The sequence below is a fragment of the Delphinus delphis genome, chromosome 19 (assembly GCF_949987515.2).
Source record: "Delphinus delphis chromosome 19, mDelDel1.2, whole genome shotgun sequence".
In the NCBI taxonomy this organism is placed as follows: domain Eukaryota; kingdom Metazoa; phylum Chordata; class Mammalia; order Artiodactyla; family Delphinidae; genus Delphinus; species Delphinus delphis.
In genome coordinates this window covers 15,017,899-15,262,919 of record NC_082701.1, presented here as the reverse complement: position 1 = coordinate 15,262,919, position 245,021 = coordinate 15,017,899, and the positions used below count along the sequence as shown (strand labels likewise).

Here is a 245,021-nt window from a genome sequence, read left to right as displayed (position 1 = left end):
GACAGGGACTGCAGTACCCGAGGAGAATCTGCTCTGGTTAGAAACTGGACACTGCTTCAGTCCCCTTATAAAATGTATTCAAGTAGAGCCAGACGCTCCTGTACAAATCATCAGCGCCCAGTTCACGGGCACGAGGCTCTGTATACTGGCCGGCACCTCTTTCTGCTGATCCTCTGGCCTGCCCTGTGTTGGGCTGCATAATCCAGCCCCCAAAAGCTGCTTGTTAGCTGTCTGAGATGCAGGTAGCCTTACAAACTGCCCCATGGCCCTCCCTGCCCCAGTCCAGGCCCTCCCAAATGGAGAGAGTGGGTAGCTGGGCACCAAGAGAAGCTTGATTAATGATTGACTTCTTTAATATTTAAACAAAGCTCATCTCCAGCCACTGCGCTCCATAGATGGCCTGGTTCAACACACACACCTGCTGCCTGGGCTGTTGCCCTGGGGATTGAGCACAGGGCAAACAGCACCTTTCCAGGCTCAGTGGGGGAGGGGAGGATGGGGAGGGAGAGCTTTAGGAGGACATTGGGGAATGAGTACTCCAGGGGCAAACCTAGGAGGAGAGAGGGAAGGCCTCTGCTCCTGCCTCTTCTCACCCTTTCTTTCTTGTGTTGTCTGTCTAACCCAAGGATGCCACACCCAATATATGGGAACTTATTGAGTTTGGACTGAGGCCCCAGGGGCTGCTGGGGAGGCTGAGAATCAATGCCTGTCGGAGATTAGGGAAACCTTGAGGAGAAGTAGCATCACAGCCAGTAACCACAGAGGGGAGGCACAGGAGCTCCAGTTGAGCTAGTGGGAAGGTGGCCAAAAGATGGAACTGGCTCTCTCTAGATTAAGGATCTGAGCCCAGAATTCAGGGGTTCAGGGTACAGAAGGACTGTACCCATAGGCTGAGACCTCCATGGATCCTACCTCTGCCCAGGTTTCAAGAGGTCTTCTTGAGTTCTGGCTGAGCCCAAGCACTTCCTGTTCTGACCGCAGGCTCCACAGGCTCCTCGTTTGATGTCTCTGTCACTGCTCTTGCTTTGCTGTGCTGCAGTGTCCTTATTTGTCCCCATTACTAGCTGTCAGCTCTGTAAGGGCAGGACACTGTGTAACACCTGTAACCGGCACAGGCCATGGCACATAGTGGGGACTTGGAAAATGTTTGAGTAAGTGAATGAATGAGTGTCCCACTGCCCAAATCCCTCCTCAGAGCTCAGCACCCCACACACTGAGCCCATGAGAAACAGCCCCACCTTTCCTCCACAGACAGCTTATCCCCCTACACACAGGGTCAGCCAGGACAACTCTGCCCCCAGCAGGAGGCCACACTTGCAGCCCTCCCATCCCCCAGCCACAGTGGCCAACGAGGCCCCCAGCAGGCATTGTGGCTCTGCGTGGCAAAGGCACATCCGACCCAGGACTCTGAGCCTCTCACCTGGACTCCAGCAAAAATCTCACTGAGCCTCCTTGTCCATCTTCCCTCCCCCACCCGCCATTGTAAAATTTCTTTCACTGGACTATTTCCTTCATGCGTAACTGCTAAACAACTTAGTTGTCCATCAGTTAAATGTAGATGTTCAAAATGGCATCTGAGGGTCTTTATCATTCCCTTCTTCTCCCACCTGACCTCTCCCACCCCCCCAGCTCAGACCCCTGCACTGATCCCACCATCAGCCTTTGCCTGAAGTGCATGCCCCATTTGAATGCTTGCCCTCCAAGGCCTGGCTTGAAACTGGCCATTGGACCCTCTGCAAAGCTCCAAGCCCACCAAGATGCTCAGTAAACTGTGGTCCCCTTCTCTCCCTCCTCTCCAAGAAGCCTCTTTCAATAAACCTCACCCCATCCCCATCTGCTTATTCTATTGTATTCATTTTCAACCTGTACTCAGACACTTTAATCAGTGGTCACTTGCTAATAGGTGGTTTTAAATCTGTTCTCTTCCCAAGCAGTGCCTGTATGCTAAGAGCTCAAGAAAGCACCTCATTGCATATTTCTTGTACATCACTCTGCCAGGACCAGGTCCTGGATGGGCTTGCCACTAGGAGTTCTACGTGGGCACTGGGGTTCAGCTGGAGCGCACCTGGTAAGGATGGGCAAGAGGTCTAACCGTACCATTGCTGGAGTCCAGCCCAACAGATCAGGAAAGAGACCTTCAGCAGAAAACCACTTGAGGCCTCTAACACCCCCTTCTGCGCCACCACCCCCCGACCCCCCATGGCCTGAGAGAGACCGCCTGGCAACGTCTGGACTGCCCTCTGGTACCGGGAGCGGGTCTGAGAGGGGCCGAGACCACAGGTCATTGGGACAGAGCAGAAGCTCCTCCAAGAAGTCCTGGAGCGGGACTCCCGCCCAGCTCCGCCCCCTAGGAGTCAGGGCCCCGCCCCTGCCCCGTTGAGTCCCGGAGAAGTTGCCCCCGCCCAGCCGCCGCCGCGCGGCTTCTTTCAGCACCGCGTCGCGGACAGCTCCCGGGCGGCCGCGGAGGGGAGGAGGCGCGGCCAGCGGCCGGCCGGGGAGGGCCGGGGAGAGCAGCAGAGGGTAGACGCAGGCGGGCGGGCGGGGCACGAAGCCCCGCGGCCCTCCCCGGGGGCGGCGCCCGCCCGGAGCCGGACGCTGCGGAGCCAGAGGGCAGACGGAGACGCAGGGAGCCGGGGCGCTGGTGGCTCCAGGCAGAGGCCGCAGCCGAAAGATGCCGGTCCGCAGGGGCCACGTCGCGCCCCAAAACACTTACCTGGACACCATCATCCGCAAGTTCGAGGGCCAGAGTGAGTGTGTGCGTCGGGTGGGGGCACGATCTGGAGCCCTGGTTCGGTGGCCGGAGTGGCCGGAACCCTTTACTAACTTCAGATAGAGCAGGGTGGGGGGGTACCTGAGGCTGAAGGCAAAACCCTTCTCTTTAGTGTCCCCGAAACACCTTCTCCCCCAGGGAGCCCCCGCTTACCTCCAATGCTGCCCTCTCTTCTACAGCACGGTGGGCAGAGCGCAGTGCTCCCCTCCACCCCTGAGCTGTTTTTTTCCCCTTCCAAGCCCTGACCTCCCCTTCTATCACTGTACCAATTCCCTCTTGAACCGCCCCCACCCCCCCAAATTCCTTCAGAGGTTTCCTTTTCACCCTCCTTTTCACCTCCTAACCCTAGCCACTCTGGTCTTTCCAGGAGCTCACCCAGGCCTGGCCCCGGTCTGGTCACACCCCTTTCCCTGCCTCCAGGAAGCCTTGGGCCTCCCTCCCTCTTCACGACCCCATTCATTCCTGCCCTGGTCTTCCCACAATCCCCAGCCCTGACTCCCCTTCCCTCACTCCTCTAATCACTCTCCTGCTTCCCCCTCCTGACCACCCCCTCATTACTCCCAGGAGTCCCCTGACCTTCCCCCATGGCTCTGGCCTCCTTGGTCTTCCCACCCTCCCCAGACCTGACCTCCCCCCTCCCCCATTCTGATCACCGCTCTGCTCCCCCATCCAGATCCCCCCTGACTGCTCCCAAGAGTCCCTATGATCTTTCCCTCTCTGCTGCTTGATCCTGGTTGCCATGGGCTTCCCACCTCCCACCCCAGGTCGTAAGTTCCTGATCGCCAATGCTCAGATGGAGAACTGCGCCATCATTTACTGCAACGATGGCTTCTGTGAACTCTTCGGCTACTCCCGAGTGGAAGTGATGCAGAGACCGTGCACCTGCGACTTCCTCACAGGCCCCAACACCCCACGCAGTGCCATGTCCCGCCTGGCGCAGGCCCTGCTGGGGGCCGAGGAGTGCAAGGTGGACATCCTCTACTACCGCAAGGATGGTGAGGTGCCCTCAGGCCACAGGTTCTGCAAGGCAGGCTTGGCCCCTCTCTTGTCCAGGCAGAGTGACCATGGGAAGGGCACTGACCCAGAGGACCAAAGGGTCTGGATAAATCTTGTCTCTTCTCTGGGCCTCTGTTTCCTCATCTGTAGGGTGAAGTGATGGACACTGGATGAAATGCCTTCTGAGGTCCCTTTCAGAGGCCAGGGACCAGACTGAGCCACCAACTGGTCCTGGCCCCATGCAGGGCCTCCCACACCACCATCCCTCCCCCATGTCCCTGGTCTCCTGGCTGTCCACTCTGTCACTGTCAGCCCCAGCTGTCAGGCAGCTGGGATGGAAATTAACCTTTACTCATCTCCATCTGCTCTGGGGATTAGGGGAGGAGTCACCCCCTCAAGGCCTCTGTGGCGAGGCAAGGCAAGGGGCAGCTGGCTTGAAAAGAGTGCTGGGTCTGGCTCACCAAGCCCTAGCTCCCTGGGGAGATAGGGTCTGGAGTTTGCCATGACCTGGAGGCTCATCCTGTTTGGGATGTTATTGCCAGCCCAAGCTTACTGCAAACAGAACAAAAGCATAGGTCAGGGGCTGAGGATGAAAAATCATGAAGCCCTTTAAGACCCTCCCCCCAGTGCTTCACTGGATCCGTGAGGGGAGGGAAGAGAGGAGTGGGAATTAGGATCCTGAAAGTCCCTTTGAAATCACCTGGATCAATGGTCCCACCAGCCTGGTTCTGAATCAGAATTACCTGGAGCTTGTTTTCCAAAACACACCTTCCCTAGAGAGAGGCTGACTCAGAGCTGTGGAGGGAGGACAAAGCAGGTGTATTTGTAAAAATCTCCCTGGCAGTTTGGGTGTTTTGCCAAGTTTAGGAGCCACTGGCTTAGATAAATCCCTTCCTTTCATGGATGAAGAAACCAAGGCCCAAGAAAAAGAAGGGACTTGGCCAAGATTCTACTGCTTGGGTCCAAACTGGGACTGGACCCCAAATCTCTGGATTCTTCCCTCAGAGATATCTGGTCTGAATAATCCCAAGAGGGGAGAAAGGAACCCAACAGCCTCTGTGTTTGGAGGCAGGACTCTGGGGGAAGGAAGCCTCAGAAGAGGGCCTTCCCTGGGGAAGAAGGAATGAGGACCACTGGAGTGCAGGTAAAGGGCAGGCACTGGGGCTGAGGGGTGCTGACAGCCGGGTAGCAGGGGCCTCGTGTGTGTGTGTGTGGAGCATGAGTGTAAGTGTGAACCTGAGCATGTGTGTGTGTTTAAGGGCTTCCGGGTGCTTCCTGGTCAGGTCCTGGCTGTACCTCTGGCTGTCCCCTGCTGCTGCCACCCATGTGAATGGGGTAGTGATTACGGGACTAGGAAGAACCTGGCTTAGCTTGGCAGCGCTCACAGGGTTAATGAAGTCAGAATATTTTTAAAAGCTGTGACCTCACCTCCTCACACCACTGCAGAGAGGAGGTGACAGTCAAAGGAGTGAGAAGGGTCCCAGGGGAACAGGGTGGGACAGCAGGAAATGATAGCGGACAACAAGTCCTTCTCTGTCCCTCCCCTTGACCCCAGAGCTCTACCTGGGCCCCAGAGGGGTGAGGACTGACCACAGACTCCTAGTGATGTCAAATCAGAGCTCTTAGGGTCTCCTCAGCACGCTGCATGTGCCTGGGCAGGGGGTAGAGGTCAAGGCCAAGCCTTGACCCTCAGATCAGGACTCCGGTCTTCAGAACCCTGCTGGGGTCCTCTAGCAATCAGAAGGGGCCCTAGAGACCTAGTCTTGGAGGTTGTCCCTGGGTGAAAATGAAAAATTACCCACATGCCTGGTGCCCCATAAATCCCAGTCTACTCCCACCCCCATCCTAAGCCCTTCCCTGTCCTATAGTCCAAGACTTTGACCACCTGGACCTGCCCCAAATTGGCCTGAAACCCAGAAAGGGGAACCTCCTGGCTTGCATTCCCCTAAGGGAAGGATGTGATGCTCAGATAACTTATGTTCACCTTATGGTCCACTCTGACTGCATGATTGTTTTTTATCATAGTCACATGCATTTTATAGTCCTGCTGGAGGGCATCCTAATGATGATTTCTTCCCTCCTCACGATACCTCTTCTCCCCCCCTCTTTCCCCCCTCTGACTCCAGGGAGGTGAGAAGGGAAGGGGTCCTGGACAGAATTCTAGCTGATTTATAATCCTCTTTTCCTCTAAAGGGGTAATCCACTGACAGTTCTCCAAGTCAAAGTAGAAGGTCTGTGTCCACATATCTCCACATTGTGCAGCTGTGTAAAGTTGGGCTCAAAGAGGCCAGGGCATGTGACAAAAATTACCCCATGAGACAGGGCTCAGAGACCCCTGAGAAACTGGCTCTGCCGCCATCTGCCTTCACTGGGACAAGTAAGAACCTAACAGCTGGAAGGCATGGGGATGGCCGTAAGACTAGAACGAACGAAAGTCTGCAGGGAGGGATGGAGGGCACTCAGATCTCCCCCCCGGCCCACGCCCCTACTGGGGGCCTGTCAGAGGGGCCCATCCCTGCCTGCCTTGGCCAGATCCTCTTCTCTGATGACCCCAAACCAGAGAGTCCCTTAATCCACAAGCCTGGGGATCCTCTAGTCCTCAGCTCCAGATCAGGAGGGTAGGGCAAGGGCTGAGGTCTGAGGTCCCAGTGTTTTCTTTACACTCACCCATGAATGTCAGAAAGACCAAGTCGGGAGGCGGTGTGGAGCCGCCCTCTCAGTGGCAGCTTTTGTGGCACCAGCTCCTCCCTGAGGGCTCACCACATGCTGGACGGGGGTGTGTAAAGAGATGGGGGCAATAGACAACAGGGAGGCTCATAGGGGAGGGGCGGGGACTATAAGAAATTGAAGGAAGGGACACATCCAAGACACAGAGCAGAGCGGAGAGCAGTGAGGTGTCCCAGGGGGCAGATGCGCCTGCTGCCCTTGGTCAGAGAGGTGACCGGGAGGAGCCCCTGGAAGGGAGAATGAGCACAGCCTGTGGCCCCCCGTCCAGGGAGCGGGCAAGGGCACAGAAACACTGCCACTCCTGGGCACAACCTAGGGTGACCACGCTCACCCCCTTCCGGTCACCCGGACACAGGTGCTCATGAGCAAGGACAGCTTAGGGATCAGGAAAAGAATGCTCTGAACTCGTCCAAATCCTGATAGCCTCCTGTCTCCACCACCCCACAGGCAGCAAGCGTGAAGGTCAGGCATAGGGTGTCACGCACGGCCCCCTTCCAGCCCTCACTGCTCTGATGGGCTGGTCTTCGGTCCATTCCCAGCCTCAGTTTTCCAAAGATAGCATCAGTGGGTACAGACTGGGCCTTGGCAACCCCTAGCAGCATAGAACCTGGAGGCCCTGCCCTCTGCCCAGGTCTGCCCTCTCCCCGCCTGCTCCCAGGCCAGATTTCTGCAGTGCCAGAGAGAGTGAGGAGATAGTCTGGCCTTGGGAGCGGTGTCTCAGGTCACTGGCCAAGGAGGCTTCCTGGGTGGGTCCCAGTACCCAAGCCTCGCCATGCCCCGGGCTGACAAGAGCACCAGGCTCTGGCCTGGGAGGCAGGCCTACAGCACTGCGAGCCCAGGAGTGGGTCACAGAGGCGAGCGGGTAGCCTCTCCTCGGGGTGGATGTCTCCCGTGGGGCCCAATGCAGCAGCTGGCAGATGGCTGCCTGACGCCTGGTGCCTGGGAGTCCGGGAATCTGATCCTGGAGATTCCTGCTCCCAGGGAGGAACGTGGGAGGGAGGATGGGGGAAGCTTGGCTGCCCCCCAGCAGTAATGGTGAGAGGAAGCACACCAGAGGGCAGCTGGGGGAAGCGTGATTCTGGTGAAACCCAAAGTAGTAATAATCCTGTGAGCTAGCCTCCCACCCACTCACATTTACACACATTCTTCCATTCACTCAGTTAACAGCACCTGGAACAGGTCCTGGCAGCTGGCAAATGAGACAGACACAAACCTGCCTTCTGATAGTCATTTTACCTGAGGCCCCTGCCCTTAGCATCCATCCTGACCCTTGGGCCTGACACCCACCAACACTTTGAACTGAGGGACATGGGATGACCGGGTACCATGGAGGGGGGCTCACGGGGCATCCAGCCAGCCCACAGACTGGACTCTGGGGTACAGGGAAGTTTTAGCTTGTTTTGTTCCACTCACCTATGGGAGGGGGAGTGAGACCCTGGAGCAGAGAAAGAGGAAGAGTGGGGTCAATGGCTGGGTCTGGGCTTCCTGAGAGAGCAGGGAGAGTGGCTGGAGGGCCCATCCTGCCCCCACCCTGCCATCTATCTCCCTCTCCCTCTCCAGACCCCAGGCCACTGCCCTGCCTGCCCCGCCTCCACCCCCAGTCCCAGCACCAGCACCTCTGCCTTGAGACCATGGGCCCCTTCCAGGCCTGGAGCAGTAGCCTGGCCTTCATTCCAGTGTCCTCGCTCCAGACAAGTCCCCTCCCCTCTCCAAACTGTTATGTACTGAGAGCCCAGGGGTCCCTGCTCCAGGGCCCCAGCCAGCCCCAGCAAGTCAGTTTCTCAGAACCCCAGGCTCAGCGGAACAGGGGTCCGTGTGGGCCCTCCAGGGATCCACTGGGTGCCACCACGGAGCTTGCGGCCTCATGTGCCAACTGGATCAGTGCCCAGCACTCAGTATGTTCTCAACAGTGAGTTCCTTCCAGCATCAGGGGAGCAGGACATCTTTGTGAGACGGGAATATGGGAGCTGAACCCAGGGCCAGCCAGAGCTACATGGGGGTAGAACACCCGACCTCACCTCCCCACTTAATCCACCCCCATCTGCTCGGCTTTAATTACAGCAGAAGCGAACCTCAAGGTTAAGCCCTGAGCTGAGGGCTGAGTGTGGACTTGGGCCCGATGCTACATTATTTTCTAATGAGAAGCTTAGCTGCTCTCTCCACCTCTGCCCTGTGGGTGGGGCACCTGCTGGGCAGTGTCACCAACCCTCTGCCCAATAGCTCTGGTGACTCTGCAGGCCTCCTCACCCCCCACGGCTGCTCTTAACTTGACCTTAACCCAGATCACTCCCTAGCTTCCCCAGGCCAGGTTCCTGCAGGAGAGGACCCCTCCAGTGACACCCCCTCCCCACGGTGTTTGCAGCCTCCAGCTTCCGCTGCCTCGTGGATGTGGTGCCCGTGAAGAATGAGGATGGGGCCGTCATTATGTTCATCCTCAACTTTGAGGACCTGGCCCAGCTCCTGGCCAAGCGAGGGAGCCGCAGCCTGTCCCAGCGCCTGCTGTCCCAGAGCTTCCTGGGCTCCGGTGAGGCGGGGAGCAGGTGGCCGGGGAGGGGCGGGGAGCACCAGGTAGAGCAGTGGGTCCCCCAGCCCTGGCTGCTCTGACCCCAGCCCTGGTTTCAGAGGGCTCTCATGGCAGGCCGGGTGCACAGGGACCTGGCCAGGGCAGGGTCAAGTACAGGACCATCAGCCAGATCCCGCAGTTCACACTCAACTTCGTGGAATTCAACCTGGAGAAGCACCGCTCGGGCTCCACCACGGAGATTGAGATCATCGCACCCCACAAGGTGGTAGAGCGGACCCAGAACGTCACCGAGAAGGTCACCCAGGTGCGGCCTGCAGGGCAGGGTGGACGGGGCTCTGCTGGGCCTTGAGGGTCCCTCCTCAGGCCATGGACTGGACTCCTCCGGGGCTGGGCTAGCAGAGGGAGCCGGCCTGCCCAGCCCCCTACTGTCTGGTCTGAGCTCCAGGCCCCTTGTCCTGCTGGAGTCTGATTCTTTAGACCTAAAGACCAACCCCAAGGCCACCACCCTGATGCTCAGCTCCCAGAACCAGGGGAGGATGGGGTCAGCAGAGCCTGTGACTAGTGCCACATCCTAGGCCTGGAGGAGCTGGGAGGGGGGAACCCGCAGGTCACCATGGAGGCCCACCCAAGGCTCTGCCAGTCCCAGAGAAGCAGAGAGAAGAGGTGTCAGGGCCATACTGAAGTGGATGGGGAAGCCCCAGCCCTGCCTCTGCCCCTTGCCTTTGAGGCGACAGCCAGCCCCCCCATGGCAGGATCCTTCTGCAATCCAGGCAGAGGAGAGGTGGCCCTGGCATCTTCAGGTCCCTGGGGATCAGGCCCGAAATGCCTCCCTCCCCACCACCCCACCTTGGCCAGGCCAAGGCGAACCCCCCTGGGTCCTCTGTTCCAGCTGACCCCTGTGTCCCTCCTCCTGGGGCCTGATGCCCCAGTCCCCAGCTGACCATCCAGGGGGAAATGCAGAGGGCCGTGCCCAAGGTTCAGGTTCCCTGCCACCAGCCCACTCTGTGACCTTGGGCAAGAGGCCTTATGCCCTTACTGGGCCCCGGGGCTCCCATCCGGAGGAATGAGTTGGACCGCACCGTCTCTGAGGACTCATCTGACATTGAGTGTGCTGGCCCCACAAAGCACTGAGGGCTGCCTAGGCCAGAGATGGGCAAGGGGCTGCAGGGCGAGGTAGGCGCCTACTCCAGCTTCCCCTGGGACTTTGCTTCATAAGCGGATGGGAGCAGCTCTTTTGCCTCCCTACCCCTTTTCACCTGAAGCACTGTCTGTGCCGGAGCAGATGGAGTAGAAACTCCTTGTGACCCAGCCCCTCACCAAGCACAGGAACCCTGGGAAAGGACCCAGGTTGAGGGCTGGGCGCTTGGAGGTCAGGCAATGTGGCCCAATGACCTGGGAAGCCCACCTAGCTGCACACCCCGGGGCCCTCAGGTTGGTGGTAGGGGCCATGGGGGCTGTTGGACTGGAAAGTTGCCCGTGAAGCCCGACAGAGCTGGCTGGGGCTCGTGGTCCCTGCCCGCACCCAACCTGTCCTGCTGCCCTTCCCCCTGCCCCAGCCCCTCTTGGCTTTACTAACCCACTGCCTGTGGGCCCTAAGGTGGGGAGGAGCCTGACAGAGCTCAGGCTGGCATGGCCCAGAGCACGGAAGTCACACCAGCCTCAACCCGAACTCAAAGGGCCTAGAGGGCTGTGATCCCACACCTAAGTTCCTACGTCCTGAGAGCCCACTGAGAAGGGCCTCGTGCTGGCCTCAGAGGCGATGGGAGACTATGGAGGTCTGTGGTGGGGGAGATGGCACCCCTGTCTGGAAGTCCTGAGGATGTACACTTCCTCGGACCCCATCCCCCCAAAGTCTGACTGCCTCCCTCCCACTCCCCGTGCTCTGCAGTTTCATCCTGGCTGGTCTTGAGCAGCCAGGGGCGGAGGTGGCCATGACAGCCAGGCTTTCAGTGCTCGTTTGGCCCCTTTTAGTTGAGCCCCTGTGTGGACCAAGTGCGGGGCATATGAGGCAGACGTGCGGCACAAGGGATCTACAGCTCTAAGTCAGTGGGGGACAGCTGTGTGGTCAGGGTGTTTACAAGGAGCAGGGAGAACATTGGAAAAGATGGTTTGAGTCTGTGCAGGGTTAGAGGAAACATCCTGGGGAGGCAAAACAGGAGCCGAGGCCAAGGCTGAGCTGGAGGTCACCACAGGGTGGGGACACTGTGGCCCCTCCCAGGGCCTTGGATGGCAGATGGGGGACCGTCTGGTTGGAACCAGCCCTTGGGTGGATCTTCCTTACTGTGATCCCATCTGCTAATGGACCTGGTTTGCAAGGTCAGAACCTTACATGGTAGATTTTCTTAAACCAGGACCACCGGCAGGGCCCTATCTGGTAGTGCTGGGCAGGGGGTGGGGCGTGGTCCGTGAGACACCCCTCAGGCCCCATCCTTGTCGGGGCAGCGTCTGACATGGGTTGAGTGGGGAGGAGGAATTATCGTGTAGAGCGACATGTGCCGTTTAGACGTACCAGCTCATTTACTCACAACAGCCCCATGGAGTTTGTTGTCCTTTGTCATCTCCTTCTGCCAGTGAGGGAACAGAGGCTCACAGAGGTTAAAAAACTTGCCCCAAGACAGACACACAGCAATGTCCGACCTGGGATCAACCTGGGAGGTCTGGCTTCAAAACGCATGCATGCCTTCCTGCTGCCCCAGCTGTTTGTTGTGTTCGGCAGCTGGGCAGAGCCTGGGTATGTTGGACTGGGCCCTGATGATCCTGTGTTGGCCGTAGGATTGGAGGCGGGGGTCAGAGGGTCAGAGCAGAAGGGCGTTCAGCTGAACGTAATGATCAAAACCCCCTCGGACGTGTGAAGGAGTCAAGGCTTCCGGCACACAGCACCTGTCGAGGGCTCAGATTAGCTACTCACCCCCAAATTTGGTTCTTTCCACGGAGGCTCTGAGGGTTGGCCCCAGGCAGGGCCCTCACAGGTCCAGGCTCCACAGGGCCCTCAGGAATGCAGAGGGTATTTTGGGGGTGACTTGTTCCCATCGGGAACCTGACCACTGGAAACTTCCCAAACCCACCAGAGAGGACTGATGCCCCGCCCCCCGCCCCACCACCCTCTCAATCTGCCTGAGCCTGGCCCTCTCCTCTCCCCTCCCCCAGCCCTGTCTCCACCCGTTCCAGGCTGGCCTGTTTGGGAGGGAGTTTGTGAGCTTCAAACCTGGGGTCACTGTGGGACAGAGCTGCACCCCTCATATGGAACCCCCCTCCTCTCTGCACTTCCTGCACACTTGTCCCCTTAAGAACTTGCCCTGTTATACATGCACACCCCATCTTTGTGTCGTCCCCTCTCCCCGGCACAGCCCGGATCGCCCACCCTCTCCCACATCTCCCTTCCTAGGCCTCAGCCCTGCATCTGCACCCCTCCCAGACCCGTCTCACCAGCGGCGGCCACCCTGCTGACTGCCCCACGGTCCCCACCCCCAGGTGCTGTCCCTGGGTGCGGACGTGCTGCCGGAGTACCAGCTGCAGGCACCGCGCATCCACCGCGGGACCCTCCTGCACTACAGCCCCTTCAAGGCCGTGTGGGACTGGCTTATCCTGCTGCTGGTCATCTACACGGCCATCTTCACGCCCTACTCGGCCGCCTTCCTGCTCGGCGACCAGGACAAGCCTCAGCGCGCGGACTGTGGCTACACCTGCAGCCCGCTCACCACGGTGGACCTCATCGTGGACATCATGTTCGTCGTGGACATCGTCATCAACTTCCGCACCACCTACGTCAACGCCAACGACGAGGTGGTCAGCCACCCCCGCCGCATTGCTGTCCACTACTTCAAGGGCTGGTTCCTCATCGACATGGTGGCCGCCATCCCCTTCGACCTGCTCATCTTCCGTACTGGCTCTGATGAGGTGAGCAAACCCCGTTCAGGCCGGCCGCTGTGGCCATCCCCTGTGCCCCAGCCGTGGGTGCAGAGAGTATCTGGCGTTGGGCACCTTTGCCAAAGCAAGTGGTGGTGGAAAGCGGGGGCCTCAGACATCTGTCATCTCCCAGCCCTGGAGAAGGAGCAGCTGAGCACCCCAGGCCTGGGTGCCCTCCCTGTGCTCCAGAATCCTGCCCCTTCTGGGATGGGCACTCCTGTGCCCCAGCCCCTCGTGCTGACTTCTAAACCACTCTTACCCTGGCGTTAGCAAAGGAATCCACAGGCTGTCCCTCCATGCAGCCTGACCCCCTCCTAAGCCCCAGCCCCTCCACTATGCCCACCCTGCTTCTCATAGCTGATGTGAGGGCATTTTCATGCTCTTCTCGTAGCTTGCAGTCCCACTATGTCCTTTTGACCCACCTTCTCGGGATCAGCTTTCCGCTGAAATCGGCTCTGCCTCTTGCAGTCACCCAGTCACCCAGCCCGTCCAGCACGGGGTGTCCATCGTGACTACCTGCTCCCATGACCACCCACTCCCAGCAAATCTATCCCCAAGTCCGCCCTCCCACTTTCCACCCACACTGCCCCTGCCTGCACACTAAGTGGCCTTCTTACCCACCTCTGCCCCAGCCCCACACCTGCCAGCCTCAGCCCCTGCACGCAGAGGCCAGAGCAAGTTTCAGATCACTTGTCTGACCCTGTCCCTTATCTGACCCAGTCTTCAGAACTTTCAGTGGCTCCCCAGTGGCTTGGAATAAAAGCCAAGCTCTTTGTGGGCCCTGCGGCCACCTTCCGCAGGCAGCAGCAGCCCCTGCCCACCTTCCAGGCTCACTCCTCACTCCTCCACCATCTTCTACTCTGTGCTCCCAGCTGCAGCATCACCCTTGGTTTTCCACGTGGACTGTGCCCTCTCACACCTCCATGCCTTTGCTCATGCTGCTCCCTGTGCCTGGAGTGCCCTTTACCTCTCCCTCCTGTCTGCCTGGAGACCCAGCCTCCTCTCTCAAGACTCAGCTCCTGTGCCACCTCCTCTAGGAAGCCTTCCCTGCCCTGCCGCTGCAGACTTGACCTCCCCTTCCTCTGTGCTCCCTGTAGACTTTTGTGCGAGCAAACATATGGCTATTTTGAACTCTACACTGAGAGCTCCTAAGGCCCTGCACTGTGCCCCACTGCCAAGAGCCTGGCCCAAAGCAGGCTCTCCATAAGTGTTTGTTGAATGACTATGTGACCACATTCGCAAGTGAATAAACGTGGTCTTAAGCACAGCCTTTCAAGGGCTGACCCCCAACTCCGTGTCCCCGCCCCCTCCCTACCCCTCCAGACCACAACCCTGATCGGGCTGCTGAAGACGGCTCGGCTGCTACGGCTGGTGCGTGTGGCTCGCAAGCTGGACCGCTACTCTGAGTACGGGGCAGCAGTGCTCTTCCTGCTCATGTGCACCTTTGCACTCATTGCACACTGGCTGGCCTGCATCTGGTACGCCATCGGCAACGTGGAGCGGCCCTACCTGGAACCCAAGATTGGCTGGCTGGACAGCCTGGGAGCGCAGCTCGGCAAGCGCTACAATGGCAGCGACCCAGCCTCAGGCCCCTCGGTGCAGGACAAGTATGTCACGGCCCTGTACTTCACCTTCAGCAGCCTCACCAGCGTGGGCTTCGGCAACGTCTCACCCAACACCAACTCTGAAAAGGTCTTCTCCATCTGCGTCATGCTCATCGGCTGTGAGTGTCCCGGGCCTTACTCATAGAATCCCAGTTTCAGTTTTGTAATGAGATATAACAGAGGGTGTATGATAGGCAGATCCTAAGTTGGCAGCACAATGAACTTTTGCATATGTGTACACCAACCATACACAGAATTTAACACCCATGTAGCCCTCGCTATATACCAGGGATCAGGACAAGCTACATCATTTTCAGGGCCCGGTGCAGAATGAAAACATGGAGCCTTCTGTTAAAACAAAATTATTAAGAATTTCAAGACGGTGACAGCAGAGCATTAAACTAAGTCCAGGGCCCTTCTTAGCATAGGTCCACGCCCATGAAGTATTTAGAGATGTTAAAGCCCAGAAAAACAAAAACAAGGGGAAAATGGGTGAAAACAAGAGACCAAGAGTTTTCCCTTTATTATATTTTTACAACTTGAAAGAGAAAACATATCTGAATTTAAAAAATTCATTGCCCCCCCAAAAAAAAAAAAATTCATTGCCCTGGTTTCATCTTCTCAGGAGTTTGGCCTCTGGGCCCAGGAAGCTGCCAGGAGGGAGGGCGGAGGGAGGGCAGAGGGAGGAGGGCAGGAAGCCCAGGGGTCTTTGTCCCCCATGTGCCCTGGCGCCGTCCTGGGCACTTGTGACTTTGCCCTGGACAGAGGGGTCCCTGACTGGGGGATCCCAGGGAGAGGGAGGGGGTCCTGGAGCAGGCCCCGAGGTGTTGTGGCCTGGTGGGGATGCTCAGGAGCTCACCCCGCACCCTGTCCCCGGCCCATATCCCCCGCTCCCCGCCCCAGCCCTCATGTATGCCAGCATCTTCGGCAACGTGTCGGCCATCATCCAGCGCCTGTACTCGGGCACGGCGCGCTACCACACGCAGATGCTGCGAGTCAAGGAGTTCATCCGCTTCCACCAGATCCCCAACCCGCTGCGGCAGCGCCTTGAGGAGTACTTCCAGCACGCCTGGTCCTACACCAACGGCATCGACATGAACGCGGTGAGCCCCCGCCGCTCTGCCTGGGGCGGGGCGGGCGACCTAGCCCAAGTCCCAGCTCTGGCTAACTCCCCGAGGGAGGCCAAAGTCCCGCGGGCGCAGGGCGTCCCCAGAGCCCTCCCCACCCGTTCCCCCAGCCCCACCCCCACCCCGGCCGCGCCCCGCTGGACGCGACCGCCCTTCTCGCAGGTGCTGAAGGGCTTCCCCGAGTGCCTGCAGGCCGACATCTGCCTGCACCTGCACCGCGCGCTGCTGCAGCACTGCCCGGCCTTCCACGGCGCCAGCAAGGGCTGCCTGCGCGCGCTCGCCGTCAAGTTCAAGACGACGCACGCGCCGCCCGGGGACACTCTGGTGCACCTCGGCGACGTGCTCTCCACGCTCTACTTCATTTCCCGCGGCTCCATCGAGATCCTGCGCGACGACGTAGTGGTGGCCATCCTCGGTGCGTCTGGCGGGGAGGGCTAGGCCGGCGTGTGGGGTGCCCTGCCTGGACCAGGCCATTCCCAATGATGACGGTGGCCCCTTCTGCTGACCTGCCATGTGCAGAGCGTGTGCCACGAGGGAGCTTTACACCCAGCTCACTCAAGCCTTAAAACTAACCTCTGCCACAGGCCCCATTTTCCTGATAGGGAAGTTGATGCTCAGAGATGTCTGGTGGGTGGACAAGCAGGGATTCCAGGGCTACGGGGCTGACTCGGAAGTCCAGGCAGCTTCTGACCTTCTCCCACCCTTGGGAAGCTCAGGGTGAGAGGACGAGGGTTTGCCTCGGATGGAGGGGGGTCCCCAGTCTCGGTGCAGCTGCAGGGACAGCTGGACACTTCAGAGGAAGGATGCGAGCATTGGACAGGGGACAGATTTGGTGCACACACAGCCCCTGCCACTTACGTTGGGCAGGTCACCGCAGCTGTCTGAGAGCTCATCTTCCTTGCCTTCCCGCTGACTTCAGCCCACCCCAAGTCCCTGCCCAGGCTGTCACTCACCCTCCCCTGCTCGCCATGGCCGGGCTCTACTCCAGCCCCTCCACCCAGTCCTCTCCCTCTGGCCTGCCCTCGGCTGGTGTTCACCAAGTGTGCTGCTCACTCTCTTCTCCCATTACATCCTCACCTGGGCCAGCTCCTTGCTCCTGTGATCTCAGCCTCACCTATGCCACAAGGACCCCCAGAACTGTGTCCCGACCCCAGTCTCTCCTTAGACTGGACTACCCCATGTGTTCTTGGGCATGGCCACTCTTATATTCCATAGGCAGACCACACAGCATATCTCAGTCTGAAATCATCTGCCCTCAAAGGCAGCTCCCTCGGCATCCCCATCACTGTGAACCTTCCGTTGCCTGGGCCAGAGACCTGGGAGTCAACCAAAGAAGCACCCTCCTCCTTTCTGCCCCACCGCCACCATCCAGGCAGCCACGGAGCCCTGTCTGTTCCCCTCATTAATCTCGCTCTGTCCCATACCTGTCTACTTGTCCCTGCCTGGGTCCACCCCTCATTGTGACCTTCCTGGGCAGGTGTCAGGAGCTCCTTTCCCATGGCCCTGAGTCTGGTCTCCTGCCATACTCCATCTTCCACCTTCTGCCGGTGACCTGAAATTCACATCTGGCATACTCCTCTTCTGCTCAAAATCCTTCCATGGGTCCCATGACCCATGGAACAAATGTAAACCCCTGTGCATGGCATGCACAGCCCTCCCCATTCTGGCCAAAGTCCTGCCAGCCTCCCCCCAGTAGTTCACATTCCAGCCATACAAACTAGTTAGTTCTGTAAACCTGCCCATCTGTCACACCTCTGTGCCTTTGCACGTGCTGCCACTCTGCTCAGAGCACCTATCTTGCACCCCTGCCTGGCGGACCCCAGTCATCCTTCAACGCTGAGCTCAAGCACGGGCTCCTCTATGAGCCCTTCACTCAGTCTCAGCCAAGCTTAGAAGTACCGTCCATGTGGGAGAGACAATAATTATTATTAATAATTAAGAAGCCAGTCCAATTTAAGTTTTATTTAGAGACATGAACTCCTCTCATTTTTGTCCTGAGTGGAAATGGACATTAGGTCATAATCCTTCATCTACTGGAAAACCATCACTTTATAATGTTGCCCAGATTTCCAGCTTCTTGGGTTTCATATGTGACCCTGGAGGGTCCCTTCCTTCTCCAAGTCTCGGTCCCTTCCTCTATAAATGACCTTTTATCCGGTTCTCTTGGGGCACATGTCTTGGCCTCTGTCCATCATTGTGCAAGCAATTAGCACCTCTTGTGTGGTACGGCCAGGCTGGGGGGCTGGACTTTGCTGTGGGGAGTGGCCATCCAAGTAATCATGGTCCCTGGCACCCTGACCCTGGGCTTTCTGCCCCCAGCCCTGACTGTGCCACACGGACCACATGCTGCTTCCTCCACCCCATTGCCTTTTTCCAGTCCTCCTAGAGTCTCACAACACAGCCCCCCCCACTTCACTTGCTCTGTAAGCCCCCCTCTTCCCTGCTCCCAACCACTCCTGGTGGAACGAGCTTCTCCCTCCCCCATAGCCCCATTGCTCTTGGCTCTTCCCTGTTCTAAGGCTCTAGAGATCATTCTGTAATCTGTCTCTCTGGGATTTGGGGGGCTCCTTGTGCATGGGACAGCATCTTATTCATGTTGACATGCTGTGGCTAGCACAGTATCTGGCGCCAGGAGGGCCCAATACCCTCACCACGTGCCCCTGTATCCAGCCCGTGTCCACCCTGTGACATCTGTCCCTCCCCGGGCCTTGCATCCACCTGTCTGGTGCGTCTTGCTATTCAAGCCACTTCCTCAAGCATCACATCTGCTTCTCTGGGCAGCCCATGGGGGTTGACAAGGCAGATATGGTTATACCCATTTTAGAGATGAGGACACTGGGGTCCAGAGAGAGGAAGTGACTTTCCCAGGCTTCCTCTGCTGGGGCCATGCTGGTCACTTGGCCCCACAAAGGGAGCGGGAACACGAAGAGAGGGAAGCCTCAGGCCCTCCCCTGGGGAGCTGGGTACTCCTGACGCTGGGTCCCATCCACTCTGCAGCACCGCGGCAGCCCGGAGAAGAAGAGATTAAGCAGGGAGCCTCTAGGGTCCCTACTGCCCACTGTCCCCTGGATGGGGGTGGTAGGGGCAGTTCCAAAGAAAGTGGGAAACAGGAGGGGGGAGTCTAATAGAGGATGGTCCCAAGGGGCCTGGAGATAGCAAGGGGCCCCACATGCTGGGGTAGGAGGGGTCTCTGCAGCACCCCTCAGCCAGCACATCCAACCTTGTTCCCAGGCCCCAGCCCAGAAGGATCCCTGAAGTGGGGTGAGGTCATGGTTAAGAGGTCCTCAGGGAGGCTCCTCAGAAGAGAGCTTGGAGCCAGGCCCTAGAAAGACCCCGCCCCTCTGGCTGGCAGGAAAGAATGACATCTTTGGGGAGCCCGTTAGCCTCCATGCCCGGCCGGGCAAGTCCAGTGCAGATGTACGGGCCCTGACCTACTGTGACCTGCACAAGATCCAGCGGGCAGACCTGCTGGAGGTGCTGGACATGTACCCCGCCTTCGCAGACAGCTTCTGGAGTAAGCTGGAAGTCACCTTCAACCTGCGGGATGTGAGTCCGGGCTGGATAGGCTGGGTGGGGGGTGGCCCTCGGCCAGCTGGTAATGGGCAATGGCCAGTCAGCCGGCTGAGAGCTTGGCCTGCCTGGCCTAAAGGGACCCATCCGGCCACTTGCCTTCCTTTCAACCCCCTCCTGCATCCTTTACCATAATTTCTTCTGTGCCTACCATGGCCAACATAATGCTAAATATGAAGGTAGCTACCAATTATCGAGCACCAACTATGTGGTAAGCGCTGGGCTCCTTTTACATGATCTCATTTAGTCTTCTCGCAAGTGTGGTGGTGTTATTATCCCCATTTTCCGGATGAGGAAACTAAGGGTCATAGCGGACAAATGACCAAAGCCACACAGCCATACAGTAAGCCGTATAGTCAATGGCGCAGCCAAAATGGGACTCAAGTTTGTGCATCTCCATAGCCCGGGCTTTTCCCACCACATCCTACCAAGCTGCAAGGGGCGGGTGCGAGGCGGGGGCAGCGGTGTCTGCCATCCAAGAACTCACGGTGCCAGGTCCCAGGGGTATAAACAGTAATAGAGCAGTCTCTCCTCTCAAGTTTATCACTCAGCAGAGGAGATTATAATAACTCAGGAAAAAGAAAGAGCTGCATAGTTAAATAACCAAGGAAGTCTCAAGGGTGTGCAGGGAGACCAAATATTTGTGGAGCTCAGGGTTTCCAAGGCGTGGGGCAGCCAGTATGGAGTGGAAGTGCCCGGAAGGGTCTGTATGGAGGAGCAGGTCTGGAACCAGCTAGTGGGAAGGCGGGGGCAGGCACACCCGGCAGGGGCAGCAGCAGCTGAGGCCCCGATGCTGAGCCCCCCATCCCCGGTGTCAGGAGGAGGGGTCCTGCTGGCCCAGCCCCACACCCAGCTTCTGGAGGTGGTGCTGAGGCAGGTTTACATGCTCTGGACAGCCCTCCGCACCCTCTGCCCTCTGCTGTCCTCTCCTTCCCCGGTCTGCCCCCTTCCCACCTAGGGGACATCTTGCAAAGACCCTGCCTTGGGGGAGGTCCAGCAGCCAGGAGCCATCAGGTGGCCCAAGTGCTCAGTGGCTGGACTCCAGGGCAAGAGGGATGCGATCCCCATGGCCTGGGATATCTGCAGCCCCTGGATACCCTCAAATCTCATGGTGCCAGGAAGGTGGGCTGCCAGGGGCACTGCTGAGGGCACCCCCTGAATGGACTGGGACTTCCAGACCCCGTCTCCTCAGAGGAAATCGCCCCATTGGCCCACGCTGAAGGCGGGGACACCAGGGCCTTGGGGAAAAAGGGAGGAGAACAGCCCCCCTGTCTCCCACGACCCCAACCTTGCTGCTCAAGGCGGCCTCTCGCAGGACTCTGGGGGGGTCTGCACGTCTCCAAGCCCCTGTTCATCTCCCACCCACACACACAGGAGAGGAGCTGCCGGGAGCACAGTCAGGGAGCCCAGCCACCTGTCACCACTTTCTCACCTAGTGGCCACAGGGCCACGGGGGGAGGGGGAGGGGAGGGCAAAGAGGCCCTGTCCTGGCTTTGGTCCCTGTTACTTGATGCTCTCGTTCTCCACAAGGCAGGCGAGGGTCTCCAGTCATCACCCCAACAGGCCCCAGGCAGCCAGGACCACCAAGGCTTCTTCCTCAGTGACAACCAGTCAGGTGAGCAAAGCCAGCCCCCACCAGTGTCTGCCCCTCCCCAGCCCGAAGCCCCTGCCCAGCCTCCTGCCCCTTCTCAGGTCCTCCCCAATCTGCCTCCCCTGGGAGAGGCCTCCCCAGTCCCCTCAGTGAGTGGAGAGGGGCTCCCTCCCTAGGCTCAGTGTCGGAGGCCCTTGTACCCTTCCTCCCCCTGTGTCCTCAGAGCCTGAGTGAGGGCTGCCCTCAGGGGTAGATACTGGCCAGCCCCTGGGGCTCCACATCAAGGCACCAAGGGCCCTGCTGGGCGGCAGCTCCCTGGACAGTGAGGCCAGGGCTGGACGTTCCCAGCCAGCCAGCCACCCACCCCCGCCAGGCTGGGGCCCCAGGCCCCCTCCCAGGGCTACAGCCTTCTGGGTCCCAGAAGCCAGACCTCTATGGGGGTAGGACCTCGTACTTCAGGGCGCCCAGGTAAGGAGATCCACTCCTCCCACCCTGTGCTCCCATGGCAGGTAGGGGGAGGGGCCCGGGCTCTGCTCAAGAAGGTCAGGCCTATGGAACCGGATGAACCGAAGCTCAAGTTTCCCTTGCCCCGTGCAGGTGCAGCCCCTTCCCTGAGCATCTCAGATTCATCTGGCCGCTGGCCTGAGTTGCTGCAGCAAGTGCCCCCCAGGCCAAGTCAGAGCCCCCCAAACCCTCAGGGAGACCCAGACTGCTGGCCTCGGGAGCTAGGCTCCAGGCTAGAGCAGCTCCAGGCCCAGATGAACAGGTGAGTGACCTGTGGGCCACGGGTGGGGGCAGCCACAGAGGGCAGGCCCAGTGGCAGGCTAGGCACGGGTGCCCCCTCCTGGTGCCTCAGGGACATCGCTGGGTGCCCCATGGGTTTGAGAATGGCCAGCCCCATTTAGCTGCAGACCTCCCCATCCCTGTCGCTAAGTGCAATTCCTTGGATGGCTTGTCCCAGCAAACCCTGGAGCATGCCAAGGAGGACTTCTGGGGAGATGGGCATAACCTCATGCAGAAACAAATTCCACAGGCCCTTGGAAAGGGGGTGTGGCCTGTGGATGGTACGGCTGTGGTGGCAGAGTGAGGGCTTGGGGGCACTATAGTCCTGGGTTCCAATTCTGGCTCTGCAACTTACCAGCAATACTGTGGACAAGTTACTTAACCACTCTGAGCCTCAGTTTTCCCTTTTGTGAAATGGGGATAACCAGAATACCCACGTCAAGCTTCATTATGAGGCCAGAGTGTCTCGTTGACAGGCACCCTCTGGGAAACAGTGTTAAGGAGAGCTAAGCCTTAGGCTGGCTTCTTGTAGCCACGGGGATGACGTCCCTGGTCACCAAGGCAGTGCATGCATGTTTGGGTTACCTTCACCTTTCCTAAGGTGCACCAAAACATCTACTTAAGTTCTTTCCATAGTACCATTCCGTCAAATAAAGTAATTTGGTTACCCACCCCCCGCCAAAAAAAACTTCATTATGAGGACTAAATGATGTATGCACCGTGCCTGATCACTGTTATTATCAGAGTCAGGGGTGTGCTAAGGGGAATTTGGGCAGGGGCTGTGGATTACAGCAGGGAAATAGCAGGGACAGCATGCAGGCTGCAAAATCGAGAGCTGCCCTCAGGACCTAAACTGCTTTTGCCAGCCCCAGCCCTGACCCTGACTCCGACTGTGGGTTTCTGCCTGACAGGCTGGAATCACGCATGTCCTCAGACCTCAGCCGCATCCTGCAGCTCCTTCAGCAGCCCCCGCCCCAGGACCACACTGGCTACATTCTGGGAGCCCCTGCCTCCAATGACCTGGCCTTGTCTCCTTCAACCTCAGCAACTCAGAGTCCAGGAACTAGACTACTACCCCAGGGCGATCTGCCCCCTGCACAGGTAAGCAGCTGAGGAGATCCCCAGGGGCTTGCCTGGAGGCAGCTGCATGTCTTCCCCCACCCTTAACTTGGTCTCAGTGGGCATCCAGCCCACGGCCTTTGTGGTCCGAGAGCAGCTATGACTTTTGCTGTCCTCCTTTATGGTCTGAGTCATGACAGGCAGCCTGGACAGGCGGTGACAGAGCCCAGATTGTGACCAGGGACGCCACATCTGGGGCAAGGGCAGCAGGACACAGCTCCTGCCACTTCCCATCGCTGAAGCCGGGGTGGCCTGGGGAGGCTCCCCGTACTGCATGCCTCCCTCTTTCTTGCCCCTCCCAGGCCCCCAGTTATGGTGACCTGGACGAATGGAGGCCGAAGCTCGGGAACTCCTCCTCCAGGATGCTGGCCCCAGCCACAGAAATGGACAAAACTACAACACCGTCCTCAGAACAGAAGCAGCCTGAGGGGCTCCCGTCACCCTTGGCCTCGCCTCTGCATCCCCTGGAGGTACAGGGACTTGTCTGTGGTCCTCACTTTCCCTCGCTCCCTGAACACCTCAGCTCTGTCCCCAAATAGCTGGAGTTCCGGAGACATGGCTCAGATCCTGGATTTGTGAGGAGCTAGAGCCACTGTACCCCAAGATAATAGACACCAGGAAGGAACTGAAGGCGGGTGAGGCGACAGTTAAGGATTTGGGGGAGGCAGACAGCCTGTAAACTGAAAACCATTTACCTAGAGTAGCTACAAACTGCCAATCCAGGTGACCCAAGATGGCTTGGGCCAAGAGGCTCAGGACTTCTCCCAACCTCCCGCAGGTCTCTATTTAGACAGCAGGCCTGGTGGAGGGGGGGTGAGCCTCAGGTGTAGAGGTAGCTTATGGGACAGAGGGCTCAGTGAAGAACAGAGACCTTCCTGATCTACTGTGTGAGAGCCTTGCTCTGTGCCAAGTACGATCACCTCCCAGCTCAGAACTCTCCCCCACCACCCAGCCAGCCCCCAAGGTTGGTCAAGACCTCCCGCCGAGAGCTTGTGAACCAGCTGGAGATGAAAGTGTCCTCTGTAGTGGACACATCAGGGACAGAACTCCAGCCCCCAGCCACTCTGCCCCTGATGGTTCTGTGAGGACCTTTGGGACCCTAGGGGACAATGGAGTGAGTGTCTCAGAGCTAATAAAGTCTGCACACTTCATGTTGGGCTGGGTGTGTAACTTACGTAGGGTCATCAGGTCCTTGATTGTGCTGTAACTGACAGCTGTGATCTTCTCCAAGTCCTTCTCCCAAGGAGCTGTGTGTTGGGGACCTGAAGGTGGATCCACCATGTTCAGGAGTCCCCGGAACAGGGGGCTTTTAGCCAGGCTGGGGTGAAGGGAAGCAGAGAGGCGCTGGCGTGGTGGCCATAGGGAATCATGACAACAGCCAGCGCTTCCATAGCACTCACCCTGTGTTGGGGGACACCGTGCTGACTGCCCTGCAGATACTAGTTCATCAACTCTTTACAACAACTATATGGGGTCAGTATTATTATCCCCATTTTAAAGATGAGGGATCAGAAGCAGAGAGACACTAAGAAATTTACCCAAGCAGGAGGGAAACTTCTGGGGTGCTGGTACTCTTCTATTTCCTGATCTAAGTGCTGATTGCATCAATGTGTTTCAGGTTGTAAAAACATGTGCACTTCTATGTGTAAACTATACTTTGATTTAAAAAAAATATTTCCCAAAAACATATCAAAAGGAGGACATAATTTCAACACAGATGGTCTGGTTTGAGAACATGTGCAGTCAACTACTCCACTGAAATTGGCTGTTGTCCAGAAAAGTCAGTGGTCCTGTCCTTTTGCGGTACTCCCTAAAAGAATTTTGAAAATCTATTTTCCCCTCACACATTTTTAGTTGACATCTGAAGTATTTCCTGATAAGTTTAAATAGTTGAAGAGGACAGGACTTCCCTGGTGGTGCAGTGGTTAAGACTCTGCCTGCCAATGCAGGGGACATGGGTTCAAGCCCTGGTCTAGGAAGATCCCACATGCCACGGAGCAACTAAGCACGTGCGTCACAATTACTGAGCCTGCGCTCTAGAGCCTGCACGCCACAACTACTGAGCCCATGCGCCTAGAGTCCGTGCTCTGCAACAAGAGAAGCCACTGCAACGAGAAGCCCACACACTGCAACGAAGAGTAGCCCCCCACTCGCCACAACTAGAGAGACCCAACGCAGCCAAAAAAATGAATGAATAAATTTTTAAAATAAATAAATAGTTGCAGAGGACATAATTTCCAGTGTGTTGTAAATATTGACACTTTATAAACTGTTGCATTCATATCAATCTATTTCAATCCAAATAGCAGTGATTCAGAAGCCAATATCATTCATTTAAAAACAGGAGAGCAAGCTCTTCTTTAACATAGTTCCTTTTTCTCTGCTCATAATTCCACTCTATTCCATCCACAGTTTATCTGACATGTAATTTATTTCCATGCTTGAAAGTCTATTATTAATAACCTCATCATATCTGTTTGGAAAACACGCTCGCTGCAAATAGAGAAAGCCCACACGCAGCAATGAAGACCAAACACAGCCAAAAAGAAATAAATAAATTTATAAAAAATAATAAAAAAAATTTTTTAAGTAATTGTAACCTTACTAAGGCTTTAAGGGTTACACTTATTAGTACTAGGTTTTTCAAAACAACATAAATATCTCTTTAAATTTTTATAGAAACTAAAATTGTATTGGATATACATCACTTACAAGAGGGAATTTTCCTCTCAATTAGTTCATGTGTGTGGATGAATATTAATTTTTTATTAGAGTAAAACAGAAGCACAGAGAAAACTTGTTCACATAAGTAGATAGTACTATAAGGGGTTTGTTATATATAACAGTGTCACTCAATTCTTTGAATTCTTTCTGAGCTGTGTTAACAATCACATTTATCATTAAAAACTATATTTAATGATATCTAACAATTCAATCCTCCTTTAGTTTTGTTGAAAGCAAATTATTGGAAACCATTTAAATTATAAAGAGATGTTACCTAGGTTCGGACCCTTCTCCATTTCAAACTCAAGACACAGATATAGTATTTAGGGCTAGATTAGCATTTGCCTTGGGACCCTCGGTGGGGAAAAGATGGAATGGGAACTAATAAAAAGTGAGAGCCACACTGGTCGGGCTGCTGCCTGCTGAAGACCAACCCTAGAATTCAGAGCATTTCTACAGTGGCCAGGATAGCGCAGGAAAGCCTGACTGAAGCTGGCCTGGCCCTGAGTACATCGGCGTGTCCAACGGTGTGTTCGCCTTGGGGCGCTGGGAGAACAACATTCCGGCGTAACGGGGGCGTTGGCACGACAGGGAATTACGGTGGTTCCCCTTTGGCGCAGGCCAGGCAGCCAGGCCGCGGAGCTCTGTGCCGCGGAATGCAGCAGGCCCTACGGTAAGGCAGACTTTTCTTTTTCACTCGATAGAGTGGAGAAGCCGTTGGAAATAGCAGCTGCTGTGGGGAAGTCAGAGCACGTCACAAGAGCTTTCACGCTCAGACTTGACCTAGAACTTGAAGGCCCGTAAGCCAGCGCGCTAGATTCTATGCACCCACGCCCCCATTCACCCGCACTGCCCTCTTATCTCTCTGACTGACATCTTTGTCAGCCAATGACCTTTGGGGCTGTGAAAGCGCCTCCTCCCGCGGAGTTGGGCGGGGCAAGTAATTGGAATGACAAAACACACCAATAGCAAGGAGGTTTCAGAAGCCCCGGGTACAATAGCCAATGAGGAGAAGGCATCGTTCGAAAGGACGTGTCAGGCAGCCAACGGTCGGCGCCGCTGCGAGGGTCGCGTAGCTTCCGTCCCGGGTAGGCGGGGCGGTGTCTCAAACGGAAGGTGGCTGTCGTCCGAGCCGAAGCAGGTTTGAAACTGGGAGTTGGGCTCGGCCCTCGTTGTCTCTCGCTGCGGGCCCTCTTCCGGGCTAGGCCGTCCTTGCCCGCCCCCGCCCCGCCTCCCTTCGGACCCCTGGGTTCCAGGCCAGGCTCCCTTCCCGATTGGCGCCCCCGCCCTCAGCAGCCCGCTGCCGTCCCGGTCCGCACTGCGGCCCCGCCGCCGCCACCATGTCCCTGCACGGCAAACGGAAGGAGATCTACAAGTATGAAGCGCCCTGGACCGTCTACGCCATGAACTGGAGCGTGCGGCCCGACAAGCGCTTTCGCCTGGCGCTGGGCAGCTTCGTGGAGGAGTACAACAACAAGGTGGGCCGGGCAGGGGCTCGGAACCCGGCTGGCGGGGAGCGGGCCCCGGGGGCGCCCTTTCCGGGCCGGAGCCCAGACCCCAGGACCCTCCCGCGGACTTGCCCTAGCGCCACGGAGCGGTTCCTCTGTGTCTGGCCCTGTGCAGACAGTTTCGCTCTCATTATCGCATTTAATCCTTGCAGCATTCCTGGGTAGTCAGGAGTGTAGTTACTCTCATTTTACTGATGGGAAAACTGAGGCACCGTGTTGTGACTTGCCCGAGTCACACAGCTATTTCGTGACGGAAACAGGTCTCAAACCCAGGTTTACACCCCAAAGCTATGCCATTTATCACTCCTATCCCCTCCGCTCCTGCCGCATTGCTTCAGTTAGGGGGCGGAAGAAGGATGAGGGAATGGTGGCTGTGAAGAAAATGCTGGCGCCTCGGTGGTCACTCCTGGCCACGCTAGATCGCTATTAGGACTGTTTACTACGCAGGCTTCCCAGCCCCCTACATCCACCCCCAGGTACTCTTCCTGGATTCCCCCAGCCCTTTGCCGGGATTGCCATTGCTATTGCTGCCTCATATTCGTCCTCTTCAAAGAGACCCTCTTTTTGGAAATCTTGGCCAATGGCTGTAATCCCGCCATTGTTTTCCGAACAGAGAAGGATGATACTTGCCGTATTTTTTTCTTGGCATCTTTCGTGCTAATACAGATATGTAATCTTGAGTAGTAAGTCTTTCTGGACATCCACAATTTGAGAATCCTTCATAGAAGCACGGGTAGTAGGAGGAAGCTTTAAGCTGGCAGTGCAGCATAAATTTATTTTTGAAAGTTGTTGAATAAGTTAGTGGGAAGAGTTTTCTTTCCTTTATTCCTTAATCTCTTCCATTTATTGTATTAGAGTAAACGTGATTGATAGTGATCAGAGCAACGGAGAGCCGTGCCTAGCGGTGTTGAAAGCCTGTACACCTGCTTAACACCATGAACACCGTGACTTAAGAAGAATAAAGTGTTGGATGGTGACAGGCATGGGGCAGGGAAGAAAGCCAGGTGCTCTTGGGTTGGGTCCTGTCTGGTCCACTGACCAGCTGTGGGGCACTGCACAGGTCAGTTTTATTATTTCTGACCCACAATTTGTTGTAGGAAAGTTCTTTTTACACATAAAGGTCCTGTAAAAAACATTTGAACATTGTAATTTTGTTGACAGTTTTTCAGGAGCACATCTGTTTCTCTAGAGTTAGGTCTTAACTATTTTGGAATCCCCTTTGAGAAAGTGATGAAAACGATGGACTTTCATTACCCAGACATCACACATACACAATTTACAAACAAATCTTGGGGAGTATGCACTGATCTTGGAGTCCACCCATTGCCCACAGAAAGCAGAGAGTCCTGACAAGACATAGCTTTATTTTCTTTTCTCTGGTGCCTCTTTCTTCTTTATGGCCCATAGTGGACGGCAGAGCTGGGAATGGAATTCAAGGCCCTGATGTGTAAACTGAACTAGTAAAATTGAGAACATTAGAACTGTTGTTTAAGGATACATGTTTAAAAGGGGAAGAAAAGTAAAATATATCTTTCAAAGGGCTTGAATCTTTTCACACAGATAGATTTTTTTTCCTTGCAAGTTCTTCCAGGGTCGATTTGGGTAAGCAGTAGTCCCATTTCTAAGAGAGGAGAAACTGAGCCACAGTTAGGCTGCTGGGGGAATCAGTGGAGTAATTGGTGTCAAACCTCCGTTGCAGGGACTCTACCCCAAAGTTTGTCCTTTCATTTAGTAACCATGTGGAGCCCCTTCTTTGTGCCACAGGCACACAGGCCGCGTGGTCTGATGATCCCAGGGGTAATAGGTTAAGCGGTTACCTCTGTCTCAGTTCACTTGCATGATGTAGGCAGTGCAGTGTCTTGCCTACTGTTTTTGTGCCCTCACCTATCTAGGTCAGAGTTCTTAACTTGTGTGTGTGTGCGCGTGCGTGTGTGTGTGTGTGTGTGTGTGTGTGTGTGTGTGTCTGTCATGGACACCTTTGGCAGTTTGAAGCCAGTAGATCTCTGTTCATAATTCTGTTTTCAAATGCATAAAATACATAGGATTACAAAGGAAACCAATCATATTGAGCTATAGTTATTTTTTGTTTGTTTGTTTGTTTTTCGTTTTTTTTGTTTTTTGCGGTATGCGGGCCTCTCACTGTTGTGGCCTCTCCCGTTGCGGAGCAACAGGCTCCGGACGCGCAGGCTCAGCGGCCATGGCTCACGAGCGCAGCCACTCCGCGGCATGCGGGATCCTCCCGGACCGGGGCACGAAGCCGCATCCCCAGATTATAGGAAGCCCTGAGGTATAGTTATTAAAAACATTTTTTAAAAAGTGATAATCTGGGGGCTTCCCTGGTGGCGCAGTGGTTGCGAGTCCGCCTGCCGATGCAGGGGACACGCTGAGCCTGCGCGTCCGGAGCCTGTTGCTCTGCAACGGGAGAGGCCACAACAGTGAGAGGCCCGCGTACTGCAAAAAACAAAAAACAAAAAAAAGTGATAATCTGTACTTTTAATTAAGTTAACTCATTAAATTACATCATCCATTATAATCATTAATCTTGAAGTAGGGATGAGGGTAAACAGCATTTCAAGATGTTCACTTTGATGTGATATGAAAAAATCAGTGATTTTTATTGGTAACAACTCACAGATCTTGATGCCATGGAGAGTAGCTGCCTCCATTTGTAACGGAAGGAGATGATAAATTTTAGCTAGAGGTTTGTGAAAATGTAAATGTGATTTCCCGCCTCAAGTTCATGGACCTCAAGGTAAGAAACCCTGCTGTAGAGGATCTGTGCCTAGGGGCTGGCGGGCAATAAATCTCACTTTAACACAGTGATTATCAGCCTCAGTTTCGGAGAAACCTGGACATGGAGGTGCCAGACTTCATATTTTAGAGGAATTTTAAAATTATTGGTTGAAATTCTCAGACCTTTGGTTCCTGTTTGCTGTCAATAGTAATTGCCAGTAGAGGACAAAATAAATTGACACAGCAAATTAACATTGATGAAAAAGCCTAGAAACGGTCATCTTTTTTTACTGTGAGACATTAAGAAAACATGATTATAATTTAAGAAAAATTTTGTATTCATGTCATCACATTTTCCTGTAGTAAAATTATTTGTAGTTCGGTAGAATTAAATCTCTTAGCATTTCAAGAACAACTTGACTTCCAGGTGTTCCATCATCCGAATAAATTTGGGAATTGTTGTGGAGTAAACTAGGTTCTATCAACTACACCTGGAATAAAGAGTCCTACTATTGGTAATTGTGTTTGATGTTGTTTTTTTGTGGTCTCTGCTTGGGGATAGAGGAACACTGGTGTTGGAGAATGGTTTTCTAAATTTTAGCTTGTGTATAAGAATCCTTTGAGGGACTTATACATTCTCAGGCTTCACTAGTTAACAGACACCCAGGTGATTCAGACACAGGTGGTCCAGGTGGTGCTCTAAGACCATTACCCTGGAGTTACCTTGGCATCTCCTGACCAGAGACAGGAATCCTTCTTTTTGCATCTGCATGTGCCTAAATATTGATTCCATCCCATGAAAAAAGCTCAATTACCAAATAGCCTCTTTGAGGTAGTCTGGGTTGAGATCTCAGCCCTGCCACTTACCAGTTTTGTATGGCCTTAAGCAAATGAAACTCTGTGCCTCAGTTTCCTCATCTGTAAAATGAGAGTAATAAGATTAAATGAGTTAATATATGTAATGGAGTTAGGAACTCTGCCTGGCACATAGTAAGCAATTTAGAAATGTTAGCTATTATTACTTAAACATCATCACTACTCTATCTGTAATCGAAATATAATCAAGGAGCATTATATGGGTGTTAGGTAAATTTGACTTTTGTATTTTCCAGAGAAAAATCAGGACCTTAGGTCAGAAAGGTACCTCAAAAGGTCATTATGTTCATTCCTTTGCCTTTTAAAGACCCAGGGGAAAAAATTCTCTTGGTTTCTTTCAACCAAACCCATTTTGTGGTGTAGAAGCTTCTTGTTGTCGGACTCCAAGTAGTGTAATATGCTAGTTTAAGCCCATTTTCTCTTGTTCTACCTGGATTAGACACAGTAACTCTGATATAAGAACTCTGGGGCTTCCCTGGTGGCACAGTGGTTGAGAATCTGCCTGCTAATGCAGGGGACACGGGTTCGAGCCCTGGTCTGGGAAGATCCCGCATGCCGAGGAGCAACTAGGCCCGTGAGCCACAACTACTGAGCCTGCGGGTCTGGAGCCTGTGCTCCGAAACAAGAGAGGCCACAATAGTGAGAGACCCGTGCATCGCGATGAAGAGTGGCCCCCGCTTGCCACAACTAGAGAAAGCCCTCGCACAGAAACGAAGACCCAGTACAGCCCAAAATAAATTAAAAAAAAAAAAAAAAAAAGAACTCTGGTATTTCTCCTGAGTTTTGACAATATCTGTCATCTTTAGACGAGTGGTATTTCCCTTGTTTTATGGGGAAAGATGGGTAGCAGTTCCTGGGCTTCTATTCCACTTAGTTGCATGTTTCAGGGTTGGTTTTGAATAGAATTGACAGCGTGATTGGGATTTATTTTGCCCTAATATTTAACTAGCTGACCATATGTGCGTTAAGATTTGGCATCTAGAAAACATTTTTTGAGGTTCTGAGGAGAGAAATCATAGGTATACCTGATGCTTTTTGAAGAATACTGGTAGTGAATCTGAGTAAGACTACCTTGTACTTGAAATGCACATGGGATGAATGCTTGCTTTGTCAGCCTGTGTTGATTCCTATGAGATCTTTAATGTAGAATTACTTTATCTATTTGGCACGTAATGGTTTTTTTTTGTTTTTTTTTCCTGCGGTACGCGGGCCTCTCCCTGCTGTGGCCTCTCCTGCCACGGAGCACAGGCTCCGGACGCGCAAGCCCAGCGGCCATGGCCCACGGTCCCAGCCGCCCCGCGGCACACAGGATCCTCCCGGACCGGGGCATGAACCCATGTCCCCTGCATCGGCAGGCAGACCCCCAACCACTGCGTATTTGGCACATAATGGTTTTGACCCTGGCATATAAGTTTTCATTTCTCAGTATTTCTGGCAGCCTTTCAGGATTCTCATTCATTTGTTCATTAATTCAACAAATACTTATTTGTTGTGTTTTAGGCACAGCGATGATACTTGGTAACCTTCTGTATCCTTTCTTAGCAGATTTGAGATTGGTAGCAGTAAAGAGAAAGTGTTTTAATACACATAAGTATTTTTGATAGATATTTAAAATTTTGCAGTGCTCCATCAGTCCTTGCCAAGAGTGTCAGCAGGGGAATTTAAAGTATAAAACTCTTCTGGTTTTAACTTCCTCCTTTCTTTTTTCTAGACAGTGAGGGGACTAATTCCTCCATGAGACCACTGAATAAAACTTCTGCTATATTGTTTTTTGCCCTAACCTGGTTCACACAGACTTACTGGAGATGCTGTGATTTGAACAAGGAGTGAATCTGTGTTCTGTAGGTAGTCTGGCCTGCCTGGGGCTGTGATGCCAGAGCTGATTGATTAGCCTCAGAGCCAGGAGCTGAAGGGGTGCTGTGCCAGAGTTCATCTCAGAGTTTGACAAGGCAGGACCTCTCTGCAGATGTTGATCAACAATAATCAGTCAGGAACAGGCTTGAAAGGAGGACAAATGGAAGAGACCAAGAAAAGCTGGTTTATTCTGTCAGAATTTTGCCTTAGCTGATTTTGGTTATATTAACAATTGTGGGGAAATGTTCTACTGTCAAGAGTGGTATTACTGGTTTAGATAACTTGGTTTTTTTTTTTGCGGTATGCGGGCCTCTCACTGTTGTGGCCTCTCCCGTTGCGGAGCACAGGCTCTGGATGTGCAGGCTCAGTGGCCATGGCTCACGGGCCTAGCTGTTACGCGGCATGTGGGATCTTCCCGGACCGGGGCACGAACGCATGTCCCCTGCATCGGCAGGCGGACTCGCAACCACTGCACCACCAGGGAAGCCCCGGGTTTTTTTTATTATTATTATTAATTACATATATGTGCACACATATTCATATGCACTCACCTTCATGTTCTGGTACTAGCACTGCATGTAGTTAAAGCGGGATACACAGTCTCCTCCCTCGAGGAGCATAGTAACAAGATAAACACAGCAGCTTTTAAATTTTAAAAAATACAAGGTATGAGTAATGTGAATAGTAATTTATGTTGTTGTTCATGAAAGTAATTGAAAGTGAAGGTGTGGTCATGCCTCCAAGGAATAAATATTTTATGTTTTATATCTGCTCCTTAGGAGATATCTGACATAGTAATATCCACAGTTTAAAAATAAGTAAAAATGATCTTATTTCACAGTCTTTTCTTTCTAGGGGGCATTTGTTTCACATGTTGGGGTAAAGCATTGTGAAACAATAGTTGCAGAAAGGCAGTGGAGGTGGGAGATAGAAGAAGTTTAACAGGAGGACAGGGAAGACTATGGAGGAAAGAAAAGGCAGAGGGGTAACCTAAATGTTGACAAGATGATTAAAGACATACTTTTTCCTTACGCTCCCACAATAAGTGAGGAAGGATGGCAGTATAATGAAAATCAAATGGGTATAGGAAGATGCTGAGAAAGGATGTCTGTGGCTGCAGATTCAAACTCAGAAGAGCACAGTTCTCCAGGATAGGATTTTGATGGGCAAAACCAACAATCCTTTGTTTGGGACAGTGAGAAGAGGGTGCACAGAAGGCAGCAGGAGCTTCTCTAGACCGCACTTGACACCTTGGATGAGAGGGAAGCTAAGCTGTATAAGGAGACATGGAGACATGCCATCGTCTCTAGAAGCACTAGATGAGGCAGGTTGGAAGAGATTGAATTGTGAGCAGCTTGACAGCTCTTCATCTCTGTTGGCTGGGAAGATGCAAAAGCCTCATGTATTTATGCTAACTTGGAACATGGCCCTGACCTCTCTCCCATAGGAACTTCCTTCAGATCATCTAGAAAGAACTTGCCTCATTCAGGAACCAGCATAGTAGCAATAGAGAGATACTATAAGAAAGGAGGGGGAAAAAATGGGAAACAAATGGAAGGTAAAGTATCTACACTAGAAAATTGTTTTCACCTTAGTTGAAAATTAATGGCCACCATGAATTCAAAGAACTTAAGAAAATAAAGAACTCCAGGTGGAGATACAGGAGATCAGGTAAAATAGGCATGGTGACAAGAGAAAATGGGGCCACCAGCAGGTGCAGCCCAGGAAAAAAGTGGAAGAGAAAAAAAAATTATCACAGACCTAAAAGCCACATTAGAAAGAGAATTAAAATGAATACAAACTGCTGAAAACAGTGAAAGATAGGGAAGACAGATTGAGAAAATGAAGTGGAAATGAACAATTAGAAAGTCTGTAATAGATGCAGAAAATAAAGAATGTCTAACTTAGGTATAATTGGTGTCTCTGAAGAAGACCAAAGAAATGAAACACAAAAACTCAAATATGTCATTAAAGAAGACTTTATAGAATAAAGGTTTGAAGTAATGAGTTCAAACTATATCTCAAGAGAAATGGACACAAAACAGTTGGCACTGAAAACTTTCCTAGGAAAGTGTCTACATTTTCCTAGGGTGAAGAAAGAATCTTTGGACATTCAGGCAAAATGATCACATCCTCTTGAAGAGGGGAAGGAAAAGTCAGGCTAGCCACAGTTGATGATAGAAGGCATGGAGCAGTGTCTGCAAATCTGCAGCTATTACAGATTGTGCTACTGTGAATACCTGAAAATATACTTGAGTATATAAGATTTATATGGGGAATAGAATGCACTTTTTAAAAAGATAATTTATAAAAATTGGCCATGTATTAAGAAAAAAATTTTTCTTAAGGGAAACCAGCTGATTGGTAAAAATAATACATATCAGAACTTATGGGAAGATGAGGAAGCTGAGGCCCAGATGTGCTAAGTAACTCCCCAAAGTGACATAGAAGGTAAATGCGAGGCTAGAACTGGAATACTATTTGTCTCCAGAGTCTTAAAAATAAATGTATACTGATGTCCAAAAAAAAAAAAGGGAAAAGATGTTTTGAAAACAGAGAGGGGAACACTTGCCTACCAGATCAGAGTAAACATACTGGAATTGGTATAGTTACAGCCAATACCACATATAGTTGGTGCAATCACACACACGTTCCAAAGCAGAACTAAGTATATATAGAAATGTAGTTATTGATAAGATAGAACTTTAACTCACTGGGGAAAAAAATAAATTGTACGGCAGAAAAATTTAGAGCCCCCTAATTCACGTCATATATGAAAATCAATTCCAGATCAAGTAAAGAACAGTCCCCCAAACATAGTAAAAGAAAATTGACTATGAAATTTGTACTGGGGCAGTGGAGGGTGCGCAGAGAAGGTGATCTTTAAGCCAATCATTAAATCCAGAGTCAACTAAGGAAAAGATTGACAGGCTATAGTGCAGTTGACCCTTGAACAGTACGGGTTTAAACTGCACAAGTCCACTTATAAGTGGATATTTTTCAATTAAGTACTACACAGGGTCCATGGTTGGTTGAATCCAAAGATGCAGAGGACTCAGATACTAAATTATACGTGCATTAACCCCCCACCTTGTGCAAGGGTCAACTGTACATACAAATAAAACATTTCTATGTGAAAAGATATCCTGTGGACAAAGTCAAAAGACAGATGATAGGACAACGAAAAATATTTTCAAAACATGACAGCCAGTAGGAGCTAATTTACTTAGTGTGATAGAAAAATGAACAGAGTATAAATAGCCAGTTTGTAGAAGAGAAAATGCAAGTGATCAATAAACAGGAAAAGATACTCAACCTCAGGTAGTTAAGGGGAATGAGAATTGACCCTGTGATGTTACTTTTCCCTTTCAAATTTATAAAAATTAAGTTACTGCTTCTAGTGTTGCTGATAGTATGGGGAAGTGATAACCTTTGTGATCCTGGGCAAGATACTTAACATCTCTTTTACTCCATCTCTTAGGAAAGTGGGAAGAATAAGAGTACCTACCTCATGGAGATGTTGAGAGGATTAAATGAGGTATTGCATGTAAAGCAGTAAGTGTAATGCTTATACTTGGTCCATTATAAGCACTCATTTTAAAAATTATTATTCAGAAGTAAAAATAATAAATATGCTCACCTTCAGTAGTAAAATGCCATTTTTCGTCTCTCAGATTAACAAAAATGTTAAAAGATTATTTTCAGTGTTTTCAAAGGTATGGGGAAATTGGCACCCTCATATACTGTTAATGAAAGTGTAAATGGAAGCAGCCTTTTCAAAGGCTGCTGGACAGAATCTGTGACTTTTTTTTTAGTTTAAAACAACACACATTTATTATCTCATAGTTCCTGTGGTATTAACATCTAAAATGTGATGCAGCAGTTACACTTTTAGCAATCTGACCAATAAAAGCCTTTACACATATATGTACAGAGCATTGTTTATAATAGCAAAACAATGGGCTATAACCACAGTAACTATGAATAGTTAAATTATGGTGTGCTTACCACAGTCTGCTGTGGAAGAATGAGGTAGAGCTATTTGTACGGACGTGAGATCTTCCAAGATGTTGTTAAGAGCAAGTTACAGAATACATTTTATGGTCCAAACTTATCTGGGGTTTTTTTTGGTGTTTTGTTTGGAAAAACATTTGGAAAGTAGTTCATATCAAACTGGTTTGAGAGTCACTAAGTAGAATTGAGGGTGAAGTTAATGGGAGACTTTACCACTTCATTCTGTATTATATGAATATTCAAGAGAGCTTACATTCTCTTTCATTAAATTTTTAACATCTGCGTATATGAACAACAGTTGAATAACAGTGAAAGCAAAGTGTTATTCCTTTCAGTACTTGGTTGGCAATTTGGAGCAGAAGAGCTAAAGCGAGTTAGGCCAAGGATGAAACACGAGTCTGTGCAAACACATGAAGTCTTTGGGAAGATCAGGAAAGATCCCAGCTATTTCCTGGCTTCTTCCCTAGGTTAGGTACTGTTGTGCAGAGGTTGTCAAACCTTGCTGAATCAGATCACCAGGGAGGGTCTTAAGAATATAGACTCCTGGGCCCCACTTGACACTTGTTGAATCAGAATCTTGGGCTAACGGTGGGGAGCCCAGGAATGTGTAAAGCACTCTAGGTAAATCTGGTTGCCAGATTTGAAAACCATTGCTGTTGGCAGTACAAGCAGGAGTAAGACACAGGCCCTGTTTTTTTTTAATTTTTAATTTTTTTAATTTTTTAAATTTTTATTTTTTTTAACATCTTTATTGGGGTATAATTGCTTTACAATGGTGTGTAGGTTTAATTTTTTATTTTTTTAATGTTTATTTATTTATTTGGCTGTGTCGGGTACCGGTTGTGGCACACGGGCTCTTCATCACGGGCTTCTCTAGTTGTGGTATGTAGGCTCCAGAATGTGCAGGCTCAGTGGTCACGGCACACGGGCTCAGTTGCCCCGCGGCACGTGGGATCTTAGATTCCTGACCAGGGATCGAACCTGCGTCCCCCGCATTGGAAGGCGGACTCTTAACCACTGGACCACCAGGGAAGTCCCTACAGGCCCTGTTTTTAAGGCATTTACTAAGAGAAATAGCATAAGACAGTCATGCAGGTGCTTTCATGAGGCAGTGTGGGATTAGTCACCAAATGGATGGAATAGATAAGTACTGAGAGACCACTGTGCTGGGAAGACTGCAGATGGTTTATGAAGGAGGTGAGGTGTAAGAATATTAAAAGCTCATACACTGAGGAAGGCATCATACTGAACAGTTTACAAACAAAAGGTGTTACATACAACTCTGTGAGGTGTAGGTACTGTGAATATCCTCACTTTACAGATTGGAAACAGGTTTAGCAAAGTTAAGTAACATGTCCAAGGTCCTACAACTAGCAAGTGGTAAGTAAGGAGGCCTGGAAGGCTGATGCCACCGTTCTTTATTAATACTGGGCAGGATTTGGATCAACGGAAGGAGGTATGAGGATTTTATAAGTGAGGGCAGTGTAAGGAGAGGGATGGGAAGCACTGACTAGATAAATGAAAGTGGAAGATAAGGTAGGCTAGCGAAAGCTTTGAATGCCTGCTTAAGTGGATCCTAAGTGGCACGTGCTCATGGGAGCTGATATTTTGAGGTTTGCAGAGAAGCCTCCAATGGCTGGAAAGCAACTTTTAGCAGTAGCAGCATTTTCCCCTTCTAGTTTAGCCTTACCTGCATGGCTAGAAAGAGGGATTTTGTGCTTGCTGCCACATCCCCAGCACTTAGGGCTTGGCACCTAATAACCACTAGGTAAATATTTGAATAAATAGATGAATGCAATATCTGGCTCAGAATCTATATGAGAGGCTTACGCTTTATTCTGCCCAGTGAGCCACAAAATTTACCTTCTCATCTATTTTCTCCTCCTTCCCCCACCAAGCCTGATGCCAATTTTCCCTGTTCCATCTAGAATCTTCCTTTACATTTTGTTTTCTGCAAAGGTCAGAATGTCAACTTTTTAATTCCATAAGAACTGTTCATTCTGTCAAAATCCTTCTTGTGGCCATCTCGGGTTATCCCTTGCCATTCTCACTACCGGTCACCACAGGCCCTTAACCTTTCCCACCTGTTCCCCTGTGGGTCTCCAGGCTGAGCTCCCCGCCTCCAGCCTCTTCCTGGATCCAGTCAGTCCCGCCCAGCATTACCAGGCCCCATGCTCATACCTCCACGGTCTCACAGTCCTACCGCTGCCTCTCAGACGCCTTCACGGGGGAAAACCCACCTCTGTTTTCAGTTTGCTGTCAGGGCTCTCGAGCCTGCCCTAGGCATGTTTCATCAGCCTCCTCTGCGGGGCTCTCTCCGTTGGTTCCTCTTGCTGCCCGCCAAGTGGGCCATCTAGTTAGTAACTCTGCCCCACTTGCTGGGGATGCCTTCCGTTTCTATGCCTCCTCAGAACCTTTCCATACACTTTTTTTTTTTTTTTTTTTTTTTGCGGTACGTGGGCCTCTCACTGCCGTGGCCTCTCCCGTTGCCGAGCACAGGCTCCGGACGCGCAGGCTCAGCGGCCATGGCTCACGGGCCCAGCCGCTCCGCGGCATGTGGGATCTTCCTGGACCAGGGCACGAACCCGCATCCCCTGCATCGGCAGGTGGACTCTCAACCACTGCGCCACCAGGGAAGCCCATCGTACACCTTTTAAAATTTTATTTATTTATTTTTTGCGCGGGCCTCTCACTGTTGTGGCCTCTCCTGTTGCGGAGCACAGGCTCCGGACGCGCAGGCTCCGGACGCGCAGGCTCAGCGGACATGGCTCACGGCCCCAGCCGCTCTGCAGCATGTGGGATCTTCCCGGACCGGGGCAGGAACCCGTGTCCCCTGCATTGACAGGCGAACTGTCAACCACTGCGCCACCAGGGAAGCCCCCACATAATGCAATATTATTCAGTGATACTGTACACCTAAAGTGAGTGAATTTTATTGTATGCAATTTACCTAAATAAAATTGTTTAAACAAAAAAAAGATAGGAAGATACTGGTATCTGAGACTGGAGTCAGCAAGACAGGAGTGGAAGGAATTCTTTCTGCTATATGGTTAGTGCCTATCCTCTCGTTTATCCTCCCTACCATTCCATCTTCCAGCTGATGGAAGTTCATAAGCAAATGTATAGCAGGTGGCATTTCCTACTGAGCCAGATTGAGTTGGACAGCAAAGGATGGAAGTCAATATTGGTCCAAAACTGACTCAAAGAAAAGGTGGCCAGACCAGCTGGGACTTTCTCATCAACAGTACCCGCTTCTTTGCCAGTTACAGTGGTTTGGACTCCCGAATGCTTGTTTGGCACAGCCTTCTGTGTCAGCATATTACCAGCCAGTGGGGGCGAGGGTGGGGGGCTAGAGGAGGAGGCGGTTTGTGGATGATTGCCTTTTTTATTAAAATAAATTTTATTTATTTTTATTTTTGGCTGTGTTGGGTCTTCGTTGATGCGCATGGGCTTTCTCTGGTTGAGGGGAGCGGGCTTCTCATTTCGGTGGCTTCTCGTTGCGGAGCGTGGGCTCTAGGTGCGTGGGCTTCAGTAGTTGTGGCTCACAGGCTCTAGAGCGCAGGCTCAGTAGTTGTGGCTCACAGACTTAGTAGTTCCGCAGCATGGGGGATCTTCCTGGACCAGGACTCGAACCCGTGTCCTCTGCATTGGCAGGTGGATTCCCAACCACTGCACCACCAAGGAAGCCCCTACGATTGCCTTTTTAGGTGAGACGTTCCTTTGTTGGCTGTCACTAAATGTCCACAGCACTTCTAGTCGTGGGGTCACTAAAACCACGGCTGCACGTTGTCAAGTGCCTCGGCTTGTGGGGGAAGGTAACCAGCTGGGCAGTTAACACAGCTCTAGGGTGTTGGATCAAGAGGGCAGGAGTTGGAGTCAGAAAACCTGTATTCAGATTTTGTCTCTGCCTCTGACTAGCTCTGCAGTCTTCAGTGTAACTCAACCCCTCCAAGGCTGGGTTTCCTCGTCTGAGCAGCAGGCCCGTTGGACTAGATGCCCTCTCTCTCTTAGTTCTTGCCTCTGCAGTGAAGGGTAGTACAGCGTCAGGACGGCTGTCACTGACAGGGGTCTGGTGTATTTGGTGCAGCTCCCGAGAAGCAGATGTTTACGTGGCTGGATTCTGCTGTGTTACAGGTCCAGCTTGTTGGTTTAGACGAAGAGAGTTCGGAGTTTATTTGCCGGAACACCTTCGACCATCCGTACCCCACCACAAAGCTCATGTGGATCCCTGACACAAAAGGCGTCTATCCAGACCTGCTGGCGACGAGTGGCGACTATCTCCGCGTGTGGAGGGTAAGCAGGTGCTTGACGGGCCTCCGCAGAGTCAGCTGCTCGCAGCAGCGTGGACTCACGGAGAACAGGCCGGGGCTGGAGGCCAGATCACTGCAGCCGGGAGAACAGGTGGGAGCGGATCTGGACTGAGCTTGTTTGGCTCAGCAGATTTCCTAGTGAGTCCAGCCAAGATTCCTTCAAGTCCTGCTGCCGACTGCAGTCGGCCTGGAAGCTCAAGGCTCAGTGACCGTGATGTAAGCACGAAGGCCTTCTGCAGGGGTGGGGACACCGGCGGCCTCTTATTCTATTTACAGCCAGGATATTTTTGAGTAAATTAAACAAAATCCAGGCCGCTGCTTCTAGTGCAGCATGGGAGTGGATCCTGGAGCCTCGCCTCCCCTCTGCCGAGCCGTCACCATGGCCTCTCCTGTAGCTGGAGGTGTGGCGTCCAGCCAGGCAGGGTACAGATGCCCCGGTTTGGGCAGAGTGAGAAGACTTCTTGTCTAGAAGAATTTGGGGGTGAAAATTTGGGAAACAAAGCTGGGCAGAGGAGAAAGCTTGGAAAGAAGTAGCATTCAAGTAGTTCCTCTGGTTTTTATTACTCTATGATAAAAATGTCCCCCACGTCTTAAATTTACTAAAATATGGACTAAAAGAGGCTTTAAAGATTTTTTGTGAAGATAAGACTGGCTGAGTTTTTAAAGATTATTGTTCCTTCAGGTTGGTGAAACAGAGACCAGGCTGGAATGTTTGCTAAACAATAACAAGAACTCGGATTTCTGTGCTCCTCTGACCTCCTTTGACTGGAATGAGGTGGATCCTTATCTTTTAGGTAAGGGAGTGAGGGAGGGTGTATTCCAGTGTGAAGAAGCAAAGATACATTTTCTCAGATATAACACTGGGCCAGTTTTTAACCAGGGCCCTGAGGTCCGTGCAACATCCTAAAATGGGGCCGAGTGGGGAAGAGGCTAAATATGGAATGTGGTTATTAATTCCTCCCGTGGAGTTGAGCTTCCCACGTGTGCATGTCTTGTCTCTCCAGGCAGAGTCCAAGGCCCTGGGGTGAGGATGGAGTACATGACTCTTTTTTTTTTTTTTTTTTCTTTTTGCGGTACGTGGGCCTCTCACCACTGTGGCCTCTCCCGTTGCGGAGCACAGGCTCCGGACACACAGGTCCAGCGGCCGTGGTTCACGGGCCCAGCCGCTCCGCGGCATATGGGATCTTCCCGGACCGGGGCACGAACTCACGTCCCCTGCATCGGCAGGCGGACTCTCAACCACTGCACCACCAGGGAAGCCCACGTGACTCTTTTGGGGTCTCCATCCCTGTACTCAAGAAGTGTTTGCAGTGCGTTGTCTCTTGGGCTGAATAGATGAATAGGGACAAGGAGAGAAGCTGGCGTGGGAACTTCACCCCCGTCAGCTGCTGACTTGCACTGGTTGTTTCCAGGTACCTCCAGCATTGACACGACGTGTACCATATGGGGGCTGGAGACCGGGCAGGTGTTGGGGCGAGTGAATCTTGTGTCCGGCCATGTGAAGACCCAGCTGATTGCCCATGACAAAGAGGTACTGATGCTGGTGCGCAGCTGCTTTCTATGCCTTCAGCGTGAAGGCAGGCTGTTCTCTCCCTGTTTTGCAAATGACATGGAAAATCATAATGCTGACGTCGTCTTGTTTAAATTGAAAATAGTAATGTGTCAGAACAGTGGAAAACAGCACTGTTGTAAATGAGTGTATTTTTTTTTTGGCTGGTGTAAGCATTCTGTAGTCTGTTGTTTCTCTGTTTGTGCCAGAGATTACTGGGTTTTAATAATGAGATCTCTTATAGACAAACTTGGACTGGATGTGATTAAAAAATAATCTTAGAGTAACACTTACCTTGAAATATATTTACTTTTTTGGGAGCAGGGAGGCAAGAAGAGGGAATATTTCCTGGCAGACAAAACTAAATCATTAATTTTTCTCTAAACTTGTTTTATGAAATTCTAGTATGTTCACTTAATGCTTATACTTTAAGACTATTTGGAATTGAATATGGTTTATTTTGATGGTGATGTTTCTCCTGTGTTTATTGGAAGAGCCAAAGGAAGCTATCTGTAATTGTGTTAACAAAGCGTTCTTCTGAGTGATTTTGTAAAGTGGTCATAAATCTTTAACTGCCAGAGCCGCTGCATGCTGGTCCTCTACCAGAAAAATTATAGGACGTTTCCTGTGGGTAGTGTTTTCTTTTCTATCGTACCCTGCACAGTGAAGATTATTAGTATCTGTACCAATAAAAAGGATGCCTTGACATGAGGTGAGAAACTTGAGGTTGTCCACAGAATGGAAAGCTGGTGACTAGATTATCATTCTTAGTGAGAGGTTGTTCTTTGGCTTTCTGTGCTCCCAACGGTAAGATCTGTTACAAATCTGCTGGACTTGGCTGCCATAAGCCAAGGGGCGAGGGAAGAGTTTGTCCTGCCGAGAAGATCGGTATAAGGAGGTTCTGGGAGCCCTCTGGGCATCAAGTGGAGCAGGTTGCCGCATTTTGGTTCTGTGACAGCTTAGCCTGCTGTCCTCTGTCAGGGTCCAACCCAGAAACCTAGAGCTACTTTAAATATTTAAACTGAGGGGATTTAATGAGGAGATTGCTTACACAGATGATGGTAAAGCTGAGAAGCCACACCGGAGCTGCAGTGAGGTAGTGCAGTGTAGACAATGGGAGCAGCGATCTCAACAGCCAACGGGCCCTGGGCCAGCACCCCGGCCTCGAAGAAATGAATCGAAGGGTGGTTGTTCTGAGAGGAACATGACGCCTCCTGGCACCTTAGATTTTTCTCAGCCCACCTCTCTCTGTTGAAGTAAAGACTTGCCAGGAGGTTCTCGTTGCTGCTGGCAGATTGGTGCAGAGGAGGGTAGCATATATCTGGGAGTTATTTCCCTCCCTTGGCTTATGATGAAATACACTGGTGGAGCACAGAAGAAGAAGCAGTCAGAGCTGAGCTTTACACACTCGGCCATATTGCCTGTGAGAACCTTACTGCTTAGTGGTGCTGCCATGGTGTCCCTGTCCCTGCGAGTTACTGGGAGCCAACCCTGGGTGCACATATGGATAAACACAGCCCAGCCCTAAGGTAGCTGGTCGGTGTTGGACAGAGCCTTGATCTGTCAGGCCTCCTTGTGATGACCAGCCCAGTGCCCCATTGAACCACTCCTAATTCCTACTACAGAAAGAGAAGTGTAATTTCTTCATAGTCAGCCAGAGGAAAAGGAAGTTACGAGGTTGAATAGAAACAGATGCTTGTTTGCCAGTGTCCCTTAGCAGGTAGAACCTCCAGAAGGCTGGAGTCACGGTCCTGAGTGAGGGATTCCACGCATGTCTCCCCAGAAGTCAGCTGTCTTTGCCCTTGGCCCCAGAAGATAGGTTTTGTTTGGCATTTTGTTTTCCTTTTTCAGATTCTCTCTCTCCGCTTGTCTGGCTCTCTGTTGCTCTCTGCCTCTGTTTTCTCATAGACATTAGCAGAGTGCAATGTTTGTAGCAAGTAATAAGTGCAGAAAACAATGATTCAAAACCTAAATTGATTCACTTATGAGTACAAACCAACTAGGAGAAGAGATAGTGTGTCCTAGGACAAGAGAGCGGTATTAAGCCTCTCCGTAAGTGTAGGAACACCTGAGCCTCCCGAGATTCAAAACTCTGTTACTTCTTTCTCGCAAATGAATCTCAGGTCCAGGTTTCTCAGCAGAACCGTGGCTGCTTCCACCCAGCAAATCGATGATCTTGGCCTTAATGTGCTCATGGATTTGCCTCTGATCACACACAAATGAAACCACGAAGGCCCAGGAAATAAATGTCTCCATCTTGTAACAGGGTGGCAGGAGACAGCCACTGGCTCTCGCTTCACTGAGCCTGTCCAAGCCTACAGAATACTTGCTCCGAGCTACTTGTGCTCTGCTGGTCAGCAGGGTATGTGCTGTTTGTTTTATCACGGGAGGTGGCGGAAGAATCCTTGGAAAGCAGGAAGTGAGAAGAAGCCAGCCAGTTTCCAGAGCAGAATGACCTTCACTCTTTGGAAAGTCACTGATGTTAGCACTCTCAGGTCCCAGTCCTCACAGGCGCTGCTTGGCTTTGTTTACCTCCTTCTGGGTCATGAACAAGGGTTTGGATGAACTAGGGATAGCAGATTTCCCTGTTACAGGAAAGGGTGGTAACAGAGCTGAATCCGACTGACGCTTCTTATTCACCAACAGGTCTATGATATTGCATTTAGCCGGGCCGGAGGCGGCAGGGACATGTTTGCCTCTGTGGGTGCTGATGGCTCGGTGCGGATGTTTGACCTCCGTCATCTAGAGCACAGCACCATCATTTACGAAGACCCACAGCATCACCCACTGCTTCGCCTCTGCTGGAACAAGCAGGACCCCAACTACCTGGCCACCATGGCCATGGACGGAATGGAGGTGAGAGCCCCGCTTGAGGCTAACATAGGCCCTGCCACTCAGCTCCGGCTCTGCGTACTTACTGTATCTAGAAGAATGGTTTGCAACTGGTCGCCATTGTCTCCTCAGAGGATTTTTGGAAATATCTGGAGACCTTCGGGGTGGGAGGGGGAGGGGCAGTGCTACTGGTGTCTAGTGGGTGGAGGCCAGGGATGCTGCTGCACGTCCTGTGGTGCACAGGACCACTCCTCACAGCACAGAATTATCCGACCCGAAATGTCAGGAGTGCTGAAACTGAGAAAACCTGATCTAGAACAAGGGCTGTGAGTTAAGAACTTTTACTACTTGGAGAGTTGGAGTCGGAGCCAAGAAAAGCAGTATCTAGCGAGTAAACCAAATCTCCTGTGCTTATGGTGCCGAGTAAAGAAACAGGCAGTTTTCCCCTCTGTAGTCTGGACAGATTCTGCCAGCCTTAGTGAACAGATGTGGAAGTGGCAACTCTGTAGCCTGTTATTTGATAAAAGCAGTAGACCGTGGGTGGAGATGATGCAGTGATGAATTTTATTTTGATGAAACCAGTACCTTGGGCTGCTTACCTTTCAACTTTTGCTGCAGGGGTTGGGGAGAGGGCTTCCATGCTGCCCAGCTGAGCACGCACAGAGTCCTTAGCACATGCACCTAATAGGACTTGGTGGATTATTCAAATTCATGTTACTTGCTCTGCCTTCTCCCCTGCAGCCTAAAGGCCCTGAGCTGCTTATGACACAGACTAGAAACTAGCTGTGCCGAGACCCTCTGTCTCTAAGAGTCTTTAAATCTACAAATGAACAAGTTAAACAAATTTTTTTTCTCTCTCTTGTGTAGTGTCTTGTTTTTTTCTGTCACACCCTGAAGTTTCTGGGCCTCTTCCTTGTTATTTCTGCAGGTAGTGATTCTGGACGTTCGAGTTCCCTGCACGCCTGTCGCCAGGTTAAACAACCACCGAGCATGTGTCAATGGCATTGCTTGGGCCCCACATTCATCCTGCCACATCTGTACTGCAGGTAATTACTGGCAGGGGGCGATGGGGAGGGAGCGGTAAGGAGATCTTCCTCTTGTCTCCTTAGAATTGTAATCCTTACTGTATTCCAAGGATAGTTTGAGAGGTTTACACAGAGTAACTCCATTGAGAGCCTCCCTATGCTTGTGAAATTGAAGCAGTCCGGATTTCCAGATGATTTTGTACCCTCAGTGATGTCAGAGCATCTGTATACTACTTACATCGTGTACCCGTTATAGGCTTGTACCAACTACTGTGCGCCTCTGAAATCTAGGTCGGCACAGAGGACTCATCCAGGAGCATGAAGAAGGGCGCAGTCTCTCTTGGATGTAACTGGCTCTTTGGGCCTGTCGCCTGGGAGATACCAAAAGCACATGCCCCCTGCCCTGAGTTCTGGGTGCATGGAAGGGCCTGCACAGCCTGCCCGGGTCCGTGGTGTGTGACGTGTAGTTCCCATCTCTCCATTTGCCAGACCCAAAAGAGTACCCCTTAAAAATACGCTGGCCGTCAGTGTGCTTGTATTCTAGAAACAATGCCTGCTATTAAAAATTCAACAATACAGAGATGTAAAAAAAAGGAAGGTGAACGTCATCTTCTCTGCTTCCTTTCCCATTTCTACTTCAGCCCCACTTTGTTTAGGTGGCACCACTCACGACGGTCGGTATGTCTCCTTCCAGACCCTTTTAGGTGGATCCATGTGTACACATCCCTCCCATATGAATACCTGTCCCTTTGTTTTACAGACAGGATTCCACTCTAGCCCCATAATGCTGTGCTCCTTATCTTTTTCAGAGCCTTGGGTTTCCTCCTAACATACTTTTCCCCTCCTCACAAATCAGTAGCATCCTCATTTCCTTGTTCATTATGGAGCCAGAGGAGCGATGTAGTTTGGTGGGTTTCTGCCATTTTAGCATGAGTTCGAAAGGCATGAAGCTCTTCCTGTTTGGGGCCCTCTGCTCATGCCTGTCTGTCTCCTTGTGGAGCAGTTGAGGCCCAACGCCGTCCTGCGTGCCTCATGTTGTGGCCTGACTTCTTCACTCTTGCCCGCTTTTTCCCAGGAGTGTGGCTAGGGAAGGGCAGGAGGAGCAAAAAGAAAGAAAGGAGAACAGTATCAGCCCACCCAGCAGAAGCCCACCTTCGGCTCCCAGTGGCCGCCTTTGCAGACCTGCTGCTGCCCTGGGTGCCGCACCCACCCTGTGTCCTTCCAGTGGCAGGAGCTGGTGCTGAAGAGCGTGCTCAGTTGAGGTTGAGGAAAAGGCACTTACTGCTTTAGAGGTGCCGAGTGTTTAAAACGACTTCCCAGATCTCTTGATGCAGATAGTCCTGGGAAGGGTGTCTCTCACCCATGCCCAGGTTGTGCGGCCTCTGAGGGTTTAGTTTATTCAGGAGAGAGACAGGCTTTCACGTCGGGATGGGTGATGGGACTAGGGGACACTGTGGTGTGGAAGGTCATTGCCCTTTTTTTCCTCTCTTAAATTAAGAACTTATTATTTTGATCGTAAAAGTAACATGACCACCACATCACACATCACTTAGGAACTAGAGAAAAGTAAACATAACTCATTACCTTGCGGTCCTAATGGTACCACTGGTCTCATTTTGATATATTTCTTTCCAGGCACTTTTCATGTGCTTATCTGTCTTTTTAAGGTGCTTTCCTTCTTTCTGGTATTTCCCAGGGCCCTTTTCTTGGGCACATGTCCCCACAACACTGTATCTCATTATCTGTATAACACCTCATTGATGTATAAATGTCCATAAGATGGAGGGAAAAGAATCCCATTAAATAATTGAATCGTCAGAGAGGGATCTTTAATCACTCAAGTACTTTAAGTGGCTGAAAATGACATGTTTGGGGATCGTTTTTATCCCATCCCTTCTTCCTTTCCTGATGCCTGCCCCAGATGAGATGAGGTGCCCATCCAAGTCCCTTCCGCCATCCCAGCTCTGCTGTGGTGAATGGGTCAGAGGCAGCGGCCTTGCTTTGCGTCCGGGCTCTGCCACTCACTGCTGCATAGCTCTGTGGTTTGGGGCATGTGCCTTAACATTTCCTCATTTATAAAATGGGGGCTTGCAGTAAAACCTCCCTCACTGGGGTTTTGGTGAATGAATGCTTTGTAAACTGCGATCCCCGCTCAGGTGCAGGGGTCATGGTCCTCACTGCCTGAGTTGTGACCTTGCTCGCTTGCTCTCTGTGTCCATAGCGGATGACCATCAGGCCCTCATCTGGGACATCCAGCAAATGCCTCGGGCCATCGAGGACCCTATCCTGGCCTACACAGCCGAGGGAGAGATCAACAACGTGCAGTGGGCGTCGACTCAGCCCGACTGGATTGCCATCTGCTACAACAACTGCCTGGAGATACTCAGAGTGTAGTGTCGGTGGCGCCGTGCCCACGAGGCAGGGGCTTGTGTGTTTCCCGCCTCTGTCCCACCCCCAAAGTAAGAAGAAACATGTTTCCGGTGGCCAGTACGTCTTTCATTGCTTTGCACCCACTGTTCCTAGAAGCTGCTCTAGGAGTTCCCGGCCAGTCGCCCCACTGCTCTCTGGGCCGGACTCAGTGCCGTGTGGCGCCTCCTCAGCCCAAGGCTGAGTTTTAAGATTTTCTCTCCTTTCCTCATGTCCTTTGGTTCCTCAATTAAAAATTTCTGTATATTTGTTTGTCAGCCGTTGTGTTAATGAGCACTGTGGGCACCGGCTCTGTTTGTATTCATCTGTCCCAGACGTCTCTGTCTGCTGCTGCCCGAGGCAGCAATCTGTGTCCGTGTCCATGTGAGCACTTAGGTGGGAACAAACGCCAGTTCAAAGTTGTCTTTCCTCCTGTTATCAATGTCTTTAACAAACTTCAACTTTGTATATTTTTTATCTATCAGGCTAATTTTTTTACGAAAAGAATTTTACTCCCTGGTCTCTTCCTTTGTCTCATAGCCCTCCCTGTTAGCACCTTCCTCTCTTCCCTCCCTGCCTGGGTCTGGCCCCAGGTCCTTGACCCCATGAGCAGTTTGCCTTCTTGAATCACTGCCTGAGCGGAACATACCTGACCTGGAGTCCCAAACCGCCTCGGTGCTCTGAAGTCAGCCAGCTCTCACACCTTTGCTCAGCCTGGCTCTTCTCAAGGGCATTCTGAGCTCCGAAACAGACATGGGACTCCTTCTGTTAACTCCCGGAAGTACCCCTGTCCAGCCCCCCAGGACCTCTTGGGCACGTGTTAGCTCTGAGCTAGCCAGGCTGATTGGGGCGCCTGACTGAGGGGAACAGTGGCAGGAAAGCTGAGCTTAGAGCATGTTTCCAGTACCTAGTTTGAGAGTCTGTTTTTCCCTCCAGATATAAGCCCCCGGCCCGTCTCTTTCATGTCTTGAATGATAGGCAAGAATGAAGTATAAGGTGAACTTCAGTATCTCTGTTTGTTCAGTTTACTGTGAGTGGCAGTATATTGGCCACTCTTTGGATAGAGTGCTCTGAGGTGAGAGAGCCCTGCTTGACAGGTGCACAGTCTGAGCATCTAGCCTGAGCAGGATCTCCTTTAGAGTGTGGGAGACTGTCAGCTCTTGCAAAGGGTGGACCAATAGGCTGTGGTGATCCCAGGCCATCAGTTATATAGAGAGCAAGAAAAGCTTCAGAGACCCAGGGTCAGCCAGTTCAGAACTCCACAAACCCCTGTCAGCCACCCTGACCCCAGCTTAGGTTCTGAGCAGTACTGGATTGTAGGCTGTGGGTGTCTGTGTCCGTTATATGAGCGAGTTCCGTGGAGGGGGCCTGTGTGTGATTCCGGTGGTAGGTGAATCCTTGGGCAGGCAGAGTTGGGGACGTGCTCAGAGTCGGCGCGGGGTGGCGGGGGGAGTTTGCCACGCTCTGCCAAGTGCCGGAAGGTTTCTGAGACCCTCTGAGTTGAGCATCCGAGAGTAGGAGAGAAGCAGACCTTGAGGCCAATGGTTTTGTCCAGTTCTCATCTGCTTTTGAGAAACAAAGCAGTTAGCTTTGTCCTCTGCACACTTAAACTCTCTTGGTTGAGTCCTACTTTTCAGAAGCAGATGTATTTGTATCCCCAAAGTCATAGCTCTTTGCTTTAATACACGGGGGCTTGGCCCAAAGAAAAAGGCTCTTCTTTTTAGTCAGGGTATTTCCCCTTCTCCCTTTATACATTGTTCTGATTTTGAGGCTCTTTGGCTGGCCGTCTGCTTGAGGTCATCTCTCCTGCACTTACCACCAGATTTGCACTGCATCATTTGGAGATGTAAAGCGAACAGTTCTTGGTCAGAACACTCCTCTGCTTGTTATTGTGTTTGATGGTTCCAGGGTCCTTCCCTCAAGGGTAGCAAGTATAAATTGAGTGTCACTTGCTCTAGGAGGCTGTCAGTTCCTTCCTGTGGAAAAGGGTCTGAAATGAAGGTCTAGTGGTAGAGGGGGCTGGTCCTGCTGGGGCAGGGCTTAACTACACTGAGCTCTCGGTTAAGATTCCTTTCCTGATCTCCACTTTTGTGGTCTGAGTGCTGAGAAGATTTATCCACTCTAACTTGAAAATAATCTGGAGAAAAAAAATTTGTTAATAAGAATAAGGATATATTTGGATAAAGTTGCTATTTACTGTGGAAAACAACAACTTTGAATGTTTTTTTTCCTTGCCCTGCAGACTCCCAGCCCTGTCACCCTCCTTAGGCCCTGCAGTGTGGTCTGGTCCTCTTCCTTTCAACATCCCACTTGGGCCCAGGTGAGACTCCCCAGTCCCCCCAAGCAGACACAGACACACAGTAGCTGGCATGCTGGGATTTTGAAGTCCCGGCTCCCTCACTCTCCCTTTATGCCATGGGCCAGATGGCCTCATGGCTGAGGAGGGGATTTCTGTAGTCTCAGGATTTAGAAAGCCTCTTAGTCAGCCACGCCACAGGAAGCAGAGATCTGTTGTAGTTTCAAAAGCAAGTGTTTGTTTAATGTGTTTAGGTTCTCAGATTGCCAGCCAGCGAGAATAGGTTGGGAGGCTCTGTCTCTGCACTCCTTGAACATGAGAAGAGCCACTGCCGGGACTGCACTGGAAAGGCTGTGGCAGCACCTCTGGGCTCTGGCTCTCTGGGCTGTGGCCCTTTGACATGCTTCTGGCCCCCAGAGCCGCAGCCGCCTTTGTTTTCCTTGTCTGCTCTGAGGGGAGGGGGCTGCTGAATAGATGAGGCCTCAGGTTCCCCATCAGAGAGCTGGTGAGTGGATCCAGGTCCCTCAAGAGCTCGAGTTGTTTACACCCAGGAGAGTCAGAAGCCTCTCTTTCCAGGGAGGAGCCAGGCTGAAAGATGAGGACTTGAAGAGGGAAGAAACTTGATAGCCAGGTGAGAATTTCTTATCAGAACCAGGATCGGCTCTCAGAGAACTGGTTAAGAAACAGAAAACATTAAGACTCCGATGAGTTTTTGATGGCAGGTGTGTCTGAAATTTTAGGAGGAGATTTAGGATGTGGGGGAAAAGCAGTGGTAGCAAAGGAGAAAATATTAGAGGGCAGTAAAGGTCTGAGCTGGGGAAGCATTCAGACCGTCATGTGGCTGTGGAGTGAGACTGTGCTCTCGGCCTGTGTCAGCCTTCCTGGACTGTTCATCAGGTGCCTGTGATGTGGGGTAACTGGGGACAGGGGGACAGGGGGACCCCTTCCTGCTGCAGTTCAGCCCTAGTGTCGTTTGGTGGTAGAAACTTGCAGGAGTGGGAGTCCCTCGATCATTCCAGACAATGGCTCTTCTTGGTTGTAGGTTTGTAGAGAGAAGAAGCAGAGGTTGTAAACAGTCATGCTGACTTCCCCCCCCTCCCTTTTGTCTTTTCTCTTCCTCTTTACCTTCCCACTGCCTCTCCACTGTAGAACTTCCTCCCTGCTGCAACCTGGGCCTTGAATTCCTAGGCTGTAAGGTATGTAGGAGCTGCAGGGTCTGCCAACCACGGGAGGCCAGCCTAGTAACTTCCCTCCACTGTCCCCAGCTCCTTTGACTGCCTGACTTGGGAGAAGGGAGACCAGTAAAGTAGAAGCCCCAAAGCAGCCTCTTCCCTTTCCTGTCTGTGCTCCAGGATGAGGAGGGAGGGTCAGCTTGGCACTGAAGTTGGGTTTTCCCTGGGAGGAAAGCTGAGCTGAGCTGAACAGTCACTGTGAACCCTGGGCCAGGCTCTCCAAGAACTGCCATCCCTGCACTGGCTGGGCCAGCTACTCAGTGTTGCAGAGCCTCGTCCTCTTTTCCCACCGTTGTCATTGCTGCTAGTGGTCAGAGTTAAATGTGTGACCACATGGGATGGGCCAGCTCCTCTCAGGCTACTTCCTAGATGTGATTTTTTAAGTGTAGAAACATGCAGGTGCCTTTCCAAGAGGCTTGGACTGGTGTATCAAGCCAGAAACAGATAAGCTAATCAAAGTATAAACTCAAGAGGAAGGAGGATACTGGCAGTCTGTGTAAGAGCTGGAAAACTTACAAGTACTGGCCTTTGGGAAAACCCAGTGAATAAGAACTTGTGATACCTGCTATTTGAAAGAATGTTCTCACCTTGGGTTGATTGTGGTAATACAGTGTGTTATGAAACTCGTGGAGCTGAAGCTTTGACTTGCTTGAGTCGAATATGGATCATTTGATATGGTTCCTGTGTATTTGATGACCCCTCTTTCAGTGACTTTCCATCCTTCCTCCCCCGAGCGTGAATTTGTAGCATGATTGTACAAATCTCTATGTAGAGAAAATGGAGATTCCTTGTTCTCTGAAGTGTTAAGCGCTAGCCAGTCCATTTCTGTCCCCTTTAGCCTAGTGTGTCTGAACTTAATTTCCTGTTATATATTTAAACTTTTCCTCTACATTATAGGTTTTGTGGCATCCCATGGTCAGGTGGAGAGGAAGCTGCCCCTTGCAGAACTGTACTGTAACCATTTTTTTAAAAAAACATTTTCACAGGATTGATTATACACAGGGCTTGTAAAAAATTTTTTAACACTGTGCTGTGAAACCATGATGGTAAAGACATTTTGATTGGTTCAGTGAGCCAAAGGCACCTGAAAGTGGAGTGTTATCTATGATTTTATTTCTTGCTTTCTGAATATATTAAACCTAATTTTCACCCTTTCATTCTGTTCAGCCTCCTGTATAAGAAGTACCGTATTTTCTGCCCATCATACTTTGTAATAAAACTTGAACATGTATAGATTGACTGAATTTCTTCTTGTGATGAATTCAGTTCTTCCCATTCTGCCACTGTGGTCATGTTCCAGACACACTGGCTGGGGGATTAGACCTCCAGCCCAGCCCATCACACTATCTGATGGCCTAATTCATCACCTTTAACAAAATACAGACCACCTACTGTCTGCTGGGGGCCATGACCCTCAGGTCGCTCACAGTCAACGAGAAGAGACATCTCCATAAAGAAACACTGGCAGTGTTGTGCAGTGATGGGTGTGTTCAGGTTCTCTGGTGGCCCTGAGGAGGAAGTGATCACCTATGTCTGGGTGGGAGCCAGAGAGGGTCAGGGAAAACTTCACAAGACGAAGGATGCTTGAATGGTTTATTTTGGTGGTTGTTTTTTTAACATTTTTATTGGAGTATAATTGCTTTACAATGGTGTGTTAGTTGCTGCTGTATAACAAAGTGAATCAGCTATACATATACATATATCCCCATATCTCCTCCCTCTTGCGTCTCCCTCCCACCCTCCCTCCCTATCCCACCCCTCTAGGTCGTCACAAAGCACCGAGCTGATCTCCCTGTGCTATGCGGCTGCTTCCCACTAGCTATCTATTTTACATTTGGTAGTGTATATACATCCACCCCACTCTCTCACTTCGTCCCAGCTTACCCTTCCCCCTACCTGTGTCCTCAAGTCCATTCTCTACATCTCCGTCTTTATTCCTGTCCTGCCCCTAGGTTCTTCAGAACCATTTTTTTTTTCTTTTTTAGGTTCCATATATATGTGTTAGCATACGCTATTTGTTTTTCTCTTTCTGACTTACTTCACTCAGTATGACAGACTCTAGGTCCATCCACCTCACTACAAATAACTCAATTTCTTTCTTTTTATGGCTGAGTAATATTCCATTGTATATATGTGCCACATCTTCTTTATCCATTCACCTGTTGACGGACACTTAGGTTGCTTCCATGTCCTGGCTATTGTAAGTAGTGCTGCAATGAACATTGTGGTACGTGACTCTTTTTGAATTATGGTTTTCTCAGGGTATATGCCCAGTAGTGGGATTGCTGGGTCGTATGGTAGTTCTATTTTTAGTTTTTTAAGGAACCTCCATACTGTTCTCCATAGTGGCTGTATCAATTTACATTCCCACCAACAGTGCAAGAGGGTTCCCTTTTCTCCACACCCTCTCCAGCATTTATTGTTTGTAGATTTTTTGATGATGGCCATTCTGACTGGTGTGAGGTGATAACCTCATTGTAGTTTTGATTTGCATTTCTCTAATGATTAGTGTTGTTGAGCATCCTTTCATGTGTTTGTTGGCAATCTGTATATCTTTGGAGAAATGTCTATTAGGTCTTCTGCCCATTTTTGGATTGGGTTGTTTGTTTTTTGATATTGAGCTGCATGAGCTGCTTGCATATTTTGGAGATTAATCCTTTGTCAGTTGCTTCATTTGCAAATATTTTCTCCCATTCTGAGGGTTGTCTTTTCGTCTTGTTTATGGTTTCCTTTGCTGTGCAACAGCTTTTAAGTTTCATTAGGTCCCATTTTTTTATTTTTGTTTTTATTTCGCTTGCTCTAGGAGGTGGGTCAAAAAGGATCTTGCTGTGATTTATGTCATAGAGTGTTCTGCCTATGTTTTCCTCTAAAGAATTTTATAGGGTCTGGCCTTACATTTAGGTCTTTAATCCATTTTGAGTTTATTTTTGTGTATGGTGTTAGGGAGTGTTCTAATTTCATTCTTTTACATGGAGCTGTCCAGTTTTCCCAGCACCACTTATTGAAGAGGCTGTCTTTTCTCCATTGTATATTCTTGTCTCCTGTATCAAAAATAAGGTGACCATATGTGCGTGGGTTTATCTCTGGGCTTTCTATCCTGTTCCATTGATCTATATTTCTGTTTTAGTGCCAGTACCATACTATCTTGATTACTGTAGCTTTGTAGTTATGAACTGGGTTTTGAAGGCTGAGTTGGAGTCTTCTGGGAGTAAAGAAAGATATTTAAGGCAGAGAGAACATCCATGTATAAATCTGTAGAGGCAAGAAGAATATGGTTCTATTCAGAGAATGGTAAGGTGATGTGGGGTTTTGTGTGGGGAGTGGTGGCAAGTGGGTCTAGAGAGGAGAGCAGGAGCAGGTGGTCTTGTGCTTTGTAGAAAGTTTAGACCTTCCTCCTGTACGAGACTTTGGAAAATTTACACAGAGGGAAGTCATGCTCAGTTCTGCATTTTAGGAGGCAGTGAAGAACATGCCTCTGAGTGGGGGTGAGACAAGGAGTCACCTCACCTATTAAAATAGTCAAAATAAGAAAAAGCAAAAGCCTCACTAAGGCAGGAGCAGCAGGGAAGGAGAGGGCAGGGCACAACCGAAGAGATTTAAGGGACAGGCTAATCAGGATTCAGTAATCTGTTGGCTGTGAAGGCTGACCAAGAAATGATAACTCCCACGTCCCCTGGGTGAGGACATCAGGCTCTGATGGCTGACTAGAATTTCCAAGTCCAAGCTGGTTTCCCGAGCCTGTGCCCCAATGTGATAGGATGGAGGAGTTTTATCCCACTGCTATTCAAATGCTGTTAGTCCTAGATGAATACTCCCTCTGTTTATTTTTATTTTCAGTCTGTGCTCTTGTTGAGCCATTTCAAAGGAAAAGAAGAAAGACATTTTGATTGGTTCAGTGAGCCAGTATTTAGTAAGTGCCTTCCACTTTAGTCACGTCATTCAACCTAACTGCAAGGAATGTATTTTTCCTGTGTGCCTAGGAAGAGGAAATAAAGTAATGTCTCCACCATACCATCAAATTAGCAAGAGTATCTGGAATAGTAATGAGTGTGGTTCTATTCATTGAGAGCCGTTAGTACTAGACGACACCTGTTCAAACCTAGTAGAATGATGCCTTCAGCCAGTCTTTAGAATCCAAGGTTCATTGTAAGTTAAAAATTTCAGGGACTTCCCTGGTGGTACAGTGGTTGAGAATCTGCCTGCCAATTCAGGGGACATGGGTTCAAGCCCTGGTTCCGGAAGATCCCACATGCCGTGAAGCAACTAAGCCCCTGTGCCACAACTACTGAGCCTGTGCTGTAGAACCCGTGCTCTGCAACAAGAGAAGCCACTGCAATGAGAAGCCCATGCACTGCAACGAAGAGTAGCCCCTGCTCACAGCAACTAGAGAAAACCTGCGTGCAGCAACAAAAACCCAAAGCAGCCAAAAAAAATTTTTTTTTTCAATGATCTTGACAGCCAGGTCTCTATGAATTCATTTTGAGACATGAATATTAGCTCAGACTGAGAAAGTAAAAATCTGCCCTGCCATTCATCACAGATAAACAGACACAGATAAAACCAGGTGCAAAGTTGACAGGAAACAATATTTCTCCCAAGCACACACTGCAACTTATCAGATAATAATTCCCTTCTCTGGGTGGCTTTTAAAAATTCACTAAGAAACTGTTCTCTAAAATCAGACTGGGAATTCCTTGGTGGTCCAGCGATGAGTCCATGCTTCCACTGCAGGGTTCAATCCCTGGTCGAGGAACTAAGATCCTGCGTGCCACGTGGTGTGGCCAAAAATAAATAAATAAATAAAATAAAATCATAGACTGTCGGGAAGTTTGCTGTTTGAAATTATGTCCAGTGAGAATGAAGCCTTACAGTCTTGCTTGGAGAATCTAAGTTGCTTTGACAGAAAAGCAGCCTTGATTTCCAACCCAGGTGTAGAACTTCAGGGCTTTCTGAACACAACTTTCCACATTTAACATTGTAGTTTTCAAGGAAACTTAACCTTGGGTCTACTTTGCAGTCCAGAGCTGATGTTGACTCTCTTTTCATATAACTCTGTATTCCTTTGAGTATATCAAACCCTGTTTCATTGAAATTTCACCTAACCTCCACTCATTCCCATAATTATATAATAGAGATCTTTTCCTTTAGTGAGACACTCCACCATCCCTCTGGTGTGCAGTTTGCCTTGTTGCAGTGAGTTGATAGACTGACATTGTTGGACTACAGCTTTGCCCTGGTGGGTTTAGGCTGATTGGACCAGGACTATCTCAAACTTTGTTTTGGCCTCTACTCTTTTTTATTTTCAATTAATTTATTTATTTTTGGCTGTGTTGGGTCTTCGTTTCTGTACGAGGGCTTTCTCTAGTTGCGGCGAGCCGAGGCCATTTCTCATCGCGGTGCACGTGCCTCTCACTGTCGCTGCCTCTCTTGTTGCGGAGCACAGGCTCCCGAGGCGCTGGCTCAGTAGTTGTGGCTCACGGGCCCAGTTGCTCCGCGGCATGTGGGATCCCTCAAACCAGGGCTCGAACCCGTGTCCCCTGCATTGGCAGGCAGACTCTCAACTACTATGCCACCAGGGAAACCCTTGGCCTCTACTCTTATTTGTGATTATAGATTTCCTTCATTTGCTTTTTGCTACTTGAAGTAACATTTATGTTAAGCTATATTCTTATTTATTATTATTATTTTTAATAATTTTTTTTTGGCTGTGTTGGGTCTGTTTCTGCACGCGAGCTTTCTCTAGTTGTGGCGAGTAGGGGCTACTCTTCATTGCAGTGCGCGGGCTTCTCATTGTGGTGTCTTCTCTTGTTATGGAGCACGGGCTCTAGGCACGCGGGCTTCAGTAATTGTGGCACGTGGGCTCAGTAGTTGTGGCTTGTGGGCTTAGTTGCTCCGCAGCATCTGGGATCTTCCCTGACCAGGGCTCAAACCCCTCTCCCCTGCATTGGCAGGCGGATTCTTAACCACTGCGCCACCAGGGAAGCCCCTAAGCTATATTTTTAAATTACAAAAAGTAATACTCTATATGAATAGCTAGCAAGCACATGAAAAGATGATCACATCATTAGTCATCTGGGAAATAGAAATCAAAACCACAATGAGAAAAAACAAACAAACAAAACCACAATGAAATACCACTTCATACCCACTAGGATGACAACAGCTAGAGTCAAAAAGAGATGATAACAAGTTTTGGCAAGGATGTGGAGAAATTGGAACCCTCATGCACTACTGGTAGGGATGTAAACAATGCAACCATTTTGGAAAACACTCTGGCAGTTCCTCAAAAGATCGAACAGAGTTACTGTATGACTCACCAATTCCACTCCTAGGCATATACCCAAGAGAAATGAAAATATATGTCTACGCAAAAACCTGTATATGAACGTTCATAACAGCATTATTCAGAATGGTCAAAAGGTGGAAAAAACCCAAATGTCCAACAACTGATGAATGGATAAATAAAACGTGGTATATTCATGCAATGGAACATTAGTTAACAACATGGATGAACCCTGAAAACGTTATGATAAATGAAAGAAGCCAGTCAAAAGAACCACATATTGTATGATTCCATTCATATTAAATGTCCAGAATAGGCAGACCCATAGAGACAGAAGTAAAGTGGTGGTTGCCTAGGACTGGGGGAACTGGGGAAAATGGGGAGTAACTGCTAATGGGTACTTTCTTTAGGGAGTGATGAAAATGTAAAATTTGGGTGATGGCTGCACAAATCTGAATATACTAAAAAACATTGTACGCTTTAAATTGGTGATTTGTATGATATTTAAATTACATGTCAGTAAAGTTTTTGTTAAAAAAAAAAAGCTGTACTGGGCACAGGAGTACAGTCCTGCTCTCAAAGAATTTAATATCATGGCAGAGACAAACATTTTGATATTAAAAAAGTAAGTGTTAAGGTACAGACATGTATGAAGGGTTATGTGAACACACAGAGTAGAGCATCTGAACCCAAATGGAGAATTTGCAGATGTTTTCCTCTGGTGGGAAATGATGCCTGAGCTGAATCTTGAAGGAAGAACAAAAATTAGCCAGAAGTGAGGTAGAACAGCAAAGACACAGGTTTGTGCTTAATACAAGAATTGGGAGAAGCAGTAGGAGCAATCTGGTGTTTCTGCGTAATCTGCAAAGTACAAGGAGGAGAGTGCCCAGCCCAAGTAGCTTCGATAATAAAAAATAATAAATTAACAATTCATAAGTGCACTATTAGTTACAGCTAAAAACTCAAAGAAGGACTCTTAGGAAGGCTTTAACCAAGGAGGGGACAGCTGAACTGGGTCTTGAAGCACGATGAAGATTTTATCACCAAGACAGTGAAGTTCACTCCAAGCAGATAGGGGCAAAGAGGTGATAAAGACTTGTATTCAGAGTACAGTGAGTATAATTCCCTCCAACTGGACTTTAGTGTCAGGACATGAAACCAGAAGAATGAGTAGATCTGAGATTATGAAGGTTCTTACATAATAGGTAAAAAATAACATAAAACCTATGCCTGTGTATTTTATCCATTATCCCATTTAATCATAGCAAGGCCATTCTACAGGTAAGAAAACTGAAATATAGGAAAGTAAAGGAACTTGCCCAAGGTTACACAAGTAAGTGTAACAACCGGGGTTTGAACCCACCAGTTCGGACCAGAGGCCACAAACTTAACCTGCTCTCTATCTAACACACCAAGTTTTTGGATTTAATCTCACCAGCCTGGGGAGCCACTGGAAAGTTGTTCACAGTTCCTGCTTTGTTTGTTCTATACCTTCTCCTCCTAATGGCATCGGTTTTCTCTTCTGTGAGAGCAGAGGGAAAATGCAGAGGCGAATTAGGCTCCAGGAAACTCTTCTGATCATCCTCCCTCTCCAGGATGGCAAGCGTCTCTTGCATTTAGGGACTTCATCACTATGATCGCTGCTGCTATTTACATAAGATTTTATTACTTTAACGCTCCAAGAGCTTTTTTCAACCCTCTTACGTTGGTAAAGCAAGTAGGAGCATCCTTATTTACAGATATCGAAGAGGAAGTTCAGAGAGACTAAATGATTGGATAAATCACATCTCTGGGCGGCGATTTCCCTACCTTAAAGTGAAGTGATTGAACTACCTATTTCTTTGCAACAACAAAACATTTATCATTCTAGGCCTGCTTAGAGTTGGGAAGTCATTCTGAAGCAAAATCAGTTTCATAACTAAGATGTATCTCTACTAGATCATCGTGGGAAGTAAAGTCCGGCGTTCCCCAGGCAACCAGGACGGATTGAGCACAGGGTTGCCCCACCTCCGCCCAGGCTCTGCGCAGCTGCAAGCAACAGAAAAGCAAGTACCACGCGACGGAACGGCTTTTGTGGGCGGTGGGGACGCGTTTTTGGAACGGACCGGGAAAAGGAAGTGTGCTACACCATTGAATGTACCCGCTCCCGGCTGCCGCGGGGAAGGTGCGGCGTACTTCGTGTTCCGGCTGCCCGGGTTGGGCTGCCGCGATGAAGGTGCGGCGTACTTCGTGTTCCGGCTCCCCGGGGTGGGCCTGAGCCTTTGGCTCTCCAGTGACGGGTTGAGGAGGCCGCAGGCTCTGGACCTGCTTGTTTCAGTGGCGGACTCGGCGGACTGACCTCGGCCACTGCTCTTGCTGACCTTGGCGCAGGGTCGGAGCCGATGGCGGCTTGGGCCCCTGTCACCTTGAGCAGGGCCGCTGCCCAGTGCTTGTGGGCGCGAGGCCCCGGGGTCCGGGTGGCTCGTCCGCGCTTCCCCCCGGCCTTCCAGCCTGAGTCCCCAGGCTGTAGCCCCTGTGAGGGCCGGACGCTGCACCTCACGGCAGAAGTCCTCGCCGGGCACAACAAGTGGTCCAAAGTCCGGCACATCAAGGGTCCCAAGGACACCGAAAGGAGTCGCGTCTTCTCTAAGCTCAGTTTGAGCATTCGCCTAGCGGTTAAAGGTGAGAACTTGACGGTCACCCCCCGGTGGTAGCCACTTGCCCTCACTATGCCCACGGCTTTGCTTGCCTCCTAGAGTTGGGCCAGGCCCACCCCGATCCTCGGCCTTTCATTCAGAGCGAATTGAAAACTTCTTTTCCAAAATACTTACCCAGATCTCATTCAAACACTGGATAAAGTGTCCTCAACAAGCCGAGATCTAAGTGCTGACTTGTCGCTCTTTTGGCTGATGGGGGTAGGAGGCGGAAATCCCTTTTTTCTCTCATGTCATAATGAGATGTCTCTGCTTACTCTTTTCTATCTCAGAAGGAGGCCCCAACCCCGAGTTCAATAGAAACCTGGCCAGCATCTTAGAGGTGTGTCGCAGCAAGCACATGCCCAAGGCAACAATTGAGGCAGCACTGAAAATGGAGGTGTGTCCTCAGTTTAACTTTGTTTTTGATCACAGTCCCTACAGGGCACATGTCTGGAAGGCCACCACACACCCCTTAAATTATCAGAGAAGGGTAATGATGTCGTTGACACTCAGCCCAAAGTCTCCTGGTGACTCTTCTCTCGGCCATTGGTTATGGGAGCACAGTCAGGAGCAGGATGTATAGACAGCGTACAGAACTATATAGCCTAGGATTGCTGAGCTGAGTTTTGAGGAGATGGGGTAAAAAGAAGGGCCACAGTATGGGGAAAGCCCTGGTGTTAGTTTGAGGAAGGGTTTGTTTTTCTGATATTTATGCCTTAAAGGAGAAAAGCCAGTAGAAATACAGAGGGTGCAGATGATAGTGATAGTGGGAGGGGCTGGGATGTAGAGCCTAGGTGTGGGAATTGTCTGCAAGCCCAGCTGAGGGGACACCTCTTCTCTAGGACAAGGGGGAAGGATCTGAGGAAGTAGTAGTCATCTTAATTGCTAACAGTTATTGAGTGCTTATTCCAGGCCAATTTCTTTGATAAGAACTTTGTATGCATTACCTCACTGACTCCTCAGAACAACCTTAAATGGAAACTGAGGCACTGAAAGATTAGGTGACTTGACCACGTCACACAGAAAATGACAGACTGGGAACCAGACAGACTCCAGAGCCTATGCCTAACCGTCATTCATACTGCCCTCCTGTCAGGTGTGGTGCAGATAAGGCGGTGGAGGCAGAGGATTTTCCCCCACCTGGTGTCCTTAATTTCCTTTGTGAAAGAGGAAGGGAGAAGTCATCAGTTGAGAGTTCCTGGGAAGATGGCAGGGCAGGGTGATGGAGAGAGGGGTGAAGATCGGATGCGCGGGCAAAGAATGAGCAGAGGCAGTGTGGGAGATCCAGATGAGATTGGTCATTAGAGTTTTTGATCGATTGTTTGAATTTTGAGGCTATGCTATTTGATAAGGCCCAGATGTGTCATTTCACGTGGCAGTACTCAGCAGCGCTGGGGTAGGAGCACAGGTGGGTTTCATGCGGGATAAGGTGTACGAGAATGAGTTTTAGTAGGCGCTATGGCGGGGTGGATGTGGGATTCAGCTGGGGAGGGGCGAAAACAAAGCTGGGAGATGGCAGATTGATTGTTCAGGGACAAGAGAAACAGACTGCCTTCCAAGTAAGGGATAGTACTTCCAATTATCTCAAAAGTTGGTCCCAAGGGCCTCCTCTCAGAGGGGAGGACAAAATTGAAGCTTAACAGCCTAGGCTCCAGCCCAGGGAGCCCATCCCATGGAGTCAACTTTGTGGTGCCTGTGGTGCCTGGGCTGGCATGTAGGAGGGAACTAGGAAACCGGAAAATGTGATTATGTTGTTTATTGCAGAAAACCAAGGACATTTATTTGTTGTATGAGGGCCGAGGCCCTGGTGGCTCTTCTCTTCTCATTGAGGCGTTATCTAACAGTAGCTCCAAGTGCCACTCGGACATCAAACATATCCTGAACAAGAATGGGTAGGTGTGTGTCTGGGGAGAGTAGAAGGGTACAGAGTCTTTAGGTTCCAATTCTGTGCAGGGAAAGTACTGTTGTTCCTGGTGGCGTTTCAAGTTTTACACACACTTCATCCTTAGCAGAATCCAAATGGGATCGTTTATTCTCCCTTAATGTGTTCTGTACTGGGCAGGATCCAAAAGACTTGTTCATCAGGTGTAGAACGAGCTCTCTGTCCCATTATCCCATCTGTCTGTATAATGTCCAGGTCTTAAAATGTACAACCAGGAATGGAATCTTAATTGCACAGGAATTGATGAGCAAAGTCTTTGCATCCTCCAAACTCCAGACAGGGCAGAAAATAGAAGGTTGGGGTTATGTTTGGATTATTCCCTTGCCCAGTGGTAGCTGCATCTGCCTCAGGAAGAGAGCTGCTCCATGTCTGTTTATACTCCAGGGGCTGGGTGGGAATGAGTGTCTAAAGGCATTCTTTCTGGCCCATTTCCTTTCCTATTAGGGGAATGATGGCTGAAGGAGCTCGCCACTCCTTTGACAAAAAGGGGGTGATCGTGGTTGGAGTGGAGGACAAAGAGAAGAAAGCTGTGAATCTGGAGCGTGCCCTGGAGCTGGCAATAGAAGCAGGAGCTGAAGATGTCAAGGAAACTGAAGATGAAGAGGAAACGAACATTTTTAAAGTGAGTGTGAAGCCTTAGTGTTTGGTGGACTTCCGAGAGGCCCCTGATTGACATGTTAAGGCATGCTTCTGTCAGTCTCTTCTTTCCTGTGCCCGGGGTACAGGTGAGATAAAGAGCTCACATATTGCACAGACATTTACTAAGAGAATACCGGATAGGGCTTACTCTCTTGAGGACGATGAGAAGGTTTCAGAACATTGAAAACTCTGTTTCTGCCAGTGAAGACTTAAACCCAGTGATACAGTAATTCCATTCAGGTTTTGCAAACTTCTGTCCAGCTTTGTCCTGTTATCTCCTGGCTACTTACCTCCTGACTTTCCTTTGTTCCTAGTTTATTTGTGATGCCTCTTCACTGCATCAAGTGAGGAAGAAGCTGGACTCCCTGGGCCTGTGTTCTGTGTCCTGTATGCTAGAGTTCATCCCCAACACAAAGGTGCGGCTGGCTGACCCTGACCTGGAGCAGGCTGCCCATCTCATCCAGGCTCTCGGCAACCACAATGACGTGATCCACGTCTATGACAACATTGAGTAGCCAGGCTGTACGTGCCCCTGGCAGCCTATTCTGGAGCACAAGCTTCTGCAGCATCCTCTGAGACTCAAGCAGGTCAGGGCGGTGGGTGGTCTAGCAGGTTAGGAAGCAGAAGACCTGTAGTTTGTGGTCAGCGGAATCCCTGCACTTTTGTGAAGCCTATTTGTCAGCTCTGCTGGTGTCTCCGTGCCCTCCCAGGTGAGCCCCTCCACATCCTTCTGGATGCAGAGTGAGGCCAGTCAGCTGGTCAGATTCTGATCTCAGGAAGTTGGCCCTTGTGGGGATGGTAGGTGCCCTGAGGGCCCATGTACTAGAAACTGCTCTTAAATAATAACAGTTATTGATCTGGGTTTGCCGCACTGCTGTTGTATGACTCTTGAGTGTTCCTGGGTTTGTGTCCAGTTGCTGGGACCCTCTTGACTTCCTTTCAAGTCTGTAGGCTTAGTTCCACTACTCCAATCCCAAGACTTTATTTTTTTGATTGACCATAGAAATGTAGCTCCCTCCAGGTACTTTGTGCTCTAGTGCTCATCTAATGGCTTAAACCTGTCATTCTTTCACATAACTAATATTGATCAAACACCTACTGTGTACCAGGAACTGCACTTACAGGCTGTTCAATTGATGCCCTGTGTTAGATCCACTCTAAGACGTAGGACCTCATGGGGAAGACACAGGATTGCTCTCTACCGGAGCTGTCCCAGGGCAATGTGAGGTGCTGTGCACGCATCCTTGTTCTCTTTGTGTGGCCTCTGTACCCTTCTTCTGTCAGAGAGCTTAAGGCTGTGGCCCCGAAGGAGATCAAGTGCCAGTGATAAGGGACTCCAGGCCCTGCTTTGCCTGGGTCCCTCTGTGTTCTGAGATTGCTCAGAGTGGACCTGTCAGCGGGCTGCGCTCAGGAAGGGCTGTACCAAGCTGGTTTTGAAAGCTGCTTGATCCCCAGAATGCCCAGCCCTGGCTCCTTTCCATCCCTGATGCCAGATGATGGGGCACTGGGAACTGGAAAGGAGATAAGAACAGAAAGAAGGCTGAGTCAGAAGCCTGGCCAGGTGGGAAATAGGGGCCTTGGTGCCTTTTGTTCCTGAGCCACTTCTGGGTTTAGAGAGACAAGGAGTGCCAACCACCTGTGCTGGAGCCCGTCAGGCGTGTCGGTCCCGGAGCGGCTTTTTGATCCCTGTTATCCACCTTCTTGTAAGTTGTTTAAGCCAGTTCTGAGCTCAGAGTAATTTTCCTGAAGGACTCGTAGGTAAATGAGGATGGAAAAGAACTAAAACCAGATTGGCTAAATGATAACTTCACCTTCTAGGAAAAACAGATTACTAATTCCATGATGACTTCAACAGCTGGAGAGTGAAGGCTAGAGGGAGGAAAACCAATGAAATAACCTGTTATCGTGCCAAAGCATATGCTGTTATACCTCATTTCATAATTTTGGTACTACCTGGCATTCTTTAGTTTTTATAGGAGATAACTCATCTAAATATCTGAATAGCACATCATTAAAATAGGGCAATGTAAAGTTTAAATGCCACTTCCTAACTTATAAGATACTTTCATATTTTATTCATTTGATTTTCAAAAAAAACCTACGAAATAGTCAGGCCAAGTATTTTATGCACAGATGATCTCATACCAAGCAGGTGAGAACTACATCTGTATGAAATAAACCAAGGTCTATTATAAATGTTGAATATAAATTAATTTGGAAGAATGTGGTCATGCTGATCTGAGAAATCCGTACTAAGGAAGCCTGCTCTAGAAGGGAACTTGGTTACTCATGTGAATAGTCCTCTAATCTAATAGATAGGATTTGTTAATGTGAATTCTTGTGTAACCAGTTTTCTTGCATAAAGACATACTAAACAGCTCTGCACTGACCCCTGGCGGTGCCCTGCAGTCTTTCCTGCAATTAGTATGGGAAAGGCAGAAATGAAAGCTTACTTGGACCTGCTCTGCCTCTAGATCTGGTAAAGAGACCCTTAGCTCTACAGGTTAAATAGTTAACTATTTAACTGAATAGTTAAGTAAAGAGGGTATGAGTTATTCTGCCACTAGAAATTATTTTTCAAAGAATATTTTATGTCAGAGAAAATGTTTACAATATAATGTTAAGTGAAAAACAAAGATGCAAAACTATATGTATAGTATGGTCCAAATTTTAAAATATATATCATACTTTATATATGAACTTTTAAAAAAAGACTAGAAGGAAGTATACCAAAATATCAAAACTGGTTATCTCTGGGTGGTGATGTTATAATTGAGTTTTATTTTCAATAATCGTATCTTACTTTATCAGGGAAGCATTTTTTTAAAAAGAAAACTAGTCACATTATTGTCCTGTTAGGGAGACAGCATGTGAGAGGGTGGGATTCAGGTGTACCTTAAAGTCAGAAGAATAGCGTCTGGTCCTGGCTTGCCTTTGCCTTATCTTTGGTCATTGTCTTAGCAACACAAAATCATTTAGAGCCTTGAGCTGGCTCGGGCTCATTTTCAAGTTTCCTTTCAGTGGGATGGAAGTATCAGTGACAGGCTCTGTCCATAGCCTTGACTCTTACGAGAAGCGCTCGTGTGGTATGTAGCTGCCCCAACTCTGCCAGGGGCCCCCACTGAATCAGACAGGAACAGTGAAGACTCTGCCTCTAGCCAACTCTGGAAATTCAGTCGTGTGGTTGAGTTACTTTTTTTCTCTCTCGGAAATATATAGCACAGCTGTCAATAAAGCTTCACACTCTAAGAGTCCTCAACTTTTGAATCCCTGAGGACTCCTCTGAAGACATTCTATGAAGAGAAAATAAGTGAGCCAGTAGATCTCACAAAAGAGAGTGTCATGATAGATACTACACTCGTCTTGACTGAAATCACTTTCTCTCTTTATTCTATCCCCAGACAGTGAATGGGATAGAAGTTTTTACTTTTTCCTCTTTTTATCTTTCTTTGGTTTGTGCCAAAAAGGTAACCTTTATTGTTTTTTAAAAAGTCAAACGTTATAGAAATATACAGCAAAAAAATTAAAGTCCCATCTAATCCTAACCTCCTAAAATAACAACCACCATTAACAGTCTGCTCTTCTCATTGGTGTCAATCTTCTGGGGCACAAATTCTGACTCTTGTCAGTTGCTAGCAACCTTGGGGAAGAACTTAACCTCTTTGTACTTATTTCTTCATCTATAAAATGGGGATAATAGCATCTATATCATAAGGCTGTTTTGAGAATTAAATAAGTTAATATATGCTAAGCACTTAAAACAGTGCCTGGCAATAGGAAGTGTTCAAGTGTATGTTGGCCTTTTTTCCCACTAAGTGTGAAAGAACTATTTTAAAAACTGAAATGTGATCACCCTATATATATCTGCTTTATAACCTGTCTCCTGCGCCCCCTGCCCCCAGATATATCCTGGATTCCTTTTGGTATTAGAATGGAGACGTCTGCTTCATTCTTTTTAGTAGCTACGTAGTATTTTATTGTATTAATTAATGTGCCATAATTTATTTAACTAGTCTCTATCAATGGACATTTGGGTTGTCTATCTTACAGAAGATGCTACGATGAACATTCTTTACCTTTGCTCTCTTGCAAAATATTCTTTAGGATAAATTTATAGAAGTGGAATTTCAAAACGAAAAGCAATTTTTCTTTAGAAGTAAATGTCCATATATAAAAATGTAAAGGAGATGTAAAAATCTTCTGTGTACATCACTTCTTAACAATGCAGATAAACTAACTGGTTGAACTGGTAATCTGAATATATTCCACTTTACCTCTGAATTAAAAGAATTTTCATCAAATTAGGTGATAGGTTTTTTGGTTTGTTTTTGTTTTTACACCAAATGCATTGAGCTATCCCTTAAGGAAATTTATTCATTTGTATTTATTGTTCCCTGTCATGTGTCCTGTGCTCTTGGAAGAAAAAAGGAAAATGCAGCTGGTGTGTGATTGGCTGCCTAATGAGTCTTGGGGTCAGGAGTGGCTCACGTGCTTAACCAGGAGCATCTACTCAGTGTAAAACTAGGGGAATAGACTTGAGAAGGCCTGGCCCAGTTGGGAGCCTTCACATGGGGAAAATGAAGAGTGAGGAGAGAGACAACATAGAGTAGATAAAATACATAGCTAAAAGGGCACACCTGTGGAAATTACATTCCATTACTAACATACCCATTTGAAGTTCACTTATTTATTCAACAAATAATTGTTTTTTTTAAGAATTATATGTTGAGCACTTTGACTATTTTTAAGAGCCAGTAGAGTGAAGCCTAATTAATTTATATCTTGTGAATTCTGAGTTTTTTAAAATATTTATTTATTTGGTTGCACCGGGTCTAGTTGCGGCAGGTGGGCTCCTTAGTTGTGGCTCGCCAGCTCCTTTAGTTGAGGCACGTGAACTCTTAGTTGTGGCATGCATGTGGGATCTAGTTCCGTGACCAGGGATCAAACCTGGGCCCCTTGCATTGGGAGCACGGAGTCTTAACCACTGTGCCACCAGGGAAGTCCCAAATATTTGTTTTTTTGAATGTGCTGTGAGAGATGCTAGACCATCTTTTTTTTTTTTTTTTTTTTTTTTTTTTTCAGTACACGGGCCTCTCACCGCTGTGGCCTCTCCCGTTGCGGAGCACAGGCTCCATTGGTGCAGGCTCAGCGGCCATGGCTCACGGGCCCAGCCGCTCCGTGGCATGTGGGATCCTCCCAGACCGGGGCACGAACCCGTGTCCCCTGCATCAGCAGGCGGACTCTCAACCACTGTGCCACCAGGGAAGCCTTAAAGTTTTTAAGCAGAGCATGACAGGATCAGGTATCCATTTTAAAGGATCACCCTGTGATGGGAGTGATCTTGAGAGGCTGTTAAACTAAGTAATCCAAGTGAGAGATTTTGGGGGTTTGAACTAGGATGGTGGAGCTGGGGCTGGGAGAGGAGTGGACAGATTGGAGACATGGTCGAGATTAGCTGTGGGGGAAGGGAAATGGAGAGAAAGAGCTCTCCAAGTTAGATAACTCAGAAGCATCCAGCTTGGGGAACTGAAGATGGAGAGAGGATATAGAGAACTATGGAGGAAAATGATCAGTTCAATTTGGACCTGTAGAATTTGAGGTGCCTGTGGGGTACTCAATGGGTGATGCCTCTGAAGTTCAGAAGAAAGCCCAGTATGGTAAATGCAGCATGGGAATGTTTGAGATGGCTGGTTAAGCAGCAGGCAACAGAAATGAAGCCCTCAAAGAAAGCAGTTGATAGTAAAGTAGAAGAAAAATCAGAAGGCTCTTTTCAGCTAAAGACTTAATGTAGTTGTATTGCATGTGCTACTATGTACGAGGCACTGTTCAAAGTGCCGGTGATAGCGCAGTGAACAGGACAAAATCCCTCTTCCTACACGGCTTATGTTCATTGTAGTTGGAAGAAAGACTAAGTATATAATTTCAGGCACTATGAAGAAAAATAAGGCAGAATGTAGAAATACAGAATGATGGAGGGGAGAGGGGCTATTTTGGATCGTGTGTTTAGGCGCTCTTAATAGTTGATATCTAAGCAGAGACCTGAATGCAATGCAAGAATTAGCTGTGGGAACATCTTAGGGAAGAGCATTCTAGGCAGAACAAATGGCAAGTGCAAAGGTCCTGAGCTTGGTAGGTTCAAAGTATGGTGAGAATGCCAGTGTGGCTGGAGCGATTGAGGGAGCAGGAGAGTTGTGGTAGGAGAGGATGGCTGGAGCCGGCTCCTGTTGGGCCTGGAAGATTCTATTCTAAGTGTGGTGGGAAGCCATTGGAGGGTTGAGAGCAGGGGAGTGACATGATCTGAATTACATTTTACAAGGATCACTCTGGCTGCTGTGTGGAGAATCATTTGCTGGGTGGCCACAGAGGAAACAGGGAAACCAGTTAGGAGGCTAGGGCAGTTATACAGTAGAGATGGTGGTGGCTTGCACTAGGGTGGAAGTGGTGAGTAGTTGGATTCAGATACATTTTGAAAGGAGAGCTGAAAAGACTTGCTGGATGACTGGATATAGGGATGTTAGGGAAAGTGAAATCAAGGAAGACGCCTCTTAGGTTTGTATTTTAACAATTGGGAAAACAGAGGAGCAAGGTTTGTGGGGGGAGGGGGAAAGAATCAAGAGTTCAGTGTAAAACACATTAAATTGGAGTTGTGTTTTAGACATTCCAGGAGAAGCTCCTGAATGGACCTTTGAATACAGGCAAGTATTCCTAAATCTAGGAGTGGGTCCTACATTTCCACTGGCATAAATGTCTTTTTTTTTAAATATTTATTTCACAGCTCAGTAAAATTAAGGGTCAGATCTGAGCCTCAGATTGGCAGATTGTGACCTCCAGCACTGGCCTATTACACACATTCTTAACAGGGTGATATCCCCAACAGGACGAAAAATGATTCTTACGAGGTGAAAAAAATCTTCGATAATATGATGGTATATGGGCTTCAAAGCTCAGCCCTACCTGACAAAATCTTATCCCTTAATATTTAATTTCTCACATTAGGGAGAATTTAAATTTAAGTAATTAAAAATTTTCTCCTTGGGGGGGTGATAATGGAAAAAACAGTTGAGAAATGTGCAAGAGCATGGCCTTTGGGTGTCAGAAAGCCCTGATGTGGATCCTGGCTTTACCACTTGGACATGATACTTACCTTCTCTGAGCTTCACCTTCATCATTCAAACACCAGTACTACTACTTACCTCAAAGTTACTGAAAAGATTGAGAGGATGTGCCTGGCACATAGAAAATGACTGATAAATATTAATTCTCTCTGCTTTACCTCCCCTTCCCAGAAAAGAGAAGTTATTATAGTTAAGGAACTGCAATAAACTGGGTAGGGATCTACTCAAGTGGGAAAATGACAGACTTAAAAGCTTGTTGGAGGAAAAAAATAACAGACAAGGGGCCTGATTGAATCGTGGTGGTGGCGGGGAGGGGTGGGTGTAAAGAAAGAGAGAAGAGAGAAATCTAAGGTAATTCTTAAGAGATTTGATACCAAGGCAAAGCCACCACTAAAGGTTCTTAGTTGACAGTTGAAAACAAGAGGAAGATGATTCTGGCGTCTGATTTATATTACAGTAGAACAGAAGCCAGAGGAAGGGAACCGGGATTGTGGAGGACTTGGAATCTGAAGATCTGGGTGTATAACATGTTGAACAATGGGGGTTGGGAAAATTAATTATGGTCATCTCTATTTTGAAATATCATGCAGCCAGTACAATTGTTTTGGAACAATATTCAGTGGCCCCGGAAAACACTTACGATAAAATGTAAGCACACTACAAAACAATGTGAAGCCGTTTTTATCAAACATTGTATATTTAGGTAGGAAAGATAAAATTATCTCTGGGGTGGAAGTTTTATTTTTATTTTTTTCAATTTTAATACAAAGAGCTTGTATTGCTTTTATGACCAGGAAAAAAAAAAAAAGTTTTCTTCCCGAAAGAACCTCTCTGGCTTTGCACTTAATGGTTTCGGCCCTGGCCAGCAGATTCCTAGGACCCACTTTCCGGCACTACCCCAGCCCCTTGGAGAGTGTGGCCCTGGAGGTGTGAGACCCAGGAAAAGGCGGGCAGTGGTAAGCCGCTTCTGCCTCCCGGCAAGCGCAGCGTCTGGACCGGAGGACTTGCCTGGGGATCCGGCGGCAGAGGTGGCCACATGCCGGGAAGCGCTCAGAGCCAGAACCCTCCCCGCTTATTACGCGCCCGGTGTGGGCACAGGGAGGGGCAGGACCTCAGCATCAGAGACCGCCGAGAGCCGGGAGGCGGGAGGCCAAGGGGCCCCTCCAGCCGCCTTCCCAAACTCCAGCCCCAAAGTAGCCGGCAGGGAACCGCGCCAGCCCGCGCGCCCGCCGAGCCTTGGGTGACTGACGGGAGGTGGGAATGTGGGCGGAGCCTCAAGCATGAGCTGTGATTGGAGCGACCCACACCTCCCAGGGAGAGAGGGAGGGCAAGCCTGCGAGGGATGCGCAGAGGAGGGTGCTCAGAGACCTCTATGTGATTGGCTAGCAGCGGAGTGAACCGGGAGCTGTTTCAATGATTGGCAGGCGGTAGACAGCCCTCGGAAACTGCCTTGGCTTCGCCTATTGGCAGCCTGAGAGAGTAGGCGGGATTGGTTCATCAAGTGGTGCTGATGATTAGCTGGCGGCTGAGAGTTAGGATGTTGGAGAGAGAGCCGGGGCGGGGGGAGGAGGGGTGGCGGGGGCAGCGACTTCTTCCTTGGTATTGGCTGGTGAAGTGAGTGGGGGGTGGTACCAAGGTCCAGCGACTGCCTAGGATTGGCGGGTGCTGGGGTGAGTGACAGACAAGGGGGCGAGCTGCGCGACCAGCGGTTTGTTTTTCGGAGCGTTCCTGAGGTGGAGAACGGCGGCCGGACCGAGCGACTGCGGGACTGAGGGACTGGCGGTCGGGCGGGCCGAGCGGCGCCGCCGAGGCCGGGCTGGGCCGAGCCGAGGAGCGCCGGGGATGTAGCGGGCCACCCTGCCCATGCCACAGCGCCCGGCTGCGGGCGGAGCCGGAGCCGGAGCCTGGGGAGGCGGCGGGGGCCCTGAGCGCAGCCCGCGCCCCCTGCGCGGAGCCAGGCCCGCTGCCGTCCCCGCCGCCCGGGCCCCCGGCATGCAGCCCCGGCTGCGGAGGTGACACTCGGGCCCAAGACGCCGCCGCCGCCATCGCCACCATGGGTGAGTGTCGCCACCGCCCCGGCCTGTGCCCGCGCTGCTTCGCGTTGCCCCGCCCCGGACTGAGGGGAGGAGGACCCTGGGCCGCCGCCTGACAGGCATGGACAGCCAGCCGGGCCGGGGCTGCGGACCGCCGGCGCCCGCCCGCCCTGCTCGCGCCTTAGCGGCTCCGCGGCCCGGGCGGGGGTTCTGGCTTCTCGGCCCGCCGGGGCGGCCCCGGCCGACGGAGCCCACTCGGCAGCCTCCTTCCGGGCCGCGCGGCCGGCGCATCCCAAAGAAGCGGCGGCGGGTCGAGGGCCCATGCTCGGCGAGGCAGCCCGCTCCGGGCCGAGCGAGCCGGACCGCGAGCCCGAGGGCGGGGGAGCGCGAGCGCAGTGTGGGGCCCGGGCTGGAGGCTGGTGCAGGCCCAGCTGCTGTTGTGTCTTTTCCTTGATTTGCTTTTTTTTCCTGCCTGTGTCATTTCCTTCCCTTTGCTCACACAGGCTGGCCTGTGAGAGTTCCCGGGGCTTGCTCTCGAGCCCTGTGCGCGCCCCAGCGCAGGGGGGAGGGCGTGCAGGGAGATAGGTTGGGAGGTGATTAAAACGGCAATCACTGTTATCAACCGCGCGGTTGAGAAATGCGAGCTGCGCGCAGATTGCTGGAGGTTAGGAATTGGTCGCGGGCTGCCACTTATAATACACATCCTACCTTTCGAAAAATCTAGTAGTGTTTTACATCCATTATTTTAATCTAACTGTATCCCTGAAATTATGTAACTTTTGAAAGAGAGAAACATTCACTACACAAAAGAATCTCTATGAAATCATTTCCTTTTTAATCGATATTTGTAACTTCTGTTGTGAAGATGTAATCTAAGAAAAGCTTTTAATGTCTTCCACACGCAGCATTTGAACTGAATTATATTTCATGTCCTTTTTGGTAATTTACCAAATGACTATTGGACTAGATTAAGTAGCAAATAACATTTTAGATGTACTTTGCTTCTCTTGTTGGATCAGTTATTTTGATACTGTTGTTTGCAATGGCAAGTTCTGTAAAGTATTTGGTATTGTCATAAATAATCAAGGGGTAAGTAAAAAGATCATTTGCACGACCATTGATTGCATCTGTGAAGAGGGAACGTTAATATTTGATTTGCCCTATAGCAAGGTCAAGTCGTTTCTGTAGGGGGTTAAATGTTTGCTGTGTCACATGGGGCAGATATTCTTTTGCGGCCCATCTTTACACTCTGGCTTTGAATGAATTACCTTGTTCTGTTCCATACTGCCCCTCATACAGTAAGAGATGGGTTTGTTCATTTGTTGGGCTTACTGTTTCCTTCCCATGCTTTACTTCAGAAGTGCTTGCTTTTCTGGGAAAAGTCTGTGACAGTAAGCAGAAAAGGAACCCAGTGAGGCCTGGTATTTAAATACATAATTCACCAAATACTCATTGAACATTTACTATAAATGGGGAACATAATTCTTCTTGTCCTCCCCAGGTTTCATACATTTATTTTGTGTTCTGGAATTTGATGATTGAACTAAATCTTTGAATTGATTTGTGAGCCTACACTTGCTATAATCTTTCAAAGTCTTTCCTTTTTGTCCTGCGGGGACAGTCTTAAGTCCCAAAGGGTAGTGTGAAATACTTGAGGGTGTGCAGACCTACTTCCCACTTTCTCAACTGCTAAATCAGTTAGAGTGTCCAGATGCGTTGACTACATTGCATCCCTAGAAATAAAATAGATGTCAGCCTGTTTTCACATTTCAAGATATTTTCAGGGGCTTCCCTGGTGGTGCAGTGGTTGAGAGTCCGCCTGCCGATGCAGGGGATGCGGGTTCGTGCCCCGGTCCGGGAGGATCCCACATGCCGTGGAGCGGCTGGACCCGTGAGCCATGGCCGCTGAGCCTGTGCGTCCGGAGCCTGTGCTCTGCAACGGGAGAGGCCACAACAGTGAGAGGCCCATGTACCGCAAAAAAAAAAAAAAAAAAAAAAAAAATTCAAAAAGTTTAAGTGTGTGAGTATATGGAGAGACAATAATGAGGAGGAAAGGAACTATATAGGTAGGGTCCAGAGCCCCAAACGAAAAAGGACCAAAAATTCAGTGTCTTCTCATTTGTCCCCATGTCAGGTTTTACATGAAGAAAGTGAGACAGTGAGGGGAGAATTAACTTGCCTGGTGGTTGCAGTATATTAGGCAAGCTGATTTAAGAACCACTGCCTGGCTTTCTTCAGCACTCTCCCCTCATACCATTCTCAGTTTCCTTTTAGTAGATGACCTTGACGTGCAATTAGAGCTGATAACGAATTCTCTTAGAACCTGGCCTTTAGTTTGCTTTGTATAGGGCTCAGCAAGCATGTATGTACAAACACACACACAGAGTCTCTCTTAAATACTAGTTTCCATTTTGGTGACATAAATGATGAAAAATCAAATTCCCAGGTTAGTATGCTTTAGTTGCTGCAGGCAGTCCTAAATAAATTCAAGGGGTAATAAGAGAGAAGCATAGACTTATTAATATTTTTATTATACTTGTTAAACTCCAGCCCAGTGAGGAAAGGACTAAAACTAATTTGAGTTCCTGCCCTTCAGGTTCCTTGGTTAATAGTCATATTTTCCTGAGCTGTTCTAAGCCCCAGACTCAAGCTTGTTTGACAACTTGGGTTGGTAATGAAAAGAGGTCAGATTTTGTATTGGCTGTTAGCCCCAGTAAATTTCTAGTGGAAATTACACTTATCCTTGTAAATAATAGGAAATAGTCTTTTTTTTTTTTGGCTTTGATACTATGTGGTTATAAAGAAAAATTTGGGCTTGACTGGTCATTTTTTCTTGGTCACACCAAAATTCTCTCCTAGTTTTAGTAATTATAGTGGCACATGCTGTTAATAACACCTAAGATTAATTTACTAGTGTTTATTTGGACTCTATAAATGCAATCTAAAATTTAGTGGGAAGTATTACTGAAAACTATGCAACAACTTGGAAATGTTACTGGAAACGATCATGAACTGAGTATAGGATTTAGGATGTTGTGGTTCTGGTTTGATAACTTGGTTTGAAGTCAGAATCGTTGTGATTTACAGATGCCTTGTGTCTCTAGGGTTTCAAGTCTGTTGGGAGCTCCCAATTAGACCAAGCTAGAATCTGACCACCTGTGTATACTCTAAATAGTTAGCAACTGTTTTGATTGAAATTGGGATCACAGTTTAATGAATCAACATGGCTATGTCACGACTAGATTTCTGATACTTTACAAAATGATGATTGGTTTTTAAAACTGAATTTTAGGCATTTGTAAAAAGTATCAGTCCAACTTAGCATTACTTAGGGGAATACATAGAGGAAGAAGCAGTTTTCTTGGTTCTGACTATGTAAGCTATCCATTTTTTCTTTGCCCATTTATTGAGCATCTCTTATGTGTCAGATATAGTGTTAGGCCCTGTACATACATGTATCCTGTGTTTAAGAAGTTACAGTTAGGTGAGGTGAACCAAAAACATGAAAACAAATCAGTGCAATGAGGTGTTATAGGTACTTCATCAAAACTGTAAAGGTACATAGGAGGGAGAGATCAGTTCTGTAGTTTTGGGATTGACATACATTATCCTATAGTCCTCAGACCTGTAAGGTCAATTTCATTAACCATTAAAATAAAATATGATGGTGATATATTGATTTTTACGAGGAAGCAATAGCTTACTTTGTAATATGTATTTTTTAATTTTAAGTCATCAGTTAATATTGAAGGGCAGTTATATCCCAGAAACAGAAAAATAAACACCAGAATTTGACTTTGAGATTTAGCGAAGATTCAACCAGGGCCTTGAAGGAAAAAGGAAAAATGTTTCTTGTGAATTGAGGATCAGACCTTTTTGCTTATACTTACTATGAAATGATGTTTGCCCAGGTATGGAGAGGGTGGAGGCAGTGTGAGTATGTAACATGTCATGAACAGTAAGATAGTAAAATCTGACTCACAGACACTCTGAAGCACAGGATCTCCTGAGTGAGCAGTGTGATCAGATGATCTGGCAGAGTTGGGTAGAGCAAGGTGAAGAAGTAGTTTGTTAAATGAAAACAAAGATTAAATTTGGGGGTTGTATATATGGAAAAGAGTGAGTGTCTGGCATCATGCAGGACAACAATGTTTATCGAAGGACATGTTGCTTCTGGAAACTTTTCTGGGTTTTAAGCCAAGGGAATTTGTAAATGGGAGTGCCTTAGGACCCTGCTTTTAGATAGAAGTAATAGCTCAGTCTGGAAGAGTGACTTCCTGCTGGGACTAATGAGAGAGAAGTGTGTTGCCTGGCAGCCCCCATGCCTTAGGTCAGGGTATGGGGAGAAGGAAAAGTACACGCCGCTGGATAATTATGGATGGCTGTCTGCTTGAGACTGCTGAAGAGCTTCCACTTTTTAAGCCTGAACTGTAAACCTTGTTTCATAGATTCCTTCTTTTCTTTTTCTATGAATATTCCTCACCCCTAGATCCTTGACCTCCTAATCTCTAGAGTTAACTTCTTCCTCTGTGCTTCTTTCTGGTAGCTTTTAAGTGTGTCAGACCAACCCCATCCTTCGGAAATCTTTTCAAGGTTATATAGCATACTATTACCTCTGCCTCAACTTGTTCACGTGTAAAGTTCATAAGTGAATTGTTGATTTCCACTACTTCCAATTTTCTTTTAATCTCCAGCTTCTCTATTCCCTGTAAAATTGTTTCTGCCTCTACTACCCTATTGGACCTGCCTGGCCTCTGCGTGCCCCTGCTATTCTTTGGTCTGAGCTTCTGTGGTGTCACCTTTGTTTTTTCCCAATCCTCTTAAAGGCTTCTGTGCCAGCACACCTTCTTCCTACTCTACTTGATGGCATTACTATTCACTGAGGATCAGTCCCTGACCTTTTCTTTTCCTCCACCACTCGCTTGCTTTCATGTCCTTCTCTCAGTTTATTTGTAAAGCTCTCTTGCATAGCTGGTACAACTTGCTTTTCTGGAAAACTCTTTATTCTGTAAAATCATCTATATAATCGCTTGCTACTCACACTGTAAAAAAATTTTTTTACACATGTGTTTATGTATTCTGGTTTGTTTCTTGTCTAATTCAGTCTCTTTATTTGTGTAACCTTGTATTTGTGTGTTTTGTCTTTTTACCCCTAGAGTTTGAATACCTTAAAGTATCTTTCAAAACTGTCTAATGTATAATACATGATAGGTATTCAGTAAATGGTTATTGTTAATGATTAATAATAAAAATTCAGAAATACAATTAAATATTAGGATAGATGGTGGCCTCCATTAACCTTTTCTCCATTGCTAATAATAATAGCCAGCAGTTTTTTCAACATTAACCTTTTCTCCATTACTAAAAATAATAGCCAGCATTTTTTCCATCATTACTAAGTGTTAGGTAGCGTGAGGAATAATTTGTAAGGTTTTTTGTTTGTTTGTTTTTTCCCTTAAGTTTCACAGCAGCTCTGTGTAATGATACTTTTATTATCTCCATTTTACAGATGAGGAAATTGAGGTTTAGGGAGAATAAGTAATTTGTTTAAGGCTTCTTAAAGCCAGGTCTTTCTGACTCCAAAGTCCATATAACTGACTACTGCACTCTAAGAAAGCTGCTATTTGTTTTTAAAAGGTTTGTTTGTTTGTTTTTATTTTTTAAGGAAAGAGTACGATAGCACAGATAATTCAGTTAAAATCCCAATCCAGGAAGAAATGCCTAAAAGAACCACTCGATTTGCTTCCTGTCTTTATCCATGTCCTCAGTTTGAAGTATCAGTTTAAGAACCAGGGCTTCCCTGGTGGTGCAGTGGTTAGGAATCCGCCTGCCAATGTAGGGGACACGGGTTCGAGCCCTGTTCTGGGAAGATCCCACACGCTAAGCCCGTGCGCCACAACTCCTGAGCCTGTGCACCTAGAGCCCATGCTGCGCAACAAGAGAAGCCACTGCAGTGAGAAGCCTGCACACCACAACGAAGAGTAGCCCCCACTTGCCGCAACTAGAGAAAGCTCGTGCACAGCAACAAAGACCCAACACAGCCAAAAATAACTAAATAAATTTATTTTTTAAAAAAAGAACCCGTTTGCCTCTAGAAATATATGCAACTTTGACACAAAATCAGATTCTATTACTTTGTTTCACTTGGGTCAGTTGCCCCAGATTTCAAGAGATAGAACCAAACCATTCCTCTAGTGTGTTCGCACCACTGGAACTACCAAACAAGTTTTATCCATTAAGTAATGCCAGGAATTGGTTAGCTTCCTGGAAACAGAATTTGTCAACCTGATAAACCAGCTCTTATAATAGCATCATCTTATACAGAATTAGAAACAATTTCTTTGGTCATACTTGTCATGGATTTGACTTGGAAAGCATGTGCGTGTGTCTGTGTGTGTATATTCACATCCATCTTGTTTCAGTATCTGAGTTGAGACAACTGAAGTTCTCAATTCTAAGGCTGGTTACCTTGATACTGAAAACTATATGCATTCTGCTGTTAGGACTATCACTGGATGCTCCTCAGAAAACACCCACCTAGTCATAATCATAATGACCCCAATTTACTGTTACAGTTGGCCCAATAAATTTATACATATATAATATTTAATGATATATAAGCCAATTTAATATATAAGCCTATATATATATGTTATACATATATATAATCTAGTCATCCTAGCTTAGATGTTTATGCTCTAGTTTGGTTGGGAGGTTAAAAAACAAAACAAAAACCAAGCAAGTTCCCTTTAAGGAGCCTATAGGTAAATTGTGAGAAAGTACAAAATAATTGATGGGATGTATGTGTTTTAATTTTTTTTTTTTTTTTTTGCGGTACGCGGGCCTCTCACTGTTGTGGCCTCCCCCCTTGCGGAGCACAGGCTCCGGACGCGCAGGCTCAGCGGCCATGGCTCACGGGCCCAGCCGCTCCGCGGCATGTGGGATCCTCCCAGACCGGGGCACAAACTCGTGTCCCCTGCATCGGCAGGCGGACTCTCAACCACTGCGCCACCAGGGAAGCCCTGTGTTTTAATTTTGACAGATGTCTTTCTGTAGACACCCACTTCCTCATTCGTTATCTCATTTACCTCATTCTTTTCATACTACAACTATATCACTCTCATACTTTTGTATATATTTTGAAGTGGAATTAGTTGGGAAGCTACTCTACTGGTGTTTTTCCTTCAAGTCTTAAATCTAATTTTACTTTTCTGAGCAGACAAAAATCTCTTCAGGGGCACCCTTCTCCTTCCTTTGCTGCATCTCCTCAGAGGGCATGTAGGGCACCCAAGCAGATTTGGTTTAGGAAGAGGGGAGAGGCAACTAACGCCGCTTTACTTCCTCTACTCCATGCTGCTCTTTCCTTTCCACAGGATATTAGAGTATTTTCAAGGGACAGTGATAAAGCGCAGAAGATAGGCACACTCTGTGGGTGGAGTCTTGTACTTCTTTTAAGGTGTGCCCCAAGTCCCTAAGTGACTCATTTGTCACTAAAGCAAGTGTAACAGCTCATTCCTCATGTTTCTTTGCAGATCAGCAGATTTATTTTCAACTCCCCAGTGCTATTTGAGTAGACAAGGATCTCTTGAAGGGCCTAGGAGGATTTTGCAAAACATGGAATTGGGCTGGTTTAAGTTCTGGGTTTTGGCCAGTTGTCTTCATTGCATGAGAACTGTAGTGATCTATGCTATGTCAAGAAAGGGGGATTAAAAGTAATACCAGTAAGGCAGAGACAATGCATTGCTTGGTCAGTTAGGGAAGGAAAACAATAGAACTGCCTTTTGACTTCCCTGTGGGAAGCAGAAGGCCTATAAAATTGTAAAGAGTTGGGAGGGGGCATTCAGAGGCTAGGCTTGTAAAACAACATTTGTTCAAAGCAGCGACCTGAGGTCCTTGTTTGGTACCTTTTAAATATGCTCTCCTGTGTATGATAGTTTAGGAATAAGTCTGACTGACTATGTCCCATAATCAGCTCTCCATGAATTCATCTTTTCACTCAGTACCCTACTACACTGTTTTTTGTTGTTCTTCACTCCAACTCTTCAACTATTATTCCTGGTTGAGTTTCTCTGGCACTGGAAGAATTGGTCTGTTTGAACACCTCCCTTGCCCCCAGTGAACTGGTAGATATTGCTGCCAGAAATCTGATTGGAGAGCTGTTAAGAATCCATTAAAATTCAAATTGCCGTAGTCTGACCTCAGTTATCTACTTTTCACAGATAACAAATTCATGAGATTATAGTTACAGGGTCTCTCACCTGGGCAGAACTCCCTGAGTGTTAGTTATATAATTTGTGAAAGTACTTCTGTGGTCTGTATTAAAGTACCTTAGCCCATGTGCTCTCTTTCTTTGCAGACGAACAGGAGGCATTGAACTCAATCATGAAGGATCTGGTGGCCCTCCAGATGAGCCGACGTCCCCGGGTGCCTGGATATGAGACCATGAAGAACAAAGAAACGGGTCACCCAAATAGGCAGGTGTGTGCGGCCATGGCTGTTAACTAAATTTGTTGGGGAGGGGTTTTCAGGTGGCAAATATGTGAGAAGCCAATGATACTCTGATACAGGCTTGAATGCTATTGGTCCCTTCCCTTAAGTCTGTTAAATGGTAAGTGATATGTACTAACCAGGTGTGGGTTGTGATCTGGAGTCCCAATGCCTTGTGCATCTCACCTTGTAAATACTGTTTCATCTTTGGAGAGTTAGAATAATTTCTTCACTAATTATGGGAACAGTATTCATATACTTTTTCCTTTACTGATCATTTGGCAAATATTTTATCCAGATTCACGATCCCTAATTCAGAAACTTTTTAGCTATCTTACAGTATATACTCAGAAAAAATTAATTAATTTTAGTATTGGTTTATTTAAAATGTAGTTAGGAAGGGAAATTTATTTAATAAAACATCATATATATTCTGAAAGTAACAATGAGTGATTTTGTTATTGTTGTTTACAGTTGTTTCCCCCCATTAACTCAGGTAGTTGAGAGTGCCTGTTTTATTGAGAGTTGTGTGCTTCTTTAGGAAAACAGCTTCTATTTTGTTAACATTTAAAGTTGTGCGCTGTTGAGAACCTTCTTCTCGCCTCCAGTGTCACTGACCTCCCTGTTGCCTAGGCCCTTTGGCCCACAGAGAGGAGTGAGTGACGGGGAGCTTTCCTTCCTGGTGGGTATCAGATGGCCAAGTTTGGTGTGTTTGATGATATCCTTCCTTGTGGTTCTCTTCGTTATCAGCTAATCTTCTCTCTCCTCATTTGCACCTTGTCTACCAATTCTTCAGAAGTGCTCTTGGTTCCTGGAGAAAGTATAAGGGGCTAGAACTTCTTCTGTCTGAGGTTGGCTAGATATAGCCTCCCAGAGTATTTCCTGCCTTTAGGAAAACTAGGGACCCGAAGTCCTTTTGTTTCAGTTGTAACATAAGGAATAGTTTAGAAAGCTGCTTTTATTTTTTGTGTTTACCTTACAGAACTAGGGGAACAACAGAATAGGGCCCATTCTTGTACTGTTGTACATTATTCTAATTGTGTGGGTTCTCACTTGCTGTAACTCACTTCTATTCAAAGCTGCTTTTGGAAGGAGCATTTTACCAGAAGTGAATCCCCTCCCCCAGGCTTGGGCCTAATGACCTCACTTTCCTTCCTGTCTTCCTATGTAGAGTGTGCTTGTTAACGCTGCTCCAGTCAGCTGATCTTTCTCCAAATGGGACTATTAGCGTGGATGTCAGTTAGTAGGTGAAAAGGGGAAGCTTTCTTGAGTTGGAAGACCTAAATGGACTCTGTGGAGAAGAGGCGGGGTGGAGTGGTCTCTGATCATTCCTTGAAGGGAGATTACCTTTTAGGAATCCTGTTTAGGCCTAAGAGCTATTATAAGAAAAATCCTGATCTTTTACCATGCCTGCTGCTGTGTTATTGGGGTGAAGGCAGTGGTTATGAAGGTAGAAGCCTGTGAAAAGGATTGACTAGTATAGAGGAAATAATCTTAACAAGCGGTACTAGCTCTTTGGACCCACGGTTTACTTGAATATCGTCAAACTTTTTCTGTTGCATGAAGGATACAAATTATTAACCTCAGTTTTTTTGCTTTTAAAGAAAAAACACAACAGCAGCAGCTCAGCCCTTCTGAACAGCCCCACAGTAACTACAAGCTCATGTGCAGGGGCCAGTGAGAAAAAGAAATTTTTGGTAAGGAACAAAATTACCCGTTAAAGCTAAAATGTGCTTTTAAATCTACTAGTGCTGGAAGAGTGTGGAATTCATTTCCTGGACAAATTGTTTTAGTGGATTTGCAGGGAGCACTGGTTACTCATTACCTGTGTGCTGTCACCATTTCTCACAACAGTATTATTCATAAGCAACCTCTGTCAGTGCTGTCCAGTAAACTTCTGTGATGATGGAAATGTTCTATATTTGTACTGCCCAGTGTAGTTGAGGAACTGAATTTAAAATTTTATTTAATTTTAATTAATTTAAATTTAAATAGCTACATATGGCTAATGGCTATTGTCTTGGATAGCACAACTTTATATACTGTATAAGGGACTATTGATTTGTTGGGCAAGAAATTAAGTACATGCTTGGAGATGTGCACATCTCCTTGGTACATTCGTTCCACCACACAGGTCATGAGTTTCTATGCATTGTGATAATCTCATCAGTGGGAATCCCAGCTAAGCGTCTATTCCAGGGGGCATGGGGATCTGGGGGGAATATGAAGCTTGGAACTAGCATGGCTGTTTAGAAGTTGAAGCTCAAAGTTTTATGCTAATATTGGGTAAAAGGGCAATGAAAACGTCAAAATAGCTTCCCCCTTAATAAAGTCAAGGTTGTAGAATGGTCTCTCCTGGGAAGTATAGCAGATGTTCAGCTTCTGACCAGGAGAAATAGTCTTCAGCAAAATCGTGAAAGCAGAAGGAGAGAGAGAGTCTCAGTGATTGCATTTCCAAGGAAGGATGGGGTGAGATGGGGATGGTGGGAACATTTAGGGGGAGAAGTGTTTACAGCTCAATGTAATGAAAAGAGTGCAGCCTGAGTCTTGAGATGTTAATAATCTGTTAATGTAGGACTTTACAGTTTACACAGTGAATTCCCTTTTTAAAAATTCTTGTTTTTGTTTGCTTGGGCCTGGGATAGGATTAAACGGTTTTCTCCAGTAGCAATTCTTCTGTCAGAAGGTCCATGCTTAGGAGGAGAGAGGACTGAAAGATCAAAACCTAATTTAAATGGCTAAGAGATGCCAAATTGGTCTAAGAAATGTCAAATTGGGCTAAAGATTCAAATTGCAGAGTCCCAGTTGAAAGTACCCGAGTGTTTTGGCCACCAGGAAAGGTGGTTTGTTCAGGGATGGAATGATGTTGGCAGAGGCAAGCAGCGCCTCAGAGTGAGAATGGCAGTGCTGAGATTGGCATAGCCTCATGGGGCTCAAGCTTGGCACAGCAAGGAATGCCACGGGAGCTGGGGGTTCACTGACAGAATCGTTTGGGGGCTGAGGCCTGGATGAACGGGAAATCATAATTTAATACCTCTGCTTGGCAAGACTTCAGATACCCTCTTCCCTGAGTAAACAAGCTAGGCAACTAATTGAAAAAGAGAATACATTTGAGAAAAACTGAGCATTCTGAGCAGCTACGGAAGTACAGGGGTATGAGGCGCTTGGTTATTCAACTATTTGCTAAGAGTTAGGATCTGTGCTCTCTGTATTCTCCCACCTGGACATTAGGTCCCTGGAAGCCTACAGCCGGTTAGAGCTGGCTGCATGTTCTTAGACATGTGTGGCACATCCTCAGCTGGGGCCTGTGGCTGGTTTTATAGGCCATGAAGGGCAGACCCTTTAGCAGTCATCAACTAACAGTGCTTTATCAACAGGTGCTATTTCTCTGTGAGGGTGACAGCTTAGTGTAGTGAAAGGAGCACTGGCCCAGAAGTCATTGAGTTGTTAATAATCCATTAACATGGATCTTACAGTTTAGAGAGTGCTTCCAACAACAACAGTTAACAGCAATAACAACAACTATAAGCTAAACTATAAGCATGTGTATAATACTTTAAAGTTTACAAAGTGCTTATGCAAAGATATTAAGTAGAGCCAGGAAGCAAACCCAGATCTTCTGACTCCCGGTCACAGTAATTTTACCATGTATAAGTCTGATAACCTTTTTAAACCTCAGTTTTTCCATCTGAAAATACAGGCCTAGTGTCTACCTCTGAAAGTTGTTGTAAGATCATAGACAGAATACAAAAGATTTTATACATTGTAAAACAAGGTACGGGTGTAAAGTGGTAGTGACTACATCACTTCTGTTAATGTTCGGGCATTGTGGGTATGAGCGCTAGTGAAAGCATCTAACCAGAAGTATGCAGATTGTCATGGAACTGAAAGGGTTAAGGTTTTCTACCTTTATTGGACTGACATTACTATATATCAGATGGTCCTTTGCAGACTTAGGAAGCTAATCTGATATATGAAAGTCCCAGTAGAAGAAAAAATAGAATCCTTATTACCATGGATTCCTGTTTCCCTTGAATCTTATCACGGTGGTAGGTAGAGGCTTGAACAGAGCCCAGGGTCTGGGTCTGACCCTCCAGATGTTCACTAGTGGGTGCTTAAGAATGGAAAAGTTGCTTTCTTCATAGCAGGTGCTAGAAGGGCAGGCTCTTGGCTATTAGTTACAGAGGAGGAGAATTCTAGGAGCTGTTCCTCCGCAGGGTCAGTGATTGAGCAGACTGTCTTTTGCTTTTACTGTGATAGACCTGACTCTTGAGGACTTCCTTTCTCTTTCATGGGTTGTTGATAAGATAGGCTGGCTAGTTTGAAAATAAAACATAATACAATATACAAGCCTCATATTCTATTTTATAAGAAGCTTCCTTTTTTGTGTGTGATAGTTTATTAACTAGCAGTAAATAACTAATACACTATTTCATCATTGATTTATTCAGATACTCACTGAGCCCCTGCTGCATGCCAGGCACAATGCTGGGACTGGGGATATAGAAAGAATTAGGGTAGGGAAGAAGGTTGCTTTATAATCACCTCTTCCACTGATCTCTTAGGACTTTCCTGAGTCACACAAATAAAATTATTTTTGTTGCTCTTTTCTTCTCATTTATTTACTTTCTTTGGCAAAGTAAGGACTCCAGTGCCAGAGATGTGGGAGCCAAAGGTATATGGCAACTACAGGGAGGGGGAGCACTGCAGAGTCAGAGAGAGGGCACCGGAGACACGGGCTGGCCGGGGCCTCTGCCATGTCAGAGGTTCATAAGCCTTTGTTTAATAAAGGTTGTTTTGAATTCTTGGGAGTCTTTTTGGGTTACATATCCAGTTGTTGAGTTCAAACTTTGAGAAGGTCACGTCTGCTTAAGTTTGGTAGCGTTGGTTACTCCTACTGCCCCCTGAGTTCCCAAATCCGTAGCCCCGCCTGGAGGCCTGCAGCCAGGCCTGGGCGCGCTCTCACTCTTCCTTTCACCAAAGTAGCTCTGGTGGGCGGGGGACTTGAACCTGCCTAGACCGGAATTTTTGTACTGGCACTTCTTTCTCAGCAGCAGCACCTCTCCATTCAGTTCAACATGGGCCTATACTCAACCTTCTTAGACAAAGAAATATAAGTTATATTCCCTGTACCCTAGGAATCATGCAGTCTTATGAGAAATGAGAAATATGTAAAAAAAAAGAAACTAAGGTACTATGTGACTATGCCTAAATATATGGTACAGATACTGAGAGCCACAGGAGGCCAGGAAAGTAAAAGACGAACTTGGGCCGAAGGAGTTATGGAGTCATTTCTGGAGGAGGTGGCACTGGAACCAGGCAGTGAAGGATGTATAAGAGTTTAGTTAGGTGGAAAGGAGGAAGTGTGGCACTCCAGGTTGGGAAGCTAAATTATTAAAGGCCTAGGGGAAGGAATGAATATGGCATATTTCAGGAAATAGGGTGGGCATTGATCTGGCTGGAGAGAGGGTTCCCTCTGAGAACAAACGGTGTGAGATGATTAGGTAAACTGAGTGAGCTTACATTCCAGAGGGCTTTGAATGACAGTAAAGAACTTAGACTTTATTCCATAGGTCATGGGTATCACTGATTACTTTTTGAACAAAGAAGGGGTGTGGTGAAAGCGGTGGTTAAGATGACTGAAACTGTGGAGGAATGTAGAATGTGCTGGAAGGGGGGAGCTGAGAAGTACAGAGGCTGCTTCAGGAATTCAGGAGGGGAAAGGGGCTCCGAGAGTGACAACTGAGAGAATGGGAAGCAGAGTCTCATACTGGAGTCCCTGGAGGGGAGAATTGGAACTTGCTGTCTGGCTGTGAGAAAGGGAAAAGAAGGAAAGAATCAAGCAGAACTCAGAGGTTTGAGCCTGTAGCCAGTATTAGAAATGGCAACACTGAGAAAGGGGGACTAGTTCGGGAGGGTAGTTGATGCAGACACACATGGCTAGGTTGAGTTTGCGACTACAGTGAAATACTCTGAGAGGTATGTGTGTATATTGCTTTTGCAGGTACACAATCCCTTATCTGCAACTCTAAAATCCAAAGAGTACTGCAAACTAAAAGATGTTTTTAAAATTTTATTTCTTTATTTTTAAATTTGCAGCAAATTCATTTGGCAACAAAACTTGGCCTGAATGGACACAGGGCCATTTACAGTCTTTATTTATTTGACTAATTGTGAATATTCATACTTTCCAATACAAAAACTAGCTTTTGCTCTTAACAGGTAAACCCTAAATCTTAGTGACTGTACAGATACGGCCAGCACAGGGAAGGGGGGACAGTGTTCCCCACAGTCACTTAAGGACCCTGATTGAAGGTGGCTCCATTGACCTGGCACACGTGGCTGCCAGGGAAGAGAGTGTAGAACTCAACTTTGTTCCCAGCTGCTGGTCAGAAGTAGTTACAAAATCCCAAACTAACTTCAGGAGAGGCTAAGCAGCGCAGAGGGGTGCACGGAATGCCTGTGAGCGTTCTGCTGTGCCGTGGAGTGCTGCCCAGACACCTTCCCCCTGGAGGGGCATCACTTAACATACAGAACACGTACCACTACCTCTCTAAATCCAAAAGTGCTTTCTGAGACACTTTCGGCCCCAAGGGTTTTGGCTAAAGGACCTGGTATTACCATTTTTTGAGCACTTATGTGTCAGGAACTTTTCTCATATCTTTATCCAGTTATTTCATTTAAGTGTTTTGATAACTCCATGAGATAGATACTGTCACTATTTTCACTTTTCAGATGAGGAAACTGAGTCACAGAGAGATTAGTTCAAGGTTACAACAAGGAGGTTATAGAGCCAGGATTTGAAGCCAGACAGTTTGACTCTAGTGCTGCATTCCTAACAATGACTTATCTGCCTTATATCTGTGGCAGACGGATGAGGTTTCGCTTGAGAAATTGGGGCTGGACATAGAGATTTGGGAATCTTCTATTTATAGGTTGCCTGATTTTTTAATTCCTGCCAAGGGGAAGATGTGAGAAGAGGGAGAGAAATCCAGAGGCCAAAAGTCCAAACATTGAGGCACAGTTACATGTTGGGGGAGGGGTGTGAGAAGGCATGAGGAAGAGGAACCAGCAAAGAAGCAGAAGTGGTTAGAGTGGTGGCAGGTTCCCTGGCTTGGGATAGAGTCACAGAGGCAAGAGGAGAGAACCTCATGACAGAGGACGCCGCTACCAGTGCGAAATGCCTCGGAGGGGCAAGGAGGATGGTGGGCAGGAAGGAATTGAATCTAGTTAGCTGTATCTGAACTTCCTTATCCATGGCTTATTCTAGTCAGCCTGACAGGGGTCACTCAGATTTAGGAACTTGGCAGATTTGGGCACACCATGTGGTACATGGAAGCCTGCATCCTGCTCTGGAAAGGCTGTAGCCACATCAGACAAGGGATTCAGAAGGCTAGGCATCTTTGTTTACACTGCTTACTAATCACAGGCTAGGTTAGTCTTGAGTGGGAGTGATTTGTGGTTTGAGGCAAAAGTTTAATTCCCTTTCTCACTGAATTCAAGTAGAATAGTATTTGGATTGTGGCCCATGATGAAATAAATTTAGTTCCTTCAGTCCCACAAAGGGACAGAGGGGATTCCTTCATAGGTGCATCTAAATATAATGTCCCAGTTTAGAATGAGAGCTATTGTTATGTGTTTTTACGTTATGTGTTTTTTATTACTATAAAAAATTAGATAAAAATCAACAGAGGAATAATTTTTTTTTAATCAACAGGAAAAAAGGGAAATCTGAATAAACTATGGGCTTTATTTAGCACATCAATATTGTTTAATTAGTTGTAACAAAAAGAAATGTACCATACTAATGTTACTGATAGGGGAAACTGGGGGTGGAGGGGGGAGAAGGGTATATGGACACTCTGCTCTATCGGCTCAACTTTTCTGTAACTCGAAAGCTGTTCTAAAAATAGAATCGATTAATAAAATATAATAATAATGAGTGCTACACCAAGGTGTGCTGGGCTGTGAGCAGGAGGAGGTGAAAGGAGTGGTAACCCAGCTGCAGGGACAGACAGGGCTGCAAACTGCGGTGAGCACTTGGGATACTCCAGAGCTAGTTGTGGAACCAGACAGCATGGGAAGCTGGAGACAGCATGTCAGATGCGGCAGCGTGTTGCAGGCACTGTGCTTCGGAAGGCCTTGCCACGGGAGCTGCTTAGTAGTTCAGGGGAAGGAGAAAAAGAAGACAGTGAAAACACTGCTGTCACTCATGCAAACCTTGAAGCCCCATGATAACTTCCTCTGCAGCAGTGCCTCACCTTTCTGCTTGTGTGCTCATGTTCACACGCGCATGTGCACACATACACACACAGTCTCTCTCACCTGGAATGCACACCAGAGGGGGCACACTGCCTTTCCATGCCACCTCCTCCATCTCCACCTATGCACAGCCTCAGCCAGAGCCTCCCCTACTGGTTCCCCAGGCCCCATAGCTTCCTGCATGATCGCTACCCTGGTCTCCTGATGCTGGCTCCATTATTATTACTCCATCTTCTCCGTGAGTTCTGAAAAGGTCTCAAAAGATCCTTTGATAGTTTCCTTCTTTCAGTGCTCCCATTGAAGCCCTGCATCTGTGAGTAAAATAAACCTCCCTTGCCTGTGTGACACTTAAGTTATACCATATCTGAGCTTCTTTTAAAGCATTATAATCTTGAGAGAACTTGTTTAACTTCATTGTAAATTAGGTTCTCCTGTAAAGTAGACACAATAATAGTACCTGTTGTGAGGGTTAGTTTAATTGATACATGTAACATGCTTAGAACAAGGCTTAGTATATAGTAAATCCTCAGTAAATGTTAACTGTTGTCATATTATTAGTAATGGGATCAAGTGGCCCATATGTTACATCAAAGGATGAAAGGACTGTATCAGGGCTGTATTTTGAAAAGTTGTCACATCGCAGGCCTACTCCTCAGGGGAGCTTTGCTGTCCACTGTTTAGTATGTGAGCTTTTCAGGGTCATGAAGCTCTTTGAGCTTCCATTTCCCTGTCTTTAAAATAGTGAGTTAGAGGCTGTATTCTTATATTTTAATTCATTGACTCTCAAGGTGTGTTCTAGGACCCCTAGGAAGTTCTCAAGAACCTTTCGAGGGTCCATCAGGTCAAAACTATTTTCATAATAGTACTAAGATGTTCCTTGCCCTTTATACCCTCATACTCTTAAGAATGTACAGTAGAGTTTTCCAGAGGCTACACAATACGTATTATCACAACAGTTTGAAAGCAAAAACTGATATGAGAATCCAGCTGTCTCCTATTAAGCCATGCATTAAAGAGACTGGCATTCTCTCACTTCACTTTTTTAAAGTTTTTTTAATTAAAATGTATTTATGTTAACACATAACGTTTTTAAATTATTTTTAAATGAATAAAATCTAAATTTTCTCGATTTTAATTTCTAACATGGCAAATATCAGTAGATATAATCTACATAAACAAAAGCTTTTTGGGGTCCTCAATAAGTTTTAGAGTGTAAATTAGAAACACCAGTCTAGTTCATTTGACTGGAAGGGAATTCTAGCCCCCCAATCTCTTGGGAAAAGGAAGTCCTGTGTGCACCCACCCTACCTTTCAGCTTTCTCCCTTTTCTGTCATCTTTTCTGTCTGCTCTGTGTTCTTCATCTTCAGATACTCTGAAACCCTCTTCTTTCCTCCAAGCCACAGTTTTTTAATTTGTCAATCTCAGTATAATTTTCATTCATTGACCATGAACTTTCTTACCTCCCCCTCTATTAGTTGTTGGTTTCCTGACTATCTTAGTTTTCTTTTTCCCCTGTACCTGTTCTTTTCTTCTATAATATCTTCTCCCTTTTCCTGTCATTTTTAACTCCTTCAAATTGTTTGTTTGCCCTTTACAGTATCTCTCGTCCTCCTTGATTTGTTCCTTAACATTCTAACACTCCTACCTCGTCTTAATTTCTGACACTTAACGCCCAACTCTATTCTTCAGTCAATCCGTTTAATAAATATTGTAAGCACAGATATATACTATTACCTTTGCTTATCACTGGAGCTACAGAAACAAGAGAGACATGAACCCTGTCCTCCTGGAGCTTATAGGGTACACATGATGGCCATTTAGGCTAGAGCTGGGGACAATTATAAGGTATTTGTCCAGAGTGCCACTTTACTCCCACTGAGGGCAGCCTTGAAAGGATTGTGGAAATCATTAGTAGCAGCAGCAACCATTTATTGCATGTCTACTATGTATTAGGTATTTTACTTACATTTTCTCGTTTAGTTCTCATAGCAACTCTGTGAATTAGGTATGTTTAGCCTTACTTTGCAGATGGAAAAACTAAGACTTACAGAGGATAAGTAACTTGGTTGTGGTCGTAGAGCTAGGAAGTATCAGTATTAAGGTTTCTTTTTCTGTCTAGTTACATCAGCCCAGAAGGAACGGTGTGCTGGCCAGGAGGTGGTGATATAGTGGGAGAAACTCCAGAGCCAGTTGTGGAAATAGAGAATGTGTGAACTTAGAAATGATATGTCAGAGCAGAGCACCTGAGCTGGGGCAGCCACCAAAGGATCTTGTCCCAAGAACTTTGTTGCCGCTGGGGTTAGAACTCATTGAAAGGAATGCCTGTCGGGGTAGAGAAGCTCTAACAGGAGCCATCAGGGATGTCTGCCTAAGGTTGCTAAAGGACTGCCTGAGACTTACCTGGGAAGGGCAGGAATGACACACACCAGAGAAACCGCTAACCTGTCTATCATTTCTTTGGCAGAGTGACGTCAGGATCAAGTTCGAGCACAACGGGGAGAGGCGGTAAGTCTGCCTTCTGATGAGTGGTTGTGTTCATGTATGCTGCATTTCTTAGAAAGTGTTCAGCTTGTGGAAGCCATTGCCCTGGAGTGATTCCTGTGGGGTCACTGGCTGGGGAATGGGGTTGATAGGGCATAAAGGGGAAAGTTTCACCCTTGGTTTGGCCTACTGATTGAACCTTGTTTCTGGTCTTAAAATTGGAAGCCGTTTCAACTGCTAATGTTTTACTCTTCTGCTCTTATTTTGCTACTGTGAGATCCACCATTGTGCTAGGGGAGGAAGTCAGGACCCCAGCTCTACTGAGTCATGGCTTCCAGACACACTGACACTGTGCCAGCCATGGGCATCAGAGGGAGATGAGGATTCTCCTGTTACGTGGTACCATTCCCATCCCCGGTAGAGTGTCCCTGGTTTTGTCCACATCAGGGGTCAGGTTGGTGAATTGGAAGTTTTTCTTTAAAATGTCTTGGGACTTCCCTGGTGGCGCAGTGGTTAAGAATCCGCCTGCCAGTGCAGGGGACACAGGTTCGAGCCCTGGTCTGGGACGATCCCACATGCTGCGGAGCAACTAAGTCTGTGTGCCGCAACTGCTGAGCCTGTGCTCTAGAGCCTGTGAGCTGCAGTTACTGAAGCCTGCGCACCTAGAGCCCGTGCTCTGCAACAAGAGAAGCCACCGCAGTGAGAAGCTCGCACGCCACAACGAAGAGTAGCCCCTGCTCGCTACAATGAGAGGAAGCCCGTGCGCAGCAATGAAGACCCAACTCAGCGGAAAAAGAAAAAAAAAGTTTAAAATGTCTCTAGGTCATGGGAAGCTGCATCGAGTCCCTCAGTTGTGAAAGATTTCAGTTCATTTGAGGACATAGAAAGGGAGTTTTCAGTCTGCATTCTGTATTTTACCTTGTTAGGGAAGTGAAAGTAATGTTACAAAACCCTTGTATCCTTTTCTCCATTGTCAGTATTTAGTTTTTTGTAGGAAGTCAAGGTAGAAGTTCTCAGTGGAGAAAAATGACTCCACTGAATTTCTCAAGTTATTTTAAGGAAAACCTTTAAGAAAGCCTACAGAACTCTGGTCAGGGGATATTTGAGACCCTGTGTGTGCATGTATGTGGCACAAGCATGCGCCCAAGCAAGCTTTTCAGTACCTGTTTTCCCCCTCTTTGCCTTTCTCTGCCATTGATAACTGCCCCGCCCTTTTTCCTTTGCTTTGAGCATTTGGAGGGGCAAAGAGCATACCCATCAGGATAAGATCCACCTACTTTAGGAGTCCCACCAGAGGACCTTAGTGCCTTCAAATGCTCTTGTACTGGTAGTTCTGTACTGCTGGCATCTTTCAGCCCAATTTGAAACTAGCTCCGGAGAGCTTTGGCTGCTGTTCTCCCTTAAAAAAATACATTCGGAAGTCTGCAAGGTTGTCAGAGGTTGCCGGATGGAAACATTGTACAAAGAGTGGTCTGCAGAGCCAGGGTTCTGCTGCCGCCATGCGAATTGTAGGGCTGTTCAGGGCCGGAGGGAAGAAGGTCTTCTGAGCTCTGTCCCCAGCTGTTTGTCCTATGACCTGCCAGTAGCATGGAACTTAAATTGTCACTTCATTGTTGCTCCTTTTCACACTTCTGACCTGACTGGGTTTTGGAGGGATTGCCAAACTTGGAGCAGCAGAGAGCTTTCAGAAGTATGAAGATAGGAAATCAAAAGCTCAGTTGTGTTGGAGCCTAATTACACAGTACACGCTCCTGAATTCCTGTTCCCTAAGTGGTGTGCAGTTACAGTGAGCGGACTTACACTGAGAAAGTGAATGTGTTTAGTTTCAGAGATGCTGCCAGATCGAAACCACAAATATTTAAGGTGGTCAGGCTTTTGAAGCCCTAAGCGGCAGTGTTGGTATCAAGGTTTTGAAAACTGCATTCTCTTTTTATGGAGCTGTTTTCGGGAGCCATGGCATTTCACTGTTTGTGTACTGTGTGTGGAATTGAGGACTTTAAAAGTCGGTGCGGGGAAGCCAAGTTCAAGCTGCTCTGTGCCAGACAGCTCTGGTTTCGTGTATTTCATGTCTTAGGATTTTGTAGAAAGTGTTATTGTGGGCTTTCTTTACTTTTTACAGGGAATATGGACAGTATGTACCTAAATGTTGTAGGCCCTTATAGAATAAGAATTTACAGAAAAGAGGAAAGAAGTAGTGACTTTTCCCATTCGTCATTGCCAGGTATCCATTCTGGTGGGCTAACTTTCCCTTTGCTTTGGAAGGGTGGGCATCAGACTTCTACCCTTCCTCCCTCTTAGCCTCAGGAGGGCAGAAGAGGACTGTAGATTAGGATCTCCTTCCCTTCATGTCTGAACACTGGTGGGGATGGTTGTCCTGGGTGTTAGACCCCTCTTTGAAGTACTGGCCTAAAAATGTCTGTTATTCAAGGTGGTAGCAGCAGCTTAGATCTTACCAAACCTGGGAGTGCTGGTTTCTGATCTTGGCCAGACTTTTGGGCTGCTTTTGGGGGTTTTGAATGGCTCATCACCAGGCCAAATGCAGGAAAATTTATCTCTGAGCCTGATGTTTTTCTAACTGTGCTAGAGACATCTGAGTGATCTCCTGGTATTTTATTCAGAAAGGCTGGCCCCGGGGACTTCCCTGGTGGTGCAGTGGTTAAGAATCTGCCTGCCAAGGCACGGGACATGGGTTCGATCCCTGGTCCAGGAAGATCCCACATGCTGCAGAGCAACTAAGCCTGTGTGCCACAACTACTGAGCCTGTGCTCTAGAGCCTGTGAGCCACAATGGCTGAGCCTGCGAGCCACAACTGCTGAGCCCACATGCCGCAACTGCTGAAGCCCGTAGGTCTGGAGCCATGCTCCACAGCAAGAGAAGCCACCGCAATGAGAAGCCTGTGCACCATAAGGAAGAGTAGCCCCTGCTTGCCACAGCTAGAGAAAACCCACACGCAGCAACGAAGACCCAATGCAGCCAAAAAAATAAATAAATTTAAAAAATTGATTTAAAAAAAAAAGGCTGGCCCCTTTTGAATTAATAGAAAGGTATTCTCTCAAAAGAATCCAGAAAACACTCATATCTAGATAACCCATATCTAGATTGCACCTAATTATTGTTTGGGACAGTTGATTTGAGGGAAAAATAAGGATTACAATATGGATGGATTTCCTGGTAGATATAAGCTAATACATTCAGCAGTATAATTTCCAAAAATGAAAGGTAGTGATGGATGAAGGAAAAGTTATAGAGAAATTATCTTCCTGAGATGTTATGCTTTGTGTGAAGGATAGATTATGGTTTATAGTAATATCCTATCAATGTTGTTCAGTAGAACTTGCTGCTGTAATGGAAAGGTTCTATAGTAATCCCTTGGTAGCCGAGGGAATTGGTTCCAGGACCCCCTGTGGATACCAAACTCCTTGGATGGTCAAGTCTCTTAGGTAAAATGGTGCAGTCTTGGCATATAGCCTATGTACATCTTCGTGTATACTTTAAATCATCTCTAGATTACTTATAATACCTAATACAATGTAAATGCCATGTAAATAGTTGCCAGCATGTGGCAAATTCAAGTTTTGCTCTTTGGAACTTTCTGGAATTTTTTTCAGATTTTTTTTTTTTTTTTTTTTTTTTTTTTTTTTTTGCAGTACACAGGCCTCTCACTGTTGTGGCCTCTCCCGCTGCAGAGCACAGGATCCGGACGCACAGGCTCAGCAGCCATGGCTCACGGGCCCAGCCGCTCCACGGCATGTGGGATCTTCCCGGACCGGGGCACGAACCCGTGTCCCCTGCATCGGCAGGCAGACTCTCAACCACTGCGCCACCAGGGAAGCCCTTTTTCAGATATTTTTGATCTGCAGTTATGGACCTGTGGATATGGAGGGCCGACTTACAGCTGAGTTCTCCAGTATACTAGGCGCTTGCCACATGTATCTAGTGAGCACTTGCAATGTGGCTAGTGGGACTGAAAGAGCCAATTCTAAAATTTAATTTGAATTTAAATAGCCACATGTGGCTAGTGGCTACCATACTGAACAGCGCAGTTCTAGATGATAACAGCTTTTATGGTGCCCACTGATTTCAGCCAGCCAGATTTCATTAAAATCCAATGGCTTACCTATCAAATTACCCATGACATTTTTCACAGAACTAGAACAAATAATCCTAAAATTTATGTGGAATCATAAAAGGCTAAGAATTGCCAAAGCAATCCTGAGGAAAAAGAACAAAGCCAGAGGCATACCCCTCCCAGACTTCAGGCAATACTACAAAGCTACAGTAATCAAAACAGTATGGTATTGGCACAAAAACAGACATTTGAATCAATGGAACACACAGTAGAGAGCCCAGCAATAAACCCACATTACCTACCATTAATCTTTGACAAAGGAGGCAAGAATATACAATGGAGAAAAGAGAGTCTCTTCAAGTGGTGTTGGGAAAGCTGGACAGCCACGTGTAAATCAGTGAAGTTAGAACACACCCTTACACCATACACAAAAATAAACTTGAAATGGCTTGAAGACTTAAATATAATACACGACACCATAAAACTCCTAGAAGAGAACATAGGCAAAACATTCTCTGACATAAATCATACTATTTTCTTAGGTCAGTCTGCCAAGGCAAGAGAAATAAAAGCAAAAATAAACAAATGAGACCTAATCAAACTTACAGGCTTTTGCACAGCAAAGGAAACCATAAACAAAATGAAAAGACATCCTATGGACTGGGAGGAAATATTTGCAAATTGATGCAACTGACAAAGGCTTAATTTCCAAAATATACAAACAGCTCATACAACTCAATAACAAAGAAACAAACAGCCCAATCGAAAAATGGGCAGAAGACCTAGTTAGACATTTCTCCATAGAAGACATACAGGTTGCCAGCAGGCACATGAAAAGATGCTCAGCGTCGCTAACTGTTAAAGAAGTGCAAATCAAAACTGCAATGAGGTATCACCTCACACTGGTCAGAATGGCCATCATTACAAAGTCTACAAATAACTAATGCTGGAAAGGGTGTGGAGAAAAGGCAACCCTCCTACACTGTCGATGGGAATGTAAATTGGTGCAGCCACTATGGAAAACAGTATGGAGATTCCTCAAAAAACTAAAAGTAAAGTTGCCATATGATCCAGCAATCCCACTCCTGGGCATATATCCAGACAAAACTATAATTCAAAAGATACATGCACCCCTGTGTTCACAGCAGCACTATTTACAGTAGCCAAGACATGGAAACAACCTAAATGCCCATCGACAGATGAATGGACAAAGAGGATGTGATACATATATACAATGGAATACTACTCAGCCATAAAAAAGAACGAAATAATGCAATTTGCAGCAACATGGATGGAACTAAAGATTATCATACTAAGTGAAGTAAGTCAGAAAGAGAAAGACAGGACTTCCCTAGTGGCACAGTGGTTAAGAATCTGCCTGCCAATGCAGGGGACATGGGTTTGAGCCCTGGTCTGGGAAGATCCCACATGCTATGGAGCAACTAAGCCCATGCACCACAACTACTGAGCCTGCGCTCTAGAGCCCGTGAGCCACAGCTGCTGAGCCCATGTGCCACAACTACTGAAGCCCGCGCTCCTGGAGCCTGTGCTCTGCAACAAGAGAAGCCACCGTAATGAGAAGCCCGTGCACTGCAAGGAAGAGTAGCCCCTGATCACCGCAACTAGAGGAAGCCCGCACGTGGCAATGAAGAACCAACACAGCCAAAAATAAATAAATAAATTTCTTTTAAAAAAAGAGAAAGACAAATACCAGATGATATCACTTATATGTGGAATCTAAAATATGACACAAATGAACTTGTCTATGAAACAGAAACAGACTCGCAGACATAGAGAACAGACTTGTGGTTGCCAGTGGGGAGGGGGGTGGGGGAGGGATGGATTGGGAGTTTGGGATTAGCAGATGCAAACTATTATATATAGAATGGATAAACAAGATCCTACCGTATAGCACAGGGAACTATAGCCAATATCCTATGATAAACCATAATGGAAAAGAATATGAAAAATAATGCATGTATATGTATAACTGAATCACTTTGCTATACAGGAGAAATTAATATAACATTGTAAAATTAACTATACTTCAATAAGATAAATTTTTTAAAAAATGGCTTAGATCCCTCTTTGCTGTGGCTTATTGCTTCTTCCTCTGGTTATACCACTTCCCAGTCTGGGGGAGCAGGGAGTATATGAGAGAACCACGCACTTCTTCCTGTCAGTGTGGAGGAGGGCAAGAACTATAGAGGCTGATGGCTGAGTGCTGCTAGTCCGCCACACGCTAGTCAGATTTCATCTAAGTCTAGACATGCTAACAGATTAAGGTGGTTTTAATATACATTTTCCCCTATCACATTAAGCATCTTTTCATGTGTTTATTAGCCATTCATCATATCCTTTGCTTGTGTTTCTATTGGGCTGTCTTTTTCTTACTGATTTTTGCAAGTATTTTCTCCAAGTTTGGTATTTCTTTTTAACTTTTTTTTTTTAAAGAAGATGTTGGGGGTAGGAGTTTATTAATTAATTAATTTATTTTTGCTGTGTTGGGTCTTTGTTTCTGTGCAAGGGCTTTCTCTAGTTGTGGCAAGCGGGGGCCACTCTTCATCGCGGTGCGCGGGCCTCTCACTATCGCAGCCTCTCTTGTTGCGGAGCACAGGCTCCAGATACACAGGCTCAGTAGTTGTGGCTCACGGGCCTAGTTGCTCCGCGGCATGTGGGATCCTCCCAGACCAGGGCTCGAACCCGTGTCCCCTGCATTAGCAGGCAGATTCTCAACCACTGTGCCATCAGGGAAGCCCTCTTTTTAACTTTGTTGATGGTTTATTTTCCCATCAAAAGTTTAAATTTTTGTTGTCAAACTTGTCTTCTTCCTTTTTGTCTTATCTATTTTATGCAATGCTTAGGAAGACCTTCCCTGCTCTAATATTTTTTTCAATCCTGTATTTTCTTTATACATATATATATATATATATGTATGTATATATATATATATATAATATATATGGGTTTCTGATATTCTCTTCTGTTTATCTCTTTGCTTATTTTTTTTAAATATTTATTTGGTTGCGTGGGGTCTTAGTTGCGGCAGGCGGGCTCCTTAGTTGTGGCTCATGGGCTCCTTAGTTGCAGCACGTGGACTCCTTAGTTGTGGCATGCGAACTCTTAGTTGCAAAAGGCATGTGAGATCTAGTTCCCTGACCAGGGATCGAACCCAGGCCCCCTGCATTGGGAGTGTGGAGTCTTAACCACTGTGTCACCAGGGAAGTCCCTCTTTGCTTATTTTTGTTTTAATTATTTAAGTTTTAGAGTGTTGGGTTGGTCCCATATAAAATTGCCACTTTTATATGCAAAAATTGTTGACTACCTCCAGTATCATATAGTTAAACCTAATGCATTAATTAAAGCTTTTTATTAAAAACATTTCAAGCACACACAAAAATAGAATATGATACTCAACCCCCAAGGACCTGTCACCCAACTTCAACATTATCAACATTTTGCCAACCTTGTTTCATCTATCCCCACTTGTAAATTTTGCTGTGACATTTAACGACAAATCATTTTAAGACCTCTTTGAACATGTTCTTACTCTACCATCTATTTATAGAAATTGTTCTTTGAACTGACCTAGAGAGTCTCTCTAGAAGAGCATCAATATCAACGCTACTTACATGCACACATGTGTCACTGGTTAAGAAAAAACTGATCAGGCATATAACCAACTCAAGGGGAATTCCTGTGACTATGGCAGGAAATGTCAGTTCTGAGGATAATCAGCATTGAGATTACTGTGGCATCTCAAAAATGAACAATGGAAGAGACCTTTCAAGTCCTGGAGTTGAGTTGTTTATAGGAGTTAAGACCATGTTTTCAGGACTGCTGCTCCAATCCCCAGGTTTTCTTCCTAACAGGAATATTTGAAGCATAGTTTTTAAATCCAGGTATCCTCCTATGATACTGCACTGTCATTGACCGAAAGAGCTGAGATGAAGTGGAAGAACAATGGCTGAGATTGAGTACTGCTCATAGGTACTATTGACAAACCTGAGAGATGCTCAGAAGAAGGGTGAAAAGATAAAGGTAGACGTAAGAGAAGAAAAAAATACAGAGAAAGGCAAGCTGCATGAAAAATAAAAAGAGAATTCTATGTTGAAAAGAAAAGGAAGATAACACTCAGGAGCCATAGCTTCTAAACCCTGCATTTAAAATATACAGTTAACCATGATTTCTGTTCCTTTTCAGAATTATAGCATTCAGCCGGCCTGTAAGATATGAAGATGTGGAGCACAAGGTGACGACAGTGTTTGGGCAGCCTCTTGATCTACATTACATGAACAATGAGGTACGAAAGATGGATGGTGTGCGGGCAAGGGAGGCCCAGCTGCCTACCTTTTTTCTCTCTGTTTAACTGAGGATTTCCTAGTTTGTTCCTTTAATGTCATCTTCAGGTTTTCATTTTCTGGAGCCTCTTTCCTTAATTCCAGTAATTCTGCGATTTCTCTTTTTTATTACATGGGAGGTTACATAGCTATGTCCATTCCCTCTGCTCATTGAATGCTGGTAGCTCTAATACTCCATGGTGGAATCAGGTACGCGATTAGGGTCAGGGCTTATATTGTCTCCTTTACATTTTGTAGGTTATCTTTTTCCTTCCAGCACAGCCTTAGTAGCAGAGGGTTCAGTAGGGCTGGGGAGGTGTGGAAAACTGGTGGGTAGATCCTCTATTGACAGGCATAAATGCTGGATTCTTCTCTCAGAGTTTAACTTCTAACTGTAGCTGGTTCCAAACGTTAGCACCTACTCTAATGATTTCTTTAACTCTTAGTCCTCCTAACCCCGCCCAACAGCCATTTTATTTATTCATACTTTGAACATCACCCAGGAAGGAATTCTTTTGAATGTCAGTTACTTGGCTGCTTTCCCAGCTCCAAGGAACGTACTAGAGGCTGCAGTCTGCTTAGGCTGGTGCTTTGCATTAGTCTGAAAGGCACTGTTTGTGCCCAATAAGGAGCCTGCACCTTGAGGGAACTGAGTTGGGGGGAAAGACAGGAAAGCTGGGCAACCTCATGGCTCTTTGAGAGTCAGGTCCTTACTTTGTAGTTTTTCTTTTTTTTTAATTTATTTATTTTAATTTATTTATTTTTGGCTGGGTTGGGTCTTAGTAGCTGTGCGGTGTTTCTCTAATTTCGGTGAGCAGGGGCTACTCTTCGTTGCGGTACGCGGTCTTCTCATTGCAGTAGCTTCTCTTGTTGCAGAGCATGGACTCTAGGCACGCAGGCTTCAGTAGTTGTGGCACGTGGGCTCAGTAGCTGTGGCTTGCAGGCTCCAGAGCACAGCCTCAGTAGTTGTGGCGCACAGGCTTAGTTGCTCCGCGGCATGTGGGATCTTCCCGGACCAGGGCTTGAACCCATGTCCCCTGCATTGGCAGGCAGATTCTTAACCACTGCGCCACCAGGGAAGTCCCCTTACTTTGTAGTTTTATTTTATTGGTTGAAAAGTTAAGAATTTCCTCTACTTTGGGGCTTAAATCTGTAGGAGATGACATTTGTTGGCAAAAACTCTGTGGTCCTCTTCATATAAAATGTACAACCACAACTGGATATATGCACTGCCAAATAGCTAACAAAAATAACACCATCTGATTTTTGCTTTTTGGATAAATTTTAGAAATACAGCAAATTTGAAAAATAAACCACTAACTCTATAGTTAATAAATAACACAGATGTAAGTATTTTAAAGTATGTAAAGTAACACATTTTAAATACAGGATTTGAGAACTCCCCCCCAAATACAAATGTCAAATCCATAGAAGTTTAAAAAATTGCAGCTCAAGCATCAGTGACTATATAAGAAAGTGAGGCTGAAGTCAGCTAGCCAATCAGCATTAAAGAAGGTGTTCTTTAGTTAGTAAAGACTTTTCTGGATGATTTAGTACCACTTGTTTCTCTTTCCATTAATATTTCCATTAAGAATTTCAGATGTCCCAAAATCCATTTTCAAACTCTTTTGCCAAGGGAATGGCTGCCCAGAATGTTGAGCATTCCTTTATTCAAATGTTTATACAGATATTGATTTTAAAGCCAAATATAAGTAATTGTCATTATTTTTTGAGTCAGTGAAGACTAATTTATTTGAGCATTTATTTTTCATCACTTTGTTTTTTGTTGTTTTTTGTTTTTTGGCTGTGCTGCACGGCTTGCAGGATCTCAGTTCCCCGACCAGGGATTGAACCTGGTCCATGGCAGTGAAAGCCTGGAATCCTAACCACTAGACCACCAGGGAACTCCCATAATTGTTACTATTTTAAATCATTCACGTCTTTCCGCAGTCTGCTAATGTCAGTGACCAAGAATTGACTAATTTACTTACATCTTATTAATTTCAAATGTCTCAACTATTTTTCTTTTCTTTGCCCTCTAAACCCTGCCTTGTCAGGATTTGTGAACGACAAATGAAAAAATCTGTTGAGATTTTATTTTATTTATGTTTATATTTTTGTAATAATAGCTTTATTGAGATATAATTCACCTGCCATAGAATTTACTCTTATTTTTAAATTTACATTTTAAACTGTATAATTCAGTGGTTTTAGTGTATTCACAGAGTTGTGTAACTAACATCACTACCTGATTCCAAAACTTTTTCATCACCCCAAAGAGAAATCCTGTAGTTCTTAGGAGTCACTTCCCATTCTCCCCACTCCCCAGTCCCTGGCAACCACTTATTTACTTTCTGCCTCTCTGGATTTGCCTATTATGAACATTTCATATATATGGAATCACACAATATGTGGCCTTTTGTGTTTGGCTTCTTTCACTAAGCATGTTTTCAAGGCTCATCTATGTTGTAGCATGTCTCATACTTCATTCCTTTTTATGGCTGTATAATATTCCATTATATGGATATACCACATTTTGTGTATCCATTCATCTGTTGATGGACACTTGAGTTGTTTTCACTTTTGGCTATTATAAATAATGCTGCTATGAACATTTGTGTACAAATTTTTATATGAACAAATGTTTTCAATTCTCTAAAATATACCTGAGTGGAATGATGGTTCTTGTAGAAACTCTGTATTTAACTTTTGGAGGAACTGCCCAACTTTCGCATATCAACTGGTACCACTTTACATTTCTACCAGCAATGTACGAGGGTTGCAATTTCTCTACATCATCACCAATACTTGTGATTCTCTCTCTTTTTTTTTTTCTTTTTTAAAAAAATTATAGCCATCCTAGTAGACGTGAAGTGGTATCTTATTGTGGTTTTTAACTTTCATTTCCTTAATGACTAACGATGTTGAGTAGCTTTTCATGTGCTCATTAGCCATTTTTTTATTTTCTTTGGACAAATATCTATTCAAATCCTTTGCCCTTTTAAAAAATCGGATTGTTTGTCCTTTTATTGTTGAATTGTAAGAGTTCTTTATATATTCTGGATACTAGACCCTTATCATACATTTGCAAAATTGTAGTTTTTTTTTTTTTAAGTTAAAACCTACTCCAGTAATTTCTTTATCTTCCCCTGTCTCCAGCCACCCCTTCCCCGCCTCCCCCAACACCAGTCCTTATTTATCCCTACTTTGAGTGTTACCCAGGAAGGAATTCTTTTACAATATGATATGATTTGTAAAATTTTCTCCCATTCCATGGGTTGTCTTGAGGTTTTATTTTAAATACTGTTTTTACTATTTGTTTTTTCCTGGCCTGGGGTTTAGAGTTCTCACTTCCTTGTATTCTGAATGGGGAACTGAAGAAATTAATTGGATTTTTGCTTTATGTTTGCCACAAGTACATAAGATCTGACATTTTTTAGGTCTTAGGCAAAGCATAGTTTTGCATCTTTTAATACTAAGTACTCATAATATCTTTTGCTTCTAACAGTGAGTGAGGCTTATCTGTACCCTCAAGAACCATCTCTTTAATACTTCAGTGGAATGAAAACAGAGGAAGTAGTTTTTCGTTCTAGTCACTGATTTTTTTTAACCTTTATACATTAAGATACTAAACCCTTCTATGCAGTCTAAGTTTGTGTTCTTATTTGAGTAACGTTTTCATCCTCTGCCTGACCCCTCCTCCTCCTGTGCCTTTTCTGCTTATTCTGTTAATGTCAGCACAGGGTAGAATGGGACATGATTCTACTGCTTAATCTAGGAAGAAATATGGGGCCTATAACTGTTTCGGATTTGATGCTTTGGAGTAAAGGGTATTTTTAGAGACGAAGCTTTTCTTAGAAAATATCTTGGGGGGGGGTGGGATGAATTGGGAGATTGGGATTGACATATATACACTATCGATACTATGTATAAAATAGATAACTAATGAGAACCTACTGTATAGCTCAGGGAACTCTACTCAGTGCTCTGTGGTGACCTAAATGGGAAGGAAATCCAAAAAAGAGGGGATATATGTATACGTATAGCTGTTTCACTATAGCTGTTTCATTTCACTTTGCTGTACAGTAGAAACTAACACAATATTGTAAAGCCACTATACTCAAATAAAAATTTAAAAAAAAACTGAAAATATTTTTAAAAATATTTTTATACCATCAAAAAAAAATACCTTGAAATAAAGTACTGATATGTGCTACAGCATGGATGAACTCAAAAACGTTAAGCAAAGTGAAGGAAGCTAGATGCAAAAGGCTATGAATTGAGTTGAATTGAATATGAATTGTGTGATTTCATTTATATGAAATGTCCAGAAAATGCAAATCTCTAGAGACAGAAAGTAGATTAGTGGTGGCCTGGGGTGAGAGGTAGAAAAGGGGAGTGACTCTGAATGGGCACAGGAGATCTTTTTGGAGCAATGGAAATGTTTTGAAATTGAATTGTGGTGATGGTTGCACAACTCTGTAAATTTACCAAAAATCTTTGAATTGTAAACTTAATAAAAAGGGAAAGAAAATATCTCTGTGGTTTCAATTAGATCTTTTAAGACCCCATAGTATCCACTGAGATTGTTTTCCTCCAAATTTATTTTTTTGTTGCTTATTTTGCTTATTTTTGCAAACTAAAGACTTATGTTTTATGTGATTTCCTTTTTCTGTGTCCTGTGTCCCAGCTCTCCATCCTGCTGAAGAACCAAGATGATCTTGATAAAGCAATTGATATTTTGGATAGAAGCTCAAGCATGAAAAGCCTTAGGATATTGCTGCTGTCCCAGGACAGAAACCATGTAAGTAGCCCGTCACGGCCTGACAGCTGAAGACAAAGCTTGCTGTCCTTCAGGAGTCCAGCTTGCTTCCTTGACAGAATTTTGTGTTCCTTAGTCACTGCTAAAGCGAGAACGTAGGTGTGGCCCAGCCCACTGGGTCAGTAGCCATTTAGCCTTCTGCATTTGATTTGACTGCGAAGCCAGATCATTGGTGTTAAAATTGCAACTGAAGGTGACTTGGCTTGTGGTATGGGAGGAAGGGAAACATTTTATGATAAAGGAGGAAATTCTTTTTCTCTGTATTTATGTTCTTTCGACTAGATTTGGACCCCAGCAAGAGAGATTTGCTCAGCGTGGGGGAGCTGATTAGTAGAGGCTGTCAAGGATTTGAGACTATCATGCTTTGTAAACCCAACTCCCACAACTCCTGGGCAACCGTGACTTTCCCTTGGGACACATGTAGGAAACAAACTTTCCCTTCTGTTCAGTGGAAAAAAGGCCATGGTCTAAAGGGCCTCTTGTAATTTACCAGCTGCTACCTTACCAAATGGCAGCAATCTGTGGGGGCCTTCAGAAGTGAGGGATCATCCCTCATGTAGTTTCCTCTCCTAAAGGGTCCCTGGGGGCCTACATTTCACAAGAATGCTTGTAATCTGGGTCTGTCTTCTAATCACTGATGGCTCTACCAGTTTTCTTCAGATGCATGTTCCTGAAGGTTTCTTGGCACTCTTTCCTTTCCTTATGCTTGAAGACAGCCAACTGTGGACAGCTGACATTACTGTCTGAGAACTATGGACGCTCCATACCAGGACAGAGTTTAGATGGAATGGTGCTTTATGCTGACTATTTATTTATTTATTTAGTTAGTTAGTTAGTTAGCGGTACGCAGGCCTCTCACCGCTGTGGCCTCTCCCCTTGCGGAGCACAGGCTCCGGACGCGCAGGCTCAGTGGCCATGGCTCACGGGCCCAGCCGCTCCGCGGCATGTGGGATCCTCCTGGACCGGGGCACGAACCCGTGTCCCCTGCATCGGCAGGCGGACTCTCAACCACTGCGCCACCAGGGAAGCCCCTGACCATTTATTTTTAAAGACACCTTGGACTGTCTATTGATTAGCGAAAGACACAGGAGAATGCGGTTAGGAAGGCTTAGAGTAAAGAAGACATTTTCTCATATTATAGAAGTGTCCTTGAGCATGAGGACTGGTCTTCTCTCTCACAATGTCTTCTTTTCTGGATGTGTTTTGGGAAGTATTCTGAAGTAAAATATATACTTTATTATTTCATTTCTCTGTTCAAGTTACTCACCTGCTCCTTGTAGGCCTTCCTCGTTGCCTATCATGTAAGATCTAAATTTAGCATGGCACCCAAGGGTTATCACTAACTACCCTGCCTCTCAGCTCCCCAGTCTCATCTTTCCAAGTTCTTCAGCATACTTCCACTATTCTGCAGTTCTTCCTGCTTCCTCTTTGCCAGACCATGGTCAACCTTTTTTAAGGCTCTAGCTTGATTTACCTGCTGCAGTTTGGTCAGTATTTTTGACTGAGACCATTTTCATTATTCCGTGTTCCTTTAGTCATTGGATATAATTTGCACACTAGTTTATAGGTTCCTGAGTAATTGCCCTCTAGTTGTTGCATATTTGTAAGTTTTACCCCAAAAGATTATAAGCTCCTTGAGAACGGGAGCTGTGTCTTGTTTTGGAACCCATCCTCTTAAGAGAACACAGTGAATACTTCTTGAATTGTTAGCAGGAGTCAAGCAGAAATCATATTCTGCCAACCCCTTCTTTACAGAAGAAGCTGGAATTGGGGTTTAGTTTAATGATGTGATTGTTTAACTGGGAGCTAGCACCCCTGATTGTGATCCCTCCACCCCCCTGATGAGAAACTGTAGACAACTGGTTCTTTGCATTCGCTTTCCCATCCAGTAAGGGGTGCACTCAGCTGCAGATACTGCTGCAACACCAGAGCTGTTTGAAAGATGACCATCTAAGCTCCGACACTGATGGTGTGGCATTAGATATCACATAAAATAAGTGCCACCTTGATGCCTCTCTCTCTAAGGATGTGTATTTTTTAAAATTATTATAAAGTCAGTATAACTTATTGTAAACTTAAAAAAAAAAGAGGACCGTCTTACATAATCCTAGCACCGTAACACATTGATTGATTTTTGCATACGCCCCTCTTTGGCCATATGTATACACACTATAAGTGTTGTCATGGTATTTATACAATTTTCTACTTTAATTTTTCACTTAACATTGTCATGTACATTTTTCTGTTAATATACAGTCTTCATGATTATAATTTATAAGGATGCATAAGTCCGTTGAGTGGCTATACCATAATTTAATTAAATAACCATTTTTGCTACTGTTGGAACACTTAAGCTACTCCTTTTTTTGCATTTATAAAGATTTGCATTTAAGACTAATAGTGGCATTGGTGGTGATGAAATCTTTCCTTGAGGACTTCCTCAGCTAGACCTCAGGCTTCTCAATAAACAGAGGTATCATGATCCAAAATTGCTACGTGCTTAGGAGTCCTACTTCTGGAAGTGCTTCTCTGTTTGTGATGAAATATCAGTTTTCTTCTAGTTTCTAATCTTTTATGGACCAATTCTTTTTTAAAAACATGAAAAGTGAAATGGAAAATTTAACTAGAGACGTATAAAATACAAGCCCACAACTTTTATTGTTAAGTTCAATAGACATGAGTCACTGCCAAATTGTTGTAAAAGTGCTTAAAGAGTTACTCTTCCATTTTGGTATTTACCTTGTTGAGGACTGGTATACACCACAGGTTGTACCCTGGCACCAGCCCACAGATCACACTTTACATACACTTCTCCAGGATACCATATCAACCTGGTCTTCATCTCCTCTTGATGGTAACTGTGAGCCACTTTGTTCTCTACTTAGTTTCCTCCATTTTTAGCAATCTGTCAACTCATCCACCTTTTGTTATCACCTATACCTTTACTTCCCTTCTTATTCCTGTTTCTAAATGTACTATCTCTTTCTACTCTCCAGATTCCTTTTTTATTGATCCTTCTATGACAGCTTCTGATCTTTCCTCTGTCTTCATCCCTCACCAAGGTGGAAAGTCATACTCCTCCCATCGCACCTGGCCAAGGCCAGGTCTTAGGCTTCAATATTGTTTTTACCTGAGAACTCGTGGATTTGGGCAATCACAGAACCTCCTCTTAATCTGAAGAGTCTTTCTCTAGCCTTGGTTTTACTGCCATTTTAAGATACTTCACCGTCTCCTTCAGTAGTTCTTGCTGCCCTAGCCCTCTGCCTTGGGCCATCAACTCTTAGCTGTTTTCCTATTACAGACTTCTTTTCTAAACATGTGTGCATCTAACTCTTAATTTATCTTTCTGCTCTTGACTTTCTTATAACTTTCTCGACCTTTCCACTGTCATAACATAATCTCAAGCTTAACATTCTGTTGTCACTTGTACCTGCATATGATAAAAGCTAAATACCCAACCATCTTAAACTGTGAATGGCATTTTGTTTTGTTACCTCAGATTCTCTCTGACAAAAGTAAACTTATAATCTTCTCATCTAAATGTTGCCCACTTCCCAAATTTCCCATCAATGAATTTGACACTATTTAAGTTCAAAATATCAAGGATAATCTAAATGGTAATTATTTTCAGTTTTCCAAGAAACTAATGGGGCAAGTGCAGGAAGTTAGAACGAAACTTGTTGGGCAGAATACCTTCAGTCTGGCCCCTGTTTAAAAATCATTACACTTTACATGTATAAGGTACTTTCAACTTTCATTTGGTTTTTGCAGCTTTGAGTGGTTGGTTAGGCATCTGTTATCGCCAGTCTACCCCCTGGGGAAACTGAGGCTTAGAGTGATTTGGCCTAGGTGAAACAGTAGATAGCGACAGAGCTGGTCTTGAATCCAGATGTTCTGACTGTAGTCCAGTATGTATTAGATACCATCCAGGAAAGGGATCTTAGAATTATTGTGGTCCTTGGGAAACCTCACCCAGGTTCTTTCACAGTTCATTAGAAACAGAACAGAAAGTATAATGTTGCCCGTGAGGAAAACTTGTGAGATGTGTCATTCTCTTCCCCACAGCTCAGAAGGTTAACTGAGCTAGGAAAGGTCCAAGAGAAGACAAACTTTTTAAGGGGTTGGGGTCAGTTTTATATGTGTATGGCCTAAAAGGCCTGGAACTCTTTAGTCGGGAAAGGAAGCCGAAGCATACCTATGTATAAACAAAGCCTGTGACGCATTGAAGAGCAGGGATAATAAAAACACAGATTTGTTCACCTAATCTCAGTTTGGATGAGCCCCTTGAATATTGAGGATTATCATAGAACAAAATGGAAATAAGAATTTGTATAAGGGGTATAAACATGGCATCCTTTATTCAAGTTGTATAGCTTCAAAGCAGATTTTTTTAAGGCTTTTAATAAATTCATGGATGTTAAAGCTGTAAATCTATTAAATAACCTGGATGCTTCCACAGCTATCATAACTGTCATGGTCTATCATGGAAATGTCTCGTTGCCACCATTGAAGCAGAGGACTAGTGACATCCAAGGTGCCATTTCTCAGCTCATGTTTCCGTGAACCAAACTAAAGCAAACACACACACACCTCTTCTTTTCCCCCTGCATCATTGAATCCACCTGTTCCCTTTGTCTGACACCACCAAATCTTTTATCGAGATGATTTGTGGGTCAACTTTTATAATCTCTTTTTCTGCTAATCTCCTCGCTTCCAGTGACTGCAGTCTTTGTGCATGTGGCTCCCTGGTAATTTTTCATGTTGTTTGTGTCGGCCACAGCACACTGCTACCCCCAGAGCCTTTCAGTGAGGTTTTCATTGAATGGTCAAATGAAATGACCATTCTATTTGCTGTCTTTAGAATGTTCTGCCAGCTACACACTTTATACCTGTTGGCTCTCCTTTCACTCTCTTACAGGTCCCTTTTATTTTTCCTAGTCCCACCTTCCTCCTTCCTCTCTTGCCCACTTCTAGGTCTTGTTCAAGTTTCCCTGAATCCTTGCATCAACCTCATTTTTGTTTACCATGCCATTCTCTTTTATCTCCTTAAATCAGGGTTTTCTGAACTTGACTGACTATTACAAACACTTGGGGGAGATTTAAAAAACACCAGTCCTTCGGCCTTACCCCCAGAGATTCTGTTGTAGTTGGCCTGAGGTGTTAAAAACCCCACAGGCAGTTCTGCTGGTCGGCTCGGGCTGAGAACCATTGCCTTAAACCCAAGTGTGACTCACCTCCTAAGACCTTGCTGCCGCCCTGTGTCAGCATCACCTGAAAGCTTGTTAGAAATGCAGATTCTCAGCCCCAGCCCAGACCTACTGAATCACAATCTGCACTTCATCAAGGTCCCAGGTGATTTGTGTGCACACGAAAATGTGAGAAGCCCTGCTTTGAAACCTTCCCTGATTCCCTTCATCTGTTTTCCCACTGTTGCCACAGTCAGCCTTTCGTTTTAGAAACCTACGCTCGTGCTGGCTGTTGAACCTCCTCTCCTGGCTCAGCTTTTAGATTTAAAATTGAGAGTTTAGAATCTATGTTCTTTGATACGTTTCAGATTCATGTTGCCACGATGTATTGAATTCCCACCCTGTGTAAGGCCCCGTGTCTAAGCAGGTGTCCTTGGGGTGCTCAGCGTGCAGCTCTCCTCTTTCTGACTCTAAGGCTGTGGCTTTTTCCTTGCCCTTCACTGGCCTGCTTCCCCAGCGTGTGGCTTTGATTGTTTTTTCCTTTCTGACCCTCGGCAGAGAGCTATTGCACATTGGAGGCTTTAGCAAGAACACTCACTTCCCCTTGGTCTGACTTCCCGTTAGAGCAAGACAGTTTGTCAAGACAGCCCTGCATGTGATAGAGTCTGGCGTGGGGGGACTAGAGGAGGCTGCTTGGCAGCTGAACTTAGCCCTGAGAGCGGGAAGCCTTTTTCCTGGAGGACAGGATATAGTTTGTTTAGGTTGGACCTTTTTTTTTTTCTTACAGGAGGTAAGAGAGAGAGAGAAACAAGTAGAAACTTTGACCCAAATTATTTATAAATTCTGAGCTCCCACTCTCCACAGTGCTCTGCTTATTTATGAGCACATCCTGACATCGCTTAGCTCACCTTCAAGCTTCAGTTTTAAGCTTTCTCAGTGCAAGGGTCCCTTTCTGTTGCTTTGTTTTCTCTCAAGGGCTCACCTTGAGGCCCAGCAGGGTCAGTGCAAAGTGAGGTAGATGTGGCAAGGCTGCTGACCCTGTTCTGAAGTCCTTGACCTCTGGCAGAATGGTGCCTTGATAGCCTTTCTGAGATGAACACAATCCTGAGATGGTTCACATGTAAACCCCAGTAATATGAAGCATCTGAGACCTTCTTACCTTAATTTTCCAGGAGTGATTATGGTTGGGGAAGAAGCAGCATATCAAGCTATTTTTTAAGTTTATCAACCAGAATTTTTGGTGCAGAAGTTGCCACCATTCTCCATTCTGACCCCCCACGTGGCAGGTGATCTTGCCACAGAAATAATTTCCTGCTTTTCCTGCTATTCTTCCCAAGCTCTCTGGAGAGTTTTATGAGAGGGTATTTACAACGCTTTTCTGTTTGGCACATTATTACAGGAATGCCTGTTATTCTTCTGTGTCTGGGTCATCACCTAATAAATTGGAGCACTGAGTCTCAGTGCTCTATATCAGTGAAGCTGGATAACTACATTGAGTAAACAGTGATTTGCCAAGATGAGTTGAGGAGTGAGATTTGAGGGAAAGCTGGGTAGCTCATGTATTGAAAGCGTGATGGCGGCTGAGAGCATGGGGAGGCCCAGGGAGGGGCGGGGGGCCTTTCTAAGCCTGCCTGCTTAACGAGCTCAGCCTTTTTCCTCTTATCTTGCAGACCAGTTCCCCTCCCCACTCCGGGGTGTCCAGGCAGGTGCGAATCAAAGCTTCCCAGTCTGCGGGAGACATAAATACCATCTACCAGCCCCCTGAGCCCAGGAGCAGGCACCTCTCTGTCAGTGAGTATCTCACCCCTTTTTTCCTCTCATCTAATTTATCTGGCCATGTATTTTTTTAAATATTCTTTTTAAAAATTATTAAAAAACAGTCATCAAACGTTATTGACTGCTACGCTGTTCAGAATAATGTTCCATGCTTTTCTTTGGGGAGAAGAAATAGACAAGTGACTGGGATGGAGTCCTGACCCTCCAGGAGCTTACACTCTCATGATGTGGTGGCAAAATCAAATTCCTTTTCAACAGTCCTGAAAAAGTGATCTCCTCAAACATCTGCTTGAAGACCTCCAGCAGCAGTATACCCTCGTTTTTGACCATTCTTTCCCCAAAGGACTGGGGACTTGTGAAGTTACGAATCAGGTCCAAGATTGAGTTTTGACATCAAACCTCTTGCTTGTGATTCCTGAGGAGTCCTAATGCTTCAAGGAAGATGGGACAAAGTTTCTCCAGTGAAACTCCTGGAGAGTCAAACTAAGTTGTCTGGGAAGGGCAGGAGACTGTTGACGTAGTAAATACAGTTGGCTCATCAGGAAGAAAGCTACGAAGCTGCTGACGGGCCTCCCCAGGAGAGGAATCTAAATCAGGTCTGTGCATTATACCAGGCAATCCAGTTTTGCTCTGGATCCCATTTCCCACAGTCTGAGGAGAAAGCTCATTTCTTGAATTGTGCAGTTTGTTTCAAGAGGGAAGTCCGGCCTTAACAATATTTCTGTTGAGGTTGCTGCCCTAACGTCGCTGAGACCCCTGCTGCTGTCCATACAGGTTCTATCCATACAGGTAGAATTGCAGCAAACTGAACTGCTCTCTGGAGATCCTGAGCTGAACTTGGGGAGGTCTGAGCATCAGTCCTGTCACTGAGCTTGTCTGGGAGTGATAAGCCTCCTCGGGGGGCAGCCGGAAGAATGTGTTGCTGAGGCACTGACTTTGCCTCACTGAGTAATTTCTGGAACCCTAGCAAGCACTGGTAGTAAGTGTTGCCAAGCTGAAAGTCTGTATATGTGTTTCATATTTCCCTAACATTGTGGATAATTGGTGGCTGCGTTTTCAATAAGCTGGTTGAGGAGAGAGCCAGCACCCCAACAAGGAAACCTTATCTAGAGTATCTCTGGCCCTAAAATCCAGGTGCCCTGGAACCTGGGAATCTCTGCTAGTTTGGCCTCTGTTCCAGAGCCCTTGTAGAGAGCAAGGGGCTGGAGGAGGGCAGCATTGCTCCTTTGCAGAGTAAGCTGTGAGGATGGACACAGGGCAGTGATTGGGCCTCCGGCTCCTGAGCAATTTCCTGTGACTTGTGTGTGGAAGCTACATGCTGGGCCCTCACTGTAGGGGCCGTATATGGAATTTCCTTGTCTGAGAGTGCTAAAATCTTACGGGGAGTAAGATTTCTATGAACGAGTTCCTATCTATCTAGAGAATGGGCAACACAGCCTCCCAGCACACACAGATCCTGGGTTCCTTCAGTCAGCAAGCATTAGGCACCAGCCTTTGGGCTGGCATGAGTGCCATGGTGGAGGCATCTGGGAGGCTGAGAGTGGTGCGGGAGCACAGAGCAGGCAGTAACCAACGGCGCCCAGGACTTTGGGGAAAGGTTTCGCTAAAGAGAGGGAACATCAGAGCTGACAAACTAAGGAAGATTTACTGAGTGCAGGGACAGATACTCCGGGCACAGAAAAGGGCATCTGCCAGGCACGATCACAGAAGAAGGTGGTGGCTTCTGAGAACCCCAGGTGGTTTGGAGTGGTGGGTTTGACGAGAGAAGCAGGCAGAGCCTGGCAGCCTTTCTAAAAGCTGGAAAATGGCAGAGATTATTTCTAACTGGAACGACCTGGGAAATGCATTCTGGGATTTTTATAGATTATGGAGGATTTCCATAAGCAAGGATGAGGGGAGAGGGCATTTCAGTGATTTGCTGGTGGAGATCCCACTTATCCTTCAGATTGGCTCGTGTATTGATATTTGGAGAAGTAGAGAAGGCTGGGAAAGAATGCCTGCCTTGGCTGGGGACCCTTGTCTGCACATGGGCTTGTTCGGTGGGCAGTGGAGAGCCACTGGGAACAGTGACCCCTTGTACCCATCTCTATCCTAATGCTTATCACATTGTCTTGTTATTGTATCCCTCTCCCTGTCAAACTGCATTTTTACTCATTTGTTCATTTATTCATTCAAGAAATAATTGCCAGAATCATGGGAAGCAAAACACACAGTTCCCGTCCCTATGGCCCTTGTCCACCTGTGGGAAGTCAGACCTTACGTGTCATGATGTGATTCATCTATAATTACAGGCTGCGACCAGAAGGTGTGTGGTGCTGGGAGCACGTATAGCAGAAGGATGTGACCTGATTTCGGGGCCAGAGAAGCCATAGGCTGTGACCCAGAGCTTGAAGGGGACTTACTCAAAGGGGATATAGGGAGGAGAGCTCCAGGCAGGAGAGCTGCCCATGCGGAGGCCTCATGGTAGAGGGAGTGTGGTGTGTTTGAGAACCAGAAGGAAGCCCTGAGGGCTGGAGAGCTGAGAACAAGGGAAAGGAGGATGGGCTGAGGCTGGGGAGGGAGACTGAGCCTTGGGGTCCTTACGTTGAAAGCAGTGAAAATACACCTTAGGATTTTTAAGTGAAGAGGAATGGGTGGCATATTCGGATTTGTATTTTGAAAAGATTGCTCCAACTGCATACAGTGTGGAGAGCCAATCACAGGGGGGCAAGCATGGGTCCAAGGGAGAACCGTATTAGTTAATGCAGTGGTCCAGGTGAAAGAAGACAGAAGCGTGGATTAGGCTAGTGAGGGTAGTGGAGAGAGGAAGGAACAGGTGGATTTGAGGCATTTAGAAGGTAAAGCCAACAGGACATGGCATCGTGGTCTAGGGACATGGGGGGGGGGGTGCGGTCCCTGAGATCCTTTTAGGATCTGGAAGGTCAAAGCTATTTTCATAATAATACTAAGACATGATTTGGCTCTCACATATATCTAGTGGAATTTTCCAGAGGTTACCTGCCTGAGGTAATGTCATTGCTCTATGGCTAATGGAATGTGTACTTGTGTATTATTGTGTTTTAAATTTTTTTGACCCTTATTTCTGATACAGTAAATATCAATTGATATAACCTGTATAAATAAAAGCTCTTTGGTGTCCCAAATTTTAGAAGTGGAAAAGGGTTCTAAGTTCAAAAGGTTTACGAACCACTGTGGTATTGGATTGGATTTTCAGGTGTTGAGAGAACAGGACGTAAATTACTGGTTTGTGGATTTGGGTAATTGGCAGTGCCTTTCACCAAGACAGAGACTAGAAGAGAGCCTGGTTTCAGGCACTGTGAAGGGCAGACCTTAAGTTTTAGACAGGTTGAATTGGTATAATTATGGATATTTTGGTATGATTATCAATTCACCAATAAACATATTTGTGTTTTTTTTTTTTTTTTTTTTTTTAAAAAGAGAGACAGCCAAGAGGTGATAGCAGATGGGCAGCTAACTATACAGATCTCTAGCTCAGAGGGGAGAAAACCAGAGGTAGAAACAATTGGAAATTGTCAAGTCGAAGCCAGGGGCCCAGATAAGAGTTTCTAAACAGACTACAAAATGAGAAGAGAAGAGGGCCTAGGACTGAGCCTTAGAAACCCAGACAGTGGCCAATTAGAGGAGGATGAGCCTGCAAAGGACGCAGGAAAGGAGTGACCAGAGAAGTAGGAGGGAAAGTAAGAGAAGGTGGGAAGAAGACGTTACATGGTACCAGCCAGGTTGGAAAGGACAGACCAAGAGTAAGAGACACAAACTTGTCATTTTCATCCACAAATGTCTGAGTGCTTGCTGTGCTGGTACAGGGTAAGGCCTTCTGGAATAGAAGGAAACAGAAAGAGAGAAGTCAAGGTTTAAGCATGAGGGACTAGGAGAAGCCCTAGCTATACAAATGGGGTTAAATGAGAAGCCTTAGTGATCCAACTCCCCACCTACAGGAGGGGCTTCTCTGCCCTCCTCCTCCACCAGCATTAATGTACTTGTGCTACCAGTGCATATGAGTGAAAGACTAAACATGCAGGTCATTCAGCTCCCACTGCAACATTTTCAGTAATGAGGAAGTGCAAGGAAGCCCAACCCAATTTTAGACAGCTCTCTTTATTCGACGTTCATCCTTATTTTGAAGCGAAATTCTGCCTTCTCTCACTTTACGCATTGACTCTAGTACTGCTCTCTTGAGCAACACAGATAACATCTTTCATATGACAGTTTTTCAGATATTTGAAACCAGCTATCCTGTTCACCTTTTGTTTTTTCCATCATAATATACATACCTTGAATTCCAGGTTTTTTTCAAGCCAGTTAGTCTGCTAAAAATAAAATAAAATAAATAATAAATAAATAAATAAATTTAAAAAAACTACTAGGGAATGTGTTAACCCAAAAGAGAGACCCCTGTGGGAAGATCTGCAGACAAGGCAAATGGAATTTCCCTACGCGAATTTACCCTTCCTTGTGTCTTTGCCTGTAGAAATTCTGTCACCTTTGAAGCTGAGCTCAAGCACTGTTTCTTCCACAATGCAGTGGGCGGTGCCCTTAAGCCATCGACTAAAGGACTTGTCCCTGCCACATCTGACTCCCATTTGGTCTAGTGTATCTTAAGTCCTTCGCCTCTGTTCTTATTCCATCTCGCTCCTCGTCCTGCCACTGCGTCCCACAGCGGGGCAAGCCAGATTGCCCCACTAAGGAATGGGTACCTGATGAGTAGAGGCAATCAGTTCTTTCAAGGGGTTTGGCCATAAAAGAAAAAAAGAGGTGGGCTAGTGGCTTAAGGGAGTGGCAGAAATAAGGTCAGGATATTTTTTAGGCTAGAGATCTGAGCATGTTTATGAAGGGAGGCACAAAGACAGCTGAAAAGGAGATTGAAGGTGGTGAAGAGGGGACCATAGGGGAGCTGACTCCTGCTGGGGGTGAACTGGGGAGTCCAGGCAGAGGGCTTACAGTGCCTTGGTAAGGAGGAGGGCAGCCCTCTTCCTCTGAGAACAGAGGAGGAAAAACTCAGGCAGAGGGAAAAGGAATGTTGAAAGGATGAGATGACTTACAGTGACACCCGGGCAGTAACAAGTTAGAGAGCTATACACAGTGCACACCTCCAGTCCTGGTAAGATATGCAAGAGTGGAAACCAGGACTGCAGAGGTAGTGACCACATACATGGAAACAAAAAGGTCAGCTGCCTTCACTGCACAGGATTTTTTTCTCCTTCTTGCTAAAAATTCTTCTGTGATACTAGATGAGACCAGAAACTGTTTAGTGGTGGTCACAACTTCAAAATAAAATGGGAGTTTTGAAAGTTGAAACACAGGATGTTCTCAAGGTCTTACGAGATGAAAATATTGCGGAGCTCTGCTCTGCACAACCTGGTCCAGTGCGAGGATATTGAAGAAGAAAAAAAGATTTGATTCTTCCCCTCATCAGCTCCCTAAGAGAGAACAAGGTTTAGAGAAAATAGTCGATGGCCAAAAAAAGCTTTCTCTTTGTACTTGCAATGACCTGCACATTAACACTGACCCAAAGCCCTAGAACTAACTCCCTGTGGAGGCAACTTCCTGACTGCATCAGCTTCCTGACAGGAGTCTCCTATGAGAAGGGCTAGAGTCTGAGAACCTAGCTTTCAGCTTTGAGTCAGAAGACAGAGCAAAAGAATCAACCGTATCATAGGGTAAGGGTTTTGCTGCCCCAGATCAAGGAGGTAAGCAGAGAGCCAGCAAGCGCTAGAGGAATGCAGACAGCTGGCAGCTGAAATCCTTGTTCAGAAGAGAGCACTTCTGAGCACAGGATTACTACTCTGTTCTTTTACTTCAGCTGGTGCTGAGAGGGGGCCCCTTGGTATAAGTGCCCTGATGAGACTAGAGCAAGATCAGGCTGGAATGCCAGGGAAGGGTGGCCCAGAGAAGCTGCCTGCCTTCTGAGACCTAGGATGAGCTGTGTCTTGCATAGCACTGTGTTTGTGCTGTCTGGCTCACTGTTGTCCCTGCTGGTAAATACGCGAGGATCAGTGAGTCTTACAGTTCAGTATCCTGTCCTATTCAGGTCCCCTGTCTAACTCGTTCTCAGATGCTGTTGTGTGTCTCATTAGCCCCTAATTTCTGAAATGAAGATAAAAACAAAACTGAAAATGCTCTGGAGCAGTTCTGCCAACTCCTGGTTTTTCCATTCGCTTCCTCTGATAGCCATTGGTTTGGGGAGACTTCCCTTTCCTGCCCCAAGCTGTGGGCCTGTGCACAATAGCCCCTGGCCCATTGCCCATCAGATAACAAGGCTGGCTCTCCGCAGGCAGCAATGTGTATTGGAAAAAGTGAAAGTCTCTGGCTGGAAATAAAAGCTCAGAAAACCTTTGCTGTTTTCCCCCAGCCCCTCCTGGGTCTGTAGTGCTGGCCTCATGTGAGCTAGTCCCATCCCACCTGCAAAACCAGGGGAGAGTTCAGTGGCAGCAGTGAAGGAGAGAATGGGTGTTGAGGGGCAAGGGATCTTTTGTGCCGGGGCGGTCTCACCCTAGATGCTCTGATGCTCAGATCGAGGGTAGTTCAGCCTACCTGGGGGTAGTTTGGACTAGTGTGTGGGATTTCGTCAATATGTAAGAGTTTTTCTTTCTCTCTCATCAGTTCCTCACAAGAGACATTTTTTGTTTGTTGTAGGTCAAATATGTAATACCTTTTCGCTCCAGAATGTATTGGTCAGGGTTCAGTTGCACAGAACAGAATCCACTCTGACTAGTTTCAGGAAGAAGGCATTTGGTGCACATTCTGGCTTGTAAAATCATGAAGAGTGAGAAACAGACTCTAAGTCTAAAGACACACTGCAGAGCTCCTCTTCCCTCTGTAATGAGGAAGCCACCGGATCCAGAAGCACAGGGCCCCTGTGCTCTGTCCACACACCACTTACACAGGGATACCTGCACCTGTGTCTTGAGATCAGGTGTGGGGTCTCTGCTGGTGTTGCAGCAGAAAAACCAAGGCTTCTAGGACTGTGCCCAGGAACAGCAGGAAGCCATCCAGATCTCACACAAGTGCATCTAACTGGCTGAACCTAAAGGAGGTCTTAGAATAGCTTTTAGCTGATGAACTTCTGAAGTGCTGGAAGGCACACTAGAAGGGTAGAATGGCTCTTGAGTCTATCTAACCCATTATATCTGCTACACAGAGTGAAGGGAACGAATGGAATTCTATTGAGTTCCTACCACGTATATGTGTACCTGTGCTACCACATTTCATTTATAATTTCCAAAAACGGTTATGAGGTAGATAGTTGTTTCCTTTTTGAAATGAGGAAATTTAGGTGAGAGTTTAAATCATTCAGCTAATAAGTGACAAAGCCTGATTTGAACCTCTGTTTATCTAATTTTCAAGCCTAGGCTTTTCTCACTATACCTTGCTCACCTTTTTAGGTCGCTTCTGCTGCTGACAAATGTTGCCAACATAGGGATTGGATTTCCATAGAACGTGTGGGCTACTGGAATGTTTTCCAAAGCCGGAAGTGGGAAGTAGGCACTGGGCTAATGTTTGTAAGCCATGTGTTAAAAAAGCGCTCTGTGCTTTAGGGCACGCTAGGGCTTAAGAAAACTATCTTTTTCTTCATGGTTACACTGGCATTTTGTGCTACAGTGGCAAGGGAAATGGCCGGCTGCATGGGTCTTTGACATCTGGCCCTCTGAAAAACGGAGTAACTTTCTTGTTCGATTTCCCCTTACCTCCATCTTGTCATTGCCTTCGAGCCCTCTGTTGGCCAGATGGCATCTTGCATCCAACTCACAAGTGATCACTGACAGAACAACTCTGAATCTGAGCTGCACGAGACATGGCACTGTGTTTCCCTCGTGCTATCAAGAAATCCCCATATTTGCCTCCCTCCTGCTCCTTGCAGAAAGGCTGTCACATTTCCCCATGGGTGGGATCCCCCCCTCCTCTGTTTGGATTGCTTATGGGGAATGTATGAGTAGCATGGCTGCCCCTTTTGGAAATAAACTGTGGTCTCAAAATTGCCTTGGCTGAAATATACTGGGAGTCACAAGGCCTGTTTTCTAGATGCAGCACCACCCTTAAGACACCACATGACTTTGGGCCTTGGCTTCCCCTTCTGCACACTGTGGATGATAATAATGTACCTCCGCTGTAGGTGTGTTGTGAGAATTAAAGACAAGGTAACAGTATAAAAAAGAAAAGAAGGGCTTCCCTGGCGGTCCAGTGGTTAAGACTCTGTGCTTCCACTGCCAGGGCGAGGGTTCGATCCCTGGTCGGGGAACTAAGATCCCGCATATTGTGCAGGTGGCCGGGGGCGGGGGGGGGGGCAGAGAAACAAAAGAAAACTTGCCTTGGCTGATTTCGTTGCTTTGTTAGTTCATGGCATAGCATCTCTAAGTGTATACTCTGAGCAGCATCAGTTTCTGCCAGGGCTTAGAAAACTTGGACAGACAGACTCTTTCCTCCATGGGCTGTCTGAGATCATTTGAAAGGCATGGTTCAGGTACCTCCTTATCTCAGAATTGGTAGCCTCTACCCTGTGAGTGAGGTGTTGCAAGTGGAAATCCAGCATAATTCTGTGCCTGTTTTTAGAGCAGTTTGGCTTCTGGCCTCTGCCCTGGAGTCACGTGGGGAAGCCAGACTACCAAGAGCCTCAGGTTAGCCTTCCCACCCGAGATCGTGTCAGTGGTTCTTGGAGAGAGTATGGGTTGATGCCTCCAACAAGAGATTGGAGCACCAAGCGCTCTCGGTGGCGAATTCATTAAAATAGCGTCTCTACGAAACGCGTGATCCTTGTATTCTGACCGAGTGACTTCGTGAAGAAGAATGAAGGAGTCAGTTTCTTGAAGGACATTGAAAATAATAGTTTAAAACTCCTTAAAGACTATCTTTCAAAGAGCAACCCTACCCACCATTCTTTAACTTTTCTCTTAAGTATTTTTCTTCCTTCTTGAGGTCCTTGGATTGGGGGAGGAGCTGCCTGGCTCAGGAAGTTTCCTTCAACCTCAGCACTTTGTTAGGCCCTCCCTCTCCTCCAGGATGTTCAAAGAGCCAAACCAGCTCTCTACCACCAAGCAGATGCTTTGTCTGAGCTGGCCCTAAGTCTGCTCCTCTCAGGCTGCAGGTCCTGGCTCTGCAGTCAAAGGTCGTGTTTCTGTGCTCTAGGCTCCCAGAACCCCGGCCGAAGCTCGCCTCCCCCTGGCTACGTGCCTGAGCGGCAGCAGCGGATTGCCCGACAGGGGTCCTACACCAGCATCAACAGCGAGGGGGAGTTCATCCCAGAGACCAGCGAGCAGTGCGTGAGTATAGTCTGGGGATGGGGGTTTTGGGGCTGGGGTGTGTCGTGGGACGTGTCAGACCACGCTTAGCAGGGGGAGTTCTCAGTGGGCATGGTGTGTAGGTGAGGGACTTGAGTCCTATCCAGTAGCTTTTTTGTAAACCAGGCCTGCCAAAATATGAATTTTTCCTTTCTAGGGGCCAAATATCCATTTCTACCAAAGACAGAATCTAAGCTGCCTAGCCTCCTTGGTGCTGCATGTGCATTTGACAGATTCTTCCTCTTCCGTGGTCCTCTCACTGGTCTCCCTGCAGAACACCACTCCGCTGTTTGTATACTTCCTTACAACGACCTGTCATTTCAGCAGAGTTTTAACATGTGACCAGTCCTAAACAGATTTTGTTTTGCATTTCAACCAGATTTTAGTTTTGCTATTTCTTAATGAAAGGTAACGAGTATACCAGTCCAAAGTAGGACTGTCTCCTTTGGGTGGACTTTTATGATAGTAGACAGCTGTATTAGTTATCTATTGCTAAGTAAAACAACCACAAACTTAGCAGCTTAAAACAGCAGACATTTATTATTTTACAGTTTCCTTGGGCCCAGAATGCAGGCATGACTTAGCTGGGTTCTCCACTCAGGGTCACACAAGGCTTCACTCAAGTGTCAGCCAGGCTGCATTTCTTTCTGAAGCTTGTGGTTCCCTTCCAGGTTCACATGGTGGTTGGCAGAATTCAGTTTCTTGTGGTCGTAGCACTGTGGTCCCTGTTTTCTTGCTGGCTGTCGGCCAGGGGCCACTCTGAGCTCCTAGGAGCCACTTGCAGTTCCTTGCCATGTGGCCCTCTCAAAATATGGTAGCTTCTTCAAGGCCAGCAGAAGAATCTCTTGCTCTGGTCTGCAAAGATGAAGTCTCAGGCTTCCCTGGTGGCGCAGTGCTTAAGAATCCGCCTGCCAATGCCTGGGACTTAGGTTTGAGCCCTGGCCCGGGAAGATCCCACATGCCACGGAGCAACTAAGCCCGTGAGCCACAGCGACTGAGCCTGCGCTCTAGAGCCCGGGAGCCACAACTACTGAGCCCATGTGCCACAACTACTGAAGCCCACACGCCTAGAGCCTGTGCTCCACAGCAAGAGAAGCCACCGCAGTGAGAAGCCCGCACACTGCAACAAAAGGGTAGCTAGCCCCCGCTCACTGCAACTAGAGAAAGCCCGCACGCGGCAACGAAAATCCATCCTCTCTGCCATAGTCTATTGACTAAAAGCAAATTACAAGTTCTACCTATACTCAAGGGGCGGGGGTTATATGCAAGGCTTTGACTTACTGGGGTGGGGTGGAGTGAGGACATCCTAGGGTGCATCTACCACAATGGCTTACCCATTTTAATGGCTAGCTTTTTTAACTTGTGGCCCACTTGATGAAAATGGCACTTTGGCTTAGTGAATTCAGCAAGAATGAGATCTCTGGCTTCATTCTGAAGTTTTTTCAATGAGCTTGCTTTGATTGCAAGAAAAAGATCTGTCTTATAAACTTTTGGGATTTGATCTTGAGAGGGGAAATTTCTTAAGGGTAAAAGCATCCAGTAGAAGGCCAGCACCATCACATGGGGGATTTTACCAAAAAAACCTGATTCTTGTAACTACTTTTTCCTAAAACTGATTCTTACAACTTTTCTTCCCCTCAATAGCTAATCTCTGTGTAGCATTGTTCAAACTATATAGGCTATGAGAAGCATTTTTAAACTGCCTCTTCTCTCTTCTACAGTCCTGCCTTCCAGGTAAATTTATGTTTAGAACAGTGACCTAGAGTGCTTTTAGCTGCAGAGTCCCTTCTTGGATATCTTACTGACCATCCTTTCCATTTTCTCTAACCAGAGTGCTTCCAGACATCAGCTGTACTAGGGGTGACTTTGCTAATGAGTTTGATTGCCTTTGCTTTCTATCCCTCCCCATGGTCCTATATCCTGGTCCTTTTACTTCTTTACCTGCCTGGCCCTGGAAAGCATGGGAGTATTAGACTTGTAGTGAGGATAGACTTTTAGAAAGAGGCCAAGGAAGCAGGAGAATGCCTAGGTCCTTCCCCAGTGCCCGCCTCTTTAGCTAAAGAGAATTGCTGCTGCTAATGGGCCATTCAAGATAAATCCACTTAACAGAGACCAAAACAGCATAGTATATAGTGAAAGAGTATCCAACTGGGACTTTCTTGAAAAATGAAACTAAGATAACTTTATTTTGTTTTTTCTTTAATCAGATTTGAGTAATAGTTGCATCTATTTGCTAATTTTTAGAATGAACAAAGCATGATTCAGGCTAATTTTTTTTGGCTTAATTTTTCTAACAAAAATTTTACTAGCACAACATAACTTCCTTCACTTCCTCTTTGACTTCTGCAGCACTGTCCTAAAGAGGCTCCTTTTTTTTTTTTTTTACAGAAGCCTTCACGGGGTTCAGTGTATTTTCCACAGGCCTTTCTTGAACCTTTGGTATTCTTCCTCCTTCGTCACACCTGTCATGTTGTTATACTTGCTCATTCTCTGTTCTTCTGTTATCTGATCTAACTTTGCCAAATATGCACTTTATGGTTTGGGAGCAATTCTTTCCCATGTTGGTTTTATCCTCTTGGGGAAATCCTATATCCTTATCAAGATTTTGGGGATTTTACTTTTCAATTAATTTGCCTTGATTGGCAGTTTAAAAAAAAATCATATATGACAATATATGAGTGACAGTATGGGTGAGGTGGACTCCAGCATTAAATGGGAAGAGATAATTTGAGATGGAAACCAATTTTATGAAAGTTGTTCATGAATTTTCATGGTTCTGATACTCTGCTTCCCTATGTAATGTTTAACTTTGGATCTCAGATAATAAATTCTCTGGTAGTGAATACCCCCCATAGGCAAAATGAAGGGGAGATTAGTTGGAGAAAAAGCTAATCTGAAGGCTTTTTGTTACTGCATTTGACCAAGGGCCAGAGAAACATTTTAACTTACATAGATACTTACTGGCTCTGCAGGAGAACTAGGAACTGGGAAATTTTTGTTCTGTGTCAGCTGTGTACTAACTAGTTTCATGACTTCAGACAATTCTCCTAACCTTTCTAGACCTGCAGTGGCTTGTCTGTGAAATGAGGGCAATAAAATTATGAATTTTAAATTATAAATTGTGGAGTGTAAACAGAAGCATTATGGTCCCACCCAAATGCACTGGAAGCCTCTGCAGGGTAGGACCATCTCCAGCACCAGGCTCCAGCATTCACAAGCCAAGAAAATGTCAACAAGAGAAGCAGCGTCTCTGCTTTGCTCTCCTGGCAGAGCTCCTTGGGATGCCAGCCAGGCATTTTTCTCACTCCTGGAAACTTGCCTTTCAGACTGCGGGGGAGAATGGTACCTTCCTAACCATTCTTCCCACTGCCCTGGCGGAGAAAGGGCACTTTCATATTTTGGAAAAGAAAAAGGACCATTTGCTGGCCTTGGCTGGGTCACCTGGCTGGGATTGGGGCTGGGGTTTTATTGTATGACTTGCCTTGCAGATGCTGGATCCCCTGAGCAGTGCTGAAAATTCCTTGTCAGGAAGCTGCCAATCCTTGGACAGGTCCGCAGACAGGTATGAGACTGTGGCTGGTTCGGGGGTTAGTGCATAGGCATTTTTGGAACTGATGAGCTGAGGAAATGGAGTCAGCTAGTGTGTGTGTCCCTGAACTGCACATTGGTCTGCAGGCCCATGGTTAAAACATCATGCTTCTGGGAAAGAAACCTTTCGCTAGCATTCCTAGCCCTCTCCTTAATTTTCCAAACAGGGAGAATGTTATGTTTGTATAATTAGATGAATGTAGTAGGTTATAATAGCAGCTCACATGTGTTAAATGCTTGCTCTGTTGTTCCAAGCACTTTACATGTTTTGACTTCCCACATAACACATGCTGCCCTTGTACCCTTAGCCTCATTGCTGAGATCTGGACAACCTTCAACCTTCATTGCTTGGGGGACAAAACTGAATTATCACCTTTGGGTTTACTTTCTTTTTTTTTTTTCTCCAAGTCTTTCTGGTGGAGTAAGAAACTGGGATATAAAAACCAGAAAACAAGATATTCAGACTGCCTAGCTTACCACACTGCATGCTTGGTGTGTAATCTTATTCTTACACTTTGGGAGGCAACAAGCGTCATCCTTCACACACCACGTGGTTCTGTGGAGCTGATTTGCCCGTCAGCGGGGGTGTTTGGAGGTGGCTTTGGCACCTATCATTGGCCACCTATCATTGGTGGCTTTGGCATATCTATCATTGATGTAGCCAGTCTCTCTCCTTGACCTTATTATGCCCAAGAGCACATTTTGACCACATCCAGCTGGGCTTAGGACTGTGGTCAGAGGCTAAGGAACAGTTCTGGGGATTTTCTTTTCTTTTTGTAACTGATTAATTGCTCACATGGGTAATCACCTTGTGACCATGGCTGGATCTGTACCGTGTCTCTCCTAACAGACCTGTGAGCTGCTGAGCGTGGTCTCCCCTCTAGGTATCATAGAACAGTCACAGTTGCTTATTGGCATCCAATCTGCAGCCTTATTTTAGGCTTGCTTTCCAACCAAAAGAGTAAGAAGGCAGGGCTTCCCTGGTGGCGCAGTGGTTGAGAGTCTGCCTGCTGATGCAGGGGACACGAGTTCGTGCCCCGGTCCGGGAAGATCCCACATGCCGCGGAGCGGCTGGGCCCGTGAGCCATGGCCGCTGAGCCTGCGCGTCCGGAGCCTGTGCTCCGCAACGGGAGAGGCCACAACAGTGAGAGGCCCGCGTACAGCAAAAAAAAAAAAAAAAAAAAAGAGTAAGAAGGCACAGGTGGAGGTGCCAGAGTTGCTGCTGCAAACTGAGAGCTCTGCCAGGACAGGAACTGACTCTGGCTTTGAACTCTCTTCTAAGCCTTGTGGCCACGCTGGTGGGGGAGGGGAGCTGTGGGACAGGACCACAGAAGGTCTAGCAGTTGGGAAGTAGGGGACAGCCCCTGCATCACTGCCTTGAGACTTTCTTCTGACCTATGACCTTTTCCAAAGGCACTCTCACATGAGGGAAAGAACCGTTCAGGTGGATGCTGGGAAAGATAACTCACTTGATTCTTGAATTCTTCCTCTGTCCCTCCAATGCTTTGTTTTCTTCTCCTTGGGAGTCAGACTCAGTGACCTGGACTTTACTTCCTTGAGGGCCAGCATAACCTAAGGTCAGAGCTTTCATCTTCCCTTCATGGGATCTGGAGCCATATAGACCCAGCTCCACCAAATATTAGTTGAATAGTTTTGGACAAGCCCTTTAACCTCTCTGTTCCTGTTTTCCACGTCTCTAAAATGGGACGGTGGTGATTACTCTGAAAGGAAGATGCTGTTGCTATCTTTATTACTGCGCTGGGCAAGGGGCTTTGTGCAGCTCTTCCCCTGTCACCAAGGTGGGAGGGAAGGGTAAGATAAAGCACTGTGCAGCCAGGGTGGAGGTCGGTAGCACTGGAGGGCTTCATTATTCAGGGTCCCGTCAGATGTGGGCCTCAGACTAGTGAAGAGAAAGTAGTAGGCTGAGAAGAGGGCTGTTTCTCTCCAACTCTGCTTCCTACCATGCAATGACATGTGTGGGAAGGAGCTAGGAGAAGCAGTCTGTGTGAGTATCCTCTCTTCTGCCCTGTTGAGCTGCTTTGGAGGTACCCTGAAGTCTACTTTGTGATTCATTTTGTTTTTCTAGCCCATCCTTCCGGAAATCGCGAATGTCCCGAGCCCAGAGCTTCCCAGACAACAGACAGGAATTCTCGGGTGAGTTCTCCAGAGCCTGGGTGAGCACTGCGGGGTGTCCGGGTGGGGCTGTGGGCAGTCTGCTTTTGATGGCTGAGTTGGGAAGAGAAGCCAGGGCTGTATTTTAATTCTCCTCGGGCTTGCTGCTCTGAGGCCTCAGGTGACCTAGAGGCTTAAATGGATCACTAACATTGGCCTGTCGAGAAGCCAGTGATTCCTCTCTCCTACTCAGATCGGGAAACTCAGCTCTATGACAAAGGGGTCAAAGGTGGAACCTACCCCCGGCGCTACCACGTGTCCGTGCACCACAAGGACTACAATGATGGTGAGTGTGCCTCCACCCTGCCCCCTGCTGGCCACCTCAAAAGGGATGTGGTTAAAGCTCCTCCAGGAAAAGCCACTGGAGCGGGTGGCCCAGGCACTCCAGGCCCCATGTTCCCTTTATTCCTGAGGAACTGTGCCCAGGCTTGAGGCAGTAGAGTCAGGGTTAAAAAAGGGTGGGGGGAGGCTGGTATTTGTAGACTGATGCTGCCTCTGGGAACTCTGTCCTTTGTCTGAGTGCACAGCATGCTCCAGGGCGCCAGCTCTCCAACGCCCCCTTCTGCCTCACGCAGCAAACGGAATGGAGCTTCCTCAGAGGTTTAGGGTTAGAATGCCAAGGAAAATAGATCAGCCGTGGATTGGCCCTGCGAGTGACGTAGGACATAGGGGCCAGCCCTATGCTTTCGCTTTGGCTAGGTTTCCCTAAACCATCTGGCTGCTTGCTAATTCCTGCTTTTGTCCTGATTCTCAGGATGCTTGAGACATTAGCCATTCTGGCACGAGTCAGGTGGGAGGGCAGATGGGTTCTGGAGAGCTCACCCAACTGGAGCTGCTGTTATGGCCCGGTTTGCACATTCAGCCTGTGGCCAGGGGTCTGACTTGCTCTATTCTGGCCCTGCAACCCTTCAGGCAGAAGAACATTTCCCCGAATACGGCGTCATCAAGGCAACCTGTTCACCCTGGTGCCCTCCAGCCGCTCCCTGAGCACAAATGGCGAGAACATGGGCCTGGCGGTGCAGTACCTGGACCCCCGAGGGCGCCTGCGGAGTGCGGACAGTGAGAACGCCCTCTCTGTGCAGGAGAGGAACGTGCCAACCAAGTGTGAGGAGTGGGCCCTGGCCAGGTGGAGGCTGCCCAGGGGATGCTCAGACCAGCTGCAGGGCGGGAGGCCAGCGGGTCCACTGGGGCTGTTTGGCTCAGCAGTTGGCAGCTCTGGCCCATCCGCACCCAGTGGAAGAGCCCGAGGGTGGGCAGCAGATCCCCTGGACCTTAGTCCTCACTCCACTGTTGTGTGACAAGCACTTCTCTCTGGCCTTTAGTTTCTCCATGTTTAAACTGAAGAGCAGTCTCCTTAATCCCTGACATAATGAGATATTTGGGGGCCTTGGAAGTATGAAGGTATTTAATCAATTCAGATGAACATTTAACCACTATTTTAGCCAATCCTCTGCTTCTCAGGCCTTGGGCCTTGAGGTCTGATTGACCAGGGCACTGAGCCTGTTCCAGATGGGCGTGGAGATGCTATGCTGAGAGATGTGATGATGCCGGGTGAGGGGGCAGCTCGGGCCTCTGTAGGATGAGGCAGGATATCGGTAACTAAGTGCACGAACTCTAATGCTCTTTCCTTCTGTTCTCCTGTAGCTCCCAGTGCCCCCATCAATTGGCGCCGGGGGAAGCTCCTGGGCCAGGGTGCCTTTGGCAGGGTCTATCTGTGCTATGATGTGGACACAGGACGAGAACTTGCTTCCAAGCAGGTCCAGTTTGACCCAGACAGTCCTGAGACAAGCAAGGTATTGCCTTCCCCATGGTCTGACTTCCAGTTCCTCCCTCTCAAGAAAATACCTGTCTCATTGCACAAATTGCTCGAGATGCTACAGGTTGCTTCTCCCATCATTCTTCCTCCCAGGCTCCCTTGCTGTTGACCCTGGCCCAGGGGAGAGATTGGGTATGAGGAACTGAGTTGGTGCCAAAGTACCAAGCAACCCAAACTGGGAGGTGATGGCCAGTGCTACAAAGAGCAGTACCTGCCCCACCCTCACCAAACAGATGCCTCTGTCTCCCAGCTCTCAGACCAGGAAGGAGCCTGTCTTTGGAGCTTAGCTTTGGATGTGACCTTCATTCCAGTTTGAGTGGATAAATACAGCAGTTATCTAAACTGCTTAGTTGCCCCCACAAACCCGTCTCCCACCCCACTGTCTGCTGTCTTCCAGCATGGGAGTGCCACCATCCCAAGGCTTAGCCGGCATTGTGGACAAGGGCCAAACAGTTGAGAGAGTCCCCCCTTTTCTCCAGCTGAAGTTCCCAAGGCAGACAGACTCCTCTGAGGCCACTGAATAGGGCAAGCTGAGCTGATCCTAGGCAGGTAGAACCAGGGCCCTGAAAGCCTAGGTGACCACTGGGCCTCTCCCCTAGGAGGTGAGTGCACTGGAGTGTGAGATCCAGTTGCTGAAGAACTTGCAGCACGAGCGCATAGTGCAGTACTATGGCTGCCTGCGGGACCGTGCCGAGAAGACTCTGACCATCTTCATGGAGTACATGCCGGGGGTATGTGCCCCTGATGCATGTGGGACACGCAAGAGAGGACCTCTCCTGGGGCTGTGGGCTGTGGAGGAGGGGTCCCTTTGACATGGGTCTGATTACCTGAGACTCCAGAGGCTCAGGGGGGAAGGTGAGGCAGTGGCAGGACTTGGAGTCAGCAGGCCCTGCGTCTGGCTGCAGTGATGGTGTGGGATGAGAAATGTCCCAGGCTACCCTAACCTGAGGCTTACAGGGCAGCTGCACTGTCCAGTAAGTAGCGCCTTTACCTAGAGTAGACAGACCTCCCTTCTGGATTTGGGTCATCTGTTGCTTGAGGAAGGGACTGTCTCAGACTTTTCTCCAAGCTGCCTGACAGCCCCTAGCAAAGTGCCTGGCACATCACAAATGGGAATCGGAAGAATCACTCCTTCGCCGAATGCCGGGGGCTGGAAGTAGCCTTGCCCCTTCCCACCACCTTCCTGCAGTGACTCCCTCTGACTCCTGTGGCTTTAGGGCTCAGTGAAAGACCAGTTGAAGGCCTACGGAGCTCTGACAGAGAGTGTGACCCGAAAATACACCCGGCAGATCCTGGAGGGCATGTCCTACCTGCACAGTAACATGATTGTTCACCGGGACATCAAGGGTGAGCAGGGGCAGGCTGTGTGGTCCCCGTGACCTAGTTACTTGGGAACTTTCGACCTGGTCATTTTGAACTTTCTGAAAAGTGGAACCCTAATTGCTTCCTTGGGGGATTGGCATGAAGATCAGTTAAGCAATTTGGGAAAATACTGTGAAGTGCTCTGCAGATGTTGGCCATAGTGATGACGGTTTGGTGCTGTAGGGCTGAGGCTTCCCGTCACTAGCCTGTTTGTTCTGTGCAGGTCATGTCTAATTCATGGTAGCCCCCCATCCTCCCCAGCAGCCCTTTGACCTGGGAGGGAGAGACAGAGGGAGGATGGTGGAAAGTGCCCAGGGGTCCAGGGTTGCAGCCTCTGCCCTTTCATGCCTTAGGAGCCAACATCCTCCGAGACTCTGCTGGGAATGTGAAGCTGGGGGACTTTGGGGCCAGCAAGCGCCTGCAGACCATCTGCATGTCAGGCACGGGCATGCGCTCGGTCACTGGCACACCCTACTGGATGAGCCCTGAGGTGATCAGCGGTGAGGGCTACGGAAGGAAGGCAGACGTGTGGTGAGCACTGGGGACGTGCTGGGACCCCATCTCCCTGTCTGGGCTGTAGCGGCTCCAACTTAGAAATGAGGCTTGGGGGCTTTGCAGTGTGGCAGGAGGGAGTGAGAACTCACCTCTGGCCAGCGAGGCCAGGTTGCGGGCTCCGTGTGGGCAGAGGTGGTGGTGCCTGCAGCAGTACATACAGCAGATGCGCTGTGTTTTAACTCTGAACAGCAACTGTTCTGTTATCACTGAGAACTTAGGCCATGGAAAACATCCCTGATGTTTGCTAAATCCCTGAAAGAACTGGGATCCAATCTGAAGGCCTGATCTGTCTCTAAACAGCAGCAGGCTTGCGCTCCCTCCTCGTGCTCAGGTGGCTTGCATCTGCTCTACCTAACTTCATGTCCATCCTCTGAAAGGGCCTGAAAGTTGTGAGAGCATCACTTCCTCTTACAATGTTACTGTGGTGGGATGAATAATGGTCCCTGAAGATGTCCACATACTAATGCCAAAAGGATTAGTAAATGTACCTGTGTTACCTTATATGACAGTAAGGCCTTTGCAGATTAAGAACTTTGAGATGGGGAGATGATCCTGGATTATCCAGATGGGCTCAGTATAAGCACAAAGGTCCTTATAAAAGGAAGGCAGGATATCAGAGTGAGCAGTAAAAGGTGACAAAGGAAACAAGAGGTTGGAGTGACGCAAGGCACGGGCCATGAACCAAGGAATGCAGGCAGCCTCTAGTAGCTGGAAAAGGCAGGGTGATGGATTCTCCTCTCAGAGCCTCCAGAAGGAACCATCCCACTGATACGTTGACTTTAGCCCAGTGAGACTCACTTTAGACTTCCGACCTCCAAAATGATAATAAATTTATGCCACTAGGTTCGTGGTAATTTGTTACAGCAGCAACAGGAACTAATACCGTTATCTCAGAGCTCTTTCTGAACATGATAAAGTGGTTCTCTTCCCCAGTGTCAGGAAGCACCTGGGTGGGTGTAGGTTGAATGAAGCCCACATGGACGAAGCTGACGGGGCTTTGAAGCCTCTTCTGGCCTTGGGGACCCCTCTACAGGGGTGTCAACCGTCAGCTTGGCCCATCCTGTCTCAGTGTGTTCTGGGAAGGGCACCTCCTTTCACAACAGTGGGCAGGGCAGCTGGGAGCCTGGGGAGGGTTGAGGGGGTGACACTGGGGTTCTCTCTCCAGGAGCCTGGGCTGCACTGTGGTGGAGATGCTGACAGAGAAACCACCTTGGGCAGAGTATGAAGCCATGGCCGCCATTTTCAAGATTGCCACCCAGCCCACCAATCCTCAGCTGCCCTCCCACATCTCTGAGCACGGCCGGGACTTCCTGAGGCGCATTTTTGTGGAGGCCCGCCAGAGACCTTCGGCCGAGGAGCTGCTCACACACCAGTTTGCACAGCTCGTGTACTGAGCTCTCAAGGCCACGCTGTTGCTGGCCGCCCCCTGCTGCATGGGCGAGGGGCTGCTGTGGGGCTCAGCAAAATTGCTGCTTCTCCCAGGCAAGGCTGTGGACCATGGAGCTGCAGTCCAGCCAGCGTTGTCTGTGCCCTTCTGCTGCTGGGGCCCAGAGCCAGGTAGGGTGGCTGCAGCCTCACGGACTGGGAACCCCCAGCCTGCCAGACCTGAAGCTCCAGCATCCTAAGCTCAGCCTGGAGGGGAAGGGGCTAGCAACAGCGTGCGAGGCGCCGTGGGCCCCGTCCTCGGCACTGTGTCCTGACACCACGGTCAGCACCAGACCCCCGGGAGTCTGGGGGCACAGGATGGACACGAGGGTCTGAATAGTGTTACTTTCATTCAGAGTGTTATTTTGTTTCTCCTCCCCATGTCTGGAGACCACCAGGGCATCTCTGGGCTGGATGAGCCCACCCACGCCTGAGGTAAAGCCCAGCATCCCGCAGCCAATGGAAAGCGGAGGCCTGGGCTGCACTCCCCCTGGAGCCCCAGGCCAGCTTGCCAGTCCCTTTCCTTTACCAAAGATGAATGAAGCAAATGTTATGCTGCCTTATTCAGGGAAGGAGGAGCCTGTCCTGCCTACCCCCATGACCCTGACCCCCTCCCACCCTCAAGCAGGGGCCTGAGATGTAGAACTGCCCCCACTGAGAGGGAGACCCAGTTTTGTCAATGCAATTGTCTCTGTTTTACAAGTTGGAGTCACTCTTATGCTGTACCCAGTTTCTAAACTGGAGACTTCGTGTGCCCTCTGGGCTCTGAGTACCCCTGCTCTGGGCTTGGGCCTTGGGCCAGATTGGAAAGAGCTGAAGGTCATGGCCTTTGTGCTCCTGGCCTGGCACCTGTTCCCCTCCTGGGGCAGAAAGGACGATGGACAACACAGTGAAGGCATCTGAGCCAGCTGGCTACCCTGAGTGGGCCGTTCAGGGCAGCCAGGGGAGTTGTATCAGGCTGTCTGCGGGTTACGACCTGCTAGGCCAGAGCTCTCTATGATGCCACCAACTGTGTCCCAAACTGCAAAGCTCTGTTCCTCCTTGGCCAGCCTTGCTCATCCCCATGAGGTCTCAGCCTCTTTCCCTTGTTGCTCCTATGGGGGAGGAATGGCAGCAGGGGTCAGGGAGCCAGTATCTCCAAGCAGCTTAGAGTTGGCCTTATTTACCTCAGCCTGGGCGCTGGTCCTTTCTTCCGGCCCCTCCCCTCCAAAAATGTGCCTACTGCTAGAGCTCCTCCCTCTCCAACACCCAGTTTCCTTGGGAGTTGTCATTAAAGGAAGAAAAAAAAAAAAAAAAAGCCAGTGCCCAGGGATGGGTGTCTCCAAGGAGCTGGGGATTAGCGCCAGGCAGCTCATTGCCAGCCTTGCCCACTTCCCCACGGGCACCAGAACAAGCCAAAGCCTTCGTTGTATGTTGACGATGCACTTTTATGAATGTAGTTTCTATCGCTGTTTTTAGCCTTTTCACATCATGTAATGTGAGGCCTTGTACTTGTTAATTTATATCTCAGATCATATTTGATGGTTTTTATATATATCAATTCTAGACTGTTACAGGTGATGGATGCCTCAAGAGAGAGAAGAGAAAATGAAAGCAGCTGGTTTTGCAGGAATGTGTGTTGCACGGTGCCAGTTGGGCCTGGGCCCCTGTTTCCATCCTTTTCCCCCAGGGGCCTCTGTCAGGCACCCCCAGGCGGGCGCTCTGAGGACAGTGAGCATGTGCTCCTGCCTCCACCTTGGCTCTCGGCCCAGGGTGGGGACTGGCCCCTTGCCTTGACCAAAGCTGCCGAGCGGCAGCTCGGCCTCTCCACGACCCCGTCCTGATGGCTGTAGCACTCTTCTTGGGCCCACACCCCCGCCCCCAGTCCCTGACCCCCGCCAGGAAACGGCGTGGTGCCGGTGCCGACAAGATGAGACGACTCTGTGTCCCAGGTTCAGGCTCTCACAGAGCCCCCCCCCCCCCCCCCGGGGTCTTGCCGCACAGGGAATGTTTTTAAAAATGAATTTGCGAACAAGCCAACAAATCCTACACTCCAAAAAACCACGACCCTGATTTTTTGTGTGCCAAAAACTGTGGACATGCTGGCTCAGCATCCTCAGGACCAAGCTGTTGCTTAATTTTAATTTATTGTTTTTTTATTAAATAATCCAGATGAAAAGTTGTGGGGCCTAGGATGGCCTGGCCCAAAGGATCTGAAGGGCCGTCTCCTAGCAGCCCCAGGCTGGCTGTGGGAAGGGCCTGCCACCACTTGCTCATCAACCCGTGGGGTATGTCAGCCTTGGCCAGCCCGACACGGAGAGGCCAGGGCTGGGGACAGTCCACACTCCACCACCCTCCTGCCCACCTCAGCTCTGTGTCTGTGTCTGAATTGTGGATCGTGCAGAAGAACCTGCAGCCATAGTTATTTTGACTATATCTTGACCGAGGGCTTGCAGTGCAAAGCCAGGCCAGTGTCGTGCATTACTTACAATAAAAGGGATCATTTATACCCAAGGGGTCCTGTGGCAGTGCTTTTGGTTGGGGGGTGGAGGGAACAGGTGTCTACCTGGGAGAAGCTGGGTATGGCGCCTGGCAACAAGCTTGCCTCCCTTAGCAGATGAGAACTTGACTCCAAGAGGGGTCCTGGGGTGGTGTGACTTGGCTGGTACCAGTCTGCTAGCTCAAAAGTGGCTCCCTTTCTTCCCCCCATTCCTCGGAGCTCTGCCGAGGGTGGTTCTACCACAGCTGACTCACTGAGGTGGCACTGTCAGCTCACCTGACCCAAGTATCAATGTGGCTCCGTTTCCAGGACCTTTGTGGCATCCACTGGTCTTCCCAGCCCAGGGAAGGACTCATCTGAGTCATATCCTTGCAGGGCAGGGATCGGGCACCTCCAGGAGCCACCTCTCTGATAGCTCCCCCAGGGCTATCTGCTGCTGTTGCTTAGCTCGGAGCAGAGAAGGACCATCCTTGTCCCCATCTGAGGCCTCTGATGCAGACGTTGGACCTGCCCCAAGTGAGGCTCTCAGCAGCCCTCCTCACGCTCTGAGGACCCAGGCTCGGGGTGCCAGCTCTGCTTGCTGTTGGCTCTGCCATTTCCAGGGGCAACATAGCACAGTGGCCCGCCCACCTGCCTTCGGAGTTTGAGGCCCAGCTCCCTGCCCTGTTCTATGGGCATGAGGTCACTTAGGAACTTAAGGACGTATATGGGGTGGAGGTAGCAAATCCCCCAGGAGTCTGCCCTCTTGTTGCACCAAGTCACATAGTCCACAGGCAGTTGGGGGAAATCAGGATGGTTGGGTCTGGGGCAGGACAAGCCAGACATCCTGCCTGTATTCTGTTGGGGTGGGGGTGGGGGTGGGGGCAGGGGAGGATCTTAGGTCCTCCAAGCTTGCCTTGTTTGTTGTAAACTGTTGTCCCCTCAGAAGAGCAGATGAGCTGTTTCTCCTTAGACTGCTTGGGATGGTGACCACGGCTGCCCCATTCCCTGGAGCTTGAAAAAGCAGGAGGAAGAGGACAGATGGGGAAAGGGCACAGAGACTAGGAGACCTTTGATACAAATTGCTGGATCTGCTGGTTCCCACCATTCCAGGGCAAAGGGGGCTCAGACGAGGACTCAGCAAAAGGATTCTGTCTTGTACCCCAACATACTGAAGTGCAGCGAGGCGCAGCACCATTACCCACTGACGGCCTGACCTTAAGCAACACAGACTGAGGGGCAAAGTGGAGTTCAGTCATCAGACACTCTGGGTTTGACAGTATGAAGACCTGGCTGGGAAGCGCACCCCCTTTTCTCAGGCTGCCCAGTGTTCATTCCCCTGACACCCATCACCATCCGCCCCCCACCACCAATCAAGGCCAGGGGGTGCTTTGGGCTGACCCTGTCCCCCTTCACTTCTGTGTGGTGACTGTATCCTTCCTGCCACAAAACCCCCCATCAGGCCACATAATACAGAGTCAGGATCTGTTGAAACGTGTTTAAAACAGGGTTGATTACAACAATCAAAACCGGCAGAAATGGGAGAAGAGGGGAACGTGACCCTGCCAGCTCCCCACCAGTCTCTGTGGCTCTCAGCCTGGCCGGTGCTTTAGCTTCTGCTGCTTCCGTGGTGTGGGATGGTCCCAAGCCCTAATGGGCATGCCCTGCCTCGCCTTGGGGGGGGGGGGGGTGAGGAGGGCGGGGCTCTTCCACTTTCCCTCCCCTCCCCCACTGGGTCCTGGTGGGCATTTGGACAGACCCAGCAGGGGGCATCCTGGCTCACCTTCCTGCAGTCTCCATGGCTCAGGACCAGGCTAAGGGCAGAGGTAGATGGGGAGATGTGGGGGCCACACAGGGCCCTGGGTGGCAGTGAGGGAGCTTGGGACCCTGAGGGGGGCATGCTGACTCCTTGCTGGAGAAAAGGCACCTAGATAGGGAAGCTGGGTTGGGGGGCCTTCCCAGGGGGCCGTGGGGTAGGCTGGAAGCAGCAGGAAGCGGGCTGGTGAGCAAAGCCCAGTCCTGGTTCCCTAACCCCCCCACCCACTGAGGGAGAAGGAAGGAATCCCGAAGCAGAGCCCTGCCCCCAAGACCCTCTGCCCGAGCAAGACGGCCTCATCCCCTTCCCACCCTGACCCCGCCGGGGCCCGGTCCAACCTCTCTCCCACCCTGCCCGCTGCCTGCTCCAGGCCCTCGACGGAAGGAGGAGGGAGTGGATGGTGAGAGGTGCCTCAGGCTGTCTTGGTGCCGGGGTCCACCTCCTTGTGGGCCCAGAGCTCCTTGTGCTGCTTCCGGCCGAAGCCTTCGTCGTAGTTGCCTTTGCTCTTAAACAGCTGCTGAAAGTGGGGTTTGCAGTAAAATTCTCCGTGCAGCGCCGCGTAGCTGCCCAGGCTGTAGAAGCAGAACAGCTGCGCTCAGGTCGGGTCTGGTCGGGTCAGGTCAGGAAGGCCAGGGCGGGGGTAGGGCAAGGGCGCACCTGAGCTTGGTGTGGCAGTGCTTGCAGCAGAAGCAAGAGTTGTGGAAAATGAGCTTGTCGGCCACCAGCCGCTCCATGGGGTACACGGTCTTCTGGCAGGCAGTGCAGGTCTCCTTCACCTGGGCGCGAAGGCTGAAGGACTGTTTCGGGAGAGACCCCATCAGGGGCCTGACCAGTGACCAGCCCGCCCTCCCGCACACCCCAGCCTCAGGGCCCTACCTTGGAGCGCTGAACCGCGCTGCTGCCACTGCCACCTTTGGCTTCCTGAGGGAGAGGGCAGGCGGGGCAGGGTCAGCTGAGGAGGGCCCCAGACCATCACCAGCCCAGATCCCAGGGACAGTCAGGAGGAGGGGAAGGGAGACAGGCAAACACGCCGCTCAGCACGCCTTCACCCTCAGGCCAGACACCTGCGGGAATGGAGTGTGCCCTCCCACCCGGCTGAGCACCTACGTGGGGGGGGGTGGCCTGGGTGGCTCCTGCAGCCTGGAACATGGCTCGCTGGCGGCGATGGAGGCCCCGTGTGGAGCCGCGGCACCCGCTGGGTTCTGCAAGGGGAAGTCGGTTGAGAGGGCCCCACAAGCCCTTCCCCAGCCCGCAGGGTGGGGGTGGGGTGTTTACAGGCAAGGGGCTGGGGGACCGCGGTTGGGGCTTTCCCTAAGTCATTTCCTGTTGCTCTGGGTCTTGCCACTTCCGCCCCTCACCCACCTCCCCCTTGGCCCGCTCGTCCCCCACGCGGCTCCGCAGGGGGCAGGGGTCCCTGAGTGGAACCATGTGTCGGGGAAAGAACAGTTAGCTGGCAGCGACTAGGGGAGGGGCTCCGCGCAGCGGCCTGAGCGCTTCGCAGACCAGGACCCCGCCTGGTGCGAGGGGAGGTCAGGAGAGGGCGGGTCCTGGGGGGGGCGGGGGGGGCGCGGCCAGAATCCGCTGCCCCGGCCTGACCCCGGCCCGACCCTCCCCAGCTCGGGGCCGAGGCGCGGGGGCCCGGGCGCTCCTCGCTCGGCCGACCCAGCCCCTGGACAGCGCTCGCGGGCCGAGCCGCCCGCCCCGCCCGGCCGAGCCGCCGCCCGCGCGCCCCGCTCCTCCGTCCCGATCCCGCGTACCGGAACCCAGACCCGGGACTCCCGCGGGTCCAGCCGAGGAGACCTCGGCCCCGCCTCTGTCTGGAGGCCGGACCCGGAGGGCGGACGCTGGCCTCGGGGCCACGGGCGAGCGCGACGGGTGGAGGCGCTCGGCGTCGGGACCCCGTGGGCGGCGGCCCTCGCGCCCACAGCCCCGACCTGGGCCGCCCGGATTACGAGCGTGATGCCGGCCCCTCCCCTGGCCCGCCCGCGGGTCTCACCGGGCCCCGGCCTGGGCCGCGGGGCGGGGGTCGGTCTCCGGGGAACGCCTCGGGTGCGAGGAGTGCGCGGGCACGAGCTGCCGCCGCTGCCAGTGGTCCCCGAGCGGCCGCGGCCGCCGCCGCCTTATTACGGCGCCGCCCCCGCCGGCCCCCGCCCCGCGCCCGCCCATTGGCTCCGCAGCGCCCGGAGCCGCCTCCGGGGCCCCGGCGCCGCCGCCGACCCCCTTTCTGCGCTTTGTCTTCCCCTTGCTCGGCGTCCCCCGCCTTTGTCTGCCCCCAGCGCCGACCCCGCTCTCCCAGCGCTCCGCACCGCCCCTCGGCCTTGGCGCCCACCATCCTCGCGAAACCGGCCGCCCCGTCGGCCCGCTCCGGACAGAGGCAGGGACCGGAGCTGGAGGACCCGCGCCGCAGGCCTCGGGCCAGGGGCGAGTCCAGGTGGAGCTGACTGGGGTCGCGAGACAAATGGCGCTCCCGACGAGGCCCTCGCGGCGGAAAAGGATAACCCGGCGCGCCTTTCGCTGCCTCCATTTCCCCGCTCCGTGGGCCCTGCGGCACGAAGGACCCGCGGGGGCCGCCCCGGAGGCCCGCCCAGCGTCCCCGTGCGGCTCCCACGCCCCCTCGGGCGCCTCGTCCTCCCGCCGCCAGGGGCGCCTCGCGCGCCCATATGGCCGCCGAGGAAGATGGCAGGGGCGGCCGGGCACGCGGTCTGGCCACGCGAGGCTGCGAGGCCCGGCCCGCGCCGCAGAAGGGCCCCGGGGTCTCCGTGTTCGGTCAGCTTCGGCCACCAGCCCTCAGCGCCTTCTCTTGGCGCCCCGGAGAGAGGGAAACCGGGAGCCTGCGGCTGTGGTGCCCAGAGGCTGCCGTCCTAAAGCGCTTCTGTGGAGGGACTTTGTGGGCTTCGTCACCCCCCAACTCCCAGCCCCTGCCGGCACCCCCTTCAGGGAAAGAGATCTCCATCCTTGAAACAAGGAATCCTAGGTTCAACCAAACCTCATTTGACACAGGGAGCGAGGCCTGAAGATTTAAAGTGACTCGTTCAAGTAACAAAGCTGGAGCGGCAGGGCTGGCGTAAAAGGCCAGGCCTCCTGACTGCCCCCCTCCCCCCCCGCCCCCCCAGGCCGAGCCGGCTGCCTGGGATTCTCCGGCACACGGCACTAAGGGTCCCAGGGAGCATCACTCACTTGTGGGGTAGAGCCTCAGCTCTGCGGGGAGCACAGGGAAGCCACCTCCCGGTCGCAGCTGGAAGCTGTTTCACGAAGCATAGCCCTAAGCATAGCTGCCGTGCGATGGCAGGAGTAGAACTAGTGGCTAAAGAGCGAGGCCCACAGCCTTGTCAGGAACAGAACAGCTCATCGTGCTCACCTGGCAGGACAGTGAGCGGGGCAGCAGGCATCCCCAGCCCCCGGGTGTTCCCTTGGCTCGCTCAGGGCACCCAGGCTGTGCTTCACTCTTCCCCTCAGCCTCCCTCCCTCTCCGGAGGAAGTTTTACGTTTGGGTTGAGCTGCAGCCCCCCGAACTCCCTGGATGGGGTGTGTGAGAACTTCTAAAACTGTTAACAGGCATCTTTACCAGACAAGCTTCCACACCTGTCGTCAGATGCTCAAAGGGGGCTATGGTGATGCAAGAAACGTGAAGCTCTCTGAGGCGCTTGGCTGGTGCCTCAGGCCCCCCTGCCCTGCCCAGGATGACCCGCAGCTGAACTGCGGCGGCCCCCACAGAATCAGCCCTTGGGGCGCCGACAGCAAGGTGGAGCAAGCAGATCAGAGGGAAAAAAAACAAGCTGCCGAGGGTGTTAAGAAAAGGGAACTTGAGGTTTAAAAAAAAAAAAAAACGAGCTGGCAAGAGGGCTGGAAATAAATGTGACCTGGCCTTCTCACTCCCTCCGTTTCAGGTTTCCCCACGCCCTCCCGGCTGGTGCGAGTCCCTTCCCCTCAACCCCTGTAACTGCCCAGGGGAAGAGGTTTTCTATTTTTCTTTTTAAAACTGATGTTACAATTTCTGAGGAAAGGGAAAGTGAGGGCATTTCATGGGTTAAAGCAGCTACAGGGAAGAGGGAGGGGCACTTCCTTGATCTGACATTTGAAGTACTCAGGCTAGAGAGGGGCACCCACCTGGGGAGACTGGTGGGGGAAGGGGCCCGGCTGGGGGCCGCGTGCAGGCTGGGACGCACACGCAGGAGCCCGAGGTGAGAATCACCCCCTGGCCTGGACTCTCTGGCTGCCAGCCAGGACGACAGGAAGGGCGGGGGCCGGGTCTTAGGTTACCTGCTCTTTGAGTATGAGTCCCAACGGTGAGGAGACACTGAGTCCTGTTCCAAAACAACCCCGTCCACCGCCTTTCCTGACAAAAGTGAGCCTCTTCTGCCTGGGCTCCAGTGGCCCAGAAGTGGTCCTGCAGAGAGGCCGGTCTCCAGCGCTCAGACCTTTCCAGCCCCAAAGCAGTTTGATGGCCACAGGCTAAAATTAATCGTCTCAACGTTAGATAGTTAAGAGACAAATCCATTATGGGTTTTAAAAGAAACGTGTGCTGTGAGGCTGTCTAGCTAAAGAAGGAAGTCACCGCTGTGCTTCCACAGGCACTCGTGGGACCACTCAGATGGCAGAACCGGGGGTGGAATGACTCGCGTCAGAGCCTGCATGGCCAACACACAACAATGTCACTCTCCAGTGGATTCTCTGGAACTTTTAATTTGTTCTGGCGATGAAACCAACACTGCATAAGGACTCAGGCCCTCAGGTTAGGCAAAAATTATGGCCCTTGGAGGAAGCACCAAGGCGGCCAGCAGGAGTCGGTGAGATGGACCCTTCGTGGGAAAGGAATGAGCTACAAAGATGAACCAAGGGAAGGTGTCAGGTGTCAGGGCCCAAGCAAAAAGGGGGAGGAGGACGGACTGCCCTAGCCTTAAGCTAGTGCTTATAAAGAAACAATACCCTTGCCTTCAGTTATCAGGGAGAGGTCCGAGGGGAGGGGAGTCTTATTGCTTGCCCCTCTGGACCTATAGGATCTGAGAGCAGGGGAGAAGGACGCAACTAGGCTGGTAGGAGAGCCAGAGTGGGAAGAAGTCGCACAGTTCCCTGGGTGGGTGAGTCAAACCCTGGCCTTGGACTTCAGCTGCCACAGCCAGAAGAGCATCTATTCCTTCTGAAGAGGTCAGGTCACCTGAGCTCACAGGACTGGGAACGTCAGCTTTCCGGCCCCTCCCAATCCCTGGTTGTTGGGATTCCCTCGTGTCTCAAAAGCCTTTGGAGCAGTAAAAAAAAAAAAAAAGTTTCCTTCCAGGAATTTCTTTCCCAGTCAGTAAGCAGCCAACACTCCTGGCAGAAATGTCCTTTCTGCTCAATCTGCCCCCAGGAGGGTGGGAGTGCAGCCAGCCCTCAGGAAGCGTCCCGGAGGCTCACGCTTGGATGGAGAATGTGCACCTTCTTCAGAGGCTCAGAACTCCCAGTCGTCCACCTCCAGCTCTTCCAGGTTTGTTACCAGGCCAAAGATTGCACTGTGATCCTGAGACTGGCTGCCTTCAAAACTGGTGATGGGGGTGACAGGACGAAGTAACTCCGGCAGAGCCTCTGAGGCACGTCGCTTGATCTGGGGGAGGAGAGAGAGTTGGGGGTGGATGCTGTTGCTTTGAGTCTCAGGACATCATGGGGCAAGGGACCACGGCCCAGGGACAGATGGGCTGTTGGAGCCACGAGTCTCTGGGAGGAAGGAGCAGCGCCTTTAAGGGGCTTTGGAAACATGGTCATTTCTCTGATTTGAACGGAGAAGGAGAGAATATCTAAAGACCCCAAAGCTAAGGGGACTGAGGGTGGTTGGAACCACAGGCAAGAAAAAGAACCAGGGAGCCTTGGGAAAGTGCTACTGTACCTGCTTGAAGAAAGAATGGTTCAGGAGGGTGCTAGCACTTGGTCTGTAGAGGAAGGGGAGGAGAGACCAGCATCAGCCCTGTGCCCGGATTTCCCCAGTCCTGCTGCTTCTACCTTACCCTCAAGTGCCCCCTCTCCTTCCTTCAGCTCACCAAGAAACAACAGCCAGAGCTACCCAGGCTGGCTTCCTAGCAAACCCCTCCTGCCGAGGGGGCTCTGGACTCGTCCCAGGAACCCAGACTTTTACAGGACAGAGGCATCCTCTCAAACCCAGCCTTGCACTCCAGAGCCCCCTGGGCTCCCCACAAAGCCCACTCCCAGCCCAGCAGACATACCTTACATCCGGGTTGCGCTGAAGGCACTGCTCCACAAAGTGGTGGAAGTGGGGTGAGAAGGTGCGGTGATAAGGGTGGGATGGCGTGTCGCCATTGGAGGTCCTGGGGGGGCTGGGGGCCAGGCTCTCACTCAGGCCAGAGTTGGCCGCTGAGCGCGAGGTGCTCATGGTCAGCTCCTCGGCAGGGATGGTGCTGGTGTCCAGCAGGCAGGGTACGGTGCCGTTCAGCTTCTCCAGCAGCATCTGGGGAGGACAGAGCCAGGGGCTAGGCTGGAGGGGGCCCCTGGAAGGCCTATAGAGTTTCTTCACAAGTATACTTTCCCCAACACATGAGTGATTCGGGAGAAGTAAAGAAAGAAGTGGAAAAAGTCTGACTTTTCCAAAGGACTGGCAGCCACACCCTAGCAAGGCCAAACTGACGACGAGGACTGCAAAGGAGTACCCGCCTCCGCCGTGGTTGGAAGGCAGGGGCTTGCAGTCTCTCCCCCTTCGTAAGGCATCAGATCCTTCCAACTGTAGAGCCCTCACCCTAGGGTCAAGGTGGCAGCCAGGTCCTTTCTTTAAAGCCCAGCCCCAGTGTGCCATGCCCAGGTGGGTCCGATGGGGTTCATTCTGGCCGACTGTCACTGCAGCGGGCTGCACAGCAACAGTGCACCCAGGGGCGGGCTAGGCAGCTGTTCCGAAGTCCTCAGACTCCACACATGTAAAAGCAGCCCACCTTGGGGACTGCTGTCCTCATGGACCTCGTGAGCTGTTCAAGGCAGAAACCTGGAAATCCTTCTAGAGCTGTGCTGTCCAATATGGGAGCCACCAGCCACATGTAGCCATATATATATATATATAGAGAGAGAGAGAGAGAGAGAGAGAGAGAGAGAGAGAGAGAGAGAGAGAGAGAGAGGCAGAGAGAGAGATTTTTTTTGGTTGCTCTTGGCCATGCCACTTGGCTTGCAGGATCTCAGTTCCCTGACCAGGGCTTGAACCTGGGCCCCAGCAGTGAAAGCACTGAGTCCTAACCACTGCACTGCCAGGGAACTCCCATAGCTATTTATCTTTACTTAAATTCAGCTTAAAATCCAGTCCTCAATCTCGCGGGCCACAGTGCTCCACAGCCACAGGTGACTAGTGGCGGCCACGCTGGACAGCCCAGGTACAGAACATTTCCATCACCTCAGGAGGTTCTCCTGGGCACTGCTGTTTCTGCATCCGTACCTTGTTTACCTAAAAATGGCCTTTTAAGTCTTTCCTGAGCATCCGTTTCTGTCTTACTTAGACTTCCTAGACTCCTTACCTAGATAGATTTCCATACCCTCCTAACTAGTCTGCCAGAACTAATCCATCTGCGAGAGTCATCTTTATAAAATATGTATCTGATGCTATCACTCCTTCAGCAATTCTCCACATGCTTTGGGACAGAAACCAAACACCCTGGCGTGGCACACAAGCAAAGTCCTTTGTGATCTGCCCTTGCTTCCTTCTCCAACCACGTCACCTAGCAGCCCCCCAGAAGCACCCGTACTTCAGCCATTTACAACTACCTGCTCTTCCCAGATCCTGTTTTTTTTTTTTTTTTTTTTTTTTGGCGGTACGCGGGCCTCTCACTGTTGTGGCCTCTCCTGTTGCAAAACACAGGCTCCGGACGTGCAGGCTCAGCGGCCATGGCTCACGGGCCCAGCCAATCTGCGGCATGTGGGATCTTCCCAGACCGGGGCACGAACCCACGTCCCCTGCATCGGCAGGCGGACTCTCAACCATTGCGCCACCAGGGAAACCCCGGTCCTGTTCTTTCTTGACTCTGGGTCTTTGCACATGCTGCTCCCTCTGCCGAAAAGAGTTTCCTTCCAGTTCCCAGTCTTCACACAGTTAATTCCTATTTGCCTTCAAGTCTCAAGGGTCACCTCCTCCCAGAAGCCTTCCCAGATCCCCTCCTCTAGAGCTGCCCTGTGGCCGTTCTCTAGCTCCTCCTCTCCCCACAGGGCAAGCAGTCTGTGGGTTCTGGGAGAGGCTGACTCAGAGCCTACACGCCCGCCCCCACCCCCTCTCAGGTCTAGATCATGCTCCAGGTACTTGGGACCCAGGTAATCCTTGCCCAAATGACCCAAGTCCACTTCCTGGACTTGATAAGACCTGGATAACCCTCTTCCCTGGGTCTGTCTCCAAGGGTAGACGATGCCACTGGCTGCATGTATACCTAGAAGCCAAGGGCGGTGGTTAAAAGGGGCATGAACAGAAGCAGAACGTGCAGGCTGGAGGTTGCAAAGGTATTGACTGGAACGTCGTAGCACAGAACCTGAGAAGTCTAAGAATTCTATATTAGAAACTGGTCTTCCAGGTATATGGATCAAGTTAAGAATATAGAACATATTTTATACATCTATAAAACTTTGTTAGCTTAATTTATATGTTTTAAATAGACACCTGGTGTGTGGGCTCCAGGCCTGAAATTGTGAGCCCACACCCGCCCCCCGCCCCCCCCCCACCCGGGCTCCATTACCACCACAGTTACCACTGACAGAAGTAAACAGTTACACAACTATCTCCCCACTGGTGGGGCTCTTGAAGGAAAGAACTGGGTCTTTCATCTTAATATCCCAGGCTGGTGTCCTCCGTGTGGCGGTTCCTCATCAAGTGTTTGTGGAAGGCAGACAGGCAGGAAGGCAGAAGGAAGCCCCTGGGCTGCAGGCTCACCTGGGTGGCAGGCATATCCTTAAAGGGGACGTGGCCATTGGCTAGTTCACAGGCCGTGATTCCCACACTGTAGATGTCAGACTTGGCATCGTAACCCTGAAGATTCTAAATCAGGAGAAAAGAGCCACAGGTCACTCCACACTGTAGCCTTGGCCATTGTTCTTAGAGAAAGAAGCGAGTGGAGCAAAAACCGGGGAGAGGAAAAGAAGGCCTGTCCCCAAATCGGGACCGGCTGTGGAGACTTTCCTCGCCTGTACTACTGAGGGGTCACTGCTGTTTTAGAAGGAACGAATGCCTTGCTGATGCTCTGTGGCAGCAGGAGGACGTGCTCCTGCTTAGGACAGGGATGTAGAGAGCGCCAAACATTTCCCAAACGCTCTTCTTCCCAGGAAATGGCAGCATCTTTGAAGGGAGCCTCAGGCGCAGCTTGGGACCCTCCCCAGGTGGGGGGGGGGGGGGAACGAGATCAGCTGCTAAGGGCGTGGAACACCCGCGCGAGAAGCGTCCCAGTTCCACCTGCCACCAGGGAAGCCCTCCCTCTGGGAACCCCCATCCCCGGAAATTCCTGAAGGCCTCCTTGGGGAATCACGAGCTGGTGGGGAATGGGGGCCCCTTGAGACCCAGTTCACAGACCTGCTGGAGGACCTCTGGGCTGAGCCACGGCAGAACCTTGATACTGTACTTGGGGAAGTCGTGGACCACACGCTGCCGCTGCCCATGGCTGATCATGCTGAGGTTGCTGCGTAAGCCAGACAGGTAGACCTTCCCATCCGCTGAGATCAGAACATGGCTGGCCTTGACACTCCTGGGGGGCGGGGAGGGGGTCACGGGGCAGCAGGAGCCCCTCACACCACAAACCTTTGTCTTCACACACTAGACCCAGTCAGCCCTCTCCCCTGGCAGGTGTGTGTGTGTACTATACGCATATACATCACATATATATACACGAACACGCATTTTTATGAAAATTTTCAAACATACACAAAAAGAAAAAATAGCATGACCCCATTTACATGTCACCAGACTTTAAAACTTATTTATGTTTTGTTAAAGTTCTCTTTTATGCTTACAGACCACTGCTTCCTCTACCATCTACTGCCTTTAATCTGTACGTTCTGTTTGTAGGTATTCTCGAAAGTGTATTGTTTTTTCTCATGTGTTTTCTATTGACCTAATGGTACTGTGCTATGCAGCCCATTCTTCAGTGTAATGTTTCCAAGACCCATCTGTGCTGCCAACTGTATACACCTAATTGTTGCTTCTAAATGCCACCTGCACTCTGGGGTGGGGTCTAACACTTACTAATCCATTCTTCCAGGAAGGACACTCGTGCTGCCTCTCATCACCACAAATATGAACAAAGATGTCCACATACATGTCCCCTGATGGGCCTGTGGGAGGGTTTCTTCGGGGTATGCACCCAGAGGCAGCACCGATGGTCCTGGTTCTAAGTGACTCCGACTGGCTGTGTTGGGCCACCTTCCACTATCCGGACAGGAGACCCACCTCTTCACCGCACTGGTCCTCACCCAGCCTCTGAATTACAGCCAGTCCCACGGGTAGAAGGTGACATCCTCCTGTTTTAACTTGATTTTCTGATTCTTGCTAGACTTGAGTGTCTGTTCATATGACCATTAGTCTTTCAGGTTTTCTTTTATAAACTCCACATCCTTTGCTCATCTTTCTGTTGCTCTGCTATCCTTTTCTTATTGAATCACAAAATTTCCTTGTTACTAATCTCCTGTGTGTTTTAGACAAAACTAACACCTTCCACGCTGTAACTCCTTTCTTAACTTTGTTCCTGGTGTCCTGTATTGGAGAGGAAGTTTTAATCTTGATATTATCAATTCCATCCATTTTTTGCCTTGTTTTGTGCATGTAAAACATTTAGAAGTTATGCCTCAGGTCATGAAAATATTTCCTCGCGTTTCCTTCTATCTAAGTCTATCGTTTCCATGTAGGCCTTTCATCTATCTGAAGTGCTCCTTTGTATGTGGAGTTAGGTAGGGGTCCTAGTTTTATTATCTCCCCTACCACGAGCCGCTTTTCTGGACACCATCTACAGAGCAGTCTGTCTTCTCCCGAGCCTCCCAGCATAGGGCTGACTCCAGGGCACACCCCAGTATGGGTGCTCCAAGGAAGGAGAAGGTGGGGTGCAGAGGCCCACGTCAGGTGTTCCCCTCGTACTCGGGACCAAGCTGCTCGGTAAAGAGAAAGTCAGTAGCTTTAGCGCTGACAGGGTAAATGCTCTGCCCTCCCAGCAGAGGCAAGGGCAGGATTCGACCCTTGCTTTAAACTCTGGCTTCACTAGCTTCAGTCAACCTTTACTCGAGGGCTCGTGGGCCCAGATACCACTCTTATAAAGGGTTAACAGGCCCAAGAAAGCACCTGTGCACGTATCCCATGTGGTGGATGTAGTCCAGGGCCTTGAGCGCCCCCTGCAGTATGTAAGCAATCGTCAGCTCATTCATGCCGTCCGTGAAGTGTGTGCAGATGAGGTCCTTTGCAGAGCCTGAGGGAGAGGATCGTGGGGACGGAGCACAGGGTGACAGCACGTGAGCAAGCTGACAGCAGAGTTCTTAGAACCCATCCCTGCCAGGACACCTTCCCCACTCACCATATGCCATGAATGATGTGACAACCCACAGCTCATTGTCTGCGATAAAGGTGGCTCGATATGGCAGGATATTGGGATGGCTGAAGAGCTTAGAGACATGGAGCTCCCCCTGAAAGCAATGGTGAGCTGCAGTCAGAACCAAGGGGCCCCGAGGAGGACGCTCAACATGAAGGTGGCAGCACGAATAATACGGGGACCTAGGCCTCCCTGCGTGCCCTGCTCAGAATCCTGGGAGCAGCCCGAGCAGGTGCCACCAGTATGAAAGGAACCAGGCTCTGCCATCTCAGCAGGGAAGCCAGCCCTCCTTCGCCAGCTTCTGCCTAACTTGGGCTCTGCCAGCCAATCCTAAAGCACCTCGAGAAACCATTCCCTGCCAACAGGGAAACTGCTAACACCACAGCAGAGGGTCACAGTGCACCACCTCGGAGGCCATGAAAACAAACTGCCTACTGCAGACTTAGGAAGTTATAAGCTTAGCTCAACTTCAAGGGCCCAGGCACAGAACTCCTCTTTAAGATAAGAAAACAAGGACTTCCCTGGTGGTGCAGTGGTTAAGAATCTGCCTGCCAATGCAGGGGACACTGCTTCGATCCTTGGTCTGGGAAGACCCCACACGCCGTGGAGCAACTAAGCCCACGCGCCACAACTACTGAGCCTACGCTCTAGAGCCCGCGAACCACAACTACTGAAGCCCGCGCGCCTAGAGCCCGTGCTCCGCAACAAGACAAGAAACCACAATGAGGAGCCCGCGCACCGCAAGGAAGAGTAGCCCCACTCGCTGCAACTAGAGAAAGCCAGCACGCAGCAACAAAGACCCAAAAAATTTTTAAATTAAAAAAAAAAGATAAAACAAATAAGTGTTTTCCTATTATAAAGGAAAATGTTGTTAGCAATAGAAACACGGAAAGAAAGCATTAAAGAACAAACAACAACTACTAAACATTAGAATAGATTTCTCCAGCGACCTCAGGCTGAGAGCTCCCTTCCTCAGAAGCAGCTATGAAAAGCGTAAGACCGATGGAATTTTAAAATAAATTTGGACAAAAGATGTGAAAAAAAATTTGGACAAAAGAACTACAGCAACTCCAGGGTCCTGGCCTCTGGGAAATGAGCCAAGGTCAAATAGGCAGCAGCACCTTCTGCCTGTCCACGGCTGTACGGGATAAAGACAAGAATCACAAAGCTCAAATGTGCTCTAGAACAAACTCAGGTAAGTTTTTTCCCAAATAACTGAGCTGGGACTGACATTCTGTTCCATCCTCAGACCCCAAAACTACTCTGAACACATGAACTGGTATTGGAGCACTGTCAGATAAGCGTGAGTTCAGAAAAACATTGTAATTGAAGAAGGGGGAGGGGCTGCAGCCAACTGTACTGAAAATACACTGAGCCAGGCCCTAAATCTAGGGAGTTCCCAGGGCAAGCCTTCATCCCCAGGCACTTACTAGACCTGCAGTGTCTCCCAGTTTAACAAGAGGGCAGCTACTTGCTTCTCCAGAAGAAAGGAACCTCAGGCAAACAGGACACTAAGAGTCGGAAGACGGTCGCCCGTGGCCAGGCGAGCTGCCCCGCACCTGGAAAGAGACTGTCTGGGTGTGAAGCCTGCCTCTGCCACTTACTAGTGTGAGCGACCAGGGGCGAGTTACTTAGCCTCTCTGAATAATAAATACGTGAATAAATGAGTCACAGGAGGATCTGGTGAAGAAGAGGGGAATATAAATTGGGCTGAGCAGTGTTACAGAACCCTTAATGCCAAATGCCCAAGATTCTTCACCAAGAGCTTCCGTAACTTCCTGGCTTGGTCTACCTTCGTTTCCCGCCAGCTGTTTCAGAAGACAGATGTAAAGATGCCTTGTGGTTACTGCTGGAACTAAGAGCCCTCCCTCCAAGTGTCACATTCACGTTCGATTACCTGCAAGAATGTCACCATCTCATTGGAACAAGCTTCTAGGTTAATCCTTCGTACTGTCACATACTCTCCCGCTGGTTTGTACCTTGCTAGGTTCACTGTCATCAGGTCCTCAAATCCTTTGCCTAAAAGAAAAGGGAAATGCCATAAACAGGGACGAGAGCAACACAGGTTTTCATCTTCCTTAAAGAGACTTGATTTTAAAAGAAAATTCAAGTTAAAACTTTCATTTCTGTTATTTCTTGATTTTTCTTCCATCAGTTCCTTCTCAGCCAACTATTCTAACTGACTATGGCCCAGGACACCAGAAGTGTACAGCCCAAAAGGAAAAATTGAAAAGAGCTTCTCTCCTGGAAACATGATCTCTTCCCCTACACTTGGAAGAAGAAAACCATAGAAGAACCACAAAAGCCAGTTTTGTCTCCACGAATCCTGCCAACTGGCTGACAGCTTCTGGCACACATTCACCCGAGGATGCTGAGACGGCTGCCATGATTCCCTGGAGCATGACAGTCCTGGACATTACCTATAACGGTGAGCAGCTCATAACACCCTCCCTCCGGCAGAAAGCTACTCATGATCTCCTGTTTAGAAAAGGATGCTATCGACTCTGCGCTCGCCTCATTGGTCTAAAGAAAAAGAAAAACAGGTTAGTAAGAGGAACTTGGGGACGGGATGAGAGTGGGGAGATGGTAATTCAGACCCACAAGGAGACTGGCATGTAAACAAACATACAAACTCTGACCCTGGAGCAAAGAAACAGTTCCAGCCCTACTTGATGAGAAATAGAAAGTAAAGCATCAGCTGTTCAATGCAGTCACTGGCACTAATATCAGAGCAAGCGTGAGCGCTATCTACGAGTGGGGGTGGGGACAAGGGCCAGCTCTAGTCAACACTTGGTTTGCTTGTCCTTCCCAACAGCTGGCTCATTTGCTAAAAACTATGAAATTCTTACTTGGGAAAGGATGTCTGGAGAAAGGCACATTTAGAAAAGAGAAGGGGAATGGAGAGGTGGGGTTTCTCTTGAATTTCCTGCTGCATTAGGGTCCTTTTTTTTTTTTTTTTTGGCTGCGTTGGGTATTTGTTGCTGTGCGCGGGCTTTCTCTAGTTGTGTCGGGCAGGGGCTACTCTTCCTTGCGGTGCGCAGGCTTCTCATTGCGGCGGCTTCTCTCGTTGCAGAGCATGGGCTCTAGGCTCATGGGCTTCAGTAGTTGTGGCACGTGGGCTCAGTAGTTGTGGCGCATGGGCTTAGTTGCTCCACAGCATGTGGGATCTTGCCGGACCAGGGATCGAACCCGTGTCCCCTGCATTGGCAGGCGGATTCTTAACCACTGCGCCACCAGGTAAGTCCCTAGGGTCCTATTTTTAAGGTCCTGACTAAAAAAACCCAAAGATCAGATGTTGAATCTTGCTATAGGCAAAATGTGGCCATAAGAGGCCCCCTTGTTAGCAAACCAAGAGGCCAGACCAATCATTCCCTGACATTTCCAAGTGAAGCCAGAAAACAGCTAACACACTGGGCTGCAGGCAGGGAACAGAGCTGTCAGGTCTCAGCCATCATCCCAGGCAGCAGAAGTGACCTGCTCCCTCGTCCCTGTGCACCCAGGCTGCAAATGAAGCTGGATTCCAGCCATTTAGGATGTGGGTGTCACATGTGAGGTCCTGATGGAAAAGTGCCCGGCAAAATACATGGCAGGCCAATGGCTCTTCCTTCAGTTTAATAGGTTCAGTTTCCTTCTTCCAAACCTAAATTTATTTGTACGATTTAGGGACTGTGAGTAGTTTTCTTTCTTTGGGATCCTCTTTCTTGAGATGTATGTCTAACTGAAACAAAGAGCCTTAGGCCAGCTCACATGTCATATGCTGCGTTCCTAAACCTGCCCTCTGATTAGGAAAAGGTCTTTGAATACACGAAGGCTCTTGGCTCAGCACGAGACAGAAAAGTGCTGGAGTCGCGAATATTCTGACGTGCTGGTATCACCTTGGGGTGGGGGTGGGGTGCCTGATGTTTGAAACACATCTGGTTTCAAAACAGTTGATGCTGCCAGTGACGAAAGAAACCAAATGGGGTTTTACCTCCAGCACCACTTAACGTTAAGAGGAGCCCAGTCAAGCAGAATTGAGCCCTGTTAGCAAATCCCAGTTCCAACTTAATCAACTTTCTATTTCTAAGATTCACCTATATTGTTGTATTTAGCCATATTGTATAATGCTCATCTTGTGAACATACCTCAATTTATCCTTCCAATGCTAAGGGGCTTTTGCAGTTACTTTTCATTCTGCTATTATGAACTGTGCTGCTACAAACACACTTGAATGTGTTTCTTGACACATAAATGCAGGAGTTACACTAAAGCTTACACCTAGGAGTGGAACTGGAGGTCACAGAGTATATGAACATTCGACTTTAGAAAAAAATGCCAAACGGTTTTCCACAATGGTTATATCAATTTACATGCCCGCCAGCGATACATGTATGTTCTTGTTGATCCATCTTTTCCCCAACACTTGGTATATTCAGACTTCATTTCTGCCAGTCTCATTGTGGGTCTGATTTACATTTCCGAGTGCTAATGAAGTTGAGCATCTTTTCATGCATTTATTGGCTACGTGGGTTTTCTCCAGAGTGAAAATGCCTATTTCTGTCTCTTGTCCACTTTTCTACCTAGTTGTTTTAATGCAGGATTTCCCCAAAGGAGGCCCCATGGAACACAGATCCTGCCAGTTAACGCATGAAAAAAGTTTACACGTCCAATTAAGTTACAAAATGCAGCACTCTCCTTCTCATGGACAACCACAAGGGGTACTCCCATATTAAGGGCTTTGAGAAGTTCTGTAATTTGACAAAGTATAACTTCGTTTAACCTAACATTTCCCAAAGATACCTGTCCAGAGAAGTCTTTTTGTGCCTAACATCCGTTAAATTTGGGGGAAGATGATTTGGGAAAGGCTATTTTAAGTAAAATATATGGTATAATGTGAAGACTCGAGGCTTAGGGGCCAGGGATAGGCAGAACTTGAACTCAGTCTATCTCTTGCTCTGTGACCCTGGGCAGGTCCCTCTAAGCCCTGAGATCTTCATCATCTCATCCGTGGAACAATCCCCACTTCATAGGGTTGTTGTGACTATGAAATGAGATAAAATATGTAAAGAGCTTAGCACGACTTGGTGTATCACAGGTATTCAATAAATATGAATTCTTTTCTTCCCCTCTCTCTTTTGCTGTCTACTTTTTGGTCACTCTCCTGTTCAGCAAAGAAGATGGAACAGAGAAAATGGAGAAAACAGAGACTCCTAAATAGGGCTTGATCGATAGTTAAAGTCGGTTTGATTTTGTTTTTTACAGGTTTCTGTGTTTCCAAATGCTCTGAAAACAGATTCTAGGATGACTTAATAGCCACTGTAGCTTCTTGAAACTATCTTGTCTTCAAAACAAGATACTGGTGCCAGCCAGTGCCTCACACAGACAATCAAGGAACAAAATGGAGTACAGATTTTGTAACAGGGAAGAACCAAATCTGACTCCATGTTGGATCTGTTTTACTTTAACCTTTGCTTCCATTGCTTTTGTTCACTAAAGGATACTGTCTATACACAATGGCCTGCCTCAGGGAACCCTGCCCCTCTGCCTGAATGTTAAACCAAAGTGCCTTTGTTCAGGGAAGCTTGTTCAGGGAAGCATCCTGACCCCCGTCCACCTGTGGATGGCTGCGAGAAAGAAGAAATGAACACATCCCCTCCCCGAGGCTGGCCATTCAAGGTGATATTTGCAAAACTTACGGCCTTTTTACTTTACTTCCTCATCTCCTCCCCGCTCTGTTCTATAAAAGAAACTGGCATCCAAACTCCGATAAGATGGTTTTTTTGGAGACGCTAGTCCGCCATCTTTTCGGTCTGCCGGCTTTCCGAATAAAGTCATATCCCTGGCCTCAACACCTCGTCTCCCAATTTATTGACCTGGTGTGCGGCGAGCGGAGCAAGCTTGGACTCGGTAACAATTTGAGCAAAAAGCCTAAACCAAGAGCTCCGACACGGCGACTCCCCAGCTGCTGAGAACGTCGCCGCCGGCTAGGCTGACTTCGGGGAGTCCCAGCTTCACCTCATACCTCTAACCCGCTGCACAGACTCTTGCTCTGTTTTGCTGTTTTCTCAAGTATCGACCTGCCCTCAATAAAATCAGTGTCACCGGTTAACACAAAACTCAGGGGCTTGCTTTCGGACCCAACACCCCCTACTCTGGCCTGTGAGGATCCACACGACCCGGCCGCTGCCTACTTCCACGACTTCGCCCCACACGGGGCTGCCCTGACCCACCGCACCTGACCCCCACGAACCAGCAGTCTTAGCAACCTCGCACCGGCTGTCCCTCCGTTTGGGACACTCCTGCCCCACTATTTTCCCATCGCTGCTTCTCCTCGTCCTTGAGGTCTCAAATGTCACCTATTCATTGAAGACTCTGTCCCGCCGAGTAAAGCAGCTCCCAGTCACTCTATTATGTCATCTTGCTTGATTTTCTTCATAGCGGTCACTGCAGTTTATTTTGTCTACTGCCTGTCTTCTCTACTAGAACGCAAGCTCTGTCGGGGCAGGGCCTGTCTGTCTCCTTCACTGATGTATTCCCCAAGGCCTACAACAGTGCTGGCATCTACTTAAAAAGTAATCATTTAAGCAACGTTTGAACTCAGGAGGTTTTCTGCCCATGACCTTGTTATTCCCATGGGCTGGAGAGGAGAGCAAACGTACCAGTCGGTTCCACTGGAGACAGTTCCACATGCTGACTTATACCACAAACGCCAGCCCTCCTACAACACATTCCCTAGCTTCCCTGTTACCAGGGGAACTTCACAGATCAGAATCTGACACCTGCATGTGAGAAAGGACTGCATTTTTTAGCAGGTAACAATATGGCCCCAACGAGGACAAACCTAGAATGACTTTGTATTTGAAGGTCTCTCCTCTGATCTCTAGGCAAACTCCTTGTTTCTCTAATTTGAAAAAAAAAAAGGACTATGAGGAACAGCTGAGACCTGAGATTTAAAAAAATTCTTTTATAGGCACTTTAAATAACTCCCTTTGGATAAACTACATATAGGATACTTTTTTCTTAAAATTACCTATCTCCCTTTTCCTTGCCAGGAGTGCACGTAAGACATACTACCTACCAGGCTACACACTGAAGCCACACTTTTGTTGAGCCTAGGTGAGAAATGATTCATTAAACTACTGATATGATTAGTTCGTAAGTTGACAATATTTCTACTGTCTTCGTTGACTATGGAAAACTACTTCAAAGTGTTAGGTTTAGAAAATGAAATTCTTTAGGTAATTGGGAAGATGAGTTCATTGGGCAAATCCAGAATCGCATGAAATGAACTCGTCTGGTGGCTGCTGTGACCCCTCTACCATTCTGTCCCCAACTCCCCGGAAATGACCCTAAAATGGATGCTTTCTACTTTGTGGATGTTCTATAGTCTGAACTCAGACAGAAGGCGACCTTTATTTAGGAAAACAAACAAACAAAGGCACTATTTTGAAAGGAAGAGATTTGGTCTGGTTTTACCACAAGAAAGGCAGGTTAGTCCATTATACTGCTTCCGATTTAGAAAAGGTCAAAATTCAGATGAAAAGGAGATATTTAGCCCATTCTCGTTAAACATAGCATGGCACGGTTTTATTAGTATAATGTATAATCTCAAATTGCCTAGAGAAAGAAACGAATTCTATCGAAGTCTTTTCTTAGTTTCCCCCACCATGAAAAGCACTTTGTTCATTTTGAAGCATTTGAAAAACACATAAGCTACTGCTATCCAGAAATGACCATAAAAGGATAACTTTGTTTAAAGAGCTTGTTTAAAGACAAAATGCAATAAAGCCCACAAACACAGTATTTATGAAATGTCCAACAAATAAGCACATTCAACCTCCCAAAGGTTTCACACAGGATAACTTTTGGTATAACGTCAGCCGCTGTGAAAATATAAGAACTATATATAATTGGCGCTGTACTCTGGAAAAATACCCAACTGATCCTATAGGGCACGTTTTTGGTCTCCTGACTGGAAAATATTGGGATCTGATAGTGAAGTGCTCTTGGCTAGGAAAGCGCAGCCAAGCTTTACTCAGAAAGAAATCCCTAGTCAGCAGCATCACCCTTCACTCACCTTGGAGCTGCCTGCAAAAGGCACAAAGGTCTGTTATCCGAAAAGAGGAAGACGTCTATGGAGAAAAGGGCTCTTATCCTCTCTGTATAAGACACTGATTCACAGTATCAAAAGGAGCTTGGGGACTTCCCTGGTGGGGCGTAGTGGTTAAGAATCTGCCTGCCAATGCAGGGGACACGGGTTCGAGCCCTGGTCAGGGAAGATCCCACATGCTGTGGAGCAACGAAGCCCGTGAGACACAACTACTGAGCATGCGCTCTAGAGCCTGCAAGCCACAACTACTGAGCCCGCATGCCACAACTACTGAAGCCCACGCGCTCTAGAACCCATGCTCCGCAACAAGAGAAGCCACCGCTTGCCCCAACTAGAGAAAGCCCGCGCGCAGCAACGAAGACCCAAGGCAGCCAAAAATAAATAAATAAATAAACAAATTAAAAAAAAAAAAGCAGCTTGGCACGCTGCTGTTATTTCCACTGGTAAAATAAACTAGAAGAGTAAGAAGCAGGGCAAGAGTCTTGAAACTTCTGCCAAAAAAATACATTTTCTGTTTTGTACTTTAAAACATGGGGTTTTGTTTTTAAACTAGATTTGACGTCCTGCCTTATAATCTAGACAGAGATCTATATTATCTCTGTGGACTCAAATCTATTATTAATAGACTAAGGATGGGAAACTTAGTACTACTAGCCACTGAAAGATAACCACATGTTAGAGTGTTGAAACTGTCCCTTTTAGTTTTTGGTGGGGGTGGCTGGTGACTGGTAAGGCTACAAAGGGGAGGAGACGGAAAAAGTGCCTGAGAGTTTTTCAGTTTTCAAAGTACACATCAGAATCTCTCTAGCGTGAAACCTAAGTCCCCACAAGGAGAACAATTATACCATGTATAAAACTCAGTGACAGATGAGCAGAAACATAAAATGATAAGCCAACCAAAAAAACATACAACATTCCACAAGTCACCTCCATGCAACAAGCCACAGTGCTAGAGCCTGGAAAATCACTTACTTTTCTCCGAGTGTCACCCGGAGGCTGCTCTGGAGTGGAGAGATTGAGTGTTGGCATTTTGGGTTTTGGAAGAAGACACACCCACATTCAGAACAGCAATTACTGCACTTAGGACTACATTTACTAATGGAAACCACTTAAGAATCATTACAGCAAAAAGTGCCTGCAGTGCTACATATAAACACACACACACACACACACACACACACACAGCCCCAGAGATCCACAGTAAAAATGCTGCAGATAGATGGAGTTTTAAACATGAACCTATGGCTCTTCAAAACTTGGCAAGGCTCTTATTCTACGGGTATTCTTTACTGAGTACAACTCAACTGCTATAGTTCTGGTCATACAATTACTTTCCATCAGCACACAATGTTACTTTCAATAGGCTACTTTCAGAGTCTTACACTGTGAACAAAAAATTCATTATAAAATTATATGCATGGTTGGCTATTTCCCAGGGAGTGCAGGGACTAGAAAACAGGTTTTCCAAAAAAAAAGACAGAAAGTTTTAATACAGTCACATGTGTTTGTGGGACCATTACCCAATTTGATTCTCCAGTCAGATACATTCTATTCTAAATGAAAATAAAGCAAGGGCTTTTTGGCTCTCTGCTACTCCTGATGAATATGAATAAAGCAAAGGACAACTTAAATGACTTTCTGCTCCAAAAGAAGACGAATTCTGTATCTGTGCTTTTTATTTTCTCTATTCTGAAAAGTGATCAAAGTAAAGATTTTAACTGTAAAGTATTGGAATGATTACACATCTCCAAATATCTTAAATTATATTGCTAGATATTGGGTGCAGAGTAAATTAGCCTCAATTTATCAAAATAAGATTTGTGTGTGTGTGCCACGGACATCAGTTTTCTGGTATATAAATGGCAGGAGCGGCTGCTTAAGAGGGGCTTCTTACAAGTCAAAGATAAGCCAGGTGAATAGGTAAAAGGAAATCAAACCAAGGCTTCTTAGAGCAGAAGGCAAATTCCAAGCTGTATCAGCTTGGTAACATACACTTCATTAAGCTGTAAACAATATACAGAACAATCTCTTCATCCTCCTCAGACCAGAGACTAGGGAATTATCAAAAGACATCCAGAGATCCTACACTCAAGACACTGAAACCAAAATCCATTCATCTAATTCACATAACTGGAATATTTTTAGCTAATTAATGTAAACTGGACTTCCAACTCAATTTCCATCGATGCCAATGTTTACTTTTAAACCACTGTATTGCCCTTAATGCTGGGGAAAAAAATGAGAATAGCACCAGAACATAGTATTTTTGTTCCACTAGCCTTTCCTTTACTGTGCAGATTACTTTTATTCTTATAACCAAAACAAAAATAACTCATCATTTTTCTAAACTCTTATTTGTCTTCTCTAAAACCCTTTGACAAAGTTTATGAATAATTCAACTCCAGAAGTTCTTTGAGTGGCAGTAGGGAAAATAAATTAATAGGTGCTACCTAGTCACTAGCAAGTTTGAGTTTTCAATTACTCAAGCCTCTCGAGGTAGTTTGGATCAGTTAACCAACACACTCTATCTGATAACCCATTTCTTTAGCTATAGGAGCTGAAGAGAGTATCATGGTGTACAGATAAAAAGAAAGGGGCTTTACTACTATTATTTTTATAGAAAAAGAATTTTCCTTGCCTTAAGTCAAGATCACAGTTCCCAAAACAGCTCAGTTGGAAAATAGCCAAAGGGGAGTGCCTGGATTTGTTAAACCTCAAAATTGCAAACCTACTTTACTTCTGAATCAACATTTAGATTTTACAATAGGAAGTTAGTATTTTTATCCTGACAGATTTTTTTTTTCTCTAGTCTCTAAGTCTCATGAAAAGATGAGTCAACTAGATTGATCAGAAAAACCATAACTTTTATATCACTGCTACCTTTGTCCTGACTATAATTTTATTTTTTAAATCTTCAAGGCTAGAGACTTTTAAACACCTACTTTGTTTTCCTTTAAGAATATGTATTTCATAGCCAAATACTTAGAAGAAACACGTGTGCTTTTAAGTAAATACTGGCTTTCTAACAATCGAGACAGGCCAAGGACAACTGCCAGATTAGTCCTCAAATTTTGGGGAAAGCATGGATTCAAAAAGGAGCCAAGTAAATATAACAGCTGTAGCCAAACAAATATAACAACTTGCCCTTAAATTGCTAATTTCTATAAATTGATTTAATCAACAAAAAGGCAGCGATATTTATCCTGAAGTGATGGCTAAATGCCATACTGTACTTACCTCCAAATAGTTCCAAATCTCTTAAGCCCTCAACAATGAACTTTTCCGAGACCCACCGCTAAAGAGGAAAACCCCAAAGAGAATTAGTATTTCTTCCAAGCCACAGAAAATTAACTATCAGCCATTAGACAGATAAAAAGACAACTACAAAAAGCGAATCATGCAGTACAGTTAAGCTACATTTCTATGGAAAAGTTTTGAAAAGAATCTTGGATTTAAATCAACTGAACACAATAGATTAATTCCTTTCTCTATTCTTCTTTGCCTAATTTGATGAACAATTCTTAAATCTGACAGATGAGAAATAAGTAGCACTGGCCCTGATAATGAAGCATGCTTTTGTCCTTCCTATACATAAAACTGCCTTTTGGTTCCATCTTATTCATCCCATGGCTGTCTATTACAGATGCTTTGGATCATTAATGCCAATTTGAAAACTACTGGAATTCACACACAGAAAATAGGGATGAAACAGTTTTTCACAAGCCCCTATTAGTTTGTAAAAGGAAATAGCAAACTGCATATTCTTTCATCCGCTAGGATTTCTAAAGACATCACCAACGTTTACATTTTCTACCAAGTTTACAAGGACCAAACTAGCATGACTAATCTATGGTTCACTTTACTGGACTATTTCAAACTAGTATTGGATTTCCATCATACTGATCAGCGGTCTGGTTTCACCTGAATCAGGTTAGGTTGAAATAGAAAAGCAGCTCATACATAAAAGCAATGGGATCAAGGTTGTATTTCACTCAAGGGCTGGTATTAAAGCTTGGCTTAGGGGTATTCTTTCCACTGGGTAGAGTTCAGGCTAAGGAGGGATTCTGTTTTGTTTCTCTTAATTAATAGCGAGGTTTACTCTTTCCAATATAAGTTATTCTTACCACATAAACATAAGAAAAAGGAAGATTAAGGAACATTCAGAAATAAGTTGCATAATATGGACTATGAATTTAAACTATAACGTCATTCTCTATATCAATTTTTTCCAAATTAAAAAAAGAACACTGTAAATTTAAAAAATTGATATAAAAAATTTATATTCACTGGAACACAAAATATAATTGACACCTTAATATTTAAAGAAAGTGGTATATTAAGGGAGTTCCCTGGTGGCCTAGTGGTTAGGATTCCAGGCTTTCACTGCTGTGGCCCGGGTTCAGTCCCTGGTTGGGGAACTAAGATTGCACAAGCCGTGCGGCCAAAAGAGAAAAAAAAAAGAAAGTGGTATATTCACAATGTCTCACAGTACACATACAGTGTTACAGAATTTTAAAATAATTACTACAGCAGTTAGAAATTGAGTACTTGATAATAAACAAGATAGTCTTTTAGGAAATCATTTAGGAAGCTTGTAAAGAAGCTAAACCCAGTATTTGTTCTTGAGGTCATTTTAGCTAGTGAAGTTCTCAGGTGTAATAAAATTTTTCAAAAAGCCTTCAATTAAAACCTATGATGGGAGTTCCCTGGTGGTCCAGTGGTTAGGACTTCGTGCCTTCACTGCCAAGGGCCCAGGTTCAAAAAAGTGTTCCAATGATTACAATCTGATGCTGATTTTTTTTTTTATTAATTAATTTATTTGTTTTCGGCTGCATTGGGTCCTTGTTGCTGCATGCGGGCTTTCTCTAGTTGCAGTGAACGGGGGCTACTCTTTGCTGTGGTGCGTGGGCTTCTCATCGCGGTGGCTTCTCCTGTTGCGGAGCACAAGCTCTAGGCACACGGGCCTCAGTAGTTGTGGCACACGGGCTCAGTAGTTGTGGCTCGTGGGCTCTAGAGCACAGGCTCAGTAGTTGTGGCATGTGGGCTCAGTAGTTGTGGCTCACGGGCTCCAGAGCACAGGCTCAGTAGTTGTGGCACACAGGCTTAGCTGCTCTGTGGCATGTGGGATCTTCCTGGACCAGGGCTCGAACCTGTGTCCCCTGCACTGGCAGGCGTACTCCCCACCACTGAGCCACCAGGGAAGTCCGATGCTGATTTTTAAAACACACAAACTGGGCTTCCCTGGTGGTGCAGTGGTTGGGAGTCCGCCTGCCGATGCAGGGGATGCGGGTTCGTGCTCCAGTCCGGGAGGATCCCACATGCTGCGGAGCAGCCAGCTGGGCCCGTGGGCCATGGCCGCTGGGCCTGCCCGTCCGGAGCCTGTGCTCCGCGACGGGAGAGGCCACAGCAGTGAGAGGCCCGCATACCGCAAAAAAAAAACAAACAAACAAACACACACACACACAAACTCACTGAAAATGTGTAGGAAACAGGCAGATCATTAGTGGGTACACATCTACACTAAAAAGGGCCAGCAACTCATTTAATGTTGAATGACTGATAATCATAAAATAAGCCACCTTGTTTCTTCTCTATCAGACAAGCTGGTGGGTATATTCTATGTCTCTGGCCAGCCTCTGCCTGCAAATTCGTTTCTTTTTTTAAAAAATTTATTTATTATTTATTTTTGGCTGCGTTGGGTCTTCACTGCTGCACGCAGGCTTTCTCTAGTTGTGGCAAGCGGGGGCTACTCTTCGTTGCAGTGCACGGGCTTCTCATTGTGGTGGCTTCTCATGTTGTGGAGCACGGGCTCTAGGCGTGTGGGCTTCAGTAGTTGTGGCACACAGGCTCTGTAGTTGTGGCACACAGGCTTAGTTGCTCTGCGGTACATGGGATCTTCCCGGACCAGGGCTCAAACCCGTGTCCCCTGCATTCACAGGTGGATTCTTAACCAATGCGCCACCAGGGATGTCCCTGCAAGTTCTTTTCTTAGGAGTGGAGGCTGCAATACCTACTTTACTTTCTACATCCCTCACTTCTGTATGATTCTGAACATCACATAAAAAAAAACCCCAAAAACCTCCTAAAATATCTGCCAAACACACTGCTTTTCAGAAAATAAAAAATAGTAAAGCCAGAAGAAGAGAAACACTCACCCTAATTCGCTCTGGTTTACTTACAAGAAAAGACATGAGTTCCTAACGTGTAGACCTACTTCAATTTCAAAAATTTAAACCTAAAAGGAAAATAGACACAGGTTGTTAGTCAAATCTGCTTTTATAGAAATATTTGTTGATTAACAAAAACTTACTATGAGTCTACCATTCAAAGCACTGTGCTAGACCTACAAATTCCTAGATTCTAAAGATTTGTTTAGAGAAACTTTAAGTGACAATAAACCTGGATGTACTTTGGCCAAATACATTCTGAAATACTGCAATATCTGTAAGAGAAGTTTTTTATAGGGTTTTTTTGTTTAAATTAATCTTTAAATTTCTCATGACCCAACCCTCCACTGACCCCTCTGCAGAAGCAATTACCTTCAATTCTTTTGTCTGTTTATCCTCCTTTTTATCATCATTCTTAAATGCTGTTTATGTGTCATGACTTATCCATTTTAGACATTTATCTACTAACTTCCTACCATGGTAGGGGAAGACTAAGCTCTCCTACATCAACTTCCTGCACCCTACATTCCTGCCTTCATTCTCCCAACATAGGTCTGACATAAATTTTGGTTAAAACAATAGTCCAAATTTACATTACTAGGACTATGCAAACATGGTTCTTCACTGAGGCAAACAGAGGTGACCACGTCTTCTTCCCCATACACTCATTTTCCCCCCCTAGAGGGGGAAAATAATGATTTAATAGAGTTAATAATGGCCTCATTTCTTCACTTGTTTGTTTTTCCATGTAGCTATTAACTTTTCCAAATACTTCAACATTTCTGCTATTAGTCTCATCAGTGTGTTTTTCCATACACTCAAACTCATCCATTCCAATTTTCCCCTGGAGACGGCCTTCCAGAGGCCCTCCATCCTGCTGCGGTCTGGACTAGCTGCTTAGTCAGTTGCACTTAGTCAGCCTTTATAGTGTGGAGATTTGGGGCTTCCAATTCTGGGGAATATCATTTCTTTGACAAGAAATAGGAACAGAAACTCTAATAGTTAAAGGTGTACTGCTAGAATTAGCCCCCAATTTTGTATTTATTTCACTCATACTTTACAACTCTCTGCTTTCTAGGAGACGTCTTCAAACTTTATTTTCCAACCTTTCTACTAAGTTTTACATTTTTGTTACCCATTTCCAAGAGCTTTGGCCATTTCTCAAATGTATCTTTTTTCATATCATCCTGATCTTATCTTATGTTTGCTATTTATAGTTAAGAATTTATATCTAGAATGGCTAAAAGCATAATACATCATGACCGAGTGGGGCTTACTTCAGGAATAACAGATTGGTTTAACATTTAAAAATGAGTCAATGTACACAAAACTGTCTTTGTTTGAAGTTGTTTGCAAATAAAGAACAACCAATTTTAAGGAATTTTAAAAAATGAATCGATGTCATTTTACCTTATTAACTGAGTAAGCAAGTAAAAATACAATCATTTCAATAAATGGAGAAAAAGCATCTAACAAAATTCAACACTAACCCACAAGTTAAAGAAAAAAAACCTCTTAGTCAATTGGGAATAGTCAACTAGGAATAGAATAGAAATAGAATTTACCAAGTCAACTTGCTAAAAGATACGTATAAAAAATTTCAGGGGAGTGGGGATGGTGGTGTGCTGAATTGGGCGATTGGGATTGACATGTATACACTGATGTGTATAAATTGATGACTAATAAGAACCTGCTGTATAAAAAAATAAAATTCAAAAATTAAAAAAAAATTATAGCTAACATCTATTAACAGTAAAAAGAATGAATGAGTTTCTTCTAAGGACAGAAGGAAGGCAAGAATGTTCTTATCACTGCTATTCATCATTGTACTAGTGGTCTTGGCCAATGCAAAAAGGCAAGAAGAAATAAAAGGCATATAGATTGGAAAAGATGTAAAATTCTTTATGATTTTCTATGTAGACATGATTGTATACATAGAAAACTCTAAGTATTCTATAAAAAAATCATTATACTTAAAATGAATTTAGAAAGGTCAATTATAAAATGCAATTGTATTTCTATATACTAGCAACAACCAAGTAGAAAATGAAATTTAAAAAACAATACCATCAATAATACCTACAAAACCATAAAATAATTAGGAATATTTTAATAAATTATGGATAAGACCTGTACGTTTAAAATTATAAAACACTGCTAAGAGGGATTAAAGATGATCTAGATAAGAGGTCTGCACAATGTTCATAGATTGGAAGACTCTATATCATTAAGATGTTAATTCTCTCCAAATTGATCTACAGATTCAGTGCAATGCTAATCAAAATTCCAGCAGACTTTTAAAAGAAATTGATAAGCTGAGTCTAAGGTTTACATGGAAATACAAGAGACCTAAAATAGCCAAAACAGTTTTGAAAAAGAAAGTTATGACTTACATTACCTGATTTCCAGACTTACTTTATTGCTATAGTAATCAAGACAGTGTACTTTGGTCTAAGGATAGACAAATGGATCAGTGGAACAGAAAAGAGAATCCAGAAATAGACCCATGCATATATGGTCAATTAATTTTCAAAAGAATGGCCAAAGTAATTTCATGGGGAAAGACAGTCTGGATACAACTTGATATCTGTTTAGAAAAAATGAACATTGACCCTTACCTAACATCGTACACAAAAATTAACTTGAAATGGATCATAGAACTAAACAGAAAGTTAAAACTACTAAAGAAAACAGAGGAGAAAATCTTCATGATCTTGGGATAAGTAGAGATTCAAAAAAAGAACATCAAGAGCATGAAATATAAAACAAAAAATATGATAAATTGATCTTTATCAAAATTAAAAATGTCTGCCTTTGAAAGACGCCACTAAGAAAATGAAAAGATTGGGAGAAAACATATTGTGTGTGCATGTATATGTGTGTGTGTGTGTGTGTCTACAAAGGACTTTATATACAGAATACATAAAGAATTTCTATACTCAATAATAAGACAACTCAGCTTAAACAACGGGCAACATATCTGAACAGAAGATGTATGAGTGGCCACTAAGCACATGAAATGATGTTCAACATCACTTGTCATCAGGGAAATGTTCATAAACCAACAATGAGATACCACTAAACAGCCACCAAAATGGCTAAACATAAAGACTGACAATACCACGTGTTGATATCAACCAACCAGAACTCTCATACGTTGCTGGTGGGAATGCAAACACATATGGCCACACTGGAAAATGGTGTAGCAGCTTCTTATGACCCAACAATTCTGCTCCTAGGTAATCTACTCAAGAGAAATGAAAACATATTTTCTCATAAACTTGTACATGAATGCTTGTAAAAGCATTATTCACAAGAGCCCCAAACTGGGAACAATCCAAACATCTGCCAACTGGTAAATGGATTTTTAAAATGTGGTACATACACCAATGTAATACTACTCAGCAATAAAAAGGAACAAACTACTGATATAGGCAACAATTTCATGTTAAGTGAAAGAAGTCAGACACAGATCTACATACTGTTTCCATTTACATGAAATTCTAGAAAAAGTAAAAATGCAACAGAAATCAGATCTTTTTTTTTTATAAAGTTATTTATTTTATTTATTATTTTTGGCCGCGTTGGGTCTTCGTTGCTGCGCACAGGCTTTCTCTAGCTGTGGTGAGTGGGGCTACTCTTTGTTGCGGTGCACAGGCTTCTCATTGCGGTGGCTTCTCTTGTTGCAGAGCACGGGCTCTAGGCACGCAGCCTTCAGTAGTTGTGGCACACAGGCTCAGTAGTTGTGGCTTGCGGGTTCTAGAGCACAGGCTCAGTAGTTGTGGCGCACGGGCTTAGTTGCTCCGTGGCATGTGGGATCTTCCTGGACCAGGGATCGAACCCGTGTCCCCTGCACTGGCAGTTGGATTCTTAAACTCTGAGCCACAAGGGAAGTCCCATAAAGCAGATCTTGCTTGCCTGGGACCAACAGTGAGATGAGGGACCAACTTCAAAGAGACACATGAGAACTTTTCAGGGTGATGGAAAAGTTCTGTATCTTTATTGCATGGTGGTTATGTGAGTGTATCTGTCAAAACTCAACAAACTGTACACTTAATACAGGCGTATTTGAGACTTCCTTGGTGGTCCAGTGGTTAAGACTCTGCGCTCCCAATGCAGGGGGCCCGTTGATCCCTGGTCAGGGAACTAAGATCCCACATACCGCAATTAAGCCCGCACACTGCAACTACTACTGAGCCCAAACGCTCTAGAGCCTGTGCGCTGCAACTAGAGAAGCCTGCACGCCACAAGAAGGCCCAGCGCAGCCAAAACAAACAAACAAACAAAAAAAAAGTGTATTTTGTTATAGGTGAATTACATCTGAATAAAGTTGATTTTAAAAGTAAAATGATTAAAATAAATACTCAGAAATGCTTTTGAAGAATCTAGAAAAAATCCTGCCACATTTCCCTCCTTTCTTTAAGGTAGGGTAGGGTTGTGAGGGGTTGTGGCAGTGGTACGGCAATGGGGGTGGGGACTTAGTGTGGTACACAGAATCTAAAAGTCCTTAGAACAGCTTCAGAGAAAGCGAAGCAATGGTTTTCAATCCAGGGGAGTGAGGAGGCCTTTCAAAATCATCTATAGATTTTTACCAAATTGCATTTATTCTCACCCCAACACTGATCGTATAGAAGCCCCACCCCACCATGCTGAGAATAATTTATCCTGCTACGAAATAGTAAAAATATAGATTGAATTTGGAAAAAAAAGATTATTAGAATGCACATTGTCTAATAACATTAAACACAAAGCATCAAGCCAAAGAAATTTAAGAGAAGACAACATCCACGTCCATCTGTAGTCTACAACAGAAAGGAAAGAGAATATTAATGTAGATAAAGAGATGATTTTTATCCTCAGAAGGAATTATCTATGCTCTGGAAATAGAAAATAAAGTCAATTCCAAAACACTGTATAAACAAATATAACTGCCCAATTGGAGAGACCCAAGAACTGGTTCTAGGCTGCCACTTCAACAGCTTCTCTAATGATCTGAACCACTGGTTCCCAAATCAGGATGTGTTTCAAATTCATTTGTGTTGTTAGAAAAATCTATGGATGCCCGCCCAAACTCCCACCTCCAAAGATTTTAATTCAGCAGGTCTGGGGAATGCAAAAGTAGAAATGGGCAACACTTTATGAAGTTCAGCAAAGGGAAAGATTACAGTTAGCTAGGTGGACCTGGATAGTTTCATTGAAGAGGTGGGGCTTGAATGTCAAACAGGACTTAAAGAAAATGGGAATTCCAAGCATAAAATAGTATTAGCTGCTGATTATTTAGTGCTTACATATCCACAGGTGTATCTCCTGGTTTCTAGAGTAGCGCCTAGCACAGAGGAGGCACTCAGTAATACTGAAGGACTGACCAAATGTGCCGAGCAGTATTTCAGCACTTTGCATATACTCTCCAATTAATGTGAGGGCGGTTACAGAAGCAGAACTCCACACATATGAGAACAATTAACAGGCCTTAAGTGCATGCTAGCTCACGGATCTTATTCAGCAGGCAGCAGGAAGCCACTGTAGGTTTTGAACAGAAAGGTGACAAACACAGAACAGTGGTCTACAGTAGTGTCTCTCAAACTTTATTGTGCATGTAAATCACTTGGGGATCTTGTTAAAATGCGGATTTTGATTCAGAAGGTCTGAAGTGGGGCCTGGTAGTTCTAACAAGCTCCCATATGATGGTAATGTTGCTGATATGTGGACCATCATATTGACATTTGAGAAGCCTTGTTCTAAGGAACATTCTAAGGAATATTAATCTGCAAAACGATGGGAGAGGGGGAGGTGAAAATAACCCAGAAAAGGAATGCCAGTTAGAATACAATTATACTGGACCACATCTGTGGTGATAAGAGCCTGTGGCAGAGGGAATATTAAGAAATAGATGGATAGGGAGAAGGAAAAATAAAGAAATTTAGTTAGTAAGTACACCATAAGTCATCGAGCCTATCCTCCACCCTTTGGAAGAACTGCTTTTAAAAACTCCTGGGGCTTCCCTGGTGGTGCAGTGGTTGAGAGTCCACCTGCCGATGCAGGGGAAGTGGGTTGTGCCCCAGTCCGGGAGGATCCCACATGCCGCGGAGCGGCTGGGCCCGTGAGCCATGGCCACTGAGCCTGCGCGTCCGGAGCCTGTGCTCCGCAACGGGAGAGGCCACAACAGTGAGAGGCCCGCGAACCGCAAAAAAAACAAAACAAAACAAAAAAAACTCCTGAATATAAGGTTATCTAGTCTCTGCTTGAAAACTTCTCATGCCAGAGACTCACTACCTAATCAGGGAACCCATTCTAACTGTGAACAACTCTGATGACTCCGACTTTTTTTGTGTGTGCCCAAGTAACTGGGAAAAGAGTAGCGTGTCAAAGACAAAATGGGAAAGCTCAGAGATGGAAGTTTTGGTGGAAAGATGAGTTTGAGTTTTTAGGTCATCCTGAGGTTGAGAAAACAGTTATATATCCCAAGTAGAAATAGCATTCAGTTAGAGAAGTACTGAAAAGACTGATGCGTAAAAGAGGGGTTAGAGATGGCTATGTGGACTTGGAAGTTAGCAGTTAAAGCTATATGGGCGACAAAAATTCACTAAAGAGGAAAATGGTGAGAGAAAAGCAGAGAGCTGGGAAGTAAGCCTTGGAATAGGTCCATATTTAGGACATGCAGCTTGAAAGGCAGGTAGGAAGTGGAACCCAAAGAAAAACTTTAACGATCCTGCTTCCCCTTGTGGACCACTAACACTCTCCCAATCTGTTAACTTTTACCTGTCCTTCACTACTCATCTCAGGTGTCCTGTGCTACAGGAAGTCCTCCCTGACCGCCCCTCCCTACCCATGTTAGATGTCTGGCCTCTGTATTCAACCCTTATACCTACCACTCTCTTAATTGCCTATTTATCAGTTTCCTCCACTAGAAGAGAGACTCTGTCAAGGCAGGGAACGCATTTCATTCACTGTTGCATTCCCAGGGGCTACTGTGACCAACACTTAATATTGGCACTCCTGTATCTGTTAACTTAATAATGGTAAAAATAATAAAAGCAGCAGACACTTATGTGAACTTAGTATGTGCCAGGATCTGTGCTAAATGCTTCATGGAGATCAGCTCACAGCAAGTATTATAGATCCTCGTTTCACAGATCAGGAAATTAAGACTCAGAGAGGTTAAATACCCAAAGTTACACAGGCATGGGACTTCCCTGGTGATCCAGTGGTTAAGATTCCACACTTCTACTGCAGGTTCGATCCCTGGCTGGGGAACTAAGATCCCACAAGCTGTGTGGTATGGCCAAAAAATAAAAAACACACAAACAAAAAAAACAAAGTTACACAGGCAAGTGGTGGAGGACTGATCAGGTCTGTTCCAAAGCCTGTGCTCTAGAAACCATGAGTGATAATAGAGAAGCTTAGGGAGAAGTGTCAAGACTGTGTGTGCAAAGATATAATGACTGAAAAAGCATCACCTGATTGGACATTGAGGTTGACCAGATGCCAAGTGGTATAGACAGGAGTTCATTTACTTTGATTTTTCCTTTTTTCCCTATTTTTGTCACTGGTTTTCTAAACTTCCTCCATGTCTGCGATGACAACTATAAACACTGCATTTGCGCCACAGTACCTCTAAGAAACCTAGTTAAAGGGTGGGGGTGGGGCAACAGATTTAACCCGTTCAGCACTAACATATGGCTGAATAGGCTCCTGGCCTGAGGAGATTTGAAAATCAGGAAAGATTTGGTTTCTTCAACTCTCAGGGACAAGAAACAGTCTCGGGGGTCTCTAAAGAAAAGTATCCATCAATCAATGAAAAACTGTTTTAATGCCACAAATACATATTGGAATACGGTTCTACCCCAACAGATATTACAGTAAGAAAAGAATCAATTCGAACGGCTTTTGCTCTTTTGGGAGAAGTCAAGTTAGAATATACTAGGATATCTTAGCAGAAGGCTGGGCATAGAAGTTAGTTCCCCATTTCCTGAAAACTTGAACAATTTTATTTAACCACACCCCTTCTCTCTCGCTCACCTCCCTACCCCCGCCCCTCATCTCCACCCCAATCTACTGTGAGCACTTAAACATTTTGGAAAACAAGACAGTCAGAAGCTCTGTTTAGGCTGATTCAGGGAGTACCTGATCTCTGTTCTTACGAGGGCCTGACCCCCTGGCTATCCAGCCTGGGATGAGATGGGGATGTGGTGGGGGGATGCGGGGAGAGGGCAGCCTAGGATATGCCTCCTCTTTGCTAGATCAGGACAAATTGCCACCTGGGCCCCAGGTTTCCCACCTGAAAATGAGGGGGGAAGAGGAGAGGGAGCCCGGCAACTCTGCTCCGGTGTCTCCGGGCCAGGCCCAAGCCTATTCTGCTCTCGGGCTGCAGCCCCTCATCGCGGGAATCGAGAATTCGGGTGAAAAGGGGCCCGTAGAAGGCGAGGGGGGGCTTAGGATGGCCGCTCTGCCGGAGGCCCGCCCCCGAGGAGATGGAATCGGCGTCAGGGCAGGAGGGACCGTTCCCTGGAGCGCACCAGGCGGCCCCGCCAGCCCGGTACCTGGTCCTGGAGTTAGCAAGCAGTCTCGACCCAATCTCAGCTCCGCCTCCTTGGTTTAAGGCCGCGTTGCCGCCAGGCCAGTTGCTGGGAGGGAGGTACGCAACGTGCCATGCGCAGTAGAGGGACCCTGGGAGGGCTGGTAGAGAACCGCCCCGCCCCGCCCCGCCCCGCCCGCCCCGCCGCGCCCCGCCCCGCCCCGCGCCGGAGAGGAAGGCCCGCCCCGGCCCGCCCCGGCCCGCTAGGCCCGGCAGGTGGGGAAGTTCTTCCTGGTTTCCGCATCTCTGCTGGTGCGGCCGGCCCTCAGCAGCGGCATCTCAGAGAGCGGTTTTCCAGTGCTGAGTTACCTCATTACGCGCTGCGCATACCTGAGGGCATTCGGTCTCCAACGGAGGGGACACGTTTCCCCCCCGCGTGTGGAAGCCAAAGACCTAGCTTGTCGTCGGTGTGGCCTTCTGGGTCCGAAAAGGGCTCTCCAGAGCCTCCATCCCCGAAACAGGAAGGCAGTGGGATGATTTCAGTAATGTAGAGTCAAGGGGACTAGAATAAGGCAAACCAACACTGTCTGCTGACTTGGCTACTTTGAGTACTTTAAACTTCTTTTTTTCGTGTGGTAGGACTTCAGTGGGAAAATCAGTCTCGCAGTTTCCTTGAAGATATCTCAAATGCCCCTCACTTTGGCCTCTCGGGCACAAGACTGACAAGCTACAAAGGGGAATCCCACCCTTTCTCTGTGCCACCTTAGGTAAAAGGAGCAAAATATCTCAACTATCTTTTTTTCCCCCTCTGGACATTTTTGGTCCTGGATCCTTCCTTACCCACAACTCTGAGAGACATGTTCTGTTTGCAGAAAACTGTCAGGTTTGCCTTGCTGGGGAAGCTAGCCTAAGCCAAGGCATGCAGGGCTTGAGAAAGGATGAAGCAGTAAGGGATGGAGCAAGGCTTCCTTCTGCGACACTGATTTTTTTCTTTTTTTTGCGGTACGCGGGCCTCTCACTGTTGTGGCCTTTCCCGTTGCGGAGAACAGCCTCCGGACGCGCAGGCTCAGCGGCCATGGCTCACGGGGCCAGCCGCTCCGCGGCATGTGGGATCTTCCCGGACTGGGGCACGAACCCGTGTCCCCTGCATCGGCAGGCGGACTCTCAACCACTGCGCCACCAGGGAAGCCCCCGACACTGCTTTTTTTTTTTTTCTTTTTTTCAGTGACTTACTCCGCCCACGGGGGTGGGGTGGGCTAGATCCAAAACTGGATATACGCCATCAAGTAATGAACACTCGCCCTTGCCAGCTACGACCCTTGACACGGATTTATACTGGTCTCACTTCCACGATGGGGAAGAAGTTCGCTCCATTCAAACAGGGACCGATGGAAATTTGATGCCGAAACTGAATGTGAACTCTGCCAGTGCATCTCAGGATCTCACTGAATTTTACACACATCACTTTGCTCTTATCTAGTGCTTTAACATTCCAAAACAGTATCCTCACTATTCTGTCATCAAATAAGATACTAGCTGCAAACTCGGTAAATGGACAAAGCAAGATAGTAGCAGAAATTGAAGTAAAATCCCTGCAATTTTTTATTTTGAATTACTTTATTTTTATTTATTTATTTTTGGCTGCGTTGGGTCTTCGTTCCTGTGCGCGGCGAGGGGGGGCTATTCTTCATTGCAGTGCCTGGGCTCCTCATTGCGGTGGCTTCTCGTTGCGGAGCACGGGCTCTAGGCAGGTGGGCTTCGATAGTTGTGGCACGTGGGCTCAGTAGTTGTTGCTCGTGGCCTCTAGAGCGCAGGCTCAGTAGTTGTGGCGCATGGGCTTAGTTGCTCCGCAGAGTATGGGATCCTCCAGGGCCAGGGATCGGACCTGCGTCCCCTGCATTGGCAGGTGGATTCTTAACCACTGTGCCACCAGGGACGTCCCCTGCGATGTTCTCTTGAAAAGACCTTCTTCACATGTGGTCTTGGGAATCAAGGATACTAGAGGAGTCAGTGCCTGAAAGATGCCAGACTTGATGCAGCCACCACAATGGGGAGTTTAAACACGTAAGTACTTCTCATTTGTTCTGTCCAGCCCAGTAGCTATGTCATTTTCTAACTGGATGTCAGTTGGTCAAGGGGGCTAAGAGATCTCATCATCTTCAGGACTGCCCACAAAAGATATTTTGAGAAACTTTTGGCCTAGACTCTGTTTCAGGGAGCAAATTTCCTTACAAAAGGGCCTCCAAAATCCAGATAACTTAGAAAACTGGTGTCATGAAAGGTCAATTTTGAGAGTTTACAAACTCAGTTTCTCCTTGCTTTGCTTTTGACTTGAGTCACAGGATGTACAAACTCCCTATTCCTTTTCACTTCTGTATCATAAGGGCTGGGACTCTCCAAGATTTCTGGAACCTTCTGAAACTTGCTTGAAGCCTGGAGGAATGGAGATGGACTGAAGATCCTGGCTATTTTGTTTTAACTCTGAGCACCCGGAGTGCACTGCCCTCTTTAAGATACCACATAAATTAACTGTGAGAAAGGTAAAACTAATTGCCTAGAATACTCAAGTGAGAGCTAGAAATGCTTACAATGTGTAGTTTAACAAGTTGAGCAGGATTATTTAATTTATAGAGCATTTTATATGTCAAAGCACTTTATGCATGTTATCTAATATCCTCTGAAAAGGCATTTTAGAAAGGGCAGAGTAGATGATGCCCACTTATAGATAAGGAAAGAGACTTGTTACAGCACTAGGACAGCACCTGGGTCCCTACCCACAAACCCAGGGCTCTTTCCTGAAGCAGAAAATAGCTTCAATTCTAGCTTTGCTACAACCTTGCTAAGTGATGCAGTTAACATGCAAGAAAAAGAGGCAAAAGAAAGCTATTTAAGCATTTAAGTTGGAAATGTGATAGGAAAGCAAAGTTGATACAACAAACAACCTAGGCGGATATGATATTATCTGATCTCCAAATAACTCCCATGGAACTAAATATTTTAAAAGGCCTGGGTGTCTTTTACATAAATAAAAGTTACACTATTTGGAAAAGCAAAATAGGTGAAATTAAAGAGGACAATTAATTTTAAAAGATGAAAATATAACCTAATAATAGCCATTAAGAGCAGAATAGTAGTAGACACAAAGTTCTCCCTTTCAGGGAAAAAAAAACAAAACAAAAAAACTTTCTTCTGAAATTGGTATTATTTCTCAGTTCACAGAGCTGAGAAGATGGCATTCAACTTGTACACAGATAAAAACATTACACTTTTTTTCCAAATGCAAATAAATCTTTAGCCCATCACCAAACTCCAGAAACTGAGAAAATATTTTCACTATTGTTTTAGTAGTGTGTAACAGAAGCCACTCTTACGGGTATAACTGTCTTCTCCCTCTTACATGCTTTCAAATAATTCAAAGCATGAATTTGAATTCATGGAGCCAGGAACAGTAAGGAAAGAGAATCTGGGGTGATTAAGTACAGTATTTCATCCCTCACACCAAAACTAGATCCTTGTACAACACTGCTCTAAGTAATTTTCACGTTTCCAATTCCTATTGGATGGGTGGAATGAGAAAGCCAATTAATGTTTTTCTTTGGTCTAAGTTCCATCTAAAGAAAAGAGTTTCACATCTGGTGCCTGACAAGGAAAGTTTCTATTATTAAGGAAACAGAATTGTAAACTATACCCCCCCCCCCCGCCCCAATAATACCCTGTCAAGTTTTGCAGATAAAGTTAGAGAACTCTGGAAGGATCTGCTTGGTTTTCACTGAGAGAAAGAAAAGCAAAACAGAATAAAGCAAAAATACACCACTTGGAGAATAGGCCTAGATGATACATTTTTTGAAGTGCTACCATTTACAGAATTTTACATATATTACCTCTTAGTGTTGACCTAATGTGAGATAGGTAGAGAAAATAATTACTTCCCTTACTTTGTAGAAGGAAGATCAGAACAGAGACTCAAAGAGGTTAATGACCTGCCCAAAGTCAAAGGATTGGTAACTGGTTTTGCTGGCACTAAAGGCCAAGTCTTTATCTTCCAGTCCAGCACTTGTTGTGGTATTGCTAAGTGCCCAGGCAATGCAGACAATACTGGAGGACAAGACAGGTTTTCCAACGTGTGACAGTCAACAACAGTCTCCTCTCTTTGTCCTCTCAGTCATAGGAGAGACAATGGTGTCTTAACTCTAGTGGGGGACTTTGGGGAGAAGCCCATCAATGACATAATGGGGCTCTAAAAATATAAAACATTAATTAACTAGTGGGAATTCCCTGGTGGTCCAGAGGTTAGGACTACACGCTTTCACTGCCGAGGGCTCGGGTTTGATCCCTCGTTGGGGAACCAAGATCCCGTAAGCCGTGCAGCACAGCCAAAAACAAAACAAAACACCAAAAACTGGTAACAACTATGGGCTTATACTCTTGTAGGGCAACCCCAGAAAAGTAAAGGCGGCACTCTGAGACTTTTGTCAATTAGTTTAATATATGTCCATAGGTAGTTCATACGAATGCTTAAATTACAAAATTAGCTGCCATGGTCCAAATGTGTGGGACTTTAAGAAAGCTTTTATTAATCAAAAGATAGCTAAGCATACCAACTTTGATTTCTAAAATGCAGGTTAAAGGTTTGTAAAACAAGGCTAATTCTAGAATTATATAGCATTAAGGTAATTAAATTTTGTTATTTTAATAACTTAATTTCATGAACTGTTAAAAAAAATATTACATTTGCATCTCCCAGTTTATACATTTCTGCATTAACCTAGAGAAAAACCCATGTGAAAAGTTTCCATGCAGTTACAAAGGCAGCAGCACATGCTGTTTTCACAGCAACTTGTTATTGCCTCAGAACACACCTGCACATAAAGCATCAACAAAAAATACCCACCCACCCCTCTCCCACAAAAAACCCAACCCCTTCCCATCCCCAGCAAAAATTACCTGGTACAAGCAGTGACTTAAAAAATGCTTTCTTAGTAGGAAGCATTTATAAAATGCAGAGATCTGAACAAGCTAAATGCTTGTGCAGGTAGATGGGCCTCTCCCCCAAGAGTTCCTTCCTCAAGAGGCAGAAGGAACTCTCAATAGTCTAGGAAAGTTCATTTTTAAAAGTATGTTTATGCATATTCATGGCTATTTCTTTGAAAGAATATACCCAGCCTCAACTGTGGAAGAGATAAAAGCAGAAGGAGAAGCAAAGGGATATGGCCATAACACAGAGAACAGAGCTTCTCCGTGAACATCCCATACGTTGCAGCGACCAAGAAGGAAAACTTTTGTGACTTCACATAGACCACTGATCTCATCTAGGTGAAGCAGTTAATTTTTCATGCATTTGTTACTCAAGAAAACATACAACCACTTAAAATACAGCATTCACATTGTCATTAGCTCATGGTATCAGGTAAGGAGGAAACCGTGCTCCTGTATTATCTATCCCTAGAATTTTCCACATACATGTAAGTATCCTAAAGCCTACAGATATCCTATCATACTGTCATCAGCACCTCCCACCTATACACATATACTGAACTAGACTGTTGAGTCCCTGAAATCTCAACACCACATATAGTGTTCTGAATTTTATTTTTTTACAAGTTTAATGTAGACACAGAAGAGAACACCAAGCAATGTTTATTGTGCAATTCCAATAGTTATCTGTGGAATCTTGGTTTAGAGTCAGTCTTCATAGCCATTTCAACTGCCTAGTTTAAACAAAAAGCAACAATCTAATTATATATCTATAAATTTCATGATATTTCTTCAAATATCAAGCACTAAAAGTACTGATTCATGTTATAATTTTTAAGATGTTTTGAAACTACACAGATTTCATATATTATTCCTTTTATAAAATAATCAAAATAATTTGATTATCTGGAAGAAAATTACTGTAACAGAGTCCTTCCAATGTATCTATGACCTTTGTAAAACTCCAAACCAAAAACAGAACACATGATGAAATAAGGATTTCTCAGTCACTGGGAAACTTTAAGATAAGAAATGAACTGGTATTTTTTGTTTCCTGTGAATTCAGAGCTTACAGGTGGCATAAGGACTCAGATCTCTTGGATGACTTTACATGGCTTTCACTTTGATTTGTTTCATTTTCATTTGCTTCTTCTCCAATTTCTTTTGCTCACGCCTCAAGGCAGCTTCCTAGAGAGAAAGAGGGAATGCAAACTAAGATTTCAGTACTTGTTTAAAAAAAAGTCAAAACTAGAATACTGCCTATACTATTTAGGCTAGCATCACAAATAACATTCCAGAAGATAGTTATAAGAATTGCTGGGGCTTCCCTGGTGGCGCAGTGGTTGAGAGTCCGCCTGCTGATGCAGGGGACATGGGTTCATGCTCCGGTCCGGGAAGATCCCACATGCCGCGGAGCGGCTGGGCCCGTGAGCCGTGGCCACTGAGCCTGCACGTGCGCGTTCGGAGGCTGTGCTCCGCAACGGGAGAGGCCACAACAGTGAGAGGCCCGCGTACCGCAAAAAAAAAAAAAAAAAAAAAAAAAGAATATGGAAAGACACTTTCTTGAAAGATTGCTATATTTTTAATATAAAAAGTTTATAAGATGATCTACATTAAGAAATGAAATAAGTACACTGAATATACACAGTTGAGGGACTAAATAAACTATATAGTATTAACAGTGGTTGGTTTTAGGGACGGGAACTGAAGGATTGTGTTACATTGTTCTTACATGGTAGAATTAAGGTTAATTTTAATGTCTGTGTATATGTTTCTCTATACTTTTCAAATTAAATATGTAACAAAACAAAACAAGGCTCTACCAGTAGTGGCAGGAAGGTCCAGATCATTGGTATAAATGAGCCATTCAAGCCAGAAATTCACTATAGGGTTTTTTGTGTTTTGTTTGGCTCCTTTCCCATTTAATTCACTGGATCTTTTTACAAGGTACCTAGGCCTAGATACTATCAAGTGGTGGTTCTAAAAAAAAATACATGGTTTACACCCACAAGCAACTTACAATCTGACTTAAGTTCTGGGCCCCTCTTTTACTTAAACCTACTATAGTTTCAAACTCTAGAAATAACTGGAGAACTTTTTTTTCATAGAAAAATGAAAGGCATTATCTATTAATGAGTCCATGTAGATTCTTCCTGTATATCTGTTAAAAAGCCATTTATATTTATAAAGAAGATTGCATAAACACAGAGCTCTATTTTCAGGGGAAAAATACCCATCAACTAAACCAAACCAAACCAAACCAAACCAAACCAAAGACTGATGAGAAAGGATGAGAGGAGGGCTGTGGTACTCTGGGCACTTCACTCAACAGCATTAACGACTCTACCAGCAACTAAAGTGCCACACAGGGGCTCACTTTTTTTTTTCTTTTTTAAAAATTAATTTATTTATTTTTGGCTGTGTTGGGTCTTCGTTGCTGCGCGTGGACTTTCTCTAGTTGCGGGGACTGGGGGCTACTCTTTGTTGAGGTGCACGGGCTTCTCATTGCGGTGGCTTCTCTTGTTGCAGAGCATGGGCTCTCGGCGCGCAGGCTTCTAGTAGTTGTGGCGCACAGGCTTGGTTGCTCCGGGGCATGTGGGATCTTCCCGGACCAGGGCTCAAACCCGTGTCCCCTGCACTGGCAGGTGGATTCTTAACCACTGCACCACCAGGGAAGTCCAGGGGCTCACTTTTTCTTGGCAGCTTGCCTCCTCCACTTACAAGAATTTTCTTCAATTCTTGAGGTTATTCACATTAAAATTCACATTTCCCAGAACTTTGTTCTCCTCTTTTTTGATCAGCATTTACAAGGTTTAAAATTTTAGAGCTGGACTGCAGCATCTTACTTCACAAAACATGAGAACATGCTGATGTTTGAAACATAACGGACTACAGCCTTATTAAAGCTCTTGAGTTTGAGATTCTACTTATGTACAAAATAGAAAACAAAATACAAAGAAAAAATATTAGAATTCTCTAATTCTATAATCAAAATAAAATTTTTATAAAACAAGTTTATGTGGACCATAGGGCACATGTCCTGGCTTCTATTAAAATTCCAAATTTCTTTCTACCTTAGTATGTGTTTGGCTTGAAAGATGATAGTGGAACTTTCAAAAAGGGCCTATGCTGGGGGAACAGGATAATTCATATCATTCTCCAGGATTGAGGCTCAATCTAACATGGTTTGAACAGGAAGGATTATTCTTTTTTTTACAGCGCTATCAACTGTCCCAAGTGCTGAGAAAATGCTAAGCTTTCAGCCTGTGTACATTCCTACACAGAATTACCTTAACAGCCAATATGGCGCAAATAGGCATTCTTATAAATCTGAGTTTTACCCCAGTGATAAGAAAAGTTTGTCTTACCTCCAGCCTGCGCTGTTTCTCAGGATCTTCCTCATTCATGATTCGCTCCTTCTCTGCTCTTTTCTTCTCCTCACGCCGAGACTGGGCAGCTTCCTGTCTTTGCACATGCGTCAGCTTCAGGAAGTTCTCCTCCACTCGAGCTCGGTTCTTGTCTGCTTTTTGTTTGCCCTTTCCCCAGGAAACAAAGCAATTCATAAGAAATCCATTTCAATCCAAACAGATACAAAATCCCATTTAATATTCTTTCATAAAACCACTCCCATGTAGCACTTTTAAGTCAACTAGCAAAGATAAAATCACTGAAATAATCGAAAGCTGGGCCCCCTCCCCACCGCCCCTTGGGGGGAAAAACACAATAAAAGCCTCCAACTTAAGGCTGCAGGTCTTACTTCTCTGTTGAGTCGAAACTTTTTGGCTTTATCAATAGAATAAATCACCATGTTCATCAGGGGTAGTAAAGCCTCCATATCCTTTGGGTAAGTGTTACCTGAGCCAGGCACTGGAAAACAAAACCATTTTCCTATTGAGTTAATGGCAGCATTCATACTTCTTGTATTAATTTTTTTTCTTTTTGTATTAATAGGCTCCTTTCTCCAAATTTCTTAGGCAGCTAAAATACAGCAGAAAATAGAAATTAAAATATATAAAAGGATCTCTTACTGAAGAAATCAAAAAACCAATAAGCTGGCATGAGGTTTTTTTTTTTAAAGATTTTCTTTTTGATGTGGACCATTTTTTTAAGTCTTTACTGAATTAGTCACAATATTGAATCTGTTATTATGTTTTGGGTTTTTTGGCCGCAAGGCATGTGGGATCTTAGCTCCCTGAACAGGGATCGAACCAGCACCCCCTGAATTGGAAAGCAAAGTCTTAACCACTGGACCGCCAGGGAAGTCCCTGGGGTTAGTTTTAATGTAGTTTTTTATAGCTATTGTTTAGAAAGAAACAATACTCTCCTTAAGATCATCTCACAGAAAACAAAGAACTCAGACAGGACACAGAACACTTACCATTAAATGTAAACAACAGTGTCCTCTTAGTGTCAGGTAGCTTTAAAGGCTGACCTTCCCTGTCATAAAAGAAAGAGCTATTTAGAAGGAACGCAAGAGAGAGTTACTTTCCATGCACATAAGTCACCCAATTCACTTAAATGAACAGATAACTGTGCAGATAATCAGCACAGTATTTGGCTTGGCATCCCCAAGTTAAATACAGTCTCAGAGCCCGAAGGAGCTTTACAGGTCATCTGGTCCACTCGTCTATCCGATGGATGCATTCCCAAGTATCTTTATCCTATCCTTCAACACCTCCAGTGATGTCCCCTCCAGGCAGGATAATTCCATCTCACCTGGGGAGCCAGAAATGAGCCTGTATTTAAGTATGCGGCCCATATTTTAAATAACCTTTTATTTATTTTTATTTTTATTTTTTTTAGATGTTGGGGGTAGGAGTTTATTAATTAATTAATTAATTTTTGCTGTGTTGGGTCTTCGTTTCTGTGCGAGGGCTTTCTCTAGTTGTGGCAAGTGGGGGCCACTCTTCATCGCGGTGCGCGGGCCTCTCACTATCGCCTATCGCTGCCTCTCTTGTTGCGGAGCACAAGCTCCAGACGCGCAGGCTCAGTAGTTGTGGCTCACGGGCCTAGTTGCTCCACGGCATGTGGGATCCTCCCAGACCAGGGCTCGAACCCGTGTCCCCTGCATTAGCAGGCAGATTCTCAACCACTGCGCCACCAGGGAAGCCCTATTTTGATGGATTTTTATGTTTTATTTCTAACTCTTCATCTATCTTCCTATGATGAAGGATCTTATTTTTGAGTCAGGCTCAGAATAAGTTGAGAAATAATCTACTATAGCATATATAATTTAGTTCTGACTCTTCAAAGAATCCTCTTGCAATCTTTGACTTTCAACCCTCCACACCTCCCCCCACACACAAAATGCTCCATGAATGCCGCAATGTGATACTTTGTCCAAAGCATTATTACTGAGTTCAGCAAGGCAAGGATGATGCAACACCATCGAGAGGCATAAGTAATTTTGATTACCTTAGTGATTTTGACACAGAATTAAAATTCAAATTGGCTTTTAACTGTATTCAACTCCACAGTCCTTAGCCAAAAATTTAGGTCAGAACCAATTCTACACCAAGGGTAAACTTAAATACGCTCTCCTGCAACAGGATGTGAAATCAAACAGCAAATTCAAACCCTGAATATTTACATTCGAACAACATTACTATAAAGCCAGAAACTTTACGGGCATCAAGGGTGTCTGATAATACACTAGAAAGAATATAATCACTCAACCATTCAAAGTAGAAAGCCGGAAAAGGCCATGAATTACAAAATGCATACACCTGCAATCAAACACAAATCAAATGTCACAGATTCACATCATAAATTAAAAAGGAAAAAAATCCCCAAAAAACAACCACCCTAGACTACAAAGGACAGAGACTACCAATTGTATTTTCTTAGTATTAGCCATTCTGTTAGATTCTCATTTACCTCACTGAGTGGGTGATGCATACATGCGGTGACAATTGCAAACTGGGGAGGCTTATTTGATTGTCCCCCATAGGTTTTCAATTACCTTCACGATGCATGCAGTCAAAGCAAAGGAAAACTTGGATGCTGTCACCAACTTCCCTCACTCATTTGGGAAGGGAAATTGCAGAAGCACCTTGCAGGTGTTTCAACACAGAAAGCTAGTGAAGAAAACTGATTTCAATATTTTTATTTCATACGTACTCTTGCATAATTTTTGGACCAGAGAACTGGTCTGAAAAATGAACGGATTCAATCTTGTCAGCATAGTGTGTAAGAAAGTGAACCATCTGAAATAAGAAAAGAAAATTATTTTTTTTAAAGTAGGTTTGATGCACTTCTCTTTTTTCATAGATATTCACTCTTTAATCCTCCTTACTTTTGCACATGATGAAGGCTAAAGCTTAAAAAAATTTCAATTTAAATAAGGACTCTCCCTATGATGAAACTACTGCCCTTCTTTAGTCACACCAATGATCAAAATTGAGCAGCTGAAAATATATCTCAAAATAGTGTTCAAAATACGAGTGAAAGCATGAACATAAAATCTAAAATAATTTTAGGAATTCTTCACAACCACATCACCCAGAACTTACATTTAGAACTGTCTTTGAGCTATCCTATATTTTTATGATACTAAGATGTGCTGTTACCATACATAACCAATAGGAAAAAAATAGCTCTTTATATACCTGTCTTCTACACAAACTGGAACTTTAACAAACGTACTAAATGACACGGTGATAAGGATTAAAGTAGTAGTCCTTTTTCAAAAAACCTGAAAGCCATTGGCAATCCTAGGGACAATTTGTTCTTGATTTAGAGAGAATTTCTTGACTAATAAAACTGTCTTTTTGACAAGTGAATCTATTGTTTAAAGAAAGTATTTTACCGGTTGTGTGGGAAAGGAAGATAAAATGAAGAATTTGTACAGTGTAACTTTCAGGGAGACTGCCCCGTAAATGGTCTACAAATGTATGTCTTCTATTGTATTTACCTTTGTATCCATCATTCCCTCTGTGACTTCTCCCATCTCTGACAGGATGGCCAAGGAGTCAGGCAGTCCATACTTCGCTCCAGACTTAGGTTTGTCACTACAAAACTCACTCTAGAGGAAGACGTAGTTGAAAGTAAGACATGATATTTTATTATGCACAAGGATTTTTTTTCTCAAGAGAATATGTACTGACCTATTTCAAAGTGATACAACTGTTCAAGTGATATAATTACTTTATGCTCTGAAGTCAAACATTTATGTAGTAAAGAGGCACAGTTTCCACATATTATTTGAAAAAGAACCTGACATACCAGATCCTGCATCTCTTTCTGTAGTCGTACCAAGGCTTTCCGAGTACCAACAGCAAACACATAGGTATCCATATCTTCATCATTCATGGTTACTTTTATTTGCTTTAAAAAAAAAACAACAAAACTCACCTGTTAGGTTCTGTGATAGGCAGATTTCTAAGACAGCCCCCAATATGCCTGCCTGCTGGTGTATACATCCTCCCCTCGAATGTGAGCAGGACTTATGAATGTGATGGTATTATCATTACCATGATTATGCTGTGTTACATGGCAGATGGTCCCTAATCAGGTGACTTTCAGTTAATCAAAAGGGACACTATCCTGGGTGGACTGACCTAATCAAGTGAGTCCTCAAAAGGGACTGGACCCTACTTGAAGAAAGAGTGAAAGTGTGAAAGGGCTATGGGGTGGAGGGGAACCACGTGGCAAGGACCGGAGAATGGCCTCTAGGAGCTAAGAGCAGTTCCCAGCGACAACTAGCAGGAAAATAGGAACTTGCAACCACAGGGAACTGAATTCTGCCAACAGCCTAAATGACCCTATGAAGACGGGCCCAAGCTCTAGAGGCATGGAAGCTCTGTGCACCACCCCACCCCCATGCCTCTCTTCCATTTGGCTGTTCCTGAATTGCAGCCTTTACAATAAACTGGTAAATGTAAGTAAAGTGTTTTCCTGAGTTCTCTGAGCTATTCTAGAAAATTATTGAATCTGAGGGGAGGGCTGTGGGAACTCTAGATTTATAGCTGGGCAGTCAGAAGTACGGTGGCCCGGGGCCTGCAACTGGCATCTGAAGTGTGGGCAATCTTGTGGGAATGAGACCTTTAACTTGTGGGATCTGGCATTAACTCCAAGTAGATAGTATCAGAATTGAATTGAATTGTTGGACACCCAACTGGTATCTGGAGAATCAGAGAATTGGTTGTTGGTGTTGGAAACACCCCAGAGGCAGGTTAAACAGTTTTTAATACTCGACATTGGGCCAGAGAGATAAAGTTATAGCCTAAAGAGTCTGGTATGATAAAACATGGCCCTATTTGTCTTATTAACTATATCTTTAGAAGTTTGGGTCAAAATTTACCAGTATATATGTGGAAGAAGGGAAATGTTAATGAAGGGAAATATGGCAAAGATCTGGCAAGATGTCAGCTGCTAAAGAAAGGTTTTCTGCTCTTTTAAGCAGAACCCACATAAAAAGGCTTAAAAATATAAAAAACCCATATGTTTGTTGAGGCTGCTTTTCATTGCAGGGAAAAAAACCCCCCAAACAGCAAAAAAGGTAAAAGGCTGGCTGGCTCAGAGGAAAAGAGAAGATTAAATCTACCTCAGGAAAGAAATGAAAATGATTAACACAACACTCTAAAGAATAATTTCTACAAAAAGATGGCAGAAGATGCAGCAAAACTTCCTCCTTTGAGTTTTAACTGAGGAGGCTCTAAAAACTAGTGGGTTAAATCATCAGCGGCCACATTAGAAAAATTAAAATAAATAAAAGAAACAGGTTTCCAACTAACAATAAGACCTTTAAAATAACAATTGAGTTTCAATCCAATAAAAAGTACCTAATTATATTACCAATATAGCACTTATTAACCAAATACTACTTTGTATTTTGATATATATGCATACATTTCTTGTTCTGCTAGCTTATATAAAAGACTGTCTCATGTATTTTTGTTTCTTGCTGCAGTGGGAGTCAGCACAATTATTTACTGGAAGAATGAAGGGAGGGGGAATGTGGCATTTCTAATGAAGGACACAATTTTCAGATTAACATGTTAATTTAACAAAGGAAAGAAAGTATACCAAACAATAAGGTCTCCATATTGTGTTATGAACTCATTCAGCCCAAGATGTATTACTTGAGGCAAAAAATATTTGAAAAAAAACCCAGCCTACTGCCAAAGATAAAAGCAGATACCAAAAGCAGAGTCAGATGTGAGGGCAAATGGTCTGTGACAACTGTTTTACCTCCATCATCCAGGTTGATTCTGTTGATCTACCTGGTGACAAAGTATTACCTCTTTCCCCACAAAAAGCACATATGTCTCCTCACACCCACCTGCACCTCCACCCCCAGTTTCACACTGAGTGGAAGATGATCTGTCTAGATAGAAAAGGTTCCATTTTTTGGGCAAGGGACACAAGTTGTTAGAAAGTCCAAATATAATCCTGGCAAGAAATAGAACAAGCTCTAAGAAGTTAAGAATTCAATCTGTACAGAGAAAACCAGCAGGAAGAATACATACCACTTGATCACTCACTGGCCTCATCATCCGGGCCAGGACATTCAGTAAGTCCTGTCTCTTGAGGAACTAAAAAACAAAAAGCCCAAGAGAACAATTGCAATTTCTGTTTGCTATAAGGAGAAGACATTGGAGGGGGACTCAAATGCTTCATCAAATATACTCTACATTTGCCAGTCAGTAAAAAAGATGATTTTTATTTACTTATTTGGCCGTGCCACATGGCTTGCAGGATCTTAGTTCCCTGACCAGGGATCGAACCTGGGCCTCCTGCAGTGGAAGCACAGAGTCTTAACCACTGGACCACCAGGGAATTCCCAAAAGATGATTTTTAGATCTCATTTTAAGTCAAACATGAAAAAAATGAGACACTGATCTTACAGGACTTGGGATCACACTGGAAAAAATGAAAGGAAGATATACACTGTACCAGAAATTCCCTACTTACCCTCAGCTGGATAAGCATCCCCTCACAGCACACTCGACCAGAACACCATAGGTTGTAAATGTGCTCATTCTCCTGGTTCAGCTTTCCTGTGCTGGTGGCTTCTTTGTTAGTTCCATCATCCCCTAGGGGTAAAACCATTAACATGATTCACTGGAAATGTTGGGGCCTAATCACCACACACTCTTCTACTCTGACCCCAAAATGACGGTACCTTTAGGTTAACAATACTTATCTATCTTATAGAACTCTCCTTTAGACATAGATTACAACAGATGGGCATTATTCCTTTTACTTTTAAAATGCTTTATTGCTGCCATTAAAAAATTATGGACTCTAGCATTACTTGTGTGTCCTTGTTAGTTAACGACATTCAGCTTGGAATATAAGTATGTCAAGAGTAGGTACAAAATGGAGCAAAGTCAGTTTAAATGTCTCTGCCAAAAGTTAAAAAAAAAAAAAAAACCTATGTAGTGAATTAAAAATACCATTAATACTAACTATTCAACACTCCCTCACTGTTTCCTTTCATTTAACTTTATCCAAGTTTGTTTTTCCTGCAGCAAAATGATAACAGTGGTATTAAGAGCTACAAAAAGCTCAAATTCCAATAATTTCCTCTCTTCATTTAATTCATTAATGTACAAAAAAGTGTCCAAATGTACAAAAAAAAGTGTCCAACTTTACAAGGTAAAGCAGACTGACACACCAAATGAAAACACACCAAGGGAAGTAGAAGGCATTAAAGGCTGCTTATTTTTTTCCTAATTTCCAGGTCAAAAAGTACTGAAATAGTATATGGTACAGTGGACAGCATGGACTTTGGAAGCAGGTAGACTAGGTTCTAATATCATGGTTGCAGTTGAACAGCTTAGACAAATTTTAACACTTCTCTGGACTTCAGTTCCCTCCTTAGGAAAACAGAAACTATATCCAACTGACAGTATTGTTCTAAATATTAAATAAGAAACAATGTATGCAAAGTACCTAGCACAACATAGTACACATTCCTGCTAAAGGGCAGAAGAGATGGATACTTGCTTGCTATCAAAGGGAAACAAAGTGTTTAAAGCCAAACTGAAGTGAAGGTGAGTGAGTCTACCTTACCCCCTACACTACACCATTACAGGACTTCCTCTAAGGTATCAGTGTACATCTTGTACATCTCTACAGTGGGTCTGACACTAAAGTGCCTAAAACCTGAAGGAATTTTGAAGGACTTCCAATTTCTAAAAGATGAATTGAAAGCATTTATCAAGCTACAAGCTACCTAAAATGTCAAAATTCTTTGCTTTTGGCTAGATTTTTATCAACTTGTTTTGATAACACTGATTGTCTCATTCTATCTGAAGCTGTACAGCAAATGTTTGATGAAAGGTGAGAAAATTATTTCATGAATGCAATTTATTCATTATGCAAAACCTAACAAAAAAGGGATCCTTGAGAGAAGAAAAAAAAGCATCCTCTTCAGCAGTCCATGAAAGTAGTTAGATGCTTACACTGAGCAGAATAAGCAGTTCTTACCAGAAAGTTTTCAAACAGGTGGCTAGACTTGTATTAGCCTAACTTACCTACTAAGGTAAAGTTGCTCTCCAAAAGCTCCCTATGAGTGTTAAACCAGGCCTGAGCAAGGCGACTGTTTTTATTCTTCCCGATGATATAATTCATGATGTAGGCAAGCAGACCAGTCACCATTAAAATCTCTAGATAATAACTCTCCCAACTGTTCTGGAGGTGTGCAGGAACCTAAAGAAGAACAATTGTTCCATTTAATGTTGGCTGAGGCTGAAGGACGAAGTCTAACTCAAGGTATGAAGGAGAATGAGAAAACCCATAAACAGAAGTGGATACGTTAGATAACTGTCACTGAATATGGTTATACTTTGAAAAATATGCCCATTTCGGTTTTCCAGGTCATCATTTTTGTTTCAGTGTTACTTTTTTTTTTAATGAAGGTTTTATTATTTATTTATTTATTTATTTATTTGGCTGTGTTGGGTCTTCATTGCTGCACGTGGGATTTCTCTAGTTGCAGCGAGCAGGGGCTACTCTTTGTTGCAGTGCACGGGCTTCTCATTGCATTGGCTTCTCTTGTTGCACAGCATGAGCTCTAGGCATGCAGGCTTCCGCAGGCATGTGGGATCCTCCTGGACCATGGATTGAACCCGTGTCCCCTGCGTTGGCAGGCGGATTCTTAACCACTGCGCCACTAGGAAAGTCCTTCCAGGTCATCTTTGTAAAAGATTCTTTAAGGAAATATGAGGATAATCAAATGGGATGAAACGCTGGAAAGCCCTCTGTATTCATCTTGATTCCGAGTCCCACCTCCCAAATAAACCCAACGTCTATCCTCCTCATTCCTTGGTAAATAAAACTAGGAAGGCTAAAATAAAAACATATGGGTTGTGGTACTTCCCTGGTGGCACAGTGGTTAAGAATCCGCCTGCCAATGCAGGGGATATGGGTTCAAGCCCTGGTTCTGGAAGATCCCACATGCCGAGGAGCAACTAAGCCCGTGTGCCACAACTACTGAGCCTGCGCTGTAGAGCGCGCGAGCCACAACTACTGAGCCCGTGTGCTGCAACTACTGAAGCCCGTGCGCCTAGAGCCTGTGCTCCGTAACAAGGGAAGCCACGACAATGAGAAGTCTGTGCACTGCAATGAAGAGTAGCCCCCGCTCACCGCAACTAGAGAAAGCCTGCGCGCAGCAACAAAGACCCAACGCAACCAAAAATAAAATAAATAAATAAATAAATTTATATAAAAAGAACCCAACAAAAGATACAGGTTGTTTTTCCGTGTGTCCACTGCATCAGAAGAACTGATGTCAAACTCTTTCATGGCTCCCACGTTACAGCAACACCAGCTACGTGTCACTAATTATATTTCTGAGATTAAACAGCAAGATATTTTGTTGGTTAGTTTGGGATTCAAAACCTGTATACCTACATCGACAATTGTTATTGGGTCTTTATTTTTGCTAGAAGAAGTATCTGGTTTGTCTTCATAACCTTCAAATTCTTCATCATCATATGGTTCACTCTCGGTATCTCCCTCCTACGAAAATGAGGCACAATCTGTTTTCCCCCACTAACATCACCAGCAATTTTATCTCATTTTTATAGATAACATTTGTAAGGAAAAAAGAACATGAAAGCAGCAAGCACAGAACACAGAGATCTTACATATTTTAAACAAATGATGACCCCCCCATGCATTTCAACCCTGAGTTCTAAATGATACAATTCCCACCCACCCACATACCAATACATATCCACCCCCACTCCACCATCCTCCATCCAGGCTTTCCATAGAGGAGAAAAATACAATTCATTTTTTGTTGAATGTAAAAGGTGAGAACATACCACAATCATTTAGAAGAGCTCCACCTACTGAATAAAAATGAGCATACCAGAGGGTAAAGGTCTCCTTAGACCTGGGCATTACTTTTAATGTCTGGGAAAAGTGCTAGTTACACATTGTCCCATCCTTCCACTTTCCCAAGAAATCAATAAAAAAGAACCTTTACCTGGGTATCTGCATCTTCAAAATCTCCTTCTTGGTTTTCATCCTGCCCTTCCAACTCCACAGTAGTCTCGTCTTCATCATCTTCAGTGGTTATCACTCGTTGAGGAGATTCAGTAACAGAGTCTTCTGTGATATCCTCAAATTCAGCAAAGTCATTATCATCATACTCTACGATGTCTTCCTCATCCTCGAAATCATCAAACTTGGCTTCAGAGACACTCCCAAATATCAAAAGAACAACACAGAAAGCATGGAAGGCTTTCATTGCCCCTTAAAAATGAGTCAAACAAGACAAAAACAAAAACCCTAAGTGGACTGCCATTCTACACATACCGATCACATTTTGTAAACAGTTAAAAATTAAATATAAGACTCTCCCACTTTTCTCTTATTTAATACTGTTCATTTCAGATAGCATTATGTGAAGAATAATAAGTTGAGGTTCAAGAGGCCTGGGTTCTAGTCTGGACTCTCTCACTAGTTACCTGTAAAATCTTGTACTAGTCATTTAATTTCTTTAGGTTGGTTTCCATTTACACTGTGTATTCAGTACGCAGTTTTTGAACGCCTATTAAAAGCTTTATACAGAAACTGGGAGAGGGATAATGAAAGAAGAATGAGATGCAACTATCTGTTGGTTGTAATAAAAATAATACATGAATGGAAAAGCTATTCATTCTTAGATCAACTGTATGTGTGCACATCATCATCATCATCAAAGCACATGTTTAAGACACAAAGTGCTAGGCACTGTCCTAAAGGCTTTACAAAAAGCAACTAATTTAATCCTCATGACAACCCTCTGAAGAAAGTGGTTTTATTAACATCCCCATTTCATAGATAAGGAAAATGAGGCACAGAAATGCTAAGTAATACAACCACCAAGTGACAGAGAACTATGTTCTGATGCCAGTTTTGCCTCCAGAATCCCTGCTATCATCCACTTCTCAGGCAGCATCTCCAACGTAAGCCAGTAGCAGTGATTTTGTTACTTATTTAAAGTAGCAATTTTTGCTAACACCACCTACTCAAGAACCATAGTATTATCCTAAATGGTCTCCCCTGCTCAACTCTCTCCCTACTCCCTACTTCTCACTAAAAACTACCGTTATCCTTCTAAAACAGGACTTCTGTTACATAAGGATTCAATCACCAATGAAGGCTAACCAATTACCCAAAGAATAATATAAAACTCCTCTGGCTTTCACTGCTTTTCATAAAATGATCCTACCATATCAAATAAAATGTTCCCTCACTGAGCATATCACCATGTCAGATACTATGCCAAGAGAACCTAGCTTCAAGGACGTGAGTTACAGTATGACAGGGAAAATCTGAAACCGGTTAAACCATACATACATACAAAAAACAAACTTATTTTGTTTATTAAAAATTGTTGTGAATGAAGTTAGAACCCAAGTTGTTTTAGAAGCAAATACACAAACAAAAAGGTTTAGAAGGTCATACATACATCTACATATAAATAGTAGTTATTATGTATGATAGGATTATGGACATTTTGCCTTTATTTTTCTTTATATTGAATACTTTTCTAATTTTTCTATTACGTTCTTATAATAAAATGTTCTTTAAAAAATAAAATAAAAGGATAGTTCCTGCACTCAAGAAGAGGCACTGCAGACTGAGGAACAGCTATAGCACAGAGGGCTGAAACAGCGCATTGTAGGAGTTTGGTATGGTAGAACATTGGGTTTGTCGACCCAAATGGGGGAAATGAGGCTAAAAAGGCCAGCACAGGCCAGATCATGATGATCCTTATTTATTTATTTATTTGATCATCCTTATTTAAATACCACACTGAGAAGTTTGGATGATTAGAATCAACTAAAGGATTTAAGTAAGAGAGTGACACAATCAGATTTGCAATTTAACCCTGACAGCTCACACAGAGGGTGACTTAGAAAAGGGCACCTGAGGTGGGAAAAATAGGAAGTGGCTGAGATAATCAGATAAGAGATAAAACACAACTGAACTGGCAGTGGTATTGGGAATGAACAGGAAAACAGATTTGACAGGTATTAAGAATTATATTTGTCAGCATAAAGTGACTGAATATAAGGAATGTGGGGAAGGAAGATCTGGGGTGATTCCAAGTTTTGGCTTGATTAACAGCTGGACAAAGTCATCCTTGAAATAAAAAGCAATAAAGGAGCGAAAAAATTGGGGGAAGGCAATAAATTAAATTTAATACTTGTTGAAAAGTTTTAAGTGTTTTCAAGCAGTATGTTAGATGATTAACATTTATCTCTTAATTTTCACAATATCCTAAAAGGTATTATAACCTATTTTACAAAGGGAGGAAAGGAAGCATTTGAAGTATAAGCCTGGAGTTCAGGATATGCGCCTAAGCTGGAAATAGAGATGGTGTGAGAATGGAAGAGATCCCCAGGGAGTATTAAGAGTTAGGTTTAAAAAAAAAAAAGCACCAAAAAGTCTTGAAACAAATCATAACAGCTAAGAGTTGTGCATAATAGGGAGAACTGGAATGGGAAACTAAGGAATGGTTAAAGAAAAAGAGACTTTGGTCGAAGTGGTAGCACAGAAGTCAAAGGAGAAGCATATTTCTAAGAAGGAAACAGAGCTCGGTTTCAATTGCTGCAGAAAGTTCAAGTAAGATATGGACCAAAAATTTCCCAATGTTAATAAGGAAGTCATTATTGGCAACTGCAAGGAAGTGGTAAGTATGAAAGCCAGGATGCAGGGAGCTGAGTACTAACAGAGTGAATGGGTGGCAAAAGGGAGTATGTATTGGGTTGGCCAAAAAGTTCGTTCGGTTTTAAGTTCAAAAAAGACACGTTTTTCACTTTCGTGAAGAACTTTATTGAACAACAAATTCACTAACTGAAAGAACTTTCTGGCCAACCCAATACTGATCTCTCAAGGTGCTCTGGCATAGTGAATATTCTATATCTCATATTTACAACACCATAAATTCATAAAGGAAATTGGCTCAATATCAAAGGCTATTGCCCAATACCTTGCAACTCATGGCTGCTCAAGAAATGTTCTTAAAATTGGACAAAGTTCATAAATTTTGAAAGGCACCAATGATTTGAGAAATGCCAATGATTTGAGATATGCCACCAAGGATAGGCCAATATTATATCCTTTCCAATATTTGATCTTTGACGTTAACACCAGCGGACATTTTATGGGAAAACATAGCTGCCCTCTTGACAACAACCTCAAAGAGGCTTGCGATGTGTCTCCAAACACCCTTAGCTTCACAGTCAAAAGTGGAAGACATATGAAAAGGAGCACGTATGTTGGTGGAGTTAGGTTTGGTTCAAAACATCAGCTCTACCATTCGCCAGCCATGTGACCTTGGGCTAATTACTTAAACCCCTGTTCCCCACATACAAAAAAGGGATAGTCATTCACTATTTGCCTCACAGGGCTGTAGTGGATATTACAAGAGATACGTGCTTGGCACATAGAAGGTACTCAATAAATAGCAGTTCCCATTACTTCCTTCCACTGTGCCTTATGAACACCCTTTAAGGTGTAAAAATACTTCATTTTTAGTGTTTCTCTTTCAGATCTCAGTTTTAAACTTTTTCAAATAGAAGCAAATAAAGGTTAACACTGGCACAGTCAACTTGATTAACTCCCTGACAAAAGGTCTGGTCATTTCAAAGTGAATTTCCACTTAGAACATTCACACCACAGAAGCACTTCTAAGTTAACTCAGCCCTGTAACAGAGCTCCTTTAAGGATATTTAGGTTAAAATTATCCAAGCCATCCGTGCCTTGGCCTTCCTTCCCAGAAGTCTGTCTGGTGCACCTGTCAACTCATTTCTCAAACGCACAACTCCCTGCCTGAGAGGCAGTCCTGAGACTCCTGGGGCAGGGCACCCCAGCACTAACAAGTCTGGTCTGATTTCTTCTGCTAGCTCACCTGGCAGTCTCAGCGATTGGGTCTGGACTTAAAAACGGAAGAGGACTAAGTGCAGGAATCATTCCTTGTTGGCATTTTAGAGTAGGCCTTTCTGACAATGGCCAGACCCTGAGGCTTCTGGAGATCATGGAGACATTCCCGTCTCCTTACACATGTTGGATAAAAACATGTCATGTTAGAAACCTTCAGAGAAGACGGACCACAGAGGTTGCTGCTTCTGTTAAGCCTGCGGGGTCTAGTCTTTCCCCAGCAAGCAGAATCAATTCTACGCTCCATTCTTCCTGCTGGCACGCTGTGGGCTTGCTCTAACTTTGCCCTGTGGGTTGGCATTTGCTCACAGTTCTGCAAGTTCCCAAAAACCGTTAAAAGTCACTCCTACCCTGATCAGAACTCCCAACAAAAAATGGGCCTTGGGGTGGACAAAGTCTGGTTTGTTTTTAAGAAAGTCGGGAAAGGCGAGAAGGCGCGGGGACCGAGGCATGTCACCATAGGCTGGACTTAGGGGATGGGGTGGGAAAAGGGACCTGGTTAGGCCACGCAAATCAGCGTCACCGCTCGGCCCAGCCCGACCCCACCGACTAGCGCGTCACGGCCCGCTCCCTACCTGTACCGAGTGCTAGAACCCGGCCCAGCGCTCCTGCGGCTGCCGCCTTACCCTTCCTGCCTCTCGGGCCGGCCCCCGCCTGCCGGGTCACTGCGGTTTTACTGCCCTCAACGCCTCTAGGACACAGCCTGACCAGGTAGCTCAGTCACGCCGCACCACTCTTCACGTAGCCTCCGCCAGCCGTTACGTAGAATGCGTGCGGCCCGTCCGCGCCTGCGCACGGCGCGGGGGCGGGACACAGCTCAGGGGGCCGAGCGAGACCTCCTCCTCCCCCGCCCAGCTGAGGCGAGGTGTGGAAGCTGGGAGAGTTACATAAGCCCGGCCCCTGGGCCGGAACTGCCCACGCCTATCCCTGTGCTCTCCACTAGGGTTCAGTCAAGTTGTCATCACGCTGAACCCGTGCTCCGGATGCTAAAAGTCGCCATGCTCTACGGGACCACGTGGCCAGAGGCACGCGGGGAAATCTTGCCCAGGTCGCATTTGCAAAGGAGCGGACTTTAGAGGATCGACGACTTTATGTACATGTGGTTTCCACTCGAGCCTCTTTCTTGGGATTTTTTGGCGGCTCCCAGTCAGTGCTACTTTCTTCACTTCCAGGCCCACTTCCTAAACGGGCCGTGAACACTCTTCATCCAGCAGTAGTGCCTGTTAGGTGTCTGAGGTGTCTGTGAGGCAGTCTGGAGCTTTAGGGCCAGGAGCTCGCGGCGCCTTCCGGGAGCCATAGCTCAGGCTCCGCCCTTCGGCCCGCGCTCTGCACTGCGCATGTCCGGTTTTGTTCCCCTTCCTCGCGTCAGCTACGGGCCGAGAGGCGGCGGAGGCGGCGGCGGCGGCGGCGGCGAAGAAGGGGGCGGAGAGCGAGGAGCGCGGTGGGACGGGGTCTGGACCGCTCGTACTTCGGGCCGTGGGATTCTCTCCGCGTCGGCGGTAGTAGTAGCTGCCTCTGCAGCCGCAGCAGCAGGTTTGTGCGAGGTGGGTCTGGACGCGGGGCCGTAACCCCTCGGGGGCACCGCAAGGCAACTGTGGGGCCTAGCGAGGGCCAGGGAACCGCGGCCTCTCTTAACAAAGAGTCGGCGGAGCCTCGGGGAAGCCGAGGCGCAGGGGGCTGGGGAGTAGTAGGAGTGCGTGACTGAAACCTCGAGGGGCCCTTCCGAGCCTCGCCGTCCTCCCACGGCTCCCGCTTCTCCCGCAGCTCTTAACGAGGCCCAGTTGGCGGCGTTCCGGAGGCGGCGCTCTCCCGGCCGCCTGCCCTGCAAGGGAAGGGATTTGCAGGGTGCTGGGCTCCGGGTGAGGGATACCCGCGGGGAGGATTCTGACCCAAGCCAGCAGCAGTTAGCAGATGCTAGTCTCCAAGTCGGGGGACCTGATAGGGAAAAGTTGCCAAATCTGAGGACAGTAAAAGATATAGTCGGTAATCTTGGTGTAGCTTTGAGTACATCCGTGATTAGCATCACCATCGTCACACAAACTTTTTTGCGGCCTACTTAGGAGCCTATCTGATGTGGGTAAATAATTTATATGGAGTTGCAAGCATACGCGCCAATAATATAAGGAAGAACAGTCGTACTAGTCGAGAGTTTGGGGGAATCATAGCTTCCTTATCACCTTAGTGGAAGCTTTGCCCCTCACTCCTTTGGTCAGTCATTCACATTCCTCTAGCTTCCCGTACATATTGCTTTTTGTAAATGATCTTTGTATATCTATTGTCCCCTGTATACACACCCCCGAACTCCTAAAGAGCAGAGATTCTGCTTTAATTCACTTTAACTTTCCAGATCCAAGCCCAGTGGAAGGTGGGCAATAAGTCTTTCATACCAAAATTAATTTTTAGACTTTAAGCGGTGGAGGGAAAAAAATGTATGTTGTATTTTCCTGTACCCAGAAGGGGCATTATATGGCCTAATCTGCAATTCATGCACTCAAGAAATATTTTTGTTGATACCTTCTGTGTGCCTGTTCCCTACCACTGTTCGAGGTGTGTGACCCCGGCCTTCATGAAACTTACTTTCTGGTGAGGGAAAGAGAGACAGAAAACACATATATAAATTATACCGTATATTAGAAGATAATTAATGCCTTAGGTAAAAAAATAAAGCTGCAAAGAGGGAAGGGGAGGTGTTGCATTTTGAAATAGCTTGGTCAGGGAAGTATTTACATACAAGCTGATATTTAAGCAACTAGAAGGAGGTGAGGGAGTGACCCCAGCTAGTTTCTGGAGGAATGATCATTCCAGGCAGAGGGAACAGCAAGTATAAAGACCTTGCAAAGGACAATGCTGGCCTGTTAGAGGAACAGTTAGAAGAGCAACATGCTTGGAACACTGTGAGCAAAGGAGGGAGTGGTAGGAGATAAGGTCAGGGAAGAACTGGGGGGACGGGGGTGCGGGTGGGGGGAAGCACAGAACAACCAGGACCTTTTAGGCTGTTGTGAAAATTTCATTTTTCTTCTGCCTGAGATGGGAACTGTCTTAGGGTTTTGAGCAGAGAAATGGTAAGAACTGACTTACATTGTAATAATTTAGTGTAATTTGTGGAAGAGTACAGTTCTTTATATTTTAGTTTTATCAAATCTTTACGTAATCAGCTCTTAGTTTCTTTAAGCCAGCAGAGAGAAGAGAGATGCTTTTAAAATAAGTGTAATCCAGCATTTACTTGTATTTGGCTTTAGAAGAATGTGTTGAAATTCTTGGGTTTTGAACAGATTCTTGTTAAAGAACCGACAGATTTATAGTGTGAGTTGTTCTCAAGGCAGATTATTAGAGTGGATGGTGATCAGCTGTCACTAGAAATCTTTTTTCTCCCAAAACACAAGTGATAATGTAGTTTTATAATCAGTTGTTTTTAGTCCACTATTTTTAAAGTCATTTAGATCGTATCTTATTTGATTGTCCAAAACATAAACTCTCGCCAAATTATCTTCTTTATGTTCCAACTTATTCTAACTCCTTAGACTGCTATTTCTAGCTTTCCTCCCTAGAATGTCTTCTTCCTTCACACTTCTCTACTCAGCTTACATCTTTCTGTATAAAAAACCCCATTTTCTGGGTTCTAGCTCTCTTATGAAGCCTGTCCCCATTTGTCAGCTCCTAGTGATCTCTGACATCTTCAGTGTCATGTGGCACTGATGTATGGAATCCCTGAGTTGAAAGAAACCTGAGAAGTCTAGCTTGATATTCTCCGTTTACCAATGGAGAGATTGATTTTTGGAGAAAAAATGATGATGATAAACAGGACAGCTAATACATATTGTGCACTATTTGGCAAGCTTTGTTCTAAGTGTATTTCTGTGTATGAATTCATTTTTTCACACCAATCTTGTGAAGCAGGTGATGGTCTCACCATTTTACAGATGAAGAAGCTAAGGCCAAAGAATCTGAGTAACTTCCATGAGGTTCACATCAAGTTAGTGGCAAAGCCAGTGTTTAAACATAGTCAGCTTGGCTCCATAGTCTGTACTACTTTACTATGCTATTATGATTTTCTGCTAAATCACAACACTTCAGCGCCTAAAACAGTACCAAGCAGGTATTTCAGCTGTCTTTAATTTTTCTATTTAGCCAAGTTGTAGATTGCCTTGGGTCTCCCATATATTGAATAAACCTGAATAATGAGTGTATTCTCTGGAAAACAAAAGAGAAGAAAGTGAATAAGCCTGCTATTTTAGCCATAGAACTTGTAACATGGAGTTGGAGAGATAAAACAAGAACACAAATAGTTATGAATAGGTGTTGGGTGTTTTAAGACTAGAAAGGGAGTTTGAGGAAGGAGATACCACTTCTCTTGGGGAATCATCTTCATGTCATAGTTCTACGAGTTGGTATTTGAGATAGGCTTTGAAGGATAAGACTATGGTAGGTATAGGATTTGGTGGGGAGGGTATACAGGTAGAGGGAAGAGCATTCACCAAAGTGCATGTAAAGTAGTTCTTGCCACAATGGAGAGCCTCATTCCAGCCTGATTGAGTAACTGTGGAGAGCTGTTGAATTGAAGGGAATGACAGGGTCAGAAATGTACGGCCGGGAGGTTTGGGGCCAGGGTCTGGAGGTACCTGGGAGAAGGTTTTGCGGAGCATCTGAGTGCTCATCTCCCTTGAGCGTGACTTTCCCTAGTTCCACTATATTAACAAACACCTGCCGAAAAAAGACGGAAATTCATTTTCTCTTTTCACTATTTATTTCTGACCCACTATACTTCATTTAATACTTTACCACATAGAGTCGCCTTTTATAGATTATGGGAAAGGAGAGGTGTTATCCCTCAGTACTGGGCACATAGCAAAAAGTGGCTATTGATCTATATAAAACAATGTTTGTTATTTCTAAGACCCAACTCAGGTTGTTCTCTTTAAAGCAAATGCTTATACATTTTGTTTATGCTTCTATTATACAGCTAATTCTTTTCAGATTGGATGTTTTATTTTAAAAAGCACTATTTTTTAAAGAGAAAAAATGTAGCTGAAATTTCACAAATATGTTTGCATTTCAGAGTAGAAACTGAGGTCTAGACAGCATCATTCTCTCTCATAAACTGGATAAAATAACAATCTAAAAATACATGTGCAAGTGGAATTCTGATTCTTAGATTTTCAAGGTTTTTTTTAACTGGTAAATTACACGTAAAAAAACTTAACCATTTTTAAGTGGGCAGTTCAGGGGCATTAAGTACATCCACATTGTTTTGCTACCATCACCACCATAGTGTCCACAGAACACTTTTCATCTTGTAAAACTGAAACCGTCTCCCCATTAAGCAGTAACTCCCCATCCCCCAATCCCTGGCAACCACCCTTCTATTTTCTGTCTCTGAATTTGCTACTCTAGGTACCTCATATAAGTGGAATCATACAGTATTTGTCCTTTTGTGACTGGCTTATTTCCTTAACATGATGTCCTCAAGGCTCATCCATGTTGTAGCATGTGTCAGAATTGTCTCCCTTTTCAAGGCTGAATACTATTGCTATATATTTATCTCACCACATTTAGTTTACCCGTCCCTGGACACTTGGGTTGCTTCCACCTTTTGGCTGTGGTGAATAATGCTACTATGAACATGGGTGTACAAATGTCTGTACCTGCTTTCAGTTCTTTTGGGTCTATACTCATAAGAGGAAATGCTGTATCATATGGTAGTTCTGTGGTTAATTTTTTGAGGAGCCACTGTACTGTTTTCCACAGCAGCTGAACCATTTTACATCCCTACCAGCAGTGTGCAAGGGTTCTGGTTTCTCCACATCCTTGCCAAGACTTGTTATTTTCTGTTGTGTAGGTTTCTTTTTTAAAAAAATTTATTTATTTATGGCTGCGTTGGGTCTCCTTTGCTGCACTCGGGCTTTCTCTAGTTGTGGCGAGCCGGGGCTACTCTTCATTGTGGTGCGCAGGTTTCTCATTGCAGTGGCTTCTCTTTGTTGCAGAGCACAGGCTCTAGGTGGCACACGGGCTTCAGTAGTTGTGGTGCACGGGCTTAGTAATTGTGGCTCACGGGCTCTAGAGCGCAGGCTCAATAGTTGTGGCGCATGGGCTTGGTTGCTCCGAGGCATGCGGGATCTTCCTGGACCAGGGCTTGAGCCCTTGTGCCCTGCATTGGCAGGTGGATTCTTAACCACTGCGCCACCAGGGAAGCCCTTTTTTTTTTTAATAGTAGCTATCCTAATTAGTATGAGGTGATACAGTTTTGATTTGCATTTCCCAAATGATTAGTGATGTTGAGCATCTTTTCATATACTTATTGGCCATTTGTATATCTTTGGAGAAATGTCAAGTCCTTTGCCCATTTTTAAAATTGGATTGTTTTTGTTGCTGGTGGTTGTTTTTAATGAAGTCTGTGAGCTTTACCTGGGTGTCAGAAGCCATGTGGTGATTTTTCACCTTTTCTGTCATCAATTTGAGAAGTGTTTATGGAGGCAGAGGTGAAGTTTCAGAGCTATTTGATATGAGTTTGCCAGCTTGTGGGAAGGATGTACCAGGCATATTGTAACCTGAGAGAAGGCCCGGGTGTGTGTGTGTGGGGGGGGGGTGTGTGTGGGGGTGTGTGTGTGTGTGTGTGTGTGTAGACCAAATAAAGGGAGCTTTGAGGAGACCCACGAATAGCAGGACTACAGTTAATTTTTTAATATCCTCACTATGTTTTGACTTTCTTATTAACTGTTTAATGGTCTTCTCCAAACAATGTTTGCTTAGAGACTGAAAATTAATTTTAATAGCCTCAATAGCTTAAGCAGAGGAGGGTTCATTTTTTTTTCTTTTTCTTTGAACATCATGAAACCAAATAGAGATTAGGTTGGCCATCTTGTGCTTCTTATATCAGCTACAGCCCCTCAAACCTCTGTTTGTGAAGGATCTGTAGCCATATACATGGACTAATAGTAGGAAAAACTGTTGTCAAGAAATTAAGAATTAGTGATGCACTGAGGATGAGCTGGCTTAGATTTAATCAGGACTGGTTGGCTAGATAGCAAGGTTTGTAATAACGGGAGATGATGGTTTTCACAAATACTGGGATGAATTCTGAAGAGCCTGAATGCATGATAGTTATTCATTCATCATAAAATTTTTTGAGTACTATATACACTAGGCACTAAGGATACTATGTTGGACAAAACAGGCAAAGTTCCTGCCCTCACGGAGCTGACATTCTAGTCAGTGGGGTATAGATAGCACAGTTGTTTGGCCTTGCTAGAGGCAATTAGTTAGGGAACGTGGGCAGTGTGACCTAGCTCACACTAGTGTAAGGCTTGGGGGCACTTAAGTGTTCTCAGTCTTTTGGCTGACCCAAATCTCCGAAGAGTTAAAGAAACGCATATTTCTTTACGCATATTCTAAACGCATATTTTGCGTCTTATGTCTCTAAACCATTAAGCAACTCTCACTCCCCTAAAGTCACATTGCTAGCCTGTTTGTGGCAGAAGTTGAATTTTTAAAACGAAGTATTTGATTTATTTCTTTTGTAATTTGAACCCTTTATTATTTAGTAGGATTAATTTATGCCCATCCTTTTCTTCTATCCTCAGTCTAGGGGGAAGAGTTACTTACTCCTTATTAAAGGTTTTGATCTTGTCTCTTCAGGTCTCTGCAACACCTTGTTCCTATGATTTTTCCTGTCATCCCAAATCTTTAGTTTTTCTTTTTGTTGGCTTTTCCTCTTTAGCATATAAACATGCTTACATTTCTTCCTTAAACGAAATTCCTCTAGTTAACACCTCATGCTCTCCTTCCTGTCATTGGTAAACAGCTTAGGAAGTAATCTGCACTCCTTGTGGCCTAGTCTTCATCCTCTACCACTTACCAATCATTCCTTAACCCTGCCCCCACTCCTTCAATGGAGGCTTTTTAGTTCTTATCTCACCTGTCTTCTTTTTAGTTTTTAACATTAGACATTTCTTTCTGCCTGTAAAACTTGTCTCACCATCTGTGTCACTTTCTCTGCTATCCTCCCTTCCTCTTCGTTCGTCCTCAAGTTTCCACGTGAGTTTCTCTTCCCCTGCCCATTCCTAAATATTGACATACACTATGATTGTCTCTCCCCTTTTCTCACTCTCTGCTGGCTTATCTACATCAGTAACCTCAGATGCAAATGTCTCATATCAAATCTATAGCCCCATCACAGATCTCTCTCTGCAGTTACAGACCTTACTTGCCAGCTGTCCTTAGCTCTCCCATAGGTACTGAACTGATCTCACTTTCTACCTGCTTCTCCATGCCTGGCTTTTCTAGGTTTCCATCTCTACTAATGGCACCACCATTCACCCAATCTGTAAAAGCCAGAAACTTCCAGAGTTATTCTAGACTCTCCCTTCCTCCTTAGCTCCCATGTCTAATTTGGTTACCCCAGTTGATTCTTCCTCATAGATACCTAAGTAAATAACTCAGATCTACAACCCCCCTTCTCCTTCCTTATAGCCACTTCCTTAGTTGTTCAGTACCTTGTCACTTTATATTTGTATTTTTATAATAATGTCCTAACTGCTTTCCTTGTGTCCAACTTTTCCTGCTGTCTCTCATCTAATCATTCTAAAATACTGATCTGAAACGTGTCCTTTTTTTTGCTTAAAATTATAACTGGCGGACTATAGTTTTGTATGGTGTGTTCTTAGCATAGTATACTAAACTGTTCCCCTGGGCCCTGCTTGTCTTTCTGAACATGTGCCCTGCAATTTTCCCAAATGTCCTACAGAACTCTAGCTGCACTGCAATATTTCTAGTTCTCTGTGGTAGCACTTAACAGTGCCTTCTATCTAAAATTCCCTCTCCTGACACTTCTTCCCTGATATAATGCCTCTTCAGATTTAAAAAGTTAACGCCAGTGTCATCTCCAGAAAAACTGTGCCTTGTCCCCAATTCATCATAGGTTGGGTACCCTCCTCCTGGGCCATCAATAAATGCACTTTGTGTAGTACCTCTATTAGAACACATTTTTTTTTTTTTAAGCTGGCTAAAACTACACTGTGAACTCCTTGAGAATGGGACTGTATCTTTCATCTATAAACGCCGAGCACCCAATGCATTGCCTGACCTTCCTCAGCAAGCTTTCGATAAACCATTGAAAGTCTTCCTGCTAGGAGATTGTTAATGTAATTCTTTTTTAAATAAATTTATTTATTTATTATTTATTTTTGGCTGCGTTGGGTCTTCGTTGCTGCACACGGGCTTTCTCTAGTTGCGGTGAGCGGGGGCTGCTCTTCGCTGCAGTGCACAGGCTTCTCATTGGGGTGGCTTCTCTTTGTTGCGGAGCACGGGCTCTAGGCACACGGGCTTCAGTTGTTGTGGCGCGTGGGCTTCAGTAGTTGTGGCTCACAGGCTTAGTTGCTCCGTGGCATGTGGGATCTTCCTGGACCAGGGCTCGAACCCGTGTCCCCTGCATTGGAGGGTGGATTCTTAACCACTGCGCCACCAGGGAAGTCCCTGTTAATGTAATTCTTAACATCTACCAAGGGTGGTTTTTTCCATCCTTCCTTTGCCTACGTTCTGATTTCAATGGCTTATTTATTACTAGCCTCTTATTATGCATTATATACACTAGGAAAAAGGTTAAAATTCAGAATCCGTCGTTTTTGTTGCTTAGGAACAGCCCTTGGAAAGCCAGGCTCACAGATTGGTTAAACGATACTATCAGATGCTAAAATTTTCTGGCTTGTAAATACTCTTACCAAATCTCATCTCACTAGAATTATGTTGATTCCCCTTAAGGAATTCCTGAAGAAGGCAGGAGATGGTCTAAATTAAGTGTAAGTAAACTATTACTTATAAAGTGCTTATTCTAGCCATGAATCACTTTTATGCAAAGTCCAAAATGGGTAAAGACAGTCCCTACCTGGAACTAAGGGCAGTGGTTGACATGGCATAAATCAACTTTAATACTAAACAGACTGAACTAAGTGTTGTATAATAGTTAAAACAAAACCTATAGGTTATATATGGGGGAGGGGCACAGAACCAGAAAAGTAGAGCGTGTTGTTGCTGTTCCTGGTCCCTTTAACAATGCCATTGTAAAAAGCAGTTTTTGGAACTCTGTTCACATTGGCTTCAGAGTCTATTATAAACATTTAAACTTTTCTTATTAATGGTAAACTTTAATACAAAGAAAAAAGTAAAAATCAAATAACTGCTATTAACATTTTGATAAGCAGCCCTCCAGCTATCTCTGTACATGTAAGACATGCTTTTACATTGAATCATACCACCCACCTTGTTTTATGCCCTTCTCATATTACTCAGTGTATAATGGACACTTTTCTGTAAATGTAAAACTTCGAATGCACATTCCCGTTTGCTAAGCAGTTGCATTTAAAAAAATTGATCCTAAGGAAATAAGAGTATGCACAAAGATATATGATATGTTTCATAACTTTAAAAAAACAGAAGTAGAGAAATGTATTTATTGACATTTAAAGATGTTCATGTGTATCATACTGTGAAGAAATCAGTAACTAAAACAATTTGTACAGTATGGTTTCAGTTTTGATTTTAAATGGGGTGTGTTTGTGTATACACATATGCATAGAAAAAAAGCAAAAGATACCAACAAAATTGCATATCTGGGAGAGGAATTTCAGGTAATTTTATTTTGTTCCTTTTCGCGTTCTGAGTTTTCTGCTATTCTATAAAACGTAGGTAACTTGTGTCATTAAAAAAAGGTTTTTTGGAACCAAGACTTATAAGAGATAAGGTGTTTTTAAACCCATTTGATCGGTGCTTAGGAAATTTCTTTGTTATCCTTAACAATAGGCAAACTGAATGAGATGTTAAATGAGCAATCAAATCCTTTTGAAGGGCATGGTATTAAATACTCCATACCTGTTCAGATTGAGATCTCAACAAAAGAAATAACAATTTCTTCAGTGTTTCAGAAAATGTGACCCTTTCATTGAGGTTAGCATATTGCATATCTGAAGTACAGAGTTAAATTTTTTTAATTGAAATATAGTTGATTTATAGTGTTGTGCCAATCTGTGCTGTACTGAAGTTAAAATTTTAATTGAGAGGCAAAGGTTTAAAATAAAATTGTAGGCAAAGGTTGGAACTGACATAAAAATCAGTGGTCTGTTTATAAAGTTAAACTTATGTAAGTGTCTCTTGTTCCTAACAGATCAATCATTGACACCATGAACTGGAATAAAGGTGGCCCTGGCACTAAGAGGGGATTTGGCTTTGGAGGTTTCGCTATTAGTGCGGGAAAGAAGGAGGAACCAAAACTCCCACAGCAGTCCCATAGTGCCTTTGGGGCAACCAGCTCTTCTGGATTTGGAAAGTCGGCTCCACCACAGCTCCCTTCCTTCTACAAAATTGGTTCTAAACGGGCCAACTTTGATGAAGAAAACGCGTAAGTGGGAATACCTGGTAATTTAGCAAAGGTTAGGCTTTGAGGTATTCATTCCATCAACAGAAATTGAAGCAAAGAAACCATTTGTTTCTCAAATAATAATATGACTTGTTAAAGTGGTTATCTCACTGGATTGCATTGTTCCTAACAAGTTAAATTGTTAAGTTTACTCATTTATAAGGAGTATACTTTTGTGGTCCTTCACTTTTGCTTGTTCCAAAAAGGATTTGAGGCCATTTAAACCTAAATGTGGCCGAAGAGTTTTAAATAATTCATGTGGCTTTTGATGGTCTTTACTGAAGTTTTTTTTTTTTTTTTTTTTGCGGTACGCGGGCCTCTCACTGTTGTGGCCTCTCCCGTTGTGGAGCACAGGCTCCGGACGTGCAGGCTCAGCGGCCATGGCTCACGGGCCCAGCCGCTCCGTGGCATGTGGGCTCTTCCCGGACCGGGGCACGAACCCATGTCCCCTGCATCGGCAGGCGGACTCTCAACCACTGCGCCACCAGGGAAGCCCTGAAGTTTTTGTTTACACCATACAAGTTGTTTTGGAAACACAGGCAGTTGTCAGAACTGGCAGAGGCATAGTTTGGCTCAATACCCAAGTCCTTACAACTGTTATGTTTAATATCTTATAGTGGTAGGAAGATCTCAGATTTTTGCCCACAGTTCTCAGGAAACATATTTACCGGTTACCTTTTTTAACTTGATGTCTAAGAAGGTGATTGTTAAGAAGCTGGGGCTTGAAAGTTTGAGCTGTAATTCCTTATAGATTATAACTTCTCTCTTTGCCAAGTCTGAAGAAATCTTTTATTGCTATTATTCCCAACCTGGTTGTGACACTGCTTGAGGTTTTTTTTTAGTTTAAAAAAACACCTCAAGATCAGAGTTTTTAAAGTACACAGCAGCATTTAAAAAAGTTGGTATGTTATTTAGCAATTAAATACAGAAGTAAGTGTTTAAGATTCAGCAAAGTCAAGGATCATTATTCTAGAGAACAGTTTACCGGCTCAGAGATACTTTTAAATGATACATTAATGAAACTACTATATAAATGAATATGCATTTATGTGTGTGTGCAGCACATAACAGTGGCTGGAGCTTTTAAAATGAAGACTTGAAAGGCTATAAAATTTTAGGCTGTAGTAGTGATTTCTTTAAACTAATATTTGGTTGTATTACTATTTCATTTAATTCTGAGGTAAGATCTAAACAATGTTTTTGTTTTGTTTTAGTTGATAGCTACATAGATATTCTTTTCTGGGATATTTGTTAGAGGGAAAGTGATACTTTTTACAGATGTTGAAATTCTTTTCTGAATACTTACATAGTATGGTGAGGATTTTGGATTGAACATTTTAAGTATAGTTGATGTACAATGTTATATAAGTTTCAGGTGTACAACATAGTGATTCACAAATTTTAAAGTTTACACTCCATTTATAGTTACTATAAAATATTGGCTATATTCCTGAACATTTATTTTTAATTTTAGAAATTTTCTGTTGGTTCTCAGAAAACAGCCCAGAACTTCTGAAGAAAGTTTCTAGCCTCATGAATACATCTCAAAATTTTTTTAAGGATTATGAAGAATAAACTAGCTTTATAATATTTCATACAAAGTAATTTTTTCCATGGCATACACTTTAATATTTGCTATAGCTATGCAACAATGATATACTAAATTTGTACTGAAAACTTATCCCTTTTGAGAGAACTGGAAATGTGATTTTTAACAGACACTATTGAAATGGAGAATCTGCTGTGATTTTTTTTTTTGCAGTATTAGAATTTGGCATGTATTAAGTGATAATTTAATAATTAGGTCCTAAGCCAAAGGACCAAAATCTCTTAATTGTGACATATACTTTAATAAAAATTTGTGTTAAATGAAAGATTCACCTGACCCCAAATTAAACATTCACTCTATCAATCATGCATCTTAATTTTCAGATATTTTGAAGATGAGGAAGAAGATTCTAGCAATGTTGATTTACCTTACATTCCTGCTGAAAACTCACCTACCCGCCAGCAATTCCATTCCAAGCCAGTAGATTCTGATAGTGATGATGATCCCTTAGAGGCATTCATGGCTGAAGTGGAGGCAAGTATCAACTCTGTTATGTTAACATTTTCAGTGATTAGAAATAGATCAGATTAACCTAGTGCTTTAGTCCTCAGTCAGTTTGTTTCTTGGCCCTTTATTGGGAGAATTTTGCTTTTGTATTCTATAGTTTCTTAAATATGCTTCCACTGGCCCTGTAGCATTTTCAGAGATGATTCGTGCCTAGGAATTTGAACTGTATCCCTTGAACATAGTAGCTCAAAATTTGTGTGTTTGTTGTGTGTGTTTTGTTTTAATAATTCTTGGTATATTCTTGAAAGAATATTATCTCATTCAATCTAGCACTTATTAAATAAATATGTAAGGTAATTAAACTTAAGGAACTTGCTAAAATTACAAATTCTGTATTCTGTACTTTTAATGTTTATTTCTTATTATCAACATTATCATCAACATTCATGACCTTGCTATGGAAATTGAAACTTGTGACCTCTTCCTTCCTAAAACTCTTCTCACTAGGCTTTTGTGATTTTGTTCTTTTCTCCCATCTCCCTTTCTGTTTATTTGCTATTTATTTATTTGCTATTTATTATGAAAAAGTTCAAACACATACAAAAGTAGAGTAATAAAATGAGCCCCCATGTACCCTTCACCCTGCTTTATCAGTTAACAACTTGGCCAGTCTTTTGTTATCTAACAACTCCACCCCTCTTTCAGATTATTTTAAAGTAAATCTCAGACATATCATTTCATCCATCAGTATTTCTGTATTTCTATAACTCTTAAAAAACATAGCTACCATATCATTGTACCAAAAAAATTCTTACATAGCCATCTGTTATCTGTCATTCTGTGATTCTCTTCGTTTCTCAAATATGATTCTCCTACAGTTCGCTATATTGATTTGCTATTGTCACTCTTTATACATTCCTTAGTGACCTCATCCTCTTCTAAAACGTAACTTCTATGTGAATAATTAATATCTTTAGTTCCATAGTCTCTCTTTGGTTTCAGCTCTGCTTTTCTAGAATCATATTGACCATTTTTACATGGGTGTAAAAATGGCACCTTAAACGCAATTCATCATCTTTTCCTCCTCAGCCAGGTATTTCATCTTACTTCTCTTAATGGCACCAAAATTCACACAATCACATTGCCTTTTTTTTTTTTCCCTTGGCCACTCCACTCAGCTTGCAGGATTTTAGTTCCCCAACCAGGGGTATCGAGCCCCGGCCTTCAGCAGTGAAAGTGCAGAGTCCTAACCACTGGACCGGCAGAGAATTCCCACATTGGCTTTAATTTCTTCCTTTAATTTGCCCCTCTTCTTTTCTTTTTTTTTAATTTTATTGAAGTATAGTTGATTTACAATGCTGTGTTAATTTCTTCTGTACAGCAAAGTGACTCAGTTATACATATATATATTCTTTTTTATTCTTTTCCATTATGGTTTGTCATAGAATATTGAATATAGTTCCCTCTGCGATACAGTATGACCTTGTTGTTTATCCATCCTATATATAATAGTTTATCTCTGCTAATCCCAAACTCCCATTCCTTCCCTCTTTTCCTCCCCTCTCCCTTGACAACCACAAGTCTGTTCTCTATATCTGTGAGGCTATATTCGTTTCGTACATATGTTGATTTGTGTCATAATTTATCAATAGATTATCAATAGATTCCATATATAAGTGATATCATATTGTATTTGTCTTTCTCTTTCTGACTTACTTCACTTAGTATGATCATCTCTAGATCCATCCATGTTGCTGCAAATGGCATTATTTCATTCTTTTTCATGGCCGAATAATAATCCATTGTGTGTGTGTGTGTGTGTGTGTGTGTGTGTGTGTGTGTGTACACACATACGCACACCACATCTTCTTTATCCATTCATATGTTGATGGACATTTAGGTTGTTTCCATGTCTTGGCTATTGTAAATAGTGCTGCTATGAGCATAGGGGTGCATGTATCTTTTGAATTATGGTTTTGTCTGGATATATGCCCAGGAGTGGGATTGCTAGATCATATGGCAGCTCTATTTTTAATTTTCTGAGGAAACTTCATACTGTTTTTCCTAGTGGCTGCAACGATTTACATTCCCACCAACAACGTAAGAGGATTCCCTTTTCTCCATACCCTCTCTAGCATTTATTATTTGTAGACTTTTTAATGATGGCCATTCTGACTGGTGTGAGGTGTTACTTCATGGTAGTTTTGATTTGGATTTCTATAATGATTAGCGATGTTGAGCATGTTTTTGTGTGCCTGTTGGCCATCTATATGTCTTCTTTGGAGAAATGTCTATTTAGGTCTTCTACCCATTTTTCGATTGGGTTATTTGTTTTTTTCTTGTTGAGTTGTATGAGCTGTTTGTATATTTTGGAAATTAAGCCCTTGTCAGTTGCATCATTTGCAAATATTTTCTCCCAGTCCATAGGATGTCTTTTCGTTTTGTTTATGGTTTCCTTTGCTGTGCAAAAGCTTGTAAGTTTGATTAGGTCCCATTTGTTTATTTTTGTTTTTATTTCTATTGCCTTGAAAGACTGACCTAAGAAAACATTGGTACCATTTATGTCAGAATGTTTTGCCTGTGATCTTTTCTGGGAGTTTTATGGTGTCATATCTTATATTTAAGTCCTTAAGCCATTTTGAGTTTATTTTTGTGCATGGTGTGTTCTAACTTAATTGATTTACATGCAGCTGTCTAACTTTCCTCCCACCACTAGCTGCAGAGACTGTCTTTTTCCCATTTTATATTCTTGCCTCCTTTGTTGAAGATTAATGGACGGTAGGTAATGTGGAGTTTTCTCCTGGGTTCTCTATTCTGTTCCATTGATCTGTATGTCTGTTTTTGTGCCAGTACCACACTGTTTTGATTACTGTAGCTTTGTAGTGTTGTCTGAAGTCTGGGAGGGTTATGCCTCCTGCTTTGTTCTTTTTCCCCAGGATCGCTTTGGCAATTTTGAGTCTTTTATGGTTCTGTATTAATTTTAGCATTATTTTAGTTCTGTGAAAAATGTCATGGGTAAATTGACAGGGATCACATTAAATCTGTAGATTGCTTTGGGTAGTATTGCCTTTTTTTTTTTTTTGGCGGTACGTGGGCCTCTCACTGTTGTGGCCTCTCCCGTTGCGGAGCACAGGCTCCGGATGCGCAGGCTCAGTGGCCATGGCTCACAGGCCCAGCCACTCCGCGGCATGTGGGATCTTCCCGGACCGGGGCACGAACCCGTGTCCCTTGTATCGGCAGGCAGACTCTCAACCACTGCACCACCAGGGAAGCCCTAGTATTGCCATTTTTAACATTATTAATTCTTCCAGTCCAAGAGCATGGGATATCTTTCCATTTCTTTGAATTATCTTTAATTTCCTTTATTAATTTTTGTAGTTTTCAGCATATAAGTCTTTCACCTCCTTGGTGAGGTTTATTCCTAAGTATTTTTTTTTTGATGCCATTTTGTTTTGTTTATTTATTTAAAAATATGTATATATTTTTTGGCCACACTGCACAGTTTGCGGGATCTCAGTTCCCTGACACAGGAGGATTGAACCCAGCCCACAGCAGTGAAAGCGCTGAATCCTAACCACTAGACCACCCCTGGTGCAATTTGAAAAGGGATTGTTTGTTTACATTTCCTTTCTGTTATTTCCTTGTTGGTGTGAAGAAATACAACCACTTTCCGTATGTTAATGTTGTATCCTGCTACCTTGCTTAATTCGTTTATCAGTACTAGTAGTTTTTGTGTGGAGTCTTTCAGTTTTCTATGTACAATATCATGTCATTTACGTATAATGACAGTTTTACCTCTTCTCTACCAATTTGAATACCTTTTATTTTGTTTTCTTGTCTGATTGCAGTGGCTAGGACTTCCAATACTATGTTGAGGAGAAGTGGTGAGCATGGGCATTCTTGTCTTGTTCCAGATTTTGGGGGGAAGGCTTTCATCTTTTCACCATTGAGTATTATATTGGCTGTGGATTTGTCGTAAATAGCTTTTATTATGTTGAGATATGTTCCCTGTATATCCATTTTTGTAAGGGTTTTTATCATCAGTGGATGTTGAATTTTATCAAATCCGTCTGTTGAGATGGTCATGTGGTTTTTGTCCTTTCTTTTGTTTTTGTGTGTTTGTTTTTCTTTCTCCAACACCGTAAGTTTATTTCTTGCTCATGTAAAAGCCAAAATGGGTGTTTCTAACCTGTGGGTGGTGCTCCTTCAAGCAACATTCAGAGCTCCTCCATCTTGTGGCTCTACTCTCTTCAACATATGATTCCAAGTGGCAGAAGGGGACTGAGCATCTGTCGTTTCTTTTGTTGATGTGGTGTATCACATTGATTGGTTTGTGTATGTTGAACCATCCTTTTGACCCTGGGGTAAATCCAACTTCGTCGTGGTATATGTCTTTTTTTATGTGTTGTTGGATTTGGTTTGCTAATATTTTGTTGAGAATTTTTGTATCTATATTCATCAAAGATATTGGCCTATAAGTTTCTTTTTTGGTAGTGTCTTTGACTGGTTTTGGGATCAGGGTGATGGTTTCTTCATAGAATCTCTTTGGGAGTGTTCCTGCCTCTTCAGTCTTTTGGAAGAGTTTGAGAAGGATCGGTATAAGTTCTTCTTGGTATGTTTGATAGAAATCCCCAGTGAAGCCATCTGGTCCTGGACTTTTCTTTGTAGGGAGTTTTTTGATTACAGATTCTATTTCATTTCTAGTGATTGGTCTGGTCAAGTTATATATTTCTTCTTGATTCAGTTTTGGTAGCCTGTATGTTTCTAGAAAGTTGTCCATTTCTTCTAGGTTGTTGAATTTGTTGCCATATAATTCATAGTATTCTCTTATGGTTTTTTGTTATTTCTGTGGTATCAATTGTGATTTCTTCTCTTTCATTTCTTATTTTGTTTATCTGGGGTTTTTCCGTGTTTTGGGTTTTTTTTTTCTTTTCTTTTTCTTGGCTGTGCCACGCAGCTTATGGAGTCTTAGTTCCCTGACCAGGGATTGAACCCATGCCCTTGGCAGTGAAAGTGTGGAGTCCTAACTACTGGACCACTGGGGAATTCCCAAGGTTTGTCATTCTTGTTTACCCTTTCAAAGAACCAGTTCTTGGTTTTATTGATTTTTTTCTATTTTATTTTTAATCCCTATTTTATTTCCTCTCTTTTCCTGATCTTTATTATCTCCTTCCTTCTGCTGACTTTCTAGTTCATTGACATTTAAGGTAACTATTGATAAATATGTATTTATTGCCATTTTAAACCTTGTTTGCCCATTGATTTTATATATATTTTTTGTCCCTTTTTGTTTTGTTTTGTTTTTCCTTTTGTGGTTTGATGATTTCCTTTTGTATTATGCTTAATTATATTCTCTTCTTTTTGGTTTTTGCGAATCAGTTGTGTTTTTGATTTGTGGTTGCCCTGTTTTTCAAGTATGTTAACCCCTTCCTATATCTACTTGCTTTACACTGGTAGTCATATAGACCTAAACATACTCTAGAAAAAAAAAGTCTACATTTTTGTACTCTCCTCCCTCACATTTTATGATTTTGACGTCCTCTTTTGCATCTTCATGTTCATCCTTTTGCTGTTCATTGTGGTTATCATTCTCTGACAGAAATGTTTTGATTTTTTTTTTTAATCTTACTTAAGTGATTACTGGCTTAGTTAAGTGATTTACAACTGTGATTTTCTCTTTCCTGTATATTCTTTTGTGTGTGTGTGTTTGATTTTTTTTTAACATATTTATTGGAGTATAATTGCTTTACAATGTTGTGTTAGTTTCTGCTGTATAACAAAGTGAATCACCTATACATATATCCCCATATCCCCTCCCTCTTGCTACTCTATCCCACCCCTCTAGGTGGTCACAAACCACCGAGCTGATCTCCCTGTGCTATGCGGCTGCTTCCCACTATCTGTTTTACATTTGGTACGGTATATATGTCCATGCCACTCTCTAACTTTGTTCCAGCTACCCTTCCATCTCCCCTTGTCCTCAAGTCCATTTTGTTTTTTTTTTTTTTTTTTTTGCTATGCGGGCTTCTCACTGTTGTGGCCTCTCCCGTTGTGAAGCACAGGCTCAGCGGCCATGGCCCACAGGACTAGCCGCTCCGCGGCATGTGGGATCTTCCCGGACCGGGGCACGAACCTGTGTCCCCTGTTCTCCACAGTGGCTGTATCAATTTACATTCCCATCAACAGTGCATCAACAGTGCAAGAGGGTTCCCTTTTCTCCACACCCTCTCCAGCATTTATTGTTTGTGGATTTTTTGATGATGGTCATTCTGATCGGTGTGAGGTGATACCTCATTGTAGTTTTGATTTGCATTTCTCTAATGATTAGTGATGTTGAGCGTCCTTTCATGTGTTTGTTGGCAATCTGTATATCTTCTTTGGAGAAATGTCTATTTAGGTCTTCTGCCCATTTTTGAATTGGGTTGTTTGTTTTTTTGATATTGAGCTGCATGAGCTGTTTGTATATTTTGGAGATTAATCCTTTGTCAGTTGCTTCGTTTGCAAATATTTTGTCCCTTTCTGAGGGTTGTCTTTTCATCTTTTTTATGGTTTCCTTTGCTGTGCAAAAGCTTTTAAGTTTCATGAGGTCCCATTTGTTTATTTTTGTTTTTATTTTCCTTTCTCTAGGAGGTGGGTAAAAAGGATCTTGCTGTGATTTATATCACAGAGTGTTCTCCCTATGTTTTCCTCTAAGAGTTTTATAGGGTCTGGCCTACATTTAGGTCTCGAATCCATTTTGAGTTTATTTTTGTGTATGGTGTTAGGGAGTGTTCTAGTTTCATTCTGTTACATGTAGCTGTCCAGTTTTCCCTGTACCACTTACTGAAGAGGCTGTCTTTTCTCCATTGTATATTCTTGCCTCCTTTATCAAAGATAAGGTGACAGTATGTGTGTGGGTTTATCTCTGTGCTTTCTATCCTGTTCCATTGATCTGTATTTCTGTTTTTGTGCCAGTACCATACTGTCTTGATTACTGTAGCTTTGTAGTATAGTCTGGAGTCAGGGAGCCTGATTGCTCCAGCTCCATTTTTCTTTCTTAAGATTGCTTTGGGTATTTGGGGTCTTTTGTGTTCCCATACAAATTGTGCAATTTTTTGTTCTAATTCTGTGAAAAATGCCATTGGTAGTTTGATAGGGATTGCATTGAATCTGTAGATTGCTTTGGGTAGTATAGTCGTTTTCACAATGTTGATTCTTCCAGTCCAAGAACATGGTATATCTCTCCATCTGTTTGTATCCTCTTTAATTTCTTTCATCAGTGCCTTATAGTTTTCTGCATACAGGTCTTTTGTCTCTTTAGGTTGTTTTATTCCTAGGTATTTTATTCTTTTTGTTGCAAAGGTAAATGGCAGTGTTTCCTTAACTTCTCTCTCAGATTTTTCATCATTAGTGTATAGGAATGCAACAGATTTCTGTGCATTAATTTTGTATCCTGCTACTTTACCGGATTCATTGATTAGCTTTAGTAGTTTTCTGGTAGCATTGTTAGGATTCTCTGTGTGTAGTGTCATGTCATCTGTAAACAGTGACAGTTTTACTTCTTTTCTGATTTTGATTCCTTTTCTTTTTCTTCTCTGATTGCTGTGGCTAAAACTTCCAAAACTATGTTGAATAATAGTGGTGAGTGTGGGCAGCCTTGTCTTGTTTCTGATCTTAGTGGAAATGGTTTCAGTTTTTCACCATTGAGAATGATGTTGGCTGTGGGTTTGTCATATATGGCCTTTATTATGTTGAGGTATGTTCTCTCTATGCCTACTTTCTGGAGGGGTTTTATCATAAATCAGTGTTGATAAAAGTTTTTTCTGCATCTATTGAGATGATCATACGGTTTTTATCCTTCAGTTTGTTAATATGGTGTATCACATTGATTGATTTGCATATATTGAAGAATCCTTTCATTCCTGGGATAAACCCCACTTGATCATGGTGTGTGATCCTTTTAATGTGCTGTTGTATTCTGTTTGCTAGTATTTTGTTGAGGATTTTTGCATATGTGTTCATCAGTGATACTGGCCTGTAGATTTTTTTGTGACATCTTTGTGTGGTTTTGGTATCAGTGATGGTGGCCTCGTAGAATGAGTTTGGGAGTGTTCCTCCCTCTGTTGTATTTTGGAAGAATTTGAGGATAGGTGTTAGTTCTTCTCTAAATGTTTGATAGAATTCGCCTGTGAAGCCATCTGGTCCTGGGCTTTTGTTTGTTGGAAGATTTTTAATCACAGTTTCAATTTCAGTGCTTGTGATTGGTCTGTTTATATTTTCTGTTTCTTCCTGGTTCAGTCTTGGAAGGTTGTGCTTTTCTAAGAATTTGTCCATTTCTTCTAGGTTGTCCATTTTATTGGCATACAGTTGCTTGTAGTAATCTCTCATGGTCCTCTGTATTTCTGCAGTGTCAGTTGTTACTTATGCTTTCTCATTTCTAATTCTGTTGATTTGAGTCTTCTCCCTTTTTTTCTTGAGGAGTCTGGCTAATTAATGGTTTATCAATTTTGTTTTTCTTCCCGAAGAACCAGCTTTTAGTTTTATTGATCTTTGCTACTGTTTCCTTCATTTCTTCTTCATTTATTTTTGATCTGATCTTTATGATTTCTTTCCTTCTGATAACTTCGGGGGTTTTTTGTTCTTTTTTCTCTAATTGCTTTAGGTGTAACATTAGGTTGTTTATTTGAGATTTTTTTTGTTTCTTGAGGTAGGACTGTATTCCTCTAAACTTCCCTCTTAGAACTGCTTTTGCTGCATCCCATAGGTTTTGGGTTGTCGTGTTTTCATTGTCATTTGTTTCTAGGTATTTTTTGATTTCCTCTTTGATTTCTTCAGTGATCTCTTGGTTATTTAGTAGTGTATTGTTTAGCCTCTATGTGTTTGTATTTTTTTATAGTTTTTTTTCCTGTAATTGATATCTAGTCTCATAGTGTTGTGGTTGGAAAAGATACTTGATACGATTTCAGTTTTCTTAAATTTACCAAGGCTTGATATATGACCCAAGATATGATCTATCCTGGAGAATGTTCCGTGAGCACTTGAGAAGAAAGTGTATTGTGTTGTTTTTGGATGGAATGTCCTATAAATGTCAATTAAGTCCATCTTGTTTAATGTGCCATTTAAAGCTTGTGTTTCCTTATTTATTTTCATTTAGGATGATCTGTCCATTGGTGAAAGTGGGGTATTAAAGTCCCCTACTATTATTGTGTTACTGACAATTTCCCCTTTTATGGCTGTTTGCATTTGCCTTATTTATTGAGGTGCTCCTATGTTGGGTGCATAAATATTTACAATTGTTATATCTTCTTTTTGGATTGCTCCCTTGATCGTTATGTAGTGTCTTTCTTTGTCTCTTGTAATAGTTTTTATTTTAAAGTCTATTTTGTCTGACATGAGAATTGCTACTCCAGCTGTCTTTTGATTTCCATTTGCATGGCATATCTTTTTCCATCCTCTCACTTTCAGTCTGTATGTGCCCCTAGGTCTGAAGTGGGTCTCTTGTAGACAGCATATATACGGGTCTTGTTTCTGTATCCATTCAGCCAGTCTGTGTCTTTTGTTTGGAGCATTTAATCCATTTACATTTAAGGTAGTTATCGACATGTATGTTCCTGTTACCATTTTCTTAGTTGTTTTGGGTATGTTGTTGTAGGCCTTTTCATTCTCTTGTGTTTTCTGCCTAGAGAAGTTCATTTAGCATTTGTTGTAAAGCTGGTTTGGTGGTGCTGAATTCTCTTAGCTCTTGCTTGTCTGTAAAGGTTTTAATTTCTCTGTCGAATCTGAATGAGATCCTTGCCGGGTAGAGCAATCTTGGTTGTAGGTTTTTCCCTTTCATCACTTTAAATATATTTATTTTTATTTTTGACTGCATTGGGTCTTCGTTGCTGCACACAGGCTTTCTCTAGTTGCAGCGAGCAGGGGCTACTCTTCATTGCGGTGTGTGGGCTTCTCGTTGAGGTGGCTTCTTTTGCTGCGGAGCATGGGCTCTAGAGCGCATGCTCAGTAGTTGTTGCTCACGGGCTTAGTTGCTCTGCGGCATGTGGGATCTTCCCAGACCAGGGCTTGAACCCGGGTCCCCTGCATTGGCAGGTGGATTCTTAACCACTGTGCCACCAGGGAAGCCCCTTTTCATCACTTTAAATATGTCCTGCCACTCCCTTCTGGCTTGCAGAGTTTCTGCTGAAAGGTCACCTGTTAACCTTATGGGGATTCCCTTGTATATTATTTGTTGCTTTTCCCTTGCTGCTTTTAATGTTTTTTCTTTGTATTTAATTTTTGATAGTTTGGTTAATATGTGTCTTGGCATGTTTCTCCTTGGATTTATCCTGTATGGGACTCCCTGCACTTCCTGAACTTGACTATTTCCTTTCCCGTATTAGGGAAGTTTTCACTATAGTCTCTTCAAATATTTTCTCAATCCTTTTCTTTTTCTCTTCTTCTTCTGGGACCCCTATAATTCGAATGTTGGTGAGTTTAATGTTGTCCCAGAGGTCTCTGAGACATAGACTGTCCTCAATTCTTTTTGTTCTTTTTTCTTTATTCTGCTCTGTGATACTTTTTTCCACTATTTTATCCTCCAGATCACTTATCTGTTCTTCTGCCTCAGTTATTCTGCTATTGATTCCTTCTGGAGAATTTTTAATTTCATTTATTGTGTTGTTCATCATTGTTTGCTCTTTAGTTCTTCTAGGTCCTTGTTAAACGTTTCTTGTATTTTCTCCATTCTGTTTCCAAGATTTTGGATCATCTTTACTATCATTACTCTGAATTCTTTTTCAGGTAGACTGCCTATCTCCTCTTCATGTGTTTGGTCTGGTGGGTTTTTACTTTGCTCCTTCATCTGCTGTGTATTTCTCTGTCTTCTTATTTTGCTTAACTTAATGTGTTCGGGGTCTCCTTTTCGCAGGCCGCAGGTTCGTAGTTCTGTTGTTTTTGGTGTCTGCCCACAGTGGGTAAGGTTGGTTCAGTGGGTTGTAGAGACTCCCTGGTGGAGGGGACTGATGCCTGTGTTCTGGTGGATGAGGCTGGATCTTGTCTTTCTGGTGGGCAGGATCACGTCTGGTGGTTTGTTTTGGGGTATCTGTGAACTTACTATTATTTTAGGCAGCCTCTTTGCTAATGGGTGGGGTTGTGTTCCTATCTTGCTAGTTGTTTGGCATAGGGTGTCCAGCACTGTAGCTTGCCGGTCGTTGAGTGAAGCTGGGTGTTGGTGTTGAGACGGAGATCTCTGGGAGAGCTCTCGCTGATTGATACTACGTGGGGCCGGGAGGTCTCTGGTGGTCCAATGTCCTGAACTCGGCTCTCCCACCTCAGAGGCTCAGGCCTGACATCCGGCCGGAGCACCAAGACCCTGTCAGCCACACAGCTCAGAAGAAAAGGGAGATTAAAAAAGAAAGAAAAATAAATAAAATAATATAAAGTTATTAAAATAAAAATATTATTAAAATTAAATAAAATTATAAGTAATAAAAAAGAGAGCAACCAAACCAGTAAACAAGTCCACCAATTATAACAATCGCTAAAAACTATACTCAGATAAATATAAAAATCAGAAAGTGGTCAGTTTCATACAGCAAACCCCAAGTCTACAGTTGCTCCCAAAGTCCACCGCCTTAATTTTGGGATGATTCTTTGTCTATTCAGATATTCCACAGATGCAGGGTATCTCAAGTTGATTGTGGGGATTTAATCTGCTGCTCCTGAGGCTGCACGGAGAAATTTCCCTTTCTCTCCTTTGTTCTCACAGCTCCTGGGGTTCAGCTGTGGATTTGGCCCTGCTTCTGCATGTAGGGCGCTCTCTGGCATCTGTTCTTTGCCCAGACAGGAGGGGGTTAAAGGAGTGGCTGATTAGGGGTCTCTGGCTCACTCGGGCCAAGGAGAGGGAGGAGTACGGATGCGGGGCGAGCCTGCGGCAGCAGAGACCAGCATGACGTTGCACCAGCCTGAGGTGCGTGCCATGTGTTCTCCTGGGGAAGTTGTCCCTGGATCACGGGACCCTGGCAGTGGCCGGCTGCACAGGCCCCTGGGAGGGGAGGTGTGGATAGTGACCTGTGCTTGCACACAGGATTCTTGGTGGCTGCAGTAGCAGCCTTAGCGTCTCATGCCTGTCTCTGGTGTCCACGCTGATAGCCGTGGCTCATGCCCGTCTCTGGAGCTCATTTACGCAGTGCTCTGAATCTTCTCTTCTCGCACACCCAGAAACAATGGTCTCTTGACTCTTAGGCAGGTCCAGACTTTTTCTTGGACTTCCTCCCGGTTAGCTGTGGCACACTAGCCCCCTTCAGGCTGTGTTCACACAGCCAACCCCAGTCCTCTCCTTGGGATCTGATGCTCCCACCTGCCCCGGCGGGTGAGCAGACAAGCCTCAGCTTGGTGAGTGCTGGTCGGCACCGATCCTCTGTGCAGGAATCTCTCCACTTTGCCCTCTGCACCCCTGTTGCTGCGCTCTCCTCTGTGGCTCCGAAGCTTCCCCCCCTGTCACCCCCCCACCATCTCCACCAGTGAAGGGGCTTCCTAGTGTGTGGAAACTCTTCCTCCTTCACAGCTCCCTCCTGGAGGTGCAGGTCCTGTCCCTATTCTTTTGTCTCTGTTTTTTCTTTTGCCCTACCCGGGTACGTGGGGAGTTTCTTGTTTTGGGGGAAGTCTGAGGTCTTCTGCCAGCATTCAGTAGGTGTTCTGTAGGAGTTGTTCCACATGTAGATGTATTTTTGATATATTTATGGAGAGGAAGGTGATCTCCACTTCTTACTCCTCCACCATCTTGAAGGTCCTCCTCTTTCCTATAGATTCTTACTTTTCTATTAGGGAAGACCTTTCAATATTTCCTTTAGTATAGGTTTAGTATTGCTGTATTCTTTTAGTTTTTGCTTGTCTGAGAAATTCTTTATCTCTCCTTCCATTCTAAATGATAACTTTGCTGGGTAGAGTGTCCTAGGTTGCAGATTTTTCCCTTTCAGGATGTTGAATGTAGCTTGCCTCTCCCTTCTGGCCTGAAACACTTCTGTAGAGAAATCAGCTGATAGCCTCATTGGGGTTTCCTTGTAATTAACTTTTTGTTTTTCTCTTGCTGCCTTTAGAATCCTCTCTTTAACTTTTACCATTTTTTATAACACATCTTGGTGTAGGTCTGTTTGGGTTTATCTTGTTTGCCACCCTCTGTGCTTCCTGTATCTGGATATGTTTCCTTCTTAAGGTTTGGGAATTTTTCAGCCATAATTTCTTCAAATAAATTTTCAATCCCCTTTTCTCTTTCTTCTCTTTTTAGGATCCCTGTTATGCATAGATTAGCACTCTATATTATCCCATAGGTCTCTTATATCTCCTTCATTTTTTTTCGATTGGGTTTCTGTCTGCTCTCCTTACTGGGTGATTTCCATTATTCTATCTTCCAGATCACTTATTTGTTCTTCTGCATTATTCATTCTGCTGTTCATAGCCTTTAGTTCAGCTTTCATCTCTTCTAATGAATTCTCTAATTTTTCTTGTCTCCTTATAGTTTTTAGTTCCTTTTTATAGTAATCTGTATTTCTGTTGATAGCCTTTCTTAGTTCCTTCAGTATTTTCATTATCTCCTTTTTGAACTTGGTGTCTATTAGACTGAAGAGGTCTGTTGCATTGTTTGTTCTTTCAGGGGAATTCTCTCGATCTTTTAATTGGAGTAGTTCCTCTGCTTCTTCACTTTAGTCATATTGCTTTTGCTGTATGAGTTTAGGAGAAACAATTATTTACTGTTGTCTTGGAGGGCTATTTTTATGTGGTATCGTCCCTGTGTAGCCTGTATGGGTTTAATAATTTTGGGTGTGAGGGCTGTTTTTATTATGGATGTCTGCCATCTCTTTCCTCAGTGTATGCCGGCCGTTATCCCCTTGATAGGAGGTGTGACTGGTGGTGTGACCAGAGCCTGCATTGAGCGAGACCTCCTCTTTGCTCTCTGGTTGTCACTGTCCTGTCAGGGGCAGGGTCTGCTCCCTAGCTGTTGGAGTGGAAGCCCCCAGATCTGTTTCTGAGCTGCATTTCTGATCCGCAGTGTGAGGTAGGTGTGATTGGAGGGCTCCCACTGGGACCAGAGCCACTGAGTATTCCTCCGCTGGAGCTGTTCATCTGTGAGTACCTTCTGCTGTGTCACCTTTCACCCATTGTGCGGGTTCACAGAGTACAGGGTTGTTGGTGTGGCCCCCGGCCCCACCTCAACCTTGGGTACACCAGCAGCAGGCCCTGGTATCTCTCCGGCGTTGTTTTTGCACGGCCAGCAGCACAGATCCGCTGAAGTCAGGTCCCAGGACTGCAGTAGGCATGCACCTGGACCTGCTGTGGGAGCTGTGGAGGCAGCTCAGACCCTGGCCGGGCCCAGCCCCCACGTACACTGGTCCACAGAGCCCACAACTGCTAAAGCCAGACCCATCACAGCCGCGGGAGCACCTGTGGTCTGTTCGGTTGTTCCACAGGCACTGAGTTTACAGAGTTGGCAGCAGAGGTCTAAATCCGTGGTCACGCAGCTGCTGGGAGATACTTCAGCTCTGCTCGTGAGTCGCACAGCCCCTGGGGCTCAGCTGTGGTTTCACCCACACCTCTGCATGTGGGCAACCCACTGGCGTTGCTCCTGGGGTTGCCGAGGTGGCTGGGGCACACAAGCCTGTCCAGGCGGGAGGGGGCTAGGGTGGCAGCTGTGGCTCGCAAGCCTGCCCAGGCAGTGGCCAGTGCCTGGGGAAGGAGGCCGCAATGGCAGCCCCACCCCTCCCTTCGCATACCACTTAACATTGGTGCTTTGGTTCTGTGGTGGCCCAGGCTTCTTCTGAAAATGCTACTACTGCTGTGCGCCCTGCTCCAGCCCCTTCAGGCTGTCTCCATACAGCCAGCAGCAGTCCTCCCCCGGGGTCTGTTCTCTAAACCCTGCATTCCAGCACCCTCCCCCCACCCCCATACCAGCAGCCGAGCTCCTCATGCGGAGGCTCCCAGGGCGGTGGCACAGACCTACGTGTAGGTCTCTTTCTGTCCTGCCTGCCACAAACTGGTTGTTGCACTCTCCTCTGAGCCTCTGAAGCTCCTTTTCTGTCCCAGCTAATCTCCCTGCTGGGGATGGGACTTCCCAGGGTATGGGAACTTCTCTCCTTCAGCTCCTTCCCAAGGGCGGGGGTCCCGTACCACTTCCTCTTTTTTTAAACTTTTCATTTATTTATTTATTTATAAAATTAATTTTATTTATTTTAGCTGTGTTGGGTCTTCGTTGCTGCGCGCAGGCTTTCTCTAGTTGCGGTGAGCAGAGGCTACTCTTTGTTGTGGCTTCTGATTGCGGTGGCTTCTCTTGATACAGAGCACGGGCTCTAGGGCACATGGGCTTCAGTAGTTGTGGCACGTGGGCTCAGTAGTTGTGGCTCACAGGCTCTAGAGTGCAGGCTCAGTAGTTGTGGCTCACAGGCTTAGTTGCTCCGCGGCATGTGGCATCTTCCCGGACTAGGGATCCAACCCGTGCCCCCTGCATTGGCAGGCAGATTCTTAACCACTGCACCACCAAGGAAGTCCCTGTAGATATATTCTTGGTATATTTGTGGGAAGAGGTGAGTTCCATGTCCTACTACTCCACCACCTTGATTCTTCCCTCTCTTCTTTTCTTTTTTTTTTTTTAACATTTATTGAAGTATAATTGCTTTACAATGATGTGTTAGTTTCTGCTGTATACCAAAGTGAATCAGCTATACATATACATATATTCCCATATACCCTCCCTCTTGCGTCTCCCTCCCACTCTCCCTATCCCACCCCTCTAGGTGGTCACAAAGCACCGAGCTGATCTCCCTGTGCTATGCAGCTGCTTCCCACTAGCTATCTGTTTTTCATTTGGTAGTGTATATATGTCCATGCCACTCTCTCACTTTGTCCCAGTTTACCCTTCCCCCTCCCCATGTCCTCAAGTCAGTTCTTTACATCTGCGTCTTTATTCCTGTCCTGCCCCTAGGTTCTTCATAACCTTTTTTTTTTTTAGGTTCCATATATACGTGTTAGCATACAATGTTTGTTTTTCTCTTTCTGACGTACTTCACTCTGTATGACAGACTCTGGGTCCATCCACCTCACTACAAATAACTCAATTTCGTTTTCTTTTTTATGGCTGAGTAATATTCCATTGTATATATGTGCCACATCTTCTCCCTCTCTTCTAGCAGATGATCAAGCATGTTCATGACTTGCTTCATTTAATCCTCAGAATAACAAAGGAGAATAGGCAGAAAAACTATATATAAATATAATTTTTTAACTAATAAGAAAACTGAACCCTAAGATAATTCAGATTCATTCTCCAAATCACATTGGTACTGTGTGGCAGAGCTGGGACTCAAATCTAATTTTTCTTGCTTCGTAGTCCTGAGAACTAGCTCTTGTCCAGTACATGATGCTGCCTTCCTCTTGTCATTTGCCAGGTTCTGTCAGTCTTTACAGTATCTCTTGCATCTGTTTCTTTCTACGTCCCCTATAGTCATCTTACCTTATACCTTCGTTAACTCTTGCCTGATCTAAATTCTCTCCCAGCTTTAGGCTCCCTGCTCTCCCGTCGATGTGGTGTTTACAGCTACAGAGTGATTTCCTGTCATGCGACTCCTCTTGCTCAAAAACTGTCACTTCATTGCTTATGAAGTGAAGTCCTTCTAGATTCCTCAGCTACTTGTTACCTAAAGTCTTCAGCCAGAATTCATCTCTCCTCTAAGGAAGTAGGGGAAAAAAAGAATCCAATATGGATGTGTTTTTGTTCGGCCTAAACATTGCTTTTCTAAAATATGAGCCAACATTTTTAAGATCAGTAGATTTTGTTGAAAAGATCAGACTCTTGAAAAGTGGAAAATCTGGCAAGACTAGGCCTGCATTCTTATGTGGCAAAAAATAGCCTGTTGTTGAGGAAATAGCTGCCTGCTTTAGACAAGGCAGCCTTTTCCTACTTCACCCATCAGTCCCTATTGTCTTCTTGACACTGAGGCCATCGTTTAGAACCATTTACCATCACACTTGTGCTGTAATTTTCTTAGAGTGGAGAAATATTTTTCTCGAGCTTGGGTCTCTTATCAAATATTAGAAAGTAAGACTCAGAGCTACGTGTTAGAAGAAAAATTAGGGCATGCTTCTTTAGAATATTCCTACTTACTAAAGTGCCAGCAAAGCATGTCTGTATCAAAAGAATAGAACTTTTCTTATCCTGGCTTACTTCATTCATTGTCACATTGGTACCCATTGAGTATTTTGAGTTTCCCACCTTTGATTTAGAACATCTTGAATTACTTTCCAAAGAATATATACATAAAAGGTAGCAGAGCCAGGATTCAACTCCAAAGCCCATATTCTTTTTGCTATATCATTCGGTATCTGAGTTCTTGTAGCTTTGTGTATCTCTGTCATAATGCTTAACCAAAACTACTCAGAACATACATGTGCTTTGCAACATGGTAGCAATTTAGTAAATAGATTATGTTAAATGATTCTCTCTAGAACTAAAGGCAATAAATAAATGGTTTGTCGTGTTTGAGATGTCTTATACATGTCTTTTTTTTTCCCCCCTCTTTTTGAGATACGGACATTTCCCAAAGGGCTATGTTTCTCATTTCTTCAGATCCCTAGTGATGAATTAGAATAAAAAATCAACTTTTGATTTTCTGTGTTTAAATTTAGATTTAATGTTTGGTGATGCATGCTGGCATAGCCCTTTTTGAGTAGGAGTATCCAAGAATGGCCCACATTCACTTGCTTGGAATTTCAAGTAGTTGAAGCTGTTTGGAGGTTAAATCTTTCTGATATAGTATCATTCTTCTGGGTATTTTTTTGGTATAGTATCCAAAGGGGTTTTGCTGATTTTAGGACAGAGAGATTGGATATTATCTGATCTTGGGGAGAGTGTTGTTGCCAAGGTATTGCATTAATCCCTGATCTCAAGTGTAAACTTTTCTAGAAGGTGTAAACTTTTCTAGTATTTGAACTAGATGAAGATTGATTTTTAGCTAGTGTTTCAAAAAAGATTTATGTAGGCTAAAAAATATGTTCTGTAAGTGTTTGTGGCCCTTTTCTTATGTTACGTTGCATAGACATCTTCACCCATAGGCTTTACTATATCTTATGTATAGCTCAGTCCCTTGAAAAATAGTGTTTATGTGTAATATTTCTTTTTAAAATAATTCTTCTTTATCAGGAACTTTTGATTAGATAGAACATCTGACTATGCCAGGTTATATATAGTGGCATTTTTTTACATCAAAGGAGTCAGAAAAACTCACGTTACTTTGTAACAAGAAACAGTTATGCAGAATGTGTTTTAACCTTGGGGAAAATTACTTAATTCTTCTGACCTTGATTTTCACATGTATTAAACAAAGAATTAATTTAGATCAATAATTATCAATTTGCTGTGTATAAGAATCGCCTATGGAAAATGGAAAAACTACATGCATTTAAGTCCAACCCAAAGGATTCTGATGTAGTAGGTTTATTTAGATTAAAGTTTTTCAACCTCAGGATTATTGACATTTAGGGCTGGATAATTCTGTGTTTTGTGGACTGTCCTGTGCATTGTAGGATGTTTAGCAGTATCTATGGCCTTTACTCACTAGATGTTAGTAACAATCCCCCACCCCAAGTTATGACAGCCAGAAGTGTCTCCTGACATGGCCAGATGTCCATGGGGGACAAAATTACCCCAGGCTGAGAACCACCTTCCCAGAGCCAGATCTAGAAATCTGCACTTTTTACTAGCCCCATTGGTAATTATATCATTAACTCTTAAAAGTGATCAATCAAGAATTTTTGCTAATTTTTCCATGCATGGTATATTTGCAGATAAAAATTAAGCAATCCATGTACAGTCAAATTTTTAGAACATTTGGGTATTTCTCTTTAAAAAATAATTGTCAAACAATTTGATTGCATCGAAATGCAATTGTTAAAATGCATAGCTAAAACTGTGGTGGTGCTTGTTTGAATCTAAAAATTCTTTATAAAGAAATTTCCCTTTCAGTGTTTTTAGTTGGTGATTCCTTGCGGCCTTTTGTTTCATTAGGATCAAGCGGCTAGAGACATGAAGAGGCTTGAAGAAAAGGACAAGGAAAGAAAAAACGTAAAGTAAGTTGTTTTCTTCTCCCTCAAAAGTTACATAAAAATTGCTACAGTATTGCAAAGCCTATACCCCCAAAGTTTATAGAGAAAAATTAAAATACACAAATGACTTAAAGTTATTTCTGTATCTTGAATAATATTTCTTATAGTAATTAAAAAGCATTCTTTTTGGTATTCAACTATAAATAGTTTTTAGTAAACACAAGAATGAGTTACAGAGAGAATCGAGAGAGCATCATTACTAAAGTTTGGGTTCATTTTTCAGTCTTGTCCCATAACTGATATAAAATAGACTTATGCCTGTGTGATTGATTTTAAGAAGTAATGGTGATTGTACACAAAAAACTGTGTATATTTTTAATAAATAATAAAAATTTATTTAAGGGGTGACATGCTTTAGCCACTAGCCAGAACTTGAAATACTTTATTTTCTAGGAAAGAGAATTCTCCTCGTCCCCTTGCTGAATATACTCTTCTTAAGGCTTTTTTACCAAGTACAGGGAGGCATGGTTGGACTTTCACCTCTACTTGGCAGTCAGTGCTCAGGCCCTCCCCAAGGTTCCTGTGCCATATGGAGGTTCAGCCCTCTCTTTGGCGTTTACTGTGTGCTGCATCCTCTTCCAGCTGCCCTTCACTGGCGGTGCTGCTTGCCTTAGGGATACCAAGTGCACTAGGTTAGGAAGAAAGTCTGATTAAAAAGAGATGCTTATGGGAACTAAGCAACCATACTGTCCACAGCTCCTGAGAGATGCAAGTGGCGATGGTCCGCTTCTCCATGTGAACTGTTTGGGAGTTTTAGTCCCAAATTTTAAAAAGAGTTGATGTAGTTTTTCTCTCTGTCCCCAAGGATTTTGGCTGAACGTAGTTACTCCAGGGCTAGAAACTCTGGGGCACATTAAGAAAGTTGTGACAGTCTTTTTAGCATGTACCAAATGCAGGTTTGTTTTTTTTTTTAATATAAAATGCTTTATATTAAACACTGTACTGTGTTTGTTGTATGGGGTTGACAAACCTGGGGTCCTTGGGTATCTCTCTTCAAAAGTTTTTACTCCCTATGTTCTTGTTAGTATTTGATGTTTCTAGGGGTACCATATCATCCCATTCAAAAGAAATGCAAACTGTGGCTTACAGAGTGAAACCAGACGTGTATGATGGATGGATAGTTTACAGTGTGCTTATTGCTGCTTTGTTATTGTTAGTGTTGAGAGTTCCTGTGCTGTATGGAATTCAACACTAATGTGCTATAAGTATGGAGCTGGGTATGTGGAACATTTGCAGGGAAGTTTGTTTCTCCGCTTGTTTTTCCAGGGGTATTCGAGATGACATTGAAGAGGAAGATGACCAAGTGAGTTCCTATGCAGTATTTCTTTTACTTTTACCCCACAAAGTCTGTACTGGGGACAAGCTAGAGCTTGCCTTCACTGAAATGGCCATTCCTGACGTTCAGGAGGGAATGTCATTTGACTTGCTGCTTTTCTGCGTGTGTGACCAGTTGGTAATATAAAGATTCATGTGACTTTCCCCCATGTTGAAGATGGAATTTTTGATCAACTATGATATCAAAAGCAAATATGAGCTTTATTCAGCTTGATTTTTTTAATCCAAAATTAATGTTTCTTCTGATAAGTCAAGGAGTAGAGTAGAGTGGGATCTACGGATGGACTCTAGCAACATCTAACCTCTACCTGTTTCTAAGAGTTCTGTTTGTGATTCTTGTGTTTCAAGATGGAACATTAATTAAATGACTGTCCTTTAGGGTTTTTATTCGTTAGTATTTTTTTTTCCCCATTCAGTTGTGGGATGGTGAGAAGGGAACCAGAGTGAGCCTTTCCCAGGTTTGTGACCCTTCTAATCAGTGTCACCTTCCAAACTTGGATTGGTAAAGCCACAGCATGTGTTCCACAGCTCTGGGCACCCCACCCGAGGAAGGCTGTGGAACAGACAGATATATGTCTTCTTTTAAGCAAGCTAAATCATTTTATGGTAGTAACCGTCTCATTCATTTCCTCTGATTGTCCCTCTGAATACTGCTATTGTTAAAGGAATCATTGCTAGTAAGAGTCTTGGTAGGTATTTAAACTGTGCAGTTATCTGTACACTGTATGCACTAATTACAGGAGCAGAAATGTTCTCATTTATACTTGGGTATGATTATGTTCTTGTGCTTTCCTGCAGGAAGCTTATTTTCGGTACATGGCAGAGAATCCAACTGCTGGCGTGGTTCAGGAGGAAGAGGAGGATAATTTGGAATATGATAGTGATGGAAATCCAATTGCACCTTCCAAAAAAATCATTGATCCTCTTCCTCCCATTGATCATTCAGAGGTATGGTGTTTCTTGCTGAATTTGACTCTTCTTTCAAGCTGATAGTTTTCCTTAGCTTTAATATTTAGGTTTTCCCAATATCCTGATTCGTACTCCTTATTATGTCATGAGACTATTTCTTTGGACTCTTGTCATCTTTACCAAATGGTTGAGTCAGAAGGTGACTGAGTGGTTGAGACTTTGTAGCCTATACTGTTGAAGGTACAGCTGAGTCACTTGCTCACATTCAGTTTTTTTCAAGCAATTGTACTTGTTTTCTGCACCATCACTTACCATCTTCATCTCACAGTGGGTCCGTGGGCCTGCATTTGCTTTTCTAAAAATTAATGAATTAATTATTTTTTAAATTTATTATTTATTTTTAAAATAAATTTATTTTATTTATTTTTGGCTGTGTTGGGTCTTCGTTGCTGTTTGCGGGCTTTCTCTAGTTGTGGAGAGCGCGGGCTACTCTTCGTTGTGGTGCATGGGCTTCCCATTGCTGTAGCTTCTCTTGTTGCAGAGCATGGGCCCTAGGCGCGTGGGCTTCAGTAGTTGTGGCACACGGGCTCAGTAGTTATGGCTCACGAGCTCTAGGGCACAGGCTCAGTAGTGGTGGCGCACGGGCTTAGTTACTCTGCGGCATGTGGGATCTTCCCGGACCAGGGCTCGAATGTGTGTCCCCTGCATTGGCAGGTGGATTCTCAACCACTGCGCCACCAGGGAAGCCCCTGCATTTGCTTTTTAATTGCTGTAAATCTTTAGTATTTCTCCTAGATCTGGAACAGATGAGGGGTTGTTCCTTCAAAGTGGAACCAGGAATTACATGGCCCTTAAATCAGGAAAAGGAAATGAGGATATCAGTGTACTCACTTGCGGTGGTGGGGGGGGAATCAGTATTTCATCCAGGTTAAATATCAGACTAGACCTTGCATACAGTGATTCTAGATCTGGAGCAGTGGTTCTCAAAGTGTGGTCCAAGGAGTCCTAGAAGGATCTTTTCACAGAGTCTACAAAGTCAAAAGAATTTTCATAGTAATGCTGAGATCATTTACCTTTTTCACTGTGTCAGCATTTGCACCAATGACTAAAAGCAATGCTGATGCATTAACATGAATCAGGACAGTAGCACCAGTTGCTTCTCCCTGCCAGATCATCACAGTCACACACCGCTCCCCCCAAAAAAACCCAAAACAAATACAAACCAGTTTCACTTAACAGTATCCTTGATGAAACAGTAAAAAATATTTATTAAATCTTGACCTTTATGTTAACATGTCTTTTTATCCTGTGACAAAATGGGAAGGGCAAATCATTTCTATTGCATGCCAAAATATGACAGTTGTCTCAAGGAAAGGCACTTAGGTGTTCGAATTGTGAGCTAAGCTAGATGCTTTTTTTTCATGGAACACCATTTTCACTTGAGAAAATGAATGACACTTCAAGGAAAACAAGTGTCTATTGCCAATGGTAGAAAATCAAGCTTTCAAGCAAAAATTAGAATTTGGGAAACATATTCACCATGGTGAGCTTGATAGCTTTCTAATACTTAAAGTCTGTTGATAATCAACCATGATATATGTAGTTTTTTAATTATATAATGAAATGTTTTGGATGATCTGCAGACCATTTCAGTGAACCATTGTTTTCAAATGGCCAATACACGATGTTACAAAATCATGCGTGAGTAAAGGCTCCATTCAAAGTGCGTGATAGACCGATGAATTGTAATGTAACAATGTAAAAGTTAGTTGATACAGTTTCAGATTACACAATGAAAATAATCTTTAAGAAATGTCGATTTGTCAAGGTTTAGTGTAGTATTGAAGAAGAGTTAAAGTCCACAAGCATCTGAAAAGATTATTAATAAATACTCCTGTCCCTTTTCCAACTACATATCTTTGTGAGGACAGATTTCCTTGGCTTTAATCAAAACAACGTTGCAACAGTTTGCAGTAGGAAATATTTTCTTAGTCAGACATTAGAATGATTTGCAAAAATGTAAAGGAAAGTTATAAAAAAAAAGTTACTTTTATTAAAGCATTTATGTTAAAGTGTGATGGGTTTGTTGTGGGGTTTTTTTAACATCTTAATTGGAGTACAGTTGCTTTACAGTGTTGTGTTAGTTTCTGCTGTATAACAAAGTGAATCAGCTATATGCATACATATATTCCCATATCCCACTCCCTCTTGCATCTCCCTCCCACCCTCCCTATCCCACCCCTCTAGGTGGTCGCAGAGCACCTAGCTGATCTCCCTGTGCTATGTGGCTGCTTCCCACTAGCTATCTATTTTACATTTGGTAGTGTATATATGTCAGTGCTACTCTCTCACTTCGTTCCAGCTTACCCTTCCCCCTCCCCTTGTCTTCAGGTCCATTCTCTGTGTCTGTGTCTTTATTTCTGTCCTGCCCCTAGGTTCATTAGAACCATTTCTTTTTTTAGATTCCATATATATGTGTTAGCATATGGTATTTATTTTTCTCTTTCTGACTTACTTCACTCTGTATGACAGACCCTAGGTCCATCCACCTCACTACAAATAACTCAATTTCGTTCCTTTTTATGGCTGAGTAATATTCCATTGTATATATATATGCCACATCTTCTTTATCCATTCATCTGTTGATGGACACTTAGGTTGCTTCCATGTCCTGGCTATTGTAAATAGAGCTGCAGTGAACATTGTGGTACATGACTCTTTTTGAATTATGGTTATCTCAGGGTATATGCCCAGTAGTGGGATTGCTGGGTCATATGGTAGTTCTATATTTAGTTTTGTAAGGAACCTCCATACTGTTCTCCATAGTGGCTGCATCAGTTTACATTCCCACCAACAGTGCAAGAGGGTTCCCTTTTTTCCACACCCTCTCCAGCATTTATTGTTTGTAGATTTTTTCATGGTGGCCATTCTGACTGGTGTGAGGAGATATACGTCATTGTAGTTTTGATTTGCATTTCCCTAATGATTAGTGATGCTGAGCATCCTTTTATGTGTTTGTTGGCAATTTGTATATCTTCTTTGGAGAGATGTCTATTTAGGTCTTCTGCCCATTTTTGGATTGGGTTGTTTGTTTTTTTGATATTGAGCTGCTTGTAAATTTTGGAGATTAATCCTTTGTCCGTTGCTTCATTTGCAAATATTTTCTCCCATTCTGCGGGTTGTCTTTTCATCTTTTTAAAATAAATTTATTTATTTATTTATTATTTTTGGCTGTGTTGGGTCTTCATTGCTGTGCGCGGGCTTTCTCTAGTTGTGGCCAGTGGGGGCTACTCTTCTTTGCTGTGTGCGGCTTCTCATTGTAGTGGCTTCTCTTGTTGCGGAACATGGGCTCTAGGCACGCGGGCTTCAGTAGTTGTGGGCTCTAGAGCACAGGCTCATTTGCAGTGCACGGGCTTAGTTGCTCCGCAGCATGTGGGAATCTTCCTGGACCAGAGCTCGAACCCGTGTCCTCTGCATTGGCAGGCAGATTCTTCACTGTGCCACCAGGGAAGTCCCTTTTCATCTTTTTTATGGTTTCCTTTGCTGTGCAAAAGCTTTTAAGTTTCTTTAGGTCCCATTTGTTTTTGTTTTTATTTCCCTTTCTCTAGGAGGTGGGTCAAAAAAGGATCTTACTGTGATTTATGTCATAGAGTGTTCTCCCTGTGTTTTCCTCTAAGAGTTTTATAGTGTCTGCCCTTACATTTAAGTCTTTAATCCATTTTGAGTTTATTTTTGTGTATGGTGTTAGGGAGTGTTCTAGTTTCATTCTTTTACGTGTAGCTGTCCAGTTTTCCCTGCACCACTTATTGAAGAGGCTGTCTTTTCTCCATTGTATCCTCTTGCCTCCTTTATCAAAGATAAAGTGACCATATGTGCATGGGTTTATCTCTGGGCTTTCTATCCTGTACCATGGATCTATATTTCTGTTTTTGTGCCAGTACCATACTGTCTTGATTACTGTAGGTTTGTAGTGTAGTCTGAAGTCAGCCTGATTCCTCCAGCTCCGTTTTTCTTTCTCAAGATTGTTTTGGCTACTCGGGGTCTTTTGTGTTCCCATACAAATAGTGCAATTTTTTGTTCTAATTCTGTGAAAAATGCCATTGGTAGTTTGATAGGGATTGCATTGAATCTGTAGATTGCTTTGGGTAGTATAGTCATTTTCACAATGTTGATTCTTCCAATCCAGGAACATAGTATATCTCTCCATCTGTTTGTGTCATCATTAATTTCTTTCATCAGTGTCTTAGCTTTCTGCATACAGGTCTTTTGTCTCCCTAGGTAGGTTTTTTCCTAGGTATTTTATTCTTTTTGTTGCAAAGGTAAATGGGAGTGTTTCCTTAATTTCTCTTTCAGATTTTTCATCGTTAGTGTATAGGACTGCAAGAGATTTTTGTGCATTAAATTTTGTATCCTGCTACTCAACCAAATTCATTGATTAGCTCTAGTAGTTTTCTGGTGGCATCTTTAGGATTCTCTATGTATAGTATCATGTCATCTGCAAACAGTGGCAGTTTTACTTCTTCTTTTCTGATTTGGATTCCTTTTATTTCTTTTTCTTCTCTGATTGCTGTGGCTAAAACTTCCAAAACTATGTTGAATAATAGTGGTGAGTGTGGGCAACCTTGTCTTGTTCCTGATCTTAGAGGAAATGGTTTCCGTTTTTCACCATTGAGAACAATGTTGGCTGTGGGTTTGTCATATATGGCCTTTATTATGTTGAGGTAGGTTCCCGGGTTTGTTGTTACTTTAACATGAATTTTAAAATTTGTCTGTTTTAAGTTTAATACAGTAAATATCAGTAGATTTAACCTACATAAACAAAAGCTCATTGTGTTTCTGTTAAGTGTAAAGGGTACATGAGACTAAAAAGTTTGAGAACTACTGGTCTAGACTGGAGTATGGGTTATATTCAGCTTTTTAAATGTTTCCTTTGGCACAGCTGTTACCACGTAAGGAGTTGGCATTTTTACATGTGGCAAGTTAAATATCTGAAACTGATCTAGGAGGATGCATGCATGATAAAGAGTGAAAAGCTAATAAGGAAAAGCTCAAATATTTGAAATATTCATTTAATAAAATATTTGAGATATTTGACAAAGTGGTCAAACTTCATTATCCTGCCTGGGGTATCCCACAGTTGTCTTAATATAATGAGAAGTCTGCCAGGAGAGACCAGATATGAAGAAAGGATACCCCTTTCTTCACATTCTTCTTTTTTTTTTCCTCTCTTCTGGGTTAAAAAAAAAATGTGTGTGTGTAAAAAATTTACATATTTGTAAATTTTTGTGAACAAAGACAAAAATTCTTGCCCTCATGGACCTTCTGTTCTGGTAAGAGAAGAGAACTGAAGAAAAGGGCTTAGTGCAGCATTGTGGGGAGCATAACCAAAGGTCCTGTTAATAATAAAACTAAATTCTTTCTTTTTGTTGATAGTACCATAGAAAGATAATTAATTTTAGGCTGTATCTCGAGTTATGAAATTTTTGACCACCTGTGAAAGGCATAAGTTCTCCTTAAAGAATAAGTTTATTGTAGACATATCATGTCAGAAAGAGAATCATTTAGCCAGATTCACATGTGGTAAATATGCTAGTGTTTTGTATTCTTAGTACAGTAAGCTATGAAAGATTAGCAGAAATGACTTCTTCCCTCTTTGGAACTGGAAATGCTTGGCCATACATTTCTTAAAAGTTATGTAAACAGTTCCATGTTTTTAAAAAGAATGGAACTCCCTCTAAAGGTAGAGCTCTCCCCAAAGGAAATATTAGAAATGTTTTTAAATGCCGAGATCTAGGTGAACAGCTTACTGCAAAACATATTTAAATGTTATATGATGGAATATCTGAGTCCTTTTTGGCATTAGAGATTCCCTAGTCTGCATCAAGGCTGTTCAAACCTGAGGTGTCCTAAGAGTCTCTTTAGGAAATAGGTCGGTGTTTATATTGAAAACAGGAACAAGAAAAAGTACTGGCTGTACTTTCGGGATTTGTGTCATGAATAAATGAATTCCTTTGTTCTCTCTAGCTGGTTATGGCTTTACTTGTATAATATTTGTGAAAGGTTATTTTGCATTAAAATCAAACTTACAGGATTGACTCTTGAATTCTAGACTAACTTTGAATAATTGGACCTGCAGATTGACTATCCACCATTTGAAAAAAATTTTTACAATGAACATGAAGAGATAACCAACCTCACCCCACAGCAGCTAATAGATCTCCGGCATAAGCTCAATCTTCGGGTAAGTCAGCCATTAAGGCAAATATTCATATTAATGTTAATTAGTGCAGGGTTAGTATTACTGCTTATGCAAACTGAAATAATCTTGAATTTCTTTCTAATAGTCCCTGAGCTATCTTTGATAAAGTAATAATTAGATCCCTTGGGCTCTTGTGTCTTGATTTTGTTGTTTTAGTCTTATAGCTGTTTTAGGATAGGATTATTCATTCTTTCATGTGATACACATGAATACTATATGTATGTGTTCAGTCAACTTTGTGTGTTGTGTTGGAACAATAGGTCATGTGACCTTAAAACTAATCAGCAAGTATTTCTGCAGTGAGAACAGTGTGCTAAGAACTGCGTTGGGTGGGCTAGAGATGAAGACAAGGGGTTCCCATCTTCAGGAAGAGGAGACAAGATTAATAGATGTGGACAATATTGGAAGTTTTAGACTATTTCGAAATTAAGATACACTTGCTTCTCAAACTATATACAGCATGCATTTTTAATTAGAAGAAGAAATTAACAACTTTAAAAAATATGCATGTACTAATATCAGAATAATGGTTTAAATTGTCCACTAAAAAGCTTTGGGTTGCACACTGACCACATTGTTTAGGGTGCTGCTAGATGTTAAGTGAAACACACAGATAATACAGTGATGTATGCTCTTGTGCGGACAACTTTCTGGCCTTACCAGTTGCTACATGATGTTTGAACTTGTGTTTTCTGAGGGTAGGTGTGTGGGAGTGTGTGTGTGTGTGAGTGTGTGTGTGTGTGTGTGTGTGTACACGTATGTACTTGTCTGTTTTCCAAGAAGTACCCCTTCAAAAAACCTTTAAGTGAAATCCTGGTTGGAAATATCAGCATCACCTGAGAAACCTTGATGGAGGTGGAGCCCAGTTCTTCACCTGGGTGCAGTTCAAACAACGTTTGGCAGTGTCTGGATCATCACTAAGCGGGATGTTAGCTCTTCAGGCATCACTGAAATTGGAGACAGTAGACAATATCTTTGTAACTAGTGGGTATAGACGTGTCTGAATTTGGAGCTCATTTGCACTCTTTATTTCAAGAGTAAATTTTATTTTTTCTACCACCTGGTTAATAGTTATGCAAATGGAAGAAGTATATTAATGGCTTTTTCCAATTTACTGAACATCTTTTTATTTCTTATGAGAAAATTGATTTTGATTTAAGAGATTTCTAGGCCCTTAATCATTTAAAATGATATGACTATTATCTCAGGAATATTTATCTTGGAGTTTTTTATATGCGGTTTTAGACCTGTTATTATTTGAATTTTACCTTTTCAAACAGTGTAGGCTCTTAGCTACAGACTTATATTTTCACTTCTTCATACTCCCAACTAAATGCTAGGTAGATACAGGCAAATATTCTTGAACTTCTAATGCTGTTTGTTTTGAAGTACAAGTCATTCCTGCAAGTTGTCTTTATCTCTAGGTTTCTGGTGCTGCACCTCCTAGACCAGGAAGTAGTTTTGCTCATTTTGGGTTTGATGAGCAACTTATGCACCAGATTCGGAAATCTGAGTACACACAGCCCACTCCAATACAGTGCCAGGTAAGTAAAACATATTGAAAGAAAAATGAAGTAGAATGACATTGTGACTTTTTTTTTTTTTAACAAGTCAAAGCAATGAAAGTTTAGTATAGAACTGTATTGACATGGATAGAATTTTTGAAACGTTTAAAAATTAAAGAGCAAAAGTGAATTTTTTACCACTCTTAAGAAGTTGCTGGCTGTTCTCACCTTCTCAGGTTGACTGCATTCTGTCTATGGAATGTGTGTCTTTCTAAATAAACTGCTTTCACTTTACTATGGCTGGCTCTTGAATTCTTTCCTGTGCAAAGCCAAGGAAGGACCCTCACTTGGCAGCCTGTCCTAGGAACTTGCCTGTGACCTAGGACATGAGGTGGTCTTCTCCTCCTCCGCACTTTTCCTTTGATTATAAAAATGTCTGCTTAGTTCTTGGGGCAGAGCCCTCTTGCCTGCCCACTTGTGTCTTTCACAAGCAACCTATATTAATAAATCTACTTAACCTATTTTTTAAAAAAGTTGCTAAGGGACTGGGAAATGTTCTTTTGTGTCTGATAAATGTCTTGAAAATATGATCTGAAGAAAATAGTTCATTAGGCCTAGACTGAACAAAATAAAATTTGTGCATGGAGAAGTTTAGCACTGTCGATTATGAGGATTCCTTTGTCCATGGCCTGAAAATTCTCATAACTGAAGGTAATAGCTTCTGTTTCTCATTTATATATGGATTTTATTCATTTCTACGCAGTTCAGTATGTGGATGAGACAGTCTACCTTCACAAGGGGGACAAATTTTTAAAAATTTTAGCAATGATAATATTTCCTACAGATCAAGAAGTTAATGGAAATTCCAGGTATTTCTTGTTATTCCATAGCCAGTATGCGTAGCCCAGGACATTTTTGTTCCATTGGAAATAAATGTCATTAATAGTCATTTACCCTTCCACAGAATTTCCTTCAGCACATCTTTAAAATTGAAAGTTTGGAGTGGATTTTTTTTTTTTTTTCTTTTTCTCTAGGGTGTACCTGTGGCATTAAGTGGTAGAGACATGATTGGTATTGCCAAAACAGGCAGTGGGAAAACTGCGGCCTTTATCTGGCCCATGTTGATTCATATAATGGACCAGAAAGAATTGGAACCGGGTGATGGACCAATTGCAGTGATTGTGTGTCCTACTAGGGAGCTTTGTCAGCAGGTATGTGCTTTGTGTAGAAGCCCCCCTCCATATTGTTACCTGATAAGGGACTAGCCAGTCAAATGGGTAGAATTACCAGGAACCTTTTTTTTTAATTGTAGTGAAATACACAAAATTTACTATTCTAGCCTTTTTTAAATGTACTGTTAAGTGGCATTAAGTACATTCACATTGTTGTGCTACCAGGAAGCTTCTGGAAAATATTATGTGTTACAGATTTTCTGTATAACCAAATTAATATGGGAACTGTATTATAAGTTTTCCTCCTGGGTTAATTCATTCTGTCTGGTAGAAGGGCAATAACAGGGTCGGGAAGAGACGTGAAAAAGAATAATCACAACAAGATTTTAGATAGCCTGTTAAGATATGATAATGGTACTCTGTTCATTTACTTTATAAGTAAAATTGTGTTTTTAAAGCATTTTCTGGCTTTTGATTTTCTATTGATATCGCATTCTGTGTGTTTTTCATAGCTCCCTTTTGGGTTATGACAGAGGTGTCTGTTGTCACAGTTTGTTAATACGTCATTATGTCAACTTTGTAGATCCACGCAGAATGCAAGCGGTTTGGGAAAGCGTATAATCTCCGATCAGTAGCCGTGTATGGAGGAGGGAGCATGTGGGAGCAGGCCAAGGCCCTTCAGGAAGGGGCAGAGATTGTTGTCTGTACACCAGTAAGTATGTCTTGGGTTTAAATATCAGCCTCTCTTGGTATGAAGAAAAATGGTTAGTTGTTGGAGGGCATTTCCCCTAAAATGTGGTAAAGCAGGGTTAAGAATACTCTGATGCAATGACAGCTGGTGGCTTTGGTTTAATTTTGATTGCTAGCCTAAAATAGCAGTCCAATAAGATTCTCTCTGCTGTGAATTCCCCTCTATAGCAAACAGTTTTTCTTATGCTCTCCTAGAAAAGGGATCGATGCTTACTGAGAGCACCAAGAATCAGAAAGTTGTTCAGGGTATGGTCAGAACTGCCTAGAAGATTGTAGTTTAAACATTAAAACCCATTAATAAGGCTTTAACTTAGGTAATTTCAGAATGCCTCACAAAAAATAGTTCTGACCATCTTTCCACAATTTAAATCAAAATTAATGTAAAGGAAGAATCCTGTTGAGTTTTCAGATTTTCTGTTCTTTTGGGCTCTGTAGTGCGTAAAGTCTGAGGCTGTCAGACTAGTGTCTATTACGGTCTAAGACTGGAGTATTAGCACTTTTCCCAGGAGTGGAACTCTAGAAAGTTCTTGTAAATGCCTTTATACCATCGGCCCTCCACATCGGCAGGTTTCCCTGTGAGTTTCACCAACCAAGGATTGAAAATATTCAGGGGAAAAAAATTCCAAAAAAGCAAAACTTGAATTTGCTGCGTGCTGGCAACTATTTACGTAGCATTTACGTTGCGTTAGGTATTATAAGTAGAGATGGTTTAAAGGATACAGGAGGGCGTGTGTAGGTTGTATGTGCAAATACTCCTTCATTTTGTTTAAGGGACTTGAGCGTCCTCGTGGGAGGTGAGTGTGGGTGATCCTGGAACCAGTGTCCAGCAGACACTGGGATGACTATGCTTACTATTCATTTTCTGGATCTCATAGGGTCGACTTATTGATCATGTGAAGAAGAAAGCTACCAACCTTCAAAGAGTCTCTTACCTTGTATTTGATGAAGCAGATCGAATGTTTGACATGGGATTTGGTATGCCTTGAATACCAGTTGCTTCTGTCCCCGTCCTCATGATACTAGTTTTTTCCATATCTTTCTAGACTTAATTTTTTCTCTGCACGAGAGAAGCTAAAAATACTCCTGGATAGGATTAGACCATAGAGATATTGCTAAGACATTAACTATTTTTAGGAGTTTTTTCAGGAAAAGTATGTTAGGCTTAACTGGGTTGAGGACATTTGAAAGTACCTGTGAATATAAGGGAAATATCATCTCTAGGCTTTATTTTTATTCATATGCCTTTGTGAAGGTCAAGGTCTGTGTTCTTAGGTAGGTGGATGTCATATCATTCAAGGCCTTTTGCTTTCCTGTCCTCCTTGACTTAACCAGCTGTGTGAAAATTCTAAATAGCTATCTTTATGGATTGGATCATCCCTGGGCCCAGCCAATGGTGCTGGGGTAAGTGTTTCTGAGTTTCATACTGAGTGATAGGTCTAGGAGTTCCAGAATTTCCTTAATTCTTATAATGTCTCATGTGAAGATTTTTACTAAAATGACTTTTCCCAGGCATCCCAAACTGTCATACAGAGGTATGATACTAATTTTACTGTTCTACTTCTTCCAGAGTACCAGGTGCGATCCATAGCAAGTCATGTTCGTCCCGACAGACAGAGTACGTATGAAGCAGTTTCATTAAGCCATGTTTGTACTCAGAATAAACACCTATTTATTTTATAAGCACTCACAGCTATGGCAGCAAAAATGATCATGTGTGTTCTAGTGAGGAACCATAAAGGGGAAGATAATGATGGTGACAGGACCTTAGAGATCATTAGATAGAACTTGCTCATTTTTATAGATGATGAAACCAAGGCTGAGGATTAAATTACTTGCCCCAATTCATAAAGTTTTATCACTGGCTAGAGGCAATACACAGTGCAGATATGCTGATTTGAAGTCAAGAGCCTTTTTCTGAACCATGCTGACGACCCCTGTCTTAACTGAAAATGCATAAAGTTAGAATAAGGGCAAGTTTTTTTTTTTCCTTAGTGAATTAATTTTTAAACTAAATTTAAAGTTCAGGTGGGTTTACTTTTTTAAAAACTGAGCAGTGTCAGTGGGAAGCTTAGTGGGTATTCAGAAAAGAAGTCATATTGTTTCTTTAACAGAATTTACTTTACCTTTTAGCTCTCTTATTCAGTGCAACTTTTCGGAAAAAGATTGAAAAACTGGCCAGAGACATCCTGATTGACCCTATTCGTGTGGTGCAGGGGGATATTGGAGAGGTAACCCTAAGCAGGGCTGGATAGGATCCCAGTGGGTTATTTCTCTTACTATGGTGACATGGAATTAATTTCTCACTATTGAGAAAAAAATATTATGCGTTTACAGATGAGGCAACATGTTTCAAATTTGCTTTAAAAACACCAGGGTTGGGGGAAATAGGTGAAACGTGATTGGCAAAATGTTAGTAATTGTTGAAGCTTGGTGATGGATACATGGGAGTTGATTTTGTTCATTTTACTCTTTTTGAATGTTAAAGTTTTTTCCAGAATAAAAGGTTTTTTTTAAAAAATATTTTTTTGGGGTAAAAGCAGGTTTTGCCCTAAAGACTACTGGTCAGTTAGGATGGAACTGACATCATAAGTGATTGTGGGAGTAGGCCTGCACAGCGTGGAGTGGGGAGATTTGAAAGGCCTGGTGAAAATGAGTTAAGGGTTTTTTTTTCCTTACCTATAAATATGTCCTATGTGGAAAATTTCTCTGAATTGTGATTTGGAAATCAATTAAGGCTGCTTTGAGAATTCCTTAGTTTGCTTGGTATATTTATTAAAGTTCTGTGCAGTTAGCTTTTTGACATTGTCTGCTTTTCATCACTAAGTGCCTTCTATTTGCATGTATGAATTATACTAGGAACAGTAAGTGGGAAGGACAGAAAAGGAGCTTACTCTATTGGGAATAATCTGAATAGGCATATAGAGAAGTATTGAGCAAAGTACTGGGGCTTACAGATTATTAGGTATATGTACACGTCAGGGGAGGTGGAAAGCACTGTGATTTGCTAAGGCATGTAAAATTTGAGCTACACTTGACTTGCTGAAGAAAGGCCCAAGGAGAAGAGGGATTATTCAAGGTTCTTCCAGATGCAGGTAGAAAATGTGATGGCTGGTCCTAATTCATGTGCCCTGTGGCACAAATGTCGCAATTATCTTTTTCATTTATTTCTTTTCAGGCAAATGAAGATGTGACTCAGATTGTGGAGATTCTGCATTCTGGGCCTAGTAAATGGAACTGGCTCACCCGGCGTCTAGTGGAGTTTACCTCTTCAGGAAGTGTCCTCCTGTTTGTTACTAAAAAAGCCAATGCTGAAGAGCTAGCCAATAACCTTAAACAGGAGGGTCATAGTCTTGGCCTGCTCCATGGTGACATGGATCAGAGTGAAAGAAACAAGGTTATTTCAGACTTTAAGAAAAAGGACATCCCAGTCCTCGTGGCCACAGATGTTGCAGGTAGGGTATGAATTTCCCCAGTAACCATGCTATAAGGGTGCTCTGTCTTGCTATATAAGACCTTTAATATCTGAGGAGGCTGATTGAAGGCACTCTGCTGGCCTGGCTGGCCACACCCCGTGGTGCAGCAGTTCAGAGCACCGTGATTACAGTCTGGAGCTCTGGGTACCACTTTTTTTTTTTTGGCGGTACGTGGGCCCCTCACTGCTGTGGCCCCTCCCGCCGCGGAGCACAGGTTCTGGACGCACAGGCTCAGCGGCCATGGCTCATGGGCCCAGCCGCTCTGCGGCACGTGGGATCCTCCCAGACCGGGGCGCGAACCCGCGTCCCCTGCATTGGCAGGCGGACCCTCAACCACTGCGCCACCAGGGAAGCCCACCACTTTTCATTTAATGTTCCTCTGAAAAAAAGAATCCCTGCAGTTGGAAGACACTTGGGGAAGAAATTGTTTACACAGTCACATCGTGGGCTGTGCCCCTGTTGTGTGTCTGAATATAGTGCATGCCTTACATTGATTATTTAGTTTGGCATCTTCACTCAAGAGCAGAAGAAGTTTTGAAGTGTGATTTTTGAGTTTGTTCTGCTGAGTTTTAATAGCTACCCTTAAAAACTGGTATTTTCTCGCAGAAAGGAGATCACTTCTCAGCTTCAGGACACATTTGATGTTGGTTTTACTTTTTTTTTTTTTTTTTTTTTAACATATTTCTGGTGCAAGAGTGAGGCCACGGCAGGTTATTGATAGTAGAAGATAGATGTCCCTTACACACTAAGTTGACCCAGCATCATAGAATCTACGATAGTGGCATTTGTTCTAGAAGGGCAGCTTACATGCCTGTATCTCAGCACACCAAATCATGTACTTTGCTTAGATAAGAGGAATGTGGGTTCTTAGGTTAGCATTTGGGGACACTTTGGTGTTTTGGCTCCTGATAAAGAATAAAAGAATTTTGTTTTTTGTTTCAGCCCGTGGTCTGGACATTCCTTCAATTAAGACTGTCATTAACTACGATGTGGCACGAGATATTGATACCCATACGCATAGGATTGGCCGAACAGGACGAGCGGGTGAGAAAGGCGTGGCCTATACCTTGCTGACACCCAAGGATAGCAATTTTGCCGGTGACCTTGTCCGGAACTTGGAAGGAGCCAATCAGCATGTTTCCAAGGAACTCCTAGATCTGGCCATGCAGGTGAGGGGCTGGACACACTTCAGGTTGCTCCAGGTTGTAAAACTAAGCGAAAAAATTTCAATATGCCAGAGGCAGATAACATAGAAACATGACAGCAAAGTTGGGCGGGCGGCACTTGTGAAGTGTAGATTGGTATTGTAGGACATTAGAACTCATCTGGTCTGTCCGCTCATCCTCTCTTTTCAGCAGCATTTATGTTGAAAAGCTATTCCTTTGTGCTAAAATCTGTCCCTGTGACATTTCTTTCTGCTTGCCCCATGTCACACTTGTGAGCAAATTTAATATCAAAGAAAGCTACTAGTCTCCTCACTGCCCTTTTCCCCAAAGTTTTTTCTTTGGGGGGCTAAAAATGTATGATGTCTTTAAAAAAAAAAAATGTATTTCACTACTTCTCAGACCTAGATCTCAGACCTTTGACTACACTGCTTACCCATTTAAAACTGAGTGAGGCATTCTACTGAATTCAACCTTGAGTTGTCTTAATACACACAGTCCCCAAATTACAAATGGATTTGTAGAGACTGATAGTAGAGACTTATGTGTTTTTCAAATTCATAGGCCAGCCTACAGAACTGTTCACCCATAATGCAGTTGTACTGTGGTACTGCCTGTGCTTCCAGACCTGGGAGTAAAGGACCTGCATTGCAGGGGAGAGTAGAATAATGTTTCCTTTCCTTTCGCGGAGAGCCAGTCCTGAATTAAATACAAGATGTATTTTGTCTGTGGCATTTTCCTACATCTCATTGTGCCTCAGGCTTTCTCTGCTCTCAGACTGATCAGCACCTTGCCCAGCCTGCCCTACCTTTCAAGTACTTTTTTTTTTTTGATAAATTTATTTTATTTTTGGCTGCGTTTGGTCTTCGTTGCTGTGTGCGAGCTTTTTCTAGCTGCAGTGAACAGGGGCTACTCCTCGTTGCAGTGCGTGGGCTTCTCATTGCAGTGGCTTCTCTGTTGTGGAGCACGGGCTCTAGGCGCGCGGGCCTCAGTAGTTGTGGCTCACGGGCTCTAGGGCGCAGGCTCAGTAGTTGTGGCACTTGGACTTAGTTGCTCCGCGGCATTTGGGATTTTCCTGGACCAGGGCTTGAACCCGTGTTCCCTGCATTGGCAGGCGGATTCTTAACCACTGCGCCACCAGGGAAGCCCTCAGGTACTTTTTGAGTGTAACGTGATTGTCAGATAAAGCTCTAACCACCCCCAGAGATGTTATATATAGATTGTCGGAGAAATAGAGAATAAATTCATTTTCCTCAAGGAAGTTAGAAATGGCCAGAGTAACAGCTCTGCATCTGAGGTGTATCTTAATCACTTCCCTTCCTGGAGCCCCTGAAGGAAGGAAGGAGCAGTAAAAGGAAGCCTTAGATAAGGCTCCTGACAAATATGATGGATGAAGCTACCAAAAAGCAGCTAATCTGTGGTGCCTGTGAACAGTTCCTCCTTTGCTACAGATACATTCGCAAAAGATGAAACAAAAAGTTCTTCCCATTTAGTTTCCTTTTTGATCTCGTCCCGTTCCTCTGGGTGCCTCTTCCTCCCATGTCTTAACCTTGAATTGTGTTCAATGCAGAATGCCTGGTTTCGGAAATCCCGCTTCAAAGGAGGGAAAGGGAAAAAGCTGAACATTGGTGGAGGAGGCCTAGGCTATAGGGAGCGGCCTGGCCTCGGCTCTGAGAACACGGTGAGTCCTGGATGTTAGGATTATTCTTGTCTGAGAGCCTCTTAACGTGACTTTCTATTGAAGAAGCACCTGTGTGTCCTTGACTGACTAGGCGTGCTCAGGACACCAGTTTAGATTAGCAGTGGTTCTTAAACTGTGGTCCCTGGACCAGTAGCACATGCAAACTCGTGCCCCACCCTAGACCTGGTGAATCCAGCTCCAGAGGTGGGGCCCAGCAGTCTGTCCACCAGCCCTCCAGCACTGGCCTAGAGCCGAGGGTCACTCTGTAAACTCCAGCTACAGCTTGTAACTAAACTCAGGAATGATTCCTACATTCTGGGAAATCGAACCAGAGATATGAGAGCTAGCTTTTCTCACAAAACAGTAACAGAAGCTCCCCCTGACTGGCTTTCTTAACTTTGTTTCCTGTCACTTTCTTAAGCCAAGGAAGAAAGCTGCCAGTCTCCATTTCTGCGTCATCACAGTTAACTTGGTGTCTTTGTTACATACAAAATCTGTCCCCATGTTACAGTGATGATGACGATGTGGGTCATGCAGATAGATGGTAGTGAGAACTGAATATGTGCCAGGGCCAGCCCGGGCAGCCACACGTTAGCTCAGTCTCCACAGCCACTCAGAGTAAGTACAGATGATAAAACGGAGGCACCCGAGGTCACACTGTGCTGAGCACTGAAGCTGAGGTTTCAGACTCTTTAGGGTCTGGACTTGGAGGCTGAGCAGTCATGTATGTGCTGTACTGCCTTGTGGCCTTTTCAGCCTTAACGTAATTTTTATATAATTACATAAACATGTTTATATTTGTGTCTGTAAATAATACCAAGTGATCAGCTTTGGGCATAATCTGACCTCATTTCTGACCATTCGGGTTAGTTCCCAGAAATAGAATTATTGG

The 245,021-nt window shown here is 45.4% G+C and overlaps 8 protein-coding genes across 20 annotated transcripts in view; 5 read left to right on the top strand and 3 right to left on the bottom strand.

Moving 5' to 3' along the window:
• Window positions 1-2,671: 2,671 nt before the first annotated feature.
• On the top strand, window positions 2,672-23,256 carry KCNH6 (potassium voltage-gated channel subfamily H member 6). 3 transcript variants are annotated; one of them, XM_059998534.1, is made up of 14 exons: window positions 2,672-2,747; window positions 3,535-3,765; window positions 8,856-9,017; window positions 9,116-9,321; window positions 12,489-12,914; window positions 14,247-14,401; window positions 14,561-14,646; window positions 15,431-15,630; window positions 15,817-16,069; window positions 19,007-19,200; window positions 20,755-20,839; window positions 21,413-21,581; window positions 22,510-22,699; window positions 23,020-23,256. In XM_059998534.1, the coding sequence occupies exons 1-14, from the start codon at window positions 2,672-2,674 to the stop codon at window positions 23,254-23,256; spliced, it is 2,670 nt and encodes an 889-aa protein (XP_059854517.1). The 3 variants fall into 3 exon arrangements, with proteins under 3 accessions (XP_059854517.1, XP_059854515.1, XP_059854516.1); XM_059998532.1 differs by adding an exon at window positions 21,189-21,283 and having other exon boundaries at window positions 14,247-14,646; window positions 20,755-20,852; XM_059998533.1 differs by having other exon boundaries at window positions 14,247-14,646.
• Window positions 23,257-26,571: 3,315 nt separating this feature from the next.
• On the top strand, window positions 26,572-53,353 carry DCAF7 (DDB1 and CUL4 associated factor 7). Of its 2 annotated transcripts, none has more exons than XM_059998264.1 (7): window positions 26,572-26,919; window positions 40,561-40,719; window positions 41,419-41,530; window positions 42,149-42,267; window positions 44,932-45,141; window positions 46,046-46,163; window positions 48,364-53,351. In XM_059998264.1, the coding sequence occupies exons 1-7, from the start codon at window positions 26,782-26,784 to the stop codon at window positions 48,534-48,536; spliced, it is 1,029 nt and encodes a 342-aa protein (XP_059854247.1). In that variant the 5' UTR covers window positions 26,572-26,781; the 3' UTR covers window positions 48,537-53,351. The 2 variants fall into 2 exon arrangements, with proteins under 2 accessions (XP_059854247.1, XP_059854248.1); XM_059998265.1 differs by lacking the exon at window positions 26,572-26,919 and adding an exon at window positions 35,670-35,950 and having other exon boundaries at window positions 48,364-53,353.
• A 7,160-nt stretch (window positions 53,354-60,513) lies between these two features.
• TACO1 (translational activator of cytochrome c oxidase I) lies at window positions 60,514-67,910 on the top strand. Its single transcript, XM_059998408.1, has 5 exons — window positions 60,514-61,020; window positions 61,325-61,431; window positions 62,799-62,926; window positions 63,421-63,598; window positions 63,930-67,910. The coding sequence occupies exons 1-5, from the start codon at window positions 60,741-60,743 to the stop codon at window positions 64,128-64,130; spliced, it is 894 nt and encodes a 297-aa protein (XP_059854391.1). The 5' UTR covers window positions 60,514-60,740; the 3' UTR covers window positions 64,131-67,910.
• Window positions 67,911-72,478: 4,568 nt separating this feature from the next.
• On the top strand, window positions 72,479-134,881 carry MAP3K3 (mitogen-activated protein kinase kinase kinase 3). 3 transcript variants are annotated; one of them, XM_059998287.2, is made up of 17 exons: window positions 72,479-72,787; window positions 81,120-81,241; window positions 82,855-82,947; window positions 91,978-92,018; window positions 100,267-100,366; window positions 105,094-105,207; window positions 112,082-112,202; window positions 121,329-121,462; window positions 124,969-125,042; window positions 127,155-127,222; window positions 127,434-127,526; window positions 128,153-128,344; window positions 128,885-129,033; window positions 129,656-129,787; window positions 130,274-130,403; window positions 130,772-130,949; window positions 132,139-134,881. In XM_059998287.2, the coding sequence occupies exons 1-17, from the start codon at window positions 72,784-72,786 to the stop codon at window positions 132,365-132,367; spliced, it is 1,974 nt and encodes a 657-aa protein (XP_059854270.1). In that variant the 5' UTR covers window positions 72,479-72,783; the 3' UTR covers window positions 132,368-134,881. The 3 variants fall into 3 exon arrangements, with proteins under 3 accessions (XP_059854270.1, XP_059854271.1, XP_059854272.1); XM_059998289.1 differs by lacking the exon at window positions 72,479-72,787 and adding an exon at window positions 74,662-74,719; XM_059998288.2 differs by lacking the exon at window positions 82,855-82,947.
• Window positions 134,882-136,340: 1,459 nt separating this feature from the next.
• LIMD2 (LIM domain containing 2) lies at window positions 136,341-138,876 on the bottom strand. 2 transcript variants are annotated; one of them, XM_059998550.1, is made up of 5 exons: window positions 138,669-138,876; window positions 137,780-137,874; window positions 137,549-137,593; window positions 137,330-137,469; window positions 136,341-137,244 (listed from the first exon to the last, which is right to left on the bottom strand). In XM_059998550.1, the coding sequence occupies exons 2-5, from the start codon at window positions 137,819-137,821 to the stop codon at window positions 137,085-137,087; spliced, it is 387 nt and encodes a 128-aa protein (XP_059854533.1). In that variant the 5' UTR covers window positions 137,822-137,874; window positions 138,669-138,876; the 3' UTR covers window positions 136,341-137,084. The 2 variants fall into 2 exon arrangements, with proteins under 2 accessions (XP_059854533.1, XP_059854534.1); XM_059998551.1 differs by lacking the exon at window positions 138,669-138,876 and adding an exon at window positions 138,430-138,625.
• A 2,471-nt stretch (window positions 138,877-141,347) lies between these two features.
• STRADA (STE20 related adaptor alpha) lies at window positions 141,348-171,073 on the bottom strand. 6 transcript variants are annotated; one of them, XM_059997810.1, is made up of 13 exons: window positions 170,979-171,073; window positions 162,427-162,506; window positions 159,509-159,566; window positions 157,244-157,272; window positions 150,603-150,705; window positions 150,080-150,201; window positions 148,168-148,276; window positions 147,939-148,062; window positions 146,184-146,355; window positions 145,551-145,655; window positions 142,867-143,108; window positions 142,533-142,575; window positions 141,348-142,253 (listed from the first exon to the last, which is right to left on the bottom strand). In XM_059997810.1, the coding sequence occupies exons 2-13, from the start codon at window positions 162,460-162,462 to the stop codon at window positions 142,101-142,103; spliced, it is 1,296 nt and encodes a 431-aa protein (XP_059853793.1). In that variant the 5' UTR covers window positions 162,463-162,506; window positions 170,979-171,073; the 3' UTR covers window positions 141,348-142,100. The 6 variants fall into 6 exon arrangements, with proteins under 6 accessions (XP_059853793.1, XP_059853787.1, XP_059853788.1 ...); XM_059997804.1 differs by lacking the exons at window positions 157,244-157,272; window positions 159,509-159,566; XM_059997805.1 differs by lacking the exons at window positions 157,244-157,272; window positions 159,509-159,566; window positions 170,979-171,073 and adding an exon at window positions 170,717-170,964.
• A 4,803-nt stretch (window positions 171,074-175,876) lies between these two features.
• Window positions 175,877-194,083, bottom strand: CCDC47 (coiled-coil domain containing 47). Of its 2 annotated transcripts, none has more exons than XM_059998245.1 (13): window positions 193,942-194,083; window positions 189,369-189,637; window positions 188,789-188,896; window positions 187,411-187,585; window positions 185,843-185,964; window positions 185,398-185,463; window positions 183,152-183,253; window positions 182,841-182,951; window positions 182,048-182,133; window positions 180,306-180,364; window positions 179,685-179,794; window positions 179,296-179,463; window positions 175,877-177,115 (listed from the first exon to the last, which is right to left on the bottom strand). In XM_059998245.1, exons 2-13 carry the CDS (start codon window positions 189,630-189,632, stop codon window positions 177,035-177,037), a joined length of 1,452 nt encoding a protein of 483 aa, XP_059854228.1. In that variant the 5' UTR covers window positions 189,633-189,637; window positions 193,942-194,083; the 3' UTR covers window positions 175,877-177,034. The 2 variants fall into 2 exon arrangements, with proteins under 2 accessions (XP_059854228.1, XP_059854227.1); XM_059998244.1 differs by having other exon boundaries at window positions 193,891-194,079.
• Window positions 194,084-203,094: 9,011 nt separating this feature from the next.
• The window catches only part of DDX42 (DEAD-box helicase 42), a 43,214-nt gene continuing 1,287 nt past the window's right edge, over window positions 203,095-245,021 (top strand). Inside the window, exons 1-16 of the mRNA XM_059997938.1 lie at window positions 203,095-203,106; window positions 204,468-204,701; window positions 206,652-206,802; window positions 225,785-225,846; window positions 227,149-227,185; window positions 228,016-228,165; window positions 234,263-234,367; window positions 235,810-235,929; window positions 236,925-237,101; window positions 237,646-237,774; window positions 238,688-238,787; window positions 239,380-239,427; window positions 239,943-240,040; window positions 240,988-241,264; window positions 242,228-242,454; window positions 244,019-244,129. Coding sequence (XP_059853921.1) covers window positions 204,484-204,701; window positions 206,652-206,802; window positions 225,785-225,846; window positions 227,149-227,185; window positions 228,016-228,165; window positions 234,263-234,367; window positions 235,810-235,929; window positions 236,925-237,101; window positions 237,646-237,774; window positions 238,688-238,787; window positions 239,380-239,427; window positions 239,943-240,040; window positions 240,988-241,264; window positions 242,228-242,454; window positions 244,019-244,129 — 2,010 coding nt within the window. The 5' untranslated portion in view covers window positions 203,095-203,106; window positions 204,468-204,483. The remainder of the gene's footprint in view (window positions 203,107-204,467; window positions 204,702-206,651; window positions 206,803-225,784; window positions 225,847-227,148; window positions 227,186-228,015; window positions 228,166-234,262; window positions 234,368-235,809; window positions 235,930-236,924; window positions 237,102-237,645; window positions 237,775-238,687; window positions 238,788-239,379; window positions 239,428-239,942; window positions 240,041-240,987; window positions 241,265-242,227; window positions 242,455-244,018; window positions 244,130-245,021) is intronic.

Coding starts and splice junctions, on each gene's coding strand:
- KCNH6 (XM_059998532.1), top strand. CDS start 2,672: ATGCCGGTCCGCAGGGGCCACGTCGCGCCCCAAAACACTTACCTGGAC. Junction 2,748..3,534: donor CCGCAAGTTCGAGGGCCAGA/GTGAGTGTGTGC, acceptor CTCCCACCCCAG/GTCGTAAGTTCCTGATCGCC. Junction 12,915..14,246: donor TCCGTACTGGCTCTGATGAG/GTGAGCAAACCC, acceptor CTACCCCTCCAG/ACCACAACCCTGATCGGGCT.
- LIMD2 (XM_059998550.1), bottom strand. CDS start 137,821: ATGTTCCAGGCTGCAGGAGCCACCCAGGCCACCCCCCCCCAC. Junction 137,470..137,548: donor GCGCGGTTCAGCGCTCCAAG/GTAGGGCCCTGA, acceptor CTCCCGAAACAG/TCCTTCAGCCTTCGCGCCCA. Junction 137,245..137,329: donor CACTGCCACACCAAGCTCAG/GTGCGCCCTTGC, acceptor CTGCTTCTACAG/CCTGGGCAGCTACGCGGCGC.
- TACO1 (XM_059998408.1), top strand. CDS start 60,741: ATGGCGGCTTGGGCCCCTGTCACCTTGAGCAGGGCCGCTGCCCAGTGC. Junction 61,021..61,324: donor CATTCGCCTAGCGGTTAAAG/GTGAGAACTTGA, acceptor TTTCTATCTCAG/AAGGAGGCCCCAACCCCGAG. Junction 63,599..63,929: donor AGGAAACGAACATTTTTAAA/GTGAGTGTGAAG, acceptor CTTTGTTCCTAG/TTTATTTGTGATGCCTCTTC.
- DCAF7 (XM_059998264.1), top strand. CDS start 26,782: ATGTCCCTGCACGGCAAACGGAAGGAGATCTACAAGTATGAAGCGCCC. Junction 45,142..46,045: donor TGGCCATGGACGGAATGGAG/GTGAGAGCCCCG, acceptor TTATTTCTGCAG/GTAGTGATTCTGGACGTTCG. Junction 46,164..48,363: donor CTGCCACATCTGTACTGCAG/GTAATTACTGGC, acceptor CTGTGTCCATAG/CGGATGACCATCAGGCCCTC.
- CCDC47 (XM_059998245.1), bottom strand. CDS start 189,632: ATGAAAGCCTTCCATGCTTTCTGTGTTGTTCTTTTGATATTTGGGAGT. Junction 187,586..188,788: donor ACCCAATAACAATTGTCGAT/GTAGGTATACAG, acceptor GTTCTTCTTTAG/GTTCCTGCACACCTCCAGAA. Junction 182,952..183,151: donor AGAAAGAGATGCAGGATCTG/GTATGTCAGGTT, acceptor GTCTTCCTCTAG/AGTGAGTTTTGTAGTGACAA.
- MAP3K3 (XM_059998289.1), top strand. CDS start 74,662: ATGGCCGCTGAGCCTGTGCGTCCGGAGCCTGTGCTCTGCAACGGGAGA. Junction 125,043..127,154: donor TTGGACAGGTCCGCAGACAG/GTATGAGACTGT, acceptor TTGTTTTTCTAG/CCCATCCTTCCGGAAATCGC. Junction 129,034..129,655: donor ACAGTCCTGAGACAAGCAAG/GTATTGCCTTCC, acceptor CCTCTCCCCTAG/GAGGTGAGTGCACTGGAGTG.
- STRADA (XM_059997810.1), bottom strand. CDS start 162,462: ATGTCTTTTCTTGTAAGTAAACCAGAGCGAATTAGG. Junction 148,063..148,167: donor CACATCATTCATGGCATATG/GTGAGTGGGGAA, acceptor CCTCTCCCTCAG/GCTCTGCAAAGGACCTCATC. Junction 145,656..146,183: donor GCCCAGAGGTCCTCCAGCAG/GTCTGTGAACTG, acceptor CTCCTGATTTAG/AATCTTCAGGGTTACGATGC.